At 45.9% G+C, this 288,358-nt stretch overlaps 1 protein-coding gene across 2 annotated transcripts; it reads left to right on the top strand.

The window, feature by feature from the left end:
- Positions 1–85,193: 85,193 nt before the first annotated feature.
- Positions 85,194–280,211, top strand: STT3B (STT3 oligosaccharyltransferase complex catalytic subunit B). Of its 2 annotated transcripts, XM_075315245.1 has the most exons (17): positions 85,194–85,825; positions 157,725–157,833; positions 166,237–166,524; positions 199,750–199,815; positions 203,295–203,394; positions 219,024–219,122; positions 224,108–224,254; positions 229,848–229,896; positions 230,721–230,875; positions 238,612–238,823; positions 241,996–242,183; positions 244,260–244,431; positions 253,096–253,269; positions 253,623–253,736; positions 255,334–255,546; positions 256,304–256,323; positions 278,574–278,661. In XM_075315245.1, exons 1-16 carry the CDS (start codon positions 85,575–85,577, stop codon positions 256,319–256,321), a joined length of 2,355 nt encoding a protein of 784 aa, XP_075171360.1. In that variant the 5' UTR covers positions 85,194–85,574; the 3' UTR covers positions 256,322–256,323; positions 278,574–278,661. The 2 variants fall into 2 exon arrangements, with proteins under 2 accessions (XP_075171360.1, XP_075171359.1); XM_075315244.1 differs by lacking the exon at positions 256,304–256,323 and having other exon boundaries at positions 85,196–85,825; positions 278,574–280,211.
- The last annotated feature ends 8,147 nt before the right edge of the window (positions 280,212–288,358 follow it).

Raw genomic sequence — 288,358 nt, 5'->3', positions numbered from 1 at the left:
TTTTAAAAAAAGTTTAAAATAAGCAATAAATTTCGTTGAACTTCACAATTGTGTCCCACTTGTTGTTGATTCTTCACCATAAAATTTTAATTTTTATCTTTATGTTTGAAGCCTGAAATGTGGGAAAAGGTTGAAAAAATCAAGGGAGACGAATACTTTCACAAGGCACTGTATGTATACAGTTATTATGCTTTGTGAATAATATTGACTTTGTGGGAATATGGTAATCCTTTAATGTTACCTGATGCATGAGCCCTTTTCTGATTTTGTTTTTGCAGCTATTTTTTCTTGCTCATTTGAAAAGAATAAGAGGAGTTCCTGACTCATAGTAATTTTGTCCACTAATAATGCAAAAATCAAACTGAAAGCTCCTAACATGGCACATCAATAGTATCATGCAAAATAAGGCTCTCAAATGTGACTCATAATGGGTTGATTACTGAAGTGGGAAGTAAATGAACTCCATCTTAAATACTCCTCACCAACCATAAATGATTTTAATTAGAATTACCTTATAATTAACAGAAGCATGAAGTAGGAATGAAAAATGAACCTCCTAGAGCTGTTTTAATAATAGAAATCAATAAATGGCAGGGAGCAGTTCGTTTTAGAGGACAATGTGAACAGATACAGATGCAAACACATGAAAATCATTACCAGCTATAAAAATAAAAGAAATCAATAGCTTTTGTACAGCAGGGGGCTATAAACCATGAATCTATCCTTCCATGGTAAATTGATTTTTCATTTGTCCATTTGTTGTTTACGGAATCATCAATTGTGGTAAATCAGTCTGTAAACTTGAAGGGTTAATGTGTTACATGCTATACAAAGATTCTCTCCTATATAAACTACATACAAAGCATAGAGAAATTACAGTTCCTTGAAAAAGTATTCATACCCCTTGAACTTTTACACATTTTTTCACATTACACTCACAAAGTTAGATGTATTTTATTGGGATCTTATGTGATATACCAATATACCAACACGAAGTAGCAAATATTTGTGAAGTGTAAAGGAATTTTTTTTTTAATATTTTAAAAATATAAATCAGAAAATAGTGATGTGCATTTGTATTCACTACCCTGTTGTTTGATACTCTTCAATAACATAATGAGTGACCAATTGCTTCCAGAAGTCACCCCATTAGTAAATTGAGTCAATCTGTGTGCAATATAGTCTCAGGAGATAATTTGAGCTGTTTTGTCAAGGCCTGAGAGGTTTGTTTGAGAACATTAGGCATCAAGCTGCATCATGAAAAACAAGGAACCCACCAGACAGGTCAACTATAAAGTTGTGTAGAACAGTAAACCATGGATGGGTTTTTTATTAATAGTTCAATCTCTGAACACCTCACAGAGCACTGTTCAATCCATCACCAAGACATGGCCATCCATCTAAACTGACATCCCAAGCAAGGAGAACCGTAATTAGAAAAGCAGCCAAGAGGCCTATGTTCACTATCGAGGAGCTTAAGAGATCTACAGCTCAGGAGGAAGAATCTGTCCACAGGACACCTATTAGTCATATACACTTAAAATCTGGCCTTTATGGAATACTGTCAAGAAGAAAATAATTTTTGAAAGCAGGCTGAAAAAAGTCCAATTTGCAGTTTTCAAAAACTCATGTACCTGACAAATCTAGCATGTGGAACAAGTTGCTCTGGTCAGATGAGACCAAGGTAGAACTTTTGGGACTAAATGCAAAATGCTATGTGTGGCAAAAAATTTAACACTGCTCCTTATCCTGAGAACAAGATCCTTGGTGGGATTTGAACCCAGGACCCCAGCACTGCAAGACTGCAGTGCTAACCACTGAGCCACCGTGCCGCCCAGTAAATACAAGTAAATACAAAGCAATTCTGGAGGCAAAGCTGTTAGAGGCTTCAAAAGCCTTGAGACTCGGGCTTAGGCTCACCTTCCAGCAGGACAACAACCCTAAATATAGTGCCAGACCTAAAATGGAATGGTTTAGATACAAAAATATTCATGTGCTCAGTCAAAGTTCAGACTTAAGTCCCATTCAGAATCTATGCAAAGACTTGAAACTTGCTGTTCACAGATGCTCTCCTACAAATCTTACTGAGATAGCGCTATTTTGCAAACAAGAATGGGCAAACATTTCAGCCCCAAATTTGCAACTGTAATGCCTTGAGATTTGATCCAGCAATCCTATGTGCGGTGATCTGTTTCCCTCTCCACTGAGCCACAGTCAGGTTTGGTCTCTGTCTAGGTTCTAATCTTTTTTTGTTTTTGTTCAGTCCCTTTCTGCCAGAAGGTGTTTTCCATGCTGTAATTCAGCTTGCCTTATCACCTGGCGGGTATACGTATTTAAAGCAACTCTCAGCTTTCCTTACCTGCTAGTGATATTCTGAAGTGGACACTACTTGAAATTACAGCATTTCTACCAAGTGCTGTAATCTATGAGATTATAAGCTATTTTGGTTTTACTTATTTTTTATGCTTCACTTTCCCCTGGATTCTGGAGGTTAGTGATACCCTCAATGGCCGATTGGGAAGCTAAGGTCTGAGTGGTCATCTTAGTCACCCAGTTCAGGTTAATTCAGTCTGCACAGAGGCAGTTAAGGACTACACAGCTGGGGAGACCTTAGTGTTCTTTATGTTTAAAGTATGCATTTTAGTGCGCATAACAGCAATGCTGGTAGACATATACCACAAAAGACTTGCAGCAGTAATTGCAGCTAAAGGTGGTCCTACAAAGTATTTACTCATTATTGAATATAAGGAGACTTTGGAGCAATAAGAATACTTACATTACCATGTGAATAATGGTCAAATCCATTAATCCATATACATGGCCCAAAGTGGGAGCCATTCCAACATGGCCTTATTTATGACACTTGTGAACATATTTATCAAGCTTAAACCTTAAAAAGCCTCCTGATGATCCTGCTAAATCACCTACAGTCAATTGTGGGGGGGGGGTGGTGAAACACATAGCGGCAGATACGATCTGATGTCATGGTGTTTACTGTATTCATGTTTACTGATATTGGCTGTCACATGACTAGCTGGCTGATATCGTGCTTTTTTTGAGCATAATATGTTGATCATTATCATTTATTGATGTCTTCATATTTATTCATCTTCCTAATTGTATTGTACTACTTTTTTCTTATACACTAGTGATGAGCGAGTACGCTTGTCACTACTCGGTACTCGCACGAGTATCACTGTACTCGAGCTACTCGGCGGGTACCGAGTAATTTCGCGATACTCGTGCTGTACTCGTGGTCTTCATCCCTGCATGTTGGCGCTCTTTTGAGAGCCAGCCCTCATGCAGGGATTGGCTGGCAGACCATTGCAATGCCACAGCCCTGTTAGTTGTGGAATTGCAGTGATTGGCCGGCCCGCACAGCGTGACCGAGCCTTTATACCGGCGCGCGCGCTGTGCTCTGCACACAGCCATCTCGTATTCCCTGCTTTCCCCGCCCACAGGCGCCTATGATTGGTTGCAGTGAGACACGCCCCCACGCTGAGTGACAGGTGTCTCACTGCACCCAATCACAGCAGCCGATGGGCGTGTGTATACTGTGCAGTGAAATAAATAATTAAATAATTAAAAAAAACAGCGTGCGGTCCCCCCAATTTTAATACCAGCCAGATAAAGCCATATGGCTGAAGGCTGGTATTCTCAGGATGGGGAGCTCCACGTTATGGGGAGCCCCCCAGCCTAACAATATCAGTCAGCAGCCGCCCAGAATTGCCGCATACATTAGATGCGACAGTTCTGGGACTGTACCCGGCTCTTCCCGATTTGCCCTGGTGCGTTGGCAAATCGGGGTAATAAGGAGTTATTGGCAGCCCATAGCTGCCACTAAATCCTAGATTAATCATGTCAGGCGTCTCCCCGAGAAACCTTCCATGATTAATCTGTAAATTACAGTAAATAAACACACACACAACTGAAAAAATCATTTATTAGAAATAAAAAACACAAACCAATTCCCTCGTAACCAATTTAATAAGCCCCAAAAAGCCCTCCATGTCCGGCGTAATCCACGGACCTCCAGCGTCGCTTCCAGCTCTGCTGCATGGAGGTGACAGGAGCTGCAGCAGACACCGCCGCTCCTGTGAGCTCCACGCAGCAAATGAGGTGAGTAGCGCGATCAGCTGCTGTCAGTCAGGTAACTCACGGCCACCGCTGGATCCAGTGGTGGCCGCGGATAACCTCAGTTACAGCTCAGCTGATCGGGCTACTCACCTCATTTGCTGCGTGGAGCTCACAGGAGCGGCGGTGTCTGCTGCAGCTCCGGTCACCTCCATGCAGCAGAGCTGGAAGTGACGCTGGAGGTCCGTGGATTACGCCGGACATGGAGGGCTTTTTGGGGCTTATTAAATTGGTTACGAGGGAATTGGTTTGTGTTTTTTATTTCTAATAAATGATTTTTTCAGGTGTGTGTATGTTTATTTACTGTAATTTACAGATTAATCATGGAAGGTTTCTCGGGGAGACGCCTGACATGATTAATCTAGGATTTAGTGGCAGCTATGGGCTGCCAATAACTCCTTATTACCCCGATTTGCCAACACACCAGGGCAAATCGGGAAGAGCCGGGTACAGTCCCAGAACTGTAATGTATGCGGCAATTCTGGGCAGCTGCTGACTGATATTGTTAGGCTGGGGGGCTCCCCATAACGTGGAGCTCCCCATCCTGAGAATACCAGCCTTCAGCCGTATGGCTTTATCTGGCTGGTATTAAAATTGGGGGGACCGCACGCCGTTTTTTTAAATTATTTAATTATTTATTTCACTGCACAGTATACACACGCCCACCGGCTGCTGTGATTGGGTGCAGTAAGACACCTGTCAATCAGTGTGGGGGCGTGTCTCACTGCAACCAATCATAGGCGCCGAAAAGCAGGAAAGCAGGGAATACGAGATTGTTTAATGAGCGGCCGGCTTTTTCAAAAGAGGAAAAGCCGCCGGAGTTTAGTGAACAGCTGTGCAGCGCCGCGGCAGTGATCGGGGAACGGTAAGTATGAGAGAGGGGGGAGACTGACCGACAGACTGTGAGAGGGGGACAGACAAGACAGAGAGAGACCGACAGACAGAAAGAGAGACCGACCGACGGACTGAGGGAGATAGAATGAAAAAAAAAAAATGACCGACATCGCTAGTAAAAAGCACAAAACGTGCGTTTTGGACATCGGAGTGCCACACAATGTTTTCACGTAAAATCTTTCATGTAATCTCAAAAAGTAACATACACCAGCTCTATCTCACTATTGGGTATGTGCCCTTAACATTTCCGCCATGAAAATTCATTTTGGTGTCATTTTGGAAGGTTTTCTGGTGAGTCCGTAAAAATGGCATAAAACTCGGACAAAATTGTTCACAGCTGTGACTTTTGAGTGATAAATGCTTCAAGGGGTCTTCCCCATGCTGTTGCCATGTCATTTGAGCACTCTTCTAAGACTTTTGTGACATTTTTAGGGTTTCTACATGCTGCCGGGGGGTCATTTCATAAAAATACTCGGTTCTCCCATAGGATAACATTAGGCTCGGTGCTCGGGCTGAGTACACGAGTATCTTGGGATGCTCGGCCCGAGCCTCGAGCACCCGAGCTTTTTGGTACTCGCTCATCACTATTATACATCTATCCATAGTGGCTTATCCTTTACCCTTTTCCCGTTTGATTTTTCTTTGTGGATAGAGTCAGTGAGTGTCAACCGTCGAGGAACGGAGCCAACATATCTATTTAGGGTGTTTTCACTCCGTTGTTAGGTAGAGGACAGATGTTGAGGCATTTATGAGGCCATGTGGTTCTTAGGGAGGAGAAGTGTTATTGCATGCTTTGCACAATTTGATATTTTCGTGTGTTTAATTTGTTATCTTAAGGGCATTTGCTTTGATATCCTTACCATTTTAATAAAAGTCATATCTTTTAAATTCTTCGGGTATTTTTCTGGTTTAGTATTTAATGACCCCAGGGTTGTTTATCTTCTAATAGGTTTTTGTAATGCAAATGCATGTCACAATTTTCCAATTAAAATTTTTATGTATAATTATATGTATTATGTTATATGTATAACTATGTATAATTTCCTTTACAGTTCACAAATACTTACTACTTAGTGTTGGTATATCACAAAAAATCCAAATACATTTAAGTTTTTATGTGTAATATAAAAAAATATGAAAAAGATGACGGCGTATGAATATTTTTCAAGTCAACATATACCCTGATGTACCAATAGATTTTGGTGTGCAAACTTAAAATAAAAAGATTTTTCATAGATACAAGTTCTATCACAGAAGAACACAATCTGCAGCCCATGGGCCCAACTTGAAGACCAAGATGGCATTGCATTTGGCTCCTATCCATCTCTTACTCTTCTGTGTTTAGTAACTATTATAAACTTTAAACTATGCTCATTGTATCATTATCTTGAATATTATTTTCTGAAATGCTAAATAGGTGAGTAGAGGACCCTCTTTGCCTACAATAGTGGAAGTCCCAGGAATGAATCTCCATTTATGGAATGTATAGTACTTTTGATATATACAGTTGAAACCTGAAGTTTACATACAATATCTAAAAATAAAATCAGAATGAACCTTTCCTGTTTTAGGTCAAATAGGAACCAAAATTATTAATATTTACCAAATGCCAGAATAATGAGAGAGAATGTTTTAAGGTATTTTTATTACTTTCTGCAAAGTCAAAAGTTTACATACATTTCATTAGTATTTGGTACCATTGCCCGTTAACTGCATGACTTAGCTCAAACGTTTTGGATCTCCTTCCACAAGCTTCTCACAATAGTCGGTAGGAATTTGGGCCCATTCCTCGTGACAAAACTGGTGTAACTGAGCCATGTTTGTAGGTCGCCTTGCTCGCAATTGCCTTTTCAGCTTTACCCATTAATTTTCAATAAGATTGAGATCAGGGATTTGTGATGGCCACTCCAAAACATAGGGGTTTTATTATGTTTCTTTAGGTGTAATGGCTTTTTCCTGGCAATTTTGATACAGTACTTGTTTCACTGTGGATAATGACACAATCTTACCAGCTTCCACCAGCATCTTCACAAGGTCTTTTACTTTTGTTCTTAGGTTGATATGCACATGTCTGACCAAAGCACTTTTATCTCTGGTACACAGAACTTGTCTCCTTCCTGAGTTTCAAGATGGCTGGACATTCTCATCTTGTTTGTACTTGCATTTAATTGTTTATACAGATGAACAAGGCACCTTCAGGATGAACAAGACTTGTGCAAGTCCACAGTTCTCTTCCTGAGATCTTTGCTGATTTCTTTTGACTTTCCCATGATGCTACACAAAGAAGCGTGTGTTTCAGGTGTGTATTAAAATATATCCACAGGCGTGTCTCTAATTAACTCAAATGTTGGTAATAAATAGGGATGATCGAATACCTCAAATATTCGGCAACGCCCATGTTTGCGAATAGGTCGCCGCTATTCAACTATTTGCGAATATTCGATGCGCAATGTAAGTCTATGGGGAACCCGAATAGCAACTATTTGGGCTTCCCATAGACTTACATTGCGCATTGAATATTCGCATAGCAGCAACCTATTCGTCGGATATTCGCGAAGCCGAATATTTGTGATATTCGATCATCCTTAGTAATAAACCTATCAGAAGCTTCCAAAGACATGACATCATCATATGGGCTGCCCATATTGTTTAAAGGCATAGTATTCTTAGTATATGTAAACTTTTGACTTTGTAGAAAGTAATAAAAAAGCCTTAAAACATTCTCTCTCTCTCACTATTCTGGCATTTGGCAAATATAAATCATTTTGGATCCTAATTAACCTAAAACGGGAAAGGTTTATTCTCATTTCATATCGGATAGTGAGAAAAACATGCATGTGTCTTTTTATATAGTGCATTTAAACTTATGGTTTCAACAGTACCTCGAATAAGAATACCCCCTTCACCTTTTATGTAGCCCTTGGGAGTCATACAAAATTTAGCACTTGGAACCAAAAATCTTCTGTACCTCTGCTCTACCAAGATCTCACAACCTCAACTGTACTGAAAAGTCCATAGCATAGCACAAAGCACGTATTCATCTTCACTATTCAGCACAAAGTATGCCATGTGGTTGTCACCCCTGAACGATCTTCTCAGAAACTGATGGTTAAACTGTCACTTTGCTATTATGTGAACGTAGCGACATAATGGCAATAGATTGTCAGTCTGAGAGGCTAATTCAAAGGTGACATGTATAGTCATGCTTCCTACTGTCGTTTTTGTAAAAACGGCCACTAAAATAAGACATAAAGATGTCAATGTCTTTGTAAGTGAAACAAATATAATTATCAGGCTTGCCCATCTATCATTCCAAGTCCTGATAATGACAAGTTAAGGCATTTAATTTACTATTTTATCAAAAAAATTGTCTTGGTACTATTTTTTTCATTTCTTAAAATGTCTCTGTGAGATCAGATCCATCAGTCATAAAGTGACTGCTTCATACAGATCATTAGTAAAGCCTTCATCACATGAGTATACGCTCACACAGAACGGGAAGTGATGGACAATGCAGTCACGATTTTATCACTGATGTAGATGAGCAACTTTAATACAGTCATACTTTCTTCCATCTCTCCCCTATTTTTAGCTAGGTTTTATGTGCTATGTTCATGTCATATTCCAGATGTGCTCCAGCTACAAGTGCGTCTCAATAAATTAGAATACCCTCAAAAACTTAATTTATTCCAGTAATTTAATACATAAAAGGGAAACGCATATATTATATAGAGTCATTACAAACTGAGTGATCTATTTCAAGTGTTTATTTCTGTTAATGTAGATGATTATGACTTACAGCCAATGAAAACCCAAAAGTCATGATCTCATAAAATTAGAATAATTACTACAAAACACCTACAAAAGCTTCCTAAGTGTTTAAAATCGTCCCTTAGTCTGGTTCAGAAGGCTACACAATCATGGGGAAGACTGCTGACTTGACAGATGTACAGAAGGCAGTCATTGACACACTCCACAAGAAGGAGAAGCTACAAAAGGTCATTGCTAAAGAAGTTGGCTGTTCACAGAGTGCTGTATCCAAGCATATTAATGGAAAGTTGAGTGGAAGGAAAAACTGTGGTAGAAAAAGGAGAATAAGTAACTGTGCCGCCCCAGCAGCAGTCGAACCGCTTGGATCCAGGGGTGATTACTCGTGGCTCGAGGGTCTCCGAATGTAAAAGGTGAAGGGTTATTTACAGGGGAGATATAGTTTGTGACGCCACCCGTGGTGTGCGGTAATGGAGAGTACCGCCACTGCCGATGGGAGTACCAGGGTTGATGGAATGGGGGCAGCTAGATGACATTTTCCCTCCACGGGTAGGGAAGGCCCCGGGACTCTGGATGGTGGGGTGCAGGGGAGCGCAGGCTTGCTGAAAGCAGGGGGAATGCAGGTACTGACTCAGATACAAAAGCAGATGCTGACAACATAGTAAACTAAGTCTCTGGGTGCCGCTGCCCTCTTGGGGGAGCTCGTCCGGGTATCCGTCCTCTGCAGCACTGCCTGATGGTCCAGAGCCTGCCTCTGTGCACAAATTTTAGTAGTGTCCAAGTGGCCCATAAGCTTAAAGCTGTCCGGGCCCCACTCCCCACTTTTTGAGTGAAGGAGCTATGCTCTCATGAACTCACGCTTGGGATTTCAGTGGGCTGCTTTGGTTGTAAAGCAAAGAGGAGAAAATCCAGCTCACCTGCCATCAAAGTCCATGCTTTCCTTCAGAGTGCACGAGTCCCGCCGGTCAGTCCATACCGGTATGTGTGGCAAAGAGTGAAAAGAAAAAAGTGGGCTCAGCACTGATATAAAAATATATATAAAAAAACTTTTTATTGGAATCTGGTTAAAACATAGTCTGGGAACACGTTCTACACAATGAAGAGCAAGAAAAACTTTACGCGTTTCGGACAGGCTAATAATTTAAAACCAAAAAGTGTCCTTAGTCATAAGCTACATGCAGAGTGGCCAGAAAGAGAATATATCCATGCTGCAGGAGAGGGGTGTTCCCTATCCAGCTGTAACGGAATGCAATCAAGGTTCAAATCCAATGCTTTGGTTGTAAAGCCCTATCCCCCTCGTTGCGCTAGTGCCCCCGATCTCTAAGCTTCATGTGGACAGTCCATAAAGGCCCTATGCTCCGCAGGTTAATTGCCGGGTTTGCTTGAAGCTTCTCCCCGTCCTAGGGTACAGTACCCTGCCGTGCTTTCGGTCCCAGACCGGCTAGTGTACTTGCTGCTAACTGTCCTCCAAGACTAGTCCAGCCACCCAGTCCCAATATCCCGAGACCGTGTCTCCGACTCCTCCGGGCCCAGACCACCGTCTGCAACACAATCTTCTCCTCCCCGTGAGCCATACGCTCCCTCCTAAGTCCTCATTGCTCGAGGGCTACTCAAGAAGTCTGTTCTCCTGGGAGCTCCAACCCCTAGATTCCTCTCACTTTGCTCTCCTGGAGTCGACTACTCTGTCACCTCCCACCAGTCTGCCTGACCCCTAGGTGGGCGGCCCTATTCCAGCTCAGCAGCCCACTGGTGTGCCTGACAGTGTGTGGTGTGAGGTGTGATTGGGATTTTTGGATGCTGGTGGAGGCAGTACTGCAAGTTGGGAACCCAGAACCAAGAGGTGTTGCGTCCTGCACTAAGGATAAAGGGCGTACAGGCCCCTGACTAGTCCAGGGGCATCACATAAACAAAATACTAAAAAAGAGAGTATGAGGGCACCAAGGCAATATATATGGGATCATCCAAGAGCACACCAAAATTGGCACAATAAGAAAGGGAAGAGAAAAGGGTGTGCTAAAACAAAGGAGATCACCAGAATATAATGGCATTGTATTCTCGTGATCTTCTTTGTTTTAGCACACCCTTTTCTCTTCCCTTACATAACCAAAATAACCGCAGATTTGATAAGATTGTTAAAAAAAAGGCCATTAAAACATTTGGGGGAGATTCACAAGGAGTGGACTGTTGCTGGAGCCAGTGCTCCAAGAGCCACCAAATACAGACTTATCCAATACATGGGCTGCAACTGTCTTATTTTTTGTGTCAAGCCACTCATGACCAATAGCCAACGCAAGAAACGTCTTACTTGGGCCAAGGAGAAAAAGAACTGGACTGTTGCTTGGTGGTCCAAAATGTCATTTTCAGATGAAAGTAAATTTTGCAATTTATTTGGAAATAAAGGTCCAGGAGTCTGGAGGAAGAGTGGAGAGGCCACAATCCAAGCTGCTTGAGGTCTAGTGTGAAGTTTCCACAATCAGGAATGGTGTTTTACCAAGACCAAAGTCAGCGAAGCCCTCTACTAGTAAATTATAGAGTACTTCATGCTTCCCTCTGCCGACAAGCTTTTTGGAGAAGCAAATGTTATTTTCCAGCAGGACTTGGCACCTGTGCACACTGCCAAAAGCACCAATACCTGGTTTAATAACTACATTAACACTGTGCTTGATTGGCCAGCAAACTCACCTGACTTTAACCCCATAGAGAATCTATGGGGTATTGTCAAGAGGAAAATGAGGGACACCAGACTCAACAACGCAGACAAGCTGAAGGCTGCCATAAAAGTAACCTGGGCTTCCATAACACCTCAGCAGTGCCACAGGCTGATCGCCTCCATGCCTCGCCGCATTGAAGCAGTAATTAATGGAAAAGGAGCCCCGACCAAGTATTGCGTGCATTTACTATACAGACTTTTCAGTAAGCACCAACATTTCTGAGTGTGAACTCATTTTTTAAGTTGGTCTTATATAATATTCTAATTTTCTGAGATAATGACTTTTGGCTTTTAATTGGCTGTAAGCCATAATCCTCAACATTAACACAAATAAACACTTGAAATAGATCACTCTGTGTGTAATGACTATATAATATATGCGCTTCCCTTTTTGTATTGAATTACTGACTTAACTTTTTGAGGATATTCTAATTTATTGAGATGCACTTGTATGTCTGCTTCAGTCTGCAGAAATTGTCCAACCAGGGGTTAATTTACTGAGACCTGTGGTTTCGCTAGACAGGCTAAGGACGGGCTCGCATCACATTTTACCCTCACATTAGTTGTTCCATCTGAGCTTACAGATGACGTTCTGGAAAATGGGATTTAGGCATATGCACTAACAGGACAGTGAATGGAATGATGCAAACAGAGTCATTGTGTGCACTGTTGGACATCATTTTTCACTGTATCCACCTACTTCTGGTGGATTCCAAGACGGATATAACTGAAAATTATGTCCCAAAGAGCCCACAGTGACTCCGTTTGCATCATTACAGTCAATAGCCCCATCAGAGCATACCGTATTCCAGAACTTCAGACGTATGCCCTGCAAATATGAATATAGCCTTATCAATATGTGTGCTGTCCAGAAAGTATAATGATCTCCATGCTGAGAGCAATTGAGCAATTGGGCAGTACCACACCCTATTTAAGCTCCCTGCATTCTTTTGGTAATTAACAGATATTGTGTTTGGGAGCACTGGACTCTGGGGTTTTGTTTATCTACGGTAATATCCTGTTACTGACCCAGCTAAATCCTGACCTTGTCTTACCTGTGATCATTCCTGACTCAGACCCTTGCCTGTTTCTTGTCTGTTCTGCTGATATCTGACTTGGCCATTCTAATAAATACAGTTTATTTTTTATTCTTTCTTAGTTTTGTCCCTTCCCATACTGATCTTGCTTTGTTTGACTTCTCTAATCTCAGGCTCATTCCTATGACAAGCAGCCTCATTGTGTAAGAAACCCATGGGACATCATTGTAAGTCCAGATCGCTACAGGTTTAAAGGGAAGGTGGAGGTTCATCTGGGATTTGCCAGATGGAGTAGCCAGAACCAAGTCCGCCCAAGGAAACATTTTTGAGCTGATTGTCAGAATTGACAGTTAACAAGAGATTAAGGACGAATGTAGAAGCATTTGATGTTGTCTACTTGGTGTTAGTTTGTTGTCTGTTGCATTGGAGACACTTAGCTTTGCATTGGAGCTGTAAGTGTAAAGGCCGCTTTACACACTGTGATCTTGCTAGCAAGATCACTAGCGTGCGTACCGGCCCCCATCGTTTGTGCGTCACGGGCAAATCGCTGCCCGTGGCACACAAAATCGCGCGGACCTGTCACACTACTTACCTGCCTAGCGACGTTGCTGTGACCGGCGAACCACCTCCTTTCTAAGGGGGCGGTTTGTTTGGCGTCACAGCGACGTCACTAAGCGGCCGCCCAATAGAAGCGGAGGGGCGGAGATGAACGGGACGTAAACATTCCGCCCACCTCCTTCCTTCCTCATTGCCGGCGACCGCAGGTAAGATGAGGTTCCTCGTTTCTGCGGTGTCACACATAGCGATGTGTGCTGCCGCAGGAACGACGAACAACATCGTACCTGCAGCAGCAACGATAATTGGGAATAGGGGGTGTGAGGTAGCGCGGTCGGCTGCGCAGCAGAAGACACGGGATCCAGGCATATAGGTTCACAGCACACGGTGTTTAATGTCCAAACAAAAATCCACAGCAATATACCTGTCTCTCCAGCAGAGACTCAGGGAGTTGTGATCACTCCCTCACACCCGGCACACCTGCCCCTCGTTCCTGTTTCCATTTAACCCTTCCTTCAGCCTGTAGGGAAACAGCATTAACCCTAGAGTGGATTTACTTTCTATCATGGAGTGAGCACAACCGGGGCGAGACATACCGGCCGTCATAGATAACCCCGGTCACAGTCTCACATACCCCCCCCCTCAGTTCAAGCGAGCGGGGTTGAACTCCTGCCAGCAAACACGGGCCGCGGGACAAGGCATCGGCGTTGCCCTGCAACCTACCGGCCCGGTGTTCAACCGTAAACCGGAAGTTCTGCAGAGAAAGGAACCACCGGGTAACCCGGGCATTCCGTTCCTTGGCGGACCTCATCCAGACCAGTGGAGAGTGATCCGTCACCAAGCGAAACTGCCGTCCCAGCAGGTAATAGCGTAGGGACTCCAAGGCCCACTTGATCGCCAGGCACTCCTTCTCCACTACGCTATAATTCCGTTCGGGAGGGGTGAGCTTCCTACTTAAGAAGGTGACGGGGTGTTCCTCCCCCTGAACCACCTGAGACAGCACTGCCCCCAGGCCGACCTCTGAGGCGTCAGTCTGTACTATGAACTCCTTCCGGAAATCAGGGTGTACGAGAACGGGCTGTCCGCACAGGACCCCCTTCAGGGCCCGGAAGGAGTCCTCGGCCTGCGGAGTCCAGCGTACCATGACGGACTTCTTGCCTTTGAGAAGGTCCGTCAAGGGGGCTGATAGTCCCGCAAAATCCTTTACAAACCTCCTGTAGTACCCCACGATACCCAGGAAGGCCCTAACCTGCTTCGTGGTCAGGGGTCTAGGCCACTTCTGGATCGCCTCAACCTTGTTAATTTGGGGCTTAATCACTCCTTGGCCTATCACGTAGCCCAAGTAGCGGGCTTCCGTGAGTCCCAACGCACATTTCTTGGGATTGGCTGTCAATCCGGCTGTTCGAAGCGCGTCCACCACCGCTTGTACCTGTTCCAAGTGGGTCTGCCAATCGGAGCTGTAAATAATGATGTCATCAAGGTACGCTGATGCATACGCCTGGTGGGGTTCCAGCACCAAGTCCATCAACCTCTGGAACGTGGCCGGAGCGCCATGTAACCCAAAAGGCAAGACAACATAGTGGAAGAGACCCTCCGGCGTAACAAAAGCGGTTTTCTCCTTGGCGGACTCCGTCAGTGGCACCTGCCAGTACCCCTTGGTCAGGTCGAGCGTGGTAAAATATCGCGCCTGTCCCAGCCTATCAATCAGCTCATCCACCCGGGGCATGGGGTAGAGATCGAACTTGGATATTTCGTTCAATCTCCGGAAGTCATTGCAGAACCTTAAGGAGCCATCGGGTTTTGGTATTAGGACAATGGGACTAGCCCATTCACTCCGGGATTTTTCGATGACCCCCAGGCGTAGCATTGTCTTCACTTCTTCTGATATGGCTTGTCTTCGAGCCTCCGGCACGCGGTATGACTTCAGGCGTACCTTCAGGTGGGGCTCGGTGACAATGTCATGTCGTATCAGACTGGTCCTACCCGGCAACTCGGAGAAGACATCGGGGTTCTGCTGAACCAGCCGTCTGGCCTCTCGCCTCTGTTGCTTGGTGAGGGCTTCTCCGATCCTTACTTCCGGTTCGTCCTCTCCGGAGGTCGCTGAAGCCGGAAGTGAACGACCCGAAGAGGAGGGAGATGGGGGAAACTCAACCATCAGGCTTTCCCGTTCCTGCCACGGTTTTAATAGGTTGACATGGTATATTTGTTCAGGTTTCCGCCTACCGGGCTGCAATACTTTATAGTTGACCACCCCGACTTTTTCCTTTATCTCGTAGGGGCCTTGCCACTGAGCCAGGAATTTACTCTCCGCCGTGGGGATTAATACCAACACCCGATCCCCGGGTTTAAAGGTCCGCACGGTGGCTTGTCTATTATAGCGGCCGCTTTGCGCGGCCTGAGCCTCCTGTAAATGCTCCTTCACAATTGGCATGACCGCGCTTATGCGGTTCTGCATTCCTAAAATGTGTTCAATCACACTTTTATGGGGGGTGGGCTCTTGCTCCCATGTTTCCTTTGCCAGGTCCAACAATCCCCGGGGATGTCGCCCGTATAACAATTCAAAAGGCGAAAACCCCGTGGATGCCTGTGGCACCTCTCGGATGGCAAACATCAAATAGGGAAGCATCATATCCCAGTCCTTCCCGTCTTTGGAGATCACCCTTTTTAGCATGGTTTTCAGGGTTTTATTGAATCGTTCTACTAACCCATCCGTCTGAGGATGATACACAGACGTACGCAACTGCTTGATCTGGAGTAGCCGGCATAGTTCTTTGGTCACTTTAGACATGAATGGGGTCCCCTGATCCGTAAGGATCTCCTTGGGCAACCCCACCCGGCAGAACACAGAAAACAACTCCCGAGCTATAAGCTTCGCCGCAGTATGTCTGAGAGGTATCGCCTCTGGATACCGGGTGGCATAGTCAACGATCACTAGGATGTGTTGGTGCCCTCGAGCAGACTTTACGAGGGGCCCCACCAGATCCATCCCTATCCGTTCAAAAGGGACTTCTATAATGGGTAACGGCACCAACGGACTGCGAAAGTGGACCAGTGGTGCGGTAAGCTGACACTCCGGGCAGGTTTCGCAGAACCGTTTTACCTCCCCAAAGACCCCGGGCCAATAGAACCTTTGCAATATTCGCTCCTGCGTTTTCTTGACCCCTAGGTGGCCACTCATCAGATGTTTATGAGCCAAGTCGAGGACCCGCCGGCGATACGGCTGGGGCACCACCAACCGCTCCACCCCCACGCCCCGTATTTCATCTACCCAGTAGAGTAAATCCTGTTTAAGAGCGAAATGGGGGTACCTTACCTGGGCACCGGGCAGCTGGGCCACCCCGTCAATTACTAACACCCTATTCCGGGCATGTATTAACGTAGGGTCCTGGAGTTGGGCTGTCCCAAACGCATCCGGGGATGCCTCCAAGTCCGGGATGGGCTCGACCGTCTCAGCCTCTCCTGCCAATACCTCTAGGGGCGACCTATCGGGTTCACATTCTGTCCCTATCATGGGGACCCCTACGGCAGGTGTCCCGGATTCAGGATTGTAGGGCTCAGGCCCCGGACTGACCAATATCGGAGGGGACCTAGGGGTTCCCTTCCATAAAGTCCAAAAATAGGGCAGATCCCGTCCTAGGATCACGTCATAAGGAAGAGTGTTAAGCAGTCCCACCTCATGTTGCACCTGACCGCAAGGTGCTGTGATGGTGACAATCCCCGTGGGATAGTCTCGGCGGTCCCCATGTATGCAAACCACCCCCACGGTACGTCCTGTGGCCTTTACTTTAGCCCTCAAGGTGGATCGCACAAGGGTCACTAAGCTTCCGGAATCCAACAATCCTGTAACCGGACATCCATTCACCTGTATTTGGCACAAGTGGGGCTCAGTCTCTGGGGAAACCAGGTCAGCGGTACACACCACCTGAGCATACATTGAACCCCGCCGGGTAACCCCACAATCCATGGGCTCCGTGGTCAGGGGACACTGGGCTTCCATATGTCCCACCCGCTGGCACCGCCAACATCTAATAGGGAAGGAAACCCCCTTGACAAGTTGTCGTTTAGGGTACATGGCCTTCCGGACCTCAGGAACGGCGGGCGCGGCCTCAGCCAGGATGGTAGCGGACTCCTGTACCGGTGTCGGCGGTGGGTCCTTGGCCCTAGGCTTGGAGGGGCCGGACCGACGGGCGGTACGCAAAGTCTCAGTGTCCCGTATCAAGTCCTGCGTAGCCACATGCCGCTCTACCAGGGACACTAATTGGTCCAGGGTACTCGGGTCACCCTGTCCTACCCACCGTTGAACGGTGACGGGTAAAGTGCGCACAAAACGATCCACTACTACCTGCATTCTCCACCATATGTGAGGTAGCGCGGTCGGCTGCGCAGCAGAAGACACGGGATCCAGGCATATAGGTTCACAGCACACGGTGTTTAATGTCCAAACAAAAATCCACAGCAATATACCTGTCTCTCCAGCAGAGACTCAGGGAGTTGTGATCACTCCCTCACACCCGGCACACCTGCCCCTCGTTCCTGTTTCCATTTAACCCTTCCTTCAGCCTGTAGGGAAACAGCATTAACCCTAGAGTGGATTTACTTTCTATCATGGAGTGAGCACAACCGGGGCGAGACATACCGGCCGTCATAGATAACCCCGGTCACAGTCTCACAGGGGGCATGTCACCGATTAGCAAATTTGAACGTTTTTACGACGATTCAAAATCGCTCATAGGTGTCACACGCAACGACATTGCTAACGCGGCCGGATGTGCGTCACAAATTGCGTGACCCCAACAACATCACTTTAGCGATGTCAAAGCATGTTAAGTGGCCTTTAGACAAGAGGAGCTTTTTTATCAAAAGAGTTTTGCAAAATGGTTTTAGCCACCAATGTCCATGAATATACTGTACATTTTTTTTTAAGCAGTTGTTAAAGAAGGCTCCAGAGGAAGTGTTCAAGAAGAAGTGCCATTACAGATCAGGTGGGCTTCTGCTTCAATGGCCAGGATCAATCTGGCTGTTTTACCCTTGGATCATGACAGTCAAGAGAGACTGCAACTGATAAAAAGGATTCTCTCTTTTATCAGGTGAATGTTTATGCTTATGTAATCATGGACAGAGGGTACATTCAGCCTTGGGGAGGAACCTAGAAAGGCCATCAAGGCGCTTGGTTTACTAAGCTTGTTATATGCTACTAAGCTTGTTACAAGTAAAAAAGAAAAATATAGAGATTAGAAAAGTGAAAAAAAGGCTGCCAAATGTCTGTAAAATATTTTATATCAATTCACTGCATAAAAGATGTGTGAAATGTAAATGGTATAAAAGGAAAACAAACATACCTCAAAATTTTTGTAAAAATTCTCTAAATTATAAACGGCAAAGCACTAATGTAAACGTGCCCGGGGCGGTTGCCATGTCTTTTCTGCTACCCATACTACTGCTACTATAGAAAATAGTGTTGAGTGAGTGGAAGTGTGGAGTTGGGGCGTTGGTACCTTTGGGTCATCATCTTCTCCAGGATTGCACATTGTGTTATACAATCCCTAAGAACAACGTCTCTGTCACGCTCCCCGGGTCCTCGGCTCCCCTCCCCGGGTCCTCTGCTCCGCTCCCCGGGTCCTCAGCTCCGCTCCCCGGCTCACCTGCCACGCTCCCCGCTCTCCAGCCTCCGGTGCCCGTCCTTCCCAGGCCCCCTGGTCTCCGCTCCCGGCGCCCGACGGCTTCCCAGGTCCTGGCCGGCTCCCCTGCGTCCTCCTCTCAGCTTCCTTCCCTGGCTTCTGGCACCCGGGCCGCGCGCATGCGCATTAGGGCGCGCGCGCGGTCACTGACCCTTTCTTAAAGGGCCAGCGTCCATTAACAGGAAATGATGCAAAACAGGTACAGGGTATAAAGGGGTTTATTGTCCAAGGGGGCGGGGCCTGATCTTCGTGTTTCTTAAGCTAGGAGTCAGGTCTCCTGGTGTTTTTGTGATATACTCACCTATCTCTCTTGTAGAGCCGTGCCTGCCTCGCCATCCGGTCCTGACCGAATCCCGAACCCCGAACGCTGTCCATCTGCCATCCTGACAGTTCGTACCATCTCGGATCCCTGCGGTGACCCGTCATCTCGCTCCAAAGGTTCCGGACCCCGCTTGACATCATCTCGGCTTCCGAACCTGAGCTGCGTCACCTGGACTACCACCAGTGACTCCGTGGTCCCAGGGACTTCTCCGTTATCCTCGTGTGCACGGACTGTTCTGCTGTCTATAGTGCTCCAGCTACTGGACCCCTTACCACCATCTAGGAGTTCGGCCCAGTGGATCCACCTCCTGGGTCTACCCGTCCACCTGGCCCTGACAGTCTCTTTATATTCGGGTAAACTCACACACAAGAAATAACATTCTCCATTTTCCTCTTCACAATTAACTGGCTGTTCAGGGAGAGTTACAAATGGTATCTTATTCTCTTTTTAGCAGAGGCTTCAGGAAAGTAGAGGGAAGACTGGATTACCCACAACCTACAGATATAAAGCCACACGGGTCCAGGTGTGTCGCTGTGGCTGATATACCTCTGGCACTGCTTTGCTACTTATCAGGGGCCACTCATAGAGCAGCTACCCCTGTGCAAATGTCTTTCAGCTGGATGCTCATTCTTTACTAATGTCCTCTTTCCGCTGGCCAACACTGTCTCTGCACTTTTCACAAGCTTACCTCATAGGAATCTCATCTACTAGGATTTTTCCACCTATGGAGAGTTAAAGGGGTGTTCCCATCTCCCAAATCCTCTCCCAATATGTAGAAGGTGTAATAATAATAATATTAGCAAATACCTCCAATTAGAAATGTAGTACAGTTCTCCTGCTATAGCCATGTCTCTTACCTCATGTGCAGGGCATTGAAGCTTAGGTATCCATAGTTACAATCATGAGCAACTAAATGTCACAATGAGTGGAAGTAATCATTCATACCTAAGCTGCAATAACCTGCACATAAAGTAAGAGACATGGCTATATCAGGAAAACTATGCTCCATTTCTAATTGAAGGTATTTGATCATCTTGGATATGACAATACCCCTTTAAGGCCGGCTTCACACTTGCGATTAACTCGCACGAGTGCAATGCGAGAAATTCTCGCATTGCACTCGGACCCATGTTAATCAATGAGACAGCTCCCATCTGCTATTTTTTTCTCAGTCCAAATCGGACTGAGAAAAAAAAACGCAGCATGCTGCGTTTTGGTGAGTTTCACGTGCAAGTCACTCCAATGAAAGTAAATCACACACCATCCTAGTGACAACCGTTTTTATAAATACATTTATCGCATGTTGCAGAAAACACTGCAAATGAGTGAGGTCTGTCGATATCGGTCTCTATGTCAGTCGGTCTCTCTGTCGGTCTCTCTCTCTGTCGGTCTCTCTGTCTCCCTGTCTGTCGGTCTCTCTCTGTCTGTCTGTCCATCTCTCTGTTGGTCTATCCCTCTCCCCCCCTCTCTTATACTCACCGATCCCCGATCACCAGCGCGGCGCTGCACGGCTGTCACAAAGCTCCGGCGGCTTTTCCTCTTTTGAAAAAGCCGGCCGCTCATTATTCTATCTAGTATTTACTGCTTTCCCCACCCACCGGCGCCTATGATTGGTTGCAGTCAGACACGCCCCCACGTTGAGTGATATCTGTCTCACTGTAACCAATCACAGCCGCCGGTGGGCATGTCTATATCGTGCAGTAAATTAAATAAATAAATAATTTAAAAAAAACGGTGTGCGGTTCCCCCCAATTTTGATACCAGCCAGGGTAAAGCCATACGGCAGGAGGCTGGTATTGTCAGGATGGGGAGCCCCACGTTATGGGGAGCCCCCCACCCTAACAATATCAGCCAGCAGCCGCCCGGAATTGCCGCATCAATTAGATGCGACAGTCCCGGGACTGTACCCGGCCATCCCGATTTGCCCTGGTGCGGTGGCAATCAAGGTAATAAGGAGTTAATGGCAGCAGCCCATAGTTGCCACTAAGTCCTAGATTAATCATGGCAGGCATCTCCCCGAGATACCTTCCATGATTAACCTGTAAGATTAAGAAAATGAAAACATACACCAAAAAATCCTTTATTTGAAATTAATAAAAAAAAGACACCCTCTTTCACCACTTTATTCAAGTCCCCAAATACCCTTCCATCTCCGACGTAATCCACAGAGGTCCCACGACGCTTTCAGTTCTGCTACATCAGAAGCTGACAGAAAGCGGTCACAGACCATGACCGCTCTCTGTGAGCTCCCCGCAGCGACTGAAGTGAGTCGCGCTATCAGCGATGACGTCACTCAGGTTACCCGCAGCCACAGATCTCAGCAGGAGGACTTCTGCTGTGGCTGCGGGTAACCTCAGTGACGGCACAGCTGATAGCGCAGATCACTTAAGTCACTCAGGGGATTTGCGGTCACCGGTGAGACCTTCCCCGGTGACCGCAAATCAGGCCATGACACACAGACAGAGCCGCGAGATGACAATGAAGTCGGGTGAAGTTCATCCGACTTCATTCTGATCGTGCGGCTCTGTCTGTGTCTGCTGTCAGCGGTTATTCAGCTCTGCTACATGGCTCTGTCTGTGTCTGCTGTCAGCGGCCATGTAGCAGAGCTGAATGGCAGATGACATAGTAAAAACGGATCCCATACGCATCAAACACGCATTGCACACGGACTGCAATCATGAGTAAAATCCCAGGATCGCATTGCAGTTGCATTGCACACTGATCATAACGTGAACAGAGCTCATGCTACTTTCTAGCATGAGACTCGGACCGATTTTACATGCACAAATGTGTTTCCAGCCTAACACTGCATCCTGAGTCCAGTCTACTCACATGCCTTCTAATCTTTACATGTGCTTTCTCTTCTGCTTCCAGTACCCAACCATGTCTATGCAGTAACAACTTTTTTGCTGAACTCTAAAGGCCCCATTACATGCAACGACATCGCTAACGAGATGTCGCTGGGGTCACGGAATTTGTGACGCACATCCGGCGTCGTTAGTGACGTCGTTGCTTTTGACACCTACCAGTGATCGCTAATGATCCCAAAAGCAGCACAAATCGTTGATTGTTGACACGTCGTTCTTTTTCAAAATATCGTTGCTCGTTGAGGACGCAGGTTGTTCGTCGTTCCTGTGACAGCACACATTGCTATGTGTGACACCTCGGGAACGACGAACAACAGCGTTCCTGCATCCTCCGACAACGAGGTGGGAGTGACACTCATGCGGCTGCTCACCGCCCCTCCGCTACTATTGGTGGCCTGCTGTGTGACGTCACTGTGACGCCGCACGAACCGCCCCCTTAAAAAAGAGGTTGTTCGGCGGCCACAGCGACGTCGTTAGAAAGGTATGTTGGTGTGACGCGTACCGGCGATATTGTTCGCCACGGACAGCGATTTGCCCATGACGCACAAGCGACGGGGGCGGGTGCGATCGAGAGCGACATCGCTAGCGATGTCACTGCGTGTAAAGCAGCCTTAACACTCCTGCCACTGTCTGACTCAATATCTTCCCTGAATACTGAGTCCTCTAGCCCTTAAAGTAATTCTAAACATATAAACAGGGAGACAATGACCTCTTGTGACCAGTATTAGTACTGTGGCCCACATAACATTATCCATCTTATGCATTACGCTATGTACTACAACCTTTATGACACACTTGCATTAAAACCATTCATGTCTCTAAGGACCACTCTCTTACATACCTCCACTCTTCAAACATGCTCATCCCCGACCATTTGGCAATCTGTAAGATATCAAAACATAAAAGCATACATAAAACCACAAGGATTTTTTGATTCTCCAGAAGACATAAGTTTTATTTCTTCTTTCTTCGGATCATCAAGACCCCAGTCCCAATAGGTTGGGACCCCAAAACCAAATGTCCATGTCCATATTAACAGGAGCCCAGTGGCCAACACAGCAGTAGCTCTCATTGTCCAAGGGCACAGTCCTACCCTATAAAGATAGTTCATTTTAACAGGGGTTCATATGACACAGTCCATCCTTGCAAAGTGGATGCCCTTCACATCAAAGGCACAGTCCTAAAGGTTCCTGACCCAGTTGCAACATCGGTTCCCCCTCAGCAACAATCCATAGGCTTAGGCGACAGTCCTTCAAGGGGCAAGGTGAATTACTAATTAGACAGAGTCCATGATTAGATTTGGACAACAGTCCATGGGGCAAAATCCTCCATTCCAGCAGGGGGTGTGCAGCAGGAGCAAAAATTGAAGAGGGAAAAAACAAAAATAAAATCCAGACCCACTCGGCCACAAGGGACATTAAAAACAATCCCTTCCTAGAAAACAGTCCTTGGACTCCACACACCGGTCTCTTCCAATCTTTCGGGTTTTCTCACCCCTTCTGCTGCATCTGGGTCAACAGAGGGTTATATCTCACTCACCCCCTCCTCAAGCTACACAGATGATGAGACACTCTCCCCGACAGGTATCTTCTCCACAATTGGACCGAAATGTCATGCAAATACAGGCCTGCTTCCAGAATCAAGGTGCTCCAGGCCGCATTCACCACTGGTGTCGGCTGTGGTGAGGTAATATTTTGAGGCCAGTGTCTGACCACTGTGGCCCCCTTGGCTCCAGAAAGATCACCTCTTCATTGCCATTCTCTGATATTTCCATAGAGCATTCATCCACCACATCCATTGGCCTTTTCAGGAGTGCGGAGCCGTAGCTATTCAGGCTCCCTGGTGCCTCATCTTCTGAGAAGATGGTGCCGGCCAGTTACGTGATGCACACTTTCTCAGCCTCTTCCAAGGCTGGTCTGCTAGCGCACTGCCACTCACTCTCATACACTCTACCCTTGGCCATACCCCTTTCACACAGCAGTCTCCACTCACCAGGCTGCACTTCATCTTGAATCGCACACTCCTGTAGAGCCCACCTCCTATTCTGGGCCGAACTTTCATTTTACACCGCACCCTCCCATCTTGCAGGAGCCATAGGTGAGCGTTGTATTTTAGGGCTCCGGCACGCTACAGAAAATAGTGTTGAGTGAATGGAAGTGTGGAGTTGGGGCATTGCTAACCCTGAGTTCGGAGCATTCACCTTCTCCAGGATTGTACATTGTGCAGTACTTCATACCATAAAATTGTACATAAAATTGTAACTTGTACATAAGATTGTACATTGTGTGGTACTTCATACCATAAAACAGAAAACATTCCAAGGCATCAAAAAACATTTCTTTTATATTCAGGTAAACTCACACACATCAAATAACAAGTTATACATTATCCATTTTCCTCTTTACAATGAAGTCTCTTCAGTGAGAGTTACAGATGGCATCTTATTCTCTTCAACAGAGGCTGCCGCATCCTAGTGATATAAAGCCACACTGGTCCAGATGTGTTGTTGTGGCTGCTAACCCTAGACCAGGGGTCTCAAACTCGTCAGAGTAAGTGGGCCGCACATAAAAAAAATTTAGGGCAGAGGGCCGCATTCCTTTCAAATTTAATACAATACCATATAATTGTTAATCAATTATTTCAACTATTATAACAATGCTACATTAGTATGCGCTGAGAATCAAAAATACCGTGAAGCGAAGCGTCATTTTTTTTTATTTATTTGTCAAAGAGAGTGGGCATCTGTGATTGGCATCAGCATCAAAATGTATAACAGATTCCAGGTTATTCCAACAGCCAAGCACAGACACTCATTCTCTGTCACAGCATCCGTGATTGGCTGTTGGTCTGTCACACATAGTAGTGTAAAAAGAAATACATAAAAAAATGACATAGTGCTCGGCAGTATTTTTGATTCTCAGTGCAGATAAAGCGGATAGCTACGGGCTGCACCCCCAGCTGCCTGGCTTTACCTTAGCAGGCAATCAAAATACAGGGAAGTCCAATTGTTTTTTAATTAAATAATGAAAAAACATGAGTGGGCTTCCGACATATTTTGATCATCAGCCAGGTAAAACCAGACAGCTGAGGGCTGGGATTCTCAAGCATTTTGGGCCCCCCACGCTGAAAATTGCAGCCCACAACCGCCCCTGGAAATGGCGCATTCATCACAGCGCCATTTCCAGGTGCTTTACCTGGCTCTTCCAGCGTCCCTGGTGGCAGTGGCACGCTGGGTAATAATGGGGTTAATACCAGCTTTGTATTCTCAGCTGGTAGTAAACCTGAAATTCATGGAGTCATGTCAAATTAGATGTGACCACCATGAATTTCTAGTTAACAGTAAAAAAACACAACACAGAGAAAAATATTTTTATTAGAAATTAAACAAAAAACACATTTAGGGACTCCATCTTTTTTAGAAAGAAAAAAAAAGCTTCCCTCTGACGTAGTCCAAAGTCAATGTGAGCTCAGCTTCATCGCTCTGAACAGATGAGCGTCTGTCCAGACCGACAAGAAGGCTGAGACCAAAAGTAACATTTTCCGGTCTTCCAGTCACCATCATCATCAAAATCATTTTTATCATCATCATACACACAGCCACCATCATCATCATACAAACACACACGTCAATCATCATCATCATTACACACACACACACACACACACACACACCCAACATCATCATCATCATACACAGCCATCATCATCATCGTCATCATCACTCACAAACAGCCACCACCACGATCATCATCAGTCACACACAGCCACCACACGATCATCATCAGTCACACACAGCCACCACCGCCATCATCAGTCACACACAGCCACCACCGCCATCATCAGTCGCACACAGTCAGCACCACCATCATCAGTCACACACAGCCACTACCGCCATCAGTCACAAACAGCCACCACCGACATCATCATGATCAGTCGCACACAGCCACCATCACCATCATCAGTCACACACAGCCACCACCGCTATCATCATCATAAACACACAGCCATCATCATCATTATCCACACATACATACAGCCATCATCATCACAATCAACACACACAGCCATCATCATCATCCACACACACATACAGCCATCATCATCACCATCAACACACAGCCATCATCATCATCAACCACACACACACAGCCATCATAATCATCCACACACACAGCCATCATCCACACACACATACACAATCATCATCCCCATCAACACACACAGCCATCATCATCATCCACACACACAAACATCCATCATCATACACACACACACACGCACACACATCCATCATGATCATCATACACACACACCCATCATCATCCACACACATACAGCCATCATCATCACCATCAACACACACAGCCATCATAATCATCCACACGCACAGCCATCATCATCCACATACACAATCATCATCCCCATCAACACACACAGCCATCATCATCACCACACACACACACACACACACACACACAGCCATCATCATCACCGTCAACACACACAGCCATCATCATCACCACACACACACACACACCATCATCCACACACACACAGCCATCATAATACACACACACACACACACCCATCATCATCATCCACACACAAACAGCCATCATCATACACACACACAGCCATCATCATACACACACAGACACACACACACACCCATCATGATCATCATCCACACACACACACACACACCATCATCCACACACACACAGCCATCATCATCCACACACACACACACAGCCATCATCATCCACACACACACACAGCCATCATCATCATCATCAACACACCGCCATCATCATCCACACACACAGCCATCATCATCCACACACACACAGCCATCATCATCCACATACACAATTATCATCATCCACACACACATACAGCCATCATCATCATCATCATCCACACACAAACAGCCATCATCATACACACACACACACACACACACACAGCCATCATCATCATCATCATCCACACACACACACACACAGCCATCATCATACACACACAGACACACACACACACACACACACACAGCCATCATCATCATCATACACACACAATCACACACACACACAGCCATCATACACATACACACACACACACACACAGCCATCATCATCATCCACACACAAACAGCCATCATCATACACAAACACACACAGCCATCATCATCATCATCCACACACACACACACACACAGCCATCATCATACACACACAGACACACACACTCACACACAGCCATCATCATCCACACACACAGCCATCATCATTCACACACACATACACAATTATCATCATCCACACACACATACAGCCATCATCATCACACACACACACACAGCCATCATCATCATCCACACACAAACAGCCATCATCATACACACACACAGCCATCATCATCATCATCCACACACACAAACAGCCATCATACACACACAGACACACACACACACAGCCATCATCATACACACATACACACACATACACACACACCCATCATCATACACACACCCATCATCCACACACACAGCCATCATCATACACACACACACACACACACACAGCCATCATCATCATCCACACAGAAACAGCCATCATCATACACACACACACACAGCCATCATCATCATCATCATCCACACACACACACAGCCATCATCATACACACACAGACACACACACTCACACACACTCACACACACAGCCATCTTCATCATCCACACACACACACACACACACACCCACCATCATCCACACACACACAGCCATCATAATACACACACACACACACACACCCATCATCATCATCCACACACAAACAGCCATCATCATACACACACACAGCCATCATCATACACACACAGACACACACACACACACACACACCCATCATGATCATCATCCACACACACACACACACACACACACACACCATCATCCATACACACACAGCCATCATCATCCACACACACACACAGCCATCATCATCACGCACACACACAGCCATCATCATCCACACGCACAAACACAGCCATCATCATCATCCACACACAAACAGCCATCATCATACACACACACACACACACACAGCCATCATCATACACACACAGACACACACACAGACACACTCACAGCCATCATCATCCACACACACACACACACCCATCATCATAGACACACACACACACACAGCCATCATCATCATCATACACACACACACACAGCCATCATCATACACACACACACACACACACACACCCATCATCATCATCCACACGCAAACAGCCATCATACACACACACACACAGCCATCATCATACACACACAGACACACACACACATACCACACACCCATCATGATCATCATCCACACACACACATCATCATCCACACACACACAGCCATCATCATCCACACACACACACATACATACACACACACAGCCATCATCATCATCCACACACACAGCCATCATCATCACGCACACACACAGCCATCATCATCCACACGCACACACACAGCCATCATCATCATCATCCACACACAAACAGCCATCATCATACACACACACACACAGCCATCATCATACACACACAGACACACACACACAGACACACACACAGCCATCATCATCATCCACACACACACAGCCATCATCATCCACACACACACACACACACCCCCATCATCATAGACACACACACACAGCCATCATCATCCACACACACACACACACAGCCATCATCAGACACACGCACACACACAGCCATCATCATCATCCACACACAAACAGCCATCATCATACACACACACACAGCCATCATCATACACACACAGACACACACACAGACACACACACAGCCATCATCATCATCCATACACACACACACAGCCATCATCATCCACACACACACACACACACACCCATCATCATAGACACACACACACACACACACAGCCATCATCATCATCATCCACACACACACACACACACACACACACAGCCATCATCAGACACACACACACACACACACAGCCATCATCAGACACACACACACACACACACAGCCATCATCAGACACACACACACACACACAGACACCACAAACGTTCTAACGTGCCCTATGCTCTTGTTCCTTCCGCTGCACCCACCGGCAAAGCAGCTGACGTCAGCGCTGCTCGGGTCGCGCTGCTGAGCTCGAGTTGAACGCCGCCGTCGATTGGTTCGCCCTGGCGGCGTCTCCAATGCGGAAGTGCGGCCGGCCGCGGCTGCAATGTGAAAGTGCGGCTGGCGACCGCGGCGCTAAATGACTGGAGGCAGTGGAGGGCAAATATCAAGTGTTCTGCACTTTGTGTCTGCGGGCCGCACAAATCAGACTGGCGGGCCGCATGCGGCCCGGGGGCCGCGTGTTTGAGACCCCTGCCCTAGACCAATGTTCTTTGGCTGGGTGTCCCTTCTTCATTAAGATTCCTTTTCCACTGGCCAACACTCTCTGCATTTTTCACAAGCTTGCCCCATAGGAATCCCCTCTACTGATTAAGGCCCCTTTCACACGTCAGTGATTCTGGTACATTTGTGCTTTTTTTTAAACGTACCAGAATCACTGACATACGCAGACCCATTATAATCAATGGGTCTGCTCACACATCAGTGATATTTCACTGCACGTGTCTTCGTGCGGTGTACCCGCATGTCCGTGATTGCCGCACGGAGACATGTCCATTTTTTTCTGGCATCACTGATGTCCCACGGACCACCCAGTGGTGTGGTCCATGAAACACGTGCCAGAAAAAAACGTGCTTCTAAAATAAAAAACATTTTAACTCACCCGGCTCCAGCGATGTCCTCTGCAGCCTGTTCTCCCTGCTGCTTCTGAGCCGGCTCATTACTGTTGCGCATATTCATGATGCACGACACAGCCGACCCGGAAGCAGCTGCTGCGGGGGTCAGCGCCGGCCGGATGCTGCACCGCGGGAGCGATCAGCACCATGGAGAGCGGGAGCGGGCATAGGTGAGTTGATTTATAAGTGCAATCACGGGCCACGGAGAACGGAGCCCGGATTGCACTTAGACAACCCACGTGTGCCGTGAGTCACGGCACACGGAGGAACATGGGCGTGTTTTACACGTCAGTGTGAAACGGGCCTTAAGGAGTTGTCTGACATAAACTCAAAACATGTTTTAAATTAATCTGTGCTGTATTGTCACATAAAACATCCCTACATGTTTTTTTTTTGTTTTCTAACTTTTGTTCCTCTTGAATTATCACATTATTTTCTGCAGCTCTTTGTTTACCTGCAGCTCAAGCAAACATGATAACTTCCTGTGCAGACCCTCACAGTCAGAGCTGGCACCGCACAGCCTCACTGTCCAGCCCCGCCCCCTGCCCCCCCTCTGCACACTCACTGGCTGTTAGCAGTCTGCCCAGCACTGACCTCTCATCACTACAGCATTAAAAATAACAGAGCAGAGATCCGGCTTCTAGTGATGGGCAGTCCGGCTCTTTTTGGTAATCCGCTTCCCATGGCTCTGTTCACCAAAAAGAGCCGGATCTTTCAGCTCGTTCTCGGCTCCTTATTAAATATGTGTTCACCCCAGGCTAAGCCCCGCCCACTTACAAGCAGCCAATTATATTGCTGAGTAGGCGGAGTTTAGCCACGGGTGGGCGGGGTTTGACGGTGAAAAGAGCCGTTTAGATATTTTAGTGGCTCACACTGGTGATCCGGCTCTTGTCGTTCACAGCAGGGAGCCGGATCTTTGTGTCGGATCGTTTGCGACCGACACATCACTACCGGCTTCTCTCATTTGAGACACAGCAATCACCTCACATCACATCTACAATGGTGACACATAGAGATGTTACATGTTCCTCACCCCTTATAGATAAATGAATACTGTATAATGAAGACTATATATAGCATCTAATGTGAGTCTATAGTAGATATATACACCATGTATGTATGGTATATGTGTGTGTGTGTGTGTGTGTGTGTATATATATGTATATATATATATATATATACATACACAATTACTGTATATCTGAAATAAACACTGGAGAGGCACCGAAATGTTTTAGAATGGAAGCAAAACAATGCCACATGGGAACATGTACATGTGACCTCCATTAAAAGGTGTGTATATATATATATATATATATATATATATATATAAAACTAGCTGTAGTACCCGCGCGTTGCCCGGGATAGTAACTGTCTCTCTGTCTCTCTCCCAGTCTCTTTCTGTCTGTCTCTGTGTGTCTGTCTCTGTCTATCTGTCTCTTTCTCTCTGCCTCTTTCTGACTCTGTCTGTCTGTGTCTGTCTGCCTCTTTCCCCATCTGCTCTTTCCCCATCTGTCTCTTTCCCTGTCTGTCTCTTTCCCTGTCTGTCTCTTTCTGTCTCTTACCCTGTCTATCTCTTTCCCTGTCTGTCTCTGTCTGTCTCTTTCGCTGTCTGTCTTTTTCCCTGTCTGTCTCTTTCCCTGTCTGTGTCTGTCTGCCTCTGTCTCTTTCCCTGTCTGTCTCTCTCTGTATCTATCCCTGTCTGTCTCTTTCCCTGTCTTTCTGCTTCTGTCTCTGTCTGTCTCTCTCTGTCTCTTTCCCTGTCCGTCTCTCTCTGTCTCTTTACCTGTCTGTCTCTGTCTATCTCTTTCCCTTTCTGTGCCTGTCTGTCTTTGTCTGTCTGCCTCTGTCTGTCTCTTTTATTGTCTGTCTCTCTCTCTGTCTTTTCCCTGTCTGTCTCTGTTTGTCTATCTCTTTACCTGTCTGCCTCTTACTCTGTCTGTGCCTATATCTGTCTTTCTGTCTCTCTCTATCCGTCTTCCCACCGACATCATATTACCTCACACATAAGCTTCCAATACTATGAATGTCCTTTGTTCCTATAGCATCCACTCACAGCTGCGATTAACCTTTACCTCACAGCTCCATTGACTTTAATGGAGGCAGGTTTTTTGGGGAGTAACTGTAAAGCGCAGGGTTAAATTTTCCCATCAAAACATAGTCTATGACGTTCCCTGAGTCACATGGGGTGTCTGCAAAATTTTGTGATTGTAAATGCGACGGTGCGGATTCCTTTAGCGAACATACACACACACACACACACACACACACACGCATACTCTCAGCTTTATATAATAGACTAGCTGTAGTACCCAGGCGCTGCCCGGGATAGTAACTGTCTCTCTCCCAGTCTCTGTCTGTGTGTCGCTGTCTGCCTGTCTCGCTGTCTGTCTATTTCCTTGTCTGTCTGTTTCTATCTCTCTGTCTGCATTTGTATCAGTCTATCTGTCTCAATCTCTGTATCTGTCTGTCTCTCTCTTGACCACTGAGGAAGGATTCTCCAGTCGTGATGCTTTGTGATACCCCAACATTACCCGTAATAAATAAAACACAGACTGCATGCGACTTGGTTTAAAATTGGCCACAGCAGCCTTTATTACCTACTATTTACACTCTAACACAAAGGGGGCGCCGTCCAACGGGTGACCCCAAACAGATAATAATAGGTAACACAGAAATAACAAACAGTATATGTAACCCTATGTAGGCCCGGTCCAGAAACCACTTCTTACACCAATATTCCTGGACGCAACACACCGACCCAGAGATGAGGTATTAATCACCCCAAGGATTAATACCCCCCAAACTTTTGCAGAACCCCGTGCCTGCAGTTTCCCAGAACCCGGAGCCACCATACCAAGACAGTGTTTCTCGGTCCAGCTACCAATCCCTTCAAACCGCCTCTGGACCAGAACTACCCCCGCCACAGGACAGGGCACGTGACTCCTTACTTGGCCTGGACCCGCCACACACCCAAAGCTTGCTCCACACCTTCATGCAAACCCAACGCCCATAAATCCGAACCAATATCGTTAAGGTGTACACCATCACCCCTCCGAAACTGCCACCTCAGCGATTCCAGCTCCATATGCCTCACTACAATATCACCATTTCTCTTCACAAAATGGGCCACCACCCTGTTCACCTGTGCCCGAGCTCGATTAATCCTCTCAACCGAACGAGCCCCCCTCCACACTAACCTGGCCACGATGTCCTACCATACCACAATCAAACCTGGGTACCTCGCCCATAAACGCAACAGATCTATCTTGATATCTCTGATCAACTCGCGCGATGCCCGCAAACCCAGGTCATTCCCTCCCGCGTGTAACACTAACACGTTCGGAGGTCTGTCCATCTTGCAGTAATACTCAAACTCCGGCACGACCCTGCTCCACTCCATTCCACGCAAACCAATCCACTTAAGCAATGCCAGCGACCTGTCCACTCCCAGCTGCCGACCATTCGGACGAGCGTCGGCCCGACGGGTCCCCCAAAAAATGAAGGAGTGCTATAAAATCCAGATCAGACACACTCCTATAATAAAAGAAACAACTTTAGAAGATCAATACGATACCAATCAAAAATTGCATCAAGTAATAACAAAAACCAAATGGCAAAAACAAATAAAAACTCCAACCCAAGTCGTCAACTGTGGGTGCACATAACCATGAAAACGAGAGGACTCCCACTGTCCAATCCGTCTCACCACCTCATCCCCAAGGCCCCAACGAGAAGCTTCCGTGGCAGCCCCGATTCTAAAGGAATGTGACCCATAATCCTCCGGGCGCTCACCAGCCCAGCGCAAACAACTCTTCAGCACTGCTACAAACTGGTAACGAGTAGAGATGAGCGAACCGGCCGTCCGGCCTCGTCGAACGGAGGCGAACGTTCGACGAACCGAACTCGAACCAATAGGAAATAATGGGAGGCAATCGCAAACACATAAAAACGCATTATAAATGTACACATACAGTTAATAAACATTGCCATAACACTTACCGGTCCCCGCGATCCCTCCTGCACTCAGTCTCCTGCTGCTCTTCTCCATACAGACAGACAGCAGCTGCAGAACTACAAGGCTCAGCATACTCCATCCAGGACTGTATGCAGAAGTTTTTTGCCCCCTGAAAAAATTATGTGGGCTTCGCCATATTTTTGTATGCTAGCCAGGTACAGCAGGCAGGTACGGCTGCCCGCAACCCCCAGTTGCCTATTTGTACCCGGCTGGGAACCAAAAATAAAGGGAAGCCCTTTTTTTATTATTTCATGAATTTCATGAAATAATTAGAAAACAAATGACGTAGGCTTCGCCCCATTTTTGTGTCCAGCCAGGTACAACTAGGCAGCTGGGGATTGGAATCCGCAGCACAGGTTGGCCTGAGCTTTCTGGGCCCCACTGCTGCGAATTGCAGTCTGCAGCCGCCTCAGAAAATGGCACTTTCATAGAAGCGCCATCTTCTGGCGCTGTATCCAACTCTTCCAGCACCTGCCTGCTATACCTGGCTAGCATACAAAAATATGGCGAAGCTCACGTCCTTTTTTTGTAGTTTTTTGGCAAAAAAAATAAAAATGCTTCCCTGGATTTTCCATTGCCAGTGAAGGTAACACCAAGCAGTGGGGGTTAGCAGCCAGTAGCTGCTTGGATTACCCTTAGCTAGCAATACAAAAAATGCAGCGGGAGCCCATATATATTTTTTTTAATTATTTATTTAAATGACTAAAAACAAAGTGGGCTTCCCTGTATTTTGATTGCTGGACATCACAGTGCTGTAAAAATAAATCTTTAAAAAAATGACGTAGCGCTCCGCGGTATTTTTGATTCTCAGCGCAGATAAAGCAGACAGCTATGGGTTGCCACCCCATCTGCCTGCCGTTACCTTGGTTGGCAATCAAAATACAGGGAAGCCCATTAATTTTTTCTATTTAAAAAATAGTTAAAAAAAAATGACGTTGGGTCTCCCCATTTTTGATAGCCAGCTAGGGTAAAGCAGACGGCTGTAGCCTGAAAACCACAGCTGGCAGCTTTACCTTGGTTGGGGATCCAATGTGGAGGTCCCCCCAGGCTCTTTTTTTATAATTATTTTATAAATATTAATAATTACACAAAAAAAGTAGGGTCCCCCCCAAATTGGATCACCAGCCAAGGTAAAGCGGACAGCTGTGGTCTGGTATTCTCAGGGTGGGAAGGTCCATAGTTATTGGGCCTTCACAGCCTAAAAATAGCAGGCCGCAGGCACCCCAGACGTGGTGCATACATTAGATGCGCCAATCCTGGCGCTTCACCCCAGCTCATCCCGTGCCCTGGTGCAGTGGCAAACGGGGTAATAAATCGGGTTGATACTAGCTGTAAAGTCACCTGAGATCAAGCCCAGCAGTTTGTGATGTCATGGCGTCTATTAGATACCCAACATCATAAACTGTCAGTACTAACAAAAAAAAAAATCGACAAAAGAAATTTATTTGAAAAAACAGTCCCCAAAACATTTCCTCTTTCACCAATTTATTGTAAGAAAAAAAATAAAGGGGTCCCACGACGACTCTGGACCGTCTAGAATATGGGGGGGAGACACTCAGGGAACGTATCCCCCATTTTCTAGGAGTGCAGACCCTTCATGTGAGGAGTGTGGGTGCAATGAATCTGCACTCACTCTCCCCGGGTCCACAGCAGCAGAGTCCATGTCGTAATGGTTGCTACCAAAGCTGCAATGCCCTGCTCATGAGGTAAGGGCATGCCTAATCAGGAGAACTATTCTACATTTCCAAATATTGGTATTTGCTGATATTATTGCTATTCCACCTACTATATATTGCTGAATGAATACTTAACAACAGAGCTCGCTATTTAGATGTTTTCTTGTGGCGTATAACGGACTCTCATGTTTGGTAGTCGTTCAGCAGGGAAACTATAAAAGCAAATCCCTCCATTTGGAAATGTAGTATATAGCTCTCCTGATCAATTATGTTCCTTACCTCATGAGCAGGGCATTGCAGTAATAATAATAATAACTTATTCATTTATATAGCGTTATTAATTCCATAGCGCTGTATGTCTTTGGAGTGTGGGAGGAAACCCACGCAAACACGGGGAGAACATACAAACTCCTTGCAGATGGTATCCTTGGTGAGAATTGAACCCAGGACCTCAGCGCTGCAAGACTGCAGTGCTAATCACTGAGCCACCGTGCCGCCCATTTAGCTTACAGATGCATAACCACCACTCACTGTTTCTGAACACAGGAAGCTGAGCTGACAGCCGCTCTGTGCATGCGGCAGCGTCTATTGTGAATTAGAGGGCCGTGGGGGGATCAACGCTGCACAGGTACCGTGGGACACCGGGGAACACCGGTGAGGTTATAGGGGGTGACCTGGCAGGGCCTGGGGAGGAGTTTTCTGTCGCATGTGTCATGGCACATGCGACAGAAATTAGAGGAGTAGGGTGAATGCGGCCGGCGCGCTGCTGTGCGCGCGGCCATCTTGGATTTATGGGAGGGCATCAGGGGGGGCACTTTGGCGACACCGGGGGACCGGAGGGAACTGGGGAGGAGATTTATCCTGTTTGTTCATGCCAGATGGGAGATAAATAATTTTTACCGGCGCTGTCATTTACTGTAACGTCATCAACGGTGTACGGTGTATACCTGTGATCACGTGAGCGGGGACCGGAAAAACCGTCCTGAATCATGATCTCCAGGGTCTCAGCTAGCCCTGAAACCCCGGAGATTTTCTGACGCGGGGGGGCGTTATTCACTTATTTCTGCCTGCTGTTTATAAACGGCAGATCAGAATAAGGCTACATTAACACGACCGATCCATTTTTGCGGTCTGCAAAAAACAGTCCTTTTTTTTCACGGGTGCATCCGTGTGGCATCCGTTTCCGTTCCGTAGACGGTCCGTATGTCATCTGTTTGTCATCCATGTGCCTTCCGTTTTTTTTGTGTACTGCAAAAAAACTGAAGGAGGGAAAATACATAAATTTACCCAGGATCCATAGCTTTATCCTACATGAGGCGGTCACATGTTCACTCCAGTGCCATTTTCTACTGCTTTTCACAGCGTAGAGCGCTCTGGTGATTTTCTTGTGCTTGTGCACTTCATATCAGTCTTTTCTGTCATTATAATGGCAGAAAGACACATAATGTCCCACTCTCCTGCATTTTGTAATTTTGCACCCTTTGGTGCCTTTCATGTGGCACTAAGGGGTGCTTAGCTTTGTATTTAGCCAAAAAAATGAAAAAAAAATGACATAGGGTTCCCCCTATTTTTGCAGCCAGCTAGGTAAAGCAGACGGCTGCAGCCTGCAGACCACAGCTGGCATCCTCACCTTGGCTGGTAATCCAAAACTGAGGGCACCCCACGCTGTTATTTTAAATTAAATAATTTAAAAAAAAACACGTAGGGGTCCCCCCAAAATTGGATCACCAGCCAAGGTAAAGCAGACAGCTGGGGTCTGATATTCTCAGACTAGGGAGGTCCATGGTTATTGGACTCTCCCCAGCCTAAAAATAGCAGGCCGCAGCCGCCCCAGAAGTGGCGCATCCATTAGGTGTGCAAATCCTGGTGCTTCGCCCCAGCTCATCCCGTGCCCTGGTGCGGTGGCAAACGGGGTAATATATGGGGTTAATACCAGATGTGTAATGTCACCTGGCATCAAGCCCTGGGGTTGGTGAGGTCAGGCGTCTATCAGATACCCGACATCACCAACCCAGTCAGTAATAAAAAAAAATAGATGACAAACACATTTTTATTTGAAAAAACACTCCCCAATACATTCCCTTTTTAACCAATTTATTAGAAAGAAAAACAAATCCAGGTCTGGTGTAATCCAAGGGGTTGCCATGACGATCCACACTGTCCCAGTCAATGAAGAGCAGGATGTTCCCCATTGGCTGGGAGAGCAGTGCAGTGACCTGAGCTAACATCAATGGGTCAGCCCAGGTCACTGCAGGGGATGACAAGTGCTGCTGTCAGCGAGGTACATTACCTGCGCTGATCTCCTGCACTGCTGACAGCACCTGTCACTGAGTTCAATGACCGCCGCCTTCACAGCCAAGTATCGCGAGCGGCCCGTGACGTCACCGCTAGTCAGTCTCAGGTCGGAAGCGAGAGAAGGTGATGTGATAAGCGGCGGCCATGGAGGACAGTGACAGCGCTGAGGTCAGGACTTCATCACCGCAGGTAAGCCGAGCGGGACCATGTGTGCAGAGTGCAGGTGGGCGGAGCCATGTGTGCTGGCGGCGGAGTGCGAAGTGGGTGGCGCTGAGGACGTCAGTGTCATGGACTGCTTGCCTGGGGACAAGTGAGTGTGAGTGTGTGTGTGTGTGTGTGTGTGTATGTACATGCCGCGTGCAGGAGGGGGCGGAGTGAGCTGAGCGGGGAAGTGTGGGCTTCCTGCACGTAACTAGGATAAACATCGGGTTACTAACCAAAGCACTTTGCTTGGATACGCGATGTTTATCTTGGTTACCAGCTTCTGGCAGGCTGCCAGCGATGGCTCCTGCACACTGGAGCTGTAAAAAGCCCTGCTTTTTGCTGCTAGAACCGTTCTCGAACGTATCTAGAACTATCGAGCTTTAGCAAAAAGCTCGAGTTCTAGTTCGATCTAGAACAGCCCCCAAAATCACTCGAACCGCGAACTGGAGAACCTCGAACCGCGAACCGCGCTCAACTCTAGTAATGAGACAACAAAGAACCATCCTTATGACGCAACAGCGGGCCTGGAAGGCCGCCCCGCAGACCGAAAAACTTACTCACCACCTGCACCGGGCACAGCTCATCCCCCTGCACTGCATACAGCACCACCAACCTGCCTCGACCCATCTGGTCCATTTTGGATCGACTGTTCATCGTATCTCAACCTGGCCAAGCCACCGTACATCCTATAAGCCTCCCCGATTGCGTCGATATATCCAAACAAAGCCGAGCAGTGCTCTGGCTCCTTCTCCCCGATCACACTTGCCAAAATCGCAAATGTCTGCAACCAATTGGAAAAGGAACGAGGAATGAGCCCATAATGGCGTTTTTCTTCCTCCTCCTTTTTCTTTTTGGAATCACTCGGCTTCACCTTGTCTAAGTTAAATTTTTCCAGGGGCAGTAAGGAAAATATCTCCACATACTCCCCTTTCCAAATCTTCTCCCTCACTTCTTTTTTAAGGTGATACGTACACTTCGCTCTTAGCCCTGTCATCTAGACGCACCACCGCATATTCCTTTTTCTTCTTTTTTTCTACCTCCTTCTCACCCCCCAAAGCCACTACCACACTATTTGCTCCTGCCCCCTCCGGCACCCTCTCACCACCTACCGACGCTGCGCCGTCCACCACCGACCCTGTCCATGCCGCCGCCGGCACTCGCGCCCCGCCCTGGACCTCTTTAGCCGCTAAACCCTGCAAAAGCCCCAGCAACTGACTTAAGAAAGCCAACCCCTCCGGCGCTGCCGTGCCTGCCGCTGCCTCCCCGACATCATCACCCCGCACCGTAACCAATGGCGAATTCACGGCTAGCTCACCCGACCGCGACTCAGAAATTCCAGAAATCGGTAACTCGACGTCCTCCGCCATCTGTTCCTCCGAGTCGTCCCCCCGACATGAGGGCTCTTTCCTCTTCCTCGCTGTATCCATCCTCCGCTGTACCAGCTCCAGAGGACGCAGCCGATGCATCCCCTCCACCACGGTCACTCTCCTGAGCCGCCACGTGAGCACTGGTATCCCCGACACCCCGCGAGACCATCCTGTTCCCAGAGCTCCCGCCGCCGACCTTGTCCTCTTCCGGGTGGAGCCTCACCTCGGGCTCAGGTTGCTCCCTGCCGCTGCCTTCCTGGGCTGATGAACACCTCATCTCGCCGGGTCCTCCCCCACCCAAGGGAAACCGCTGCTGCCGGGCGCCGTACGGAAGACCTGAGCGACCTGGCAGTTGCCTCAGGGCTCCTGCTGTCACTCCTGCTCCCTGCAGCCTCATGGGTATCCGGGTGCCGCCTGCCCACACCAGCCCCCACGCTGGCTGCCTGCGCCAGGCCCCCCCGCCGTTAACGGGGGCTACTGCTGGCATCCATCTCCCGCCGGGCACGCTCCCGGGTGGAAGCCACCACTGCGATGTGTCCCACAGCCAGAGGCCCTCAGCCGGGAGCAGGCCACAGGCTGGACACGTCCCCTCTCCGCACGCTGCTGGCCTCACTTCTTCGCTGGGGATGCTCCGGTTCCTGAGCCGCCGCTGGCCTCTGCAATCCAGTCCGAGGCCCGAGACCGGAAGTAGGGCCCGAGCCGGACACGCACCCTTGCTGGCTGCCGCTGGTCTCAATCAAACGCCGGGCTCGCTCTCGGCCGGGAGACGCCGCTGGGCTCCGTACTACAGCCCAAGGCCCGACACTGGAAGAAGGCCCCGGGCTGAACACGCCCCTTTCTCGGCCGCCGCGGCCTTGCCGGGGATTCCTCCTGACGGCCGGGGCAGATGCCGGACGCTGCCACTGCCCGCCCCGCCGCGGAGAGTCCCGAGGGGGGCTCTCACTTCTCCTCCTTGCCCCCCCTGCACCCGGAGAATACCTTGTTGGGGGCCTGGAACGCCTCCCGCGGCTAGAGGGGGAGCAAGGGGAAGGTGTCGACGAGGAAACCCAGGCAGCCCTGATGTGAGACTGCACTGCCTGGGCCCCGTGCACCACCATCGCCACTCTGATCAAACGCTCCAGCTCCTGAAGATCCGCCATCCTCTGTGTCCTGGTCTTGGTCCAGATCCATCTCCGTTCAAAGCAGCAAGGAAGGTAAGACCCCTCCCCAGCTCCTTATAAACTCCCCCCCTCCTGAGCACCTTTTTTCCAACCAATCCCATTCATCATCCCATAATTACCCACACTCCTCTTTTCTTCATTAACTCCATCACTCCTTCCCTTCCCTTTGGTCATGTCGCCCCTCCCCCCTATGGGGTCCATGGATTTATATCTCTGTGTCTGTCTCTATGTGTGTGTCTTTCTGCCTCTGTCTTTCCCCATCTGTCTCTTTCCCCGTCTGTCTCTTTCCCCATCTGTCTCTTTGCCCGTCTGTCTCTTTGCCCGTCTGTCTCTTTCCCCGTCTGTCTCTTTGTCCGTCTGTCTCTTTGCCCGTCTGTCTCTTTGTCCATCTGTCTCTTTCCAGGGCTGTCTCTTTCCAGGGCTGTCTCTTTCCAGGTTGTCTATTTGCCCGTCTGTCTCTTTGTTTGGCTGTCTTTTTGCCCGGCTGTCTTTTTGCCCGGCTGTCTCTTTGCCCGGCTGCCTGTTTCTAGGTCTGTCTCTTTCCAGGGCTGTCTCTTTCCAGGGCTGTCTCTTTCCAGGGCTGTCAATTTTCCCATCTGTCTCTTTGCCCATCTGTCTCTTTCCAGGTCTGTCTCTTTCCAGGTCTGTCTCTTTGCCCGTCTGTCTCTTTGCCCGTCTGTCTCTTTCCTGGTCTGTCTCTTTCCCAGTCTGTCTCTTTTCAGGTCTGTCTCTTTGCCGAGCTGTCTCTTTGCTGGGCTGTCTCTTTGCTGGGCTGTCTCTTTGCCGGGCTGTCTCTTTGCCAGGCTGTCTCTTTGTCAGGCAGTCTCTTTCCCGGTCTGTCTCTATCCCGGTCTGTCCCTTTCCCCATCTGTCTCTTTCCAGGTCTGTCTTTTTGTCCGTCTGACTCTTTCCAGGGCTGTCTCTTTGCCTGTCTGTCTCTTTGCCCGTCTGTCTCTTTCCAGGGCTGTTTCTTTCCAGGTCTGTCTCTTTCCCCGTCTGTCTCTTTCCCTGTCTGTCTCTTTCCAGGTCTGTCTCTTTCCAGGTCTGTCTCTTTCCCCGTCTGTCTCTTTCCCCGTCTGTCTCTTTCCAGGTCTGTCTCTTTCCAGGGCTGGCTCTTTCTAGTTCTGTCTCTTTGCCCGTCTGTCTCTTTCCAGGGCTGTCTCTTTCCAGGGCTGTCTCTCTCCAGGTCTGTCTCTTTCCAGTTCTGTCTCTTTCCCCGTCTGTCTCTTTCCCTGTCTGTCTCTTTCCAGGTCTGTCTCTTTCCAGGTCTGTCTCTTTCCCCGTCTGTCTCTTTCCAGGGCTGGCTCTTTCTAGTTCTGTCTCTTTGCCCGTCTGTCTCTTTCCAGGGCTGTCTCTTTCCAGGGCTGTCTCTCTCCAGGTCTGTCTCTTTCCAGTTCTGTCTCTTTCCCGGTCTGTCTCTTTACATGTCTGTCTCTTTCCCGCTCTGTCTCTTACCCGGTTTGTCTCTTTCCAGGTCTGTCTCTTTGCCCATCTGTCTCTTTCCAGGTCTGTCTCTTTGCCCGTCTGTCTCTTTGCCCGTCTGTCTCTTTCCTGGTCTGTCTCTTTCCCCGTCTGTCTCTTTCTCCGTCTGTCTCTGTCTGTGTCTCTGTCTGTCTGTCTCTCTCTCTCTCTGTCTCACCACCGACATCATATTACCTCACACATAAGCTTCTTATACTAACAGTTTATTTTGTTCCTATAGCAACCACTGACAGTTGCTATTTATAGCCTGCAGCTCCCAGCTCCATTCAGTTTAATGGATGCAGGATTTTTGTAGAGTAACTGTAAGCACGGGGTTAAATTCTCCCACCCAAACATAATCTATGACGTTCCCTGAGTCACATGGAGTGTCTGTGCAAAATTTCGTGATTGTAAATGTGACGGTGCGGATTCCTTTAGCGGACATACATGCATACACACATACACTCAGCTTTATATATTAGATATATAAATATAACTTTTTATTACAATAATTAATAGTTTCAAATAATTAAATAAATAATATACTAGATAGCATTAATTTAAAAGTCTTCAATTAAAAAAATAAAATAAAATATCAAATAGTAAACTAAAATTTATGAAAAGTGTCAAGTGCTTTGGAATTGTTCATCCGATCCAACACCAAAATGTCCTATAGCTAAAAAAGCGAATTCAATAAAAAGTGTCAAGTGCTTAGAATTCTTCCCCTCATCCAACACCAATTTTACTAAAGTAAATCAAAACCAATTCAATGAAAAAGTGCTAAGTGCTTTAGAATCCCCCCCCACCCCCCACAAACAGCGCTGACAGTGTCCCGGATAGCATGTGGGCAGTGGGCAGTTCCTTGCCTTATTGAACAGCAGGCTCAGGCATCTAGGACTAAGATGGTCACTTTGATTCAGCCGGCGTATCCCGTAGGTGGGCACAGGAGGCAGGGGAGGGAGACTACGGAATGTGTGGGAGGGCGCGGGGGAAGTGAGGGGTGGGTACTCAACGCACTATACCTGCCCACTAAGCAGCAGGGCAGCAACATGCTGTTCACTGTGAAGCATGTCAACAATGTCCTGCTCCTGTTGACATGACATCACCGGAAGCAGCAAAATCACGGTAGGAGCGGTCACATGACCGCTCTGAGCCGGGGGAGAGGGGCTGACAGCAGGGCAGGTAGGTAGTTACTATCTACTTACCTGCCCCAATGTAGTCCAATAGTGAAATAATTAAAAAAAAAAGCAAAATAATCCGGATAACCCCTTTAAGATATTTCCGACTCTGAAGAGCAAACTCTGCATCCTGATCCTGGTCTACTTATGCGCCTTCTTTACATGGCCTTTCTCTTCTGCTTCCATTCCCCAACCACCGTTAAATAGGAAAAACTCTTTCCTTGAACTCTTTCCCCCTGGCTGACTCAATATTAACTCTCTCCTGCCTGAACACTGAGTCATATAGCCCACAGAGGAATTCTAAACATATGGACAGGGAGATAATGAGCTTTTATGACCAGTATTAGTACTACGGCCCACATGACATTATCCATCTTATACATTACACTATCTACTACAGCTTATATGACACGCTTGCATTAAAACCATTGATGTTTTCATGGGGGGGGCACACGACCATAGGTCCACCCTCTTACTCCAACAGAGCATAGATAAAACAAAGCTACATACAACAGATCAATGACAAATAAATGTTGGCTGCTGAAATGCAGAGAGGTGAAAGGTAACCCACTTTTCAGGTTGCTAAGGCCCAAAGAAATGAGGTAACTCAGGGGTTAATGTTTCAATTTGGATACTTTGTTGCAATAAACATAAGAAATCGGTTTCAAAGTGAACCTTAAAACAATGTTTAATTATTTAGCGCTGTACCAGATAACGCTTTTAGAACTATGCCTTAGTGTGCAGGTTTAATGATAGACACATTGCTGCCCTTGATTTCTATACACAGGTTCTCACTTTAATTAAAGAGCTTTCATTGACCTAACAATCCTTTTACTAAATGCCTCTCTCAGGATCTTTTCTTTTTAATGTTTGTAAGTTTTATTTTCCGATGGTCTGAAATTGATGGCTTCTAGATCTGAATGGTTGTGATGTTTGTTTATAACACACACTTTTCCTGCAGCGCTGCAAACTCCAGTGTAAAATAACATGCAATTCATACTATGCAATTGTATTTCAAAACAATCTTTTCAGGCTCTGTCCACATCTGTGTCTAAGCCTCCATCGCTGATTCCAGCAAACTAGACAGAAAAAATAGTTCTACATGCAGTGTTCTCTGTGTCAGAACCTATTCTGCGTGGTGGCTCAGTGGTTAGCACTGTAGTCTTGCGGTGCGGGGGTCCTATGTTCAAATCCCACCAATGACAACATCTGCATGGGGTTTGTATGTTCTTTGCATGTTTCCTTCGGGTTCTCTTCTTTCATCCTACCCTTCAAAGACATACTGATAGGATAGCGATTCCACTCGTGCCTGCAAGGCACACATGTCAGCTGTACAAATCAGCCCGCAGCAGCCAGTGGGAGTAACACTATGACCGCTAGGACGTAACTTTACTACCCGTGGTCATTAAGGGGTTAAATGAGGAGTCTAGATGGAGATGGGAAGCTCCAGTCCTAAGGCTGTCACTTGTCTTAAAACAGCAGGGAGACAACCATGATATTATTATTTTCACAAATAATGTACACCACAGTGCATTGATTGGTTCAGTGCACAATGGATCCCCCCAAAATTGATGATGTTTTTATTATGCATTGCTTATATAGCACCATCATATTCCATAGCTATTTATGGTATAGAGACATCATCAATCTAGATTCCCACCTGTATCTATTAACCCCTTAAATGGTGCTGTCAAAATGTGACAGCGCCATTTTAATGGTGATCGAATTAAAGCTTTACTCATCGGCCGCCACCAGAAGTCACGTGACGTGATCACATGGATTCGATGGTTGTCATGGTAGCACAGGGTCATGGGATGACTCCTGTGGCTTACATGACTTAGGTCCTATAAAAAGCAGCCGAGTACTGCAGGTTACAGGTGATGAGAATTTCTCCCGATCTGAGCGGTGCTGCTCTGATCAGGAGAAAAGAATGAGTGATCAGACTACTGATCCTTCTAGTCCCTTAGGGAACTTGTAAAATAAAAAAAAGTTTTGAAAAATTAAAAAGAGATAAAAAAAATAAAAGTTCAAATCACCCCCCTTTTGCCCCATTAAAAATTAAAGGGTTAAAAAAAATATATATATTTATATATATATATATATATATATATATATATATACATTTGATATCGCTGCGTTCATAAATGCCCGATCTATTAAAATATAAAATCAATTAATCTGAACACGGCATTGTGGGAAAGAAATTCCAAACACCAAAATTACTTTTTTTGTTCACTGCAAGTATTGAGCAAAATGCAATAATAGGCGATCAAAAAGTAGCATCTGCGCAAGAATAATACCATTAAAAACGTCAGCTCGAGACGCCAAAAATAAGCCATCACTGAGCCATAAATCCCGAAAAATGAGAACGCTACTGGTCACGGAATATGGTGCAAAACATGTGCCTTTTTTTGTGCAAATTTCTGATTTTTTTTAACCCCTTAGATAAAAGTAAAGCTATACATGTTTAGTATCTACGAGCTCACATTGACCTGAGGCATCATAACAACACATCAGTTTTACCATATAGTGAACACAGTGAAGAAAATATTTAAAAAACAATTGTGCAATCGCATTGTTTTTTTAAATTTTTTCCGCATTTAGAATTTTTTTGCCGTTTTCAAGTGCACTATGTGGTAAAACTCATGGTTTGATTTAAAAGTATAACTTGTTCTGCAAAAAAACAAGCCCTCCCATGGCTATATTGATGGAAAAATGAAAAAGTTACGGCTCTCGAAAGAAGCGTGGCTAAAAAAAACCGAAAAGCGCAAAATTGGTCGGTCGTGAAGGGGTTAAATGAAGTTTCCTTTCCTTTGCGATATCATGAGTTAATTTAGTTTTTTATTGCCAGCATCTCTTAGCAGTGCAGGTCAGCTGTAGCTGCTTTGAGTCCATGCCCATTTAGGTTAAATAGGGGAGCTTTTCCATCAGTCCTTGCTGTTGTTAGCATTCATTCTGGTCTGGCCATCCTGGTGGAAGGAGCTACTGAGGACTTGTCCTATGCTCATCCATCTGCTACTTTGGAGTCTGTTTGCTGCTGTGAACTTTGGTGTTTGTATCCTTCTGTTTATCCCCTGTCTGTCTCTCCTTTCCCTCCATGTTTATTAGTGTAGTGGTGAGTCTAGTGAACTCATTGGCCTACTCACTAGGCAGGGTGAGTTTAGAACCTGCTCGCTGACAGGTTGAAAGAACCTGTATAGGAACACTAGGGAGCTCAGGAGTCAGCTTGAGGTGAGTTCAGGAGGTGCCCCCTCACCTCTCTCCCTAGCAGCAGGGACCTCCATTGTATCCTCGTGTCCTCAGTGTCCGCCCCTATTGTTTGTGTTGTTTTTGTAGTGCGTCAGACGCCCGTTGATTTGAATGCGTGAATCACTCAGTACATACGGATATCTCCTTCTCCGTGCATGACAAATGATATGTAACACGTGGTTGCACCACCCAATTTTATAATTAGTTATATTACAATTACCAAAGTATAGTCATTTCATAATTAAAATCACATTGGAAAAGATTTAATATTGCCTCATGCCCCAGTGATAAGGCTACAAAAAACAATCACTTGATTTGTTATTCAATGTTTAGTCCACAGCTTTGTCCATTCTTTATAACACATTATGTTAAAAAGGGATACAGGATTTTCAGAAATATGGCATTTGTCAACCTGACTGCTGCCCCAAAACATTATATCTGGTGGCAAGGTTTCTGAGGCTCTCATACAAACAGTGACTGCTGTATAGAGGAATACTACCTCCGTGGCTAATATCTGTACCACCTGGTAATATAAATACATTTGTTCAAGTTGCACAAAAAATGTGTGACATTACAAGGAGTTTTCCTCCAAAATTGTGGTGTAAACACTGTGATAAGATAGTATAGAGTTTGTGAGTTCATGTTTTCTTAAAATTAAGCACACTGAGAAGTACCAGGTTTTGCATACGTTGCAGGTATTCATGAATGACCTGGGAGACAGACTCCCCAGAGAGGTGATACATAACAAGTTGTTGTGCCGATTGGTTAATCTGTAGATGCCATCCATAGTTTGTAAAGTTGTGGCAGGGAGCCCTGAAATAAATGTCATCAAGTTTTTATCTCTAATAAGCTTGTATCAGAGCCCTTCAAAAGGTGCAAGAGGTCATGCTTGTGCAGTGTACTGGAGCACAAACTTAATTACGGTATGTAGAGCTTTATGATTTTTAAGGACAGTACTAAGTCTGCTAGACATGGAAAGAACAAGTTGGCGACATACTGAAAATGTATCTTTTACCATTGCTCAAGAACAACCTCTTTTAGAGCTTTGATGGAGAGGGACGCTCAACTTGTCTCTTCAAAATTCCCCATAAATGTTCGATTAGTTTCAGATCAGGAGACATACTTGGCACCTGAATCACTTTCTCCCTGCTCTCCTTCAGAAAGGTAACAGATGTGTGTTTTTGCATTAATGTTATATTGGAAAAGTGCAGATCAGTACATCTGTGAATTCATGATACCATCAATGAAATGTAGCTCCTCTACACCAGGAGCACTCATGCACTCATGCAGCCCTACATAAGGACACTGACACCACCTTATTTCACTGTAGGCACCATGCATTAAGAAAAATGCATGGTACACACAGGGAAACATGGAGATGGCAGTGTCATTATGTAGGGCTGCATGAGAGCTCCTGGTGTCAGGGAGCTATATTTCATTGATGGTGTCATGATCATGAATTCTCAGATGTACTGATTTTTATAGAAAGAGAGATGCTCCTATCACTCCGTGCCCTTGGATAATGTGCACCTGTCCAACATGACAATGAGTCATGTAATGTTTGAAAGTAAGCCCAGTTGAAGCCATTGACCAAAAGGTAAAACGTGATGTGAACACTGCCTATGTATTCCCCCAAAATTATATCTAGAAAGTAATCCTATAATTAAAGGCTTATATATTTCCTAAGTGCAAGGGGCAAGGCTAAAGCCTAAAAAGAAAAACTAAAGACCAAAAAGAAACATTTTGAATGCCTTAGCACACGATGCTGCATAAAAAGACTGGAAGCCATCATTAAGGCTGAAACGTTGAACACATCGAGGTACATAGCATTTAAAATGGTTAAGACACCATTGTTATCACAGGCCATTCATAGAATGAATATTGACTGCCATAAATGGCTCTTTCATTCTGTTGATGGTACATGTAGAGAAACATTAAGAAATTTAAAAGGAGGAATTCTGATAACATTATATGAAACATTGCTCATAATGCAGTTCATTAATAAAACTCATAGAATTAATCATCCCAATTTCAACAAAAAAGAATACTTATCTTTTTTTAAAGTGGATTATCCATGACTCAGACAGTCCTTTTCTCAAATATTATATTCCAACTTGTAAAATAAAAATACCTTATAATCACCTTCCATATCAAAATCGTTCCAGTAATGTCAGTATAATGTCACCTGGAGGCTGGCATTACATTATAGTTATGTCATGCGTGGCATGAAGCTAATCCATGTGTAATGCCCATGCCGGTGTCCTTGAATTCTCCTACTCCCCTACCCCGGCAAGGACATCGGTTTCCTCACCTGTGCAGACATCCTGCAGTGGTGGTCCCATCCCCATCCCATGCGGCTGCCTCCTGGAGCAACTGTACAGCTTGCAGGCCTCTGGCCTCTGCCCGTAGGGCGCGCCCACGGCCATGCCCCCTTTTTTAAAGTGCCAGCGTCCTCCTGACCTGGAAGTGCCTCCCAGGTCAGATAGGAGGCTGCAAATACTTAAGGCACCTCTGCCCTATGAGAGGTGCCTGGGCAATGAGTACATTTCATTGCTAGTTGTCAGGTCCCTCACTGTTGCTGATGATATAGTGCTCCTTTGCTGTTCCTCTGCTGCCGCTACCATCCATTGCCGGTTGACTATCATGATAGCCGGCTCTACAAGTATCCACGCTGGTCACTGCTGCTGTTTCATCCAGCCGTCAATCCATCCATCCTGGACGGAACCGTGATACTGGCTGCTGCTGTAGTCTAATCCTAGAGATTGTTGCTCCTGTACCACTGGGGTCAGCCATCGCAGCACCAGTCTTTGGAGTGGCACCCGGACTCACACCTGCAGTGTAACACCCTCACCATCAGGAGCTCTGGAGAAAACCAGGTGTAGGTTTGTAGTTAAGCCCCTCTGGGGTTTCTGTGTGCTGTGGCCCAGTGGTTTCACGAACATTCCTGCTCGACCGGCAAGTAAAACGCCGTAGCTGGTATTGGGCTTCTGTGCTCTTACTACCTTCAGATGAAGGGGTTCTCCATGTAGTGGATGACCCCTTTAACTTTAATAATAAAATTCTTCAGATGTAATAATATAAAAATAAAGCTGCTATATGAAAAAGTAAAACATACAGAGGTAAAGTACACAGGAATTGTTTTTTCTTCTGATTTCTGTTTGTTCAGACTCTCATTAATATACCTGTCTTTTGCTGTCGATCTACCGGTTCCATCATTTTTTTCCCTCTGGCATAAACAAACATTAACATTAAATTCCATGAAGTAGAAAGAGTCAGAAAATTCTTACAGTAGTAGTTTGCTGTACAGTAGTAACATCTGTGCAGTTTTGCTTATTTTCATAGTTATTTTAATAATACGGTGTATTATATAATTATAATATAATTATTCATACTGCTGCTACGAATACTAAGATTAATTTAAAGACAACCTGTTGTGTTTCTTGCTGCCTGAACCAAGGGCACCATGACACTTGTTGTATTGTGCTACATTGTTTAAGAAAAACCATACCCTGAACACCTGGCTGGGCTCTGTGAGTCTCGAATGATTAGTCCAAGAGGATGGAAAAGTTATAGCTCTCATAAGAAGGGGAGGAAAAAATTACAATTGCCCAAGGCTGAAGGTAAAAGTAAAAAACAACAATTATGTTTGGCAGCAAGCACACACACACGCACACACACACACACACATATATATACAGTACAGACCAAAAGGCTGGACACACCTTCTCATTCAAAGGCATCAAAGCTATGAATGACAACATGTGGAATGAAATACTTAAAAAAGTGTCAAACAACTGAAAATATGTCTTATATTCTAGGTTCTTCAAAGTAGCCACCTTTTGCTTTCATTACTACTTTGCACTATATATATATATATATATATATATATATACTAGAAGGTGGCCCGATTCTACGCATCGGGTATTCTAGAATTTACGTATTGTGTAGTTCATGTATGATTTTTGTTATAGATATAGATATAGATATATATATATATATATATATATATATGTGTTGATGTGTGTAGTTACCAAGTGTTTGTGTAGGGCGCTGTACATGTTCTGGGTGTTGTGTGGGTGTGGCCGGGGGTGAGAGTGGTGTTGTATGTGTGTTGCGTTGTTTGTGGAGCGCTGTGTGTCTGTCGCGTTGTGTGTGTGTGTGTTGCGCGGTTTGTGTGGGTGTGGTGTGTTTTGGGGGGAGGTATGTTTTGTGCAATGTGTGTGTTGTGCGGTATGTGCGTATATTTATGTATGCCGCGGTGTTTGTGTGTTGGGTGTTGTGTGTGTGCAGCGTTGTCTGTGTGTGTGGGTGTCTGTGTATGGCGGTGTTTGTGGTTCCCTGTGTGTGTGTGTGTGTGTGTGTGTGTGTGTGTGTGTGTTGGGGGGAGGTGTGCACCTCCCATCGTGCTCCATCCCCCATGCTGCGCACCCCCCATCATGCCCCATCCCCTATGCTGCGCATTCCCCATCGTGCTCCATCCCCCATGCTGCGCACCCCCCATCGTGCTCCATCCCCCATGCTGCGCACTCCCCATCGTGCTCCATCCTCCATGCTGCGCACTCCCCATCGTGCTCCATCCTCCATGCTGCGCACTCCCCATCATGCTCCATCCCCCATGCTGCGCACCCCCCATCGTGCTACATCCCCCATGCTGCGCACCCCCCCATCGTGCTACATCCCCCATGCTGCGCACTCCCCATCGTGCTACATCCCCCATGCTGCGCACTCCCATCGTGCTACATCCCCCATGCTGCACACCCCCCATCGTGCTACATCCCCCATCATGCTACATCCCCCATCGTGCTACATCCCCCATGCTGCGCACTCCCCATCGTGCTACATCCCCCATGCTGCGCACCCGCCATCGTGCTCCATCCGCCATGCTGCGCACTCCCCATCGTGCTACATCCGCCATGCTGCGCACTCCCCATCGTGCTACATCCCCCATGCTGCGCACTCCCCATCGTGCTACATCTCCCATGCTGCGCACTCCCCATCGTGCTACATCCCCCATGCTGCGTACTCCCCATCGTGCTACATCCCCCATGCTGCGCACCCCCCATCGTGCTACATCCCCCATCGTGCTACATCCCCCATCATGCTACAGCCCCCATGCTGCGCACTCCCCATCGTGCTCCATCTCCCATGCTGCGCACCCGCCATCGTGCTCCATCCGCCATGCTGCACACTCCCCATCGTGTTACATCCCCCATGCTGCGCACCTCCCCATCGTGCTACATCCCCCATGCTGCGCACCTCCCCATCGTGCTACATCCCCCATGCTGCGCACTCCCCATCGTGCTACATCCCCCATGCTGCGCACTCCCCATCGTGCTACATCCCCATGCTGCACACTCCCCATCGTGCTACATCCCCCATGCTGCGCACTCCCCATCGTGCTACATCCCCCATGCTGCGCACTCCCCATCGTGCTACATCCCCCATGCTGCGCACTCCCCATCGTGCTACATCCCCCATGCTGTGCACCCCCCATCGTGCTCCATCCCCCATGCTGCGCACCCCCCATCATGCTACATCCCCCATGCTGCGCACTCCCCATCGTGCTACATCCCCCATGCTGCGCACTCCCCATCGTGCTACATCCCCCATGCTGCGCACTCCCCATCGTGCTACATCCCCCATGCTGCGCACCCGCCATCGTGCTCCATCCGCCATGCTGCGCACTCCCCATCTTGCTACATCCCCCATGCTGCGCACTCCCCATCGTGCTACATCCCCCATGCTGCGCACCTCCCCATCGTGCTACATCCCCCATGCTGCGCACTCCCCATCGTGCTACATCCCCCATGCTGCGCACTCCCCATCGTACTACATCCCCCATGCTGCGCACCCCATCGTGCTACATCCCCCATGCTGCGCACCCCCCATCCTGCTACATCCCCCATGCTATAATAGTTCTCCTATTATACTCAGAGAGGAGTATAATAGGAGGACTGTAATAGGAGGAGTAGTCCTGGGGGGAGAGGAGTATAATGCCGGCTCCCTGCACATGTGTACCGGGAGCCGGTGTACACTGGTAACTATGATACACATCGGGTAACTAAGGGACCTTAGTTACCCGATGTGTATAATGGTTACCAGCGTTCACGGGCTCCGTCAAGATCCCAGCATCGCAGACAGACAGACAGACAGAATAAGGCAATTATATATATAGATATATATATATATGTGTACACACTCCTTGATAAAAGTTCTGCCGCTTATCCATGCTATGTAAATAAAAGCTTATAACCCGACTTTAAATTCATCCATTGGTTTTATAAGTACTCTTTTGAAAGCTGAAACCCTCCCAAATTTGTTTAGGTTATTAAAATAAAGTTGCAGCAAAGCTGAAATATTAATCATTTAATGAACACAGAAATGTCAGATTTTGGAAAGACAAACATTTTGTCGTCTTGTCATATAATGCACCCATTCCTAGTTTTCATCATCACCTGTGCTCACTACATGATTGGTTAATTAGTGGGTGTGTATATAAAGAAACCCAGCACCCCAGAACTTCACTTGAACTGCAACTTGACCTCTGACAACATGCCAAAAATCCACTCTGTGACCAAAGCCTTGATTATCAAGAGGCTGAAGACCAGATCCACTGCAGAGGTGGCTGGGACCTTTAATGTGTCTCAGCATCAAGTACAAAAAAATAAAAAAAGATCTGAAGAGACTGGAGTTGTTTTTGACAAGCCCAGGTTTGGCAGACCCCGCAAGACAACTGCTCAGGAGGAACGTTTGTGGGTTAGAAAATCCAAAGCCAGCCCCTCTTCCACTGCAGCAGAGCTCTAAACGGGCCTGGTCACCTCAAGTCACTGTGTCAACTAGAACAGTTTGTAGGATTTTGTCTCGAAATGGCCTCCATGGTCAAATCAGTGCCTAGAAGCCAGCACTAAACAAAAGCCAATTAGAAAAACGTGTTGCACTTGCCAAGTCCCACAGCTTGCTAAACAGATGGACGGTAGAAAAGTGGCAGAAAGTGGATTTCTCTGATGAATCTTCAGTTGAATTACACCACAGCCGCCACGAATACTGCAGGAGACCTACTGGAGCCAATATGGATCCAAAATAGACCCAGAGAACAGTTAAGTTTGGTGGTGGAATGATCATAGTTTGCGGTTACATTCAGTATGGGTGTGTGTGAAATATTTGCAAGGTGGAAAGCAATATCAATAGCCTAAAATATCAAGAAGTATTAGCTACCTCTTACATTCCCAATCATAAAAGGGGTCAAATTCACTAAATTCATGATTTAAAAATGGGAACAATAGGCAATGGAGAGTGGAAATAGGGGGGTAAAACAATTGGTAACAGCATAGTGTGAGGGGTAGAGAAATTGGATATAAATGGTGGTACAGCTGTAAATGAATAAAGTGTTTGTAGTAAATTAACCAGGTATACTACCTGCCACTTAAGGTTCTGAATCCCAAGAAGAAAAGCTAGAAAAAATACATATGCACATGTAACCAGGAGTGAGAGAAAAGATGCATGTTTAAGTTGAGATAAGATAAGAGACAGTTACCTGTGGCTTTAAGGTAATGGAAGGACTGCATATATAGGGTATCATGGACGCCTAGGGCATGTTATCTGTGTATAAACCAGGATAAAGGAGGATCAGCCCAGTTGAATAATAAAGAGGAAGTCTGGAGAATGTGTTCTTACTTGAGCCTGTGTAGATGCCGGCGCTCACGTGCCTTGGCTATGTGTGGAGGCTGCTCTCAGCTGTGCCTAGGTGCTATAAATGTGGTGACAGGTGGGAGGGGAAAGGGCGTCACGAGCCCATGTGATTAGAAGGAATGTATTAGGTTCATTGGCGTCCAGCACATGCGTAGTGGTGGGGGATTCCCAGGGAGGTGACATCACGCGCCTGAGCGGTCACCATCTCTATGCAAAAGGGAATCGCGGGTAGTGAGGTGACGTCGCACGCATGCGCAGACATCACTTCCTCCGCCCGTGACTGGGAGAGGATGTGTGAGTAGCGGGGGGGGGCCGGGCAATGACGTCCCGTGCGTGCGCAGTCCTCACACCCGCCCCCAGTGTTACTAGGTAGCACAGTTGCCATGGAACGAGCATGACGCCGCGCGCATGCGCGGTCATCAGCACTCATCTCCGGTAGGAAAGTCTCATAAAGAGACATAGCTGGGAGAGGGGAAGGAGAAGAGAATACTCGGAGCTACCCCGAGTTATGGGAAACGAGGGTTGTGTCTGCCCTGGTGTAGAGATGATGACTTGATACCATCATCTCCTACCCGGCAAGGTAAATGCATATAAGAATAAAGGGGGAAAGAGGTACCACATCATATATAGTGATCCTCAATACCCCCACGGTGGTTATGGTGTGGGCCTGACGTCGCGCTTGTGCACAGTCGTCAACCCCACACTGAGAAGAGGAAGAGGAGGGGTGGTAGGAGGATATGAACATAGAAAAAAGGAGAAAGTAAGATGAAGAGAGAAAAGTGAGAGAGAGAGAGAGGATGCCGTACCAGTCTTACCCATCAGGACGGGATATGGGAAGGGGAAGAGGAGCAGAGGAGTGATGATCCATTTTATTGTAGATCATATATCCATGTCTGTTAGAGAAAATAAACAATACGTTAGAAATAAATCACAAGGACCATTCAATTTCCCTATTGAGACCAAACGGAGTCAGTGTATGCAGTGTATAAATCCAATAGCTCTCTCTTTGTTTAAGAAGCTGTATATGATTCCCACCTCATCTTGGACATTCTATTCTTTCTAGAACTTGAAATCTTAATTGAGAAACAGAGTGTCGAGCTTCTTTGAAGCGGTATGGAATTGGGAGCCAAGTTTTATTGCAACGTATTGTGGACTTATGACTTCCAATCCTATCCCGCACATGCTGCACAGTTTCCCCTACGTACAGTAGACCACATGGGCATTTGACTACATATATGACGAAGTTGGAATCACAGGTGTAAAAATCTTTAATTGGATAGGATTTGCCAGTTTTGGGATGGGTTACGGAGCTGCCTTTGATAACATTAGAACAAGCCGCACAGCTGAGGCAGGGAAAGGTCCCTGTCTGTTTTGTACCTAAAAAGGTTTGAAATGGGCTACGGTGAATTGGGCCTACATCAGCTCTAATTAAGCAATCCTTTAGATTGGGGGCTCTTTTCATGCACATAAGAGGCGGTGGATCAAATGGATCGATCTCTGGATGCGCTTTTTCAAAAGGGGTCAATGTTTTTTAATGATGTGCTGTACTTTAGGTACTATGGGGTGTTATTGTGTATGAAAGGAATACGTTGTAATTGTGATTTAGGTTCAGAAGCTGAATCACTGTAATGCAGGGCTCGTTCCTTTTCTTGTTTTAATGAATTAAGGGGGTAGTTACGCTCCTGGAATTTTTGAGACATATCATTTAATTGTAGAGGTAGAACTTCCTTGTCCATAACAATTCGGCGTACCCTTGTAAATTGTGATCTAGGTAAACTATTTTTTTTTTTAAACTTTGAATTTTTATTGAGATTTTCAATTTACGTTTTTCATACATAAAATAAAACATAAAATTCACAATTCTTATCGAACCTAGACAAACAATGACAGGACAGGTGAGGAGGGTTAGGAGGGGAGAGGAGAAATAGGAGGGAAGAGGGAAGGGTTTCAAGAGTCCATGCTCCTTCCATAGGACCCATAGGCCTCAGTCTCACAGATCCTCCTGTCCCGCAAAGTAGTCCCATGGTGCCCACACGGCCTGGAAGCGGTCAACTGTGTCATGCAATAGTGCCGTGAGATGTTCCATGCGTCTAACGTCCAGTAATCTATACTTGAGGCTCTGGAGTGAGGGTGTCCCTGGCTGCCTCCAATTCTTTGCAATTAAGCATCTGGCCGCCGTAAGGATGTGGGACAAAAGCTTAGAGGCCGTTTTTCCCAATCCCCCATTCCCAAGACCCAGAACATAGATCAGGGGATCAAGATCAACCTCTATATATAGTACTTTATGGATCAACCCTCTAACCCGCTCCCAGAAGGGGACTATCCCTGGACAGGACCAGAATATGTGCAGAATGGTGCCCCTGCCTCCCCCGCATCTCCAGCAACAAGCCGGTATGGAGGGGTCTATGCCATGAAGGAAATCTGGAGTGTGGTACCAAAATAGCAAAATTTTATAGATATTTTCCTTATATAGTGTGCATATTGACGTCTTGGCGGCGTTTCCCCAGATTGCTGCCCATTCCTGAGGAAGTATCCGCCTTCCCAATAGAGACTCCCATTTCCGCATGTATGGAAAAGACCCCTCGGGCCCCTCCCGTGAATCAGAAAGCAAAATGTAAATTTCCGAAATCAGCCCCTTAGTATCAGTGCCCCTTCTGCAAATTTTCTCAAAATCTGTGGGAATCGAGGCCCCTGCCCTGCCAAACAAGGAGCCAGCCAAGTCTCTGATCTGCAGATATTGGAAAAACTCTCGATTAGAGAGAGAGAATTTATCTCTAAGGTACTCAAAGGAATGGATCTGCATTGTACTTCCATCTATAATGTCTGCAAATCTGAATAGACCTGCCTTGAGCCAGGGGTGCACCATGTCCGACTCCAGACTGCTTGGGAGCAAGGGTTGGTATATGAAGGACACCAGAGGGGAGCAGGGGGATGCCAAAGGAAATCTTCTAATGCAAAATGCCCAGAGGTCCCTAGTGAACTGCATCGGTCCAAGAAGAGGGGGGGGCGAATCACACTGGGCCGGGGGCCACAGGAGCGCGTTTGGATGTATAGGCGCCAGCCAAAGTTTTTCAATCTCAGTCCACCTGTTGTATGCCCAAAGGGACACCCAACAGGGGATCCTCCTAAGATGGGCCGCCCAATAGTATTTTAGGATGTCCGGGACAGAAAGCCCCCCCCTGTTTCTCCGAGCCATCAACACCTCCCTGGCCACCCTATGACGTTTGTTACACCAAATAAATCTAAGGATAGCCGCCTGAAGGGACTTCAGCTCCTTTATTGGTACCTTAACTGGGAGGGTTTCAAAGAAATATAATAATTTTGGGAGCAAGCTCATTTTAACCGCCGCAATGCGCCCCATCCACGAAAGAGGGAGGGGCAACCACTTGCTCAAAAGAGTTCTCAGCTCTCGGAAAAGGGGGGGGAAGTTAAGGTTATAGAGGGAATCATAAGTAGATGTGAGGTTAACCCCCAGGTACTTGACCGCATCTGTCTTCCAACGAAACTTAAAATTCAAACGCAGGTAATCCAGGGCCACCGGGTCGAGATTCAAGGGCATTGCCTCCGTTTTGCTAGAGTTGATCTTATACCCCGAAAGGCTCCCGTACCTACCCAAGATGCACATTAAAATTGGAAGGGACACATGGATGTTAGTAAGTGTAATGAGCACATCGTCGGCAAAAAGTGAGATTTTAAACGGTTTATTCCTGACCAGGACCCCCGAGATGTCTGGGTTGCTCCTGACCGAGGCTGCGAGGGGCTCTATGCATAGTGCAAAAAGGAGGGGGGACAGGGGGCACCCCTGCCTGGTGCCATTGGAGATGAGAAAAGGCTTAGAGATGTGGAGGGGGAGTTTGATAGAGGCCGTAGGAGCGCTATACAGGGACTTCAAGGCCCGCATAAAGCCACCCGAGATCCCAAAGACCTCCATTGTCTTGAAGAGAAAAGGCCACGCAAGGCGGTCAAAAGCCTTCTCTGCATCTAGACTCAACACCAACGCCTGTTGCTTCGTCCGATTTGCCACATCCACCAGGTCTATGACCTTCCTGGTGTTGTCCCCCCCCTGACGGCAAGGGACAAAACCCACCTGGTCTTTATACACTAGTTGGGGCAACCATCGATTAAGCCTGGCCGCCAAGAGCTTGGTGAACATCTTCAAATCGGAGTTCAAAAGGGCTATTGGTCTATAATTAGCACAGTCCAATGGGTCCCTGGGTGGCTTGGGCAGGAGGATTAAATGGGAGTGTAGCATGGATGGAGGGATAGGGTCACCCTGAAGGAAAGAGTTAAACAAGGCGGCCATGTGTGGGAGGAGCTCCGCCGCAAACACCTTGTAATAAAAATAAGTAAAGCCGTCCGGGCCCGGTGACTTCCCGCCAGGCAGGGCTTCCAGAACTTGCTCCAGTTCCTCTGTAGTAATCTCTTCATTCAAAGCCGCGGCTGCTCCGCAAGGCAGTGAAGGGAGCTCAAGGGCTGAAAAATAGTCCCCAAGTGCCCCAGCCCCGCGCGAAGCCATGCCCGGGGGAACCGGAAGGTTATAAAGCTTGTTGTAGTAATTGAAAAAAATGTCAGCTATTGAAGCGGGGTGATAGTGGATAGTGCCCTTTTCGTCGCGCAGAGCCTGAGGGCATGAGGATGTAGCGCGCTCCTTAAGCTGCCTGGCGAGTAAGGTATGAGCCTTATTACTCCTTTCATAGTATCTTTGTTTGGAAAAGGTTAGCAATTTTTCTGCTCTGCCAATTGCCAAGTCTCTCAACTTTTCCCTAAGGCTGATGACTCTCCTAAGAATAGTCAGTGATGGGGCAGCCGCCAGTCTCCCCTCCTGTAGCTTAAGATGGGCCGTTATAGAGTCCCGCTGGCTTGTGGCATTCTTTTTAGCCCTGGCGCCCTCTCTAATGCATAGTCCCCTCATCACTGCCTTGTGAGCTTCCCAGAGTGTTGCCGGCGACGTGACCGTGCCCGTGTTCAACTGAAAGAATTCGACCAGTTGCTTATTTAAAAAGGCCCTAGTGTCGGGATTTTTGATCAGAGATTCATTAAGGCGCCAATGCTGAGGCCTAGGTCGAGGACCATCTTTCTTGAAGTCCATTATGAGTGGGGAATGGTCTGACCACGTAATGGATCCCATTTCCACCCTCTCAAGACGCCCCAGCAGCTGCGAGTCAATGAAAAAATAGTCTATTCTGGTGTGCGTCTGATGCGGATGCGAGTAGAAGGAAAAGGCCTTCTCTCCCGGGTGGTCCACCCTCCAAGCGTCGTATAAAGCCCCTGATCTAATGAGCCTACGAAAGTCCCGGGACAAATTTTTCAAAGCACCCGATGGAGGGTGTCCACCCACAGAGAGTCTGTCGGCCACCTCCGAAAAAGGGATGTTAAAGTCTCCCCCCAACACCGTAGAGGCCGGTGCCAGTCCGCCTATCAGATCGAGTATTTTCTTAAGAAAGCGTATCTGCCCTTCATTAGGTGCATAAATGTTGGCCATTATGTGCGGGGATCCCCCCAGTTGGCCCTCCAGAATCACATATCTACCCTCTGGATCGCAGTGAGAACCCGTAATTTGTAGAGGACAACTGGAGGATATTAAAATAGCAACTCCCCCCCTCTTGGAGCCCGAGTAAGCCGAGTAATGGATGGGAAAGCGGTGGGACGCAAATTTGAAAGTGTTTGATTCCACAAAATGTGTTTCTTGGATAAAGGCTATGTCTGCACCTGATGTTTTCAGTTCCTGTAGCAGCAATTTCCTCTTACGGGGTGAATTCAGACCTTTTACGTTAAGAGAGATAATGCGGGTCATATCTAAAACTTAGAAGTAAGAAAAAGCTAATGGCACACCTATACCGTCGGGGGCATGACTTCCCCTGTGAAGCCGGCCAGAGGAGATGGTCCATACGACAAAGGGCCGCAGCTCCCAGGGACTCTAGAAGGGGTGGTACCTGAAAGGACACATAAGGAAAAAACATCGGGGAGGGGGGAAGACAAGGACAAACATAGAAATGAACATGAATTAAGAACATTAACCAAAATGCATAAACCTTAGGCATAGATTCCCGGGGGGTCAACCCGGAAGGGAGAGACCTAGAGGGAGGTTCCCCAACCCGTCTAAGCTAAGAGAGCCACCCACCTCACTCCCCAGTAGCCCTCCCACGGGGGTCAGTCCAGTGGGCACGGGCCCGTGCCAAAAGGAAACAAGGGAAAAAAAAACAAAACAAAAAACCTCAACCACTAACTCCAAGTAAGGGGACCGGGCTCCCGCCAACCCCCCTACCACCCACGGCATCATTGTGGCTACAGCCCCCCCCCTTATGCAGCTCAACAGACCCAGAGGGCCGCAGATGACACAATGGACAGTCAGAGGCTTGCTGTAGAGAGAGTCACAGTATCACAAAGCATGCTCAGCCACTGGAACTCAGAGGGTATAAGAAATAGGCACAAACCAGGTTAAGAAGTGTCCTCAACGGTGAGCCGGGGAGGGGGGCGACCCGCGGCCCCTACCTCCTCTCCCCCCCAAAGCCCCACGCCCTCCACCCCTCACCTTGGACCACACGGGAGGGGGCGGCCCTTCCAACCTTTGCAAGTCCCAATCTGGGATACAGACCGCTGGAATGTCCAGTGCTTCACAGAACAGAGTGGTATCTGCTGGAGTGCGAAGGGTCGCCGATTTACCCCCTCTGCGCGCTGTTAGTGCAAACGGGTAACCCCAGCGGTATGGAACCTGGTGCTCCTTCAGGCTCGTGAGAAGGGGTTTGAGGTGCCGCCTTTTCTGGAGTGTGATGCGAGAAAGATCCGGGAAAAGCTGGATTTCCTTGCCATTGAACACAGGTGCCGTGCGCCTCATTCTAGCCTTAGCCATGATCAGTTCTTTGGTGGAGAAGTCGTGAATGCAACAAATGATGTCCCGGGGTTGGGTGGATAAATTCTTCGGCTGTAAAGCCCTGTGTGCCCTGTCCAGCTTGATGATGTTAGAAGGGGGAGCGTCCAACACTTCATTAAAGATGGATTGTAGTATGGAGTTTGTGTCCTCGGGCCCATCTGACTCTGGGACCCCCCTCACACGGACATTGCAACGGCGTCCTCTGTTGTCGAGATCCTCTATGTGAGACTGCATATCCTCCATTATTTTTTGTTGCGATGTTGCCAGTTTGTGTAATTCTGATACATGGGATCTGGTGATGTCATGCTCTTCCTCCAGGGATTCAATTCTGCTAGACAATTGCTGCAAATCTCTCCTCACTTCAGCTATTTCTGACCTGCAAGTTGCTTTAACCTCACGTATGAGGCATTGAAAGTCCTCTTTAGAAGGAAGTTTACTTATGAAATCATGCATGTCCTTATAGAAGGTGTCTGGCCCTTTAAGGTGAGCACCTGCAGTAATAGACACTGGAGTTTTAGTCTGGTGCTGGGGAAGCTGGGAAGGTTGATCTCCACACCGAGGCCCAGAGGGGGGAAGCAGGCTGCTCTGTTCCCTGATATTACCAGCTGTGGCTGCAGTCCCTTCTCCCGGCAGTGGGGAGGGCTGCCCCCCGACCTCCACCTTATCTCCCACAGCCACTATGTGCTCCTGGGCCTGCTGCTGCTGTGCCTGAGGATCCGATGCAGTGCAGGGCTGCTGAGCCAAGGCATTCCCTGTTGGAACTGCTGCAGAGATTCCTCCACTTTCCCCTGTGTCCCCGCTCACCCACTCCTCCTTCTCTTGCTGCTTAGCAGGCCGGGCCAGTGCCTCCATTTCCCCTCCATGCTCCTGGAAAGATGGCGTCCGGGCCTCCCCTGGACCCTGTTCCAGGCCCAAGAAAGTATCCAGCGCCGTGGTGTGCAGCGGGGGGGCCACCGATGCCTGCTGCGATGGTTTAATCCTCCGTGGTCCCATCCTGAGAGCCGGTGAGTAGGTTTGTGCTTATGATAAGTGCTGATTTAGCTGAGGGTCAACAGGAGCTCCTCTTCCCCACGTCCACTCAGCTCAGCATCCTGGACACGCCCCCTAGGTAAACTATTTTTAATGGCTTTCGGGTGACAGCTGTTGAAAGAGAGCAGTCTGTTACAGTCAGTTGGTTTGGTATAAATATCAGAGCTTAATTTACCCAATTGATTTTTAGAAATTCTGGTATCAAGGAAAATTACCTCTGTGTGACTGAAGGTGTAAGTGAAAGATAATTCTTCTCTGATACAGTTAAGATCACTGATATATGTTTCTAGGTAGGTTGTGTCACTGTTTCAAATGAAAAAAATGTCGTCGATGTAACGATACCAGCAAATAATATTGTCAAAGAGAGGGTGGGGGTATACATGTGACACCTCAAAGGCGTTCATGTAAAGATTAGCATATACGGGGGCTACATTAGACCCCATCGCAGTTCCACGGGTTTGAAGGAAATATTCATCCCCAAAAAGGAAGAAGTTTTCCCTCAGGACAATGTTAAGTAGTTGTAAGCATAGGTCCCTAGTGTCTCCAGCTATATCAGATCCTTCAAGTGTAGATTTTACTGCATCTATTCCAAGATCATGAATAATGGAAGTATATAAACTAATTACGTCCATGGTCGCCAAGATACTATCAGGAGGTATGCAATTTAAATTTTTAATCTTAGCAAGGAAGTCACCTGTGTCTAGTATATAAGATTTAGTTCATTTGGCAAATGGCGTGAGGAATTTCTCTAGAAAGATAAATAGAGGTGCTAACACGGAGTCCGTGGAGGCTACGATGGGATGCCCCGGAGGGTTCTGTAGAGATTTATGGATCTTTGGTAAGATGTAAAAAACCGGAGTAATGGGGTGAGAGTTTGTAAGAAATGTAACAGTTTTACTATCAATGACCCTTTTGGCTGCAAAGTGAGAGAGAACATTCTGAATTCGGCGCTGGATTCTAGAAGTGGGGTCTTGTGGTATTTTGGTGTAAGTATTGGTATCTGATAATTGTCTTTTGATTTCATCAAGATAAGTTGATTTATTCATGATAACTATACCGTCCCCCTTGTCAGCTGGTTTAATTATTATGTTTGGGTTATTACGAATAGAATGGAGTGCCTGTCTCTCAATCTCACTTAAATTATTGTGTGTGGGATATTTCCCTATTTTATAGTCATGAATAAGATGATTAATATCTTTTTGAATTAGACTAATACACGAATCAACCGCATGATTGGTATGAGGTGGCATGAAGTTACTCTTATTCCTAAGACCCAATTGATCAATACAAAGTGTTGTCTGAGGGACCTCGGAAGTGGTACTAGGCTGAGGTATTGTGTCAGGCTGTGTGCCAAAGTGAGCCTTCAATCTAATATTTCTATAGAAATTCTTAAGTCACATTCTAGTTCAAAAATGTCCCAAGATGGTGTTGGGCAAAAAGTTAGACCCTTATTAAGTAACGACATTTCAGCATGAGACAGAGTATAATCAGAGATGTTAATGATTAAGTTGGGTGTCTTACTTAAGAGCATGTGATCCTGTCTGTTGGTGCGATGGTAGGACCTCCTTGTCAGCGTTTTTTTCTTTGTCCCTTCTCTAAAAAAAGGGGAGATGTTCGTACAGTGGTGCTTGAGTCGCTTCCAGAGCTGGCCGAGTCCTGTCTTTGTGTACCAGGGCCACGTCGTCATGACCTATTACCAGTGGATTTGTTCCAGCGATAAACCCTGTTGGAAAGATAATCTGCGTTATCGCGTTGGAATTTCTGTCTCTTTTTTTCTTGTAGAGACTTCTTGAATTCCTCAAGGGTTGTGTCAAGCTGAGTTTTCAGATTATGTAGTTCAGACGTGGAAAGGGTAGTGGCCAGTTGAGTCTCAATTGCTGAGATTTTATCGTTAGATTCTTGGATGGCAATCTGAAGATGTTCCACAGTCAAGGTAATAATGTCAAGGGAGCACTTGTTAAGGATGCCTTGAAACTTTTTACAGTAATCTTCGTTATCCGAAAAAAGTGTAGGTTTCTGGTGACATCTAAGGCCCCTCGGGATCCTGTTCTGATGGTAATACTCTGCCAGAGTGGTGCAATGTAGATCATATGAAATAAGTTTCCTCTTCTCCTTTTCCAGATCTCGTGTTCTAAGTTCCTTTGCAGGGATTTTAAGAAACTCAGAGGAGTTTGTTACTCTAGAAATAATATTACTACTCGTCTGATCATCGTATACAAAAATGTCAGACGACATCAGTATTCACAGGTGCAACCAATACTGATGTCGTCTGACATTTTTGCATACGATGATCAGACGAGTAGTAATATTATTTCAAGAGTAACAAACTCCTCTGAGTTTCTTAAAATCCCTGCAAAGGAACTTAGAACCCGAGATCTGGAAAAGGAGAAGAGGAAACTTATTTCATATGATCTACATTGCACCACTCTGGCAGAGTATTACCATCAGAACAGGATCCCGAGGGGCCTTAGATGTCACCAGAAACCTACACTTTTTTCGGATAACGAAGATTACTGTAAAAAGTTTCAAGGCATCCTTAACAAGTACTCCCTTGACATCATTACCTTGACTGTGGAACATCTTCAGATTGCCATCCAAGAATCTAACGATAAAATCTCAGCAATTGAGACTCAACTGACCACTACCCTTTCCCCGTCTGAACTCCATAATCTGAAAACTCAGCTTGACACAACCCTTGAGGAATTCAAGAAGTCTCTACAAAAAAAAAAGAGACAGAAATTCCAACGCGATAACGCAGATTATCTTTCCAACAGGGTTTATCGCTGGAACAAATCCACTGATAATAGGTCATGGCGACGTGGCCCTGGTACACGAAGACAGGACTCGGCCAGCTCTGGAAGCGACTCAAGCACCACTGTACGAACAGCTTCCCTTTTTTTAGAGAAGGGACAAAGAAAAAAACGCGGACAAGGGGGTCCTACCATCGCATCAACAGACAGGATCACATGCTCTCAAGTAAGACACCCAACGTAATCATTAACATCTCTGATTATACTCTGTCTCATGCTGAAATGTCGTTACTTAATAAGGGTCTAACTTTTTGCCCAACACCATCTTGGGACATTTTTGAACTAGAATGTGACTTAAGAATTTCTATAGAAATATTAGATTGAAGGCTCACTTTGGCACACAGCCTGACACAATACCTCAGCCTAGTACCACTTCCGAGGTCCCTCAGACAACACTTTGTATTGATCAATTGGGTCTTAGGAATAAGAGTAACTTCATGCCACCTCATACCAATCATGCGGTTGAGGCGTGTATTAGTCTAATTCAAAAAAATATTAATCATCTTATTCGTGACTATAAAATAGGGAAATATCCCACACACAATAATTTAAGTGGGATTGAGAGACAGGTACTCCATTCTATTCGTAATAACCCGAGCATAATAATTAAACCAGCTGACAAGGGGGACGGTATAGTTATCATGAATAAATCAACTTATCTTGATGAAATCAAAAGACAATTATCAGATACCAATACTTACACCAAAATACCACAAGACCCCACTTCTAGAATCCAGCGCCGAATTCAGAATGTTCTCTCTCATTTTGCAGCCAAAAGGGTCATTGATAGTAAAACTGTTACATTTCTTACAAACTCTCACCCCATTACTCCGGTTTTTTACATCTTACCAAAGATCCATAAATCTCTACAGAACCCTCCGTGGCATCCCATCGTAGTCTCCACGGACTCCGTGTTTGCACCTCTATCAATCTTTCTAGAGAAATTCCTCATGCCATTTGCCAAACAAACTAAATCTTATATACTAGACACAGGTGACTTCCTTGCTAAGATTCAAAATTTAAATTGCATACCCCCTGATAGTATCTTGGCGACCATGGACGTAATTAGTTTATATACTTCCATTATTCATGACTTTGGAATAGATGCAGTAAAATCTACACTTGAAGGATCTGATATAGCTGGAGACACTAGGGACCTATGCTTACAACTACTTAACATTGTCCTGAGGGAAAACTTCTTCCTTTTTGGGGATGAATATTTCCTTCAAACCCGTGGAACTGCGATGGGGTCTAATGTAGCTCCCGCATATGCTAATCTTTACATGAACGCCTTTGAGGTGTCACATGTATACCCCCACCCTCTCTTTGACAATATTATTTGCTGGTATCGATACATCGACGACATTTTTTTCATTTGAAACAGTGACACAACCTACCTAGAAACATATATCAGTGATCTTAACTGTATCAGAGAAGAACTATCTTTCACTTACACCTTCAGTCACACAGAGGTAATTTTCCTTGATACCAGAATTTCTAAAAATCAATTGGGTAAATTAAGCTCTGACATTTATACCAAACCAACTGACTGTAACGGACTCCTCTCTTTCAACAGCTGTCACCCGAAAGCCATTAAAAATAGTTTACCTAGATAACAATTTATAAGGGTACGCCGAATTGTTATGAACAAAGGAAGTTCTACCTCTACGATTAAATATGTCACAAAAATTCCAGGAGCGCAACTACCCCCTTAATCTATTAAAACAAGAAAAAGAACGAGCCCTTCATTACAGTGATTCAGCTTCTGAACCTAAATCACAATTACAACGTTTTCCTTTCGTACACAAATACAACCCCATAGTACCTAAAGTACAGCACATCATTAAAAAACATTGGCCCCTTTTGAAAAAAGCGCATCCAGAGATCGATTCATTTGAACCACCGCCTCTTATGTGCATGAAAAGAGCCCCCAATCTACGGGATTGCTTAATTAGAGCTGATGTAGGCCCAATTCACCGTAGCCCATTTCAAACCTTTTTAGGTACAAAACAGACAGGGACCTTTCCCTGCCTCAGCTGTGCGGCTTGTTCTAATGTTATCAAAGGCAGCTCCGTAACCCATCCCAGAACTGGCAAATCCTATCCAATTAAAGATTTTTACACCTGTGATTCCAACTTCGTCATATATGTAGTCAAATGCCCATGTGGTCTACTGTACGTAGGGGAAACTGTGCAGCATGTGCGGGATAGGATTGGAAGTCATAAGTCCACAATACGTTGCAATAAAACTTGGCTCCCAATTCCATACCACTTCAAAGAAGCTCGACACTCTGTTTCTCAATTAAGATTTCAAGTTCTAAAAAAAATAGAATGTCCAAGACGAGGTGGGAATCATATACAGCTTCTTAAACAAAGAGAGAGCTATTGGATTTATACACTGCATACACTGACTCCGTTTGGTCTCAATAGGGAAATTGAATGGTCCTTGTGATTTATTTCTAACGTATTGTTTATTTTCTCTAACAGACATGAATATATGATCTACAATAAAATGGATCCTCACTCCTCTACTCCTCTTCCCCTTCCCATATCCCGTCCTGATGGGTAAGACTGGTACGGCATCCTCTCTCTCCCTCACTTTTCTCTCTTCTATCCTCCTACCACCCCTCCTCTTCCTCTTCTCAGTGTGGGGTTGACGACTGCACACAAGCGCGACGTCAGGCCCACACCATAACCACCATGGGGGTATTGAGGATCACTATATATGATGTGGTACCTCTTTCCCCCTTTATCCTTATATGCATTTACCTTGCCGGGTAGGAGATGATGGTATCAAGTCATCATCTCTACACCAGGGCAGACACAACCCCCTTTCCCATAACTCGGGGTAGCTCCGAGTATTTTCTCCTCCTTCCCCTCTCCCAGCTATGTCTCTTTATGAGACTTTCCTACCGGAGATGAGCGCTGATGACCGCGCATGCGCGCGGCGTCATGCTCGTTCCATGGCAACTCTGCTACCCAGTAACACTGGGGACGGGTGTGAGGACCGCGCACACGCGGGACGTCATTGCCCGGCCCCCCGCTACTCACACATCCTCTCCCAGTGAGAGGAGGTGATGTCTGCGCATGCGTGCGACGTCACCTCACTACCAGCGATTCCCTTTTGCATAAAGATGGTGACCGCGCAGGCACGTGACGTCACCTCCCTGGGAATCTCCCACCACTACGCATGCGCTGGACGCCAATGAACCTAATACATTCCTTCTAATCACATGGGCTCGTGACGCCCTTTCCCCTCCCACCTGTCACCGCATTTACAGCACCTAAGCACAGCTGAGAGCAGCCTCCACATATAGCCAAGGCACGTGAGCGCCGGCATCTACACAGGCTCAAGTAAGAACACATTCTCCAGACTTCCTCTTTATTATTCAACTGGGCTGATCCTCCTTTATCCTGGTTTATACACAGATAACATGCCCTAGGCGTCCATGATACCCTATACATGCAGTCCTTCCATTACCTTAAAGCCACAGGTAACTGTCTCTTATCTTATCTCAACTTAAACATGCATCTTTTCTCTCACTCCTGGTTAGGCTAGGTTCGCACACTGCGTCTTTTTGACGCTGCGTTTTTGTACGTTTTTGGCCGCTAAAAACGCACAAAAACGCACCTGCGTCGAAAAAACGTATCAAAAAACGCACGCGTTTTTACCGCGATTTGGTGCGTTTTTGGCTGCGTTTTGCTGCGTTTTTGATCTCTGCGTTTTGCTGCGTTTTTCCAATGCATTGCATGGGGGGAAAACGCAGGAAAGAATTGACATGTCCATTTTTTTTTTTGCTCATAAACGCAGCTTAAAAAAACAGTTGTGTGCGGATAGCAAAATTGAAAACTCATAGACTTTGCTGGGGAAGCAAAGTCATGCAGTTTTGAGGCCAAAAACGCACCCGAAAAACGCGGAAAAACGCCGCGAAAAACGCACTGTGCGCACATAGCCTTACATGTGCATATGTATTTTTTCTAGCTTTTCTTCTTGGGATTCAGAACCTTAAGTGGCAGGTAGTATACCTGGTTAATTTACTACAAACACTTTATTCATTTACAGCTGTACCACCATTTATATCCAATTTCTCTACCCCTCACACTATGCTGTTATCAATTGTTTTACCCCCCTATTTCAACTCTCCATTGCCTTTTGTTCCCATTTTTAAATACCTATTGACTCGCCACTGGCGAATATTATTGTTAACCCTTGTTTTGTTAACCCTGGATATGATCTACTCGTATATATTATTTTTCAAAAAAAATTTCTTGACACTTATGATATCTGTGTTCACCCTTATATAAAAACTATTGTAAAAATAACATTTGTAAAAATACCATTTATTTGAACAAACTTTGTAACCTTTATTTCTTTGTTTGTACTCTACTTTCTGTAGCAGACTCTGTGAACAAGGCCGGTGGCCGAAACGTCAGAGTATTTTTCTGCCTCTTAGTTCATTTTCCTTTGCATGGCTTTTTGAACCTTCAATAAATCTACATATTATTTATTTGATCAACAATTCACCTGACCATATATTCAAGCCACGGTAATAAACTAGACCAACACAAGCAACTGTTCCCAATCAGGAAACCAATCAGTGGTTCATGTTCAAAACAATGATTTTTATTACACAAATTAAATAACACACAGTAAAAAACAGAATTATCCTGTAGGGACACCATTTTATGCCCAGAAACCAATGGTTACATCCTGACAAATAGGGCTATAAGTTACAAAGGCAAGAGATACTATATATAAAGCAAAATGCCACTGAGCAGTGCTGCTAGTAAAACCATGCATGCACTGACACACATATTACATCAGTAAAGTTACTCAATGAATGAAATAGTGCCTAATAACTGGAAATTAATAACTGGCACCCCCAGAAGAAGCAAGGGCAAAACGGCATTGGGGTGCAGGGACGATTTACCCGGACCCAGGTTTTCCATCAGGTAGCTATTTTGGCGTTTAGACTTGGGATGACCTTCTGCTTACATCAGGACATTGTTAATTTCCAGTTATTAGGCACTATTTCATTCATTGAGTAACTTTACTGATGTAATATGTGTGTCAGTGCATGCATGGTTTTACTAGCAGCACTGCTCAGTGGCATTTTGCTTTATATATAGTATCTCTTGCCTTTGTAACTTATAGCCCTATTTGTCAGGATGTAACCATTGGTTTCTGGGCATAAAATGGTGTCCCTACAGGATAATTCTGTTTTTTAATGTGTGTTATTTAATTTGTGTAATAAAAATCATTGTTTTGAACATGAACCACTGATTGGTTTCCTGATTGGGAACAGTTGCTTATATTATTTATTTGAGTGTGCAGTGTATCTCTATACTTATATTAGTGGGTTTCCCCCCATTCATTAGCACCTCAACCTCATAAAAAGTGTGCATGCCCTTTTTTCTATTATCTCGTTGGTAATATGAGACATCATAAAAGCCACTTTGGCCCAGTTCGAAAAGAACTGATGTTACAAAAATTCAAAGCGTAAGGAGCACTAATTTATGAATACTCTGTATTGCTTGCGTAACAGCAGCAACCAGGATTATATTCCTGTCCAGCAGCTACACTGATGCCTCCATCCTGTGCCTGTCATTGCACTGGTTACCTATCAGCTGCAGAGCACAATATAAACTTACCACTCTTACATACAAAGGTATCCACACTTCTGCCCTAACTTCCATCTCCTCCATCTTTGTCAATCAACCTACCCGTGCCCTCCATTCTGCTATGACCCAAGATTAACATCCTTTATAATCCAAACCCCACACTCCAATCTTAAGCTGTGCCTTGCCTAAAGGTGTGATAGTGTTCTGGAATACCCTCTCCCAGACATTTCAGTTAATTTCCTACAACCACAGTGTTAAGCTTGTGATCAGGGCCCTCACTCCTTTTGGTTGTTGAATGCATTTATTGTCTATACATGCACCTTGTGTATTGTAATGTCTTGCAGAATATCTTGCAACTATAGAAATAAAGATTACTATTTTTACCCTCCATGTGGCTAATTTATCCCTCATTACATGCTTAGTGTATATGTATACTGTAGAGGATACTCGGTGTTCACACTAAACGACCATCAAAGACACGGGGCTTCACCCACTGCATGAGAGCACAGCCATGCATGTGACATGCCCCATTACACAGGTGGACTACATAACATGGATTCAGAGTGTCAACACAAGCGCCTAAGGGGGTACTCCCATCCTGTACAGTTATGGCATATCCACAGGATTTGTATGGTAATTATAACATGGTGCTTGGCTCTAAACTGGCCAAGTGTCATGGCGGCATCTGACGCTGTTCACACTGCAGAATCGAACACTACACACTACGTCTTCTCTGATGCTTCTGAATTGCATAAATAGGCTTGGGCATCGACCAGCTGTGTGTTCATTAATTATCGGGCTTGCAGGAGTTTATCTGTGCTACCCTGCTGGTTACCGCTGGGATCACACGTTGTGGGAGACCTATCACAATTACTCGCCACCTTTTTAAGAGGATGAAGCTTATGTTTAGCATGCTGACTATAGCATTTGCTAAACCGGTCCATGTGCTGTTGTATTCCAGTTGCTGGTGATTTATTGCATGCTGCTTGGTGTGCTGTGCAAATCCTCATTGTCTTGTTATTTACTTCCTGCTCTTTATTTCCTCCTCATCACATATTGCCTTATATCTCCGTGTGTACAAGCTGTGTGTCAGTTTTTTGTTACCCTGTTTGTCTTTATCTGTGAGTTCTACCACTCCTCTCTAGGTCAACCCCTAGGTGGGGGAGAGGGGGTATTGGATAAGGGCTGGCTAGGAGCAGAGCACGTAAGACAGCTCAGACATCTTCCCCATTAGAGGTATTTCTGGGAGTAGGAACAGCTAATGTCCTTTAGCCTGAGGACCAGTCTAGGATCCTTGGTCACCTGTTATCCCCTCACACCCCGTGACAGTAATTGGGAGATCTGCTGTCATTAGCTGTGAATTCTTATACTATGTCAGCAGTGTGCAACAGGGTCCTCCAGATAGATGCTAAAGCCTTTGTTTAGACCTGGATATTCTGTGGATATGCCATAAATCTTTATAAGATGTGAATACTCCTTTAAAGATGACCTTTCACCTGCTTAACTTAAACTGGTTACCTTGTCCAATTGATGTGAATACTCCTTTAAAGATGACCTTTCACCTGCTTAACTTAAACTGGTTACCTTGTCCAATTGATGCTGATCCACTGATTCTGGAACAATTATTCTTTTCCTTCTGTGCCCCTCCATTCCAGAATTATGCCCCAATGCAATCATGGTGCAAATTTACCGTTCACCAACTGGGTGTTACCACAGAACTTCTCAGTGGGTGTGTCCATGTTTTGATTGGCCTGAATCAAAGAGTAAGCAAACACCCAGCGTCCTGTAGTACACGCCCAGTGGGATGATATCACGCTCCCCGGCTCCCCGGCCACACTCTCCGGCTCCCCTGCCTCGCTTCCCGGCTCCCCTGCCACGCTCCCCGGCTCCCCTGCCTCGCTTCCCGGCTCCTCTGCCAGGCGTCCCCCGCTCCACAGCCTCCATGCCCCATCACCTGCGGTCCCCAGGCAGCCTGGTCCCCGCTCCCGGCGCCCGTCGGCAACTCTGCTCCAGCCCGGCTCTCCTGCCTCCTGTTCACCGCTCCCTGCTCTGGCTTCTGGCACCCGGGCCTCGCGCATGCGCATTAGGGCGCGCGCGCGGTCATTGACCCTCTCTTAAAGGGCCAGTGTCCTCCAACAGGATATTGAAGAATCAGGTACAGGGTATATAGGGAGATCCTTTCCAAGTGGGCGGGGCCTGTTCTTCGTGTTTTGCTAAGCTAGGAGTCAGGTCTCCTTGTGTTTTGTGGTATACTTACCTATCTCTCTCCTAGAGCCGCTCCTGCCTCGCCAACCGGTTCTGACGATACCCAAAACCCGAACGGTGACGGTCTGCCATCCCGTCAAGTTCATACCATCTCCGATCCCTGTGGTGACCCGTCTTCTCGCTCCGCCGGTTCCGGACTCTGCCTGACGTCATCTCGGCCTCCGAACCTGAGCTCCATCACCCGGACTACCTTCAGTGACTCCGTGGTCCCAGGGACTTCTACACTCCTCTGAACGGACTGTCCTGCTACCTGTAGTGCTCCGGCTACCGGGCACCTTGCCCTCGGTGAGGTGTTCAGCCCAGTGGATCCACCTCCTGGGTCTGCCCGTCCACCTGGCCCTAACAGTAAGAACAGGCCATGGATCCCGCCGAAGCACTAGCGACCCAGCTGGGTACCCTGCAGCAGGAACTCATACGACAGCGCGAGACCCAGTGCCGCATGCTGGCCTTCATGTCCTCGGTGGATACCCGCCTGCACACGCTGCAAGCATCTGCCACGTCCCTGGCATCTCAGGTTACTACTGCATAGTCCACGGCCACGGTTCCCGTGGCGGCTACCTCGGAAGCTTCTAAACTCCGCTTGGCCTCTCCACCCCGATATGCCGGAGATCCCAAGACCTGCAGAGGATTCTTAAACCAGTGCTCCCTCCATTTCAAGCTGCTTCCGCACTTGCTTGCCTCCGACCAAGCCAAGGTGGCGTTTGTGATGTCCCATCTAGAGGGTGAGGCACTGGCCTGGATGAACCCTTTGTGGGAGAAGGAGGACCCTGTGACCACTAACATCCAGGACTTCCTGCAGGCATTCAGAAACACCTTTGACGAACCCGGACGTGCCGCCGCATCCGCCTCATCACTCCTCAGGCTACGTCAGGGGACCATGACGGTGGGGCAGTATGCCATCCGCTTCCGCACTTTGGCCTCAGAATTGGGGTGGAACAATGAAGCCCTCACCGCCGCCTTCTGGGAAGGACTCTCCAGCCGTATTAAGGACGAGCTGGTAGGCCGCGATGTTCCTTCCACCCTGGATGCCCTGATCGCACTAGCCACCTGCGTGGACCTCAGATTCCAGGAACGATCCAAAGAGATGTCCCGTGAGAGATGTCCGATACGGCATTCCTCTCCTCCGCAGAAGCCCGCCGTACTTCAGTCAGCGTCGTCTGGTGTCTCTGTCCACGAGCCCATGCAGATTGACCGTTTGCGGCAGTCCGAACAACGCCGAGCAGAACGGCTCGCCAAGGGCCTCTGCTTCTACTGCGGAGAGGGCACACACACCTTCTACGCTCCTGTCCAGAGAGGCCGGGAAACTCCAAAGCCTAGGGTTGGTAGGAGAGGCCAGCCTAGGTGCTGGGACTCTCTCAGACCCGGTTACGTGGACTGTTCAAGTGACAACGGGAGAGACGCGGTTCACGGCCGAGGCGTACCTCGATTCCGGGGCAGCAGGCAATTTCATCCAGCAGGCCACGGTGGACAAGTACCAGGTGCCTGTTACTCCACTCGACAAACCCCTCGTGATTGCCTCTGTAGATGGGAGACCCCTCTCTGACACCATCTCGTGGATCACCAAGCCGGTGGAACTACGTATCGGTGCCCTGCACACTGAGAACATCGCTCTCTACGTCCTCCCACACATGTCTCATCAAATCCTGCTGGGACTCCCCTGGTTACGGACACACGAACCGTCAGTCAGCTGGTGTACTGGTGAAATCACCCGATGGGGCTCCTCTTGCCACGAGAACTGTCTGAAGACTATACAGCCCTTACAGGAGCTCGTGTGTTTACCAAGTTGGATCTTCGGGGTGCCTACAACCTGGTCCGCATCCGCTCTGGGGACGAATGGAAGACCGCATTCAATACTCGCGATGGGCACTATGAATACTGTGTGATGCCCTTCGGCCTGTGTAATGCACCAGCAGTCTTTCAGGAATTGGTGAACGACATGTTCCGGGACCTTCTCTACGTCTGTGTGGTGGTGTATCTTGATGATATCTTGGTCTTCTCTCCGGACCTCCAGACCCCCAGAGAGAACGTGCAGCTGGTACTACAAAGACTGAGAGAGAATCGTCTGTACGCCAAGTACGAGAAGTGTGTCTTCGAGCAGTCTTCTCTTCCCTTCCTGGGTTATGTAATCTCCGATACCGGTCTGCAGATGGACCCGGAGAAGGTCTCTTCCATTCTCAACTGGCCCCCTCCTTCCGGACTGAAGGCAATCCAACGCTTTCTGGGATTCGCAAACTATTACCGTCAGTTCATCCCTCACTTCTCTGCTCTGACTGCACCTCTCTCCGCCTTGACCAAGAAGGGGGCTAATCCAAAGGACTGGTCACCTGCGGCCGACGCCGCGTTTGGCTCCCTGAAACAGGCATTTGCTTCTTCCCCTGTGCTCCACCGTCCTGAGTTAAACCGACAGTTCACCTTGGAGGTGGATGCCTCCTCCTCGGGAGCCGGAGCAGTGCTCATGCAGAAGTCCTCCTCCGGGAAGATGGTTACTTGCGGTTTCTACTCCAAGAGCTTCTCAGCGCCTGAACGCAACTACACCATCGGTGACCGAGAGCTATTGGCAGTCAAACTGGCTCTGGAGGAATGGCGCTACCTTCTGGAGGGATAAGTGTACCCCGTGATCATTTACACGGACCACAAGAACCTGGAATACCTGCGGTCCGCTCAGCGACTGAACCCCCGGCAAGCCAGGTGGTCCTTGTTCTTTGCCAGGTTCGATTTTCAGCTCCATTTTCGACCCGCGGACAAGAATGTACGAGCAGATGCCTTGTCCAGGTCATTCATGCCCATGGAGCAGGAGGAGGAGACATCCCAGCCCATCATCTGCCCTAGTAAAATCATTCCGGTGGCCTCTGTCACCCTGGGCCAGATACCGCCCGGGAAGACCTATGTCTCTGAGACTGACAGGCAAAAAGTGTTGCACTGGGGCCATGCCTCGAAAATAGCCGGCCATGCTGGTCAGAAGAAAACATGGAGTACAATTGTACGTCACTACTGGTGGCCATCCCTTCGCACGGACGTCGCTTCTTTTGTCTCAGCCTGCTCCTCTTGTGCCAGGAACAAGACGCCCAAACACCTGCCATATGGTCGTCTTCTGCCTCTGCCTACACCCTCCGTTCCGTGGCAACACATTGCAATGGACTTTATTACGGACTTGCCCCTGTCCTCCGGACACACAGTCATATGGGTCGTGGTGGGTCGGTTCTCCAAAATGGCTCATTACGTCCCTATGGCTGAACTGCCCTCTGCCCAGGAACTCGCTGATGCTTACATACAGCACATCTTCCGGTTGCATGGCTTTCCATCACACATTGTGTCCGACAGAGGAACTCAGTTTACCTCCCGCTTCTGGAGGGCCCTCTGCAAACATCTGGGAGTGACTCTGGACTTTTCTTCAGCCTACCATCCTCAGTCGAATGGCCAAGTGGAACGAGTCAATCAGATCTTGACCTCCTTCTTACATCACTACGTTAACGCCCATCACGACGACTGGTCCACGCTTCTTCCTTGGGCTGAATTCTCCCATAACCACCACGTCAGTGAGTCCTCCTCCAGCTCTCCCTTCCACGTCATGTACGGACTTCAGCCTTCCGTCCCTTTACCTGTATCCTCTTCCTCGGATGTCCCTGCTGCTGATGCTGTAGTCCGTGACTTTACGACAATTTGGGACTCTGTCAAGACGTCCCTTGGACGTGCTTCCCTGCGGATGAAGAGACACGCAGACAAGAGGCGTCTGGATCCTCCGTGTTTCTCTCCAGGAGATCTGGTCTGGCTTGCTTCCAAGTACGTCCGATTGAAGCTACCATCATACAAGCTGGGTCCTCGCTACATCGGGCCGTTTAAAGTCCTCAGCAAAATAAATGAGGTCTCCTACAAGCTGCAGCTCCCGGCCACGATGAGGATACCCAACTCCTTCCACGTCTCCCTGCTCAAGCCGGTTGTCCTTGGTCCCTTCTCCGCTGCTGCCAGTTCTGCTCCTCCTCCTATTGCTGATGATGACATCTATGCGGTAAGGGATATCGTGGCCATGAAAACCGTGCGGGTCCGACAGTTCTTCCTGGTGGACTGGGCAGGGTATGGTCCTGAGGATAGGTCCTGGGAACCCCGGGAGAATGTGGGTACTCCCCTGATACGTGCATTCCTGTCCCGGTTGCGGGGAGGGGGGCGTGGGGGAGGGGGTACTGTCACGCTCCCCGGCCACGCTCTCCGGCTCCCCTGCCTCGCTTCCCGGCTCCCCTGCCACGCTCCCCTGCCTCGCTTCCCGGCTCCTCTGCCAGGCATCCCCCGCTCCACAGTCTCCATGCCCCATCACCTGCGGTCCCCAGGCAGCCTGGTCCCTGCTCCCGGCGCCCGTCGGCAACTCTGCTCCAGCCCGGCTCTCCTGCCTCCTGTTCACCGCTCCCTGCTCTGGCTTCTGGCACACGGGCCTCGCGCATGCGCATTAGGGCGCGCGCGGTCATTGACCCTCTCTTAAAGGGCCAGAGTCCTCCAACAGGATATTGAAGGATCAGGTACAGGGTATATAGGGAGATCCTTTCCAAGTGGGCGGGGCCTGTTCTTCGTGTTTTGCTAAGCTAGGAGTCAGGTCTCCTTGTGTTTTGTGGTATACTTACCTATCTCTCTCCTAGAGCCGCTCCTGCCTCGCCAACCGGTTCTGACAATACCCGAACCCCGAACGGTGACGGTCTGCCATCCCGTCAAGTTCATACCATCTCCGATCCCTGTGGTGACCCGTCTTCTCGCTCCGTCGGTTCCGGACTCTGCCTGACGTCATCCCGGCCTCCGAACCTGAGCTCCGTCACCCGGACTACCTTCATTGACTCCGTGGTCCCAGGGACGTCTACACTCCTCTGAACGGACTGTCCTGCTACCTGTAGTGCTCCGACTACCGGGCACCTTGCCCTCGGTGAGGTGTTCAGCCCAGTGGATCCACCTCCTGGGTCTGCCCGTCCACCTGGCCCTAACAGATGAAGGCAGGGGCATACATAGATACTAGATAATACTGTATCATACTTAGTGAATTCCTCCACAGTACCCTCCACACACTGTTTGATGACCCTAGTGTACCCCCCTCAACTACCCCAACACAGTATAATCCCCAACTGTGACCCCCACAGCCCTCCATGCAGTATAATGGGCTACATTATTATTTATTATCATAGCGCCATTCATTCCATGGCGCTTTACATGTGAAAAGGGGTACACATAATTGGGACAAGTACAATAATCAAACAAAATAAGGCACAGACTGGTACAGGAGGAGAGAGGACCCTGCCTGCGAGGGCTCACAGTCTACAGGGAATGGGTGAGGATACAGTAGATGAGGGTAGAGATGGTCATGCGGTACTATAGTGGGCTGAGGGTTACGGCAGGTTGTAGGCTTGTCTGAAGAGATGGGTCTTCAGGTTCCATTTGAAGTTTTACAAGGTAGGCGAGAGTCTGATATGTTGTGGCAGAGCATTCCAGAGTATGGGAGATGCACGGGAGAAATCTTGGAAGCGGTGGTGGGAAGAGGAGATGAGAGGGGAGTAGAGAAGGAGATCTTGTGAGGATCGATGGTTACGTGTGGCTAAGTACCGGGAGACTAGGTCACAGATGTATGGAGGAGACAGGTTGTGGATGGCTTTGTAGGTTATGGTTAGGGTTTTCTATGGGGAGATAAGGTATGCACACCAGTGACTATGTAAGGGGAATACATGTAATAGCAGAAACTGCTGTGTGAATACTGACTTGAAAAATCCAATAGCTATATGCAAGAGTGAAAATGTGAAAAATGGAATCTGCATTACTGCCATGAACATATGAATCAAGAGAAATTTAGCTACTGAATTGATCAATGCAATAGAGCCCCAACACTACGCCAAAGTATTTCTCTACGTTGGGGTCCCTAGCTTGTGTGTGTCCTCTCATGCAGTCACTGGTGTGCATACCTTATCTCCCCATAGTGATGTTTTTTTAGGTTTTTGCACCCAGTTCGGACTTAGAATGGTGTTCCAAACGTTATTCCTTATTGTTAGTAGTTTCTCGTTTGTGAACCCTCCCCAACCACACCTATTGCCAATCCATATCATACGCACAAATAGCCTGGGTCTCAGCTTCCCATACACGGTAAGTTTTTTAACTGCATGAGAGGACACACACAAGCTAGGGACCCCAACGTAGAGAAATACTTTGGCGTAGTGTTGGGGCTCTATTGCATTGATCAATTCAGTAGCTAAATTTCTCTTGATTCATATGTTCATGGCAGTAATGCAGATTCCATTTTTCACATTTTCACTCTTGCATATAGCTATTGGATTTTTCAAGTCAGTATTCACACAGCAGTTTCTGCTATTACATGTATTCCCCTTACATAGTCACTGGTGTGCATACCTTATCTCCCCATAGTGATGTTTTTTTAGGTTTTTGCACCCAGTTCGGACTTAGAATGGTGTTCCAAACGTTATTCCTTAATGGTTAGGGTTTTCAACTGGAGTTGTTGGGCAATGCGAAGCCAGAGAAGGGATTGGCAGAGTGGAGAGGTCGGGGAGTAGCGGGGGGACAGGTGGATCAGTCAGGGCAGCATAGTGTAGAATAGATTGTAGGAGTGCGAGACTGTTAGAAGGGAGGCCACAGAGCAGGAGGTTGCAATAATCCAGGCGGGAGATAATAAGGGCATCCACTAGGGTTTTTGCAGCTTCTTGTGAAAGGAATGTACAAATCCAAGAAACACTTTTGAGTTGGAGGCGGCAGGAGGTGAAGAGGGCTTGGTTGTGTGGCTTGAAAGAGAGAGCAGAGTCTAGAGTTACTCCCAGGCAGCGAGCATGTTGGACTTGGGAGAGTGAGCAGTCATTGACTTTGATGGATAGGACAGTTGGGGGGGTTGAGTGAGGAGGAAAGATAATGAATTCTGTTTTGTCCATGTTCAGTTTCAGAAATCGAGAAGAGAAAAAGGATGAAATAGCAGACAGACATTGTGGGATTCTGGTTAGTAAGGAGGTGATGTCAGGTCCAGAGAGGTAGATCTTCGTATTATCAGCATAGGGGTGATACTGAAAGCCGTGGGGCTCTATGCGCTGTCCGAGACCAAAGGTGTAGATGGCGAACAGCAGGAGTAAAACTGAGCCTTGGGGGAAACCAACAGATAGGGGGCAAGATGAGGAAGTGGTGTGAGAGTGGGAAACGCTGAAAGTCCAGTCTGCTAGGTATGAAGAGATCCAAGATAGCGACAAGTCTGTGATGCCCACAGACGAGAGAATCTGTAGTAGGAGGGAGTAATCTACTGTGTTGAAGGCAGAAGACAGGTCCAGGAGGAGAAGGACAGAGTAGTGTCACTTGGCTTTGGCGGTTAGTAGGTTCTTGGTGACTTTAGTTAGTGACCCCCCACTAGCCCTCGAAACTGTATAACGGCCCCCACATAGCCATGCACAATATGATCAACCCCACACGAGTCTTCACACTGTATAACTGCTTGCATACAGTATAATGGCCCTCAAATAGCCCTCCATAAAGCATAAAGGCTCATTCATAGCCTACCAAATATTATAATAGCCCCACATAGCCTTATTTATAGTATACTTGATCTCACATAGTCCTTCATGTTATAATTCACCCTCCATAGTCCTTCATATATTACAATGTGACCCCCATAGTCCTCCATATAGTATAATGTTCCCCATAGTCCTCCAAATAGTATAATGCACCCCATAGTCCATATAGTATAATGGGCCACACATAGTCCTCCATATAGTATAATTCACCCCATAGTCCTACATACAGTAAAATGGTCCACACATAGTCCTCCATATAGTATAATGGGCCCCTCATAGAGTTCTATATATAAAGCACCCAGTAGTTCTTCATATAGTATAAGAGCATCATGTACTCCCTGATTAAAAAAATAAATACTTTCCTCTTTCCCCCACTGTTCCTGTCTCTGCAGTGGTGTGTTCTGCACATCTCGGCACAGCGGGAGCGCTGTAGTGACATCATCGCGTCTACTGCGCTGAGACGTCAGATCTCACATACCCAAGGAGAATGATGGGGCGCTGCCACCATTATTGTTTTCAATTGAATCGCCATCCACCATGCCAATACAGTGGAAAGTGGGAGGCAGCATAACTCCTCCACCACTCACTCATGGCCTCATAGCAGTACAACACTGGTTGAAGTGTAAATTTGCATCTTTATTTCTGGGGGGCAGAACGCTGAAATAGCAGGGTATGGACGAAACATAAAAAGTGTTCCAGAATCAGTGGAGCAGCCACTATTGGATGAGAGACACAAAAAAATGCGGTGAGAGGTGGTCTGTAAAGCAGAGGCGTATCTAGGGAGGACTGGCGGGGCATATGCCCGGGGCGTAGAGTCAGGGGGAGCGCTGTCGGGCCAGCTGATGTAGAATTATGAATCTCCCTGGCTACCAAAGCCGGCGTCAGCACCTATCAAAAACGGCGGTAATGTATGCTGCGGCCTCCAGGTCGAGTTCCGGGGACCGCAGCGCTCATGCCAGCAGCCGCACTTTGCTGATTTGCTGGCTCTTGCACGCAGCTTTCACTGCTGCATGTAGGGTCTACGTTCGTCTGTGGGCGGAGCTAGCATGCAGCGTGCACTGCGCTCCCGACCCACAGATGACGGTAGATGCTGGAATGTACGGGCTCCTTCCAGGTGTGACTTAATTTGTCATGAAGCTGGTCACGCCCACTAACCTGGAAGGAGCTCATACATTCTAGGCTCAACCCACAGATGAAGAGAGGAGCAGAAGCATCATCATCCCGACGAGCTGTATGTCCTGTCTCCCCCACCCCAGTGCTGTACACCCCCAGTACTCTGTCCCCCCACCCCAGTGCTGTATACCCCCAGAACTGTCTGTCCCCCACCCCAGTGCTGTATACCGTCAGAACTGTTTGTCCCCCCACCCTAGTACTGTATACCCCCAGAACTGTCTGTCCTTTGACCCCAGTGCTGTATACCCCCCAGAACTGTCTGTCCCCTGACCTCAGTGCTGTATACCCCCAGAACTCTGTCCCCCCACCCTAGTGCTGTATACCCCCAGGACTGTCTGTCCTTTGACCTCAGTGCTGTATACCCCAGAACTGTCTGTACCCCACCCGTGGTGTATACTCCCAGAACTGTCTGTCCCGACCCCAGTGCTGTATACCCCCATAAATGTCTGTCCACCGACCCCAGTACTGTATACCCCCGCAGAAGTGTCTGTCTCCCCAATCCAGTGTGCTAAACCCCCCAGAGCTGTATGTCCCCCCACCGCAGTACAGTATACCCGCCATAGCTGTATCTCCCCCCAACCCCAATGTTGTATACCCCAAAAGCTGTATGTCCCCCCACCCCAGTGCTGTATACCACTTCAGAGATGTATGCCCCCGTCTGGAACTGTACTTGTCCCCATTGCTGTATGTCTCCAGCCTCTCCTGTGATGTATATAGTAGTGTCAGTATGCACTGTGTGTGGCCATGTCTGTTAGTTATGGCCACCAATAAGCGTGGGACAGCCACATGCCCAGGAGGAGATGGATGGGAGACAAGCAGGGAGGTGAGTGAGGCTGCTGCCAACTTTCCCATGTTAATGCCTCTAATGTGTCTGTATGTGCATGTATAATGTGTATCTATGTGTGTCAGTGTGTATGACTGTGTATAGATTTGTCTATTTAGATGTATTCTTGTGAATTTGTCTTTTAATATGTATATGTGCGTTAATATGTGTGTATGGGGCCGACTGAGACTCTTTTGCCAGGGCCCACAAAAACTTGGAACCATCCCTGGATGTACTGGAAGTTGTAGGTTCATGCAATACAAATGTGTATGGGTCTGACCTGGCATTACAATTGATGTACCATGTACTGCTTGTGGTTCTGATTATGTATTTCTGTACTGATGAGGGTTTTGATGCTGTGTTTCTGAACTGATGGGGTTATATGGATGTATTTCTGTGCTGCTGGTGGTTCTGATGCTGCGTTTCTGTACTGTTGGGTGTAAAGCCTGCTTTACACGCTGCAATGTATCTTACAATGTGTTGGCGGGGTCACGTCGTAAGTGACGCACATCCGGCATTGTAAGGTACATTGTAGTGTGTAACTGCTACGTGCGATTGCGATTGAATGGTAAAACGTTCATCGCATGCACGTCGTACATTCCTCATGAATTGCACGTCAGGTTGTTCATCGTACCCGGGGTAGCACACATCGCAGTGTGTGACATCCCGGGAACGATGAACAGACCTTACCTGCGTCCTGTGGCTCCCGCCGGTAATGCAGAAGGAAGGAGGTGGGCGGGATGTTTACGTCCTGCTCAGCTCCGCCCCTCCGCTTCTATTGGCCGGCTGCCGCGTGACGTCGATGTGACGCCGAACATCCCTCCCACTCCAGGAACTGAACGTTCGCCGCCCACATCAAGGTCGTATAGAAGGTAAGTATGTGTGACGGGGGTTAATCGTTTGTGCGGCACGTTCAACAAAATTGAACGTGCCACACATACGATGGGGGCGTTGCAAATCGCATGCGAAATTGCAACGTGTAAAGCAGGCTTTAGGCTATTTGCCCACGGGAGATTAAACCTGCGGATTTATCTGCGGAAAATCTGCTGATTTTCTGGATTTTCCAGATAAATCTGCAGGCTTCAGCATGTACAGACACTCCCCATGTTATCCTATGGGACATGGGGAGTGCTGTGTCCATGCTGCGGATGTCCCGCAGCTGCACGTAATTGCATATCAATTCTTTCTGCAGAATTACCTGCGGAAACCCCGGCCCTCCACTATGGAGATAGAGGCCGGGACTTCCGCAGGTAATCCACAGCTATTTCGCTGTACTACCGCAGCTAAAAATAGCTGCGGATTCCAGCGAATAGCTGCGGGAAACCTGCGGCCGTACCTGAAGATATATCCGCAAGTGCGAGCTCCCGTGGGCACATAGCCTTATAGTTATGTATTTCTGTACTGTTGGGTGTTATAGTTATGTATTTCTGTACCTCTGCTGGTTCTGGTGCTGTTATTAGTTCTGATCCTGTACACAAGTAACAATTCATAAATTGTAAGATTGGACAAGCCCTTTACTTAGAATTGGGATACACTACTTAATTGTGTAAGTAAAGGGCTTGTCCAGGTTTGAGATGAAATTCTGCAGTGACTCGAGGTGACTGCAGGCTTCTGAATTCTCACAATGCATGCTCTACACACTTTTAGGATTCTCCGGTGCCAGTGGCGAGAGTGGACGGTCATGTGAGCACAAGTATGAGATTTTTATACTTCTGGCCACATTCTGATTTGACGTGTCCAGCCTCACTAACTTCATTTTAAGCGAGGCCACGTATGTCTAGTTGGAACGTGACCCCAAATATGTAAATCACACACTTGCACTTTCGTGACCGCCCACTCTCACGGCCAGCAGCAGGGAATCCTGACAGCGGGCAGTGTGCGCACTGTGAGAATTCAGAAGGCTGCAGTCACACAGTGACTGCAGATTTTCATCTCAAACCTGGACAACCCCTTTACTTATAAACTTAAGCACTGTAGCCCAATCATAACAGCGTGTAATATACTCCCTGTCAGGATTCAGCTCTGCTTCTGGTTCCAGCAGTCATCATTTGGCGCTCCACTCATATGTGATTTTCATACCTGCATGTGATAACTGGCTTCTCTTCCTGTTTCGCTTTGAAAATTGAATTCAATTAATAAGCGCACTCACGTGACTGAGTGTGCAAATCACACATGAATGATTGGTCACATGGGGGGCGCCAAACTGACGTCTTGCCCCGGGTGCCAGAAAGCCTAGATACATCTCTGGGTATTGGTAAGGGGTCTGTCCACACAGTGCGATATCCACAGTGACAGCATGGATAACAGTACAGTGACCGGGGCCTGCCTACACACGGGAGCGGAGGTTATACCGCAGCGGTCCTGTCATCCATTACACATGGTGACACAGTGTCTCCCGATGTACAAGCACTGAATGTCGGTGATCGCTCGTCGATTGGGGGTGATCGTTTTGTGTGATCTCTGACAGTGGTGGTGAGGACGTGCACTTATCACTGGGGATGAGCAGGCACACACTGCCCCCCGTGCACACACCGGTCACACACGGGATAATGGCCGACGACGACACGGTGACACCGGGCGCAGGTCTCGCCGGGTGCAGCCGCCGCTGCTCGCACGTTCCCGGCAATGAATGAGTTGACGGCAGAATCACACACATTGGTGAGAAATAATTGGAAGCCACGCCCCCAGCCCATTTTCCGCAGTCTCCGTAGAGTCCCCGCCCTTCCCATCTGTCTTACATCACTATTGGTGGAAAAGGCCCGTCAATCACTTCACGCTTTTCCTTTTTCCAGTTCATCTGACAGCACGTGCCTTAGGCCCACAGAGAAGTGTCAGCGAGGTCCCGCCTCCGAGTGACGTCATCACCAGCGGAAAAAGGCGGGCGTTAGCTGTCTATTGTCTGCCACTGGCTCTAGTGTTTCCCTAGCTCCGCCTCCCACGTACCTGTCGCTTGTTTATTGGCGGGGAGTTTAGGGACTGGGAGAATGGGAGTGGTCTGTCACGACGCCCCTCCTTCCCCTCAGCTCTGACTAGGAAATGTCATTTGAGCCGAGAGCGGAGCGCTGAGCGGCTCCCGTGCTGCCGCCTCCGTCTGGATTACTCCCGGGACTGTGATGTGGACGGCGTGCTCGGACGCTGCGACGGATTCTCGACCTCTAGCGACACGGAGCAGCGGAGGAGACCGGTGTCCTCCAGCGGACGAGCCCCGCGCATTGTGAAGCTCCCTCCTCATTCCCGAGCAGCCACCGACCGTCCACAGCCCCCTCCCGCCCTCAACACACACCCCCACCCCGGGAGGAGGAGGCGGAGCGGCCAGCGGGGGGGAATCCAACATGGCGGAGCACGCAGCCCTGGATAATAAGCACAAAGCGGCAACCGTCAACTCCGGGGCCTCCTCCCCCGCCCTGAGCTCCGGGCGCTCGGACCCCCCCGGGGGAGGGCTCTCGGGGGGCTTGTCGCAGCCGGCGGGCTGGCAGTCCCTGCTCTCCTTCACCATCCTCTTCCTGGCCTGGCTGGCCGGCTTCAGCTCCAGGCTCTTCGCAGTTATACGCTTTGAGAGCATCATCCACGAGTTCGACCCCTGGTGAGTGCCCGCTGTGTGCCGGGGAGGGAGGGCAACGTGCAGGAGGCGGATCCCAGCACGGGCTGCGGACACTGCCCGTCTGCCATGCTGCAGGGCGCCCCTTGTGGCAGGTGGGCACAGTACTCCACCTGTAGGGAGTGACCATGGTGTAGCGTACTGCTGCCCAGGGCTGTGCCTTGTCAGAGGGCTCCGCTCTACAGCGAAACTTTGGTAGAAAATGAGTCTGGAGGCTGTCACTTATGTCAGCAGGCCATGCAGAGCTGGCATGTACTATGGCGGGAGGCAGGCACTGGCCTGGCACTAGTGCAGTGGACTGGGTCACTACCAGCTGGCATGCATTGGTTTATTAGCTGCTGGTATATGTTCTGGGTGATCAGGCACTGGCATGTGCTTGGCACTTTCATACAGCGGCATATACATTATACAGGACTGTTAAAAATTGTTTAAAAGAACAGAGAGTCCTCAGTGGTTGATACCTTTTAATGGCTAACTGAAAAGATGGTAATAATTGCAAGCTTTCGAGACTACTCAGGTCTCTTCATCAGGCATGGTATAACACAAAATCTGAAGAGTCACGTATTTATACGTATTTATACATGACTCTTCAGATTTTGTGTTATACCATGCCTGATGAAGAGACCTGAGTAGTCTCGAAAGCTTGCAATTATTACCATCTTTTCAGTTAGCCATTAAAAGGTATCAACCACTGAGGACTCTCTGTTCTTTTAAACAATTTTTTTCTCTACTGGCTAACACGGTACAAAGATATATTTTACTTGTACAGGACTGTTAGGCACTTTATTGTGGTGTGTGACTGGAAGTATACGCTGGCATGCATTTGGTCTCTGTGCCTCTCGTACACTGGCATGGGCTATGTTTGTAGGGTGATTGTGCACTGACATGCACTTGGTTGCTGTGCCCCCCTCGTGCACTGGCATATCACTGTGCCCCTTCGTGCACTGGCATGTGCACACTGTAATCAGTCACTTGCATGTACACCTGGTTGCTGTGCCCCTCATACACTGGCATGTCACTGGTCGCCGTGCCCCCTCGTGCCCTGGCATGTCACTGTGCCCCCTCGTGCACTGGCAGGTGCACACTGGTAGGGCACACTGTAATCAATCCCTTGCATGTACACCTGGTTGCTGTGCCCCTCATACACTGGCATGTCTCTGTGCCCCCTCGTGCACTGGCAGGTGCTATGTCTGTAGGGCACACTGTAATCGGTCCCTTGCATGTACACCTGGTTGCTGTGCCCCCTCGTACACTGGCAGGTGCTATGTCTGTAGGGCACACTGTAATAATCGGTCACTTGCATGTACGCTTGGTTGCTGTGCCCCTCATACACTGGCATGTCGCTGTGCCCCCTCGTACACTGGCAGGTGCTATGTCTGTAGGGCACACTGTAATAATCGGTCACTTGCATGTACGCTTGGTTGCTGTGCCCCTCATACACTGGCTTGTGCTATGTCTGTACACTGGATGATCAGTCTTGGCATACACTATCTAGAAGATAAGGAGCTGACCATCTCCTAGCATTTCCCATGTATCACTTGGCACTATGTTCTGGGCGACTTCTGAGGTGTAGTCATTCATTGCCGCCACATACTGCTTCTCTAATGCCTTGGTATATCCTGGGTAGCAGGGGCTGGCATCCTCTGCCTCCTGACAAGATGGTGTAATGTCTTTAGCATAGAAGTGTGTATTTTCTCGTGATCTTGTGGGCATCTGTCTGGTAAGGAGGGGGCTTCTTCATCTCCATAAGAGATGGTAAATCTTTGCCCTCCGGCTCCTTGATGTAAGTGATGAGCCTCCTGCCCCCCCGCCTTCTTTCTCTTCTTCATGACTCCTACGTTTTCATGTTGTTTGCGGCACATTCCTTGTCCGCAGGAGATGATTTGATTTTTGGGAGGGAGGGGTGAGGATGAGCTTGATCTGCCACCCTGCCATATGCCCTTCTCTCTGGTGCACTGTCACATCGCTGTCTGGCAGGACTGAGCGCCGGGCTATGAGATCCAGAGCCGCCTCCTCAGTTAGCGGCTGCTCAAACTATAGTGATTATGAGATTGTGGCTCGGGTTACAGCCCTGCCTTGTGATTACATGGCGTTCACCAGGAATATCAATTTCTTTGGGTTTACAAATCTATAAGGTACAGAATACATACAGTGTTATTCCTGTAATCCAGCATTAAGGGGGCATGGCGTGGGTCTGGATTATTAGATGTTTGCAGATAAGCACATAGAACCCCAGTAGGTCAGCCCAAACTAAAATCTGATACTACCGTTGTGTTAATCTGTGTAATCCGCCGAGGATCAGAATTGGACTTTTTTTATTTTATATTTTTTTCCGGTTCCTCTTGTACCAGATTACTGTGCAATTCAGTAATGGACTATCAGATGCCAGATTACAGGATTATATATATATATACTTATGGCTCTCTGTGTACCTGCTCAAAGTCTTTTTCTCTACCCACGATCTGTACAGTAATCTGGAATTGGAGAAGACTGGAGAGGGGACAAATGGGCAATTTTCTCCAATGAAATCATTTAGCTTTACTTTGTATGGTGCCTATATATTAGGTCAAGCCAGAATAACCATACCCGATCGTCACCCTGCCCAGTTCTTGCCATGGCTTTGTCTATTGTGGAATCTGTCACCAGGTTTTCCTACTCCATCTGAGAGCAGCATGAAGTAGGGGCAGAGACCCGGACTCCTGCAATGTCACTTACTGGGCTTCTTCTTCTATCAAAACTATAGCAAGCAATCTAGTAAATCACATATTGCTGAAATCAAGGTTTTTGTCCATACATCATGTTGCTCTCAATTAGGTGGTTCCAAATTGCAAATGCAGGTGAAGTACGGTACAAAGTACAGGTACCCTTTTGCCCGTTTTATTATTTGGGGGTATTCTCTAATTTACCAGGGATTTATCGGCTTTAGAGCCCTCCTATTTTGTGACCTAAGGACAAAGCATATATGTACAGTCGGCTCCTCGAAGTTAGGCATGGAGTTTCTGGCTGTCACTCAGCATGACCTCAACAGTCACGCCCCGTCAGCAGAGCGGAAGAGAAGCTGCTGCCCTGACAATGTGATGTCAGAGGAGGACGCAGAATCGCTGCTGTGGCCGCTCTGCGCTGGGCAGATAATTAGAGAATATCTGCCTGTTCTTCAGCCCATAGGAAAATAAAACCGTCCTGGACAACCCCTTTTTAACCAGGGCTTGTCAAATAGCAGACATTCCTTTTAAGTGAAGTCCACATTTATTTGTAGCTGCTTTGATTCTTTCCTTGGTGCTCACAAGACAGTGTCACGGAAGGAACCAAACACTCAGTAATTATTTGAGTCAATGTTTGGCCTTGACACATGCTTTGGGTTTAAGGAAGTAAATGCAGCCAAAATGGTCGTGTAAGGAATTGAACATTGAAATCCTGTGCTTCTGAAAGGCCGTGGTGAAAGGCGAGTAGGTGGATAAGAACGGGTTATTTCCAGCAAGTGCACCCACCAATTGATTATATTGATTAGAGTGGGGGGTATAGTCCTGTGGGCTCTGTACTAGCTTATCAGCTCTGTTTTCCGTATATATTTTCAGTCTTTTCACAAATCATTTGAGGAAGTAATGAGCCTATAAATATGTGTAAAACTTCTCTATGATGTTCACTGCCTTGCTGGGGACATGTCTGGCATCATTGGCATCCGATTCCAACCTAGTGACGTCTATTTTCAGTCATGGTACAATATTGTTTTTCTCTTTTTACAGGGTTATTCCCATCTCCAAGATCTTATCCCAATATGTAGTAGCTGTAATATTTTATCATTATTTATAACCAATACCTCTAATGTAGTATAGTTCTCCTGATTCACTGTCGCTCATCTCATGTGCAGGGCATTGCAGGACCTTGGGTATCCATGGCTATGACCACTAGCAACTAACTTTGACTATATGCATGGTCATAACCATGGACATCTAAGGTCCTGCAATGCCCTGCACATGAGGTAAGCGACATAGTGAATCAGCAGAACTATACAACATTTCTAACTAAACGTATTTGATAATATTATTACATCTACTGCATATTGGGATAAGATCTTGCAAATGAGAATGCCCCTTTTTACGCTTTCTATATGTCTGCTATATTTAACCACTGCATAGGCATCTGGCTAAAACGTTTTTGTCCCACACACGAGTGACGAGGATCAGTTCCTTTACATTACCTGGTTTATCAATAGTGATCGCAGCATTCAGGAGGCAAGGACAGGAATCGCTTACTTCTCCCTGGCGATCAGATCCCTGTAATGTGATCACCATGACGCAACTGCTGCCATGGCCACCGTTGGTTGTCACCATCACGAACCCGGGTTACTGAACTACGCCGTTTTTAAACTTATTTATTCCCTATCCACGTTTTGTTTGCAGGGTAATTGCGCCCATTTTGCTTCCCTTTGCAGCCCATTAGCCCTTAATACAACAATTTTACAGCACAGAAGTTTGTATCCCCATTGACTTATATGGGGTCAAGTCCAGGTCCTGACTGAATTCTTAACTAAAGTCAGCCTGAACCTGGCATACCCGAATTTCCACGGTCCACTCATCCCTACTGGTGATGCATCTTTTTTCCCTTCACCACGACAGGTCCGCGGTCTCTGGTGGCGCGGTCTCTGGTGGCGCGTTCTCTGGTGGCGCTGTCGTGTCTTCTGGAAAAATAATTACCGGTCAGTAATTTAAAAAAAAAAAATTCCCCTTTTTGACAGAGGTCTACCCAATCATGTCCTAAGAGATCAGTGATCTCACCATTCCTTGTCCTAAATGTTAGGAGACATGCACTTTTTATATGTAAGTTGAGGGATCGGCTAAACATCTGATCTTTATGCGGTCTCCCGACACTCGCCCTACAGATGATGTCGGGGGAGTGACGTGTGGGGCTGTTCAAGACAAAACAATCACTGATCTTGGGGAGACCAGCCAGAGAAAACACTGCCAGCAGCCAACAAAGGCGCTCAAATAGTGAAATCCTAGGTGCATTGCCCCCTGGGAAGTATGCAAATGAAAAAAGGTCCGTGGAGCCTCTGTTAGGAGTCTCAACACAGAACTAGCCAGATATCCCTCCGGGAAGGACGTAGCCAAGGAGTGGCTCTTTTTAGGAGACCACCAAAACCACCATATTAAGTGGCCCTTTTAGTCAATATACAACTGTTTGACGAGTTTAAAGATATGACAATAGGGCTGTTGGCGTTTCTCATATGTATGTCCAGCAGCTTAAGGGATGTGTGGTGAAATGTATTTGACTATTAAAGGTTTATTCATATCTCCAAAATCTTATCCCAATATGGAGTAGGTGTAATATTAGCAAATACCTCCAATTAGAAATGTAGTATAGTTCTCCTGATATAACCATGTCCCTTACCTCATGTGCAGGGTATTGCAGCTTGGTGTCCATGGTTATGACCATGAGCAGCCAACTATCACTGAGTGGTCCTAGCCATAGATACCTAAGCTGCAATGCCTTGCACATGAGGTAAGAGTCAGGAGAACTGTACTACATTTCTAATTGGAGATATTTGCTAATATTATTATCCTACTACATATTTGGATTTGATCTTGGCGATGGGAATAACCCTTTAGGTAATGAGGTTTGATTTATGGCTGTACAATTTTGATAAATGCCCCCCTGTCCGTTTCGTTCTACGTGCTATTAGCGCTCATTTTCAGGTTTTGCTGCATTTGGGCTAAGGTTTGGTCCCTTTTTTTAACTATTTATTTTTATTAAAATTTTTCAATAACCTATAACACTGGCATAAACGGATTCAGCACTGAAATTACAATGTCCTGTTTGACCATCACAAATTCCATAACAAAGTTTTAGATTCACTAACCATAACATGGCAAAGCAAAGGAAGGCAAGGACTCCTTAACCCCACATTCTTATCGTTTCCCCCTATTTAACCCTTATGAACATGGTAATGACATATAATAAAGTCCTACTCAAAATCGGTTATTTTCCTCCTCGCCCAACTTGATTCCTTTTGGTCACCTTTCGGCCTTTCCTCCTCCACCTTCAAGCCATCCAATGTATCCTTCAATTTTTCGGTATGATACCAGACTGTGTCCTTGAAAGGTGACATAATCCTATCTCCTCCCAAGTACAATAGGCCAATATGAATTTCTTCCATTTGTTAAAATGTTGTCGTATTCTATCCGCCCTCCTTTCTGCATCCAGTCCTTCTATTTCAAGAAGATGCATGAGCTGACCCAAGATCTCAAACGCGGAGACCCCAGACTCCAACCATTTATTAAGTATCGCTCTCTTGGCTGCCAGAAGTATCACATGTATAAGTCGGGGTGGGTTAGTCATCTTCCCTTTAATATCGTTCCCCTCCTCCCAATGGTGAAAAAGGGCGAAGCCAGGTGAGAGCCGGACTTCAAGACCCCACACCTTTCGTATACAACTTGTGATCTGTGGCCATAAAGGACTCAAATGGGGGCAGGACAACAACCCATGAAGGAGATCAGTTCCACATGCAAAACGTAAGCCTGTCCAGTTTTGTTGCTGATGGAGGGAGATTGAAACCATAAATTGCCTTATGCATTATTCTAAATTGGGTTTCTCGCCAATGCTCATTTAAAATCGATTTACGTAGAGCATTCCACCCTCCCGTGATCTTTACACCCATAGACGCGTCCGCAAATCAAAAACCTCCGAGTGCTGCCCTATGAGTAGAGCACGTACGTATGGCTCAATAAAGAGAGGAGAGAGATTAGTTCTTTACCAAACATTCAAAGGACTTAAACACTACCTCCTGTGTCACATCATGCAACTGAGTCATAATACTATATCTCACTTGGCCATATTGGATTAGCTGGTTAGGCCCCAAGCCACACTGCGCTGGAATTTCGTCTCCACTCAACTATCTAGGCTCTGAGGTGTGCAAGAGATGAGTTTTTATACCCCTCACCTTCCACTCTTCAAACGGCTTATTGCTTGTCCCTTGCACAAACTCTGGATTCCCCCATATAGGCAAGTATTTGGATATTTTATGGGGAAGTTTGTAATCTTTCCTCAACGCCTTCCACGTTGCAACCAGGGCTGTGGAGTCGGAGTCGGAGTCGTGGAGTCGGAGTCGGAGCTCATTTTGGTGGAGTCGGAGTTGGTATAAAATGCACCGACTCCGACTCCTAAAATATATAATAAATTGGGGACAGGAGTGCAATGCAGAATGTGCTGAATATTTTACTAAATAATAACATTTAGTATAATGCTTATATTTAAGTGAAACATTTATTGTAGTATAATGTGAACATCAGACATTTAATTGTTTTTATGATACAATAATCAAGATATTTGGATAGAACATAAAATATTTATTGGATACAACTTTAGAACACAAAAAACTAATAAATTGTAAATATGTAATATTATATATATATATATACACAGTGTATATACACACACAAGATATATATGTAATCTACTGTATATTACATAGTGTATTACATATTTACAATTTATTACAGTTTTTTGTGTTCTAAAGTTGTATCCAATAAATATATTTTATGTTCTATCCAAATATCTTGATTATTGTATCATAAAAATTATTAAATGTCTAATGTTCACATACACATATTCATGTACTACAATAAATTTTTCACCTAACTATAATCAATATAAGTCTGAGTCTGAGTCTGAGTCTGAGTCTGAGTCTGAGTCTGAGTCTGAGTCTGAGTCTGAGTCTGAGTCTGAGTCTGAGTCTACCGACTCCACAGCCCTGGTTGCAACTGTGTCTTTTAAATAAGGAAGAGTGCTTGATTTTCACTGGGAGATTGGCCTGCTTAGTATGAAGCAATGCCACCAGATCCCAAGGTTGTGTATAGTCGTTCTCAAGCTCCAACGCTGAATAAAGCTGGACACAGTGTTGCAGTGGACACACTGCAATGTTGCGATGTTGCAGGGTTGCGATGTTGCAGTGGACACACTGCAACATCGCAAAGGACATCGCTGTAACGTCACCGGTTTGGTGACGCAATAGCGACCTCCCTAAGTCTCTGCTAAGTCTCTGGTGAAACAGGCAAACCTGGCCAACAACTCAACAGCGATCCGGACCTGCAGAGCGACCTAGCTGGTTGTTGGGGACGTTGATAAGCAGCCTTTTGAAAGGAAGTTGCTAACAAAGTCGCTGCAAAGTCTTCACACACTGAAACTTCATGCTGCACAGCGGGAAACAAAGGACCTAGGAATGGTCCTGAACGATTTGTAACGATTACAACGTCACAGCAGGGGCCGGGTCGCTGATAGGTTTCACACACTACAACATCGCTATTGCGTCACAAAACCGGTGACGTTACAGCGATGTCGTTTGAGATGTTGCAGTGTGTAAACCCAGCTTAATGCCTAGAGCCTTTAATCCAATCCAATATACATCTAGTCAAACAGGCTATATTGTAACCCCGAATGTTCGGCAAACTGAGACCTCCATGAACCTTAGATGCCATCAACTTCTTTAGCCCTATACAATGGCATTTCCCCCTCCAAATGAAGTGTGAATAAGCTCTATTTAGCTGGACAACATCATCTCTATGCTTGAGAAGCAGCAGGGGAAGTGTTTGAAGATGATACATTAATTTTGATATCGACATCATCTTAATTAGGTGGACTCTGCCAATTAGGTTCAATGGAAGGGAGTGTCATCTTTTAAGATCTTGCTCTATTCGGTTCAGAAGGGGTGGATAGTTTAGACTATAAAGGGTTTCTTGGGCAATGTAATTCCTTCACAAGGGTTCTGATCCCGTGTTTGAACATTTGTCCCTCCCAGGTATAGAAGCTTGTACTTTGACGCATTAATTTTGAAGCCTGAGTATGCTCCAAACTCTCGCAAAATATGTAAAATCTCGGGGACCTGCTTAACTAGATTCGAAAGGAAAAGCAACATATCAGCAAAAAAAGCTGACTGAATTTGCCTATTATTTACAGAAATACCCTGAAAGATGCTATGTGCAGACAACAATCTTACCAATGGTTCCAGAGCCAGATTAAAAAGTAATGGGGAAAGGGGGCAACCCTGTCTGGTTCCTTTCCATAACGGAAAAGGGTCTGACAGATATCCTGGAATGTATACTTGAGCCATCGGATTTGTGTAAATTTCTCTGATGCAAGTATAAAATGACCCCGAAAAAAGCATTTCATCTGGAACTTTATAAAGCCATGCCCACTCAATATTATCAAAGGCTTTCTCAGCATCTATTGGTAAGCAAAGCAGGAGATTCTCCTTTCAGAGGCTGAAGGTTAACCCTATCTAGAACAAGAAGAACTTTCCTAATATTTAGTGTTAGGAAATGACTCCTTCCTCAGAGGTCATGGGTCTTCCAGCGGGACAATGACCCAAAACACACTTCAAAAAGCACTAGAAAATGGTTTGATAGAAAGCACTGGCGACTACTAAAGTGGCCAGCAATGAGTCCAGACCTGAATCCCATAGAACACCTGTCTAGAGATCTCAAAATGGCAGTTTGGAGAAGGCACCCTTCAAATCTCAGGGACCTGGAGCCGTTTGCCAAAGAAGAATGGTCTAAAATTCCAGCAGAGCATTGTAAGAAACTCATTGATGGTTACCGGGAGTGGTTGATCGCAGCTATGTTGGCTAAAGGGTGTGTAACCAAGTATTAGGCTAAGGGTGCCAATACTTTTGTCTGGCCCATTTTTGGAGTTTTGTGTGAAATGATCAACGATTTGAATTTTGCTTCATTCTGTTTTGTGTTTTTCATTGCAAGCAAAATAAATGAATACCAAAGAATTTGTGATTGCAATCATTTTCAAGAAGAAACTGAGTATTTCTGACAGAATTGCAGGGGTGCCAATACTTTTGGCCAGCACTGTAACCGATTTCCCCGGCACAGGCCGGCTTCATTCAGAAAAGATCAGGGAAGACCCATGACCTCGATCAGGGAAGACCCATGACCTCGATCAGGGAAGACCCATGACCTCGATCAGGGAAGACCCATGACCTCGATCAGGGAAGACCCATGACCTCGATCAGGGAAGACCCATGACCTCGATCAGGGAAGACCCATGACCTCTGAGGAAGACCCATGACCTCTGAGGAAGACCCATGACCTCTGAGGAAGACCCATGACCTCTGAGGAAGACCCATGACCTCTGAGGAAGACCCATGACCTCTGAGGAAGACCCATGACCTCTGAGGAAGACCCATGACCTCTGAGGAAGACCCATGACCTCTGAGGAAGACCCATGACCTCTGAGGAAGACCCATGACCTCTGAGGAAGACCCATGACCTCTGAGGAAGACCCATGACCTCTGAGGAAGACCCATGACCTCTGAGGAAGACCCATGACCTCTGAGGAAGACCCATGACCTCTGAGGAAGACCCATGACCTCGATCAGGGAAGACCCATGACCTCGATCAGGGAAGACCCATGACCTCTGAGGAAGACCCATGACCTCTGAGGAAGACCCATGACCTCTGAGGAAGACCCATGACCTCTGAGGAAGACCCATGACCTCTGAGGAAGACCCATGACCTCTGAGGAAGACCCATGACCTCTGAGGAAGACCCATGACCTCTGAGGAAGACCCATGACCTCTGAGGAAGACCCATCTTTCTCACACTGGGCCCTACATTATGCTGCAAAATTTGTTGGTTGTCTTCAGACTTCATAATGCCATTCACACGGTCAAGCAGTCCAGTGCCAGAGGCAGCAAAGCAACCCCAAAACATCAGGGAACCTCCACCATGTTTGACTGTAGGGACCTTGTTCTTTTCTTTGAATGCCTTTTTTTTTTTTTTTCCTGTAAACTATGTTGATGGTTTTTCCCAAAAAGCTCTACTTTTGTCTCATCTGACCAGAGAACATTCTTCCAAAACTTTTTAGGCTTTTTCATGTAAGTTTTGGCAAACTCCAGCTTGGCTTTTTTATTTCTCTGGGTAAGAAGTGGGGTCTTCCTGGGTATACTACCATACAGTCCCCGACGGATATTATAGGTTGACACTGTTGTATCCTCGGACTGCAAGGCAGCTTGAACTTGTTTGGATGTTAGTCGAGGTTCTTTATCTACCATCCGCACAATCTTGCTTTGAAATCTCTTGTCAATTTTTTCTTTTCCTTCCACAACTAGGAAGATTAGCCACAGTGCCATGGGCTTTAAACTTCTTGATGACACTGCGCACCGTAGACACAGGAACTTTCAGGTCTTTGGAGATGGACTTGTAGCTTTGAGATCGCTCATGCTTCCTCACAATTTGGATTCTCAAGTCCTCAGATAGTTCTTTGGTCTTCTTTCTTTTCTCCATGCTCAATGTGGTACACACAAGGACACAGGACAGAGGTTGAGTCAACTTTAATCCATGTCAACTGGCTGCAAGTGTGATTTATTTAGTTATTGCCAACACCTGTTAGGTGCCACAGGTAAGTTACAGGTGCTGTTAATTACACAAATTAGGCTGCTTTCACACTACGTCTTTTAACCATGCGTCCTGAACGTTTTTTTGCTGCAAAAGCGGATCCTGCTTTTACAGCAAAAAATGCATGCAAACGCATGTGTTACTTTGCAGGATCCTGTCACTGGATGTTTAGGGGCGGGCATTGGAGTCATGTGATCGGGAGTGATGGGAACTAAACGTGCCAGACTGGGAGCCGGCATCTGACAGCTGCGAGGCTCGTAACCAAGGTAAACATCGGGTATACTTGCTTGGATACCCGATATTTACTTTGGTTACAAGCGTCTGCAGCTGCTAGGAGCCGGGCTCCCTGCACACGTTACCAACGTAAACATCGGGTAACTAAGAGAAGAGGTTACCCGATATTTACCTTGGTTACGAGTGTCCGCAGCTCTCAGGTGGGAGAGAGAGGAAGGGGGAGAGACAGAGAGAGGGAGGGAGGGGAGAGACTGATCACGGAGGCTGGCTTCTGTGCATGCTCAGTAGAGCAAGCAGCATCCTGTCTATCAGCACGCCAGCGTTCACATGCGTTTGCGTGCTGTTTAGTCAGGATCCAGCAATTTGCAGTATTTGGACACAGCTCAACAATGCTACAAGTAGCGTTTTTGAAAGATGTTAAAAAACTGCAAGTCGCTGGATCCTCACTATAACGCAGGTGAACGCAGGTGAACGCATGTTAACGCGAGTCCATTGCAAATGCATTGAAATGAAAACGCATTTGCACTGGATCCGTTTCTGCGTTACAAAAACGTTCAGGACGCATGTTAAAAAGACGTAGTGTGAAAGCAGCCTCAGAGAAGCATCACATGATTTTTCAAACAGTGCCAATACTTTTGTCCACCCCCTTTTTTGTTTGGTGTGGAATTATATCCAATTTGGCTTTATGACAATTTTTTTTTTCTTTTTTCATTGAAGCCAAATTAAATGAAGATAATACCAAAGAATTTGTGATTGCAATCATTTTCAAGAAGAAACTGAGTATTATCTGACAGAATTTCAGGGGTGCCAATACTTTTGGCCAGCACTGTAGGGAAGAATTATAGCTAGACGATTTGCCATAATTTTTGACATTATCTTCATATCTATGTTAAGTGATATGGGCCTATATGAACCAGGATCCTTCGGGCCCTTCCCGTTTCGGGATCAATTTTATAAATGCCCGGTTATTATTTTGGAAAGACTTGTTACCTTCTAATATGCTATTATACAGCTCTATGAAAGTAGGTAAGATCTCTTCCTTTACTGTTTTTATAGAATTCTCCTGTAAATCCGACATAGCCAGGGAAGTTGATTGTCCCCAATATTTCTTCCCCCGTAATTGTGGCATTTAGAAAAGTTCGATGTTCTTCTGTGAGTCGAGGTAGTATCACTTTAGATAAGAGATTATCGGGAAATTCGTTTCGCTTTTCTGATGAGTAAAGGTTTCTATAACACGCGCCTAAAATCTCAATTATTGTCTTAGGGTTTCTGTGTATCTCCCCTGTTTGGCTTTTTATTTGCATGGGTCCCTGAGTTATAATCCTATTTTTCGCTAAATTGGCCAGTATTTTCCCTGCTTTATTTCCAAAGCGATGTAATGTAGCTTCCTGCATTGACCTAGCCGTTTGTTCCCGTTTTTCCACCCACTCATTAAAAGCCTTTTGGGCTATTACCCATCTATCTTTATGGTCCCTATCAAGATTCTTTTTTGAACAGAAGTATATGCTTCCCTCAATTTATGGGAGGTTTCAGTAAATTTAAGTTGAGCCTTTTTCTTCAAATAGGAAACGGGCTATCGTTCTGCCCCGTAATACTGCCTTCACTGTGTCCCAAAGTAACATAGGTGTGTCTTTATGCTGATTATTAGGTACCATAAACTCCGTCCACCATTCCTTTAATTTCAATGAGTTCAGTCCCTTTTAATAGTGCATCCCTTTAAATAATTTAAAGGTTTTTTCAAGTGAAAGCATAGGGCATTACACACATACTAATAGAGGATTTCCATTGTGGTCAGTGATGATATCTGTAAAGTGCTGTGAAATTACTGGTACTATATTAGCAAGTAAAATATCTACTGTATTTTCCGGCGTATAAGAAGTCTTTTTAACCCCTGAAAATCTAATCAAAAGTCGGGGGTCGTCTTATACACTGGGTGTCGTCTTCTATGGCGGTGCATGGTGGCATCATTTACACACGATAAAAGATATTCTCACCTGTCCTCCGTGCCCGCGGTGCCTCCAGCTGCTTTTTGCAGTCCACAGGCACACAGACCCCTCCGTGATAGCGTCCAGTGTCGTCATGGCTTGACTGCAGTTGAATGCTCTACGGTGCTTTACTGCAGTTGAATGCTTTGTGGCGCCGTAAAGCATTCAACTGTAGTAAAGCCATGACTACAGCCTGCAGTGGCTGCTCCGTTCACGCTATCACGAAGGGGTCTGTGTGCCTGCGGACTGCAAGAAGCAGCTGGCGACACCGCGGACATGGAGGACAGGTGACAATATATTTTATTGTGTAAACGGCATGATGGGGGACAGAAGGGAACCAGCAGGAGGACATTATTAAACAATGGGCTCATTACAGCAGGGGACATCCCTAAACAATGGAGATATTACTCGGGTAGGCTTACACTCGAGTATATACGATATATCCCAAACTCTATTTTAACCCGAAAAGCTGGGGGTCGTCTTTTATACGCCGGAAAAAATGGTATATACTTTACACAAAGTATGAAGCTGACTGGAGTTGGAGCCTTCCTTATAGACGGTGTTTGCCTGTACCCGCAGCAGCACACTTTGCTCCCAGCACTGCAGTTTATTCATTTTAAATGCCACAGTCAATCACGGACAGTGGTATTCAAATAACACCAGCAATTTCTCTACCTACTGCTATAATGTATTGCAGTATAGTGTAACCGTTGAAGCCTCCTAAGGGGACAAAAATATTAACGTATAAATGTTTTTAAAAAATTGTTTAAATTGCACCTTTTCTAACATAAAAAGTAAACCTTTTGTAATGCATTGGAAAATGAAAATGCAATGCATTGGAAAAACGCAGCCAAAAACGCACCAAATCGCGGTAAAAACGCATGTTTTTTGCCACGGGTGCATTTTTGTGCGTTTTTAGCGGCCAAAAACGCAGTGTTAAAAAACGCAGCGTGTACATAGCCTTAAGGTGTTAGAATTTTATTTTTTTTATTTTCACCACCCTTTTCCAGAAACAAGCAACCTCCAACACTCAACTATTAGGAGTAGTAAAAATCTAAAGTAATTCTGAGCACAGGACTGTTACTTTATAAGCTTATATGCTAAATAGAGCTGATTGATATACTGGCTGTAAAGGAGGGTCCTAAAAGACAGATCCCCCCCCCTCCCCCCACTTCTGGTGTCCATATGCTGCAGTGAAGGTCGTAAGTTGAGGTCTTTCCGTTTGGTCCAACTTGTTGAGTGGGTGGTGGATTTATAAGCGGAGGAGATCTATCTGATCTATATTGGTGTGTTGACGTCTACAGTGCCATTCCAGCCTGATTTTGGATTCTCCACCAGAGGTCTTGTGATCGGCACATCTGGCCGCCACAAAATCCATGTGCACAGATGTGCCGACTGGTTCTCTTTCACAGCTATTCCCTGATGTATACACATGGTTGTGCTACCTTTGTACCTAGGTGTTAATACTCACATTGACAGGGGTGGCATGATCATGTTCTTATACCATAGCATGGGGTTTCGTATACCAGAGATCCAGCGAAGACCTAAAACGTATGGATCCCAACCTCATACACCAGTTAGCATAGCATTGAGGGTATGTGCACTTGTTGCTGTAGCTGAAAATGGCCATATGCTATGTGTACTGAGGTGTTGCCTGTCACTTAAATCCTGCCCGTGATGACAATGAGACTACTGAAAACTCGTTTTAGTAAACATAGGACGTATGATTCTAACATAGCTCCGGTTGTCAGTGTTAAAAAATTAAGATTTCTAAAGTGTTAAAAAAATAAGTTATTTGATTTCACATTGACAATGCACTGTGACTGTCTGCATCTTTGTAGTCAATGGCCCCACCAGTGCATGCAGCCATATCCCATTTTGTGAGGGTTCGTATGTAAGTCCCAATGGAACCAGTGAATTTAGGAGCACGTGGTGTGAACATGCCCTGATCCGCTACTAAATCTGAATTTTGAATGCAGTGTTTTTACTGTCAAAAGAGCAGGTTTTGGCTGCAGGTAAAAATGCTGCACGTAAACAAGGCCTAAAAAGGGCCACCATCCTGTGGCCCATGGAGCCGTGATGTGTGGCTTGTGGCTGTCAGCAAGTTTTATCAGTACCTGGTCTAATACACAAATGAAAAGCAGGAGTAGCCCCTGATAAGCGCAGGTCTAGGTGCCCATATACTGGGTTAAAGCATATTTTAATTGTTTCATAAATCAATAGTACACATGAAAATAAGCAACTTTCTCTGCCAGAATTGATCAGTCATTATCAAAATTCTCAATTCTCAGGTCAAATGTATATTCAGTGAAGAACTATCCCCTACAGAGATTGGAGATGAGAGCTGCTACTGAGAGATTTTATGTAGATAGAACAAGATGGGGCGGAGCTCTGCCTCTAGCTCCTCCCATTGTGATAGAATCTCATATGCACCAACTGTCAGGAATGGGAAAGTGTTCACTGAACTCAGATTTCACCTCTGAATTGAGAATTTTTAAAGAAGATTTCCCTGATAAATATTAGAGTTGCTTACTTTCATGTGTACTATTGATTTATGAGATAAAAATTTAAACTGCAGTCACATTTTAAGTGCTGGAGAGATCACCATACTTAAAGGGAACCTGTCACCACTTTTTTGGCGTATAATCTGCGGCCACCACCACCGGGCTCTTGTATACAGCATTCTAACATGCTGTATATAAGAGCCCAGGCCGCTGTGACAACATAAAAAGCACTTTATAATACCTAACGGTCGCGCTGCTGTGGAATAGTTTTTAATGGGCGTCTCCGTTGTCCGGTGTCGGAGCCGCATTTTGATCTGCCCTGAGCCCTGCCCTGAGCGCCCTGCCCTAGATCAAAGTATTGTAGTGCGCATGCGTGGGACCGGCGAGTGTGTATGACGTAGCCGCGTTATGCACAGGCTTCAGAAAGAGGAACGAAGATGGCCGAAAGAGGAGGCGCCAGACAACGGAGACTCCCATTAAACCCGATTTCACCGCAGAGCGACCGTTGGGTAAGTATTATATTGTGGTTTTTTTATGTAGTCACAGCGGCCTGGGCTCTTATATACAGCATGTTAGAATGTTGTATATAAGAGCCTGCGGTGGTGGTGGCCACCGCTTATAGCCAAAAAAGTGGTGACAGGTTCCTTTTTAATTTTTCTGAAGATAGGATGATACTGCAAGTTAAAAGGGTGCTTGAAGCTGCATGTGATATTGTGGGGATGGCTCTGGGTTTCGTCACTGTGGTGGAAGTTGGGAAGTGAGATTTGGATGCTGCTGCTTGGGAAGGGGGCTCTGGATTTCACTCACCCCCTCTGAGCTGAATGTTTGTTTCTCTCACTGGCCTAAAGGAAATCTGTCAGCAGGTTTAGGTTGTGTTTTTAGAGCAGTATAAAGTAGGGACAGAGACTGATTATAGTGTTGGGTCACTTGCTGGGCTTAAAGGGGCATTTCTCTTATATATAATATGCATTGGGTTTCGCGCACTGCTTAGTGGGTGGATTCCATACAAATAGATAAGAATTCCGACCGTCACTCCCTGACAGTGGGGCACATAATAGAGAGGTGGGAGGACCTGTATCTGCCGTGAGCATGCTATAAGTATCCAATCACGTGACTGAAGTCCTGATATGTAATCACACCATTGTGTTTGATCCATTCTGTATTCTTTGTTATTGGCGATGAGGATAGCAGCGTTGCTCAGATTACAGTATTATCCCAATTTGCTGTATAAAAGGTTTATTGGCTGCTTGGCACTTTGGACTATATCAAACTTGATACCAGAGATTTGCTTTGTATGAGCTGTAGCTTAGTATCAAATGTAGTAATCTGATACAATTCCGATTCCTCTGATACTACTTGGTATACCTTTTAGGCTATGTGCCCACGCTGCGTTTTTTTACGCTGCGTTTTTGTGCGGTTTTGGCCGCTAAAAACACACCCGCTGCAAAAAAAGCGGCAAAAACGCATGCGTTTTTGCCGCAATTTGGTGCGTTTTTGATCTCTGCGTTTTTCCAATGCATTGCATGGGGGGAAAACGCAGGAAAGAATTGACATGTCCATTTTTTTTTTTATTTTTTTTAAGCTCAAAAACGCAGCTTAAAAAAAGTGTGCCGACAGCAAAAATGAAAACTCATAGACTTTGCTGGGGAAGCAAAGTCATGCAGTTTTGAGGCCAAAAACGCACCCCCAAAAACGCTGCGAAAAACGCACTGTGTGAACTTACCCTTACATTACATGTTTGCTGTCCTTACATGTCCTAGCCATTGATTGCCTTTTGTTTTTTTGGTGTGGTTTTTGTATAGGGTAGTGCAGTGCGCTGCATTCTCAGTGTATGATGGAGGCCTCTATACACCTATACAAATGTATACGTCAGGACAGCACAGCATACGGCTGTGTTCCAACAATGAGCTTTTGTTGACTATTTGACACTGTGTATTTTCGCCTCATCAAAAACGTCTTACAGTCCCAGCAAAGTGGATGGGATTTGTAGCACCCTGTGCTTCTTTTTCACTCTGCGTAATCTGACCTGCGCCTGTTTCAGGTCCACATGTCAATTCCTCTTGTGGGTATGCAGTTTTATGTGCAGATTTTCCCCATAGACATGTACTAGATGCAGGTAAAATGCACATGCGTATTTACTGCCTTTTCTCTTCAGAAACGCATCAACAATGCATGTACTCTGACAAAGCTTCATTGATATACCCATGTTCAAAGTCAAATAATGCAGTATCAAAAACTGAGCAGCTGTATTTAAAGCTCATCATACCAAAAAGACAAAAACTCGTGTAATCCGCACATGACTGTATCAAAAAAAATCAGCTGTCATTAAAACGCAGGAAAAAGCTGTGGATATAAGGAGTGCAATAGGGTCTTACCAGTGTAAAATATGGTGACTGTTTAATAGGAAAACCTCTCACCTGGAAAGGTTGTGAGACTTGCAGCCAGTATAGAGACATATAACAGCTGCAGCCGATCCCACGTGCCAAAGGCAGAAGCAAACCAAAAACCAGGATAATTGTGGTATACTCCGCGCTGCTGTACAAAGAATCACTCCAAATAATAAAAGCGATGGTGATGGTTTATTCTACGCGTTTCAAAGAGATATCCCCTCTATCGCTTTTATTATTTGGAGTGATTCTTTGTACAGCAGCGGGGAGTATACCACAATTATCCTGGTTTTTGTCAATAAAACACGGCATACGAAAAAGACAAACTCAATAAAAACACGTTAAAAAAAAAAACCAAAACAAAATGCACACAAGCTAATTTACATGGAGATATCTTGATGTTGCAGGATTTCTGCACTTAAAGGCGTTCCTCTACCACTTGGACAACCCCTTCTCATTCCTTGTTCTCCCCCAAAAAATAAATAAGCCTATATTCACCTCCGGTGCCGACACAATTCCAGCAATGTCTGAACTAGTGTTCCCAGGGCCCAAGTAACATTATGACACACGAGCCCCGCAACCAATCAGTGGCCGGCATCTGTCTCCCCCACCTTTGGACTTTTGAACAGGATGTGAGCGCTGCGCTGACTTCCTGCTCCAGCGTCCAAAGGCGGGTTGAGGGAAATCGGCACTGATTGGTTGCAGGGCTCACGTGTCATAATATTACGTGGGCCCCGTTGATGCAACATCACACATCCCAGGGACCATGCCAGTACCAAAAGTGAGTATAGGCTTATCTTTCTGGGGCGAACAATGGGAGTTAGAAAGTGTTGTCCAAGTAGTGAATATTGGTTTTCTTTAAAGGCAATCACCAGGATTTTCGTATATAACCTAAAGCCAGTGCTATACCGACACGATCAGGCTGATTCTATACATACCTTTAGTGGTCAGCTCTGATGTATAGGTTTTGAAATCCAAGAAAGTAAAGTTTATAAAATTAGCTGCTTATTGAGTGACAGCAGCTGAGAAGCAGATATCTGGGGGGTATTCATAGTTATCCCCTGTCTCTTGCAGGACCTGTGTGAGATCATACCCATGTGACCAGAAGGGGCGGGGCCTCTGCCAACAAAGCTGGATAACAGGTCACATATGACCTCACACAGGTCCTGCAAGAGACAAAGTGAATCGTTTGTATAATACTTATGCTAATTCTAACAGAGGGAGGGGATAACCATGAATATATTATCTGCTCCACTGCAACTGCCACTCAAGAAGCTGGTGATTTTATAAACATTACTTTCTTGGATTTCAAAACCTTAACATCCGAGCTGCCCACTACAGGTATGTATAGAATCAGCCTGATAGTTCCGGTATAGCACTAGCTTTAGATTGTATACAAAGAAAGTACCATAAAAGTGGGCTCTGTATCCCCCCCAATAATCGAGCTTTCAATTTGTCATTTAATTATTAAATAAAACTTGGTACTCTACAGTCTCCACTACTCCTTTAATAGGTGGTGTAGCTTACCATCACAGGCTTTCACGGCTCTGAAGACTGAGCGTTATTGGGTTCGTCATTATCTGATCAGGGCTTTATACCTGTGCAATTTTTTTTTTTTAAGAACAAAACCCTTCTCATTGCTTTAATCCTAATATCAGCAAAGCAAATCTTTTTCCATAATTGTGTCCTTAAAATAAGTTAACAAAGCATATCTGTGTCCGTTTTACTATGTTAATTTTAGGGTATTTGATCATGGAAAAGCTTTGGCTTCTTATGACCCCTGTCTGTAACGTCAAGATTTATTTTATGGCTGGGGTTATAACACTCTAGGTAGTTGGTGCCTCTGACTTCTCACACACTTCTCATGGTGCCCGGTGAGCATGGGGGTATCCAAGACACCTACTCATGGTTTCGTGGTGTCTTCCTTAGCTTTACTGCAGGGATCGGCCTGCAGCGGTCTCCTTTTTTAAACTGGACTGCAGCCTTGTAACAGACTGATGGGGTGAAGTGCAATACAGGAGAGTATTGCTTATTTTATTACTTTAGAAAATTACCAGCCTTGCCATAAATTGACTAATACTGGAAAATCCCTTTTTTTTTTTTTTTTTTAAGCATTGATTTTAGAAAAAGCCGCCTGAAGTAATAAAACTATATAATAATGTAATTATAAAAACGATAAAATGCAGTGAGGCCTTAAGGGCAGGGAATTGTTTAATAAAGTGTGTAGTACAACAATAACCCTTATGTTCGACTTTCCTATGGCTGTGAGACCAGGCATAGCACTATGGAATCCATTATAGGTTTTTTTGCAAAGAAGCCACATATTTGCTCATAACTGTGTCTTACCAGCCCCTGAGCACTGAGATGTTGGATTTAAAACTAGGACTGAGCGGATCCGAACTGTAAAAGTCTGGATCCGCGCAGTTTCAAAGATTTCCAGGTGCCGGATCCGGAATTCCCGGTGCACGATCCGGATCTGGCACTTTGAAAAATAAAGAAAAACAGAAATAAAACAGAGTTTCATACTTGCCGAGACTGTGTCATGGCGGCACACTGCTTCCGGATCGCACATTCACTTCCTGTACTGTGCATCGTATATAGTTTTCCGTGTTTTCCCCGCCCACCAGCTGTCCTCTTGTCTGTGATTGGTTGCAGGCAGACCACGCCCCCAGCCTGTGACAGTATCTGCCTGCCGTTCAGTCATCGCGGCTCAGTCATTGTCTGCACTGCCAGCAGTCGTGCTCTATGGCCGCTGGCTATGTAGCAGAGCTGAAGTGGCATGGGACCTCTTGTGGATTACGCCGGAGCTGCAGGGTGTTGGGAGTTAATAAAGAGGTGAAGGAGGGTGTGTTTTCAGATAAAGGATTTTTCTATGTCTGTTTATTTACTTAGAGCTTAGTGTGATGCAGGTATCTCAGACGCCTGTGCCATCAGTATCCTAGGGTTTAGTAGCTGTGCGATGCTATTAACCCCTTATTACCCTGATTGCCACCACTCCAGGGCAATTGAGAAGAGTCGGTAAAGGCCCCGTCACACACAAAGATAAATCTTTGGCAGATCTGTGGTTGCACTGAAATCATGGACGTATTGTTCCATTTTTACACAACCACAAACCTGGCACTGATTGTCCACAATTTCACTGCAACCACAGATCTGCCGCAGATTTATCTGTGTGTGTGACAGAGCCTTTAAGCACTGGGATTGTCACATCTAATAGATGCAGCAATACCGGACGGCTGCAGGCTGAGAATACCAGCCCACACCCGGCTTTATCATGGCTGGATATTAAAATTGGGTGTGTGGAGGGGGGGGTCACACGTCATTTATTATTTATTTATTTATTTTTTTTTTAATTTATTTTTAAATTTATTAAAAAAAACGTTCACACTTCTGACAGGAATGTGCACGTGTTTCTAGGTACATGCACGCTCATGCTCAGAGAGCGGCAGGCAGTGCCGGGTGCTGTCATGCCAGACTTGCACGAGTCTGACATCGCAGCACAGCCGCGCACACTTCTTGACAGGAATGTGCATGTGTTTCTGAAACACATGCACGGGCACCATACTGACCTGCAGAAATTTGCACTGCTTTCCCGGCCGTCCTGCCGCCTGTGATTGGTTGCAGTCAGCTGACATGCTGCCATCCAGGGTGGGGGCGTGTCTAACTGCAACCAATTACATGCGCTGGTTGGCGGACAAAACAATGAATATTGATTTATCGGCTCCAGAAGGGAAAATTGTGACCCGGAAGGCGTTTGCTGCCATGACACAGCCTCAGGTGAGTACACCGCGCTCGCTCCTACCCCCCTATCCCTTCCACAAATGTTTTTAATCTCTGGATTCCGGTTCCCATAGACTTATATGGGCACTGGAATCCGGAGCGGATCCGGATTTTTTTTCTCTCAATCAGACAGTGATACGCCGCTCCCGGATTTTGGCGGATTCGATCAACTAATTAATTTAAACTGATGCAAATCTGTCTGAGACTTGATATTTGGGTTCAGAAGGCGCACGGAGAACAACTTCAGTACATGCAAATGGTCTGACTGTGTGCAAGGATTTGGATTGAGAATATACTGTCATTTTTGCTATAATCTTTTGCATATTCAACTATTCGAGCTGTGAGTTGTGTGTTTTTTTTTTTTTTTTTTCCTGCTAATAAAATGCTCATAATATTGGGGGGAACAGTCTAAGGCTAGGTTCCCACTTCCATCAATTTGTATCAATCACAATCTGCGGCTCTGGTAAACTGAATCCGTTTGGCGGTTTCCGTTGTTCCCATATACTTATATGAGCGGCGGATTGTGACTGATGACGCTGCGTTGCATCCTTCGCCCGACTGATCAGTCTTGGAACGACTGACTGTTGAACGGCAGGAACGCAGCATGTAGCGTTTTTTGAGTAGTGGAATCCTTTTGATTCCGCTGCGCATGCTCTCTCTCGACGGCCGAAGGATCAGCTGATCACCCGGCAGCCGCCTTCTGTGAGCGATCGGCTGTTCACCCGGCTGCTGTGAGCGATCGGCTGTTCACCCGGTGGTTGGCTGCTGTGAGCGATCGGCTGTTCACCCGGTGGTTGGCTGCTGTGAGCGATCGGCTGTTCACCCGGCTGCGATGAGCGATCGGCTGTTCACCCGGCGGCTGGCTGCGGTGAGCGATCGGCTGTTCACCCGGCGGCCGGCTGCGGCGAGCGATCGGCTGTTCACCCGGCGGCCGGCTGCGGCGAGCGATCGGCTGATCGCTCTCTTTTACAACTGCGTCCGACAATGAATTCTTTTTCTTGTCATCCGTTGTACAACGCATCAGTCACAAGCGTCAAGCAACGCATGTGACTGATGAAAAACGGAAATGTGAACCTAGCCTTACTGTGGTGATGGCATAGTCATACGTAAGGTTTTATCCGTTTAATTACCATGATGGTGGGCCACATCACCCAGTGTAGGCTGTAGGGCTGTGTGGCTCACTGCTGGTGATCACTTTCACCTTACAACGTGGACTTTGGAGTTCTGAAAGGACATGAAATTCTGTAAATCTGCCTCTTCCTAGGATCTCGCTGTGTTCCGCAAGCATATAAGAATGAGACCTCATCGCTCTACATACCGTATATAGTGCATGTGCTCTGGTTATAAGGCTTTCTACTGATGTATGTGCCACACATTTGTAAAATCTGTGAATAGCTCCTGGAGAAATGGCTTGGGAAATTGTCTTCACACGTTTTCTTTGTGTACCTGGCCATTAGAGCGCCTACTGTATTCCTTTTATACAACTTAGTCATTCATTTTTGCTTTCTTTCAAAACCTTGAACTTGAAACCTGTCACGTTATACAGATAGGAGTTACAAATGTCACCTTTTGTAATGAAATGGTATTTTTGTGCTACTTTAGGCTGTTTCTTTCCTATCCATGTGAGAAGTGGAGGTATGCTGAGCGGGTTCTATAGACAGTTCTGCTTACATTTTGTGATACAAAACATTTTGATTCCTTTTTTTCTTTTTCTTTCAAGAGATTAACAAAAATTTTCATCATTGTGAAGTTTCACTGTACATGAGGCATCATTTTTAGTTTTATGGTGCGAATTATAACAAATTATTTGTTTTTCCCTTCCCACAGTGCTTCCTAGTCCCACAAGTTGATCCCAAGCAATTCCCCCCCTTATTGTACTTCCCTCATATTCATCTTATATTTTTCCTTGTTGCATTTAAGCAGGAGATAAAATCTAGAAAGAAATATTCTTGGTACAAGGACCTCAGCCATGCCCCCAGCCTGATCCTCCTCCAGCTACATTCCCACCATCAGTATTTGAGCTTTTGATGTTGTAGAATTTCTGTACCTTAGCTTACTTGCATTTTTGTGTGGTATATTTTATTTATTTTTTTTTTTTGTCATCCTTTTCAATAAAGCGGCTCTGATTTTGGAATTTCCTGATATTGGCATCTTTAGGTGCAGACTTCAAGCGTTTGTGTAGGAAACGCACTAAAAACACATGTACGTTTTTTATCACCTGCGTATTTTCTGCATCTAATGCAAGTCCGTGGGGAAATTATGCACAGAAAACTCAGTGGACCCACGAGAAATCTCCATATTGCGGATTGGGAAAATGCACCACAGATGAGTTAACAGCGTAAAAATAAAAGCCCAGTGGACATGATACTTCTAGAAGTCCCATCCACTTTGCTTGAACGGTAAACTGCATTTTTGACACAGCGACAACATGCAGCATAAAAAAAAATGATAAATGTTCATTCTGTGCACACAGCCTATGTGCCCACGGGACAATGTACCTGCGGATTTTTCCGCGGGTTTGTCCGCAGCGGCTCCCCGGAATCCGCAGCTATCCATTGCTGCGGGTTCCGAGCATTTTTGTTGCGGTAAACCTGCGGACATTCGTATGCCTTGCCTGCGGAAGTCCCGGCCTCGATCTCCATAGTGGAGGAGCGGGATTTCCGCAGATATTTCTGCATGAAATATTGACATGCAGTTACGTGCTGCTGTGGGACATCCGCAGCATATTCCACAGCTGCACATACCGCAGCATTGATACAGCACTCCCCATATCCCAAAGGATAACATGGGGAGTGTCTGTACTTGCTTAAACCTGCGGATTTATCTGGAAAATCCAGATAAATACGCGGGTTTTCCATGACAAAATACACGAATACAGAGTCCCGTGGGCACACAGCCTTAGACAATGGGATGAAAAGATTAGGTCCTGCCCCGAGCAAAAGTGGGGGAGAGCTGAGGAAATTACAATGTGTTCTGTGTGGGATTTCTACGAGGTTTTTTTTTTTAAGGAACAATAAGATAAATGGGAAGACTGACAATGTGGGCAGAATTGTTTCTGGTTTTATTTTTTTTTTATTGTTGATGGTGTTTTATAAAAAAATGCTTCTGGTGGAAAGGGACTTTTCTTACTTTTTATAAAGGAGGTCCTTTTCCATTGCATTTTAATATTGAGTAGGAGCATAAAAGGTAAATGTTGTCATGGAAACAACTCTCATTCCCTCGCCCTACACTAGTTTTCATAAATCTGCTCCATTTTCCAAGATTTTGTGTTTTAAAACCTCAAAATATTCAAATTAGTGTCTCCAGTTCTGCGAGGGTCTCACATGTACCCCTGAGCTACCCTCTCGAGCTCTTTACCAAGCCTGAAAATGTGACCAGGCCTAAAGGCCAAGCAAAAAAACTTCTCTACGAACGGCCGGTTTCCAAGCGTTTGCCCCCACATCAGTGAAGGGCCGAGTCTCGCTGATGCCCTTGAGACAATGTGGGGGAAGTCCTGGGTCTCCTGTACAGCAGGGGTGCACAACATTTATTGGTCCAAGGGCCACATGGTCATACCGAACCTATCTGGGGTCCTCGCTAAATATTAAAGGGGTACGGTCTTCTGTGACATTTATAATGTATCAAGATGTAGACACACACACACACACACACACACACACACACACACACTTTATTGTATGTATGTATACGTATGTATATGTGTGTGTATATAATATATATATGTATATATATATATGTATATGTATATAATATATATATGTATATATATATATATATATATATATATATATATATATATATTTTATATATATATATTTTATATATATATATTTTATATATATATATTTTATATATATATATTTTATATATATATATTTTATATATATATATTTTATATATATATATTTTATATATATATATTTTATATATATATATTTTATATATATATATATATATATATATATATATATATTTTATATATATATATATATATATATATATATATATATATATATATATATATATATATATATATATATATATATATATATATATATATATATATATATATATATATATATATATATATAATATGCATGTATGTAATATTATATATCTCTATAATAGAGATATATATCTGTACAGACCAAAAGTTTGGACACGCCTCATCTCTACAACTGTTAAGAGGAGACTTTGTGCAGCAGGCCTTCATGATAAAATAGCTGCTAGTAAACCACTGCTAAGGACAGGCAACAAGCAGAAGAGACTTGTGTGGGCTAAAGAGCACGATGAATGGACATTAGACCAGTGGAAATCTGTGCTTTGGTTTGATGACTCCAAATTTGAGATCTTTGGATCCAACCACCGTGGCTTTGTAGAAAAGGTGAACGGATGGACTCTACATGGCTGGTTCCCACCGTGAAGCATGGAGGAGGAGGTGTGATGGTGTGGGGGTGCTTTGCTGGTGACAATGTTGGGGATTTATTCAAAATTGAAGGCATACAGAACCAGCATGGCTACCACAGCATCTTGCAGTGGTGTGCTATTCCATCCGGTTTGCGTTTAGTTGGACCATCATTTATTTTTCAACAGGACAATGACCCCCAAACACACCTCCAGGCTGTGTAAGGGCTATTTGACTAAGAAGGAGAGTGATGAGGAGCTACGTCAGATGACCTGGCCTCCAGTCACCAGACCTGAACCCAATCGAGATGGTTTGGGGTGAGCTGGACCGCAGGGTAAAGGCAAAAGGGCCAACAAGTGCTAAGCATCTCTGGGAACTCCTTCAATACTGTTGGAAAACCATTTCCGGTTACTACCTCTTGAAGCTAATCAAGAGTATGCCAAGAGTGTGCAAAGCAGTAATTAAAGCAAAAGGTGGCTACTTTGAAGAACCTAGAATATAAGACATATTTTCAGTTGTTTCACACTTTAAGCATTTCATTCCACATGTGTTAATTCATAGTTTTGATGCCTTCAATGTGAATCTACAATTTTCAGAGTCATGAAAATAAAGAAAACTCTTTGAATGAGGTGTGTCCAAACTTTTGGTCTGTTCTGTATGTTTGCAGTAAAATCCACTTCTACATCCTCATAGCCTTAGGCATTAGTCTCCTCCTCCTTTTTAGGACCTATTCAGTCTATGTGCCCACGCTGCGGTAAATGCACGGAATTTGCCACGATTTTTCGCGGAAATTCCGCGGATTTTTGAACAATCTGCAGCACAGCTACTCCCCAGCCATTTTTATAGCATTTGGGAACTGCTGTGTCCACGCTGCGTTTTTTTCCGCAGCGGAAATAATGCGGATTTTCCTGCGGAAAAATCAGCAGCATGGGAATTATTCCTGCGGACTTCTCCGCAGGGTCCCCTACTTACCTGCCTTGATAGAAGACAACTATGTCACTTTCTCCGTCCGGTGCACGGGAGTGTGGTCGATCCAGGTACAGGAAGGAAGAGGTGGGCGGGGCCTGCATGAGCTCTGGTCATGTGACCACCGGAGCTAGTGCAGGACCGCCTACCTTCTCCAGCACAGTGCACCAGACGGTGACAGTGACACGGTTGCCGGAAATCGAGGTGCTGCATGATGGAGATAAGTAATATGAACGCCCCGATCGCTGCAGCACTTGTTCTGCATTGAGGATGCAGTGCCGAAGTCATGGTACTGTATCCTCAATGCATAATGCCCGCACCATATCCGCAGGACATTCTGCAATACATCCGCAGCATGGAAAATGACAAGTTTTGCTGCATTTTTCTGGGAGCTCCTGCGGATATAACTGCAGAACACTGTCCCCGTGGGCACATAGCCCTATGGTTTCAATTCCCATAGACCACAGTAGAGGGAGCCGCGGTCATGGAAGCCACCTGTCTATATCCCATACTGTTTTCTGCAGTGCAGTGGGTGACTGGACCCTATTCTCCAGATGTATGAAGCATCCAGAAACATCTGCACCATGCGCCATTAGTATTGACCAGTCCTTGCACCTTGGCTGGTGCCACTACTCGTGTGTGGCTGCTCACATATCGTTAACCTGTCGGTCAAGTATTTTTCTATCGATATAGTTGGGGACTGTGCAGAATATCATGGTTCCCATGTGGCCTATGAGCCACAGTGCATCCCTGCCTAAAGGCCGTCTCACACACAGAGAAATCTTTGGCAGATCTGTGGTTGCAGTGAAATCATGGACATATTGTTCCATTTGTACACAGCCACAAACCTGGCACTGATTGTCCACAATTTCACTGCAACCACAGATCTGCCGCAGATCTATCTCTGTGTGTGACAGGGCCTTTAGAGTGCAGCTAAGTATGCTTTCTTTCTGCCATTGCTCCTCTTGCAGCACCTCTACAGGGGAAATATAGCATTATGCATGAAAATGGCAGTCATTTCAGCACTGCTGCAAAGTGAGCCGTGAAACAGGCTGCACTCTTAGGATATCATTGGGAAGAATGGTGTGAAGGAACGAAGAATAATTTTTAAAAGGAGGAACAAATATGGTTAAAGATTTTGTTTGGAAATGTCATTTTCCGCTAATACTCTTGTAAACACATCGTGCAGCCCCATCCTCCTCTTCATTAGATCACTGTACATGAATGACCAGTTTTCATCCATTTGTTTTCCTGTTCCTCGCCGCCTGTCCTGGGTGTATTCTCCGCTCTTCTGCATCTGTGAAGTCTGTGTATCTTTCCTCCCTGCGAAGTGCAGGAAGACGTTGGCTGTGGAGCGCACAATGCTATGACGGCACTCTCGGTGAAGGTATTAGAAGAGGCGTCCTGTCGGAGAGCGCGCTTTGTCAGTGTGGCAGTTTCTGCTCAACAATGCTTATTGTAACTGAAAGCGGAGCTAAAAAGGGCTTCATATTCAATTCTGTCAATTGCACTTAAGAGCGCTGCCAATTTTCTGCCCTGGGAAAATGGCTCTTCAGCCCATAGATGTTTTCTGTGCGCATTGTCAGGAGAGTGTTTGCTTTTCTTTGTAGCCTCCCAGTGTAGTAATAGCTTTCTGACCATCCATCTTAAATTAATGGCTTTACCAATATTTTCCTCTTTGTAGTATTTATTTTTCTAGTGCATCTGAGCATTGTACATCTGCATCTTCTAAATTCACTTTTGGTTTACAATGTCTCCCTACTTTAGACTGCACAAAATCTATTTCTGCTGATAAATGAATTGCTCTCTAAAGAGACATTTCTGTTGCCATTTCTCACTTTTCCACCTGCTGATGCCAAATGTTCCCCCCGACAGGAAGTGACTGTTAGGCTGCAGGGATAATAAACAGGGTGAGGCGCGCGGTCAAATGGCCAGCAGTGTTGGCGCGTACAAATTAGGCCAGGCATTTTATGGTTATTAAGCTTTTTTAATGAGCTCTTAAAAGTGATTATTGCTGTGTATGGTGAGTATGACATTACAGATTTCCTTTAATTAAGAATGCAGTCTATCTCTTAATGATCTATGTCAGGTACCAGGCGTCCAGCTGATGTGCTGCACAAAACGCGGCTTGTGTGAAACGCGATAGTACAGAACTAATTAATATTGCAATAAACTACTAAAACAAGAGTTGTGAAGATACATTTCAGCTGCTTAGTGTAGCTTTGATGAACCTGCAGTAATAATCTGAAATATGTTTATCTGCAAAAATCTATTAGTAAACTATAGGTAGTGGGAGAAGCAGCCTGTCTGAACTGAAATATATATTCGAATTGTACATGGCTTAAAGCACTCCAGTCACCAGGATTTTCCTATATAACCTAAAGCCTACCTAAAGTGCTATGCTGACACGATCGTGCTGATTCTCTACATATCTTTAGTTGGCAGCTAGGATGTATATGTTTTGAAACACAAGGAAATAAAATTTGTAAAATGAGCAGCTTTTTGAATGGCAGCAGCTGCTGATAGCTGGGGTGGGTTTTGATAGTGATTCCCGCCCCCTGCTTGTTCTTCCCCTATTCATTCTATTATAGAATCGTTTTACTAAGTGGCTAAAAGGACCTGTGCTGAGTCATACCCATGTGACCAGAAGGGGAGGGGCCTCAGCCAACATAGCTGATGCCAGGAAACGTTAATTTTGCTTGTTGAGGCCGCGCCCCTTCTGGTCACATGGGTATGACATAAGCACAGGTCTTTTTAGCCACTTAGTAAAACGGTTGTATAATAGAATTAGCATAAAAGGGTGAGGTTGGGGAGCGGGAGTCAAAACCCACCCCCGGCTATCAGCTGATCAGCAGCTGCTGCCATTCAAAAAGCTGCTGATTTTACAATCTTTACTTGCCTGTGTTTCAAACCTATACATCCGAGCGGACAACTAAAGGTGTGTATAGAATCAGCCTGATAGTGTCAGTATAGCACTGGCTTTAGGTTATATAGGAAAATCCTGGTGATTGGTTCCCTTTAGAGGGAACCTGACCGCTGATTCACGAGTCACACTGGCAGGTTACTGCACTCATGTGTGAATGTGACTGGTAGCATACGATACGGACAGAAAAATGATGAATGCAAATGAATGTGGTAGTCACATGAATGTTACTAGAGATGAGTGGACCTGTTGAAGTTGGGGTTCTGCAGGTTCAGTCGGACTTTAAAGTTCAGTCTGAATCCAGACTTGACCTGAACCTCATTGAAAGCCATAATCAGAACACCTCCAAGGGAGGGTGGATTTTTATTTTGTGCACACTACATAATCCGATAATACTCCGATAATGCTGATTTTATCCCCAGTGAGCCAGTCAGACACTGTAAGTAGCTTTCACTGGGTTGAGCACTGAGCGTACCTGAGCGCACACTTTCTCGCTCAAGTGGTTATCCACCAGGGACCTGTCTCAGATTAGTCTTCAAAGATGCATCGACAAGCTGGCCAGGGAGGAGTATGGCTATGTGCGCACTTTGCGTCGTGTCCTTGCTGAAATTTCTGCAGTGATTTGACATAACGTGCGCTGCAAATTGCAGCAGAAACACTGCATAATGGATGCAGTGTTTCAGCAGAATAAATGCCGAAATCATGTGTTCGGGATGCTGCCTCTCCTATAGACAGAGTGGGAGCGGCCTCCAAAGCGCACCAAAGCAGTGACATGCTGCATTTTTAAACGCAGAGATTTTGTTTAATTTTTGACTCTCTCAAATTGCTGCGGCCATAAGCATCGTGCGCACGGATTATGCACAATCTACATAATTGTGCAGGGGACGCAGGACGCATGCATTTACACTGCAGTGCTAGAAGCAGCGTAAATGCACATGAAATTGCGCTACGTGCGCACATAGCCTATGTGTCCTCTGAAACACCGCTGCATGTCTTGGTAATACCTACATGGATTATATACCTCAAGTACAGATAAGGGGGAGGAACCCAAAAGTCAAAAACCATAAAGAAAAAATTCCTCTTAAAAATATCAAATTTTATTAATTATATACTCTAAAAAACTGTCAGTGCAGTCATACAGAATAGCCACTTAAAAGTGGTTAGGCGGGTGAGGGGGGCAAGTCCGCCAAAGGTCGATATTTGAGATGTTATTGGGTATAGGTGGGGGTAGGCTAACCTCGCCCTATGAATTCCCCCTACCTACCAGCGGAGTGTAAACACCCTAACACTCGGTGCCCCCGCTCCTCGGCGGCTGTCCCTTACTGACCCTCCAATCCACAGAACCACCATCACCATAAATAGTGTACGTGAAAAGACGTGCAGGTCAAAAAATGTCAGTTACTACTCTTATAAGTCAGTAATTATCAGTTTATCAAATTACAAAGGTTCCCTTAGGGAAAAATAGAATGCATTTTCATCCCAAACCGTATGTAGATACACATGTATTAAACCAATTAAATGCATTGGCCCCTGCACACCTATCTCAGGGTATAGTATTTAATATTTCTACAAGATTATAGACGTGCAGGCGACAATTAGAGCCGTTAGTCACAACTCTTATTGGTCAGTAGTTATCAAATTATCAAATCACAATAATTCCCTTAGAGATGAATCAAGACCTGAAAAGCATATAGATACATGCACATAAAACCAGATAAATGCATATACACTCCAGTCTCAGATTATGATATTAAAAATCTCTATATAATTATAGTACTTATCATCTCATAATGTCTGTCATCTCGACGCGTTTCTCCCTCAAATATCTGGGGGTTCATCAGGAGATGTTCAGAAATCCATAGAACCAATACCACAATGGGGATCCGGTTATCACTGTGCCTGGTAGCGCCACTAAAGACCACACTAATCTGGGTCCTGAATGCCATAGGCATTCTTCCTAACACCACTAATGAGACAGGACCCAGATTAGTGTGGTCTTTAGTGGCGCTACCAGGCACAGTGATAACCGGATCCCCATTGTGGTATTGGTTCTATGGATTTCTGAACATCTCCTGATGAACCCCCAGATATTTGAGGGAGAAACGCGTCGAGATGACAGACATTATGAGATGATAAGTACTATAATTATATAGAGATTTTTAATATCATAATCTGAGACTGGAGTGTATATGCATTTATCTGGTTTTATGTGCATGTATCTATATGCTTTTCAGGTCTTGATTCATCTCTAAGGGAATTATTGTGATTTGATAATTTGATAACTACTGACCAATAAGAGTTGTGACTAACGGCTCTAATTGTCGCCTGCACGTCTATAATCTTGTAGAAATATTAAATACTATACCCTGAGATAGGTGTGCAGGGGCCAATGCATTTAATTGGTTTTATACATGTGTATCTACATACGGTTTGGGATGAAAATGCATTCTATTTTTCCCTAAGGGAACCTTTGTAATTTGATAAACTGATAATTACTGACTTATAAGAGTAGTAACTCTGACATTTTTTGACCTGCACGTCTTTTCACGTACACTATTTATGGTGATGGTGGTTCTGTGGATTGGAGGGTCAGTAAGGGACAGCCGCCGAGGAGCGGGGGCACAGAGTGTTAGGGTGTTTACACTCCGCTGGTAGGTAGGGGGAATTCATAGGGCGAGGTTAGCCTACCCCCACCTATACCCAATAACATCTCAAATATCGACCTTTGGCGCACTTGTCCCCCTCACCCGCCTAACTACTTTTAAGTGGCTATTCTGTATAGGCCCCGTCACACTAAGCAACATCGCTGCTAACGAACAACTTTTGTGACGTTGCTAGCGATGTTGCTGTGTGTGACATCCAGCAACAACCTGGCCCCTGCTGTGAGGTCGTTGGTTGTTGCTGAATGTCCTGGGCCATTTTTTAGTTGTTGCTGTCCCGCTGTGAAGCACAGATCGCTGTGTGTGACAGCGAGACAGCAACAACTAAATGTGCAGGCAGCAGGAGCCGGCTTCTGCGGAGGCTGGTAACCAATGTAAACATCGGGTAACCAAGAAGCCCTGTCCTTGGTTACCCGATATTTACCTTTGTTACCAGCCTCCCCCGCTCTCACTGTCAGTGCCGGCTCCTGCTCTGTGCACATGTAGCTGCAGGACACATCGGGTTAATTAACCCGATGTTTGCTGTAGCTAGGAAAGCAGGGAGCCAGCGCTAAGCATTGTGCGCTGCTCCCTGCTCTGTGCACATGTAGCTGCAGGACACATCGGGTTAATTAACCCGATGTGTGCTGTACTAGGAGAGCAGGGAGCCAGCGCTCAGTGTGCGCTGCTCCCTGCTCTCTGCACGTGTAGCTGCGTGAGCTGGTAACCAAGGTAAATATCGGGTTGGTTACCCGATATTTACCTTAGTTACCAAGCGCAGCATCTTCCACGCGGCGCTGGGGGCTTGTCACTGGTTGCTGGTGAGCTCACCAGCAACTCGTGTAGCCACGCTCCAGCGATCCCTGCCAGGTCAGGTTGCTGGTGGGATCGCTGGAGCGTCGCAGTGTGACATCTCACCAGCAACCTCCTAGCAACTTACCAGCGATCCCTATCGTTGTTGGGATCGCTGGTAAGTTGCTTAGTGTGACTGGACCTTATGACTGCACTGACAGTTTTTTAGAGTATATAATTAATAAAATTTGATATTTTTAAGAGGAATTTTTTCTTTATGGTTTTTAATACCTACATGGATGCAATAAATCAGCAGCAGTGGAGCTCATGCTGCCCCTGGCGGAGTTTAGCTGCCGGGTTCCCTATTACATGTTGCTTTGGGCTCCTGTTCTCTATACATCAGATGGCTTTCTCTGACTGATAACCAGTGCTGTTCATCACTCCTAAGGTCTCGCTGTATAAAACATTTCACATTTTTTACATATAATATGTGTATATTTATATATTACACACAATCTGTGAAAGGTTAATATTGTGATAATAGGTGATTGCTTTTTCTAATCTAATAACAGGTCACTTTAAGAGTTTAAGGGTCTTAATTCTTAATGACCATCATATTTATTTTTGTTTGCCAGTCACTCATTCCATGTCCTATATGGGTTCGCACTATGCAATCTTCCATGTCCTATATGGGTTCGCACTATGCAATCTTCCATGTCCTATATGGGTTCGTACTATGCAATCTTCCATGTCCTATATGGGTTCGTACTATGCAATCTTCCATGTCCTATATGGGTTCGCACTATGCAATCTTCCATGTCCTATATGGGTTCGCACTATGCAATCTTCCATGTCCTATATGGGTTCGCACTATGCAATCTTCCATGTCCTATATGGGTTCGCACTATGCAATCTTCCATGTCCTATATGGGTTCGCACTATGCAATCTTCCATGTCCTATATGGGTTCGTACTATGCAATCTTCCATGTCCTATATGGGTTCGCACTATGCAATCTTCCATGTCCTATATGGGTTCGCACTATGCAATCTTCCATGTCCTATATGGGTTCGCACTATGCAATCTTCCATGTCCTATATGGGTTCGTACTATGCAATCTTCCATGTCCTATAAAGCCATATAGCAGTAGGTTTCGGGATGATATGGATTTATGGAAAGTTTGTTGCAACGACAGTGTTCAACACTTTTTTTTGGTTGGTGTTGTTTTTTTTTTTGGGGGGGGGTGTTTCCTACACAATTTTCCCATGTTTCCTGCAAATGGTCAGCAACCGGAGTCTTAGCAGCTCCTAAAGAGCCCTTTTAGAAATATGGATATAGATAACAAGGGAATGGAGAAGACCAGGAATCTAAGCTGGTGAAGCCCATATTAGAGATTATATTATGGAAAATGTCATTAGTCAACCCTCTTAAGTCATCTATAGGGGCATGTACTGCAGGTCATAGGAGGCTGAATAAAATGATTTGGCCATATCTGCAATCTAATATCTTATTCCGAAGAAATACACTTTTTCTTATAAAAAAAATCCTGGTTCCCATACACACCAAAGCTTTTATTTTACACTATTGTAGTCTAGAAGAAAGAACTATTTCAGAATATTTTGTTGACATCGACGTATATGGTGCGGCTGCAATGATCCGGCTGATGAGCCTGAAAATCCAATCATTCACAAATATTGTGTGGGAATCTATATCAGTTATGTTCTTTTACCTGTGGCCATTAACACACTTGGCAGTGTAACTAATGCTGGGAGATTGCTACAGGCTACATAATGTAAGCCATGAGCTCATGATCTGTATATACTGAAAGATACAGCAGAGTCCGCAGGCAAGGTTTATGCTGAATAATTGAAAGCGCGGAAAAGTATAGGGTTGTTAAAGGGTAACTTTCGTCTTAATTTGTATTCAATAAATCAATAGTTCATTCTAAAATAACCAGCATTGTGATATCTTCACAGCGAAATCTGGTTCATTTTCCTACATTGATCTACCACTCTAAGTTAATGTGTAAAATCTATATCTGATGAATACAGACTCTAAAATTACCGAGAGGAAATGACAGATGTTGCGTATAAGAGTCTATGGAGACAGGAGGAGCTATAGGCAGACATTATATATTCTGCTGCAAGTTCTCCTGAAATGACAGTTACTGTAAACAGAATCTGTCAGCATGTTTCATCTGAGAGCAGCATGATGTTGGCAGAGATCCTGATTCCAATGATGTATCACTTAGTTTACTAGGTGCAACAGTTCTGACAGTTTTTAGATGTAGCAGAGCTCCGAAAGCTGCCTCTGCCCACACCAGACTTTGTGTACATAGGCTATAGATGGTGAGCTGCTAATGATAGGAGTCGGAGGAGTCGGACAACATATCTCAAGACAGCTAGTCACAGCAATTATAATGTCCTAGTGATAAAACACTCAAGGAGCTTGACATGTAACACATTGTTGAATTCTGTTTTAACCCATACCTCGTGCTGTCCTCAGATTACAAAACAAAAACCTGCTGACAGATTCCCTTAAAGGGTTCATTTATATTTATTAGTAGGACTTTTTTATATTTTGTTTTTCTCACACAACAAACACACTGAGCATAGTTTAATCGCTCCATAATACACATCTGTTTTAGAAATGGATCAGTTTTGGGGATCAGATTCCGCCATTAAAATCATTGGTTCCATTAAACATGGAAGAAAGACGGACTTTATACCTTGGAGTTCATCATGTTTTCCCTGATCCGTTTCTAACATGGATAAATAACAGTTGAGACAGTCTACCTGCTTGTTTTTTTTTTTTGTTTTTTTTTTTGTTTTTTAATGGGTGTAAATCTGAGGCAACATGGAGGACGCACATTAGGGGGAAAAACCTACCAGTTTCACACTGATGTAAAATATATATACATATACACACACAAGATAAATACACAAGATAAATACACACAAGATATATATGTAATCTACTGTATATTACATAGTGTATTACATATTTACAATTTATTACAGTTTTTTGTGTTCTAAACTTGTATCCAATAAATATATTTTATGTTCTATCAAAATATATTGATTATTGGATCATAAAAATTATTAAATGTCTGATGTTCACATACACATGTTCATGTACTACAATAAATTTTTCACCTAACTATCAGCAATATATGTAGGAGTCGGAGTTGGTGCAAGAGAAATTGAGGAGTCTGAGTCGAAGGTTTGGCTTACCGACTCCACAGCCCTGGCAGTTATGCTGCGCTTTGTAGTGCAGCGTAACTGCATGCGTCCTGAGTCCCCTGCACAATCTCTGGAGATTATACAGGAGCTGTGTACACATGGCGTATTAGAGCGCAGCGCTTCAGCTGCTGCCCGAAGCGTGCGTTTTAAGAAGTGACATGTCACTTCTTCCGTGCGCTTTGCCGGCAGCCCCCGCTCTATGGCAGGAGCTGCAGGCAGAGCGCATGGAATCGGCTTTTTTTTTTTTTTTCACTACGGACATTTTCTGCAGCGATTTTAAGCGTACGTGTGCTGTTCAGATCGCTGCAGAAATTTCTGCAGTGACTGTACGCAACGTGCGCACATAGCCTTAGACAATCATTTTAGCCCCGGCCATTTATGTACTTGTACAAGTACAATCATGTCACTATTGCCCACTTATACATTAATTCCAATAAGAATAAGTATGAAAAATTATTATTCAAAAAAGGGACATGCTAAGTCCAAACAACAGTATTCCAAGCGCAGCTCTACACAAGAGACAGGCTGGTTTGTAAGCCGTCTATGCCAACAATGCCAAGTTCCAGCCCAACACCCATCCATCGCTATGTAGAATGGAGACAACACATGAAAAGCAAGATCACAGCTAAGAATGTGAAATAGAAGACTGAAAATCACACCCATAGTAAGAGTGGGCACCAGTAACAACCAGAGGAGCAGAAAACAAACTAGCTTTCCAGCTACAAAAAAATGTAAAATACAATCAGCCCAAATACATTGCGACAAGATAGTTTGATGGGTAAGGCTACATTTACACATACATACGTATGTGTATGTATGTATGTATGTATGTATGTATGTATGTATGTATGTATGTGTATGTATATATCATTATAATTATATTACATATTTACAATTTATTAGTTTTTTGTGTTCTAGAGTTGTATTCTAATAAGTATATTTTATGTTCTATCCAAATATATTGATTATTGTATCATAAAAATAATTAAATGTCTGATGGTCACATTGTACTACAATACATTTTTCACTTAAATATAAGCATTATACTAAATGTTATTTAGTAAAATATTCAGCACATTCTGCATTGCACTACTGTCCCCAATTATATATTTTTTAGGAGTCTGAGTCGGTGCATTTTATACCGACTCCGACTCCACCAAAATGAGCTCCGACTCCACAGCCCTGGTAACTGCATGTAATTACGCAACGTGCGCACATAGCCTAAAGCTGTTTCACGTAAAACCACTCAAAACAAGTGGGCACACCCTGGTGAAAGACTGGTCCAATCTCCAGAGGCGGCGAGGCTTCTTTACCATGAGAACTATTAGGGTATGTGCCCACGATCAGGACTTGCTGCATTCAGAACGCAGCGGGTCTTGACCTGTGGGGTCGCGCGTCTCCTTCACAAGCGGCTGCAGCTGCTTGTCCCCACGATCAGGGTTCAGTGCGCTGCGGTCTCCTGCTTGCGGTCTCCTGCTTGTGTTCTCCCTATGGAGGACGCATGAGAATCTGCAGAAAACTGAAATTCTGCGGTCTGGAAACGCGCACTGTAGGTCATTGTTTTGCTGAAGAAAAAAAGCAGTGGGCACGGGATTTCTAGAAATCCCGTCCACACTGCTTGTACTGTACAACACAGCGTTTTGGACGCAGCTGAAACACGTTGCTTCCAGAACGCTGCAAACACTGATGGTGCGTGCCCTCGATCAGTGCTTGCAGCGTTTTGGATCTAGGGTGTTTTCGCTGCTTCCAAAACGCTACGTTGTACAGCACAAGCATAGTGAACGGGATTTCTTTCCAGACCGCAGCATGTCAATTGTTTCCTGCGGATTCTCATGCGGTCTCCGTAGTGAGAACACAAGTGAGAAACCGCAACACACTGAACCCTGATTGTGGGCACAAGCAGCTGTGGTCTCCTGCGGAGGTGACTCGCTGCCCCACAGGTGAGGACCTGCTGTGTCCAGGATGCAGGGAGTCCTGATCGTGGGCACATGCCCATAATCTGGAACAGATCATCAGAAGATGGTTCTAGCGGGAAATGTTGATGGGTTAAAAAAAAGCTTGGTTTTTGTTTTTAAAAACCTAAGGCAATAACCTAAATACTTACGTCAAAGTTTAGTGTTTTTTTTTTTTTCTTTTACATGAATGTTTAATCCACTGGATTGACAAGTGATGTGAGATTGTCTCTTTTGGGGCAGAATGGATCATGCAGTGTGGTGTGCCTGTGCCCCTTCCTCTTCTCCTTTCCCTTCCTGTGGTTGAACATGACTCTCATTTTGTCTTTTTTTCAATACTTAATTAATTCAGGATCCCAATTAAAATAAAAACCATGTCCGCTCTGATGCAATAGACTGTAGCCAAACAGCAGCCGCTTATTGTGAGATTGGGTGCCAACAGTCATGTTGCACATCACCCACCGGGAACCATGGTGGCGACATCGCTGGAACCCTGTCACTATGGAGCGTGCACATTTTTAATTCTAATTGGGGTCCTGAATGTATTAAGGTGGAAGCAACGCAGCATCGGCCAGCGGAAGCAATGCAGGTCCATTAGTTGCAATCCGTCGTCCATACAAGTCTATGGCAAGCAGTGGAATCAGTTAACTGATTCCGCTTTTTTCCAAAACTGCGGATTGCGACTGAAGGAAAACAACGCAAGTGTGAAACTAGCCTTAGGTCATCAATATCACATTGGTGGGGTCTATCTTAAAGGGAACCTCTCACCAGGTACGGCCACCACTTTTTAAGGCCTATTTCTGTATTCTAGTAGGCGAAGTCCTGAGCCCCCTGCCTAGCACAGAAATCCCTTTTATTATCTCCCCCAACAGTTCAGTTTCATGGCATCGCTGGCCTTGCTTCGGCACCTGCTTCCTCATCACAATCATCGTCCTCCTGTTTGCTTCATGTGGATGATGCGCCATAGGTCATCCACACCATATCCCCCAGTCACGTTTCTGCAGAGCAATCTATTGTAATGCGCATATGCTGGCTTAAATTCCGAGTTATTTGTGCTCTTTGGTGTCTCTCAGCTCTTGCGCAATTCAATACTTTGCTCTGCCATCAGCATGGCAGCGTGACCTATGCCTGCACAAGAGCTCGATAGAGTAGACTGTGGTTGTAGGGAATGTCCTTCATATGAAGCCAACAGGACATTGATTGCAATGAGAGAGGAGGCACCAAGGCAAGGCCCATCGGAGTGGTCTGCACTGTATGGGACAACAAAATGTGGTACTTGTACTATGTAGATGGGCTTGGGGACTTATAAACCGCTCACTAGAATACTGTAGAATACTGTAAAACAGGTCTTTATAGGTGGTACCTGTAGTTTATATTAGAAAAACCTTGTGACCGGATCCCTTTTTAAGTATAGGTTCAGTGTCCAAGTCCTATAGTCTTTCACAATTCTAGCCTATAGGTGAAGGATGCCACTGCTGTTCAGAGGTTGTCACTGATGCCTTTTCATGTCTGTATCCATTTTTGTAGATGTAAAAAGGGAAACCTATTAAAGAGAACCTGTCATCAGAAATTTAGCTATAAACCTAAAAGTTCCCCCCTCTGCAGCTCCTGGGCTGCATTCTAGGAAGCTTCCTATAGTTTTTGTGGCCCCTTTTATTCCAAAATAAATACTTTATAAACTTGTACCTTTTTCGTATGCAAATTTCTTCAATCGTCCACGGAGGCGTGCTGCCTGATGTACGTTGCTGTCCTCCTGCCGATTTACGCCGCCCCCGAACGCTGAATTTCAAACCTAAGGACGCCGCCCCTGGGCGCCCGTGGTCCCGCGCATGCGCTGTGCTACTGTAGCGGTGCCGTGCACTGTGTGCACGTGTGACCGCTAGTGACGCTTTGTGCGGGCACGAGGTTGTGGGCGGCGCTGTGAGTGTCACCAGCAAGTGCCGCCCATAACCTCGTGACCGCACGTTCGCCTATTCCTCCAGCGTTCTGCTCGCTGGCCAGATGACCGGACGTCGCCTCCTTCCCATCCTGCTCAGTAGCAGGAAATAGATGGGAGGATCGGACGGAGCAGTCGGTGCCCGCGCAAAGCGTCACCAGCGGTCACACGTGCACAAAGTGCACGGCACCGCTACAGTAGCACAGCACATGCGCGGGACCACGGGCGCCCAGGGGTGGCATCCTGAGGTTTGAAATTCAGCGTTTGGGGGCGGCGTAAATCGGCAGGAGAACAGCAACGCACATCAGGCAGCCCGCCCCCATGGAAGATTTAAGAAATTTGCATACGAAAAGGTACAAGTTTATAAAGTATTTATTTTGGAATAAAAGGGGCCACAAAAACTATAGGAAGCTTCCTAGAATGCAGCCCAGGAGCTGCAGAGGGGGGAACGTTTAGCTTTATAGCTAAATTTCTGATGACAGGTTCACTTTAAGCATTCAATAATACATTCAAGCAGTAGCAAAAACCTTTTTTTTTTTTTTTTTTTTTTTTTCCTCCCCATCTTTCCGTTCTGTTGCTTTATTTTGTGGTTATAGATTTATATCTTACAATATTAGCTCTGTAGAGATTTTTTTTGTTTCTCTGATAAAGATGCATTTTGTATGTTAATTGATCTTGAAGTTGTGTGTCCTTAAGGATTCTCTTTATGGCTGTTTTGAGGAACATGGTTTGACACTTTTCTGGCTTGAAGGCAAAATTTTACTTTTCCTTGTATTGCGCCTTTTCTAAAATAAAAAAAAATCTAGTATGTAATGTAGCAGTCTTATTTTTGAAAGGGTATTTCCAAGTTGTTAAATTTCTTTAACTAGACTGCATGAAAATTAAAATTTGCTATTGACTTCCTTTTTCTATCTGCGATCATGCTCTTGCGCTCAGAGCGGTTATCTTACATAATGCACAGCTGGTTTCCATGGAACTTGGTCACGAGTGCCTGCAAATGTGCCAAATCGTTAACTTTTCTCCTCGAATGTAAGGCTATGTGCGCACGTTGCGTATTTGGATGCAGTTACGCTGCGCTCTGCACCGCAGCGTAACTGCATGCGTCCTGTGTCCCCAGCATAATCTATAAAGATTATGCAGGAGACATGCGCACGTGGCGTATTAGAGCGCAGAGCTTCGGCTGCTGCCCGAAGCGCGCGTTCTAAGAAGTGACATGTCACTTCTTTCCTGCGCTCTGCATGCAGTCCCCGCTCTGTCTATGGGAGGGGCTGCACTCACAGCGCATGGAATCGGCTTTTTTTTTTCATTACGGACTCTTTCTGCAGCGATTTGAAGCGCACGTGTGCTGTTCAAATCGCTGCAGAAATTTCTGCAGGGACCGTATGCAACGTGCGCACATAGCCTAACTCTTAAAATGCCAATCGGCACTCTTCAGCCCATTGATTTTTATACAGCAGTATACTGCTCATATCGCTTCCTCTCAGCTTCTGACAGGGTTTTTATCAATCCTGCATAATTCCAATACCACCACCCCCTCATGGCACACAGCACTGTCCTAAGCCATTTACAGTCTCAAACTGCTTGATCAAATGTGGGCGGCACGGTGGCTCAGTGGTTAGCACTGTAGTCTTGCAGCGCTGAGGTCCTTGGTTAAAATCCCACCACGGACAACCTCTGCAAGGAGTTTGTATGTTCTCCCGGTGTTTGTGTGGGTTTCCTCCCACACTCCAAAAGACATACTAATAGGGAATTTAGATTGTGAGCCCCAATGGGGACAGTGATGATGATGTATGTAAAGCGCTGTGGAATCAATAACGTTATAGAAGTGAATAAATATTATATTACCAAATGCCCTATTATCTCTTTAGACTCAAAACAAACCTGATAGATTGTGTTATGGCAGATCTTGTGCAGAGTTTTGATTAGTTGCAGCTCTCGCCAGATCTGTTACTCAAGAAGATCCCTACCCTGCCACAAACTAGGAAGTAAGGAGACTGCAGAGCTCTGCGCTGCTCAAGAGACTTCTTCTGAAGGACCCTTTAACTTGTAATTTCCAGGGGACCTATTGCTACACCCAGCTTGGGGCATCCTATGAATCTTGCTTTTCGTCTAATGGTAGGATATGGTAACCAAGTGATGTTTAGTACTACAGGGTTTTGTTTTGTTTTTTTTCTTCTAATTTGCCAATATATCTGAGTTTACACAAGTAGAGGACACTTTGAGCACAATCAGGAGATACCTGCTGTAGTTATTATAGCAAATTGAATAGCTAGAAGATGAGTTTTCTGTAGATTTGACTCATTTACATCATATCTATTATCTAGCCCTGCTAAAAATAACAAAAGTAATAAGTATCTTGTGAAATGATGTGAACCTCCGCCAATGAAACGTCTCCCTATGGTGGATCTGCCCTTGGTGGATGCACAGCTTTTGGTATCTTGAGATCTTCAGGAGCAATCACGTTCATTCCTGGAGCACATTGCCTCCATCTTTCTTTCACGAGCTGAGAAATAATGAGAAAGCTATAAGCTGTATTCCCAGGTGAGATGAATGGTGTCAAATCCACAGCCTTAGAAATGACATTGGGTTTTACTGAACCTATTGGTATCACGTAGTTAAGTTATCACGCGGGGTGTGTAAAACCACGGTAAACATTTTGACAGTCTCCCCAGTGATTGGGTGTTTGGATAAAACCAAAGCACACAGTATGAAATCTGCCGAGAAATTGACAGCCCACATAGCACAAATGTACTGCATAGGAGACGGAGGCAGGCGCAGCTGGAATCCAATTCATTATGGTCGGAGGGGAGTGTGTATATTCTCCACTTCATACCTTTGGGACGGGAAAGCTGTCAATATTTCACTGTAGAGTTTTGCGTGCTTTGTTGGCTCTGATGCACAAGTGCATGTTATAGGTCAGTGGTATCTGCTACTGTAATTAAAAAATGGAATTTGTATGAATGAAAAATGAAATCCTTTTGTCAGTCCTTTAATGAAAATTAGAAGCCAACATGGGTAAAATATTTAAAGCGTAACCACTGTTTTTTAATTATTTCATAAATCAATAGTACACATGAAAATAAACAACTTTATTATATATCTGGCAGAGAAAGACGCAAATTTGTCTGTTGCCACGTTGCTTATTCTCAAGGGTATTATTGATTTATGAAAGAAAAATTAAAATGAGTTACACTTAACCCCTTCACGACCTTGGACGGATCTATCCGTCATAGATCGTGTCCCGTTAAGCCCCGCCCCCTGCCGCGGGCAGGCGGCGTGGATCGGCACACATATCAGCTGTTTTCAACAGCTGACATGTGTGCCTGCTAGCCGCGGGTGGAATCGCTTCCACCCGCGGCCATTAACCCCTTAAATCTTGCTGCCAAAGTCTGGCAGCAAGATTTAAATGCGCGCGGCCATGTTTGTTACTTACCGCCGCCCCCACCGGAAGTCACGTGTGTTATCACGTGACTATCGGTGGTTGCCATCGTAGCACAGGGTCATGTGATGACGCCTGCTGCTATGATCTTTCACTTTCATTTTCCCTCGGCCGAGAGCAGAGGGAAAACCAAAGTGAGTGAATCTGCTGATTACAGCGGTATTGCTGTGATCAGCAGATAGCGATCAGCGATCGGATTGCTGATTGCTATAGCCCCCTAGGGGGACTAGTAAAATAAAAAAAAAAGTAAAAAAAAAAGTTTTAAAAAATAAAAAAAAAACAAAAAACCTAAAAGTTCAAATCACCCCCCTTTCCCCCCATTGAAAATTAAAGGGTTAAAAAATAAATAAATATACACATATTTGGTATCGCCGCGTTCAGAAATGCCCGATCTATCAAAATATAAAATCAATTATTCTGATTGGTAAACGGCGTAGTGGCAAAAAAATTCCAAACGCCAAAATTACGTTTTTTGGTCGCCGCAAGTTTTGCGCAAAATGCAATAACAGGCGATCAAAACGTAGCATCTGCGCAAAAATGGTACCATTATAAACGTCAGCTCGAGACGCAAAAAATAAGCCATCACTGAGCCATTGATCCCAAAAAATAAGAACTCTACGTGTTTCGGAAAATGGCGCAAAACGTGCGCCACTTTTATTGGACAAACTTGTGAATTTTTTTTAACCCCTTAGATACAAGTAAACCTATACATGTTTGGTGTCTACAAACTCGCACCGACCTGAGGCATCACACCCAGACATCAGTTTTACCATATAGTGAACACCGTGAATAAAATATCCCAAAAACTATTGTACGATCCCACTTTTTTTGCAATTTTTCCGCACTTGGAATTTTTTTGCCGTTTTCCAGTACACTATATGGTAAAACTTATGATTTCATTTAAAAGTACAACTCGTCCCGCAAAAAACAAGCCCTCATATGGCAAGATTGACGGAATAATAAAAAAGTTACGGCTCTTGGAAGAAAAGGAGCAAAAAACAAAAACGCAAAAACGGAAAGTGCCCGGGGGCTGAAGGGGTTAAAGTAAAATTGAAGTTCCTTAAAATCATTCCATTCATTAACAGAAGTTTCTTATGTAGCAATATAATGCAGTACAGTATGCGGCTAGTGTAAAATAACTTAAGTATCAATGTACTAATGAAGCCTTAAAGGGAAGCTGTCATCGGTTTTTCGGCCTATAAGCTGCGGCCACCACCAGTGGGCTCTTATTATATATATATATATATATATATATATATATATATATATATATATATATATATATATATATATATATATATATATATATATATATATATATATATATATATATATATATATATATATATATATATATATATATATATATATATACAGCTTTCTAACATGCTGTATATGAGAGTCCAGGCCTTTGTGTAGAACATAAACACTTAATAATACTCAAACCGGTCGCTGCGGTGGATGGGGCTCAGATGGGCGCCTTCGTTCTCCGGTGCCGGCGCCTCCCCTTTCGGCCATTTTGTCCTCCTTCTGAAGGCTTGTGTGCATGATGCGTCTACGTCATATACATTCGCCGGTACCGTACATGCGCACTACAATACTTTCATCTGCCCTCAAAGTGCGCCTGCTCAGGACCCGAATGCTGGCGAGTGTGTATGACGTCGGAAGCATCATGCACCGTGGCTTCAGAGGGACGACCGAGGCGGCGACAAAGATGGCTGAAAGAGGCGCCGCCAACACCGGAGGACGAAGACGCCCATTTGACCCACATCCACCGCAGCGACCGGTTTAGATGAGTATTATAAAGTGTTTTTTACATTCTACACAGCGGTCTGGTCTCCTATACAGCATTCTAACACGCTGTATATATAAGAGCCCACTGGTGGTGGCCGCAGCTTATAGGCCGCAAAACCGGTGACAGGTTCCCTTTTAAGGCGTACCTGTCATTTCAGGTAATTTTTTCAGAAAAAGCTTTTGGATGTGTATAGGAGGTATAACCCTTTTTCTGGCAGTCATATTACTTGTATCCTGCAATTTTCACCAGCTTTTCCTTCTGTAGGCTATGTACTTTTCAGTTGTCCCTGAGCTGGTGGTTGGAGACTGTCTTCCATACTCTGCATACAGAGTTGAAGTCCTGCTCTCCTGTCTCTATGTAGCACATATTCAACAGCATGGAAGCTATTGTACAGTAGTACTAAGTAGTGTAGCAGTGAATCCCGCTCTTGTGTGAACTACTATCTCCAAGGGTACTCCAGGCTTGGTAAAATATTTAGCAGGTTGTGTAGCTGCCGACTCCTAACTGTGTGTAATGTATAAACTAATAGAATTAGGCTTTGCTTGCTGGTTTTATGCAGTTGTCGCGTGACTGCAAGTTGCATACTTACTTGGTGAAAATTTGATGCAGCCTGGAAAACCCGTAAAAACTACAGCAACATTTGCTTTTCTCCCCCCTCGGTTGCCTCTTTCCCCCCTCTCGATACAGTTTAAAGGGAACCTGTCATCAGATTTGTCCCTTATAAGCTGCGGCCACCACCAGTAAGCTCTTATATACAGTATTTTAGAATGCTGTTTATAAGTGCCCAGGTTGCTCTGTATAACCTAAAAAACATCTTTTATTATACTTACCTGTGAAACTGTCCGGTCCGATAGGAGGCGCCGGACAGAGACCAGCGACACCTATCTTCCTTCCATTGCTGTCGTCCTTCCCACGTCATCCACACAGAGGCATACATTGCGCACTTCTTTCTGCCTTGCTGAGAGCAGAGCAAAGTATTGTAATGTGCAGGCGCGGGAAAAGGTCAAAACACCCGCGCATGCGCACTACAATACTTTGCTCTGCCCTCAGCAAGGCAGAAAGAAGTGCGCAGGAGCGCAATGGAGGACACTGTGGATGATGTAGGATGCGTCATCCACATGGAGCTGGGAAGGAGAACAGTGATCACAAGGAGAGGAGGCGCCAGACAGAAGAGACCAGCAATGCCAATTGCACCCAACCTCCCCGCAGGTGAGTATAATAAGGCTATGTGCGCACAGTGCGTTTTTCGCAGCGTATTTGCGCGTTTTTCATGTGCATTTTTGGGATCAAAACTGTATGACTTTGCTTACCCAGCAAAGCCTGAGGTTTTTTTTTGTTTGTTTTTTTTTGCTGTGGTTTTGAGCTGAAAAAAAAAGGTCATGTCAATTCTTTTCTGCGTTTTTACTGCGTTTTCCCCCCTTGCAATGCATTGGAAAAATGCAGCAAAATGCACTGAAACCGCACAACTTTTTTTTTTTTTTTTCCTTCAGCTGCGTTTTTGAGCTTAAGGCTATGTGCGAACACTGCGGTTTTTTTTTGACGCTGCGTTTTTGAACGTTTTTGTTGCAAAAAACGCACAAACGCATCCGTGGCAAAAACTCATTGTTTGTGCCGCGTTTTGGTGCGTTTTTGATCTTTGCGTTTTGCTGTGTTTTTCCAATGCATTGTATGGGTGGAAAACTCAGTAAAAAGCAGAAAAGAATTGACATGACCATTTTTTTCCGTCACCTCAAAAACGCAGCAAAAATAAAGTTGTGTGCGAACAGCAAAAATGAAAACTCATAGACTTTGCTGGGGAAGCAAAGTCATGCAGTTTTGAGCCCAAAAACGCACCCGAAAAACGCACTGTGCGCAAATGGCCTAAAAAAAAGAAAAGAAAAATGGACATGTCAATTCTTTTCTGCGTTTTACTGCGTCTTCCACCCATGCAATGCATTGGAAAAACGCAGAGATCAAAAACACACCAAAACGCGGTAAAAACGCATGCGTTTTTACCGCTGGGTTTTTGCCGCTTGTGCGTTTTTAGCGGCCAAAAACGCAGCGTCAAAAAAAGCGGTGTGCGCACATAGCCTTAGTATGATCCGTAATCTGATCCCTCGGTGAGCTGACAGTCTGTTTAGCATTGACCAAGGTCTGATCTGTGTTTTTGTAGAGTGTTGGGTTCAAGAGGCGAGGGGAGAAGTGGCTCATCAGAGGAGATAGTAGCATGTTTCTCCAATATATTGTTTCTTATTGGCTTGAACTATTGATTTTACAGTTTTTTCCAAAATGATAGTGAAAATTTGGAGTCTGTTTTCGTTTTTCATTTTTTTGGTTTTAAATATTTTAATAGATCTGATTGCGTTGGAGATGACCAATTTAAAGTGAAAGTTCTTGAATACTGGGATTATTTTGCACATATTTTTTCCTGAATAGTCTAAGCATTTCCTTTTTGTAATACTGATTTGTCCTGTGATGTAGAGACTATTCCTAGATCTGTGACCTGAGAGTATTGTTGGCACACTTTTAATTTGTCTTGTCTAAAAACTGATATTTTTTTAACATTTGTTTTCTGTCAATTGGAGAAAACAAATTGCATGCTATCCGACCCTTACTACATAGGTTATTTCCATTGTTATTCCATGCCCTAGGTTATAACACAGAAAACTCCTCCTGGCAATCAATCTCTTGATTCTGGCACGTCACTCGCTGTCTGCCGAGCCCTGCACTCACTGAAATGAAAAGTCATGACTGATCTTCAGAAATTGGCTGAAACATCACCGGGCAATGTGAACTCGCCAGCAATTCCCACTCATCCCAATTTGCTTACTTGACAGTTCTCTGTATCCGTTTGTATGACCGCTATAATGCTCTAGGGGGGGATTCACGCTCTTGATTGTTATTAAGCTTCTTTTTAGATAAAAAGATGGTATTCACACTGCTATACTGGGTGTCATTATTAAAGTGACGTGTTAAATGTGGGTCATTTTGTTGTTTATATGTTCCTAATATATTCTATTGACACTCATCCTGATTATCCCTCACTTAAGTCATTGGCTTGGAATATAATTTTCATTATGTCAATCTTGGACTATGGGAATATTTAATAGGTAACGCTGCCCATACACAAGATGTGGTGTCTGAAATAGCCAATTTTGATCTGTCAACAATCATTAGAGAAATAGGATGTGAACGATCGTTCATAATGGCCAGCAGCAAACATTCATCTCTATTAGGCTGCCTTCACATTTGCGTTCAGCGCAATCCATTAACGCACTGCGCTATTCTCCATAGACTTGTATTGACGACGCACCGTAATGCAAGTGTCTGCGTTGCATCTGCTGGATGACGCTGCATCGTTATTTTGACACCGCATCGGGCGGAGGGAACGTTAAAATAACGCACTTTGATGGATTCCGTTAGAATTCGCCAAGGTGTCTAATCATTGTCTATAGGGGCGGATTCCATCACATTCTACTGCACATGCGCAGCATGTCCAGCAGAATGATCTAAATCATTTAAAATCACTCCTGGTCTCTCCCCCCTCACACCCTATCTCATACTCTCCAATCACCAGCACGGCTGTCACTCTTCTGGTGGCTTCTCCTGCTTTTGAAAATGCCGGCTGCTCATTATTCCATCTAGTATTCACTGCTTTCCCCGCCCACCAGTGCCTATGATTGGTTGCAGTCAGATACGCCCCCACGCTGAGTGACAGCTGTCTCACTGCAAGCAGTCACAGCCGCCGGTGGGCGGGTCTATATCGTGCAGTACAATAAATAAATAATTTAAAAAAACGACGTGCGGTCCCCCCCAATTTTGATACCAGCCAAGGTAAAGCCACACGGCTGAGGGCTGGTATTCTCAGTTTTAGGCTGGGGGGCTCCCCATCCTATCAGTCAGCAGCCGCCCGGAATTGCCGCATCCATTAGATGCAACAGTCCCGGGACTCCACCCGGCTCATCCCGAATTGCCCTGGTGCGGTGGCAATCGAGGTAATAAGGAGTTAATGGCAGCCCATAGCTGCCACCAAGTCCTAGGTTAATCATGGCAGGCGTCTGAGACACATTCCATGAGTAACCTGTAAGTGAAAGTAAATTAACGCATACATACACTCGAAAAAATACTTTATTTGGAATAAAAGACAAAAACACCCTCTTTCACCACTTTATTAAAATCCCCAAATAACCCTCCAGGTCCGGCATAATTTATGACGTCCCGTGACGCATCCAGCTCTGCTACATGAAGCTGACAGGAGCGGCCGTAGAATACCGCTGTGAGCTCCATGCAGCAACTGAAGGGAGTTGCGCTGTCAGCGGGGATGTCGCTGAGGTAATGCCTGTGTGCGTGGTGATGATGGGTGCGGTAGTGACTGCGCGTACGGTCATGAGTGCGGTAGTGACTGCGCGTACGGTCATGAGTGCGGTAGTGCCTGCGTGTGTGGTGATGATGGGGGCGGTAGTGCCTGCGTGTGTGGTGATGATGGGGGCGGTAGTGCCTGCGTGTGTGGTGATGATGGGGGGCGGTAGTGCCTGCGTGTGTGGTGATGATGGGGGCGGTAGTGCCTGCGTGTGTGGTGATGATGGGGGCGGTAGTGCCTGCGTGTGTGGTGATGATGGGGGCGGTAGTGCCTGCGTGTGTGGTGATGATGGGGGCGGTAGTGCCTGCGTGTGTGGTGATGATGGGGGCGGTAGTGCCTGCGTGTGTGGTGATGATGGGGGCGGTAGTGCCTGCGTGTGTGGTGATGATGGGGGCGGTAGTGCCTGCGTGTGTGGTGATGATGGGGGGCGGTAGTGCCTGCGTGTGTGGTGATGATGGGTGCGGTAGTGCCTGCGTGTGTGGTGATGATGGGGGCGGTAGTGCCTGCGTGTGTGGTGATGATGGGGGGTGGTAGTGCCTGCTTGTGTGGTGATGATGGGGGCGGTAGTGCCTGCGTGTGTGGTGATGATGGGGGTGGTAGTGCCTGCGTGTGTGGTGATGATGGGGGGGTGGTGTGTGTGTGTGTGTGTGTGTTGATGGCGCCTCGCTCTCTCGCGGCTAGAAAACTTATCGCAACGCGTTATTTCCCAGGAATCCGTTGCCTTTATTATCACACTATTTGCAAGACATCCATGACATGCGTCACACAACGCATTGCAACGGATGCCATTCAACGCAAGTGTGAAAGTAGCCTTAAACTGAACCAAATGTTGTTAGTGATGCAAGGTGCATCACTAACATGGTATTCTTAAAAGTCCCCAGTATTTATCAAACTGTTATCATTCATTGAATGCATCACAGACCTTCTTTCAGTCATTGGGGTGATGCCTTGTAGTGTTTCGGTCACGGTCATCTTGAAATGCACGCCCCTCGCAGTTTGGAGCCTGCACAGATATGAAATGAAACCGGGGACGTACACCCCGGATTCAGTATGACTGCCTGGGGCACTGATGGTGGATTGCCATGACGTGGGGCTAGTCGGGTGTGCATAATTTGAAGAGTACTGTGATGAAACTCCTCAAAGCGCCACCCCGATGACTGAAAGCGAAGGTCTCTGATGCATTCACCGAATGATAAAAAAAAGTGGGGTTTTGTTTTTAGATAAATATTGGAAACTTTTGTCTGAGAGCCCCGTGTTATTGGTGCACTTTGCATCACTAACAAGACATTGGGGGCAGTTTAATAAGAAAAATGACAGGGCAGGTTCTCGGCGGTTGGATTGGGGGGTGGAGGGGGGACATTTTCGGCCAACACTACAAGTGTATAGCAGCATAATTGGATGACTTTGTAGGGGTAAGACCATTTCTGTGATCTGCTATTTTAGTCCGTACGCTTATTTATAGAATAGAGCTGATTGGGCACTTTCTGGCCAATAATAGTCTTTTTTTATGTATGGCTAGATTGATAGAAGCACATCACTCTCCACCCAGCCGACTTTGTGATTGCTGAGGGGAATGGCGGGGGCTCACTCCTTCTTGATTGACATGTCTGACCGGCCACATAAAGGGAAGTAAAGTGGCAATAAAACTTGCCCGACTCGGCACTAACTGTGTGGTCTAGTGATCTTTGGCAGCTTCAGTGAAGTGCTTACAAACTATATTGGGAAGAGCTTGTAAGCACTGAGCATGTTTTGGCGACCGCTGTCTTATGACCTGCAAGCAATAATGAATTTTGTTATCAGGCAACAGAGAATTACATTACTAATAGTGGATTACAAAGTGCTGGTTGTTACAAGCTTTCCAACAATGCCTGTAATTGCAGATGGGAAAACAACATTAAGTGTGCGTCATGTGACCTGGTGTCTAGTGGAGGGCACTGTGGTGGGTGCAGAGTGCACTTGTGGTTGCTGATTAGAGGAGGCACCATGGATAACAATTAGGGTAATGTGCATTGCTGGTTGAATGATGGGTATGCTGAAGCAGCTGTTATTTCATGTTGCGTGTTCATCCTGGCCATACATGTTTAGTAACATCAGTCCTACAATGTATGATCCTTCTGGGAATATTCTTTCAGCCAAAGATCGTTAATGGATAAAACTGATTTTGTTCGTTTGGGGTTTTTTTCAGACTGAAGATCATAAACGTTACGCACTTAATGTCAAACAATGTCAGTCTGGGATCGGTCGACTAAAACAATTGTTTAAAGGAAACCTTTTGTTTTGGTTGAAATGGTTACTTTTGCTCAGGCTTAGCTGGTGTATACGGGCCTTTACCCTCCGCTGTCAGTCTCATTCAGCGGTGGATGAGAGCAGACGGCCGGTTATACCTTTTTAATTTTACTGCATTTAAATGACATCTGAGCTAAGTATCAGGGATAATTAAAAGTAAAAAATGTTGTCTGTCGGGGCAGTAACCAGCGCTGCAAACATTGGTCAGTAATCGTATGCTGCAGCTATATAGGTGGTCCGGAGCCTCGCTCTCCTGGGATCTCAGGAGAAAGGAGAGAAACTTGTGGTTTTGCAGTTTTCAGGCAGATCACGGTACCTGGGCTTATCTGCCTCACTAGCCAATGCAACATAATTGCTTCACAAATAGAGCAGAAAAAATTAATTACCTGTGACTGGAAGGACTGATGAGCGGTCTTATCTGCAAGAGACATTCAATAAAGACCATCAACTCCCAGAAGGCTTTTAGTTTACACTGGGATAAGTTAACTTGTTTGCACGTTCTTTTTCTGCTTGATTTAAGATTTGGCGTCGCTATGTGCTGCGTATAGTGTGATGGAGTAATACGCTGTGACACCTATTGCCTGCTCTTCACCTAGGCAGAAAGCCCCTCAAAAGTGTGTGCTTGTCATCTGTGTAGTCACCAAGATCAAACCCTATGCCCTACACTGAGCAGGCTATATGTCATGGTGGGACTGAGCCCAGCTTTTGGGCTGTTTGCTATTGATCACTAGCAATGTGTTTAGATGTAATGCTATTAGCTGAGTATAGTCTGACTGGCTGCATGACATGAGATGTGAACAGCCTGACAGCTGTAACGTCTATGCACATAACTAGGAAGCGTGCACGTACTGTGCTGTCCCTAGGGATCCATAGACCTTCCTTGCGGAGAGCATAATGCGTCTGTGGTGCACCAGGTCTACTAGGAAAGAATACCTCCTAATGCATCATGCATTGAAACATGCCAGCGTTTGTGTGCTCTTATGTAATATTGGAGGTGCGGAATGGACCCCTACTAATCTACAGCTGTTTATTAGAATTAAAGGGGACTCTGGCACCAGGTATTTCCTCCCTCATCTGAGAGCAGCATAATGTAGGAAGAGACACTGAATCCAGCGATGCCACTTACTTTACTGCATGCAGCAGTTGTGATGCAATCAGTCTTTACATGTAGCAGAGCTCAGAAAGGTAATACACCCACACCTCTAGCAGGTTTATATCAAGCAGGCACCTAGTCTGCTGATAAAATGCTTATTGAATTAAACAGTACACAGCCTAATAAGTGACACTTCCCTGAAATCATTGTCTCCGCCCCTACATCATTCTGGCCTCAGATTACGCAGCACAATATTTGCTGGCTAGTGATGAGTGAGCACTACCGTGCTTGGCTGCTTGCTACTCGTAACAAGTGGTTGGACGCCAAGACAGGCCCAACATGTGTACAGAGTATTATGAGTCAATAAGGAACCCAAGCATTTTGCTGGAATATTTTCAAGAAAAATGCTCAAGTTCCCCATTAATTGCTATTTAGGGTTATGAGCAGGGCTGTGGAGTCCGGTATCACACACACACACACACACACACACACACACACACACTGTGTGTGTATAGATAGATAGATATGCACACATGTGTATATGTATGTGTATATATTTATTACATAGTGTTTTTATCTATGGAAGTGGCAAAAAACAGTTTTCAACAAAGACATAGTAAATAACATTTGTGCAGTCTATGAATTTGTTTGCAGAAATAGGATTGCTTCCATCAGATCCTCCTTCATAGATGACCTTAAATCTGACCTAATTATTTTAAGGCTAGAGTACAACCTCTCTACACTAACTTGGGTTGGAGGCAAAGCTGTAACCACATGGGCAACAAATTCCGGGTATAAAGGAATTGCCTCATGCACAGTCAGTTTTGATGAACAGTTGAAGTTTTCTATTTAAGAGCAAGTGAAAAATTTTGCTGAAATATGGTCAATCTGCTGTTACAGGAGACGTAGTGAAATAGTTTTCCTTGCGGCAATGCTTGCCTGCTCAATGTCATCCAAATACTTGTCCAAGTTAAACTGATGAGGCTGAAGATATGGCAGCAGTAGCACTGTCAGCACCCAAGTCCTCTTGCTCTTGGCAGTCCTGTAGGCCACTCATCCTAACTGTTACCTCAGTCAGAGCTTCTTTTCCTTTAGTAAGCTGTTGAAAACACTCCCTTCAACTCCCTTATGAAAATGCCAGGAGTTAAATCCTCAGCTTGTAATTTTTTTAGTCACTGTAAATGCGTGATTAAGCAATTCCTTCAATTAAGCCACCTGTGTCCATTGACCTTTATTTAGGGTTACCTGAGGGTTCGCCATATCTATAAGAAACTGTTTTAGTTCAAGCAATCGCTCAATCATTAAATAAGTGCTGCCTCACCGAGTGGCTTGATTGACAATTGCCCTTTTCCCAGCACGTCTCTTCAAGATGTAATCAATTTTAGGGGTTCTGGCGGCAATAACCAATTTCCTCACTTTTCCAATCAGATTTCCAGCATGTGCACAACAGAGCGCATGTGATGAAAATGTTTTGAAGCACCTTCAACAAGATCATCTAACTCTAAAGTATCATTTTGCTGTTCTGTTGTAATATGTTTGTTCCTCAGTTGCATGAACAGCACTGTGGGCTTTCATCTCAAACATAATGAATCCTAAATTTTCTTCTAGCTGTTCATTACTCTCATTCATCAGTTTAATTCTACTTATCATGTTTGAAGCATTGTCCTTTACAATAGCAAGAAGCTGTTCTTATGAGCTCAAAAACCTTTCATGTGATGCGGTTTATTAAAAAGCTGATCTGCTTTTGCAGCTGAAAACGTATCCTCAAAAAAACCCAGGAAAAATGCTGTGTGTGAATGTAGCCTTAGATCCGGAATAGAACAGCCATTTATAGGACATTTCATAACTTTCCCAAATCCCTATGAAAAAGTATTCCGCACACTCTGCATTGCACTACTGTCCCCAATTTATTACATATTTTAGGAGTCAGTCCATTTTATTCCGACTCCACCAAAAAGAACACAGACTGACTGTACAGCCCTGGTTATGAGGGCACACTGAGTATTTGGTGCAGAAATGCACCAGAATTGTGGTGTTTCCCCTCCCTGCATGTTTTTTGGTGCATGGTTTTTCCATGCAGGTTTTCATAATGAAGTGAGTGGGTGGAAGAGATTAAAAAGGCACAAAGTGACATGATACTGATTACTTTCTACACGAACTCTGCAACGCAAAAAATAAGCAACATGTGCACAACACTGCAGAATTCTCATTGACTTTGCTGGGATAAGGATAGGCATGAAGATTTGTGACAAGTTTACACTAAAAAAAAAGCATCAAGAATGCAGTGTTTGCGCATGGCCTTACTCTGTATAGCAGAGGGCCTGTCTGAGCATCAGTCTGCTTATTACGAGACCGGAGCATGGTAGTACTCGCTCATCACGACTGCTGATAGACTGTAATAGGGCTCTGTAGAGATGATTACACTTTCCTGTAACTTTTCCTTTTTGCTAAATATGAAGTATTGGGACAACAGCTAAGACTTTTTTTTTTTTTTCCTTCTTCATTTTACTTTTCTGGGGTGAGGTTGGCAATGAAGAATGTCAGGCAGCAAGAGAACTGTCTTCTTGGAAACATGGGCAAGTCTAAGGAGCGGAGAAGCTGATGGCCAGGCAGTTGGCTTGATCATCCCTAAACTGGAGGTCTTGTGGAGTGTTGCCAATTACCGTGTTTTTCCAAAAATAAGACACTGTCTTATTTTTTTTTTTTTTGCCCCCCAAAAAAGCACTAGGGCTTATTTTTGGAGGAGGTCTTATTCTTGGAGAAACACGGTTGGGGGTAAGTTTACCCCCCAAAAAAAGACCCCTGCAAACTTCCCAGGAGACTCATACTCACCAGACCCGGACGTCTTGTGGTTCCCAGGTTCTCCTGTGATCTCTGGTGGTTGCTGCATGCCGTTCTCCCCTGCTGCTGGCCGACACGCAGACGCACACAGCCGGATCGCAGACGCACACAGCCGGATCGCAGACGCACGCAGCGCCGGGTCGCAGACGCACGCAGCGCCGGGTCGCAGACGCACGCAGCGCCGGGTCGCAGACGCACGCAGCGCCGGGTCGCAGACGCACGCAGCGCCGGGTCGCAGACGCACGCAGCGCCGGGTCGCAGACGCACGCAGCGCCGGGTCGCAGACGCACGCACAGCCGATCGCACACATCACATCCAGCGCTTACGGCCGCAGGGAATGATGAGAGCAAGTCAAGTGTCCCGCCACAGGTCCTGTTCGTTGCGCTCCACCACACTGCCTCTCAGGATTCTGCCACCGAGAAGAAATCGGTGTCGCTGGATGAGGTGAGTGTGTATGCGATCCGATGTGTGTGCGATCCGATGTTTGTGGGTGATTTGATGTTCGCGTGTGATCCGATGTTTGTGTGTGCGATCTGACTGTGCGCGATCCAGTGTGTGTGTGTGTGTGTGTGATCTGATGTGTGAGGGTGTGTGATCACTGCAGGTCCTGCCGCTCAGCATCGGGGGAGTGTAATTGCCGGGTGCCGCTGTCTATAATGAAGTGTCCTGCAGTATTTGTAAACTTTTTAGCTGCACAGACACTTCATTATTGAGCCGGGACTAGGGCTTATTTTCGGGGGAGGTCTTATATTTAAGCCTTGCTCCGAAAATGCTGAAAATCCCTGCTAGGGCTTACTTTTTGGGGAAGGACTTATTTTTGGAAAAACACGGTATGCAGTGATTAATACCAGAACTGGCCTGAGGAAGGACAACGCATGAAAGGTCGATTAGTGAGGAGTGCCTAACCCTTAGGCTGGGGTCACACGGAGACTACTGCGATCCCCCCCTTGCATGACACTCGGCTCATGCTGGCAGTACAGCAGAGCCGAGTGTCATGCGTGTGTCCGTTCGTGCAAGCAGACCTCAGCTGCAGGGGGCGGGCCAGCACTCAGGAGGGGAGGGATTTCTCTCCCTCTCTCCTCTGTAGCCGGCTATTGCGATTCTCACTCTGCACGCGCGGTACACCGGAGTACCGCGAGTGCAGTGCGATTTTTCTCTCGGCCCATTCACTTGAATGGGTGCGAGAGAGAGCCTCACATTACAGCCGTAGCATGCTGCGATTGTTTTCTCAGTCCTATTAGGGCTGAGAAAATAATCGCTCATGTTCGCTGACACACAGGCCAAAATTGGTCCGAGTGGAATGCGATGTTTTATAGCACTCCACTCACATTTTTCTCGCCGTGTGGCTTAGGCCTTAGCGGGTTAAAACTGTTTTGGTGAAACAAAAGGGAAATGCACAAAGCACATGGGTTAATAATGAATGCTTACATCTTGTGCATCTGTTATAAGCATGACTTTCCTCCAGTTTGGGAGGAGATTTTTCAGCACGGGCACAGTCTTGATCAGGCGCCTGTTAGAGTGAAAAGCTCCAATTCTCTTAAGTAAAACATCATAATAAATGTGGACTCTCTACCTCTGAAATCTATGAACTGACTATAAAGTATAGTAAGCCTAAGTAAAGTGTGTTTGGCTCTGCCCCTCAAGCCTCATCACTCCCTTGTTAGAAAAGTGAAGTCGGTGAAGAATTGGGGGGGGGGGGGGGTGTGAAAATCACAATGTTACCATTTTCCCCATTGATGGAGCGCCAGTCACTCCCTTATTTTTGTCTCTTTGCGGGAATTGTCAATTGACATCAAACTCGGCCAAGCTATGTATTCTTTGGATGAATAGGAGTCTTGGAAGTTTCCTTCTGGTGATCCACAAACTGCGGTCACCGGTTATCACAATACCAATACATTTCTACATTTCTGTCTTCCTCATACTTTCTCCTGCCAACAGCTTTGTGTGAGATGCCTTCTTGATGCCGGTGATCCATGCACTGGGCCTCCTGTACCGCTGCTAGATGTGATAGAGGCTTTGACTGCTGAAATCTTTTAATGTGCCTGGAATTCTCCATGAATGCTTTCCCTGTAAAGAATCCATCACTTGTACTTAAAACCCTGTCAACAACACCATTGTCAGATCCTAATGAAAGACCGTTGGACTCCTTTACTAAAGCGTGAAGAAAGCAGATGCTGAAGGTCACTCTATCCGCTCATGCAAATGCTCGTCTTTACAGGAAGTTCATCATTAACTGGAGCACATTGGTTAATGGAGTTGCTCTTCTGCCTGTTTTACGCGGAGGCTCGATGTAACGTGAAGAATTGGATTCACACTCTTTGGTTGTTGTGATGTGTTATCATGTGCCGTAAACTAGCAGTGCACTTACACCGTGCGATTATTGGGAATGAGCGTTGCTAATAAGCAGGCTGCCGATCTCCCGACGCGTGAACTTATTTTTAAGCTTTCTTCATGTGTTATCAGCAGAATCATTTTTTGTAAACAGAACCGGTGTCTGTGTGCACTGAACGCTGTAGAGGGTCCACAGTCGTTTAACACCACTGATCATGTAGTGTAAAGGAGACAGGGGAACCTGTTGGACGATTTTTGATTTATTTATTTTTGTCCACCCATAAGATACCTTGACTGCTTCTTTCAGGTGTATTGAGAGACTAGGATAGGACTCAGTAAGTGTTAATTCTTCAAGATTTCTCTTCCTTTCTCGCCTTTTCATTGGGGGACACAGACAGTGGGTTATATGGTGTCTCCAGGGGAGGCGTGACACTAGGTTTGAAAAAAGTGTTAGCTCCTCCTCCCACAGCATATCACCCCAGCTAGGCGGGAACTAGCTCAGTTTTTTACTAGTGTCAGCAGGGAGGCTGGCATGTGTGGACTGAGCTCCACCAGAGGTGCCTCAGGCCAGCTTATTTTTACTTTTTATTTTGTTTTTTCTTTTCTTATTCATTCTATTTTTGATAGGGGCAATACTAGGGTGCCTTGCCACCCCCGTTCCCCCCCCATGTATGGGCAGAGGAAACCTGGCGTGCACAAGCAGTCAGTCTTCCCTCGCGCCCAAGTGGTCGGGTCTGCGTACCCCTCCAGGCTCCCTGGAAGCACCTCACACCAAGGTAGCTCCAGAGGGCTAGCAGAGCCGAGACCCTGCTTCAGCCTTGAGCCGAAGATGCGTCCCCGAGATCCCCGCATCCCAGGACCGACGCGTCTTCAGACGGAGCCAGGATCAGGTAGGGAGACGACGAGTCAGTCCCCTGCATCCAAACCACCGCCTGGAAAGGCGCCGGTGGGGCGATGCAGGCCGTGATCCCGGGGAAGCATCATTAATTTAGCTCCCGGCGTCGGCCTGCATTCTAGCAACACCCCCTCCACTGCTCCAGAAGCCGCTCCCTCTAGTGGGCCGTCTCTCCCCTCCATGCTGCCAAAGAGAACACTGGACGCCATTACATGTGGGGAGCAGACATGGGTGAGATCGCCTCCTTGGCTCTGCGATTCTGCAGCACTATATACCGCTCTGCTCAGTGGTATATCGCTGTCTTTCTAGCGGTGTGTCTCTGCTGGCTGGCGGTGTATATCAGCTTTTAGCAGTATATACTAACTGTGCCTGTAGGTATATACCGACTGTTTGACAGGGTGTGCTACTTTATTCGGTATATACCGGCTCTGCATAGCAGTCATTTATAATGCTGCTAGCAGCTCCTTGCCCAGAGCAGTCCCTTTATAATACTGCTAGAGGCTCACTGTACTTATTGTGGAACTGTTGCTGACATGTGTAACCGCAAGGGTGATAAAGCTTCCCAGGCATCCTCTATGGACCTGTACTATGCTTGTACCACCTGTGGACGCTCGTTTTTGTAATGGCCGAAGCTATCCACTATGCCGGGGCTGCGATGCCCCTACTACCGTGTCACAACAGCCTCCGCTGCCGGACCAGGAGGTCGTGCAGTCTGTGGATTTGGCTGCGGCCACTATCCAGGCAGTACCCCAGTCTGATGACGTTATTCCTGCCTGGGCTCTTCTAAGAGGTTAGATGACCTGGCCGCTCAGATATCCCAGCCTTCCACAGGCTCACAGCCTCCCCCCGGCTCAGCTCCCCCAGGGGAGCCCGCCTTCGTCTGGTGTCTCGTTCCCAGTACGTAAAAATGCTGTCTCCAAAAGGCGCCATTGTGACCGTTGCGTCTCGTCTGACTCGGACGATGATCAGTCTGACTCAGGCTCCGTGACCTTTAGTAGTCACGATTCCCAAGACTCTGACTCTGATTCAGATGTCCCTTCTGAGTCTATACATATGGAAGACACATTAATTTCGGCTGTCAATCACTGTCTATTTCTGATCAGCCTTCGGACCCAACTTCTCAGTCGGCAATCAAGCGGGCCAAGAAGCCTCCTAAGTCCTTTGCCCAGGATCCGATTTTTCATCAAATCATATCTGAAATGGTGGGATCACCCGGATAGGAGGTTTAATAAAAAATCCTCCTTCATTCGCTTATCCCTTTCCATCGGAACTGGTTAAGCTCTGGCAATACCCCCCGTTGTGGATCCGCCAGTATCCAGGCTGGCAAAACACACGGTTATGTCTCTCAGACACCGCGTCTCTCAAGGACTCGTCTGACCGCGCAATTGATGCTGCGGTCAAATCTATTTTCCTGGCGAGAGCTATGAGTGTGTGGAGTAGGAACTTGCGCAAGTTGCTTCGCTCTTGCAATATTCCTTCAGAGGCTCTTGAGATCCTTGATTTCTTCTCTAGCCACTGATTACTTGCTTCACGGCTCCTTAGATGCAGCTAGTTTGTCAGCCCTAACGGCAGCCAACGCTGTTTTTTGCCCGCAGAGTCCTGTGGCTAAAGATATGGAACGCGGACAGTGCCTCCAAGAAGTCCCTGTCCACACTCCCCTTCCAGGGTCTTCGTCTGTTTGGAGAATCCCTAGACAAGCTTATATCTGAGACGGGTGGTAAAAGTATCATTCTACCACAAAAGCGGCCTGTATCCAAAAATTTTAAAAAGTCTTCTTTGCGCAGGCAGTCCTTTCGGCCCGCCCCCCAAAAACCATCACAGTGGTCGTCGCAACGCTCAGATCGGGGATTCGGTCCCTCAAGGGACTCTTCCTGGCGTTCCCACTCCAGACAATCTAAACCCAAGGGACCTCGCCCCGTGAAGGCCCCTTCAGCATGACGCCGGGTACCCCTCAGAGCCGACTCCTGTTGGAGGGCGGCTTCTGCTTTTTCGGGATATCTGGCTAGACCATACTCACGATTCTTGGGTTCGAGAAATCGTCACCTCAGGTTACAAGATCGATTTCCATTCCCTACCGGCCAACAAGTTTCTGGGTTCTCTGCTTCCAAAGTCCACAACGCAAAGCCAGGCCTTATTTCAGGCCATAGCCTCTTTACAGAAAGCAAACGATATCATTCCAGTGCTCCTGGAACAGCGCGGCAAAGGTTTCTATTCAAACCTCTTTGTCGTGGCCAAAAAAATGTCTGTCCGTCCTATCCTGAACCTCAAAAGGCTAAACAGGTCCGTACGGATTCGGACCTTCCGAATGGAATCATTGCGAGCCGTACTAGCTGCTATGGAACCGGGAGAATTCCTAGCTTCCATAGACATTCAAGATGCTTATTTACACATTCCCATATGTGTCTCTCATCAACTGTTCCTTCGTTTTGCCGTAGGACACCGTCTTTTCCAATTCAGGGCCCTTCCCTTTGGACTGGCTACTGCGCCTCGGGTCTTCACAAAGGTCATGGCGGCTGTCATGTCCATTTTGCACCCCAGAGGCGTTCTGGTCGTTCCCTATTTGGACGACCTACTTGTCAAGGGGAGCTCTCCTCAAGTTTGCTCAGAAAGCGTGCAAATTTGCCCAGACACGCTCTCAAGGCTAGGGTGGCTTCTCAACTTCAACAAGTCATCCCTCATTCCTCATCAGCTCGTTACCTTTTTAGGTATGCTGATAGACACGGTTCAGGCCCGGGGTTTTTCTTCCAGAAGACAAGAGGTCTTCCCTGATCCGGGCCGCCCAATCCCACCGCTCCCGCCATTACCCATCCCTCCGGAGTGGGAAGAGAGTGTTAGGCAAGATGGTAGCAGTCATGGAAGCCGTGTCGTTTGCCCAATTCCATTTGCGTCCTCTGCGATTGGATCTTCTGTCCTCCTTGGGACAAGAATCCAGCCTCTCTAGACCGGTCAGTCCGCTTATCTCGGACTGCCCTCAGCTCCCTCGTCTGGTGGACTCAGGTCTCATCCCTATCTCATGGGAAGTCCTTCCGCCCTGTCCACTGACACTAGTCATGACAGATGCCAGCCTGTTAGGCTGGGGGGGCGGTGTTTCTCCACCACACTGCTCACGGACGCTGGTTTCACCCCGAGCGATCCCTTCATATAAACGTTCTGGAGATCAGGGCCATATTTCTGGCCCTTCAGACCTTTCAACCCTTGCTTCTGGGCCTCCCGGTTCGGATCCAGTCAGACAATGCCACGGCTGTGGCTTACGTCAACCGTCAGGGAGGAACTCGCAGCAGGGCAGCGATGAAAGAAGTCTCCAGGATTCTTCTTTGGGCAGAGAAGCACATCCCCATTATTTCAGCTGTCCATATTCCGGGGATAGACAACTGGGTCGCAGACTTTCTCCGCAGGCAAGGTCTAGTGGCAGGGGAATGGTCCCTCCACGACGAGGTGTTCCATCAGATCACTCTTCGTTGGGGGCTCCCAGCTGTGGACCTCATGGCGTCTCGGCTAAACGCCAAAGTACATCCCTTCGTATCCCGGTCGAGAGACCCGCTAGCGCTCGGCTCCGACGCTCTAGTCCTCCCGTGGTCGCTGTTTCACCTGCCATACGTTTTCCTTCCGTTCCCTCTCATTCTGAGAGTAATCAAGAAAATCAAAGCGGAGGGAATCCCGGTGATCCTCGTGGCCCCGGGCTGGCCCAGAAGAGCCTGGTTCCAGAGCTCCTCCACCTTCTCGGCGACACTCCCTGGCGTCTTCCCGACCGCCCGGATCTTCTGTCGCAAGGTCCAATATTCCACCAGAATACAGCACCGCTGCATTTGACGGCGTGGCGCTTGAATCCTTGATTCTAGCCAAGTCTCATCTTTCTTCCAGGGTAGTTCATGCCATGCTTAATGCTCACAAGCCTTCCTCCGCCAGCATTTATCACAGGACCTGGAAGACCTATCTGTCCTGGTGTGACCGTCATAATCGGTCGCCCCTGACCTTTTCAATCCCTAATGTTCTTGCCTTTTTGCAAGACGGTATGGACTCTGGTCTTGCTCTCAATACCCTTACAGGACAAGTTTCTGCCTTGTCAATTTTTTTTTCCAGAAGCAGCTGGCTTCTCGCCCTTAGGTCCGTACCTTTCTTCAAGGGATGGCGCATTTGGTCCCCCCTTATCGTCACCCCTTAGATCCCTGGGATCTGAATTTGGTTCTCGGAGCACTTCAGCTTCCTCCTTTCAAACCCTTGAGAGAAATCTCTCTTCAACGGCTGTCTTGGAAAGTTGCCTTTTTAGTCGCTATTACCTCTATCAGGCGAGTGTCCGAACTGGCAGCCCTGTCCTGTCGCTCGCCTTACCTGATATTCCATCATAAGGTGGTCCTTCGGCCTTCACCCGCCTTCCTTCCGAAGGTCGTATCCTCTTTCCACCTGAACGAGGACATTGTGTTGCCGTCATTCTGCCCGGCCCCGGTCCACTCCTTTTGAGAAAGCCCTTCACAATCTCTATCTTGTCAGGGCTCTGCGGATCTACATCTCCAGAACAGCGCCGTTGCGCAAGTCCGATGCCCTTTTCGTCCTCTCAGAAGGACACAAAGAGCGACCGGGCTTCCAAATCCACGATTTCTCGATGGATCAGGACTGCCATGTGTGAAACTTACAAAACACGGTGTTGTTCCTCCTCAATCTGTGCAGGCCCACTCTATGCGAGCAGTGGGTGCCTCCTGGGCTATCCGCCATCAGGCTTCGGCGGCCCAACTTTGCAAGGCCGCTACCTGCTCCAGTATGCACACGTTTACAAAATTCTACAGAGCGCATACGCATGCATCCGTGGATGCTGCTCTTGGAAGACAAGTCCTTCAGGCGGCAGTGGCCCATTTATAAGTGGCCACTGCTCGGTTTTTTGACAGTGTTTGTGTTCCCTGCAGTTGTTAGTCAGCTCTTAGGCTGATGTTCTACACTGTTAATAGTTCAGTTCCCACCCATGGACTGCTTAGGGACGTCCCACGGTCTGTGTCCCCCAATGAAAAGGCGAGAAAGGAAAGGACGTTTTTGTGTACTCGCCGTAAAATGTCTTTCTTGGAGCCTTTCATTGGGGGACACAGCTCCCGCCCTTGTGGTTTTGGTTGTCCTTCTACTGCTTTTACAACAAACTGAGCTAGTTCCCGCTGGGGTGATATGCTGTGGGAGGAGGAGCTAACACTTTTTTCAAACCTAGTGTCACGCCTCTTCTGGAGACACCATATAACCCACTGTCTGTGTCCCCCAATGAAAGGCTCCAAGAAAGACATTTTACGGTGAGTACACAAAAATGTCCTTTTTTTTTTATTTTGTAGTAATGATCAAGATCAGGGGTGGACAATTCAAAAAAAAAAAAAAAAAATGAAGGGCCACATGAGTGACCATGACTGGTGAGGAGGCCCGAACCAACAGGCTGAAATGAATTCTACTCAATATTATGTGCACATCTGCAGACATAAAGCAAGAAAGACGGCGCTATACATAACATAGTGATATACATAATATAGCAGAGGCGGGAAATTTTCGCCGAGGGGCCCTGTGACTGTTGGGGAAGGCTGAAAGGCTGAAATTTAATTCTGCTGAATATTAACATTAACATATTAATTTCAAATAAGTATGAGCCCCCACATAGCCCCTCTATATACAGTGTGAGCCCCCACATAGCCCCTCTATATACAGTGTGAGCCCCCACACAGCCCCTCTATATACAGTGTGAGCCCCCACACAGCCCCTCTATATACAGTGTGAGCCCCCACACAGTCCCTCTATATACAGTGTGAGCCCCCACACAGCCCCTCTATATACACTGTGAGCCCCCACACAGCCCCTCTATACAGTGTGAGCCCCCACACAGCCCCTCTATATACAGTGTGAGCCCCCACACAGCCCCTCTATATACAGTGTGAGCCCCCACACAGCCCCTCTATATACAGTGTGAGCCCCCACACAGCCCCTCTATATACAGTGTGAGCCCACACAGCCCCTCTATATACAGTGTGAGCCCACACAGCCCCTCTATATAGTGTGAGCCCCCACACAGCCCCTCTATATACACTGAGCCCACACACAGCCCCTCTATATACAGTATGAGCCCCCACACAGCCCCTCTATATACACTGTGAGCCCACACACAGCCCCTCTATATACAGTGTGAGCCTCCACACAGCCCCTCTATATACAGTATGAGCCTCCACACAGACCCTCTATATACAGTATGAGCCCCCCCCCACATAGCCCCTCTATATACAGTGCGAGCTACCTCCTACATACAACATGAGCCTCTAAATAGCCTCCTATATACAATCAAACCTCCCATGAAAACAAACATACTTTCTTTGCTCCCGGTCCCCCCCATGCTGTACTCTGGCTTCTGATGCTCTGCGCACTCCACACAGCACGTTATGTGATGTAGTCACGTCTGTTGTGTTTCATATTGATTGGCGGAAGACTGATCCAGCAGCACTGTCCTCCACAAATGCTGAGGATGCAAATAGTGGAGTCATCGGGCCGCAGCGGCGACAGACAGGTGATGGGTGACCGCATGACGCAGCCCATGCGCCACTGTTTTCAGCCTTCTGGCTGTCTTGGTATGTGGGCCAGACTGGGAAAGCCAGCGGGCCGGATGTTGGACTAAATAAAAACATAAAAGTGTTTAATCATTTTCCTGATGAGACACTTTCTTAAAATCAGTCTTTCCATGTTCGCTGCCCGTGGCTGGGGAAGCAATATGTGAGATGGCCACAAGCCACACGGGCTTCCTGTGAAGCTACAGTTTCCATAGCTCTAATGGAAGTGACATTGTAGTTCGGATCACCTGTGGCTATCGCATACATATATTCGCTATGACCACTTCAGTAGTAGGTTGGTTTTATTTTCTAAGTGCTCTTTAGTGGTATCTGTAAACTACTGAATTATGTATATATTTTTTTTTCCTTCGTATGCAAATACATTACTTGTGGTGTTCCAACAGATTATCACAGAGAAAGTCTGCACCATTTGAAGAGGTAGTTCACTTTTTGATCATATATGTGGTCGCGTTTCTTTGGTAAATCTGTTTTTCCTGGATTGGTGTTACCTCACTATTAGCCCAGGAGGTTGGGGGATATCCAGCTACTGTATACATACTGTACACTAATGCAACCAGATGAGATCCGTAGGGATCAGGAACATGGTGGAGAATTTTTATTTTGCACCTTACGCCATTAGCATTTTAGTAGGTCAACTTGGTGTCAAGTAGCACCTTTTTTTTTTTTTTTTTTTTTTTTTTTTTTTTTTATCTATTTTGCGCAAGTAAAAAGTCCAGTTTATAAAAAAAAAAAAAGTTATCGTAAATCTTGAGCAGTTAATAAAATATAAGATTTATCTTCATCCCACAAAATAAAGATGAAAGTTCTCCAAGACGCTCTCCATTTATTTCATCTGCTCCCTTTAAAAATATATAATGTTTTGCTGCATACAAAGGCTTCAGTGATAAGTCAGATGTGAATTTTCGATGTGTCGGTAGCTGTACAGGATACATAGAGTGAAAGGTGTTCTATTCTTCTATATATCTCTGAATTTATACTTTATGGTTCACTAATGTTCGGCTGGCTTTTAGTTTTTGGCTTGCTGATAAAATGTATTTCTAGGATTTGTGGGGTTGTTTCACAGTGGTAGAAGTTCAGGCTGTATACTTGGTATGAAAGAAATGTAAAATACAGCGTCTTTGCCCTGACAGGTCAACTGCAGCAGGCGCCAGATTTTAGAAAATGACAGTTTTTGTCAAGCTCCGATGACCATGCGTTCTGCTGTATAAATGAAGCATTTACCTTTCAGGCCAAATAATGGTATTCATTCAGCTCCCAAACTAGCTAGAAAATGTATTATCCCGTACTTGGGAGGAATATTTATTAGTACAACCCAAAAACAATTCTGCGAAAAACAGAGCTCATAATGACTCTTCCCATGTATTGACCGTATATACAGATATGGTTCATCCCGATGGGGTCATCTTTCTAGTTTCCAAATTTCACTTGTGCACGCTACGTCCAAATTCATAGGAAGCTAATTAACCCATCAGCAAATTTTTGCAATATGGGAGTGAATAAACACATGTAGAAAATACAAATACCTGCAGCTTTCTATGTTCTTATACAGCTGCTCATGGTCCTATTGTGTAAGATAAGTGATTATAGAGATGACATGGCAATGGGTCGCAGCAGCTGTTGCTTTCTGTGAGGTAGAACATTACCCTTCCTGTTTTTGAGCAAGCTTTTTTTGCCATGTCTCCAGCACTCTGAGCTCATCCTAAATGTGTGAAGTAGCAGTTTTTTCTGCCGCTGAGCTCCTATGTTATTGACTTGATTTATGATGAGCACAGAGTGGTGGAGACTCAGAAGAAATGCTCACTTCTTATGCTAAATGGGCAAGGAAATGTTTTATCTCACAGAATCAGCTGCGATACCATTCTGTAATGTCTGTATACTTTTGTTTTGTTTTCTTAAAAAAACTTCAATTGGGGAATTTTTATGCCAAGAATGATTTGATTAAAACATACTTATTGGTTGGACAATCTTTTTAAGAACTGGACATGGCTCTGTTGGTTTTGAGACATTTGACCATTTTTTCCTGTGGAAATGTACAACACCCGGTGCATTTGACTGCAATGAGGGGTGTTAAATTAGACTTACAGCAGGTAGGGGTTCTGTTGTGGGAGAGCTTAGGCTGCTTTCACACTACGTTTTTTTAACATCCGTCATTAACATTTTTTAACGCAAAAACGGATCCAGTGCAAATGCGTTTTCATTTCAATGCATTTGCAATGGACTCGCGTCAACATGCGTTTGCGTGCGTTATAGTAAGGATCCAGCGGCTTGCAGTTTTTTAACTTTTTTCAAAAACGTTTTTGAGTGCGTCCAAGTACTGCAAATTGCTGGATCCTGACTAAACAGCCTGCAAACGCATGTGAACACTGACATGCTGATAGACAGGATCCTGCTTGCTCTGAGCATGCCCAGAAACCAGCTTCGCGTGATCAGACCCTCTCTCCACCTCCCTCCCTCCCCCTCTCTCCCTCTCTCTCCACCTCCCCCTCCCTCCACTCTCCCCCGCCTTAGAGCGGAGGACGCTCGTAACCAAGGTAAACATCGGGTAACCGCGGTCTTAGTTAACCGATGTTTATCTTGGTTACGTGTGCAGGCAGCCGGCTCCTACCATGTTTCCCCGAAAGTAAGACCCTGTCTTACATTAATGTTACCCCAAAAAGTCCCACCCTGTCTTACTTTCGGGGGAGGTCTTACATTAGCTGGGCCGGCGGTGACGTGGGGAGCAGGGGCGGCCAATTACAGCCCGAGCTGCTGGGCCAATCAGCGCTCGAGCTGGGGGCCAGCGGTGACGTGGGGAGCAGGGGCGGCCAATTACAGCCCGAGCTGCTGGGCCAATCAGCGCTCGAGCCGGGGGCCGGCGGTGACGTGGGGAGCAGGGGCGGCCAATGAGCTGTGGAGCTGGGCGGATTGCGGGGTTAACACGGCGAGTTAACCCCATGAGCGCTGGACCCGCCCAGCTGCACCTGAGGACACCTCTGGAGCCTGGGGACCCAATGGGGGACAGCGGCGGCCCAAAGGTAAGGGCCTTACATTTCACAGCGGCCCCCCAACCCTGCCTTACATTCGGGGGAGGCCTTACCATTGAAGGACCCCCCCCCCGTAACCCCCACCCTGTCTTACTTTCGGGGGGGTCCTACTTTCGGGGAAACACGGTAGCAGCTGCAGACGCTCGTAACCAATGTAAATATCGGGTATCCAAGCAAGTTACCCGATGTTTACCTTGGTTACGAGCCTCCACAGCTGTTAGATGTCGGCTCCCAGTCTTTCACGTTCAGTTCCCCTCACTCCCGATCACATGACTCCAATGCCCGCCCATAAACTTAAAGTGACAGGATCCTGCAAAATAACACATGCGTTTGCATGCGTTTTTTTGCTGTAAAAGCAGGATCCACTTTTGCAGCAAAAAAAGTTCATGACTCATGTTAAAAAAACGTAGTGTGAAAGCAGCCTTACCTCTAAGGCCAGGATCACATGTACGTCAGACGCTCCACTCTGATGGAGCTGAAACCAGACGCACAGCACAGATGTGATTCAGCCATAGCAATGCCACCTTGTGTGCCTGTCCACATAGACTGAGAAGGTCCTGGCAGTAACCTATATCTACAAAACCGGTCCAAACCCCTTATGAAAAATATCTTTATGAAGAAGTATACAAATATAAAACCCAAATATCAAATTCTTAGTCTCAGTACATAGTGCCAAGTGCTAATTAACATATATTCCACCTAGTGGAGCACTAAGGATATAGATTAGGTAGCTATTTAACATTGAACGACAGTGGGAAGGAGGACAAATACAAAATAATGCCTAAATCTCCACCCTACCTGTCCCTTCCTGACAGCGGAGGAATCGTGATTTGATGGATATCCCCCGTTCAGTGACTGCTATTCCTATTTACCCCTGAGTTCCATTAGTAGGGACCATCACCACACGTACTGCCAAGTGCTTAAAATTGGACAAAACAGAAAATAAAGACAATGGACAGGTGAACTGTTACCTGGTAAATATTTCAGTTCTCTGCAGGAAATGTACCTACTGCCCCTACATTAGTTTTAAGGGGGGCAAAGGATCAGGAAAAAATCCTGCTAATGACAGACATATTATATCACAGAAGGGAGTCCTTGTATAATGCACCACCCCGTTCCATATATCACAGCGCATTTCATCCCCTCCAACTCTAACAATAGGGGATCATCAGGGGATTTTGTAAGGTCATACCCATTGCTTTGTACATGAACTTTAGGGCCTCTTAAGAAAATGAATAATAATTTGATGAAAACCAGCGGTCGAGTGGAATATATGGTAAATACCCTGTCACCTTAATACGGGCCTGCAAGACCAGGTTTAAGACGCACAGGTTTTAGCCAAGCAGCAATTATCAAAACCTGGACCTAGATCTGCCTAACTGGAAGATGGTTCCAGATTTCCATGTATGTCAGTTTTTTGGTTCCCTATTAAATGAAACCTGCATATGAAACTGATGGTCATATATCCTCATTGGTCCTGCATTACGTCTACAGCGGTCCCAATTAACTAAGATCCCTGGGTAAGGATGTCTGTCACACGCGGGAATTCCTCTACACCGGAGGTCTGGATGGCCAACATGCCCCGTAAGACTTTAGGGAGTAGAAAAAAAACCTCTTGCTTGTCACAAGAATGAGGCTGGTTGATCTATAATTCTTCAAGGAGCCCGGGTCACAATTCACCCCTCTTGCATCCTCCCAGGTGATCCACACAATATGCCGCCGCTCGTGTGATACCTATATCTACCATATACTGTGTGCTTTATAGTTGGTGATGAGCACAGTTGTGTATCTCCATGCTTGTGTGACTGGAGACTAATGGACCTGTCTTCAGAATGTCTGACTATGACAAAATCCTCTGCTCTGACAAGTGTCTAGTAGAATGGGAAATAGCGGCATTACACACAGGGCCATATGTTCTCCTCCCGAATGAGGAACTGCATACTCACTGCTCTGAAACTCTCCTGCCCGTTCTGCTGAATACAATTGCTGCTGCCGCTCTGCATTGTGTGTGCACATGCCATAGGATGACAATGATTGTCTTTTTAAGCAGATGTCAAGCATGTCATTATTTGAGAAAGGGCTTTTTTCAGTCGTACAGTTTTAACTCGTCTGTGCTTTTTACAGGTTCAACTACAGATCAACACATCATCTAGCATCCCACGGGTTTTATGAATTTTTAAATTGGTTTGATGAAAGAGCATGGTATCCACTGGGAAGAATAGTGGGTGGCACGGTAAGTGTCTTGCCTGTTTGAGAAAATGCTTTATTAGGTATATTTTTAGCATTGATTGACTCCTGTAATGTTCTGTAACGCCATGCCACTGCACTTACATGGTGGAAATCACTTATGGAGGGTAAAGCTGCACTTTGATTGACACGAGCAGTATAGTCAGCTGATGGAAAATCTGGCATATATTCCATAAATGTATTAGCTTTTTGCTGTTAAAAATGGGTTGTTTCACAACATGGCGGTGTCTGTCATACCCAGGGGATTTGTGGTTGGTTTACTGCATTTACCATGCAATATAGAAGACATGATGGGGTCAACACAGTGGATCAGAGTTTAGCAGGGTTAAGCAAATCTCCTGAAATTCGCTTAAATCAGAATGCAGTTTCCATTTGTAGCAAATAAACTTGAATATACCATAAATTGGTTAAAATAATTCTCACCTCTTTCATGTCCTTCCTACACTTGGCGCTGCCTAGTCCTTTTGAGTAGTAACTCCTCCTTCTTCCTTCTCCCGTGTATTAGCGGGCACCAATGCTAGCCAGGTCCACGTAGTCTCATTGAGTGCGACACTCATAGATGACAAGTTCCACATCCTGCGTGGTCATGTGAGAAACTATACATGTCATTAATGTCCATTGTGCCCCAAAGTGGGGGGCCTAGTCTGTGGCCCCCACCAGACCAGAGGGAGGCTAAAAGGCAAGAGCAGCCAATCTGACAACTGGGTGGGAAGTGACGGTAGTAGGACAGGTATGGTGGGAGCTAAGGAGAAGGTGGGGGATCAGACCACTTCATCAGGAGATGCACTATGTTGGCGCTAAACAAACTGTAGAAGTTGTTTACAAATACAGCAGTCAAAATTTTCAAATACTTAAGGCTATGTGCCCACGGGGAAAGTGTCCTGCAGTTATATCCGCAAAACATTCCGCAGGAGTTCCCAGAAATCCGCAGCACAACTTTGTTTCAATGCTGCGGATATGGTGCGGTCATTCTGCGTTGAGCATACAGTACCATGGCTTGGACACTGCATCCTCAATGCAGAACAAGTGCTGAGTGATCGGGGAGTTCATACTTACCTCCATCATGCAGCACCTCTCTGTCTCAGGCTGTGTCTGCACTTTGCAGGAGAAGGTGGGCGGGCCTGCACTAGCTCTGGCTGTCACATGATCGGAGCTCGTGCAGGCCCCGCCCACCTCCTCTTTCCTGCTCCTAGCTCCACTGCTGTCCTGTGCACGGAGGGAAAGTGACCGGGTGTCTGCTATCAAGGCAGGTTAAGTATGGGACCAAGGCAGATTTCCGCAGGTAATTCCACAGAAAGAATTGACATGCAATTACGTGCGGCTGCAGGACATCCGCACTATGTTCCGCAGCTGCACATATCCGCAACATGGATACACACTCCACATGTCCCATAGGATAACATGGGGAGTGTCTGTGCATGCTGAAACCTGCGGATTTATCCGGAAAATCCGCGGATTTTCCGCAGATAAATCTGCACGTTTCATCTCACGTGGGCACATAGCCTAACACTTTTTTTCTATTTTTGCTTTAACTAAACCTTTTGCAGGAAGACTTTTTTTTTTTTTTTTTTTCTTTTTGTTTTTCTTTTGAGTTGAAATCAGAAGTATAATTGAATTTTCATCATTGGTGTTTTGATCCATTCACCAGGGAATTGGATAAAAAAAATTATTCTAGATGTGTTGATCCCCCTAGTAAGGCCTAAGACACACGGCATGAAAATCAGAGCGAGGGGAGTGCGATAAAAAAAATCACATTCCACTCGGACCAATATTAGCCTGTGAGCCCTAATCAGACCGAGAAAACAATCGCTGCATGCTGCGATTGTAATGCGATCCTGTTTTCTCTCGCACCCATTCAAGTCTATGGGGAGAGAGAAAAATCACACTGCACTTGCGGGACTCCGGTGTACCACGAGTGCAGGGCGAGAATGGCAATAACCGGCTATGGAGGAGAGAGGGAGATAAATCCCTCCCCTCCGCAGAGCCAGCCCTCCCCTCAGTGCCGGTCTGTCCCCCGCACCTGAGGTCAGCTCGCATGGTCGGACCTCAGTCACAGGGACTCTCGCATGACACTCTGCTCTGCTGTTCTGCCAGCGCGAGCAGAGTGTCATGTGAGCGGATCGCAGTAATCCCCGTATGGCCCCGGCCTTATGACAAGACTTGGGGCTCCTGCAGAGCTATCACGTGTGCCACTACATTAAGTTATTATAGTCTTTTAAGACGGCTGCTGAATTTAAACGCGGGAAAGCTGATGACAACCCCTTTAAATGTATTTTCTACAAATATGCAAACCAAATAAATTAACAGGACAGTTTTCTAATAAGAATTTAGGCCACGTACACACGTTGCATATTTGAAAAGCTTTGGGGCTTTATTTTACCTCCTGCAGCATTTTTTTTCACCCATTTGGCTTACAAATACAAAATGGTTCCTGTGTTTCTATTAGGGCTCATTCACATGACTGTTCCGTTTGTCCTGGTCAATTCCTGTTTTTTTTGCGGACCCACGGACAGGACCATCTGTTCAATGTCTCTTGTGTAGGATCGGATGCCACACGGAAGAACTTCCGTGTGCATCCGATCCTACAAAAAAAACACATCGGATGCCGTATGTCCGTTCCGTTATTATGGAACATGTCCTATTCTGTTCCGTAATAACGGACCATGACTCAATACAAGTCAATGGGCCCGCAAAATCCCTGGAAGCCACACGGAAGCACTTCTGTGTGACCTCCGTCGGGTGCCCGTGCAGTCTGTATCCCGCGGCTGCTCTCACTGCAGTGTGTCAGTGTCTGCTCGCACTGCAGTATCAGCAGCTTCTCACACTGCAGTATGGGCAGCCTCGGGGATGAGATCATTACCTGCTGTGACTATCTCCTGCTCTCCTAATGTCAGCGCTGTCACTGCCTTCCATTGCCCTCCGCGTTCTCACATAAAGTCTTGCGGGCGGCCCGAGACTGTCACTAGCAGTGACGTCACAGGCTCCTGCGATACTGCTGAGAACGCGGCGGCCATAGAAGTCAGTGACAGCGCTGACGTCAGGAGTACAGGAGATCGTTACAGCAGGTAATGATCTCTTCTAACCTCCGGAAAGCAGCGCTAGTCATCCCCTGCAGTGACCTGGACTTGACCTATTGATGTAAGCTCAGGTCACTGCACTGCTCTCCCAGCCAATGGTGAACACTCTGTTCTTTATTGACTGGGACATTGACTGGGACATTGACTATGGTATGGATCGTTGTGGGACCCCCTTATTGGATTACGCTGGACCCGGATTTGATTGTTCTTTTCAATAAATTTGGTGAAAGGGAATGTTTTGGGGAGTGTTTTTTGAAATAAAACTTTTTTTGTTATCCATTTGTTTTTTATTACGGACTGGGTTTGTGATGTCGGGTAGCTGATAGACGCCGTGACATCACTAAACCCAGGGCTTGATGCCAGGTGACATTACACATCTGGCATCAACCCCATATATTACCCCGTTTGCCACCGCACCAGGGCAACGGGATGAGTTGGGGCAAAGCACCAGGATTGGCACGTCTAATGGATGCGCCACTTCTGGGGCGGCTGTAGCCTGCTAATTTTAGGCTGGGGCGTGTCCAATTACAGTGGACCTCTCTAGTCTGAGAATACCAGACCAGTTGTCTGCTTTACCTTGGCTGGTGATCCAATTTGGGGGGGGGACCCTGTGTTTTTGGTTTTAAATGATCTATTTAATTTAAAACAGCCTGGGGTGCCCTCTGTTTTGGATTTCCAGCCAAGGTGAAGCTGCCAGCTGTGGTCTGCAGGCTGCAGCCGTTTGCTTTACCCGAGCTGGCTACAAAAGATAGGGGGGGACCCCACCTCACATTTTTATTTTTATTTTTTTTTAATTATTTTTTTGGCCAAATACAAGGCTAAGCACCCTTAATGCCACATGAAAGTTACAAAAGGGTGCCAGCTTAGAATATGCAGTGGGGTAGGACATTATATATGTCTTTCTCATCTATCCCTCCATTCATTCATTCATTCATCCCTCTCTCTCTGTCTATATCCATCTCTATATGTACTCATCTATTTATCTTTCTTGCTGCTTCCGTTTTTTTGCGGTCCGCAAAAAAAACGGAAGGCACACGAATGATACATGGACCGTGAATGGTTGCATCCATGAAAAAACGGACCGTTTTTTTGCGGCCCGCAAAAACGGAACGGTCATGTGAATGTAGCCTTATACCTTTCCTCTGATTGTCCCACTCCTGGTTTTGGTGTACAAATACTGATGTATAAAACTCCCCAAATACAATGTGTGCACATGGCCTTTAGACTGCAGTTTTCTGCTGAATTAGGAGACTTTTTTTTTATTTTATTTAATCATTAGATGGCACGTTAAAGGGGTTACCGGGTCTAAAGTGATAAGTCTGTAGTTGTTCTGTGACTGCAGACTTATGAATCCTCCCTGTGCACACACTGTATGCTGGGATGATTTGTTAGTTCTGAGCTGGGAATGGCTATCACGTGACCATAATTGTGCATTATGCTTGTTCCTGGCCAGAACCTTACTAGTGGACGTGGTCGCAGAAAATAGAACTGTATTGAGCAACAAGTCCGCTCCCACTGGACGGCTGCGCCCACTAGTTGGATGTGCCCTCTCCATACACTTAGGCCCAGTGCCCACGCTGTGTATTTTGACGCATATTTTCAGAAATCTGCAACAAAATCTGCATGTCCATTGTGAAGCCAGCAAAGTCTATGAGAATTCAGAAGTGCTGTGCCCACATTGCTTATTTTTCCCTTGCGTATTTGGTGCAGATTGGGTACAGAAAAAAAGAAATCTGCACCAAATACGCAGGAGGAAAAATACTCAACATGGGCACAGCACTTCTGAATTCTCAGACTTTGATGGCTTCACAATGGACATGCAGATTTTGCTGCAGATTTTTCAAAATCTGCATCAAAATCCACAGCGTGGGCACAGGGCCTTAGATTAGTTCGGTTCTGCCTGGGTCATGCATATTGCACCAATTGTGGTCACGTGACAGCCATTCCCAGCTCAAATGAGTGAATCTTCGCAGTGCACAGTGTGCGCTGGGAGAACTCCGAAGTCTACAGTCACACTGACTGCAGAAGTGTCATTAGATCGGACAACTACTGTAAAGAAAGTTCACCAAATATAAAAGAGAGGAAAATAAGGAAAGAAATAGAATTTTTCTGCATAGATCAAGCACTCCTCCGAGGACTTCAGTGTATACAAACCTCTATTACAGCTTTTGTGCACGTCTAACATGGTCCAAGCACAGAAGTGGGCAACGTAGCCTGTAGACACCAATTATCTATGGAGGGAAAAAAGTTCTTGCAAATTAAAATGTAACGTTCCCAAACTGGCCCCTGGACTTGGATATTGGGCTTTTCAGTGGCTCGATGGTAGCCCCATCCCCACAGCCAGCACATCTGAGAATGCAGGCATCCTGTGTAAACTCCTGACCCCTGGTAAAATGTAATTAAATCCTTTATCGTGTCCCACCACGAGTCCTGAGCGGCCACCGAGATGGTGATTTAATCTCTCAATAACGACAACTGAAGTATTTGTACAAGATCATCACATTTCTCTTTTGCGCAGAATTAGCTTGCGTTTTCTCAGCTTCATTTCTTCTTTGATGAATGGATTAATAAAAAAAGTGGAATTATATTCTTTGCTGTTTTTTTTTTTTGTGTACCAATTTTCATTTAATTGGGATGTTTAATATCAACCCCATTCCATTTGTATAAAGGAGAAAATGTTACTTTTTAACCTGGATGATCTGCGGAAATAAAATTGGGAACATTGTCAGATGATTACATGTAACCTCTTACTAATGATTTAGTGTACAGTATAAATGGGATTGAAGGGTAGATCCTTTCAGCTCTCCTAATTGGCTTTCTCTTCCAGTTTGTACATTTTGGCTTTCTTTTGCGTTTAACTCTTTATTCTTGTTTCATACAATCCTATCCTTGTAATAAATGTGACAACTGGCTGTCTCCTTCATGTGGTGAAAAGATGCCCTCAACTAGGCACATAACATGTTACTGGCCTATGGAAAGTGAAGGAACATGGGAATTGGATAAATATGAAACCCAGTACATGGGAATTCCACAGCAGATTTCCGATCATTATCTATTGCCTATATGATAAATATTGGGTTAGTGGTGGCTGAGTCGTGGGCAGCTTGACTGATCACCAGGATGGAGGACCCTTCTACATATTCCCTCTGTCTCAAAACTATGGCTAAAAGCGGTTTTGAAAGCATGGCAGCAGCTGAGCATGGCATTTTATTGGCTGTTCTCTGCTAGTTTTGCCCATACCCGAACCCCAAACTTTTTGTACCCACAGTTCAGCAGCTGGGAGCATAGTAGCCCGGACTCATTGGTTCTGTTTCAGACCTCCACTGATCTAGCCTTTTTCACTTATCCAGTAGATAAACTGCTTCAGCGTGAAAACGCCATTAAGGCCAAATGCACACATTGAGTATTTGGTGAGTTTTTACCTCCGTATTTGTAGCTAAAACCAGCAGTGGGTAATAAATCCAGCAGTGGTGCCCTTGTCTCTATTACACTTTCCCTCTGATTGTCCCACTCCTGGTTTTGGCTACAAATGTTAGGGTGAACTCTTAACCAGAGATCACTAGTTGCCTACTGCCTGGCCGAATTGGTATATACCAAGTGCATGCATAAAAGAATTCACACCAGACAGAGTCGGATATGAAGTCTCTTCTTGGTCACAGTAAAGATGGCACCAAACAGACAGAGAAGGAACATGCGTCCTCTTGATATAGGCTAGGGGCGTACACAAGTTCAGATATGCCCATTTAGTGGGACAGTTCATGGGCTAGCCAATGGGGAGATCCGTGTTGCTGTTGATGGGTGCGTCTGACTTCAGTGGATGAAACCATGATGATGGGAGGGACGTCATCTGGTGCATCCATGCTGATGGTTTGGTCTGTGATGTCTTCTAGCTTGACCAGGGGTCTTCCCTTATATGGTATCTTCTTTCATCTGGACATTCCTTGCATTCCAAGCAAGGTGTGGTGAACAGGAAATGGCAGCCATCTTTATATCTGTGTCATGTGTATGATCTGAGAGCTGAATTATGTAAGGCAAATCCCACAATGCTCTATGTCCAGAGGTTAATTAAGTATTTCATTTTATGGCTCTCCTCAACACAAATACGGAGGTAAAAAACTCGCCACATACTCAGTGTAAACTGGGCCTTAAGAAGATTAGTAAAAGTGTCTGCCCCACACCCCCCCCTCTCCAAAACAATTCATCTTGTCTATGGGTGTTCTGGTATCACAGCTCTGCCACATTCACTTACAGTATAGCTGCAGTATCTGATGGTATCAAGACACAGGGAAAATGGGCTCATTTATTTCAAGAACTGAATATGTTGTATTGCCGCCAAAGCAGTTCCATAATTTATAAATGTATGGTCACAAATTGTTCTTGAAAGCTAATAATTTTTTTTGTTTTTTCCTTAATGTATTTTTGTAAGGTGGTTTGAATACAAGTTTTCAGCTTCTGCAGCCTGTTATCACTAGTTCAGCAGGGCATTGAATTCATTGGACAAATCCTGCCTCCCACCTAGTAACCCCACCACCCTGTGCTGACTTTGTGCTCTTTGCAATGCGCCTCTGCTGTGTTTTGCCTCCCTTTGTAATGTGTGATGAATCCGGATGTAAACTCCCAGCTTTATCTTCGCATACCCCCAGGTAATGTGCAGAGGAGCTCTCTTTCAAGATGAGGTGGGACTTCTCCAGGGAATTCAATGCCCCGCTGGACGCCCCGAGGGGTGTAGAATGCAGAGATATCATGGAGCAGAGACATGATGGCAATATATGGGGGGGCTGGGGCAGCCGATAGGTTCCCTATAAATTGTACCATTCCACTTGTTTCCTGAAAAATGTTGTAGGGACTAATTCTGCAACTAGTTGCAGGTCTGGTTGACCTACATGATTTCAGCTTATAATCTAAAGGAAGGTCTTGAAAAGATGGTCCCTAATATAATATTTCAAGACTCACTTCTCCCAAGACAACGCCATCTCCAATTGATTCCTAGCAATCCTCTACGGTCATTGAGGATTCGGTCTTCCACTTTCCCAGCAGAGGCTCCTGCCATGTTAGTGTAGCATTACATGAATGTACTGGTGGCTGCACAGGTCCGCCCCAGGTCTGCTCATAGAATGCAGGTACTATCTATGTCGTCTGATTTTATTTATGGATTTTTGTTTTTGTGGAGTTTGTTTTTTTGTTTTGTTTTTTTTTTGTTTTTTTTTAATCTTGTTAGCAGGATATCTAAGAAATGAGAGAATTTCTATATATAAAAAAATCAGAAAATATTCCATGTATCTATTTTAACAGTAACTGTTTTTCCTCTGCAGGTGTACCCCGGGTTGATGGTGACAGCCGGACTTATCCATTGGGTTCTAAACATGCTGAACATCACCGTACATATAAGAGATGTGTGTGTGTTCCTAGCACCCGTTTTCAGCGGCCTTACATCCATTTCCACCTTTTTGCTCACTCGAGAACTGTGGAACCAGGGAGCAGGACTGCTAGCTGCCTGCTTCATTGCTATAGTGCCAGGCTACATATCCCGATCAGTAGCCGGATCCTTTGACAATGAAGGCATTGCTATTTTTGCACTGCAGTTTACATATTATTTGTGGGTAAGTAATTGGATTTTCCTCTTCCCTGTAGCCTTTCTCCACGCTCTGGCAGAGAAACAATAACTACCTTTCTGAACTGCATAAATTGTCTGAACATTCATCTGCATTTTGCTCACACGCCACTGGCTTTTCAACATGCCCCATCACAACTTTGAGGAATGAATAGAAATTCTGCCGGTTTTCCCGTGATATTCTATAGTCCTTTTTCCTGTTTTTGGAGCACTTTGTGGTCAGCTGAAATCTGCCTCCAATCTCTGCCCATGGCTAATTGGTATTTCCCCTCTGGTTTGGGCATTGCTGGCTGTTTGTGAGCATGCTTTCCCTATGCAGATAATTAAGCACCGTTACATTTATGACCCTGACTTCACTGTTTAGTAGGCTCTGGGTGACACGTGCTGGATCATTAATGAAGGTGTCTGCACTTTATTGTTGGCTGTAACTACTGATCTCGTGTAAATGTTTATTGACTCGTTTAGCACAGTTTTTAATATTTTTATTGTGTCTATTAACTGCTCGCTCATGTAATAAAGATTCAGGGACTATTGTCAAAGTTGTGTGAATGCTTCGCACATGGCTCCAAATGATGGGCTAATGGTCACAAAGCATCATGTGGTGTTAGATTTAGAAGCAAAAGGGATTACTGTATACCTGGAACCTTTTATCGCATGGAGGTTAGAGGAGTCTGTCAAGCTTCAAAATCTTGTGCATAAAGGTGTAATCCAAAGTAGTCTCTTGAGTGACTCCCAATTTTGCTGTCTCCTTACTTCCTGGTTTCTGTCGGGGCGGGCTCTGCTCCTCCAGTGACAGTGTTGGTGAGTAGCATAGCTAGTACTATTAAGCTATGTGCCCACTGGACTCTGTACCCGCAGATATATCCGCAGGTTTCCCGCAGCAGATCCCCGGAATCCGCAGTTATACTTTGCTGTGGGATTCCAGCGAAATAGCTGCGGAAAACCTGACATTCATGCGACTTACCTGCGGAAGTCTTGGCCTCTGTCTCCATAGTGGAGAGCTGGGATTTTCGTAGGAATAATTGACATGCAGATACGCGCGGCTGTGGGACATCCACAGCATATTCCACAGCCGCATATACCGCAGCATGGACACAGCACTCCCCATGTCCCATAGGATAACATGGGGAGTGTCTGTACTTGCTAAAACCTGCGGATTTAGCTGAAAAATCCAGATAAAGCTGCAAGTTTTCTGCGGCAAAATCTGCGGGTACAGAATCCCGTGGGCACATAGTCTTAGAACTAGCTCAGCACAAGGTCTGCTTTAACCCCTTAACGACCCATGACGTACTGAATACGTCATGGATCGTGTGCCGGTAAGCCCCGCCCCCTGCCGCCGGTCATCGGCGGCGAGACGCGCACATATCAGCGGTTATCAACAGCTGATATGTGTGCCTGCTAGCCGCGGGTGGAATCGCTTCCACCCGCGGCCATTAACCCCTTACATTTCGCTGCCAAAGTCTTGGCAGCGATATGTATATGGGCGCCGCCATGACAGTGACTTACCCCGCCCCCGCCGGAAGTCACGTGACATGATCACGTGACTTTCGGCGGTTGCCATGGTAGCACAGGGTCATGTGATGACGCCTGTGGCTAACATGAGTCACTTCCTCTCAATGCCGGAATACAGCCGGCATTGAAAGTGAAGCAGCAAATCTGCAGTTCTCAGCTCTGTAGCTGATATCTGCAGATAGTGCAGAGCGATCGGATTGCTGATCGCAATAGCCCCCTAGGGGGACTAGTAAAATAAAAAAAAAAAGTAAAAAAAAAAAAGTTTTAAAAAATTAAAAAAAAATAAAAAAACCTAAAAGTTCAAATCACCCCTCTTTCACCCCATTGAAAATTAAAGGGTTAAAAAAATAAAAAATACACACATATTTGGTATCGCCACGTTCAGAAATGCCCGATCTATCAAAATATAAAATCAATGAATCTGATCAGTAAACGGCGTAGCGGCAAAAAAATTCCAAACGCCAAAATTACGTTTTTTGGTCGCCGCAAATTTTGCGCAAAATGCAATAACAGGCGATCAAAACGTAGCATCTGTGCAAAAATGGTACCGTTAAGAACGTCAGGTCGAGACGCAAAAAATAAGCCATCACTGAGCCTCAGATCCTGAAAAATGAGAACGCTACGGGTTTTGGAAAATGGCGCAAAACGTGCGCCACGTTTTTCGGACAAGCTTGTGAATTTTTTTTAACCCCTTAGATACAAGTAAACCTATACATGTTTGGTGTCTATAAACTCGCACCGACCTGAGGCATCATACCCACACATCAGTTTTACCATATAGTGAACACTGTGAATAAAATATCCCAAAAACTATTGTACAATCCCACTTTTTTTGCAATTTTTCCGCACTTGGAATTTTTTTGCCGTTTTCCAGTACACTATATGGTAAAACTTATGGTTTAATTTAAAAGTACAACTCGTCCCGCAAAAAACAAGCCCTCATATGGCAAGATTGATGGAAAAATAAAAAAGTTACGCCTCTCGGAAGAAGGGGAGCAAAAAACAAAGACGCAAAAACGGAAAGTGCCCGGGGGCTGAAGGGGTTAAGGCTATATTCACACTTACCATTTTTGAAGCATTTTTTTTAAATCCTGTAGCCAAAACTTGCTCTCTTGGAAGTAAAGCAAAATGCTGTGGTTTGTTGCGGTTTGTTTTTTTTTTTTTTTGCTGCATTTTTGAGTGCGAATTTCATGCACTATGTTTTAAAATGCAATTTTAGTCAACATAAATAACGGACAACCTGTTTTTTTTTTTTTTTTTGCAGACTTTTTGCACTTTCTTCTTTTTTTGGGTTAAAAAAGCACACAAATTGACATCCTGAAGATTTAAAAAATTAAAACAAAAAATAGTCTGTCACTACAAAGCCGGCTCAGTCAGTGCCAGGGTGCGGTTAAAATCGCAGCTCACTATGTACAAATTGACGACTTAAAGTTGGAGGCTGCTGGAAGGAATAAAGTTAATTTCCTCCTGGTAGCTGGGTTTGCTGTATAGCGGCTGCACAGCTTGGAATGCTATTAACCTGCAGATTAACCCTATATTTTTAGGATAATAGCATTTTTTTTTATCCTGACAGGTTCCCATTAAGTAAAAATAAGCCGCCTTAAATTAAGGTATTCACTGTTGTTGTTTTTTTACATCTGGGAACAACTGGCCTCCTTTCTACTACACAAATTTCTCAAATGTGTATATTGTACAATAAAAAAATCTTTTTATTAAATACACAATTAAAAAAACAACTACTTTGTTCCAAAAAGACATGTCCGATATTTGCTGACAAGAACTTTGCGGGGTCACACACTGCAACATTAAACTAATTTCATCTACGGATACCCATTAGTAAATACATGTATAAAACAAATGGGCAAATCCCATCCCTGTTAGACTAACATATCAGCACTTTTAAAGGGAATTCTAACATGCTGTATATAAGAGCCCAGGCCACTGTGTAGAACATAAGCACTTTATAATACTCACCTAGGAGGTCGCTCTGGTGCAGACTGGTCAAATGGGGGGGGCGCCGTTCTCCAGTGCTGGCGCCTCCTCTTTCGGCCATCTTGGTCTTCCTTCTTCTGAAGCTGGCGTGCATGACACGTTCTACGTCATGCACACTCGCCGGTATTGAGGAAGTGCGCCTGCACAGGACCTCAGTGCCGGTGAGTGTGTATGACGTAGGACGCGTCATGCACGCCGGCTTCAGAAGAACAAAGATGGTCGAAAGAGAAGGTGTCGGTCCCGTAGAACAGCGCCCCCCCCATTTGACCAGTCTGCACCGGAGCGACCTCCTAGGTAAGTATTATAAAGTGATTTTTATGTTGTACACAGTGGCCTGGGCTCTTATATACAGCATGTTAGAATGCTGTATATAAGAGCCCACTGGTGGTGGCCGCAGCTTATAGGCCCCAAATCTGGTGACCGCTTTCCTTTTAAAGGGATGGGGGAACCCTATTACTTAATTTTTATGCAAAAAGGCACCTATCTTGATAAACATTGCAGTTTTAGTCATTGATACCCTGTTATTTCATATGGTAATACATACTTACCTATTGGTACTATATGTAGCAGCATTTTTTTTTTTATTTTTTTTTTTAAGGATGGAGACCACAATGTCACTTTGATAATCTGTATCTGTACAAATAGTACTTTTAAAGGGATATTTGTATACATATATTTACTGATGGGTATCGGTATGTGAAATTAGTTTAATGTTGCAGTGTGTGACCTCGCAAAGTTCTGATCAGCAAATATTTGACATATACGGTATATCTAGTTTTGGAACAAATGAGGTTTAATTGTATATTGTACCATTAAATAAACGTAATGGTACAATATACGTGTGAGAATTTTTGGTGTAGATTTGATGTACAGTTTGGGTACCTTCTATATAGTGATGGGTGACTATTTTTGTGAATACCCTTTTTTACTATGTCCCTTTTTTTTTTTTTTTTTTTGCCACGCATTTTATTTATTTATTTTTTTTAAATAATCTTTGTAACTTTTACAATTCTTACTTGTAAAACCATTGATTTTACTGCCTTAAAGCCCATGTAGACTGGCCAGCCGCTGACATTAAATGACCACCTATCATCTCTGTGCAAGCCGCTTGGCAGTTGTTCAATACCTGTTCAGACATCACACATCCTAGAACGATCGTTTAATATAATTATGGAAGCATAGAATATCCTCCTCGGAAGTTATGTGCTGCTTAATCTGATGTGCTACCGAGAACCATTACACAGGTCTGCAACTAAAAAGCTGTTTGATTATTTTCATCTAATTTCCATGTATTTTGGTGTGAAAATGAAAAAAAAATTTTGAAAAAAATCCTGTAAGTCAGGATTTGCCGCAAAGTTCTCTTCAAATTTAGAATTTTTTTCTTAATTTTTTTTTTTTGGGGATTTGAAAGTCAAAATTACTATTAATTCACATCAATGCATTGAAGATATATAATGCCAAAAAAATATAACTTTCAAAGAAAAGAATTTTCAGAGTGAGCTAATGAAACCAGCATCAACATGTTGCAAGCTGAATGAGTGGGCTCTGACATGCCCGGGCTTATTTCAATTGTTTTAGCTTTGTTGTCGCCTGTTCACACTTTTTAATCTCAGTTCATGTTCGCTCTTCATATTCAACAGTGTTTCCCAAAATTAGCATTATGGCTCAGCGGAAGTGTTAATTCGCCTGACAGTTTGTTAGATTTTGTGGTGAATATACAGTGTTGAAGCAACAGCTGAATATTACAGACTTTGTGAAAAAAGTATACTTCGCATATTTCGGACTAAAGCTTGGAGATCAAGATAAAGCTTGGGCGCCTCATAAAATGTGCAAACAGTTCAAGGGTAAGAAAAAAGCTTTCCATTATGGGATTCCTATGGTATGGCGAGAGCAAAAGAACCATAGTGACGATTGTTACTTTTATTCATGCGATGGGAAAGGGTATAATACAAAATGGAAGCATTCCATTTCATACCCCAATATTCACTCAGCAATTCGTCCCATCCTCCATGGCACAGATATACCAGTACCCAAGGCCCCTCCTACCTTGGAAGAGATAACTATGTCTGATGAAGGTGGAGTCATACCTGAACCAGATGAATCAAGTTCTGACTTTGATGATTCAAGACCAAAATTGTTTTCCTAGGAGGAGATGAATGATTTGGTAAGAGACTTAAATCTTCCCAAAGATGCTGCTGAGTTACTCGGCTCAAGGCTCAAAAGCAAGAATTTATTGTTGCCAGGAGTGTCTTTTTCATGGTTTAGACATCGTGAAGACGAGTTCGTTCCTTACTTTGCCCAGGAAGATAAGTTGGTTTATTGCATCGATGTCGAAGGTTTGATGGGTCAATTCAAAATCCAATATGATTCAGCTCAATGGCGTCTTTTTATAGATTCTTCAAAAAGAAGTCTCAAAGCAGTTTTACTCCACAACGGTGGTTTTTATGCTTCCATCCCTGTAGGTCATTCCGTACACCTAAAGGAACCTATGAGAACTTGGAATTGGTTCTTCGCAAACTTAAATATGAAGACCACGGTTGTCAAGTGTGCAGGGATTTGAAAGTCTTGTGCATGCTGCTCGGGCAACAAGCTGGGTATACCAAATACCCTTGTTTTCTGTGTCTATGGGACAGTCGAGACCGACAAAATCACTGGACCAAGAAGAATTGGCAGCCGAGGGTGCTCACAGTTGGTGAAAAAAATGTCCTCAGAAACTTTGGTTCCTCCCCATAAAGTTCTTCTACCACCTCTCCACATCAAATTGGGATTGATGAAGCAATTCGTAAAATCACTTCCAAAAGATGGAGAATGCTTCAAATACTTGGTCGCCAAGTTTCCAGGCCTCTCGGAGACAAAATTGAAGGAATGTGTGTTTGTCAGACCAGACATTAGAAGGCTTATAGCTGATCAAGAGTTTATCAATACCATGACGCATCCTCAAAAAGAAGGGGGGATTGCATTTAAAGAGGTCGTAGAGAAATTTTTAGGCAATAACAAAGACCCTGACTACAAACAAATCGTCGGACGAATACTGAAAGTATTTCAAGCTTTAGGTTGCCTGATGAATTTGAAAGTGCATTTCCTCCATTCCCACCTTGACAACTTTCCTGAAAATTTGGGAGCTGTGAGTGAAGAGCAAGGTGAACGAGTCCACCAGGACATTAAAGAGATGGAAAGAAGATACCAGGGAAGATGGAGCATTACAAATGATGGCAGACTACTGCTGGACGCTTCAGAGAGACATTACAGATGCTACTCACAAGCCTAAATGTACCAAGAGAAGCCTCACAGGGAAGAAGAATCGATTTTAGCGTGTAAGGCTTTCACACATCCGGTTTGAGCCGTACTGCTCTATCCGGCTGTGAAACCTATGCAACGGATGCGGTGAAAACACCGCATCCTTTGCATAAGTTTTCTACATGCGGCTCGTCCGGTTTTTGCCGCTTGCAGCATGCTACTGAGCATGCGCAGTGGCAAAAAACGCATGCGGTGGCCGGATGCGGTGTTTGCCGCATTGCGCCGCATCCGGCATCCATAGGGATGCATTGGAAAAGCGCTGCATCGGCCGGATGCGGCGCGATGCGTTTTTTTTTTTTTTTTTTGCCGCACAAAAAACCGTGCCAGGCAACGTTCCATCCGGCCGCCGCATCGGCTAAATCTGACGCATGCGGCAAAAAACGGACGGAACGCAAGGCCATGCGGCACTAATTAAAGTCTATGCAGGAAAAACGCAACCGGCAGCAAAAAAAAACAGTTGCGTTTTTCCTGCAAAGTGCCGGATTGTGCCGCACAGCAAAAACCGGAGGTGTGAAAGCAGCCTAGTGAGCTCATTGGAGTTACAAAGGTTTCATGAAAATCTTTTTTGTAATAAAAAAAAATAATTTTGAGTCTATTTTCATTTATTTTGAGGTATTGTCTTATTTAATATAGTTACTTAAAGGGAACCTGTCAGCAGAAATGTCCCCTAAAACCTAACAGATTCCCCCTCTGCAGCTCCTGGGCTGCATTCTATAAAGGTCCCTGTTATGATTGTGCCCACTTTCTGACCGAAAAAAAGTGTTTATAAAGTTGTACCTTTTTGGCTTCTGATTCTGTAAATCCGTCACGGGGGCGGGCTGCCTGATGGCCGTTATTCTGCCCCCTGGTTCTGTATGCCGCCCCCATCGCTGATTTCAATACTTCTGGACGCCGCCCACTGCTCCAGCCATCCCCGCGCATGCCCAGTGCCCATCTCTCGGGGATGAGCACTGTGCCCAGCGTCACCGCTGGTGACGTGCACGCAGGGTTAAGATTATGGGCGGTGCTGTGATGTTTATTCCTAAGCAACCGCCCATAATCGCGGGACCGCGCTTTCCCCCTCGGCCTGCTTCTTTCTGCGCAAGTGCGCTGCTGCTGACCTCACTTCGCCTCCTTCCCATCTTGCCCCGAGGCAGGAAATAGATGGGAAGAGCGCGGAGCAGTGACTACACCGAAAGCGCGGTCCCGCGATTATGGGCGGTTGCTTAGGAATAAACATCACAGCACCGCCCATAATCTTAACCCTGCGTGCACGTCACCAGCGGTGACGCTGGGCACAGTGCTCATCCCCGAGAGATGGGCACTGGGCATGCGCGGGGATGGCTGGAGCAGTGGGCGGCGTCCAGAAGTATTGAAATCAGCGATGGGGGCGGCATACAGGACCAGGGGGCAGAATAACGGCCATCAGGCAGCCCGCCCCCGTGACGGATTTACAGAATCAGAAGCCAAAAAGGTACAACTTTATAAACACTTTTTTTCGGTCAGAAAGTGGGCACAATCATAACAGGGACCTTTATAGAATGCAGCCCAGGAGCTGCAGAGGGGGAATCTGTTAGGTTTTAGGGGACATTTCTGCTGACAGGTTCCCTTTAAATTGTCAGAAAACGTGATGTCCTATGACAAAACGGAGGTCCTTTTCGGATTCAGCGCACTCCAAAAACCTATCCTAAAGATTACGTGGATAACCAAAACAGCTCTCGAAATTTTTTTTTTTCTTGCAGACCTGTTATTTTAATGTTTGCATGAACAATCCCATGACTTGATGAATGAGTGTTCTGGATTCTTGATTGCTGGCATGGCTGTACAGGCCGGTATGGTGAACGAGCATATTATCAACTCTGTCCCAATCGGCTGACATAAATGAACCTTTAGGCTGGGTTCACACATAGCGACAGCGATAACGACGTCGCTGTTACGTCACCATTTTCTGTGACGTAACAGCGACCTAGTAAGTCGCTGCTTAGCTGTCAAACACAGCGACGCAGCAGCGATCATAACGTCGCTACATGTGCAGAGAGCAGGGAGCCGCGCACACTGCTTAGCGCTGGCTCCCTGCTCTCCTAGCTACAGTACACATCGGGTTAATTAACCCGATGTGTACTGCAGCTACATGTGCAGAGAGCAGGAGCCGGCACTGGCAGCGTGAGAGCGGCGGAGGCTGGTAACGAAGGTAAATATCGGGTAAACACCTTGGTTACCCGATGTTTACCCTGGTTACAGCTTACCGCAGCTGCCAGACGCCGGCCCCTGCTCGCTTCATTTCGTCGCTCTCTCTCGCTGTCACACACAGCGATCTGTGCATCACAGCGGATGAGCGACAACAAAAAAACAAACCAGGGCTGTGTGTAACGAGCAGCGATCTCACAGCAGGGGCCAGATCGCTGCTCAGTGTCACACACAGCGAGATCACTAATGAGGTCACTGTTGCGTCACCAAAACCGTGACGTAGCAGCGATTTCGGTAGCGATCTCGCGATGTGTGAAGCACCCATAAGTCAGTATCAGATAGTGTTGGTAGGGGAGTAGATTGTTATACCTTTCTGTGTCAGTCTCTTCTCCCCCCCCCCCCCCTCCCCCCCTTTTTTTTTTTTTTTTTTTTTAAGTGGGTTATTTCCGGTTTTCATAAATGTATGATGCCAGTAAATACAAGATATTTTTTTTTTTCTTTCTAAATCTTTATTAGGGCTCGTGCGCATGTTGATTAATTCCATGCATTTACGCTGCGTATTGCACTGCAGTGTAAATGCATGCGTCCTGTGTCCCCTGCACAATCTATGTAGATTGTGCATGATATGTGCGCATGTTGCTTTCTTGAACGCAGGGATTTGGATACCAAAATTTTGACCGAAATACATGCGTACAAAAGAGCAACATGTCAATTAATTTGTGCGCATTTGATGTAGCTCCCACTCTGTCTATGGTGGGGGCAGCAGCCATAGCGCATGAAATCTGCATTTATTCTGCAGACACACTGCATCCATTATGTAGTGTTTCTGCAGCGATTTGCAGTGCACATGTGCTGTCATATTGCTGCAGAAATTTCAGCATGTGCGTGTGAACATAGCCTTAACATGTTCAGCTTTACTTGAGAAAATAGCCTTTTTACCTTGGCTTACAACCAGTTGCCTTGGAGATTGACCATGGATGCTATGCAGGGGAAAAGAGAAAAAAATACACAAAGGAGTCTTTCTTGTAACATTCCTAGTTTAAGGCCCTGTGCGCGCACTGCGTTTTTTTTTTGGTCGCGGATTTGGCGCGGTTTTCGCAGCAAAAAAGGTGTGGTTTTTGTTCCTAACCATGTTGCAGTCCTTCCCCCAGCTAAACCTATGGGGGAAAAAAAATGCTGTGCACACTGCTTTTTTTTTTTTTTTTTTTTTTTTTTTCTCTAGGTTTTGCTGCAGAATTTCTGCAGCAAAAAGAATGAGCATGTCACTTCTTTTCCATACGTACCTGTGGTTTTTGCCATAGATAATGGTAAAAAAAACCCGCAGGAACCAACCAGCGGCAAAACCGTGGGTGCGTTATTATCACGTTTTTTGCCGCGGATGCGGTATTCTGCCAGAGGGTGTGGATTTTTCTTAAGAAAAAGTTATTTCCCAGTGAGCACAGGGCTTTATTGCCATCCTATGGTCTTCCATTCTTTAACAAGAGGACAGCATGTGGCAGCAGAGTTGGTGTGTCGTACCACTGCCATCACTGATCAATGACTGCAGCTGTAAGGCTCTGTGCCCATGTTGTGTATTTGCATGCAGTTACACTGCGTATTGCACGGCATGCGTCCTGCGTCCCCAGCACAATCTCTGAAGATTGTGCATAATCGATGCGCACGTTGTATTTTAGAACACAGCGATTTGCATGCTGCCAAATCACTGCTTTCTAAAAAGCAACATCTTGCGTAATCCGTGTGCTTTGGATGCAGCCCCCGCTCTGTCTATGGGAGAGGCAGCATCTAGAGCGCATGACATCGGCTTTTTCACTGCATTCATAATGCACTGTTTCAGCAGCGATTTGAAGCGCACATGTGCTTTTCAAATCGCTGCAGAAATTTCTGCAGGGACACAACACAACATAGGCACATAGCCTTAGATCCAATGGGGACAGGTGAGGTCTGGAAAGTTTGTGGAAATGGCACTATTCAAGGAAGTAAAATTAATGGCCTCTCATGCCACAGATTTGTTTTTACCAAAATTTGGAGGATTCCTGGCTCTGCATCAGCAGGTTGGATAACACTTTTTTTTATTTTTTTTCTATTTTCCATCTCCACCTCATTGGTACCCAACAGCGAAAACTTTTTATAATCTGAGTTGCGGCAGATAGTGGTGATTAAGCCCTTATTCATTTTTTTTTTTTTTTGAAAGGTCCTAGACTTGAAACTTGTTTGTTGCTGCAGTATTGTCATAAGTCTCGTTACATATTATTTAGTACCTGTATATAACCTGTATTTATTGCATTATTTATCATTTCTCCCTTTAGGAAATTTTATCCAGAACCTGGCTTTTTTTTTTTTTTTTTGCTTTTCAGGTTTCTCTTGCGGTGCGGGAGGTGTTTTGATCACTACCTACCATATTTTTCGCACCATAAGATGCACTTTTTTCCCCCAAATATTGGGGGGTGCGTCTAATGGTCTGAATATAGGGCTGCGGCTGGGAATGAGGGTGCTGCGGTGGAGCGGGCCATCGGGGGCATGAGCAGGCTGTAGCAGCACCTGCCGTGACCACGTGGGCCCGCTCATTACATATGCACGCCCATCATCCCGCCCATCATCTCTCAGTGCTGAAACCGGGGCTGACAGGTGGGCGGGATGATGGGCGGGGGGTGCGCGCATTGTAAAGAGCCAGCAGTGATCACCCCTGGCAACTACAGCCTGGAGTGATCATGTGCGACTGTATTCACTGCCCCCCACGCATCATCATCAGTGCGGGGGGCAGTGAATCAGTACGGCATACTCACCGTTCCCCTTCAGCACCGCGATATCCTCCCGATATCCTCTGCCAGTCAGCTGATCTGTGTAGAGAGCGGTGAGCACAGCGATGACGTCATCGCTGTGCATGCCGCTAGTCACGCAGGTCAGCTGACTGGCAGATGGGAGGAGATTGCGGTGCTGCAGGGGAACGGTGACTGCTCCACACAGATCAGCGGCGCTGCTGTCGCCACAGACCGGGGGAGAACCAATGCTGCATGGAGCGAGGAAAGGTGAGTATAAACGGTTTTTTTTTTGTGTGTGTGATACAGAATACATGCCATATAGCAGGATGGGGTTATTTATCAGGATGGGTGTATATAAAAGGATGGGTGTATATAGCAGGATGGGGCCATATAGCAGGAAGAATGGGGTGTATAGCAGGATGGATGGGGGTATATAGCAGGATGGGAATATATACCAGGATGGGGGCATATAGCAGGATGGCAGTTATAGCAGGATAAGGACATATACCAGGATGGGGTACATATACAAGTCAGGAGCATCATTACCAGGATGGGGTTCCTTAGCAGAGAATTTGGGGACATTACCCCCATAACAGTGTCAGCAGCAGATCCTCGCCCCATAAGTGTCTCATGACCACATTTTTTGTTTAAAATTTTATTTTCCTTTTTTCCTCCTCTAAAACCAGGGTGCGTCTTATGGTCCGGTGCGTCTTATAGTCTGAAAAATACGGTAGGGAGGACTGCCTGCAGTCATCATGATTATAAGCTGGTTGCCTTGTAAAATTCCCAGGTTTTGCCTTTGGAGACAGAACGGAGAGGCCCGGTGGAGACTTATTGAGACATCTGCGGGCTTTGTCAGTCATGAAAATATCACAGCCTCAGTTTTTTGTTGTTTGGGGTTTTTTTTCCCCACCCCCATTTGAACAGTGTGTTAGGAAAGTGCACATTATCTTTTTACTCTAAATTTCTGCACCTTCGTCTTAAAAACCTTAAAGCCATAAGATAGATAAAAATGCCACATCAAGTAAAATGAAATTACAGAGACTTGGTGCATTAAAAGCATCAGAAGTTCACATCAGCAATGCAAATGGGAAGAGAAAAAGGAAAGCGAGCTACATAATAGGCGAGCATTATAGTAAGTGATGGTTGGGAGGAACAAGTCAATCCATCCTGGATTTCCTGCTCTTTGTCATCCTTTTATTAGGCAGGATTGCTTATTATTTTAAGTACATTCATTTCAAGATTGACAGAATTTATTAGAGAGATATCTGGATCTTTACTCCTCTGAAATGTGCATCGCAGATGTGCAACTAGGACTTTCTTTAACAAAAGCAGGTGGTTATCGTCTCCAAATACACCAGATTTTTCATGGCTTGTCTACAGAAAATAAGGGGGGGGGGGAAATCCTATATTCTGATAACTGAGGCCCGACAGTACCAGTTGTCACGCCGTGTGCAACAGGATACTTGGCGAGTGGCACAACATAAAGGAAAAACCAGGGAAGATGTAAAGAAGGCCCTGGTGATGGGGAGAATGAAGCAGGGTCATCTAACACTCACCTGAGTCTGATCCCTGCACTCCCTAACATCCCTGGATGGGTCTCCCTCTCCTGTATGTAGCCATGTGCTTAGGCCCTCGCTGGCCCTTAACTCATCCTGACTAGTGTGTAGGCCTGCGAGACACTGGTCTCACTACTGCAATAAAACAGCAAGAGGCAGGTAAGACAAACTGGTGGGGGAAACTCAATAAATAGTACTCCTCGGCTTCTCCAGCAGGAAACGGGCTCCTTCAAAGTGGTCAGTATAGAAGATCTATAACTGGGATGCTAGAGGTTTTAGCTGTGATTAAGGCTATGTCAGCCAGAAAGGAAAGGGTCCTTGACCCTTTCAGCATCAAATTAATGTAAATTCACTCTAATACAAGATAAGTCAAGTGGATCCACAGAGGACCTGTGGTCAATTGAAGTATTGAGACCTTCTGAGCCTAGATCCCCCAGAGGTAACATGTGAATGCGACACACTTGTGACACCAGGGTAGGGGCCTATAGTGATTGACATGCTACTGATCTGCGTCTTTTCTAATCAACATGTCTTAGTAAGCACTTGGGGACTGTTTTAAGTCTGGTGACTTGTATGCCGGTCTTTGATGGACATGTAAATACTGCTTGGATCAGAAGATGCACACAGCTTTTCATGGTGTGTGCCTACGCCATAGATGTTACTCCAGTAGCATACTCAAGTACACTTCTGAAGTAAGTTATGCCACCTAAGTGATGTAACTTTTTTGAAGAATTTTTTGCGCAACCTTATGGCATCTGTCCAGGGACTAATGTGAAAACTCCAAAAGATGCACAATTTTGGCTCAACTACAAGTTGTGCTCAAAGTGTTTTTAGGCCTGATCACTTTACTGAATTGTGGTCTTAGTGCTAGTACGAGAAGTTTTCACAATATATAATAACACCAATCCTATATGTTATCCCTGGGGTCTGACCACTTGAATCACCTGATTCACTAGAGCAGGGATCCCAAAGTCTCCTGTGTGAATGGAGCGATGGTCCACATTGTGACCACGTGTATTTTTATGGTCGGATAGAGATAGCCAAGTCTTATGGAGCTTCCCTCTAGGAAACGAGTGGTGGTCAAACATGCAAAATGCACTCGAGGCATTTCGAGACCTAATCATGATCAATTGGGTCCCAGCAGCTGGAGCTTTAGCAATTCTACATTAATCTATCATGTGTAAATATCATAACAGCCTTGAAATAGGTGAATACAGAAGATATATTGATGACGATGATCGGCCATATAACAGTGAAGTTCCCTTTAATGATCATGCAGTGCTGTGTACGAGTTGTGATAAGACCAGCGTCCCCCGCGCCGGTGAATATTGCATGGCGCTTTACCTACCCGGTTGTCTGTCGAATTGAAGTACATGAAAGTGAAGTCCTGATAATGAAAGAGCTTCAGGCAGAATAGATACATTATAGAAACTGCGTTTTCCTACCTCCTTGATAAAATGACTCTCGTACTGCCTTTTAACACTCCTGCATGCTGGACGAGTAGGATGGCTAATTTCAGCAAATGTTTATAAAAATGTTTTTAAAAATATAGGAGGTTTATATTTTCAGTGAGTTGTGGATTGCAGCAAAGCTTTTATGTTGGTAAACTGTGGATACACCAATGAGCAGGACGTTGTGAAACCCTTAGGCCTTGTGCGCACTAGGCGTTTTTGCGATGTTTTTAGCGGCGTTTTTTACCGCGTTTATGTGCTGAAAACGCAGTGACATTGCTTCCCCAGCAATGTCTATGGTTTTTCATAAGTGCTGTCCGCACACAGCATTTTTTTGTAGCTGCGTTTTTGTGGTGACCACAAAAATGCAGCATGTCAATTATTTCTGCGTTTTTCACCCATTGAGTTCAATTAGATGTTCAACAACGCAATGAAAAACGCATATAGCTGCGTTTCTATGACTAAAAACGCAGCTATAAACGCAAGGGGTGGGCAGTAAAGTGACGTGTACAGGAAGAGGATTCCTTCTGTTGGTAAACACAGAAGCATGAATCCTCCCGGTACCGTCACCGCTGCATCCACAACCCGCCCGGTGCCATTTCAGCTCCGTGCGGCGCCATTTCTGGGCGGGAGGTGGAGGCAGCGGCGAAAACCAAAGTGAACAGTAGAAAAAAAAAAAGTCATACTCACCTGTCTGCAGGGTCCCGGTGCCATGCTCTCTCCTGTCCCGGTACCGCCGCTCTGGCTGTGTGCAGTCTCCCCGGGGCACGTACGAAGCTTGCAGGACCTGGCGGTGGATCACCTGATGCAGTCACCTGACGCATCAGCTGATCGTAATTCTCGCGGTGTCGCCGGCTTTTTCGCGCCCAGCCGGCTATCAGCTGATCGTGCCGTCAGGAGACTTCATCAGCTGATTACCGGCAGCTCCTGCAGCGATGGGACAGGATCAGACTCTCATCCGATCGCTCCAGGAGCTGCCGGTAATCAGCACAGACGTGAGTATTTATTTATTTATTTATTTTTTGCACTGATGTATCAGCTGATTGTATAATCGGCTTTTATACAATCAGCTGATGTGTGATGTCATTCACGTAGTTTAACCTGACACATCATCTGATCGCTTTGCCTTCCAGCAAACCGATCAGATGATATTTGATCCGGATTGGACAGCGCAGGACCCTTGACCCAGGATTACTGCGGAGGGGGGTTCTTGTTGTGTTTTTGTTTTGTTTTTTTTTTTATCATTACTAGAAATTCATGGTGGCCATGTCTAATATTGGCGTGACACCATGAATTTCGGGCTTAGGGCCAGCTGATAATATACAGCTAGCCCTAACCCAGCCAGCCACCCGGCATCAGGGCAGCTGGAAGAGTTGGATACAGCGCCAGAAGATGGCGCTTCTATGAAAGCGCCGTTTTCTGGGGTGGCTGCGGACTGCAATTCGCAGCGGGGGTGCCCAGAAAGCTAGGGCACTCTGCACTGCGGATTCCAATCCCCAACTGCCTAGTTGTACCTGGCTGGACTCAAAAATTGAGCGAAGCCTATGTCACTTTTTTTTTTTTTTTTTATTTCTTGAAATTCATGAAATAAAAAAAAAAGGGCTTCCCTATATTTTTGATTCCCAGCCGGGTACAAATAGGCAGCTGGGGATTGGGGGCAGCCCGTACCTGCCTGCTGTACCTGGCTAGCATACAAAAATATGGCGAAGCCCATGTCATTTTTTTTTTTTCTTTTTGGGCAAAAAACTCCTGCATACAGTCCTGCATGGAGGATGCTGAGCCTTGTAGTTCTGCAGCTGCTGTCTGCTCTCCTGCATAAACTAGTTCTGCAGCTGTCTGCTCTCCTGCATACAATGAACATTTTGAAGAAGGAAATGACATCAACCTTTTTTTTTTTTTTTTCCATCAACAATCTTTAATGGCATTGTGCACTGATTAAAAACGCAGTGAGCAAAAACGCAGCAAAAAACCGCACCAAATCGTGGTAAAAACGCATGCGTTTTTGGTGCGTTTTTTTTAGCCGCGGGTGCGTTTTTTGAGACAAAAACGCACATAAAAACGCAGCGTGAAAAAAAATGCCTAGTGCGCACATACCCTTAGAGGGATTGTTCAGTGCAGACCAGTTATTTAGCCACAGGATAGGTGGTCACTTGTTGGTCAGTGGGAAATGGACCACTATAGGTTGTGTTCGTCAAGTGTGAGAAAACCAGACCCATCAGTCTCCTAATTTTCAAAAAAGGATTATTTTAAGGACCAGTCCCATTTTGCACATGCTTAGATTGGTAAAATACCTGAATGGCATCTGACTTCAGTCTCCTTACCATCATGTCTTCTGTGCTACCCCTTTCACATAGTTTCATTGTCAAAGTACATGTAGTGTGGATAAAAATGTCCATATAGTCCTTGTTCATCATAGCCAGGTGAGGAGGGGAAAATGGCAATCTTGGGGTTGTGGAGAAATGTACCAAGTAGCTTACTTCACCACCCCAAAATGTATTTATTTTTTTTCTCTGTAAAACTGTTCTGTACTCAGAAACAGTGCCAGAATTCCAATTGCAGTCCTATGTGGAGTCCTAACAATTAACTTTTAGTTGCTAGCTGTATTGCACAACTTGCATCATGCCCCTCAAATGACCAGGGATAACTTTGGGGGGGCGCTCTGTCACTAGATGGCATACCATCCCCCAATGTAAAGGTGGGTGCTGATGGGATGCTGTGACAGCCATAGGCCTAAGTTTTTGTTTTTTTTTACATTTTAGTGTCTTCTCCCCCCTCAAACAATGACCAATATACAATCCACTACTTGTACCTCAGTATGGTGCAATTTAAGGGAATTAAAAAAAAACCAATTGCACATGAAAGAGAAATAAATCCGAGGAGTCTGAGCCAGTAGAGTACATGCTTCAGGGAGGTTTCCATGGACGTTGTGTAACTTGGTTTGTTTTAGCCGCCATCACTCTGTAGCCACAGCATGCCGGGTCCCAGACTCTCCTTCTAGCCCTGGTATTTTCTGTAGTGGCACGTGAAGGTGTCTCCATGTCTTCTATGCTGTGTGTGAAGGTGCATACTTATTTCAGCAGCGAAGATATAAAATGAAATGTCCCTGTGTATTCTAGTTCGTGATGGTGTCTAACGTCTTCAAACATTTTCATAATGATGAGGCATAGCGCTTAGAAACCAAATCTATAAAAGAAAAGTAAAGATCTGTATAATGCAGCCATATTTCACCACTATTGTCATTTAGTGAGAATTTGTGCTCCGTTGACTAATACCGGCGTCACACGGTACAATCTATCGTGCGATCGCACGAGCAATCGTACCCGCCCCCGTCGTTTGTGTGTCACGGGCAATTAGTTACCAGTGTCGCACAAAGTCGGTAACCCCCGTCACACGTACTTACCTCCCGGACAACCTCGCTGTAGGCAGCAAACCTCCTCTTCCTGAAGGGGGAGGGACATTCGGCGTCACAGCGACGTCACACAGCGGCCGGCCAATAGAAGCGGAGGGGCGGAGATGAGCATCCCGCCCACCTCCTTCCTTGCGCATAGCTGGCGGGGCACAGGTAAGCTGCAGTTAATCGTTCACCGGGGTGTCACATGGAGCGATGTGTGCTGCCTCGGGAACAATGAACAACCGGAGCACAGAAGGAGGACCGACTTTTTTTAAAATGAGTGATGTGTCAACGAGCAACGATAAGGTGAGTATTTTTGCTCGTTCAGTCGCTCGTAGCTGTCACACGCTACGATATGTCAAACTATGTCGGATGTGCGTCACTTACAACGTGACCCCGATGACATATCAGAAGATATATCGTCTCGTGTGACGCCGGCATTAGTTTGTAAATCCATTGAGGGTCACCTTGTCTTGTTAGTGCAGTTTTCCTCACACACTGACCAGCACTTCTGTCCATACAATACCTGCTTGTGGAGGAGAATGTGACCAGATATGTCCATCAGCCTCATCCACTGGCAAACACCTCACATGGGAAAGCTGCTTTTATATTGGAGAAGCTGAGGGAAGGTCTGGTTACATGCCCCTCCATCACTAGCCATTTTATTGGCAGATGTTTTCAGCTTTGCTCAAACATGAGAAAGTGGTCAACCCCTTTAATTGCTTTATTCCTTATTTATTAAACTTATTACTTATAAACTTATTAAACTGTCCAAAACAGAAAAAACTGATCCCTCATGGGAGGACCAGGAAGAAATGGGAGCAAAACCTGTCCAGTGTTGCCCTGGTGACAGCTCCTCTTTAAAGTTACCTTCTCATTGCCCTCTTCTGTGTAGGTTGATCAGATAAACGATTGCTGCATATAATGCTTTCCCTTCTGTTTGGTACATGGCCGGGAATTACAATGGAGCCTGTCCACACCTTGTGCTTATGTGTATCCCCCCCCCCCCTCCCCAGTGCAGATTTGTTACATCCTGAAAGGTTCCTGATGCCAGCAAAGTGAATGAGAGCCTTGAAGTGTCAAGCATACATTGCTTATTTTTGATTTGCACACTTAGGGTATGTGCGCACGTTGCTTTTTACCTGCTTTTTTGCTGCTTTTTCTTCTGCGCTGTTTAATGCCAAAATGGATGTGTTCTTCTATTCAAGCAAAGTCTATGGGAATTTGGGTTTCTTGTTCACACTATGTTGTTCAAAATGCTGCCTTTTTGTGGCAGAACTTTGGTCAAAAACTCAGCTTTGCAGTGCAAAACCCAAATGGCAAAAACAATTGACATGTTGCTTCTTTGAAAAGCTGAGTTTTTGACCAACATAGTGTGAACAAGAAACCCAAATTCCCATAGACTTTGCTTGAATAGAAGAACACATCCATTTTGGCATTAAACAGCGCAGAAGAAAAAGCAGCAAAAAAGCAGGTAAAAAGCAACGTGCGCACATTAAAGCTGCAGCATAAGGCTATGCTGACACAGTGCATCTTTTCTAACCAAAAAGATGCAGCGTTTTTGGCCCCAAAAAACGCACGCACTGTAAACGCATCAAAAAATGCATGTTTTTTTACCGCATTTTGCCCTATGTGTTTAAGTCAAATCTATTGACTGGAAGGCTTAAAAACGCTGGGGGAAAAACGCACAAAGAATTGACATGCCACGTCTTCAAAACCGCAGCCAAGATGCAGCCAAAAAGATGCCCAGTGTGGCCAGCAAAATAGAAATCTTCTCCCAGCAAAGTCTATGGAATGCATGCACGTGGGTGCATCTTTGTGACATCAAAAAACGCAATAAAAGATGCAATGTGTGAACATAGCCTAAGTCAGTGTTTTTGCTGCAGATTTCTCTTACTAATGAATGTGGAATAATCTGCTCCAAAAAGAGTGCATATTGTACACTGTTCTATGAATACACCATTACTATTAACCCCTTCAGCCCCCGGGCACTTTCCGTTTTTGAGTTGTTTTTTTTGCTCCCCTTCTTCCGAGAGGCGTAACTTTTTTATTTTTTCATCAATCTTGCCATATGAGGGCTTGTTTTTTGCGGGACGAGTTGTACTTTTAAATGAAACCATAAGTTTTACCATATAGTGTACTGGAAAACTGCAAAAAAATTCCAAGTGCGGAAAAATTGCAAAAAAGTGTGATTGTACAATAGTTTTTGGGATATTTTATTCACTGTGTTCACTATATGGTAAAACTGAGGTATCTATGTGATGCCTCAGGTCGGTGCGAGTTTGTAGACCCCAAACGAGTATAGGTTTACTTGTATCTAAGGGGTTACAAAAAATTCACAAGCTTGTCCAACAAACGTGGCGCACGTTTTGCGCCATTTTCCAAAACCCGTAGCGTTCTCATTTTTCAGGATCTGAGGCTCAGTGATGGCTTATTTTTTGCGTCTCGACCTGACGTTTTTAACGATACAATTTTTGCACACAGATGCTACGTTTTGATCGCCTGTTATTGCATTTTGCGCAAAATTTGCGGCGACCAAAAAAACGTAATTTTGGCGTTTGGAATTTTTTTGCCGCTACGCCGTTTACTGATCAGATTAATTGATTTTATATTTTGATCGGGCATTTCTGAACGTGGCGATACCAAATATGTGTGTATTTTTTATTTTTTTAACCCTTTAATTTTCAATGGGGTGAAAGGGGGGTGATTTGAACTTTATTTTAATAGTCCCCCTAGGGGGCTATTGCGATCAGCAATCCGATCGCTTTGCACTATCTGCAGATCTCAGCTACAGAGCTGAGAACTGTAGATATGCTGCTTCACTTTCAATGCCGGCTGAATTCCGGCATTGAGAGGAAGTGAGTCATGTTAGCTACAGGCGTCATCACATGACCCTGTGCTACCATGGCAACCGCCGAAAGTAACGTGATCATGTCACGTGACTTCCGGTGGGGGCGGGGTAAGTGACTGTCATGGCGGCGCCCATATACATATCGCTGCCAAGATTTTGGCAGCGAAATGTAAGGGGTTAATGGCCGCAGGTGGAAGCGATTCCACCCGCGGCTAGCAGGCACACGTCAGCTGTTAACAGCTGATATGTGCGCAGATCGCCGCAGGGGGCGGGGCTTACCGGCACACGATCCATGACGTACCCAGTACGTCATGGGTCGTTAAGGGGTTAAAGACTTGCAGTTATTTGGGGCCCAGGAGCTTCAAGTTACACATCTGATAAGAATGTTTCCCTCCATGGTTTCTTTAAATTGGGAACACGGGTTTTTGTTTCTGCAGCTTTTATTTTAGTTTCCATATGTGTTGTCATCTGAGGATTTTCATGTGAGTCACTAAGCTGTCACCTTAATAATAGAGCTGGAAACAAAGAAAGAGCAGCACATAAACTCACAGAAGGCGAGAACTTCCACACGTTTCGGGAATTGTGTAAAACCTGGCACTAAAGATGCAAATTGTGTTGCGTTGTTAGACAGAAAACATTGAACAGCGGCTGTTATTTTCTGCCATCAGCAGTTTGCAAACTGGATTAAATAATGGGTCCTGGTGACAGATTCCCTTAACCCTTTAGTGACGGAGCTAATTTTCACCTTAATGACCAGACCAAATTTTGCAATTCTGACCAGTGTCACTTCATGAGGTTATAACTCTGGAACGCTTCAACGGATCCCGGTGATTCTGAGATTGCTTTTTCGTCACATATTGGACTTCATGTTAGTACCAAATTTAGGACAATATTTTTTGTGTTTATTTATGAAAAAAATTGAATATTGGCAAAAATTTTGAAAATTTAGCAATTTTCAACTTTTGAATTTTTATACCGTTAAACCAGAGATTTCTGTGACACAAAATAGTTAATAAATAACATTTCCCACATGTCTACTTTACATCAGCACAATTTTGGAAACAAAATTTTTTTTTGTTAGGAAGTTAGAGGGGTTCAAAGTTTATCAGCAATTTCTCATTTTTACATCAAAATTTACAAAACCAGTTTTTTAGGGACCACATCACATTTGAAGTGACTTTGAGAGGCCTAGATGACAGAAAATACCCAAAAGTGACACCATTCTAAAAACTGCACCCCCCAAAGTACTCAAAACCACATTCAAGAAGTTTATTAACCCTTCAGGTGCTTCACATGAACAAAAGCAATGTGGAATGAAAAAAAGCAAAAATTAAATTTTACCTAAAAATGTTGCTCTAACCCAAATTTATTCACTTTTAGAAGAAATAACACAACAAAATGGACCTCAAAACTTGTTCCCCACTTTCTTATGAGCGCGCCGATACCCCACATGTGGTCAGAAACCTCTGTTTGGACAAATGGGAGGGCTCGGAACAGAAGGAGCAATATTTGAATTTTGGAAAGCAAATTTGGCTGAAATAGATTGCGGGCACCATGTTGCATTTACAGGTCCGCTAAGGTACCTAAACAGAAGAAATCCCTCACAAGTGACACCATTTTGGAAACTAGACCCCTCAAGGCTTCTATCTAGGGGTATAGTGAGCATTTTAGATCCACAGGTACTTCACAGATTTTGTTAACGTTACATTGTCATATTGAAAATTTTAATAATTTTCTCAAAAATGTTGCTTTAGCATCAATTTTCTCACTTTTTCAAGAGGTAATTCCAAAAATTTGACCTCAAGGTTTGTTAACCACTTTTTTATGAGCGCGGTGATACCTCACATGTGGTCTGAAACCTTTGTTTGGACAAATGGGAGGGCTTGGAACGAAAGGAGCAATATTTGAATTTTAGAAAGGAAATTTGGCTGAAAAAGATTGCGGGCACCATGTCGCATTTGGAGGTCCCCTAAGGTACCTAAACAGCAGAAACCCCGCACAAGTGGCCCCATTTTGGAAACTAGGCCCCTCAAGGAATTTATCTAGATGTTTGGTGAGTACCCTGAACCCTCAGGTGCTTCACAGAATTTTATAACGTTGAGCCATGAAAAAAAAAAAATAAAATTTTACCACAAAATTGTTATTTCAACCAGGTAGCTTTTTTTTTTACAAGAGTAAAAGGAAAAAATTCAGCATAACATTTATTGTGCAATTTCTCCTGAGTTTGGCGATACCTTATATGTGGTGGAAATCAACTGTTTGGGCGCATGGCAGGGCTCGGAAGGGAAGGAGTGCCATTTGACTGCAAAATTGGCTGGAATCAATAGCGGACGCCAGGTTGCATTTGGAGAGCCCCTGAGGTGCCTAAACAGTGGCGGTCCCCCACAAGTGACTTCATTCTGGAAACAAGACACCTCAAGGCTTTTATCAAGGTGTATAGTGAGCAGTTTGAATCCACGAGTACTTCACAGAATTTGATAAGCTTAGGTTGCCATATTGAAAATTTTCATTTTTTTCACAAAACTGTTGCTTTAGCATCAAATTTCTCACTTTTTCAAGAGACAACAACAAACCGTGGACCCCACAGGTTGTTATCCAATGTCTTATGAGCACAGGGATACCCCACATGTGGCCAAAAACCTCTGTTTGGATAAATGGGAGGGCTTGGAATGGAGGGAGCACCATTTGAATTCTGGAAAAGTTGAAATAAATTGCGCGCACCATGTCACATTAGCAGGGCCCCTTGGGTACCTATACATCAGAAAACCCCCACAAGTGACCCCATTTTGGAAACTGGATTTTATTCAGGAGTATAGTAAGCATTTTGAATCCACAGGTACTTCACAAAAATGTTGCTGTAGCAACAAATGTCTCACTGTTAGGCTCTGTGGCCATGATCCAGCGACACGGCATCTAGTACACAGTGTCAGCCTCCTGCAGAAATGTGAGTGTTGTCCACGGGAGAACGCAGCTGCCCAAGCCCACGATTTGGGTTCAGGCCGCTGTGGAGCTCTATGCTACCTGCAGAGAACACTCATCTCCGCAGCATAAATTGACATGCTGAGGTTCGGGAAGCTGCGCCACAGGTCGGTTTATGCTGCGGAGAAAAGAAGCACATTGGGCATGGGATTTCTAAAAATCCTTCCACTGTGCTTCTACTGCACAACGCAGCATTATGGACACAGGGAAAACACTCTGCGCCCAAAACGCTGCAAACCCTGATTGTGGGCACACAGCGTAAAATGCTACAATGGATGAATGGATAGATGTCAAACAAATATAACGTCCCATTCCCCTGCATATTCTAAGCTGGCGCCCTTTAGTGCCTTTCATGTGGCACTAAAGGGTGCCTAGCCTTGTATTTAGCCCCCCAAAAAATTAATAATTAAAATAAATGACGTGGGGTCCCCCCTATTTTTGATAGCCAGCTAGGGTAAAGCAGACAGCTGTAGCCTGCAAACCACAGCTGACAGCTTCACCTTGTCTGGTGATCAATTTGGAGGGCTCCCCAGGCGTTTTTTAAAAAAAAAAAAAAACGTGGGGTCCCCCCCAAATTAGATCACCAGCCAAGGTGAAGCGGACAGCTGGGGTCTGGTATTCTCAGGGTGGGAAGAGCCATGGTTATTGGACTCTTCCCAGCCTAAAAATAGCAGGCCGCAGCCGCCCCAGAAGTGGCGCATCCATTAGATGCGCCAATCCTGGCGCTTCGCCCCAGCTCATCCCGCGCCCTGGTGCGGTGGCAGACGGGGTAATATATGGGGTTGATACCAGCTGTAATGTCACCTGGCATCAAGCCCTGGGGTTAGTGATGTCACGGCATCTGAACAGATACCCGACATCACTAACCCAGTCAGTAATAGAAAAAAAAAAAGACAAAAAAAAATTTATTTGAAAAAACACTCCCCGAAACATTCCTCTTTTACCAATTTATTGAAAATAAAGAAATTTCGGTCGCTGTAATCCATTTTGGAGGTCCCTCGGCGACTCTGGACCTTCTAGAATATGGGGGGCACGTTCAGGGAACGTATCCCCCATTTTCTGGAAGAGCAAGCTCTCCATGAGCAGTGTGGGTGCAGTAATCTGAGAATACTGCACTCACACTGCCCCGGTCCAACCTAGGGCAGAGTGACCTGCAGTAAGCTCATTCCAGAATGAGGGGCACGCTCACAGAACGTACCCCCCATTTTCTGGAACAGCAGCCTCTCCATGTGAGGAGTGTGGCTGCAGATCACTGCACTCACCCTCCCCCGGTCCACAGTGGAGCCTGTGCATCAGCGACGTCAGCAGGATCCCTGCTTGCAGGGATCCAGCTGACAGCCGCTGTCTGCGCATGCGCCGCCAGCATTGAAGAAGGAGGCGGCGATCGCGGGCCCGGAGCGGCAGACCGGTAACGTATAACCGGGGGCTTGGGGGGGGGGGGTGACGGGGGGTGACCTAGTGGGACCTGGGGACACCTTTCTGCCGCATGTGACGTGTCACATGCGGCAGAAAGAGCAGAATGAAGGCGGCCGCGCGCTGTGCGCCGCCATCTTCCACGCTCCGGAGGGGGGAGGGGGGTGGTGGCTCTGGAGAACCGGAGGGGGCTCCGGTGACCAGAGGGCTCCGGTGGACCGGAGGAGGGGTCAGGGGGAGGACATTTCCCTCCGATCTGAAATGTTTGATCATTTCAGATCGGAGGGAAATGACTGCAGAGCCGGCGGCGGCTGCAGTTTTCTGTGCGCTTCGGCGCCATTTTGGATGTCCGGTGGGGGTAGGGGTGGGGGTGGGGGGGACTCTCCGGTACCGGGGGCTTTGGGGGCACTAGGGGGTTAGATTTCTTTCTCATCTGACATGTTTGATCATGTCAGATGAAAAAGAAATCAGTTTTACCGGCCATTTCTTTTTTTTTCATGTGTTCGTCGGTATACGGTGTATACCGGCGATCACATTAACGGGGTCCAAAAAAAAACGCCCCGATTCATAATCTGGGGGGTCTCAGCTACCCCCGGTAGCTGAAACCCCCGAGATTTTCGGTCGCTGGGGGGCGCTACAGGGTTTTTTCGGGCCGCCGCTTTAAAGCGGCGGAACAGAATAAGTACCCTGTTTTGCCGCCGCTTTAAGTCGTACGGCCGTCGTTATGAGGTTAAAGAGATTGTTACAAAATCAAGCCTTTTATTTATTTATTTTATTTTTTTTTTAAGTCCAGTACTGATGTCTGCTGACCAGGGGTTATCATGTCATCCATGGAGGAACAGTTACGCATTGATACGCTTACGGAGCGCATCTTCATACCAGCATATACATAGGGGTCCTGAGGAGGGCAGCCTCTTCTGTAAAGTATTCTGAAGCTTGAGATGTCCAGTAATTGTGGCAATTGCTATAATATATCTATATCTATTTATATCTGTGTGTGTGTGTATGCTCAGCCTTACTCTGTGTATGAAAGTGATTAAAAACGTGTTTAGCCTCCCCGCTGCCCCACCAGTGCTGCCTCTCTGCTGCTGCCCCTGGTCTTCGTGATCAATGCTGCAGCAGTATTGTCACAGCTACCGCATGTGCTGCTAAATAATAATAATTTCTTCAGCGCTCTATTGGGAGACCCAGACGATTGGGGTATAGCTACTGCCCTCTGGAGGCCACACAAAGCACTACATTAAAAGTGCAAGGCCCCTCCCCCTCTGGCTATACCCCCCCGTGGTATCACGGGTTCTCCAGTTTTAGCTTTGTGTGCGAAGGAGGTCAGACATTCCATGCATAGCTCCACAGATTTTAGTCAGCAGTAGCTGCTGACTGTTTCGGATGGAAGAAAAGAGGACACATATAGTGTCCCCAGCATGCTCCCTTCTCACCCCTGGATGGTGTTGTAAGGTTGAGGTACCTATTGCTGGTACAGGGCTGGAGCCTGACATGCTGTTTTCCTTCCACATCCCCTGGTAGGGCTCTGTGGAAGTGGGATCCTGCCGGCCTCTCAGCTCTGATGCCGGGCTCCATCCACAGACCCATTAGAACCTGATGGATTCGGAGCAGGAGTACGATCAGGGACAGGCCCTGCATCATACAGGTACTCTGTGTCCCCGGCAGGCACAGACACACTCCGGGCTGGCTGGGTGTTGTAGTGCGCCGGGGACCGCAATGTTGGAGTTAGTGTCCCTACAGATTACTGGGGGATTGGTTTGTGTTTGGGAACGCAGGGCCGACCCCCTCTGGACGGGCGGCGCTGCTGTGACTTGTGGTGCGCCGGGGATCCGCCGTCCGCGCTTTTACGGCGGCGGCGGTTATAAATTTAGTCCCCGGCTTTTTGGGCCTAGGACGCCGGCAGCTCCGTTTCGTTCCCGCCCCTACCCTGTCATTCAGGGTAGGGGAGAGACGCTGTTCGCTAGCAGCGACGAGGGCTGGAGCCTGATTTACATGCTCCAGCCCTCTCACTTGGCACAGAGGGAAGCAGGCTTCCCGCTCTTGGCCAGGAACGCCCAGGGCCCGCCCCCCTTCCTCTCTCGAGACGCCGGCAGCCATTACATGCATGCCTGGCTGGAGGAAGGACGCAAGGCTCTGGGAGACCTGGACTAGGGGCTATCTGGCGACCACACACCCGCTTTTTAAGCGGGCGGTAAGCGATTTTTCTGTGCTGGTCCCTCTAGTGCCTCACTGTGTATCAGTGTACTGGGTACAGATATATAGTTATTGTATTACTTGCACTGTGAGGTGCGCTTCTGGCTGCATATCCCAGATCGCTCTGTGGAAGCAGCAACATGTCATCCTCAAAACGCAAGGCGGCCAAGGCAAAAAGGGCTGTGTATACTGCGTGTGCTGCATGTGGGGCTAATCTACCAGCAGGCTCCGATGACCCCCATTGTGTGCAATGCTCCGACCCGGTGCTGCTTCGCCAACCGGAGTCAGGAGAGGTAGCGACCCAGGCTGAGACGCTTGTAAGTTCTGCCCCGGTGACAGGGACAGACTTTGCAGTTTTTGCAGATAATATGTCTGTATCTATGGCAAAAATCCTTGAGACCTTGCAATCTATGCATGGGGCGCAGTCTCTGGGCACGGCGAGGCCTCTGTCCTCAGGTCCCCCTTACTTGGAATGTATCCAGCCCACAGGGGGGTCCCCGGCTTCACAGGCCGAGGATTATGACTCAGATGATGGCCCCAGCCACCCTAAGCGAGCTCGCTGGGAAAGACCCTCGACGTCTTCACACTGCTCAGGGTCTCAGCGCAATCAGTCTCCCTGTGATGTGTCTGATGAGAGTGATCAGGAATCCACTCCTGGAACCCCTCTCAACCTGGATACCCCGGATGGGGATGCCATGGTAAACGACCTTATCTCAGCCATCAATAGGCTGTTGGATATTTCTCCCCCAGCCCCTTCAGCAGAAGAGGCGGCTGCGGAGCAGGAAAAGTTTCGTTTCCTTTATCCCAAGCGTAAATTGAGTGCTTTGTTAGATCACTCTGACTTCAGAGAATCAATCCAGAAGCACGACGCTCACCCAGAAAGGCGTTTCTCTAAACGATCTAAAGATACGCGTTTCCCTTTCCCCCCTGAGGTGGTCAAGCGCTGGACACAGTGTCCAAAGGTAGACCCCCCGATTTCCAAACTTGCAGCTAGATCCATAGTTGCAGTGGAGGATGGCGCTTCACTTAAAGATGCCAATGACAGACAGATGGACCTTTGGTTAAAATCTGTCTATGAAGCTATAGGCGCGTCGTTTGCTCCGGCATTCGCAGCCGTATGGGCACTCCAGGCTATTTCAGCTGGCTTAGCAAAAGTGGATGCTATCATGCATCCAGCAGTGCCGCAAGTGGCGCACCTTACCACGCAGATGTCGGCGTTTGCGTCTTACGCTATCAATGCGGTCCTAGAATCTACCAGTCGCACCTCAATGGCGTCCGCCAATTCGGTAGTTTTGCGCAGAGCCTTGTGGTTAAAGGACTGGAAAGCAGATGCTGGTTCCAAAAAATGTTTAACCAGTTTGCCTTTGTCTAGAGATAGACTGTTTGGCGAGCCATTGGCTGACATCATTAAGCAGTCCAAGGGTAAAGACTCCTCTTTACCACAACCCAGAACATCCAAACCTCAGCAGAAAAAGTGGCAGCAGAGGTTTCAGTCCTTTCGAGGTTCGGGCAAGACACCATTTACCTCGTCCAAAGGGACTCAGAGGACGCAAAGAAACTCAGATTCGTGGCGGACTCACACACGCCCCAAGAAAGCAAATGGAGGTACCGCTTCCAAAGCGGCTACCTCATGACTTCCAGCCCCCCCCCCTCCGCATCGCCGGTCGGGGGCAGGCTCTCCCGCTTTTCCGGCATTTGGATGTCACAGGTCAAAGACCGGTGGGTGACGGACATTTTGTCTCGCGGGTACAGAATCGAGTTCAATTCTCGTCCTCCAGCTCGGTTCTTCAGAACCTCCCCACATCCAGACCGAGCAGATGCTCTGCTGCAGGCGGTGGATTCCCTAAAAGCGGAAGGAGTGGTTATCCCAGTCCCTCCTCAGGAACAAGGGCAAGGGTTTTACTCCAATCTCTTTGTGGTTCCAAAAAAGGACGGCTCGTTCCGTCCTGTTCTGGACCTAAAACGGCTCAACAAACATGTGCACGCCAGGAGGTTCCGGATGGAAACCCTCCGCTCTGTCATTGCCTCAATGTCCAGAGGAGACTTCCTTGCCTCAATAGACATCAAAGATGCTTATCTCCACGTGCCAATTGCTACAGAACATCAACGTTTTCTACGTTTTGTGATAGGAGACGACCATTTTCAGTTCGTAGCTCTTCCATTTGGTCTGGCGACAGCCCCACGGGTCTTCACCAAGGTCATGGCGGCGGTGGTAGCAGTCTTGCACTCTCAGGGACACTCGGTGATCCCTTACCTAGACAACTTATTGGTCAAAGCTCCCTCTCAGGAGGCATGTCAGCACAGCCTGAATGCTACGCTGGAGACTCTACAGTCTTTCGGATGGATCATCAACTTTCCAAAGTCGATCCTATCACCGACTCAGTCACTAACGTATCTTGGCATGGAGTTTCATACTCTAGCAGCGATAGTGAAGCTTCCGCTGGACAAGCAGCGGTCACTGCAGACAGGGGTGCAATCTCTTCTGCAGGGCCAGTTGCATCCCTTGCGGCGCCTCATGCATTTCCTAGGGAAGATGGTGGCAGCCATGGAAGCAGTTCCCTTTGCGCAGTTTCATCTGCGCCCACTTCAATGGGACATTCTCCGCCAATGGGACGGGAAGTCAACGTCCCTGGACAGGAAAGTCTCGCTTTCCCAGACGGCCAGGGACTCTCTACAATGGTGGCTCCTTCCCACCTCATTATCTCAGGGAAGATCCTTTCTGCCCCCATCCTGGGCAGTAGTTACGACAGATGCGAGTCTGTCGGGGTGGGGAGCAGTGTTTCTTCACCACAGGGCTCAGGGGACGTGGACTCCGCAGGAGTCCACCCTTCAGATCAATGTTCTGGAAATCAGAGCAGTGTATCTTGCCCTACTGGCCTTCCAGCAGTGGCTGGAAGGAAAGCAGATCCGAATCCAATCGGACAACTCCACAGCGGTGGCATACATCAACCACCAAGGAGGGACGCGCAGTCGGCAAGCCTTCCAAGAAGTCCGGCGCATTCTAATGTGGGTGGAGGACAGAGCATCCACCATATCCGCGGTTCACATCCCAGGCGTAGAAAACTGGGAAGCAGACTTCCTCAGTCGCCAGGGCATGGACGCAGGGGAATGGTCCCTTCACCCGGACGTTTTTCAGGAAATCTGTCGCCGCTGGGGAGTGCCGGACGTCGACCTAATGGCATCCCGGCACAACAACAAGGTCCCGGCATTCATGGCGAGGTCGTGCGATCAAAGAGCTCTGGCGGCAGACGCCTTGGTTCAAGATTGGTCGCAGTTTCAGCTCCCTTACGTGTTTCCGCCTCTGGCGCTCTTGCCCAGAGTGCTACGCAAGATCAGATCCGAGTGCAGCCGCATCATACTCGTCGCTCCAAACTGGCCGAGGAGGTCGTGGTATCCGGATCTGTGGCATCTCACGATCGGTCGACCGTGGTCACTGCCAGACCGACCAGACTTACTGTCCCAAGGGCCGTTTTTCCATCAGAATTCTGCGGCCCTGAACCTGACTGTGTGGCCATTGAGTCCTGGATCCTAGCATCTGCAGGATTATCTCAAGGAGTGATTGCCACAATGAGACAAGCTAGAAAGTCGAATTCTGCTAAGATCTACCACAGAACGTGGAAGATTTTCTTATCCTGGTGCTTGGCCCAGGGAGTGTCTCCCTGGCCATTTGCATTACCCAAGTTTCTTTCTTTCCTGCAATCGGGGTTAGAAAAGGGCTTGTCGCTCAGCTCCCTTAAAGGGCAAGTTTCGGCACTATCCGTGTTTTTTCAGAAGCGTCTAGCACGTCTTCCTAAGGTGCGCACGTTCCTGCAGGGGGTCTGTCATATTGTGCCCCCGTACAAGCGACCGTTAGATCCATGGGATCTGAACAGGGTACTAGTTGCTCTCCAGAAGCCGCCCTTCGAGCCTCTGAAGGAAGTTTCCTTTTCTCGGCTGTCGCAGAAAGTGGCGTTTCTTGTTGCCATCACATCGCTTCGGCGAGTGTCTGAGCTGGCAGCTCTGTCATCCAAGGCTCCCTTCCTGGTGTTCCACCAGGACAAGGTTGTGCTGCGCCCCATTCCGGAGTTTCTTCCTAAGGTCGTATCCTCTTTTCATCTTAATCAGGATATTTCCTTGCCTTCTTTTTGTCCTCATCCGGTTCACCGGTATGAAAAGGACTTACGTTTGCTAGATCTGGTGAGAGCACTCAGAATCTACATTTCCCGCACGGCGCCCATACGCCGTTCCGATGCACTTTTTGTCCTTGTCGCTGGTCCGCGCAAGGGGTTGCAGGCTTCTAAAGCCACCCTGGCTCGATGGATCAAAGAACCAATTCTTGAAGCCTACCGTTCTGCGGGGCTTCCGGTTCCTTCAGGGCTAAAAGCCCACTCAACCAGAGCCGTGGGTGCGTCCTGGACATTACGTCACCAGGCTTCGGCTCAACAGGTGTGCCAGGCAGCTACCTGGTCCAGTCTGCACACTTTCACCAAGCATTATCAGGTGCATACCTATGCTTCGGCGGATGCCAGCTTAGGTAGAAGAGTCCTGCAGGCGGCAGTGACACCCCCATAGGGGAGGGCTGTTTTGCAGCTCTAACATGAGGTATTTATTTACCCACCCAGGGACAGCTTTTGGACGTCCCAATCGTCTGGGTCTCCCAATAGAGCGCTGAAGAAGAAGGGAATTTTGTTACTTACCGTAAATTCCTTTTCTTCTAGCTCTTATTGGGAGACCCAGCACCCGCCCTGTTGTCCTTCGGGATGTTTTTTTGTTGTTTGCGGGTACACATGTTGTTCATGTTGAACGGTTTTTCAGTTCTCCGATGTTATTCGGAGTTAATTTGTTTAAACCAGTTATTGGCTTCCTCCTTCTTGCTTTGGCACTAAAACTGGAGAACCCGTGATACCACGGGGGGGTATAGCCAGAGGGGGAGGGGCCTTGCACTTTTAATGTAGTGCTTTGTGTGGCCTCCAGAGGGCAGTAGCTATACCCCAATCGTCTGGGTCTCCCAATAAGAGCTAGAAGAAAAGGAATTTACGGTAAGTAACAAAATTCCCTTCTTATATAGCGCTATTAATTCCACAGCACTTAACATACAATTGCAACACTGTCCCCATTGGGGCTCACAATCTAGGTTCCCTATGAGTATGTTTTTGGAGTGTGGGAGGAAACCAGAGGAAAGCCACGCAAATACTGGGAGAACATTCAAACTCCTTGCAGATGTTGTCCTTGGTGGGATTTGAACTAAGGACCCCAGTGCTGCTAGGCTGCAGAGCTAACCACTGAGCCACCGTGCCGCCCTAAATCAATGGTCTAACTGGTCTTTTGCTATCTACATTGGCATGACTGCTGATCCAGAGATTGGCTGCAGCCATCATGTGCTGTACTCATATGTATTGAATGGTTGTGTCTAAGAAAGATGGGAGGCAGTGCACCAACAGGGTGTGGTTTTTTCTTTGCTGAAATGCCAGTGTACTGTACATATTTGGCTTGAGAGGCAGGAGGTCAGGGTGACTGTTCACGGTCGGGTGATTGCGGCTGTGCTCACTCCAGAGAGACCTTTCTGTACAATAGTCAAGGTGCGGTGCGATCTTTTATACTTTTTGTGTATATGCGCTTTGTACACTTAGTGACATTTTCGCTCATTTTACATACATTTTTCATTTCAGGTGAAATCTGTGAAAACCGGCTCGGTGTTTTGGACGATATGCTGCTGTTTGTCTTATTTTTACATGGTGAGTGCGGCTTCCAGGAGCGCTGATGTGCATATTCTGATTAGCTTTGTACTTCTGTTAGAGGGTTTGTTTTTTTCTTTTTGGCTCTGTTACTGTAATTTTGATTACGTTAGCATTATCCAGAAACGGACTCTGGACTTAATTTTCTGGCCAAGTAACACAAGTAACTCATCCTTGCATACATTTTTAGCAGATGAAAGTCTAAGCCTTTCAATACCAGTATATTCCGGTAATAGGCCGACATCTTGGCTCCTTCCCTTCAGTTCACCTGCAGAGATTGGCATATATTCTCAATATTTGGCAGGTACGGAGTTGTGTTTTTTTTTTTTTTTTTTTTTTTCTTTTAGCTGTACAATACTTTTACTACTACCAATCTCCTTCCTGCTGTGTATCGCCTACATCAATACCAATACTCGTTTTAATCAAACTTTGCAACCCAGACCTGGGGACAACCGCATAGTGATATGATGTTACGTGATATATAACAAAAATATCGCTGTTTAAAAACTTACTTCAGTTGTTGATTGTCTTGATTGTATTTTTACATTAAAGGGAACCTGTCACCAGATTTTTACCTATTAAACCAAAAATATCACCTTCTGCAGCTCCTGAGCTGCATTCTATGAAGGTGCACCTTGTTGCTGGCCCCCTTTTCAGACCTCCAAAACAATTTTATAAAATATTACCTTTTTGTATGCAAATTAGTTTGGTTGGCCAGATGGGCGGGCTCTATTTTGCCTTCTTTTCCCCCCTCCTGCCGCTGTTCACTGTCCCCCAGTCTTGATTTGCATGACTGACGAATGTCCCAGGCATCCTCCACGCTGATGCCGAAGTCTCGTGCAGGTGCAGTTAGCAGAGGCTACTATCGCGGGTTAATCTCGAGCCTGCGCAAATACATCACCGGCGCGCGCGAGGGATAGTTTATGCTCAGGCCTGCGATAGTAACCTCTGCGTGAGACTTTGGCATCAGCGTGGAGGATGAGAGGGCTGTCGTCATCCATGCAAATCAAGACTGGGGGACGGCGAACAGCGGCACGAGGGGGGAAAGAAGGCGAAATAGAGCCCACCCATCTGGCCAACCAAACTAATTTTCATACGAAAAGGTAATATTTTATAAAGTTGTTTTGGAGGTCTGAAAAGGGGGGCCAGAAACAAGGTGCACCTTCATAGAATGCAGCCCAGGAGCTGCAGAAGGTGATATTTTTGGTTTAACCCCTTAACGACCGCGGGCAGTAATTTTACGTCCTAGCGGTCACAATGTTACTGCCTGCGGTCTGCTGCCGCAATCTGCGCACATCTCAGCTGATTTTCACAGCTGAGATGTGTGCCTGCTAGGCACGAGCAGAATTGTTATCTGCTCGTGCCGTTTAACCCCTTAAATGGCGCTGTCAATATGTGACAGCGCCATTATAATCGCGATCACGGTAGACTTTTACTTGCCACCCGATACCGGAAGTCACGTGATGTGATCACGTGACTTCCGGTGGTTTCTCATGGTAGCACAGGGTCATGTGATGACTCCTGTACTACACATGAATTATTTCAGTTTCTCTCGGTTCAGAGCCGAGTGAAGCAGAAAGTGAGCGTATCTGCTGTTTATAATTGTGTAGCTGTGATCAGCAGATAGGGCAGAGCAATCGGATTGCTGATCACTATAGCCCCCTAGGGGGACTAGTAAAATAAAAAGAAAAAAAAATTTAAAAAAAGAAACAAAAAACCTAAAAGTTCAACTCACCCCCCTTTCGCCCCATTGAAAATTAAAGGGTTAAAATAAAAAATATACACACGTTTGGTATCGCCGCGTTCAGAAACGACTGATCTATCAAAATATAAAATCAATTAATCTGATCAGTAAACGGCGTAGCGACACAAAATTCCAAACGCCAAAATGACGTATTTTGTCGCTACAACTTTTGCGCAAACTGCAATAACAGGCGATAAAAACGTAGCATCTGCGCAAAAGTGGTACAGTTAAAAACGTCAGCTCGAGATGCAAAAAATAAGCCATGCATGCCCGGCCTCCCCCATACTTTCATCTTCCCATCATTCTGGTACAAGTTGATATTCATTTCATCTATCTGAAAAATGCTTTTCCAAAAGCATCTAAAGAAGCCAGCCCAGTTCTGGAAAAATCTAATCTAGCCTTTCTTTTATTAAGGCTGATGAATGGTTTGCACCTTGTGGTGAGCCCTCTGTATTTGCTCTCATGAAGTCTTCTCTTAGTCTTAGATAATGAAAAACACCTACTTCCTAGAGCGTATATTTCACTTGAGTGAATGTTGTGAATGGGTTCTTCGTCACCATCGAAAGGATTTTGTTTTCATCCACCACTGTTGTCTTCCGTAGACGTCCAGGCCGTTTTGAGTTCCCAAACTCGCCAGTGTAGTGTTGGTCTTTTTCTTATTATTATTCTTCATCTTTTTTTTTTTTTTTTTTTTTTTTTTTTTCCCAGAATGTACCAAACTGTTGAGTTGGCCACTCCTACCAGTTCTGCCATTTCTCTGACGGGTTTCTTCTTCTTCATTTTTTTTTTTTTTTATTTTTTTTTTTTTTATTCAGCCTAATGATTGTTTCTCTTGCATTGAGAGCTCATATGACCGCATACTGTGGGTTCACGGCAACTACTTCCAAATGCAAAACCACACCCGGAATCAGCTCCAGACCTCTTACCTGCTTAATTGATTATGGATTAATGAGGGAAAAGCCCATGCAGCCCATTAAAACCCTTTTAGGATAATTGTCCAATTACCTTTTGGTCCCTTGTAAAAGAAACCGGTACATATTAGAGCTGTAATTCCTAAATCCTTACTCCAATTAGGATATGGATACCCTCAAATTAAAGCTGAGGGAGACTGATGAAAAGTCCATCTGTAAAGAACAGGAAGGGAGTCTGGTATTAGGCCTATTGCTCAGTATTTTTTTCTTTTTTTCTTTTATAAAAAGAAAATGTTATTTTCTTATTAATTTTAAGGGGGGAGGTGGGGTTACAGTTTTGCCATAACAGATTTCATGGGCAGTCTGAAAGTAGAGAGGGCTGGGCGGGAGCGAGGAGTCACTTTCAATGGCTTTTCATTCAGCATGAGAAATCCCCTTTAAATAGGACTATGCAGCCAGTAACATATAATTACAGGAAACAAGAGCAAGTATTACATTCTGCACATTTCCTTTTTACTTATGTGTTTTGTGATTTGAGATAAGCCTGTGATTTCTGCCTAGATTATCTTCCCAAGCTTGGATATTAAATGCCAATCTTTCTCAACAATAAGCTACTTTGTCTAAAAAAAATAAATAAAAATAAATAAATGTTATGAAAACATGTAATCCCATAATTATAAGGTGTGTATATATTTTCTGGCCTGTTAGTCATCGGCGTCTCCAGCTGACATACCCCTGAAGCCTTGCTAAGTAGAGCGGAGATTCTGGACATCCATCACATGGGCATCAGGTTTTCTCATCTTGTCTCGCTTCTTTCCTCTTAGGTTTCTGCTTGGGGTGGTTACGTGTTTATCATCAATCTTATTCCACTTCATGTGTTTGTGCTGCTATTGATGCAACGTTACAGCAAGAGAGTCTATATAGGTAAGTCACTACATGCCCGGGTCTATAGATTGGAAAGGTCTATACAATTCAGAAGTCAAAGTGCTGGCATTCAAAATGGCAGAGTGATATAGTAACATATAACATCTGATGCACAATGTTTATTAAAGGTAATCTCTAACCTAATAAGTTTATCCTCCACCTTGAGGCTAGGGAACCCCAGCTATTCTGAGATTCAGACACCTGGTCCTACAGAACCTAGTCTGAAATGGAGCGGAGGTGCTCATGCTTGACCTCCGCTCACTGTGTGAGCCTGCAGGCGGAGACGAGCATGGCACTCAGCTGTGTCCTTTAGTCTCAAGGACAGTAGAAGTTAGTTAACATTTTTTGTTGCACTTTTTTCTTGTTATAAAAGATCTTTCACCCCCCACTGGAAACTTCAAAACTAATGCTAAACTTGATATTACTGATTTTCCTTGGGAGTGCTTGCTCTCGTCACTAATTGGACAGTATTACAGACAGTAAGGCTAGGTTCGCACACTGCGTCTTTTTGATGCTGCGTTTTTGTGCGTTTTTGGCCGCTAAAAACGCACAAAAACGCACCTGCGTCGAAAAAACGCATGCGTTTTTGCCGCGATTAGGTGCGTTTTTGGCTGCGTTTTGCTGCGTTTTTGATCTCTGCGTTTTGCTGCGTTTTTCCAATGCATTGCATGGGGGAAAAACGCAGGAAAGAACTGACATGTCCATTTTTTTTTTTAACTCAAAAACGCAGGTAAAAAAAACAGATGTGTGCAGACAGCAAAAATGAAAACTCATAGACTTTGCTGGGGAAGCAAAGTCCTGCAGTTTTGAGGCCAAAAACGCACCCGAAAAACGCCGCGAAAAACTCACTGTGCGCACATAGCCTAAAGCACTATTCAAGGAGATAACCCAAATTGCTTAAACTCAGTGGTCAATTTATTTTTAGGTTTCAAAGAGGAATAACTGGGGAACAAATCCAAGGGTACAATGCAAAGGTTTAAGGAAAGAGGCTTTTGAGTTATAAAATAAGGTCACAGTGCAATAAGTACTCGCCTGCACCTCAAGAGAGGTGTTGGGTACCTATTGAGATCAGTCTAACCCTTTCAGGACTGAGGCCTTAAAATGCCGCAGCAATATGCAATCTTTTAGAATTGCGAATTCTCTAGTTGCTTTTTTGTTGCAGATTATATTTTTTATTTTGCAGCATAGATGGGGCTTTTAATGTAGAACCACAACTATTGTACGGCCGAGGCACTAAAATCCCAGATACTGGGAGTAAGTTATCTTTTTTCCCCTCACGGCAGCCTCGGGCTTTCGGTTAGAAACACAGGATCAGCACTGTTCAGTATACAGTGAGTGGCAGCTGTAAGCGGTTCCTGTCACAGTGACTGAAAGCCAGCTTTGCAGGGTTTCAGTGCAGACACTGCTGTCAATGTACCAGGATGCGCTTACAGCTGCTGCTCACTTCCTTCCCGCTGGCACTGCTAATAGTGTGGCAGAAAGAAAAAGACCTTTTTATGTATATAGAAAAAATGAAAAATGTCTTAGCCCTTTGAGTTCGGCTTATGAAAAATGGGAACAAACAATTGTGTTGTGTTTTTTATATTTTTGTTCAGTTTATAATTCTGTGTAAAGGTTTTAGACCAGTGTTTAAACCTGTCTGCAAGGTAAAAATACTTTCCGAATATATGTCTTAATTTATTCTTAAAATTAAAGAATTATCTTCAAAGTGAATGGATAAAAGCGAAATCTAAATCTGATGAGTCGTTGGTGTCACCAACTTCAAAATGGCATCCATTGTTCTAGGTACACTTGTACAAAGTCAGGAATTCTCTAGGGTTATATTCAGATGTATGAGGAACCAATTATAGCAAACAGGTAACCGCCAACTTCTGCTATACAGAGGTGAGGTTGTGAAAGACGGTTTCATGTCACATCTCATACACTATAGCAAGACTAAGCACAGCAACAAGACACAAGGCAGTTATACTGCACCAGCCAGGGCTCTCCCAGGCAAAGCTTGCAAAGCAGGCTGGGGTTTCAAGATGTGCGGTTTTAGAACTCTTTTGAAGAAGCTCCAAGAAATGAGCAACAGTCAGCCAAGGAAACTTAGTGCAGCCGATGATAGACATGTGGTGTTTCTGTTCAAAATCGGAATATGTCCAGCAGCGCCATCAACTTACAGCAACCAATGATACCCAGCTACACCCTTCTACCATTCGGAGAAGTCTGGCCTGCAGTGGTCTGCACAGAAGAATTGCAGCCAAAAAGCCATACCTTTTGACATGAAAATAAAGCTAAGCACTTCAAATATGTAAGAAAAATGGCAGCAGGTGCTCTGTACTGATGTGTCAAAATGGGGAATATTTGGCTGTTACAGAAGGCAGGTTCTCCAAAGGGCCAGAGAGCAATACAATAATGAATTTTGCAGATAACAGTGGAGGTTACTTGAAAGTGTGGGTTTCTGCAAACGGAGTTGGAAATTTAGTAATGATTATATGTGACCTCAGTGTGGAGAAATACAGGCAGATACTTGTCCATCATGCAGTTCCATCAAGGGGTCTGGCTCCAAATGTATTCTGCAATAGGACATTGATCCCAATCATACAAGCAATGTCATTAGGAGCTGTTCAGCTTTAAAAAGAAGATAAAACAATCACTGATCTCAGAGAGACCAGCCAAAGTAAACACTGCCGGCAGCCAGTGAGGGCGCACAACACAGTGAAATCCTAGGTGCATTGCCCCCTGGGAAATATGCAAATCAAAAAAGTCTGTGGAGCCTCTGTTAGGAGTCTCGACACAGAAACCAGCCAGATTTGGGAAGGACCCAGCCAAGGAATGGCTCTTTTTAGGAGACCACCATAACCACCATATTAAGTGGCCCTTTAAGTCAATATCCAACTTTTTGACAAGTTTAAAGATAAGACAAGGGAAATACCAAGCCCAGGTATCCATCCACAGACAGCTGTTTCGGGGTATTGCCCCTCATCAGTGTGGAGTAGGATTCTGGCCAGGTATCCGCTTTAAAAAGAATGAGTCATGGAAGATATATGGCCTGATCTCATCATTACATGAAGGGACAGAAGGATGTGCACAAGTCTACATCCACAGAAGATCTGTGGTTAGTTCTCCAAGATATTGGAACTACCTGCCTTCAAAAACTGTGCAAGTGTACCTAGAAGAATTACTGCTTTTATGCCGTTTTGATGGCAAAGCGCAGTCACTAGTGATGAGCGAGCAGTACCATGCTCTGTACTGGTAATGAGCAGTTGGATGCTCGGAAGAGCTTGACTCATGTACAGAGTATAATGGAAGTCAATGGTGACTTCCATTATACTTGGGCACTCGAGTCGCGCCCATCCGAGCATCCAACTGCTCGTTACGAGTAGTGAGCACCAGTGCATGGTAGTGCTCGCTTATCATTGCCGGTCACACCAAATATTGGTTTGATTCAGATTTGTTTTGTTCATCCTCTGCATTTCGTTAACTGATGAAGAATTAACACTTCTATTTTGAGAGCTTTCTTCTTTGCAGCAGCCTTTACACCCTGACTAAAACTTTTGCTTAGTGTGTGTATAGCTATCAAAATCCGCAGTCAGTGGCCTAAACATGCTCATTCCTCCATGTGGGTGGTATGCGCTTGCATTCTTTTTTTTTTATTTTTGGGTGCTGTATAGGAAAGCCCAGCAGACTGATTGCGGAATAGGAAAGCGCAAAGTATACCTGACAATACATCTACAGAGAAAAGGTTAAAAAGAATAGCAAGAATTAGGCAGTCTGGCATCACGTTTCTGTGCTTTTATATCCAGAAGTATTCTGTGCCTGGCTTTTAAGATCTAGCCGTACTGTATCATTAGTGGTTTCAGCTACACTCCTTCACAATAGATTCATTCTCCCAGGATGCTGAATCTTTATAAGACGAGGAGCCGCACATTGTATGTTGTGGTATTGAGCTTTGTTAGGTTTTTTTGTTTTTGTTTTCTTTTTAATGGAAAATAAAGTGGTTAGACTTTAGAGTGGAAGCTGAGGATGCTGAATTTAGGATTTGGCCCCTTCTTTATACTAGTATACTTATGAGCACCAGAGAAATGACTAATCCTGTATAGATGACAGCAGTACGTACGTACGTACGTACGTACGTACGTACATACATACATACATACATACATACATACAATTTTCCAACATTTTCATTTTTTTTTTAACTGGACTAGAAAAATGGTTTACATTGCAGTTAATGGTGTTCGATAGGGGTGACTTGTCAAATTCCAGAGATTTATACAACATTCTGTAAAACTAGTAGAGAAATTTCTGGAAATCCAATGATGTATCACTTAGATTACGGAGTGCAACCGTTCTGACAGTTTTTAGATTTGGCATGTACCAGTGCTTAGAAAGCTGCCGCCACCCAAACCAGGCTCTCTATGTACATTATAGACAGTGAGATACTAATCACAGCAGAGGGTGTGCTGGACTAGCTGACCTCTAGCTGATCTAGTCTTATTGATGATCTTCTGAAGCTAAACAATCATTGCAAGTAAACAGCACAGTGTGATGAGACTCATGGCTAAAATGTGTTTAACCCCTGCAGCATGCTGTCTGCCGATTACATAGCAAAAACCTGCTGACAGATTCCCATTAACCAAAAGCAAACATAGGCTCTGATTGTTATAGAAAATATCAGCGTCTGTGGCAGCAAATCCTCAGCAGCTTTCACATATGTTGTGTATTTCTCTAGATGTCACATTAACATGTGGTCAAAAGCCTTAATTTTTATATTTCACATTGATTTTGCTCCGTTTGGATGGGGGTGTTGAAAACCTTCTCCACATGGGAGAACGTAGCGTATACCACAAATTCACTACATCTGTAAATAACTTTATGCATATTCCCCAAAATATGCAGAGAATAGTCACTGATCAAGCTGGCCAGCCAGGAGACTGGCACAGAAGCTGCTTAGAAAGAAATCCTAGAAGGAGTTTAGTATTTGGCAGCATGGTGTCCATTTCTTTTGCTTTTAATATTGCCATACTTTTGTGTTTTGGAAAACATTGGCAACAAAAAAATCTCAATATTAAAACAAACTATAGGGTCCCCTTCAACTGACAGCCATTTCTTATATAGGCTCCGTGTGGCTCAGCATGCATGCTTACTATGGAGCAGGAATAAAGCACAACAGGACACTGATATATCTACCGAATAATGATGAGCGAGCGTGCTTAGCACTGCTGGGTACTCTATCAAGCATTGAGGCGCTCTGGTACGATCAATACTCGGCCGAGTATCGTGGGTGCTCAGATGTGTCGTTCATGGATGATCCAACAGAGCCAGCGCCCTTCAGTGAATGATGGGAACGGCACCCCAGTGAGGGCCACGTGCAGTCTCTGAATGACAATCATTCTGGGTTAAAAATGTGTTTGGATGCCTTTTAGTTAAAAAACAACTAACAAAAAGAAACAGCCCACCCTCCCCTGGACATGCTCTGCATATGGCTGGCTGTATGTGGGCAGAGGGCTGGACTGCCCAGTTATTGACTTCCGTTATACTCATACTCATTCCTTGAGTTGAGCCCATCAGAACATCCAACCTGCTTGTTTTTAGTAACACGCACCCCGATCATGTTAGTGATCTCATCACTACTACCTAACTCTAACCTTTCTTTCTCCCAATGTCACCTCAAAGAGGAGTTTATGTTCCTGGTTTACAAAATTTGGAGGTTGACTAAATTTTGTCTGTGTAGAGGCACCTTAAAGGTGACCAGGTCTTTGCTTGCCTATTCTTTGGTCACCAGTATCAGATAGTGAGGGTCCTGCAGCTTACTGATCACCTGTGTTTAGTTTCCACTATGGCCGGACGTTCACCATGTTGAGAGCCGTAGCAGCACAGATCTTTACACTGTGGCTGTCTTTTGCGTATTCAACAAACACCTGGGAATTATAGCTTATCCTATAATTAGGTCATCAGTGTAGAAGTCTTAAGCGAGCTTTACACGCTACGATATATCATACGATATGTCGTCGGGGTCACCTCGTAAGTGACGCACATCCAGCATCGTATGACACATCGTAGCGTGTGACAGCTACGAGCGAGTGGGAGCAAGCAAAAATACTCACCTTATCGTTGCTCGCTGACACGTCACTCATTTTCAAAATATCGAACGTCCTTCTGCGTGCCGGTTGTTCATTGTTCCCAAGGCAGCACACATCGCTCCGTGTGACCCCCCCCCCCGGGAACGATTAACTGCAGCTTACCTGCATCCTGCCGGCATTGCGGAAGTAGGTGGGCGGGATGTTTACGTCCCGCTCATCTCCGCCCCTATTGGCCGGCCGCTGTGACGCCGAATGTCCCTCTCCCTTCAGGAAGTGGATGTTCGCCGCCCACAGCGAGGTCGTTTGGAAGGTAAATATGTGTGACGGGGGTTACAACATTGTGCGACACGGGCAACAAATTGCCCGTGCTGCACAAATGATGGGGGCGGGTGCGATCACACGATTAATTGCAGCGTGTAAAGCAGGCTTTAGACAACCCTCTTAGAGACATGTCTGAATCTACAGATAGAGAATGATAGAAAGCTTTATCCTTTACCTCTAAGGGATATTGTCCTGGCTTCTAGCATGATCTTGGCCTGTGACTTGCTAAAGAAACTTTGCTGACAAAACCACCCCCTTCTCTAATTTTCAAGATATGCCTATCATATACCATATAGTATTGGGATATGCTGAACTGTGAAGCGCTACCAATCACCGCGTAATAAGCGACATTTCTGATGGCACATTTTCTGCATTGACCTCATCTTGTTGCAATTTCCTTGCTTAGTGGAAACTATTATTTCCAAGTGTTAGCCTTTGATAAGGCTTTTCTATAGTACAAAGAAAGCAAAATTAGTGTAACCAATTACTTTTTGTAATTAAGAGGCAGGGTTGTGGAGCATTTCTAGCATCTCTAGATTTTTGTTGCGTTTTATTTTTCTTCAATAAGATGTAATCGTTCAAATCCTTGTTATATGTAAAAGAAAAAAAAAGCCATTTTTAATCTTTATTTTAATTAGTTTAAGCAAATAAGGTTGATTTAATCCATTCTTAGCAGTCATCACTGCAGGGAAGGGGATTTTAAATGTGGTATTAAATGAGTGTAAATGTTACATTTGTTGAGGTAGCATTAACCCCTTTCTCAACATTGTCAACTTGTAAACCAGCAAGATGCCACAAAAATCATTTATTGTGCCAGACAATGGGGTTATTTATAGCAGGATAAAGCACAGTCACAGTGTAAGATGTTGAGGTGCACTTGTAGGTTTCCACCCAATATGTCCAGAGAATTAGAAACAAACTGTCAGGGTAGTGGTAAAGGCAGTGGTATCCACTATCATGCAGCATAGTGGTGGATACCACAGCTTTTACCACTACCCTGACAGTCTTGGTAACAAGTTGTCTGATGAAGGCCACCTGGCCGAAACGTCACATGTTGCTTTAAGACTTATGGAATAAATTCCTCGTTTGTATCACCATTTGACAGTGCCTTGTTTCTAATTCTTTAGACAATGGTGTTATACCTAATGCTCCTTCTTCCAAAAATAGTGTAAATGTCTGTCATAAGCCAGTCTCAAAGGGACACCTGACCGATTCGATGACCTTGTCTGTTCAGGCAGTTAGACCCACGAAGTCAAGACTTGTGGCCAAAATTGGCTTTGGGGTAAAAATGCTTTGAGAGTTTACCAAATACCCACTTAGTTATCTTCTGTGGTATGGTTTACAAAAGTAAAGGATGAGCCATTCTTATTGGATCCACCCTTAGCTTTAGTTTTGAAAAAAATTACCCAAAAAATGCATGTGTATGTCAGGAGGGACATTACCATTAGCGATGCATTGTGCACATAGAAAATGCATTTCCTTTAAAGAAACACTTCTGTTCTATCTGAACTGACAGAGGAAATGACTTGCCAGGTTTCTACTCGTTTCCTCTCCCGGCACGGCTAACCACATATAAAATTCCTTTTTTTATTTAACCCCCCACACTTTGGTAATGCTCAGATATAGCGGTTTGTCTCCACTCTGCAGCAAAGGTGCGATCTGCTACAAATCCACTGTGTTCTCAAAAATCTATACAAGATGTTTTTCATGCGCTTGTGAATGAACCTTTGTCCTAGTCACTGACCCAAAAAACAAGATTCCTCCCGGGGATTCAGGAGCACAGAGGTAACATATGTTTCCTCTAACTGCTAAATAGTGGAGAACTTCTGTGCCTGAAGGCCTCAACACTCGGTAAAGTTGGCCAAACCTTTCTAAATTAGCAGGATCAGTGGAGCGTCTTAGACTACCAATACTGTGTGATTGGAGGTCATACACCGAAGTGGTCCCCCATCAATGAAAACGTGTCGGATGAGCTTGAGTGTTCCTCTGTATATTTCGGTCAGGGCAGATGGCTGTTGGCTTAGCGAATGTGTGATCTATGGTGTCTAGTTCTTTGTATGTGGCAAGAGAATGCCAGACTTAAGTTCCCCCTTGGCGAGGTGTGATCCCAGCTCTTATTGTTTTCCTCTGCTACCTGCTCCTATTACCCTTTTCCTCGAAGGAGTGGTGGTTGGAGAATAAATATTTTTCACTTCCACTGCTGTGATGTTTGTTCCCAGAAGGCCAGAGTCAGAGTATGCCTATAAGACTCCTCAAACATCAGTGAAACGCTGTCCTACTACGGTCTGTGATGTGTAGCCCCGCGACTGGTCCGTATATCCTGATTTGTTTTCGGACCATGTTTTGCAGACGTCTTAATTCGAGCTAACTATATTTTAAGGACTTGTGAGTCCATGGTTTGTAGTGATTGTATTGTCCCTGTTGAAGGGCATCTAGCATATATTGCCATCACAAGATGTCATCAGTAGGCGTCTGAGGCTTCAGTGGGTGTCGGAGTATATGCTGCACATAATGGCGTACAGTGCGGGACCTGCTGGTAGACTGTTTGGTATGGTCTGCATATTGTAAAGGCTCCTAATGTAATGAGATCTGTGTTCCCGCATAGCACAGCGATTTATTCTAGTGTTTATCCTCTTCGTCATGTCAGACGTTTCCACTGACAATTGTATATTGCGGCTGTTTCCACAGGATGGCACTCTAACAATTATTATATATAACGGCTTTAGGGGAAATGATGTGACACAATGGAAGATGCCGGCTTCCTCGCCTGCTTTGTGTGACATGCCTCGACTTTGTTCTGTGCTACAACCCTCTTCAGTGCCATGAATTACAGCAGTAACGGGGCTACACTAAAGGATTATTCTAACACTTCAAAAATGATAGTCTTCTCAATGACATTAAACAAAAGGGAGGCTAAGCATTTCTCACACATGAAATAGAGTAATGCCATGTTTTCTTCTGCCTTATCGAGCGGCTGCTAGATCTTACATCAGGATCCAGGCTGCTTATGGGTTCCTATCAACATTTTATCACTTGTCTAGCCGATTTAAGTGAGGGATTTCCAAGGCTGGAACATATCTTGTGTTAAAGCGATGCCCTACAAATAAGTATTACTGTACACTGTAAGATCACACAACACTTCCATTTCTTTAATTGACATTAGTTAAAACTAAATATACTTTGGTATCTAAATATTGCTGGTATATATAGCTTGTCGCCCCCTGATGTTCTTGTAGTCTGAGAACATCTATCCTGTCCAGTGGCGGTGATTACACATGCTCACACCACCTGGATTTCATTGCATACGAATGGTAAGTCATCCCGGCTTTAGTACAGGGTAGCCAATAAAAAGCATAGGAGCAACAGAGCAGAACAACCAGTGTGTAGTTGAGGTATCTAAACACACACACAAAAATATATATATATTTTATATTATATATATATATATATATATATATATATATATATATATATATATATCTTATTTGCATCTTATCAAACATGCTAAATCTACAGGGGGATGAATACTACTTGTGGGCACTGTATATTGTATTATATTATAATATATATATATATATATATTATAATATAATATACAGTGCCTACAAGTAGTATTCATCCCCCTGTAGATTTAGCATGTTTGATAAGATGCAAATAAGTTAGAGCCTGCAAACTTCAAACAAGAGCAGGATTTATTAACAGATGCATAAATCTTACAAACCAACAAGTTATGTTGCTCAGTTAAATTTTAATAAATTTTCAACATAAAAGTGTGGGTCAATTATTATTCAACCCCTAGGTTTAATATTTTGTGGAATAACCCTTGTTTGCAATTACAGCTAATAATCGTCTTTTATAAGACCTGATCAGGCCGGCACAGGTCTCTGAAGTTATCTTGGCCCACTCCTCCATGCAGATCTTCTCCCAAGTTATCTAGGTTCTTTGGGTGTCTCATGTGGACTTTAATCTTGAGCTCCTTCCACAAGTTTTCAATTGGGTTAAGGTCAGGAGACTGACTAGGCCACTGTAACACCTTGATTTTTTTCCCTCTTGAACCAGGCCTTGGTTTTCTTGGCTGTGTGCTTTGGGTCGTTGTCTTGTTGGAAGATGAAATGACGACCCATCTTAAGATCCTTGATGGAGGAGCGGAGGTTCTTGGCCAAAATCTCCAGGTAGGCCGCACTATCCATCTTCCCATGGATGCGAACCAGATGGCCAGGCCCCTTGGCTGAGAAACAGCCCCACAGCATGATGCTGCCACCACCATGCTTGACTGTAGGGATTGTATTCTTGGGGTCGTATGCAGTGCCATCCAGTCTCCAAACGTCACGTGTGTGGTTGGCACCAAATATCTCGATCTTGGTCTCATCAGACCAGAGAACCTTGAACCAGTCTGTCTCAGAGTCCTCCAAGTGATCATGAGCAAACTGTAGACGAGCCTTGACATGACGCTTTGAAAGTAAAGGTACCTTACGGGCTCGTCTGGCACAGAGACCATTGCGGTGGAGTACGTTACTTATGGTATTGACTGATACCAATGTCCCCACTGCCATGAGATCTTCCCGGAGCTCCTTCCTTGTTGTCCTTGGGTTAGCCTTGACTCTTCGGACAAGCCTGGCCTCGGCACGGGTGGAAACTTTCAAAGGCTGTCCAGGCCGTGGAAGGCTAACAGTAGTTCCATAAGCCTTCCACTTCCGGATGATGCTCCCAACAGTGGAGACAGGTAGGCCCAACTCCTTGGAAAGGGTTTTGTACCCCTTGCCAGCCTTGTGACCCTCCACGATCATGTCTCTGATGGCCTTGGAATGCTCCTTTTGTCTTTCCCATGTTGACCAAGTATGAGTGCTGTTCAGAAGTTTGGGGAGGGTCTTAATTACTCAGAAAAGGCTGGAAAAAGAGATAATTAATCCAAACATGTGAAGCTCATTGTTCTTTGTGCCTGAAATACTTCTTAATACTTTAGGGGAACCAAACAGAATTCTGGTGGTTTGAGGGGTTGAATAATAAATGACCCTCTGAATAAACTTTTCACAATTTAAAAAAAAAAAATTAAAAAAAGAAATAACATTCTTTTTTGCTGCAGTGCATTTCACACTTCCAGGCCGATCTACAGTCCAAATGTCACAATGCCAAGTTAATTCCGAATGTGTAAGCCTGCTAAATCTGCAGGGGGTTGAATACTACTTGTAGGCACTGTATATATAATATAGTGAAAGCTTCTTGTACTAGCACTAAGATCACAATTCAGTAAAGTGATCAGGCCTGAACTTCTTGAGCACAACTTGTAGTTGTAATATGTGTGTGTGTGTGTACACCGTTTTTTTTCGCTTTCTAAGACTCACCCCAAATTTAGACATAAAAAAGGTAAAAAAAATAAAAATGGGGTCCGTCCTATACTCTGATGTTGTCTTTCCGGAGAGAGGCAGCAGTGGTGGTGAAGCGGGGTCACAGGAGGCAGAGGTTGTGCTTCCAGGCGCGGCTGGTCTGTGGTGGCAGGCGCGGCGGGGGGTTAGTAGTGCAGCAGGCCACTGTGGTGAGTGTCCCAGTGTCCGCGGTCCCGGTTCAAATGATGGCACCTGGAGCGGTGCATGCGCAAATGGCGCTCTCATCCAAGAGCTCAATCTGCGCACAAGCCCGCTCCCAGCGCCATCATTTGAAACTGGGACTGCGGTAACACTGGGAAACCTGCTGCACAGCCGCCCGCCCACCCGCACAGAGGCAGCCGGCACCCGACTGCCACACGCAGGCACTGGCACCCGACTTCCGTCCACACAGGCACCCGACCTGCTGCTCGCACGCAGCCACAGGTACCTGGCTGCCTGCCACCCGCACGCAAGCACAGGTACCCGGCAGGCTTGCACTCAGGCACCCGGCCGCCCGATTGCTGCACAGACAGGACTCCCCAGGTAAAGCTATATTCGAATTTTAAAACGCACCCCTCACTTTCCTCCATTTTTGGGAGGAAAAGCGCGCCTTATCTGAAAAAAGTGTATATATCTATATATCTATATCTCAAATTAAAAAACGACAAGTTTTGTTGAACAGAGAAAGTGCCTGCACATTGCATCCCTGCTGTGCGTATAAGGGCAGTGTAATAGTGGATTTTACAGTCGGCTCGGACAGTCACCTGATTACACCTTTGACCTCTGCTGGTCCCCACCAATGTACAGGCAGCTGAATAGTCTGCTATTGACCCATCCAGCTCCTGACCACCAGTATCTTTATCATGGGGTCTATTAAATCACTGCTTCCATTGTTTTCACAGACCAAAGCTGGGCAGCAATGAGCAGTAATTGGCACAGTGTGGCTGTCACTACGCAGGAACTTGGGCTCTTACCTTACAGTTTAATTTTTCAATTCATGTCCATAAAGTGATCTGTCTGTTATCTAAATATGGTAAATCTTCTGAGCACAAATAATCATCTAGATAATCGCATATACATCAATGACCAGCTAATTGTTCTGCTTATTTGGAAGTCTTAAGATGTTTTGGGTCACTGAGTAGGAATTTGTTTTCTACTGCTTGGTGCAGGACTTCTGAGTGGCTCCCTGTATTGGTCAGTGCAGTGGTAGAATTCCCCAATATCGTGTATCAGTGCTTCTGAATTATAACCTTGTATTAGGGAATTGTCTTATATGCAGATTTCAGATCCGGAACTCAAGGTTGGAAGGTTTTCTTCATAAATGAAGTGGTGATCATTGGTGCTATGTGAGGCTGTGATCTGTGTTTTCGGTCTCGGGGACATTTGTGAGGACTGCACCTGCCCTCTTCTTTTGTGTGAATTTCCTCTGGGTACTCTTTATTCATTCTGAAGACTTATTACATTGTGAGGCTCTTTGGGACATTGCTGTGTAATTTACCAGCACAGTGTACATTATTGGTGATGGTGACATTCATTTCACCACTCCTGTAGCCACGCTGTGCTCTGTATAGGCCACGCCAGGAGACCTCACTTTATGGGCTGGCGGGGCTGTACAGTAGAGCTTTATACGGATAGACACATTTCTTACAAATAATCCAATGTATGCCTTTTCACATAGAAGCAATGTAGCAGGAATCGATAACACTCTGCTCGTCAGCCAGAACGGATTATTTTGGTTCATTTAGCACCTGGCCCACACTACAACTCCCACAAGGAGCGGCTCCCCTGTGCCCACAAAGCTGTTTTTCCTTGGCCTACATAAAATAGTGTTTTATGAGCTGCCTGTCTCCGCTTCCATTGATTAGGTTTCCTTATTTTCCAGTGTCTGAAGTGCTCCTCTGAGGCAGCTTTTGTTTTTTCTCTTGGTTTGGTGTATAGCCAAGGCTGATATTACCATAGTTTTTGGATTCTAGTCCAGGTTTTTATCAGGGGCGTATATGTACCACTCTGCCACTTTGAATACCTGCACTTGTGATGTGGGGAGGGGAAACCATGCTGCATGTCGGGTTCTGTCAGATGCTCCTTAGAAAAGGGAGTTTGGTATCTGTGGCATAACAAGTCATATCTGAAAAGCAATCTGTCAGCAGGTGTTTGATTAATCTGAGTGCAGTATAATTGAGGAACAGACCCTTACTCCAGAGTTGTCCCTTAGGCTGTGTGCTGTAGTTTCAATACAGTGTGTTTTATCAGCAGGAGATTATCACTAGCTACGTTTCATATGCAGACAAGTCTGGCTGATCTGTGCCCTCACCACTGATTGGCAGATTCCTATGTTAGCTGCTTATCAGTGGTGTGGTTGAGGTTATACACAGTGTAGAAGTCTTGGCTCTGATACATCAATATCCGACACAGCAGACATTCTGTCAAAACTGCACTAAGCAGTCCAGTAAGTGACACATCACTGGAATCAGGATCTCTGTCTCTACATTATGATGTGATCAGATTTCCTAACACTAACCTGACAAATTCCCTTTATTCCCTCTTCACACATCGGTGATTCTGGTATGTATGACGTCTGTTTTCATATGTACCAAAGACACAGACAAACCCGGCACCTGCAGCCCAGCGTGCACTGCTGACCGCTGGGCTGCTTCTGTACAGAAGTTCATCTGTGGGTGGAGCTACTGTGTGACATGCTGAGCTAGTGTTCCACAGATGAACAGACTGGAGGGAGAGGAACCGCAGCACCAAGGAACGTCACCGGCTCCAACGCTGTATGTGCCCCCCAGAACTGTGTGCCCCCCCCGCCCCCTTCACCAGAACTGTGTGCCCCCCCCCCGCCCCCTTCACCAGAACTGTGTGCCCCCCCCCGCCCCCTTCACCAGAACTGTGTGCCCCCCCGCCCCCTTCACCAGAACTGTGTGCCCCCCCCGCCCCCTTCACCAGAACTGTGCCCCCCCAGCCCCCTTCACCAGAACTGTGTGCCCCCCCCAGCCCCCTTCACCAGAACTGTGTGCCCCCCCCAGCCCCCTTCACCAGAACTGTGTGCCCCCCCCAGCCCCCTTCACCAGAACTGTGTGCCCCCCCCAGCCCCCTTCACCAGAACTGTGTGCCCCCCCCAGCCCCCTTCACCAGAACTGTGTGCCCCCCCAGCCCCCTTCACCAGAACTGTGTGCCCCCCCCAGCCCCCTTCACCAGAACTGTGTGCCCCCCCCAGCCCCCTTCACCAGAACTGTGCCGCCCCAGCCCCCTTCACCAGAACTGTGTGCCCGCAGCCCCCCCCTTCACCAGATCTGTTTGCCCCAGCCCCCCCTTCACCAGAACTGTATGCCCGCAGCCCCCCCTTCACCAGAACTGTATGCCTCCAGCCCCTCCTTCACCAGAACTGTATGCCTCCAGTACCCCCAACAAATCTGTATGCCCCCAGCCCCACTCGCCACTGCTCCTGTCAGCACCACTAAGCTTAGACAATGTTCATGTCACCGCACTCCCGATGCAATAGTATCGGGCCTATTTCTAGTAGAAGATATATAACACAAAGTAATGAGAGAGTTGCTGCTCATGAGTCTATGGGGAGTGGAGGAGGGATGAGCTATAGAATCTGCCGCACCCGGGAGCGGCCACTACACTGTCTGGAGGTGGTGTGCCAGTCTGTGTACACCCGGACATTGACATTGACCGCCAGCAGCTGATCAGTGGGGGTGCCAGTGGTCGGAACACCCCCAATCTGATATATTCATGGCCAATCTCAAGGATGCGTGATGAGCATTAGAGTACTGAAAACACTAATTGTATTTCATTCCACTCATGATAAATGAGAATTTTGTGACTCTATTTCAGAATTGCTAATTTTGCTTTTTTGTTTCCTCCTCTGAAGCATACAGCACTTTTTACATCGTGGGGTTAATATTATCCATGCAAATTCCCTTTGTTGGATTTCAACCCATCCGTACAAGCGAGCACATGGCAGCTGCAGGTAAGGTCCTGACGTAGAGTGGTGCGCATGTTTGGATATTGGATGCAAGCGGCTATAATTTATTTTCTCTTCTGCCTTTTTTTCCTCAGACACCTATGTATAATCATTAACACTTTGTTTCTCGATATGTTATATGAGATGGTTCGGCCTGACCATACACATTGGACATGTTGCAACCATCTGTCTCACCAAATATCTGCTGAAATCAGTATATTTGTCCGACATTTTAGTATGGCCAACATAAAGTAAAGAATCCTTCAAAAGCGGCTTAATGTGTGAATCAAGTTTTTGAGCTAAAGATACCCTGCCAGTAGGATCAACCCTCCGAAGCCATCTATATGGGAAAGCAGGTTGTAGAAGTTGAATAAATTTACACTTTAATATCTGTTATCTGAGGTCTTATTCCAGAGAAATCCACGTTTTTATTAATATGTAAATGAGCTCTTCCAGGCTATGGGGCTGGACACTGATTTAAAATAAGCTCTGGCGGTAGATTCTCAGAGATCAAAGGTGTCACCAGAGTGAGACATGTAATGACTGATAGCCTGCTCTCCTGATCTACATGTCTTACACTGGTAATGCCATTTACAGAAAGCTTTTGAGGCAGCTTGGCATACAAATCTGTGTCTGGCCCATATATCTTCACAGCCTTTTTTCATATTACGCAAAACATGGCTCTGCAATAAGACATCGGATCACAGGTACAGTGTTTCCCGGAAAATAAGAAGTCCCCCGAAAATAAGACATAGCAGGAGTTTTCAGGGATGCTTTAATATAAGACATCCCCTGAAAATAAGACATAGCTGCGGTCATTAATGAAGTGTCATGCAGCGGTGAAAAAGTTATAGACACTGCAGGACACTTCATTATAGACAGCGGAGACCCACTAAAGAAAGAAGAGAGAAGACGCCCCGATCATACTCACCAGACGCCGACCGGGAGCAGGTGAGCGCATCAAGGTCCTGCAGCGGAACACACACACACACACACACACACACACACACACACACACACACACACACACACACACACACACACCCCATCCAGTAATATTGCTTGCTTCTCGGCGGCGATATTGTGCTGTGATCTTCCAGGACCTTGATCACATGGCCGGAAGCATGTGACCTCTCCGGATGTTGCGAGTGTGTGTGTGTGCGCGCGATTGTAGTGGTACGTGCGATATCGTGAGCGTGCGTATATCGTGAGTGTGTATGCGATCGGATGTGTGCGTGTATGCGATCGGGTGTATGCGATCGGATGTGTGCGTGTCGGCAGGAGGACAGCGTGCAGCACAGCTGCTGGGAGCGCTCACAGGAGAGCACAGGGAGGAATGATTTGAAAGGTGTGTGTGTGTGTATATGCTGTCTGATGTGACTGTCGGCCAGACGCAAGAGAGCACAGCTACTGGGAGATCACCAGGAGCAATGATTTGAAAGGTGAGTGTGTCTAAATGAGTGTATGCTATCTGATATATATATACGGTATGTGTATGTGTGTGTGATCTGAAGTATGTGTGTCGGCCAGACGCAGGGGAGGCGTGCAGCATACCTGTTGGGAGATCACAGGAAGATCTGGGAGCCATACAGACGCTCGGGGCTGGTAAGTATGATGATCCTGGGAAGGGGGGGTCTGCTTATTGTGGGGGTAAACTTACTCCAACCAAGTCTCCTCAAGAATAAGACACCCCCTGAAAATAAGACATAGTGCTTTTTTCAGGGCAAAAAAAAATATAAGACAGTGTCTTATTTTCGGGGAAACAGGGTATTGATGAATTAATTTATTCAATCTGCTACTATCTACATGCCCATTTAGATGGCTTAGGAGGGTGGAGCCTACTGGCTGATTCTATTTCAATGTGGGTTTTTTTGGGGGTGGGGGTTGGGACTTGCAGTGTTTTGTGATTTTATTTTTTTTTTCCCGCAATGTCACAATCATTTTTACAAGTAAAATATAGAAATCTTTCAATTTTTTTCACTGAGGCTTTTTTAGATTATGATATTTCAGGAAACAATACATGTACATGGCTAGACTGCTCTGATCCTGATAGTGTTAATCCCCAACTGCTGCCGGGGGCTGCAGGCGGGGGTCTGCGCACATGTCAGCTGATTTGTACAGCTGGCGTGTGCCCGGCAGGTATGAGTGGAATCGCTATCCATGCGTACTTGTTAACCCCTTACATGACACTGTCAAGATGTGATAGCACCATATTAACAGTGATGGCGGTAGAAGTTTACTCACCGCACGATACCAAAAGTCATGTGACGTGATCACGTGGATCCGGTGGTTGTCATGGTAGCACAGGGTCATGTGATGACTCCTGTAGCTTACATGACTAAGGTCCTGTAAGAAGCAGCAGAGTACTGCAGCTTAGGCTAGTTTCACACTACGTCTTTTTAACATCCGCTGAAAACGTTTTTTTAGCGGAAGTACGGATCCTGCTTTTACAGCAAATAACGTATGCAAACGCATATGTTATTTTGCAGGATCCTGCACTGGATATTTAGGGGCGGGCATTGGAGTCATGTGATCGGGAGTGAGGGGAGCTAGACTGGGAGGAGGCTTCTGACAGCTGCAGACGCTGGTAACCAAGGTAAACATCGGCCTTGGATACCCGATATTTATCTTGGTTACGAGTGTCTGCAGCTGCTAGGAGCAGGGCTGCCTGCACGCGTAACCAACGTAAACATCGGGTAACTAAGAAGTGGTTACGCGATATTTACCTTGGTTACGAGTGTCCGCAGCTCTCAGGTGGGAGAGAGAGGAAGGGGGAAAGACAGAGATAGAGAGAGAGGGGGTGAGGGAGGGAGTAGAGAGATAGACAGATCACTGGAGACTGGTTCTGGGCATGCTCAGTACTTTCTGGGCATGCTCAGTACAAAAGCAGGATCCTGTTACAACGCAACTGAACGCATTCTGCTAGGCAGGATCCAGCACTCATTGAAATGCATTGCAGCTCGCGGCGCAATGTGAAGGATCCTGTGAGATGCGTTATTTTGACAAAGCAAAAAAACGCTACATGTTGCGTTTTTGAAACATGTTAAAATAACGCAAAAGGACGGATCCTGCGTCTAACGGACGCAAACGCATGCGAACGCAGGTGGACGCGAGTCCATTGAAAATGCATTGAAGTGAAAACGGATTTGCACAGGATCCGTACTTCCGTTAAAATAACGTTTTCAACGGATGTTAAAAATACGTAGTGTGAAACCAGCCTTACAAGAGATGATCATTTCTCCCTATCTGAGCGGTGCTGCTCTGATTGGGAGAAATGAATGAGCGATCAGACTGCTGATCCTTAAAGCCCCCTAGGGAACCTAGTAAAATAAAAAAACGTTTAAAAAAAGTTTTAAAAAAATTAAAAAATCCAAAAGTTCAAATCGCCACCCATTCACCCCATTGAAAATGAAAGGGTTAAAAATATACACACATTTGGTATCGTTGCGTTCAGAAATGTCCGATCTATCAAAATATAAAATCAATTAATCTGATCGATGAACGGCAAAGCCGCAAAAAAACCTCCAAACTCCAAAATCACGTTTGTTTGGTCTCCACAGATTTTGCGCAAAATGCAATAACAGGTGATCAAAACATAGCATCTGCTCCAAAATGGTACGGTTAGAAATGTCAACTCAAGACGAAAAAAAATAAGCCATCACTGAGGTATAGATCTCGAAAAATGAGAACGTTAGGGGTTGCGGAAAATGGCGCAAAATGTACACCACTTTTTTTTTTGGGATAAACATCAGATTTTTTTTTTAACCCCTTAGATAAAAGTAAACCTACACATGTTTGGTGTCTACACACTCGCACCGACCTGAGGCATCACACCCACACATCAGTTTTACCATATAGTGAATAAAATATCTAAAAAAAACAAGTGCTACCGCACTTTTTTTTTTGTAATTTTTTGGAATTTGTTACCTTTTCTCAGTATACTATATGATAAAAATTCATAATTTCATTTAAAAGTACAGCTCGTTCCTCAAAAAAACAAGCCCTCATATGGCAAGATTGACTGAAACATAAGTTACATCTCTCGGGAGAATAATGGCAAACAGAAAAAAAAACGGAAAGTGCAAAATCGTCCTGTCATGAAAGGGTTAAAGCATATAATGAGCATGTGCAAAGGTCATTGTGAAGGGAGGGGGAGCAGTGCCATCACGTATTATAAAAGGTGGATATTGCCAAATCAGCGGAGTATAGAGGTGATATCAGTTACTGTAATCCTGTCTCTGATGAAGAAACTGCTGCAAACTCTTCCTGATAGGATAATGCATCAGTAGAAAAAGCCTCAGTGGCCGGTTGCTGGATTACTAATTTTTCTTTATGGTCACGGGCACACCTTCAGTATGTGTTTTTTGTTAAGTGTAAGCCCAAAACCAGGAGTGGAACAGTTGGAGGAGAAGTATAATACAAACACGGCACCACGCTGTATTTATCACCCACTCCTGCTTATGGCTACAAATAACAGGTAGAAAACTCCAATAACTCCAGTGTGTGCACGAAGCCTAAGAAGGCTAGTGATCGGAACATAATCTTGTAATAGAAATGTTATAAATACATGTAACACAAGGCCCTGATGTAAACCCCAGGTAACGGTCTGACGCTCGCTCCCGAGTGTGCACTGATGTAAGCTGTGTTATATGGAGGCACGTTAGTACCTGTATTAAAGTCTGCAACATTGGGGTTTTCAGGACATTTTTCTATTTTGCCATTGATCTGAGTGGGGAAAAATCCACAATAAAGCCATGACCGTTCCACAGCAATATTTGACATGCTGCAGAATGGTCATTGATTTAATTGAGTAGGGAGAGGAAAATTGATATGGTTATGGGTAATACTGCTCGGTAAAATGACTAAATCATGATGGTTTTTGTTTTTCCATTAATTTTCTTTAATTGACAGTTTAGTATCAGGCATTAGGATAATGTGTTGTATCCGGAGTCCTGCGCCTGCCATTAATGCCCCGTCCTCGTCTGTTTCAGGAGTGTTTGCTCTGCTGCAGGCCTATGCGTTCTTGCAGTACCTGAGAGACAAGCTGACGAAGCAGGAGTTTCAGACGCTCTTCTTTCTGGGAGTGTCTCTCGCTGCTGGAATCGTGTTCCTAACAGTTATCTACTTGACCTACACAGGTAAGCCATGTCCGGCACCAGGTAATGCTGCAGGAACACGCCTTAGCCTTTCTAGTCTTTCTCCTGGCAAATCCACTATATGGTCAATATCGTAGATGAAATACAAGTAGGATTGGTAAGATTATACTGCCATTCATCTAGACAGAATTTCCTAATACCCTAAATATAGTGTGTCCACCCATATCCTGTGCACCACCATTAACTTAAGAACGGCGGCAGCTATAGGCATGAAGTGGTGTCTAGGTATAGTAAAGTAGCCATGTGCTACGCAATGAAACCACCTATAGCTCCACCTGGTGGAAAATAACGGAGTTAGCATTATTATCTCAAACGGAACACGATAGAAAAAAAAGTGAATTACAAAGTTGTAGGGCATCATCAATTCAATACGAATCGACACTTTGTATACAGAAATGCTATGATTAGAACATGTAAAACTTACAAGGCTGTGGACGTGAAGCGATACTTCATGGAGACCTTCCTACAAGTCATTGAGTATGGTAGCTGTTCAGTTTTCGAGATAAAAATGCTAAAACGTTGTTTTCCACCAGGATGCACTATAGGTGGTTTCATTATGTAACGCATAGCTACTTTACTATACCTAGACACCACTTCTATGCTTTAGCTGCCGCCATTCTCAAGTTAATGGCTGTAGATGCACTGTATATTATCTTGTTTTCAGTTTCCACCCAGCTTTCATCCTTAGACCACCATAAGTCCACGTTCACATCTTGGAGTTTGTGGGGGTTTTTTTGCAGCCAAAACCTGGTCTCTTGGCAGTAAAAAAAAAAAAGAAAAAAAAAAAAAAAGCTGCTTCCAAAAAGCAGGTTTAGGTGCGTTTTGGCATAATTTGTCTTCAGTACATGTCTAAGTTAGGTTTCATTCACTACAATAATGCAGCTGTTGTTTTTTTCAGCATTTTTACACTTTTTCATTGCTTTCAATGGTGAAAAAACACTGGAAGAATTGACATTCTGCGTCTTTTAAAAACGTAGTAGTTTTCAGTTTCTCAAGAAAAAAAAGCAGCTGTGTGCTTGCTAATTATTCTGAAATGTAATAGCTTTTGCTGGTGCTGTGAAAAGCAGCTTTTAATTTGCATAAAACACATGAAAAATGCTGCAAAAACGCAACATGTGGACATAGTCTGATGGATTTCCCCTGTAAGATGCACCAGACTACACCATCCTTTAAGGGTATGTGCACATGTTCTGTATTTGCAGCAGAAAAATCTGCAAGCAGTGCTGTTCTCTGGAAAAACGCAGCGGTTTTTCTTTTGTTTTTTTTTGGGGGGGCGGAGGTTTAACATGTGTTATTAGTATGGAGAAAATCTGCCGCTAAAATAATTGACATGCTGCAGAATTAAATTGCTACAAATCTACAAGGACCAAATAAGTAACGTGCATGAGACTTTAGGAATCTCCTCCAATAGGACTAGAAAATCCTTCCGGTTTTGTGACAAAACTGCGCAGAAGTGCAATGTGTGCACAGACTTGTATTAAGCATATGTATCCCTGATTGTCAGACTATGGGATAAGTTGTTGGTCAATGGGTGTCTGACTGTTGGGACTCTTATTTTGAGAGTGGGGTTTTGCAGAGTAAGCATTCCCCTCTACACTCCATTTATTGTCTACGGGACTGTCAGGAGAGGCCGAGCGCTGAACCCTGCCATCTCTGGGCGTCCCATGGAGCAGGAACAAATCGGTGGTGCGCGTGCCTGACCTCCGCTCCATCCTGCTGAACCCATTTCTATAGATTGCTGGTTGGGCCTCCCTTGATCAGGTTATCCCATTTAAATTGGAATAAGTTGTATATTTGTCAGATGTATAATGTCTATGATTTCTTGCTGATGTTAGGCGGCTTTCACACTACGTTTATTTAACATGCGTCCTGAACGTTTTTTTAACGCAGAAACGGATCCAGTGCAAATGCGTTTTCATTTCAATGCATTTGCAATGGACTCGCGTTAACATGCGTTCACCTGCGTTTGTGTGCGTTATAGTGAGGATCCAGCGACTTGCAGTTTAACATCTTTCAAAAACGCTACTTGTAGCGGTTTTGAGCTGCGTCCAACTTCTGCAAATTGCTGGATCCTGACTAAACAGCACACAAACGCATGTGAACGCTGGCGTGCTGATAGGCAGGATCCTGCTTGCTCTACTGAGCATGGCCAGAAACCAGCCTCCGTGATCAGTCTATCTCTCTCCTCCCTCTGTCTCTCTCCCCCTCTCTCCCCTCCCTCTCTCTCTCTGTCTCTCCCCCTCCCTCTCCCCCACCTGAGAGCTGCGGACACTCGTAACCAAGGTAAATATCGGGTAACCACTTATCTTAGTTACCCGATGTTGGTAACGTGTGCAGGCAGCCGGCTCCTAGCAGCTGCAGACGCTGGTAACCAAAGTAAATATCGGGTATCCAAGCAAGTATACCCGATGTTTACCTTGGTTACGAGCCTCGCAGCTGTCAGATGCCGGCTCCCAGTCTGGCACGTTTAGTTCCCCTCACTCCCGATCACATGACTCCAATGCCCGCCCCTAAACATCCAGTGACAGGATCCTGCAAAATAAGACATGCGTTTGCGTGCATTTTTTGCTGTAAAAGCAGGATCCGCTTTTGCAGCAAAAAACGTTCAGGACGCATGTTAAAAAGACGTAGTGTGAAAGCAGCCTTACTCCCATCAGACTGTCATCAATATGCTGTTCTTCCATTAAGGTGTAAGTAAAACTAACAGCTCTTCAGAGAGGAAATAACAGTGACCCTCAGCATTCATTTATCATCTCTTATTAATGGCCATTGACACAAAACATTTAGCAGGGGATGAGCTGGAAATGCTGAGACGATGGCACGGTGTAAGTAGTGCACAATGTGACCATCACCTTGGTGGGTCCACCTCAGCTGAATGCTTTGTCTCTATGGCTGTGTAGATAAATGATTACTACTGCTTTCAGGGTTCACAGCGTCCAAAACGCTGTGTTGTACAGTACAAGCACAGTGGATGGGATTTATAGAAATCCTGTGCCCACTGTGCTTGTTTTTTCCCGTAGTGAAAACTGACCTACGATGCAGCTTCCCGAGCCACAGCATGTCAGTGGTTTGCTGCAGAGACGCAAGTGTCCTCCGCAGGGAGAACAGAAGAGAGATCGCAACTGCCCTAGCCTGGATCGTGGGTACGAGCAGCAGCAGTCTCCTGCAGAGGAGACTCAGACCCACATCTCAGGACCTGCCACATCCAGGATACTGCGGGTCCTGAACAGGTGCACATGCCCTAAGGCTATGTTCACACGTTGCATTTTTGCTGCATGTTTTATTTTTGTTTTTTGCAATGTTTTATGCAAATTGAGAGCAGCTGTTTTGGGTCTCATGCGCACACTCATACCTGGTTTTTTTTTTTTTTTGTTTTTTTTTCCTGACTGAACTGGGAAACTGCTGCGTTCTTGAAAGAAGCAGCAGGTTAAGGCCGGGGCCACACGGGGCACTAGTGTGATGCTCGCATGACACTCGGCTCGCGCTGGCAGTACAGCAGAAGCCGAGTGTCATGCTAGTATCCCTGCGACTGCGGTCCGACTGTGCGAGCGGACCTCAGCTGCGGGGGGCGGCCTGGCTCTCAGGAGGGGCGGGGTGGCATGGAGGAGGGGAGGAAGGGATTTATCGCCCTCTCTCCTCTGTAGCCGGCTATTGCCATTCTCGTGTACCGCGAGTGCAGTGCGATATTTCTCTTGCCCCATTCACTTGAATGGGTGCAAGAGAAATGAGTCTCGCATTACAATCGCAGCATGCTGCGATTGTTTTCTCGGTCCAATTAGGGCTTTACATACACTGTCCGCATTGGGGCTCACAATAGAAATTCCCTATCAGTATGTTTTTGGCGTGTGGGAGGAAACTGGAGAACCCGGAGGAAACCCCCGCAAACACAGGGAGAACATACAAACTCCTTGCAGATGGTGTCCTTGGTGGGATTTGAACCTAGGACCCCAGCACTGCAAGACTACAGTGCTAACCACTGAGCTACCGTGCCGCCCGAATTCATACTTATCCCCTCCCCTGGTTAGAATTAGCATAAGTAGTCTACAAACGATTCAATTTTTCCCCTTGCAAGACCTGTGAGGTCATACCCATGTGACCAACAGGGGTGGGGCCTCAGCAAACAGAAAAATGTTGCTTCCTGGTCTCAGCTTTGTTGGCTGAGGCCCCTCCCCTTCTGGTCACATGGGTATGACCTAAAACAGGTCATAAAGGGAAAAAAAAAAGAATTATTTGGATAATAATTATGCTAATTCTAATTAAATCTAATCTTTAAATCTAATTAAAGGTCCTCTTTTTAAGGCCAGGATAAAATGTATTTGAATAATTTTAATAAACAAACATCCATAACAATATAAAATAGGATAATCCTCGTAAAGCTGATACATTGGATACACCAGTTGTACCAGGATTCTACTTTACATTGTCCTATATGTTTTGTTTCTTTAAGATTATGAGAATAAGAAATGTTATTTTCATATCCGGCCGTAATGACTTGTGGTTCTCCTTTTCCTTCTATGGATTAAATGAGTCGCTATGTTTTATAAACATGAATGAATTTTTTTTTTTAAAATGACTGGAAGGATTTGCGAATCTGATTATAGTTGAGTAAACAGTATTACCGTAAGATTCTAACCATTGCTACTGGTGTATTGGCGGACACCAGTTCCCCCCCACCCCGATTCACTTTTCACCCTGCCTCTTTCGCCCTCACAATAAGCAAAACGCGTGTTGGGGTGGAGGGACATTGTGACAGCCAATCCTCCAGTAACATTGGTTAGAATCTTACGATAACCCGGTTTACCCAACTATTATGATGTAGCAGTATTAGCAGCACTTTACATTGATTTGGTATTGGCAGATCAGCATTATCTGTCATTTTTGTTGCTGCTCTAACCTTACCAGTTATTGATTATATATTTCAGCCATTCTTTATACTCTAAAGTGTTAAACCAGTATTACTCTTATTTATACCTTATTACTGCACCTTTTGCCCTGTTGTATCTGTATAACACATACAGTATCACAATTACACCTTTGTTATTACTGCCATATTTACTTTATCAGTACGGGCTTCCATTTTCTGGTACCCATCCCTTGTCTTTGTAGGCAGCTTTTCTGTCATTTTATAATTTTATTATTCTAATGAATCTCAATATAAAAAAAAAAAAAAAAAAAAAAAAATTTCTCCTTGAGCTTCCATTTTCTGAGCCCATATTAGACTCAAATTGTTTAGATTTAATCATTGATGCTTGGGTACATTTTGGACTTGTTTTGTATTAATAACTTGGCACATGTAGCCAAACGAGAGTCTACGCCAAAAGTAAAGACCCCATCCTCAGCCGGCTGTTACCTTTTGAGGTGGGTTTTGATCAAAGATGAACAATGTCTTCCCTAAATGTGGATCACACCTGTTTCAGCCTCAATATGGAGTAATATCGAAGCTTTATTGACTTATGAGATTTCCATCACTGGCATGTGCTCGGATATCAGTTGTTGTTGTTTTTCACATTTACATTTTTTTTTTCCCATTTTTGCCTTGTGTACTTTTGTTTAATATGTGGATTTTGTTTTGCAGGGTACATTGCTCCTTGGAGTGGACGATTTTATTCCCTTTGGGATACAGGGTGAGTTCGGCACAAGCATCTGAAAATGTATATTTCATTATTTAATCTGTTTGCCTAAAGGGGATTTCCACTCAGAAATGCCATATAATAATAAATCAGGTCAGGTACATTCTGTGCCGGTAACACTTCTCTATTCTGTGTAAGGATTTCTAACTCCTGTAGACTTTTTTTGGCTTCTCGGTAAATAGTTCCTAGGTTGTGTTCTGTGTGTACATAATGATCACGTAACATGAACTGTAAATGTATATGAGGCCTCGTACGGCTTGCCCTGCTGGCCTGGGATACATTCTGTGACCAGCACTTTGCTGGAATCCCTCCACTCCCCTGGATGGAAAAGCCCGGCCAACGCTACAGCCGGGGAGGATCAGGCATCTGGACAGCAACCTGACCTGTGAAATTACAAGGCACATCCCTTGTTAGATGCGATTGCTATCCAAGCATTTGGCAGGTGTTCTCTAAAACATTTTGGAATGAAATAGTAATCAGCGCTGTCTGTATACCTCCGATCCCTGGGAAATTACCAGCAGCTTAGTGGTTTAAGCATGGCCAAACAGTTTAGTCTGTATTTAGGAGGTCATTATTAACATCGGGTTCAGTGACTTTAGCGTTTGCTTCTTGGCAACTATTTTCACATCGAGAAATCTGAAAAACAAATTGATAGTTACACTGCTCATGTAACGATAAGCTGCCGGCACCTTCATTTCCTTGTGTAATGGGACTAAGCTTTTCTATTGTTCTGTACTGCTAAAAGTAAAACTCTTGTGCACATGTGCTATATTAATCATTATCAATAACTTATTTATTTTTTTCCTTCTTTTTAATAGGTACGCCAAAATACACATCCCCATTATCGCTTCGGTGTCAGAACATCAACCAACGACTTGGGTCTCCTTCTTCTTTGACCTTCATATTTTAGTCTGTACATTTCCTGCAGGGCTATGGTTCTGTATAAAGAATATCAATGATGAGCGAGTATTTGGTAGGTAATGCACATTATATTTTATTTTTTTTATTTTTTTGCTTTCCTGCCTTACATCATTGCCCTATGCACGAAGTTGTGTACAAAAATGCTCGGCAGTCATGTTGGTACGCAGTACAGAGCCACACAGCTGCCATGCACTGACATAGCAGCTTTATAGGCTGAAAACAAAGGAGAGCGCAAAATAGGGCTTTACCGGATAAATGGTGAGTTAGGCAAAATTTAAAAAACTCACCTGGCAGGGTTGTGGCAGGCACAACTCCTATATAAGGTATAATTTAATGGCTGTTACTGCAGCTCCACATGAATAATCTGGAAGGTACTGGAGAAAGCGCGGCAATACATCCATTCTATCACTAATGCGAAGAAGTGTTGATTAATATTAGTAATTTATTTTAGAGGTCGACGCGTTTCTGGGTTCAAGTTCCCTTCCTCAGGACCATGGAAATCAACAACCGTGTCAATCCTCCGCTTCAGTTTCCAAAAGGTTTATTTTTTATACCTTTTATCATTGACACAAGTCTGTGTGTCGAGATCCTCATACTTTTACAATGAAGAGACCATGACACTCCAGCAATCAGCAAGGCCTTCCAGCTTCTGTCCACTGTGCTTCTAGAGTACTTTTATCTCCAAGTGAACCTGACGGCAATATCATTGAAATCAATGAGAATGTGATGCCCTGTCAGCTTCACTCATGTGGATCTTCAAGAGGAGCTGAAGAGGCTGCAGCCCTAGTGATTGATCCGGGGTCCGTGCACAAAGCTGTTTAGAGGTGCACAAACCATGTAACCTCTTTGTGATTTTATCAAAGAATACAAAGAGTAATGTCCAGTGTTTATCTTTTTGAGCTTTCAGGTGCCTAATATAGTGCTGTTTCAATTATACGTTGATAAAGTATGTAATCCCTAAGAGGGGCTGTTGAGTTTTAATTTTGCTTTTTAAATTATTTTAAACAGTGCATGTAATAGTAGTTTCCTAGTAACGTGTCAGTATGGGCTGCAGACTGAAGATATTCACAAGTTGTATCACTTACCTGAGTCAGCTTGCACCTCCATCAGTCTGACAACTTTATAGCAGTGAACAGAGACTGACTGCGCCCAACTGGAAAATAGATAAGCATAGATTAGAATGAACCTGGAGCTATCCCCCTTATGTTAAGCAAAGAGGAGATATTTCTTCATATTTGACAGCCTGACTGAGGTATGTGTAATACAGCTCTTGTCAGTTGACACACTGTCTTGAGAACAATATATTTTCAGTCTGCAGCTCATACAGACTTGTGACTAGTCTGAATTATACCATGGAATGCCATCGTATGTTATTTTCAGAGAACCCCTTTAATTATACTGTAATGTTAATGTGCCGGTGCAGCCAGTCGCTGTCTTTAAATGAGATGCTGGCATGTATGGCATGCGAGCCTTGAAGGCCATGATTTGCTGTAGCGTCTACATGCACATGATCAACACATCACTGCAGGAAAATTAAATGAAGTTATCACCAAGTTTTTACTATCTGTCTAGGACAGGGGTCTGAAACACGCGGCCCGTGGGCCACATACAGCCCCTCGGGCTGCTTTGTGCGGCCCCCAGGCCCGTGCCCCTGTTAACTATCGCGGCCGGTGCAGGGGCCGCAGCCACTGTCTGAACTTTGTTAGATGAATGTTTTGCCGGTGTGCCCTCTGAGTCAAGGGCTCTGCGCGCGCAGCGCCAGCAAAACCATCATCTGACATAAATCAATGACAGTGGCTGCGGCCCCTGCATCGGCCGCGATAGTGACCAGGGGCACGGGCCTGGGGGCAGCACGAAGCATAGATGAGGCAGCCGAGGGAATGCGGGACAGGTGAGAAGAATGGTGTGGGTGTGTGTGTGAAGGACGGCACATTAACCCCTTAGCGACCTATGACTTACTGGGTACGTCATAGCTCCCTGGTACTTAAGGACCCATGACGTACCCAGTATGTCATGGCGAGATCGCGGCCCCGGTGGCTGCGATCGCTTTGCATTGCAAATACCTTAGATTCGGGGAGGAGGGGACCTCAGGAGGGGTGGTGTCTCCTCCCCGGACCTACGGAGGCTGTGATTGCCTGACGAACGCCGCTCAGCCACTGTAATGTTTCAGCTATTGAAAATGGTTGAAACATTGAAATCCAGCCATATCAGTGCAGCTGTAGCACTGATTAACTGGAGCTGGGTGACCTCAGTTTCACCCGCCCCCAGCTCTGATTGGAAAGACTGGCCTTGTGACCGATCTCTCCAATCACTGTGGATCTGGTGCCGGAGACCGCCCCCTCAGCTTCGCTCCGGCGTCTGTGGAAGGTGAAGGGAGCGATTGGTAAGTTATAGCTCCACTGCCCCCTTTCATCCGCCACTGCCCCCTCCACCCATTACTACAGCATGGGGACATTACTATAGAATAGAGACAAGGTGGGCACATGACTATAGAATAGGGACAAGGTGGGCACATGACTACAGGTTGGGGACAAGGTGGGCACATTACTAAAGGAAGGGGACATTACAAGGATGGGCATAATACTATTGGATCCCGACATTACTATAGGATGGGGACTAGGATGGGCACATTACTACAGGATAGGGACATTACTACAAGGGGACAAGGATGAGAAACCTTACTATAGGATAGGGATAATGCTGGGAACAATACTATAGGATGGGGACAAGGATGGACACATTACTATAGGATGGGCACATTATGATAAGATGGGGACATTACTATAGGATGGGACAGTACTATAGGATGGGGACAAGGTTGGCACATTAGGATAGGGACATTACTGTAGGATGGGCACAGTACTATAAAATGGGACAACTATATGATGGGGACAGTACTACAGGATAGGGAGATTGCTACAAGGGGACAAGAATGGGGAACATTACTATAAGATGGGGACAAGGCTGGGGGCATTACTACAGGATGGGGACAAGGATGTGGCACATTACTACAAGATGGGGGACAGGGATGTGGCACATTACTACAAGATGGGGACATTACTATAGGATGGGGGACAAGGATGAGCACATTACTGTAGAATGAGGACTAGGATGAGACACAATACTACAAGGGGGCAAGCATGGGCACATTACAACAAGATGGGGAACATTACTAAAAGATGTTGGCCAAAATTTCTATATAGTGATAATTGTAACAGTTACAAGAAAGGGATAAAATGTGTAAAAAAAAAAAAAAAAAAAAAAAAAAAAAAATATATAAAAAGCATGACATTATTTTACCATCAACTTTATAATATATATATATATATATATATATATATATATATATATATATATATATATATATATATATATATATATATATATATATATATATATATATATATATATATATATATATATATATATATATATATATATATATATATATATATATATATATTCGTATTTTTCGGACTATAAGACGCACCGGACTATAAGACGCACCCTGGTTTAAGAGGAGGAAAATGGGAAAATAGAACTTTAAGCAAAAAATGTGGTCATGACACACTGTTATGGGGCGAGGATCTGCTGCTGACACTGTTATGGGGGTAATGTCCCCAAATTCTCTACTAAGGTACCCCATCCTGGTAATGATCCTCCTGCCTTGTAAATGATCCTGCTATAAACCCCCATCCAGCCTGTTCACATACCCCCCCCCCATCCAGCCTGTTCACATACCCCCCCCGTCCAGCCTGTTCACATACCCCCCCCGTCCAGCCTGTTCACATACCCCCCCCCGTCCAGCCTGTTCACATACCCCCCCCGTCCAGCCTGTTCACATACCCACCCCCCCCGTCCAGCCTGTTCACATACCCCCCCCCCCCCATCCAGCCTGTTCACATACCCCCCCCCCCCATCCAGCCTGTTCACATACCCCCCCCCCCCCCTATCCAGCCTGTTCACATACCCCCCCCCCATCCCTCCTGCTCATATACGGTACTCCCATCCTGCTATATGCCCCCATCGTGCTCATATACCATCCTGGTATATGGCCTGTATCCTATAGCACAGAGAAAAAAATAAACGTTTATACTCACCTTTTCCTCACTCCCTGCAGCACCGATCACATCTTCCTCTCTGGCACGCTGATCTGTGTGTGTGGAGCCGTTCCCCTGCAGCACGCGATGTCTTCCTGTCTGTGCCGATCAGCTGACCAGCTCAGCACAGATCAGCTGACCGGCACAGACAGGAAGACGCGATGCTGCAGGGGGCAGCTCCACACACGGGGACGGGTGAGTGTACTGATTCACTGCACCCCGCGCTGGTAATGACGCGCGGGGGGCAGTGAATACAGCCGCACATGATCACTCCAGGCTGTAATTGCCAGGGGTGATCATGCGGCCGGCTCTTTACTATCCGCGCGTCCCCGCTCGTCCTCCCGCCCACCTGTCAGCGCCGGCTTCAGCGCTGAGAGATGGGCGTGCATATGTAATGAGCGGGCACACGTGGTCACGAGCAGGCGCTGCTGCTGCCTGCTCGTGCCCCCGATGACCCGCAGCACCCTCATTCCCAGCCGCAGCCCTATAGTCAGACCATAAGACGCACCCCCAACTTTCCCCCAAAATTTGGGGGAAAAAAAGTGCGTCTTATGGTCCGAAAAATACGGTATATATATATATATATATATCACATACATACATACATACATACATACATACATACATACATACATACATACATACATACATACAGTTAGGTCCAGAAATATTTGGACAGTGGCACAATTTTCGCGAGTTGGGCTCTGCATGCCACCACATTGGATTTGAAATGAAACCTCTACAACAGAATTCAAGTGCAGATTGTAACGTTTAATTTGAAGGTTTGAACAAAAATATCTGATAGAAATTGTAGGAATTGTACACATTTCTTTACAAACACTCCACATTTTAGGAGGTCAAAAGTAATTGGACAAATAAACCAAACCAAAACAAAATATTTTTATTTTCAATATTTTGTTGCGAATCCTTTGGAGGCAATCACTGCCTTAAGTCTGGAACCCATGGACATCACCAAACGCTGGGTTTCCTCCTTCTTAATGCTTTGCCAGGCCTTTACAGCCGCAGCCTTCAGGTCTTGCTTGTTTGTGGGTCTTTCCGTCTTAAGTCTGGATTTGAGCAAGTGAAATGCATGCTCAATTGGGTTAAGATCTGATGATTGACTTGGCCATTGCAGAATGTTCCACTTTTTTGCACTCATGAACTCCTGGGTAGCTTTGGCTGTATGCTTGGGGTCATTGTCCATCTGTACTATGAAGCGCCGTCCGATCAACTTTGCGGCATTTGGCTGAATCTGGGCTGAAAGTATATCCCGGTACACTTCAGAATTCATCCGGCTACTCTTGTCTGCTGTTATGTCATCAATAAACACAAGTGACCCAGTGCCATTGAAAGCCATGCATGCCCATGCCATCACGTTGCCTCCACCATGTTTTACAGAGGATGTGGTGTGCCTTGGATCATGTGCCGTTCCCTTTCTTCTCCAAACTTTTTTCTTCCCATCATTCTGGTACAGGTTGATCTTTGTCTCATCTGTCCATAGAATACTTTTCCAGAACTGAGCTGGCTTCATGAGGTGTTTTTCAGCAAATTTAACTCTGGCCTGTCTATTTTTGGAATTGATGAATGGTTTACATCTAGATGTGAACCCTTTGTATTTACTTTCATGGAGTCTTCTCTTTACTGCTGACTTAGAGACAGATACACCCACTTCACTGAGAGTGTTCTGGACTTCAGTTGATGTTGTGAACGGGTTCTTCTTCACCAAAGAAAGTATGCGGCGATCATCCACCACTGTTGTCATCCGTGGACGCCCAGGCCTTTTTGAGTTCCCAAGCTCACCACTCAATTCCTTTTTTCTCAGAATGTACCCGACTGTTGATTTTGCTACTCCAAGCATGTCTGCTATCTCTGATGGATTTTTTCTTTTTTTTCAGCCTCAGGATGTTCTGCTTCACCTCAATTGAGAGTTCCTTAGACCGCATGTTGTCTGGTCACAGCAACAGCTTCTAAATGCAAAACCACACACCTGTAATCAACCCCAGACCTTTTAACTACTTCATTGATTACAGGTTAACGAGGGAGACGCCTTCAGAGTTAATTGCAGCCCTTAGAGTCCCTTGTCCAATTACTTTTGGTCCCTTGAAAAAGAGGAGGCTATGCATTACAGAGCTATGATTCCTAAACCCTTTCTCCGATTTGGATGTGAAAACTCTCATATTGCAGCTGGGAGTGTGCACTTTCAGCCCATATTATATATATAATTGTATTTCTGAACATGTTTTTGTAAACAGCTAAAATAACAAAACTTGTGTCACTGTCCAAATATTTCTGGCCCTGACTGTGTGTGTGTGTGTGTGTGTGTGTGTGTGTGTATATATATATATATATATATATATGTATATATATGTATGTATGTATGTATGTATGTATGTATATATGTATATATGTGTATATATATATATATATATATATATATATGTGTGTATATATATATATATATATATATATATATGTGTATATATGTATATATATATATATATATATATATATATATATATATATATATATATATATATATATATATATATATATATATATATATAGCCAAAGAATGTGCACATTTTATTATGATAAACAAGTGAAAAATGTTCAAAATCAGTGATCCAAAGGTGTGTAAAAAAAAAATGTTTATGGTACCAATAAAAATGTCACTTTGTCCTGTAAAGAATGCGGCCCCACCCCCGAATTATTTTTTTCCTCTGTGCGGCCTATACACCCAGCCAAGTTTGAGACCCCTGGTCTAAGAGCAATATAATGTAGGAGCAGAGACCCTGATTGCAGTGCTTTGTCCCTTACCAGGGCTTCTTGTTGTAATTCTGACAAAATCAATATTTTATCTGTTTCATTTGCTATGGCTTTGCTCTTCTTCCACTATTAAGCTCTGTATAACCCTGAATGCACCAATTTTCAGCTTTGCTCCTAGGCATAGTGTAGGCACAAAGCTGTCAATCAGTGGAATGGTGGGGCCATCGCTTAAGAATATTGAAGACGACTAAATAGAAGTTCATCATTACGAGTTCTAGCTGAGGTGTAGTAGATAGTGATTTATCACCAAGGAAGCCCAGTAAGTGGTACAGTCTGGAGTTGGTCACTGTGCCTGGGTGATGATGCCCTCTGGGGCAAGCAAAACCTATTGCCGATTTCTGTTTCACAAAGACTAGCAAAAGCTGTGCTGGGACAGTAGGAGATTAACCAGAGACTGTTGTCGTACTCCCTGGTTTGCGCTTATTTTTAGTGATTAAGGACACCCCTTTTCTCTGTAGATTTACCTCCCGGCAGTCTTCCCATAGTATGCTGAGATAGTCCAGCATCTTGTGCCTTTCTCTATCTATTCTCTACCATAAGTAGTGGATGCAGTTAGAGGTTTACAGCCTTTCTATAGGATGTATGTAAATACCCGTTCTATATAATGTCTTCCCTTCTGCGTGTCTCGGCCAGATGGTATGTGGACGGCTCCTCCGCCGGCTTCTTGTGTCAGGACCTCCTGTTATGTGTATGTCGCAGACTTACACTGTTATTTCACTCACGTAGCGCAATAACGTGGTTACAATTCAGAAGTGTGACAAACTGCGAGGGAGTGGTGTCTCAGCGGCGTGAAGTGTTGTGGCTATTTATCCTGTTATTAGTGGCACAGTTTAATAGACTTTTTTTCCCCTTTTCTCCACAGTTGCTCTGTATGCAATCAGTGCAGTATATTTTGCCGGTGTGATGGTCCGTTTGATGTTAACCTTGACTCCTGTGGTCTGCATGCTTTCTGCTATTGCTTTCTCGAATGTCTTTGAACATTATTTGGGTGATGACATGAAAAGAGAAAATCCGCCAATAGAAGACAGTAGTGACGAGGATGATAAACGAAATTCAGGAAACCTTTATGATAAGGTAATTTGTATGGTTTGCCGTACTTATGTTCTGTGAAGAAAGGTCTCCTTTGTTTTGGTGTAATTTGTATTAACACCCTTGAGAGTTGGTGTATTTTGGTCCTTAAAGGGGTTGTATAATGAAAACAATAACCTGTGCAAAGGATCCAATGATCTGTGGGCGTTCACCCGCTGGGACCACCACTGTTCACCAGATATGGTCACTTTTATCCCTGCTACCAAATGGCGCAGCATACAGGGCCTGACTGCTGCTCAGTTCATTCAGCGCTTGGCAGTCCCATAGGGAAGGAATGACACAACTGTTAAAGGGAACCTGTCACCACTTTTTTGGCCTATAAGCTGTGGCCACCACCACCGGGCTCATATATACAACATTCTAACATGCTGTATATAAGAGCCCAGGCCGGGGGTATAACATAAAAAAACACTTTAATACCTAGCAGTCGCGCGATGGGCGTCTCTGTTGTCCGGCGCTGGCACCGCCTCTTTTGGCCATCTTTGTTCTCCTTTTTTAGCCGCAGTGCATGACTGGTCCAACGTCATCCACACTCGCCAGCATTCAGGTCCTGAGCAGACGCACTTTGATCTGCCCTGAGTAGGGCAGATCAAAGTATTGTAGTGCGCCTAGCAGGACCGGCGAGTGTGTATGACGTAGCCGCGTCATGCACCACGGCTTCAGAAAGATGATGAAGATGGCCGAAAGAGGAGGCGCCAGCACCGGACAACGGAGACTCCCATTACGCCCACCGCGCGACCATTAGGTGAGTATTATATAGTGTTTTTTATGTTATACCCCCGGCCTGTTAGAATGCTGTATAGAAGAGCCCGGTGGTGGTGGCCACAGCTTATACGCCGAAAAGCCGGCGACAGCTTCCCTTTAAGTCAGTGCACTGCTGCTCCATTATATAACAAGGAGAAAAGAGCCCTGTGCTGACTATCATTGCGGGTCCCTGCAGTCTGTCCCCCACCAATCAACACATTCTCACTGGACAACCCCTTTAATGAGTCGGTGGCCTTTTCATCTAGGCCGTCTCTAAACAACCGCTCTGCTCAAAAAAACGATCATGCACAAGGTTTACTCAGCTGCTGTTCTACTCACTCCATTTCTATCTGTATATGCTTTAGCTTCTGTTCACATTGGAGGCTCATATTGGGCATATTCACATTGATTATGTATACATCACTATTATTTCTACCCAGACGGTAGACCCCTGATTGAATCAGACAATAGACCATCCATTGTAAGACTGATCTGGAAGAGCCGAGCTAAAGCCTTTGATACAAGCTAATACCTTCCTGAGGAGGTGAAGGAAAGAATGCTCACGTCCCCGAGCAATTAAATGATACCGCGTCTGAGTAGCCGTGAAGCAGAATATTTAGCCGCTTTAGTCTGCTCTTTAAAATATTTAAAAGATCTAATTTTGCTCCGGACTTATCTGCTTTCCATTGATTCACGGTTTCCTTCTTGATAAGCATGGCTAGCCGTAATTGATGTGCAGTTGCAGGCAGTGTTTAATCTCTGCATTGTGTAACCACCACCATAAGAACTAAGGTAATGAAGTGCAGACAATGGCAAGTCACTGTGCTTTTTCCTACTTTTAATTACTCCACAAAATAAAACTCCTTGGTTAGGCGCTGGATGCGGGAATAACAATTTGATTATACAATTATCGTTTTGAATGTCAGATTATTTTCCATACTGGTTGCCACTCAGCGAGGTGGAAGCTAGATTGCCTACCGCTGTGTAAGTGTTACATTGTGAGCAGGCGTCTGCCAAGGGGCCGCCGGGGCATAGCTGGCGTTGTTTGCAAAGGGCAATACCGCATCCGATGAGATCAACTTAACCTGTGCGCTGCCAAGGCGGCTGCCGCAGATGTAGACGATTGTGTCTGGTGGGTTTGTGTTTATAGATGTTACCACTGGGGTATTATAATACACATAGACTCTCCATTATAGCCCGCGTCACTCAGTCATAAAATGTTTTTGGACTGTTTTTGTCTAAAGGTAAATTACCACCAAAACACTTTTTAGTTTTTTGGGGGGTTTTTTCTTATAAGTTAGCAATCAATAATGCATGTGCAATGTCTATTGATATGTATTTTTAATTTTTTTTTTAACAGGTTAAATAGTTTTATAGTTTGATAGATCTTAGTTTTATTGCCTTGGTAATATTTATTTTATTTATATTTTAAAGGGGAATAAGTGATTTTACTTTGAATATTTATATATAATTTTTTTTTTTTTTTTTTAAACCCATTTTATTTAGGAGAGTTGACCATACGATTGCTTATACTATATCCTACAGTGCTAATGTATTGCATTATATAGCACAAATCATGGTCACCTATAAAGCCCATCCTGTGGCTGGGCTTCACAGGTTTATCGGGCCTATAGCTCTCATGCCAACCCATTGATTTTGATGCAGCAGGATTGTGCGTCTGATATTCAGATTTTAGAGGTAGTTTATAAAGCAGCGATCATGGCTCACACCAGTTGCTGCTGTTAAAGGTGGATATTGTCTGTGTAACACAGCCAGCGCCTGCCCCATGTGGATGCTGGCTCAGCTCCTGACCACGCTCCATACACAGGCACCTGACATAGTGTACTGTCGGAGAGAGGGGCTACATACTCCTCTACTATTCAGTAGTGCTGGATCAGTCTATTGCTGCTAATATCCATGTGTACAAAAAGTAAAAGTCTAATATTGTGCCATTGCGTAGTGTGAACATTGCAGACGTTTTGATACGGATATAAAAAATCTTATCTAAAAAACAAAAACCCTTTTTAAATAATAATTCTCTTATGACACATTTCTTTAAGAAATGATCATGGTGTATGCCTCCTATCTTTGCCCTGTCACCTTATAATGGGGAATATATGTAGTCGACCTTATTGCCAAATATATATATTTCTTGTATAATCAAAGAACCTCCCATTATTAGAGGCAATAGGCCGATGGACATACTGTAATTTGTGCAATTTATCGGGACTTTCAGAGTGAGTCAGAGCTCCAGATTGTCAGTCAATCAGATGTAAACCGTGGTGACCTGAAAAGACATTGACGTGTTTCACTGGTAATTACTGGCTCTTCAGAAGCACTTCCATCATGGCAGCGTGTCAGTTGGCATAGTTACTACAAGGACCTCTGCCGCTAATTGTCTGTGTCTGTTCAGGCTGGAAAAGTAAGAAAACACGTGTCTGAGCAGGAGAAGACCGAGGAAGGCCTGGGACCGAACATAAAGAGCGTGGTCACCATGTTGATGCTGATGTTGTTGATGATGTTTGCTGTACATTGCACGTGGGTGACCAGCAATGCCTACTCCAGTCCCAGCGTGGTGCTGGCCTCATACAACCATGACGGGTAAGGACCTGCAGCTTCATGTGTTTTGTAATCACAGTATGGTTAATTTACTCTTCATTCATCTTATTTTGTACCTAAAAATGGGACGCACCTCCTTCGAGCCATGGTTTCCATCTTTTCACTGGTGAAGGCTATTAAACCTGCTATAGCTGTATACACATTGATTTTTATGTCTGCATAAATGATACAATCAAGATAATTCAGATTTGTGCATTATCATGTATTGTTCCCTCACTTGGTACCCATCATTGCCCATTGTCATTGACCTCAATCTGTATCTTTGCAAGGTCCCAGTAGTTTTGGGCATAAATGAACCATTTTACATGTCTCTGCCCACTTTCCTAGCATGAGGGTAAATTTTATTCTTAATGTGTTGGCAGAGAGTAAGGGGCCTTTTAGTTTTCCTCTTCACTTTTTAAAAGGAGTCTGTCAGCATGTTTTTTGCATGATTCTGATCTGGCTTATATATCCTGAGTCATATTGCAAAGGATTGTCGAAAATCCACTTGTGACTTTTAGGATCGCTACTTCCAATAGGTGGCGCTGTGCTAGAGTTTGTCTCCTTTACTGGAGAGACAATTTGAATATTTCCCAGAGGGGCATTGCAGCTATAAGTCCCCTTACCTGGCAGCCAGACTGGCTTGCAAAGTCTCCTTAAGGAGAATAGTGTTCCCCCGTGGTCCCCACATAGCTTTCTCATGAGCCAGATCAGACACCCCCATACTTTGCACTGACGAGGGGCAAGCACCCCGAAACACCGTGTCTGCAAATTGGGATTCTGATCTGGCTTATATATCCTGAGTCATATTGCAAAGGATTGTCGAAAATCCACTTGTGACTTTTAGGATCGCTACTTCCAATAGGTGGCGCTGTGCTAGAGTTTGTCTCCTTTACTGGAGAGACAATTTGAATATTTCCCAGAGGGGCATTGCAGCTATAAGTCCCCTTACCTGGCAGCCAGACTGGCTTGCAAAGTCTCCTTAAGGAGAATAGTGTTCCCCCGTGGTCCCCACATAGCTTTCTCATGAGCCAGATCAGACACCCCCATACTTTGCACTGACGAGGGGCAAGCACCCCGAAACACCGTGTCTGCAAATTGGGATTCTGATCTGGCTTATATATCCTGAGTCATATTGCAAAGGATTGTCGAAAATCCACTTGTGACTTTTAGGATCGCTACTTCCAATAGGTGGCGCTGTGCTAGAGTTTGTCTCCTTTACTGGAGAGACAATTTGAGCATGTTTTTGCTAATTCACCTGAGTGCAGCAGGATGAGACCCTGAATCTAACAGTGTATCAGTTAGTTTATGGAGTGCACCAGTTGTGACACAATCAGTTTTTAATGTAGTAGAGCTCAGAAAGTTAACGCACCCACACCAGGCTCTCTATGTACAAAGTATATAGACAGTGAGCTGCTTATCACAGGAGAGGTAGTCAGACTAGTATAGTCCTGGCAAAATGTTAAGGTGATAAAATCTTCACTATAAGTAAACACCACCACGCAGGGTAATAAATGACACATCGATGAACTGTCAGCCTTTATCTCCTTTTGTCTTCATATTTCATAGCAAAAAACTGCTAGCAGATTTCCTTTTAAAGGAAGGTATTATTAATACCCTATCCTTCAAGAGAACAAGTCCCGATCTGCAGTAACCAGCAGCTGCCGCTACACATTGAGCAATACAGCTCCATACTCTTTTTAAATCATGCTGCCTGCAACGGCTCATCGTTGGGGTTATTAGTTGCTGGACTTCCAGATTAAGCACTTCGATTGCACCCTATGGCCATTTTTCCGCTTGTTTATTCCAGTTAGTACAGTATTTGAAGGCCAAACCCAGGAGTGAGATGAAAATTTGAACGATGTGCAGATATTTACATTATAGGTGGCTTGGTGTTTGCTTGGTTTTTTTTTTGCATTTATATTTTAGATTTCATTTCTGGTTTTGGTTTTTAAATAATGAAACAAAATACTCCTAAGAGTGCAGTGGGTGTCTATTTTATTGTGGCTGTTGTTGCATTTTTAAAGGAATAATCTGACTTGTTGGCAAGGCGTTTTGACTTAATCAGTCTCATTTCAGAACAAGAAACATCTTGGATGACTTCAGAGAAGCGTACTACTGGCTAAGGCAAAATACTGATGAACATGCTCGTGTGATGTCCTGGTGGGATTACGGCTATCAGATAGCTGGAATGGCTAATCGGACGACGCTGGTAGATAATAACACGTGGAATAATAGTCATATAGCATTGGTAAGCATAATAAACGATGTAGGCTCTGACTTCTACATATAAAAAATTATCTATTTTTTTGTAATTTTTTGTTTTAATTTTTGCATGTGTGTATGTATATGTGTGTATGTATATGTGTGTGTGTGTGTGTGTGTGTGTGTGTGTGTGTGTGTGTGTTAGATGGCTAGATATAGATATCTATCTATCTATATCTATCTATCGATCTATCTCTCTCTCTCTCAATCACTAACTTTATTTTTAACCAAAAAAAAACTGTTAGTAATCTTGCAGTTTGCACACAGGCCACTGAGGCTGTTTGAGATTCTAACTTCTTGTTTCATCAGGAAGAGTTTTGAGCAGACTCTTAATTATCAAAGGAAGCATAACAATAACTGGTAACACCTTTATACGAGGGGCTGCTGATAAGTCTTTAGCTTTACCCAGAAAAAAACGAGAGCGGATGAGGAAAGTACTTTTCTTTATCGTTCCTTTGGGAGACCCAGACCATGGGTGTTTAGCTTCTGCCTCCGGAGGACACACAAAGTACTACACTTAAAAGTGTAGCTCCTCCCTCTGAGCTTATACACCCCCTGGTAGCCAGTCCTAGACAGTTTATTGCTTTGTGTCAGGAGGCATACATCCACGCATGCATTCTCATCTGATTTATTTGACTTTTGGAAAGAGTTTGAAGAAAAGCGGGTCCATGTCTGGACTCCCGGCATGTCCCTTCTCACCCCACTGTGTCGGCGGTGTTGTTAAGGTTGATTTACCAGGCTGCAGCCTTACATGCCGCGCTCCTTCACCATCCCTTCTGGGCTCTGGCTTGAAGTGGGAGCCAGCACGGTCTCCATGCCTGGCAGGAGTCCGGTCTCCATCCACAGCCCCTTGAGGATTCTGTTGGACCGGAGCACTCATCCCCAGGGACATGGCCCTGCGTCTCAGCAGCTAAGTACCTGAGACGTTTATGTTGGGGGTCCCGGTTCTTTATTGTAAGGGGAGAGTATGCTGTATGTGATTGTTTTAACTTTTCCGGTGGGTTCTCTAGCTTTTGCCTTAGAACCGCGCCGATGGTGCCTGCTTGTCGGCCTCGCCGCTTAAATTTAGGCCCCGGCTTCGCCGGAGGCCTGGTTTCATTTTTCTGCCCTCGCATGTCACACATGCAGAGGGACAGGTTCGGCTCCTCCCGGCGGCCGTTCTACACAGGGGAGGGACACTCCCCACTGCTGGGGCGTCCCCCCTTCCCTGCAGGTCTCTATAGCCCTCCAGTTCCCGCTCTTTTATAGGAACGCCCCCTAGTCCCGCCCCCTCTCTTCGCTCCGGCGGCCATTTCTCAGGCAGAGTTCACTCTGCTCTGGGACATCCTGCATTCTGCATCTCTGCTGAGGTGCTGCGACTGGGGGACCGGGCTTCGGGATCTGGAGGGCACACAACACCGCGCTCAGCGGTCTGGTAAGCCACAGCCGGTCTCCGGTTGTGGACTTCTGTATATTCTCCCTGGGGTTCATTCTCTGCAAAGCCCCCACTCCAGCAGCATGTCTCACACAAGGAGCAAGGCTCCAAAGCTTTATTCTGCATGCACTGCATGTAAGCTCCTGCTGCCTGAGCCGAGCACCTATCCACATTGTGATGTCTGCTCTAACTTGGTGGTGCCACAGCCTGGAGTCTCACCCCCAGTGGTCTCTCAGGCTGCTGCTGCACCTGTGACTGAACCCCCGGCCTGGGTAGAGTCCTTTTCTAGGTCCATATCCCAGTCATTTCCTGAGTTCATGGAACTTTTGTCCAGGACTTTGAATATGCATCAGCCCCCCTCACAGGGTGCCTCTAATACTCTTGACAGAGGATTCCTAGCCTCTGACCTCCGTCCATCGGAGCTCACGGAGGATTCATCATCTGATCCCAGACCCCGTCCTTCTAAGAGAAGGCGCAGGGTTTCCTCCCCCTCCCCATCCCACGGCTCTGACTCTCAACATGAGGAGGATGCCCTCACTGGGGGCTCGGAAGCTATGTATCCCATCGATTTCTCTGAGGGTGACTCAGATCTTAGTGATTTGATTGCTTCTATTAATTCTGTGCTGGATCTCAATCCGCCAGTGTCAGAGGAGCAACTCTCTTTGGCAGAAAAACATCAGTTTACCTCGCCTAAGAGAGTAAAGAGTGTGTTCTTTAACCACTCCAGTTTTCAGACCGCTGTGACCAAACCCAGGACCTGCCCTGACAAACGCTTTCCAAAGCGTGGTTCTGATGACCGGTTTCCATTTCCACCTGAGGTGGTCAAGGAGTGGTCTCACTCCCCAAAGGTAGACCCTCCGGTGTCTAGGCTCTCAGCCCGGACCGTTGTGTCGGTGGCTGACGGCACCTCACTTAAGGATTCCACTGACCGTCAGATTGACCTTCTGGCCAAATCTGTGTATGAAGCTGCGAGGGCCGCGTTTTCCCCGACTTTTGCAGCAGTGTGGGCTCTCAAAGCCATCTTTGCTTCTCTAGAGGAGATGCATTCCCTCACCAAGGAATTTATGCCTGAGATGGTTACCTTAACTGCTCAGGCTTCAGCTTTTTCATCTTATGCCATGTCTGCCATGCTAGAGGCTGCTCACCGCACTGCGGTGGCTTCAGCTAATTTTAACTTGTTATCCGCAGGATTTTGTGGCTTCGAGAGTGGAAGGCAGATGCTTCTTCAAAGAAGTTTCTTGCTGGGTTCCCTTTTGCTGGTTCACGGCTGTTTGGTGTACAGCTGGATGAAATCATTAAAGAAGCTACTGGCGGGAAGAGTACTTCCATGCCACAAACAAAGACCAGGAAACCCGCCCAGGGTAGGAATCAATCGAGGTTTCGTTCCTTTCGTTCCTCCAACTGGTCATCCTCTAAGCCTTCCGCCTCGTCCGCTAACTCAGCCAAGGATCAGAAATCCAACTGGCGCCCAAAAGCGCGTCCGCAGAAGACCGCAGGAGGTTCTGCCACTAAGGCAGCTTCCTCATGACTCTCGGCCCGCTCCAGCCACGTCCTTAGTCGGTGGCAGGCTCTCCCACTTTGGCGACGCTTGGTTAAAGCAAGTCTCCGATCAGTGGGTGAGAGACATCATATCTCACGGCTACAGGATAGAATTCTCTTCCAGCCCGCCAAACAGATTTTTTCTCTCAACTCCCCCCTGCTCCAAGGCCGCCGCCTTCTCACAGGCTGTGGCATCCTTGCAGGCAAACGGAGTAATTGTACCGGTTCCCGCTCAGGAACGGTTCAGAGGTTTTTACTCAAATCTCTTCCTAGTTCCAAAAAAGGACGGTACCTTCCGGCCCATCCTGGATCTCAAGCTTCTCAACAAGCATGTCCGGGTGCGGTATTTTCGCATGGAGTCTCTGCGATCAGTCATTGCCTCTATAACCCAAGGGGAGTTCCTGGCGTCCATCGACATCAGAGATGCCTATCTACATGTGCGAATCACAGCGTCACATCAGCATTGGTTACGTTTTGCGATAGGAGAGGATCATTTCCATTTTGCGGCTCTCCCCTTCGGGTTAGCCACGGCCCCTCGGGTATTCACCAAGGTCATGGCGGCAGTGATTGCGGTCCTGCACCTCCAGGGGTTAGCAGTACTTCCTTATCTGGACGACCTTCTGGTCAAGGGTCCATCCAGCGCAGACTGTCAGCGAAGTGTTTCGCTCACTCTCGCCACCCTAGCCCAATTCGGGTGGATTGTCAATCTTCCCAAATCCACTCTGACTCCGACCCAGAGTCTCACGTACCTAGGGATGCAGTTCGAGACTTTGCCGGCACTTGTGAAGTTGCCCTTAATCAAACAGCAGTCTCTCCGGCTAGCTGTGCGCTCTCTCCTGAGGCCCCGCCGTTATTCCCTCAGGCGCCTGATGCAGGTGCTGGGTCAAATGGTGGCCTCCATGGAGGCGGTTCCCTTTGCCCAGTTCCATCTGCGTCCTCTGCAGCTGGACATTCTCCGCTGTTGGGACAAGCGGCCTTCCTCCGTACAGAGGTTAGTGGCTCTGTCGCCACGGACCAGGAGCTCTCTTCAGTGGTGGCTTCGACCCCTCTCCCTGTCCCAAGGGCGCTCCTTCCTGACTCCGTCCTGGGTGATTCTCACCACGGATGCCAGCCTATCCGGCTGGGGAGCGGTACATCTCCACCACAGAGCACAGGGCACTTGGACTCCGTCCGAGTCAGCCCTTTCAATCAATGTGCTGGAAACCAGAGCTGTGCTTCTAGCTCTCCTAGCCTTTCACCACCTGTTGGCGGGCAGGCACATTCGAGTCCAGTCAGACAACGCGACAGCGGTTGCCTACATCAATCACCAAGGCGGGACACGCAGCCGCCTGGCAATGTTGGAGGTCCAACGCATTCTTCAATGGGCGGAGGACTCCAAGTCCACCATATCCGCAGTCCACATCCCTGACGTAGAAAACTGGGAGGCAGATTATCTCAGCCGTCAATCCGTGGACGGTGGCGAGTGGTCCCTGCACCCGGCAGTGTTTCAGTCAATCTGCCGCAAGTGGGGCACTCCGGACGTGGACCTAATGGCATCCCGTCACAACAACAAGGTTCCGGTTTACGTGGCTCGCTCCCACGATCCTCAGGCCTTCGCCGCGGACGCTCTGGTTCAAGACTGGTCCCAGTTTGGTCTGTCCTACGTGTTTCCCCCTCTAGCTCTCTTGCCCAGAGTCCTGCGCAAGATCAGAATGGAGGGCCGTCGAGTCATCCTCATTGCACCGGACTGGCCCAGGCGAGCTTGGTATCCAGACCTGCTCCAACTGTCCGTGGAGATGCCGTGGCATCTTCCGGACCGTCCAGACCTGCTCTCGCAAGGTCCGTTTTTCCACCCGAATTCTGCAGCACTCAAATTGACGGCGTGGCTCTTGAGTCCTGGATTTTGACGGCTTCTGGTATTCCTCCTGAAGTCATCTCCACTATGACTCGGGCCCGTAAGTCTTCCTCCGTCAAGATCTATCACAGGACTTGGAAAATTTTCCTGTCCTGGTGTCGCTCTTCCGGCCATTCTCCTTGGCCATTCTCGTTGCCGACCCTTCTGTCTTTTTTACAGTCCGGTCTGCAGCTAGGACTGTCCCTCAACTCTCTCAAGGGACAAGTCTCAGCTCTATCAGTGCTGTTCCAGCGGCGTCTCGCCCGGCTGGCTCAGGTCCGCACCTTCATGCAAGGTGCGTCTCACATCATTCCGCCTTATCGGTGGCCCTTGGATCCCTGGGACCTTAACTTGGTCCTCACGGTATTGCAGAAACCCCCTTTCGAGCCCCTTAGGGAGGTTTCTTTGTATCGTCTTTCTCAAAAGGTGGCCTTTCTAGTTGCCATAACTTCTCTCAGGAGAGTCTCTGATTTGGCTGCGCTCTCCTCGGAGTCACCTTTTTTGGTTTTTCACCAAGACAAGGTAGTTCTCCGTCCGACCCCGGACTTTCTTCCTAAGGTGGTCTCTCCCTTCCACCTTAACCAGGATATTTCCGTGCCTTCCTTCTGTCCGGCTCCTGTTCATCGCTTTGAGAAAGCGCTGCATACTCTAGATCTGGTGCGTGCTCTCCGGATTTATGTGTCTCGCACCGCTGCGCTTAGGCGGTGCACCTCTTTTTTTGCTAACCACAGGGCGGCACAAGGGTCTCTCTGCTTCTAAGCCGACCTTGGCCCGTTGGATTAGATCGACCATTTCGGACGCCTACCAGAGTACTCGGGTGCCTCCCCCGCCGGGGATCAAAGCACACTCGACCAGAGCTGTCGGTGCCTCTTGGGCTTTTAGGCACCAGGCTACGGCTCAACAAGTCTGTCAGGCTGCCACTTGGACTAGCCTGAATACCTTTTCGAAGCACTACCAAGTGCATGCTCAAGCTTCGGCAGATGCGAGCTTGGACAGACTCATCCTTCAGGCGGCTGTCGCCCACTTGTGAAGTTAGGCTCCGCCTACTTCTTAGTTTTTTCTGTTTATTCCCACCCAGGGACAGCTTTGGAACGTCCCACGGTCTGGGTCTCCCAAAGGAACGATAAAGAAAGAGAATTTTGTTACTTACCGTAAATTCTTTTTCTTATAGTTCCGTATTGGGAGACCCAGCTCCCTCCCTGTTGCCTGTTGGCAATTTTCTTGTTCCGTGTGTTATCACCGGCTGTTGTCGTGGACAGAGTCTCCGGTTGTTCCGGGTTTACTCGTTTCTACTTGTGGGTGACTATTCTCCTTCAGCTTTTGCACTAAACTGGCTAGGACTGGCTACCAGGGGGTGTATAAGCTCAGAGGGAGGAGCTACACTTAAGTGTAGTACTTTGTGTGTCCTCCGGAGGCAGAAGCTAAACACCCATGGTCTGGGTCTCCCAATACGGAACTATAAGAAAAAGAATTTACGGTAAGTAACAAAATTCTCTTTTTATTCCACATACTCTCCACTGATGTCAACACACTTCTTAAATCGGTATGCCAAGTTCTGTAAGCCTAGCAAAAAGGATGATTTCTGTTGTGCCTCAAACCAGTCATCTGTAGCAGCCGTGGCAAGGTGCGTGGTCAATCAGCTGGTAGCCCAGCTCTGTCAGTGTTGCCATGGTCGCTTGTGCAGTGTGAGCGGAGGTGTTGTCTTGCAGGAACAAGATTCCTTTGGACAGCTTGCCGTGCCTTACCTTCAGAGCTGCCTTCAATTGGTCTAAATGTTCAATGTAATACCTTGCATTGATGGTGGAACCCTTTTGAAGGTAGTTCACCAGCAGCACGCCCTCCTTATCCCAGAACACAGACGCCATCACCTTAGTGGCTGATTTCTAGACCCTGAACTTCTTTGGACGAGGAGAACCACTGTGCCTCCACTCTTTTATCAGGGTCATACAAATATATCCAGGTCTGATCCATAGTGACCAGTCGATCCAGGAAGTTCTTATCAGTCCGGAAACGCTGACAAATGGACTGGGAAATTTTCACTCACATGCTTCTCTCATTTATTGTCAAACATATGGGGACCCACTTTGCAGATGGCGTCCTCATGTACAAATGTTCACGGATAATGACACAAACATGTTCACGTTAAATCCCCATGATGTCTGCTATTGCTTTAGCTGAAATTCGTCGGTTCTCCAGTATGAGGTTGTGCACAGCATCGACAGTCTCCGGAACAACAACCACTCAGTCATCCAGGATGTTCCTCATCATTGGTGCTGAAGTGGCCTGTTGTAAATTTGGCAACCCAGTTCTTAACTGTGGAATATGAAGGGCATTTATCCCCCAAAGTCTGTGACATCTCACCATGAATACCCTTCGTGGACTTTCCTTGCACAAACAAGAATTTTATCCCTCCTCTGCTCTCAGTTGCTGGGAATATCGCATTAGACTCCACATTTTGTTTTCCCGCGTGTGTATAACACTGTTGTCATAAGCAACAAACATAACATTTTGAAAACCTATATCTGACACATAAGGCTTTCATGTTATGTAACATTCGTTACCATTGAAACAAAAAAGGATCACAAAGACTTATCAGCAGCCCCTCATACACCACTGATGTCACAGGATCGCCCAATCAAAATAGGCTGTCGCACATGTCTCTGCTTTCCTTCCCCCCTTCCTTTTCACAGTTATGTTTGCAAATGCACATTAGACCCTTCAGTACACGAGATAAGGTCTGGGGTCTGACCGTTATGGCCAATGTGAAAATTGCATGATTTGTATTTTAGATTGTATCTTTTTTTGTTTTCTCTATCACGAACAGGTCATTTTCTGACGATAGCTTTCCTTTAACACTACATCATAAACTGTCGGAGTGGATGTGCTCTTAATCTTATTATCCATTTCCCTTCCGTTGTTAGGCAGGGTTTTTGCAGCTAAAGTATCCGGTTATCAGGTTTATTTGCCTTGTATATCTGTCTCATAAATTGGGTCAGGCCAGCCGTGGTGATCTCTGGCCAGAATGCCGCACTGTCAGCTTTACAGCACGGATCAGATCTATGTAAGCCGCTGTCCTTAAGATTTAGAAACATCTGAGCTGTGATACCAAAATAAGTCACTTTTCAGCAAATCTGCACTATGAATATTGCTTAATAATGGGCACCATATCTTCACTTTTGTGTTTATATAAAGAAGCCTCCTTCCATTTCTGGAGATCATCTTCCTTTAATCTGACGCTGGCCAGAATTGTACATACAGCCAACATTGCTTTACTAATGAATTGGGAATTAATATGAATACAGCCTTAGTCTCCTGTATGAAATCTAAAGACTTTCTTCCTAGCCATGTCATGTGTGCTTCTTATAGAAGGGTGCCTATAATGCTGGAACTACTATATATTTTTGTAATATAGGTTACATACACTGATCCATGCTAGGCTACCCCCGCTAATGCACTATTAGGGTGGCTCATATTGCAGTGGTCCCTAAAATCACCAAGGAAAAAAGTGACAGCAAGTCTGTATAGAAAACTACTCCTTACTGGGCAATCTGGGTCTTTCTAAGATGGACATGTGCAGGGTCCGATGGGGGTCAGTAAGGGGCAAACTGAGCTCTTTCATCATTGTGATGACGATAGTACACCATTTACATAAATGCACTAAATGTATTAATAGATTTTATTACTCTTTAATCCACTCTCAGCTGTAGATGTAAAACTGCAAATGTCCTGGCTCTGAATATGACCCCTAGGCATAAATTCTTTTTTTCTTTTTTTTCTTTTCTACTTTGTCACAAATTTTGATTTGTCACTACATTTTCTTCTAGGTAGGGAAAGCTATGTCTTCAAACGAGTCGGCAGCTTATGAAATCATGCGCAGCCTGGATGTAGATTATGTACTGATCATCTTCGGAGGAGTGATTGGGTACTCTGGTGATGACATCAACAAGTTTCTCTGGATGGTTAGGATAGCGGAAGGAGAGCACCCGAAGGATATCCGGGTAAGAAAATGTGACTGTTGGGCTAGGAAAGCATTTACCTTCTATTCAGACAGTATACCAAAGTTCTTCCCTGTTTTTCTGTTTTCCATAAGTAACAATTTCTGCAATAAGTAGAAAGCTGGTGTAAAGATTGACTAAAGGGAGGACATCTATTAAAAACATGCCATATTATGACTAGTATCTCCAGTTTGACACACTCTAGTAACCTCTTGCATACAAATATTAGCTTTTTTTCCCTTAGTTTTGCAGGGGTAGAGGGGATGTCAATGGGAAATTGTTTACTTCAGTAAAGAAACTGTAACAAAATAAATTAAACCATTTACCATTATATTTTTTTCCTTTTTATTAAATAGGAAAGTGATTATTTTACACCTCAAGGTGAATTTCGAGTTGACAAGGCCGGCTCACCAACACTCCTCAACTGCCTCATGTACAAAATGTCATACTATCGGTTTGGTGAAATGCAGGTAAATATCCACCACTGCTTTATGCTTTACTGCACACTGTCCTCCTGAGCAGTCTTTATTTTGCATTGGAATAATTCTTTGGAGGAGGGAATATACCTTAATTTTTTGGATTATAAGACGCACTTTTCCTCCCAAACATTTAGGAGGACAATGAGGGGTGCGTCTTATCTGAATGTTACTTGCCAAGGATGGTGGAGAGGTGTCGCAGGAGCAATGCCGCGGGCGCTGTGCCGTGCAGGGGCTGCAGGCCAAGGGCGCTTGGCTGTGCTGGAGCTGCACTGTGCTGGGACTGTGGGCGCTGTCCTAAAAATATCAACGGTGCGGACTTCAAAAATAATGGCGTTTGTAGTTGGCGCGTGTGCAGATAAAGCTCTCAGCTCAAGATCTCATCTGCGCATGCACCACCTCCGGTCACGATTTTCCGAAAGTCTTCTACTGGGAAAGCAATGGGCCAGAGGTGGCACAGGTGAGATCTTGAGCTGAGAGCTCCATCTGCACATGCGCAGACTACGGGCACCATTATTTGAAGTCCGCACCGTTGACATTTTTCAGGGTGGTGCCCGCAGCCCCAGCACAGCGCAGCTCCTTCGGCTTGTAGCCACTGCACAGTGCCATTTGTCTGCAGCTCTAGTACATCACCTACAGCCCCTGCAGCATCGCCCTATTCCACCATCGCCCCTGCCTCCTGTGACCCCACTCCACTGCCACCCACTCCTGGTAAGACACCACCAGATTGTAAGACTGACCCCATTTTTTATTTATTTATTTATTTATTTATTTTATCTATTTATTTTTTACCCATTTTTTTCTTCTTCTCTCTAAATTTAGGGTGCATCTTATAATCCGGTGATAGATACATATATATTATGGCAGCATTAGTGTCCTGGGTAAAAATAAAACAAAGACAACAGCTGCAATGAGTTGATCTTCTCCCCTTGTTAATATGGGTTTCCGGCCACACTCCAAAGACATACAGATAGGGAATTTAGGTTGTGAGCAGCAATGGAGACAGTGATCATGCCTATAGAGCGCTGTGGAAATTAATGGCGCTATATAAGGGAATTAAAATAATGCTATAGAGTTATATATTATATATCATACACAGTTAGTCTATATGGTGAACAGGTCCCTAGCCATTGGTCCTGACTGTGGGGCATACCTCCTGAATGTATATGCCCCACAGTAGGCACAGTGTCTACTTAGTCTAGGGAATAATTTGGGAAGAGTATTTATTACTGTATTATGATCTTGGGATCCACATTTGCACATCTGGAGGGGACTGTAGACGAGCATTTACTAAGATGGAAAATAGGCTGTGCCTCACTTTTTTGTCAATTTGGTTGAGTCACTGCCTTGTTCACTACAGTTCTGGCAAATGAATTAAAACTTGGATGTAAATACATATGTCTTAAACTATACGTATACATAGTGCCTCACTGCTGGCCTTATGGATAAGCTTCTCCAGCAAATGGATACCTAGCTGACCTGACAGTCGTGATTGGCACAATAGCGCTGTGTATGGGCCATTATGCAGAGAACTGTGATTTCCGGTTTATTAATGTATGGCTTTTTATTTATTTTTTTCCTTTGCATTCAGTTGGACTTCAGAACCCCTCCGGGCTTTGACCGTACCCGTAATGCAGAAATTGGGAATAAAGATATAAAGTTCAAACATTTGGAAGAAGCTTTCACATCAGAACATTGGCTTGTCAGAATATACAAAGTCAAACATCTAGAAAACAGAGAGGCCCTCGACCATAAACCAAGGATTACCAACATTGTCCCTAAACAGAAGTATTTATCTAAGAAGGTGAGCGCCCATGTCTCCATCTTCACATCTAGGTTGTTGCACATCTAACCTTTTCCACTTTTCACAAGTCATTTTCGTGGCACTGCAGCCCATTTTTCCACTGTTACCCGAATTCCTGAAATGTGATCCGATATTGTATGTCTGGGAGTCATTTTCGGCTTTCTCCTCTTTGCAGCTGGCAGGACCATGTCACTTGTGAAGAAGGTGATAATGGTAAAAACTCTAAGGGAATCACTGTTAAAAACAATTCCTACATATATAGCAGATCCTGTTCCCATTTGTCCTGTGTGTGTTGTGTGGATAGAAATCACTTTCCTGTCCACATCCTAACTCCTAGTACTGGTGGTGTGTATGTGTATATTGATATGGGTAACACAGGGACGTGGGTTCATATTCTATGGATTGCAAGATAAACCAACCTCTGTGAAATTTGAAAAGTCAATATTCATATTGTCAGACCCAAATTACAGATCTCGATCACCCCTACCACATCTTGCTCACTATAAGAGGGCGCACCTGCACTGACACTAAGTGTGTGCGCTCATGTTCACCTCCTGCAATGTCACTGCGGATGTGCAAGGGCTGGGATTCAATTCGGGCAGCGCTTTCCCATAGTGAGCGCTGTGTGTTTAAGAGAGGTGCATGGTTTTTTGATAGAGGGGTTGGACCTGCACACTGAGCCCTTGGCCACACCAAGAGTGCACTGAACGCCTCATGTTGGATATGTAGTAAAACTGTTTATCTGTTCAATTTATAGGAGGGAAATCTGTACTGAAGGTAAGAGCTTACAGGGATGAGCACCCTGAAGGGCTGTAGTTTTAAAATTCACTTTAAGGGTGACACTCGCTTTAAACATTATTTTCGCATGCAATGTTTTTGCGGTATGGTTTTTTTGTTGTTTTTTTTTTGTTTGCTGCTTTTTACAAATTAAAAGCCGCTTTTTACAATAACCAAATCTGTGGGATTTCCAAAATCTCATGCACATGCTTGTTTGTTTGTTTTTTTGTCTTTCCCCCTAACTGAATTTGGGAAGTGCAGCGTATTTTAATTCTGCAGCATGTCAATCTTTCAGCATTTTTGCAGTGTTTTTCTCTGCCATAGAAAGTGATGAAAAATGTTGCAAAAAACGATTTCAAAACAATTTTTGGTGAATAAAACTAGTTTTATTAAATGTACTGTAGACAAAGAACATGTGTAATCCACACCCAAAAAAAGCTACAAAGAAAAGCCGTGAAAAATATAGGCCTTTTCAATGTCAATAGAGTAGCCTTTGACTGCAGCAAAAAGCACAGGCTACATTCCCAGAACCTTGAGCCATGATATATTGATAACTGAAATACACCACTTATAGTGGATTAGAAACATGCAGGGGAAGGATCCAGCTCAGACTCCAAGCATTTGAATAAAAAGCATTTCTTTATTTCAACTTTGTTAAAAAGAATATATCCAAAAAAGGATGACACCGGCTGATGACACCGGCTGATGACACCGGCTGATGACACCGGCTGATGACACCGGCTGATGACACCGGCTGATGACACCGGCTGATGACACCGGCTGATGACACCGATGAAAAAAAACTACGCGTTTCGGCGGTACGCCTTCATCAGGTCTACATGTTTATATACGACTGCTGTGAACCGTGCTGGGACTGAGGATACTTATATGGAGGGACTAATCAGGCTGACTTCCACTGTGGTGCGCGGTTCAAGTGTTCTGTGTCTACACTTATAGTGGATTGTGACCCTGTATATAGGGTAATATGAATAAATACATGAATAGGTAATCAAGGCTAGCTCTATCTGGAAGGGTGCACAGAAAAACAGTAATAAAAAAATCTAGAAAAATCTGGCACACAAATAATGAGAAAAAAATATTTTCATGCAGAATATGAATTTTGAAAACTGCTTTAATAAATTCATATTCTGCATGAAAATCTAAAAAACATTTCTCATTATTGGTGTGCCAGAATTTTTTCTATATTTTTGAGCTCAGTAAGTGACACATCACTGGAATGGGAGCAAAGCCTGGTGACGGATTCCCTTTAAGGGGCCTTTACACTGCACGATTATCGTGAATGCATGTTCTTCGCTCATTCAAAATGATCATGTAATAATCATGCAGGCTACTTGAGCTGACCAATGAGCAACACACTTTTTCGTTGGGTGAAATTATCTTTTTTAATTTGCTCAAAACCTCATAATTCTGAGGAGTAGATTGTCCTGTGGAGAACAATGGCAGCCTATGCGCAGTTAAATGGACTCAGTCAGTACAGGATGACTGTTCACACCAAGTACTGGTGCATGGTGCATCATGGCAGGGATAATAGTTTACATACTTTCCCACCTGCTTGTTTTCCATCTCCACCCTTCTCTGGCTCTAAGAAGCCAGAGCTGTTAATCAAATAGGGGAGGGTGGAGAGAGTGAGAACAAGCAGGTAGGAAGTTGTATGTAAATAAGCCCCGCCATGATGCACAAGCGCCTATATTTGGTGTGAACAGTCATCTTATGTTAGTCACTTGAAGTACCGTATTTTTCGCTTTATAAGACGCACTTTTGTTCCCCCAAATTTTGGGGGAAAGTAGGGGGTGCGTCTTATAATCCGAATATACGGGGGGGGGGGTGTACATATATATATACACACACACACACTACAGAGTCCAGGGGAGGTGGTGGCAGCTCTTGAGCGGTGCTGTGGGGCAGGTGACAGCTTCTCCTGCTCCCGCTCATATAATATGCACAGCCGCTGTCCATCAGCAGTGTGGTGCTGAAACTGCATCACGCTGAGGGGCTGGAGCAGCGGTGCATATTATATCTGCCTGCCCCCCTGTGATCGCACATGCCCCCTCCCCCTGTGTTAGCTATGGCCCCCGTGCTGCTACCCATAGTAAAATAAAAAACTCTTTACTCACCTCCTCCAGCGCTGATCTCCGGTCTCCTGCTGCTGTTGTCTGTGATAAGGCAAGCAGAGATGATTTCACTCTGCCGTGCCGATCACATGACCGGCCGAGAACCAGGAAATGCAGGAGGCCGGAGTTCAACCCCGAGGAGGGGGACACGATAGACCACAGTGCTGGAGAGGGTAAGGAAACAGTTTATTTTACTAAAAGCAGCAGCATGTGTGCAGCCACAGGGGGGGGGGCCGTGTGTGCAGCCACAGGGGGGGGCCGTGTGTGCAGCCACAGGGGGGGGCCGTGTGTGCAGCCACAGGGGGGGGCCGTGTGTGCAGCCACAGGGGGGGGCCGTGTGTGCAGCCACAGGGGGGGGGCCGTGTGTGCAGCCACAGGGGGGGGGGCCGTGTGTGCAGCCACAGGGGGGGGGGGCCGTGTGTGCAGTCACAGGGGGGGGGCCGTGTGTGCAGTCACAGGGGGGGGGCCGTTTGTGCAGCCACAGGGGGGGGCCGTGTGTGCAGCCACAGGGGGGGGGCCGTGTGTGCAGCCACAGGGGGGGCCGTGTGTGCAGCCACAGGGGGGGGGCCGTGTGTGCAGCCACAGGGGGGGGCCGTGTGTGCAGTCACAGGGGGGGGCCGTGTGTGCAGTCACAGGGGGGGGCCGTGTGTGCAGTCACAGGGGGGGGCCGTGTGTGCAGCCACAGGGGGGGGGCCGTGTGTGCAGTCACAGGGGGGGGCCGTGTGTGCAGTCACAGGGGGGGGCCGTGTGTGCAGTCACAGGGGGGGGCCGTGTGTGCAGCCACAGGGGGGGGGGCCGTGTGTGCAGCCACAGGGGGGGGGCCGTGTGTGCAGTCACAGGGGGGGCCGTGTGTGCAGTCACAGGGGGGGGGCCGTGTGTGCAGTCACAGGGGGGGGGGCCGTGTGTGCAGCCACAGGGGGGGGGGCCGTGTGTGCAGCCACAGGGGGGGGGCCGTGTGTGCAGCCACAGGGGGGGCCGTGTGTGCAGCCACAGGGGGGGGGCCGTGTGTGCAGCCACAGGGGGGGGCCGTGTGTGCAGCCACAGGGGGGGGGGCCGTGTGTGCAGCCACAGGGGGGGGGCCGTGTGTGCAGCCACAGGGGGGGCCGTGTGTGCCGCCACAGTGGGCCGTGTGCCAGCCATAGGGGACATGTGGCACCACTGGGGGACGTGTGCCAGCACAAGGGGGCTATATTCAATATAAGGTGGCCATATACAGATTAAGGGGGCTAATTTTAGGATGGGGGGCTATGAGGGACATATACCCTATATGATTTGTTAGACGGACACTGGCATTATAAGACGGACCCAATTTATTAAAAAATTCTCTATTCCTTCACCAAATTTGGGGGTGCGTCTTATAATCAGGTGCGTCTTATAAAGCGAAAAATACGGTATAACGATCAATTACTGATCATTCAGTGCTCAAGTGGGGGTGCTTTGTGCAAACATCTTGGTAAATGACCAGCAAATATGTTGCCGGCCAGCCGTTGCTTAATGCTGCACATCACTGTGTAAATACAGTGTTTCCCCGAAAATAAGACCTCCCTCGAGAATAAGACCTCCCAGGAGTTTTCAGGGAAGCTTTAATATAAGACATCCCCTGAAAATAAGACCTAGCCACGGTCAATAATGAAGTGTCATGCAGCGGTGAAAGTTAGACACTGCAGGATACTTCATTATAGGCAGCGGGCACCCCCAGAAGAGAGAAGAAAGAAGACCCCCGATCATACTTACCAGACGTCGACCGGGAGCAGGTGAGCGCATCAAGGTCCTGCAGCCACACACTCACGTCACACACACACGCACACACTCACCACATCCAGCAATATCGCTTACTTCTCGGCGGTGATACTGTGCACTGTGCATGCAGTGATCTTCCAGGACCTGCCAAGGATCACATGGCCGGAAGCCTGTGGCATCTCTGGATGTTGAGTGTGTGTCTATGCGATCAGATGTGTGCATGTATGCTGTCTGGTGTGTGTGTGTGTGTGTGTGTGTGTGTGTGTGTGTGTGTATGCGATCGGATCTGTGAGTGTCGGCAGAAGGCAGAGGAGCACGGCGTGCAGCACAGCTGCTGGGACCGGCCACCGGAGAGCACAGGGAGAAGTGGTGTGTGTGTGTGTGTGTGTGTGTGATATCTGATGTCAGCCAGACGCAGGGGAGCACAGCTGCAGGGTAATCATAGGGAGAACTAGTGTGTGTGTGTTCTGATGTCAGCCAGACGCAGGGGAGGCATGGAGCGTACCTGCTGGGAGATCACAGGAGGATCTGGGAGCCATACAGACGCCCGGGGCTGGTAAGTATGACGATCCTGGGATGGGGGGGGGGGACTTGCTTTTTGTGGGGGGTAAACTTACCCCCAACCATGTCTTCTCAAGAATAAGACACCCCCCGAAAATAAGATCTAGTGCTTTTTTCAGGGCAAGAAAAAAATATAACACTGTCTTATTTTCGGGGAAACAGGGTAGCTCTTTACTACAGAGCTTCATTCTGTTTTGCAAGCATGTTGTGTTGTATTCCATTTTCAAGAGCTCCTAAATTGATACATCCATTAAGGGTTTTACAACGCTCTTACAAAGTGACTTAAAGGGGTATTCCCATCTCCAAGATCCTATCCTAATATGTACTAGGTGCAATGATATTAAATTAGTATAGTAATAAATTAGTATAGTTCTTCTTATTCACTTTGTCGCTTACCTCATGTGCAGGGCATGGCAGGACCATAGGTATCCATGGTTATGACCACTAGTAACTGACTGAAGGTATGTGGGCCGTAACCATGGATACCTAAGCTCCTACAATGCCCTGCACATCAGGTAAGCGACAGTGAATCAGGAGAACTATACTACATTTCTAATTCGATGTATTTGCCAATATTATTTCTACTACACATTAGGATAGGATCTTCAAGATGGAAATAACCATTTAAGCCCGCCATATGTATTAGATCGCTGTCAGCCAACAAACCGCAGTGCTTTGGTTGTCTTTCCCATACACAGTAGTGCTAGCTTGGTGACGCATTCCCATATTTTCTCAGAAAGCCGTCGCCATACATCACTGCTAAATATATAGAGATGTGTATGTATCTATATTTATATATAAACACACATTAGATCATCTAGAGTTACAAAATGGCAGAATAATGAGAGAGAGAGATATGTTTTAAGTCATTTTTATTATTACTTTCTGCAAAGTCAACAGTTTACATACACTAAGAATACTATGCCTTTAAAACAATGAGACAGCCCATAGGATATGTCTTTGGAAGCTTATTGGCAACATCTGCATTAATTAGAGACACACCTGTGGATGTATTTTAATGCACACCTGAAACACACGCTTCTTTGTGTAGCATCATTGGAAAGTCAAAAGAAATCGGCCAAGATCTCAGGAAGAGAATTGTGGACTTGCACAAGTCTGGTTCATCCTTGTGTGCAATTTCCAGACACCTGAAGGTGTCTCATTCATCTGTACAAACAATCATACACAAGTACAAACAAGATGGGAATGTCCAACCATCATACTGCTCAGGAAGGAGACTGGTTCCTTTTACCAGAGATGAACGTGCTTTGGTGAGACATGTGCATATCAACCCAAAAACAATAGCTTATGAAGATGCTGGTGGAAGCTGGTAAGATTGTGTCACAGTACCCGGTTTACGGTGGATAGTATCAACAAGGGATGAAAGGCCACTCTGCCAAGAAGAAGTCATTACTCCAAAAGAAACACACGTAAGCTAGATTAATGTCCGCAAATGCACACAGGAACAAAGACCTTAATTGTAGGAGACATATCCTGTGGTCTCGCTAAACTAAAATTTAACTATTTAGCCATAATGACAATCGTTACATTTGGTGGAAAAAGGGAGAAACTTTGAAGCCGAAGAACACCATCCCAATTGTGAAACACAGGGGTGGCAGCATCATGTTGTGGGGTGAGCTTGCTGCAGGAGGGACTGGTTCACTTCATAAAATAGATAGCATCATGAGGAAAGAAGATTGTGGCAATACTGAGCAACATCTCAAGACAGACAGGAACTTAAAGCTAGGGTGGAAATGGGTCTTCCAAATGGACAATGACCCAATTCATACTGCCAAACTGGTTACAAAGTGGCTTAAGGATAACAAAAATTCAATTCTTTGGAGTGGCTATCACAAAGCTCTGATCTCAATCCTATTGAAAATTTATAGGAAAAGCTGAAAAGGCAGATGTGAGCAAGGTGACCTCCAAACATGGCTGTTACATGTAATCTAAAGGAACCTGTTGGGGAGAAAGCTCCCTGTTCTGCAGACCCACAGGTGCACGGACGCGGCTGGCTACCACAAGTTAAAAAGAAAAATTGAAAGGTCCAGCACAAACATTTTCCATAAAAAATTCTGTTTTTATTGAGAAATGACATACATGACAAAATCAAATTTGTCCCATGATGTGGGCATAAGGCCCGTTCCTAAGGATTAGTTACACCAGTTTTGTCAGGAGGAAGGGGCCCAAATTCCTACCAACTATTGTGAGAACCATGTGGAAGGATTTCCAAAATGTTTGACCCAAGTCATAGTGTAAGGGCAATGGTACCAAATACCAATGACATTTATGGAAACTTATAACTTTGCAGAAAGTAATAAAAATGCCTTAAATCATTCTCTCTCATTATTCTGGCATTTGGCAAATATAAATAATTTTGGTTCTTATTTGACCTAAAACAGGAAACGTTTATTCTGATTTCATGTCAGATAGTGAGAAAAACCTGCAGATATGTCTTTTTAAATAGTGTATGTGACTTCCACAGGGTATGTAACATGTGATGTAATATGGTTGAGGCTGGTGCAATACACACCAGTGTACCATATCACATGGACATGTGCAATCAAAATACAGGGTGGGCCAGAAGTATGGATACACCCTGATAAAATGGAAGTGGTTGCTGATATCATCTTACCATTTGTGACATATTAGTACATGGGAGGGGCAAAACATTTGAGGCCAGGTGACACCCATGGCGGCCATCTGCAAAGCCGCCATTTTGAATTCAACTTTACTTCTTTCTTTTTCTTTCTTTTTTTATCTGGGTGTATCCATACTTCTGGCCAACCCTGTACAATGTGTGAAGGGTTAATAGGTTGATTGTTGCCATATCACCAGAAGTTATTAGTTTGCAATACACATACATGTATTCAACATATATCTAAGCAAAATGTGTAAAGGGTTAATAATTTAGTGCCATGTCACCATGGGCTGTATTTGTTTGTAATACACATGCACGTGGTATTCAACATATATCCAAACAAAATGCATAAAATGTAATATAGTACTTAAAATGCCATATTACCGGAGGTATTGTTTTTTGCTTGGATATATACTGAATACAGCATGCATGTGTTTTATAAACATATACAACCCATGGTGTCACGGCACTAACTATTAACCCTTTTTACACGTTTCGTTTAGATATACTACTCACAAAGTTAGATTTCTTCGGCGCTCCATTGGGAGACCCAGACGATTGGGTGTATAGCTACTGCCTCCGGAGGCCACACAAAGTATTACACTAAAAAGTGTAAGGCCCCTCCCCTTCTGCATATACACCCCCCGTGGGATCACGGGCTCCTCAGTTTTATGCTTTGTGCGAAGGAGGTCAGACATCCACGCATAGCTCCACTGTTTAGTCAGCAGCAGCTGCTGACTATGTCGGATGGAAGAAAAGAGGGCCCATACTAGGACCCCCAGCATGCTCCCTTCTCACCCCACTTTTGTCGGCGGTGTTTAAGGTTGAGGTACCCATTGCGGGTACGGAGGCTGGAGCCCACATGCTGCTTTCCTTCCCCATCCCCCTGAGGGCTCTGGGTGAAGTGGGATCTTACCGGCCTCCAGGCTCTGAGGCCGGGCTCCATCCACAGACCCGGAGATCCTGCTGGAATGGAGCTGAGTATCGTCAGGGACAAGGCCCTGCAACGTTAAGGTACTCTGTGTCCCCGTACAGACCACGCACACACACACCAGCATGCTGGGTGTGTTAGTGCGCCGGGGACAACAGCGCTGCGCGCTGGGTCTATACTCACTGCAGCTTAGCTGAGTGAGTTAATGTGTGGGAAACTGCCGCGCCGGCCGCTGCTAGAAGCTGCGGCGCGGATGAGACTTGTGGTGCGCCGGGGACTTCCGCGCTGACCGTGCTTTTACGACGGCAGCGCTTATAAATCGAGTCCCCGGCTTTTGCGGCCTAGTTTCGTTTCCTTCCCGCCCCCGGGCCTGCCAGTCAGGGAAGGGGCGGGACGCTGTACAGTGGTCAGCACCGAGGGCTGGAGTCTTATTTACATACTCCAGCCCCCTCACTGGGCACAGTGGGACGCCAGTTTCCCGCTCGTTGTCTGGGGCACGCCCACGGCCCGCCCCTCTTCACAGGACGCCGGCAGCCATTCCTGCATGCAGTCTAAGCTGGAGAACGGACACAGGCTCTGGGAGACCCGGTCAAGGGATTCTGGCGACCACACACCCGCTTAAGCGGGCGGTAAGCAGCACCTTGGTGCTGACCCCACTAGTGCCCCAGTGTTTTGTGTACTTTATGCTTGTACCTATATTTGCACTGTACGGTCGCTTCTTGGCTAGATACCCCTGGATTGCTCTGAGGAGACAACAGCATGTCGTCCGCAGAAAAGCAAGGGTGCCAAGGCACAGGCTTTCTATGCTGTCTGTACCGCATGTGAGGCTGTTTTACCGACAGGTTCCACTAACCCCCATTGGGTAGAGTCTCTGCTAGTGGTGGCTCAGAGAGAGCCACCTGTGAAAGAGTTTGCAGTTTTTTGCGGATAAAATGTCTGGGACTATGACCAAGATTCTAGAAACTTGCAGTCCAGGCCGGTGACTCAGACAATGGGCACTGTTGAACAATGCCCCCCGGTCTCCCTCAGTTGGAACTAATACGTGCTCCAAGGGGGTCCCATACATCCCAGGCTGAAGGCTCTGCACGGACGACAGTCCCAGTCAGCCTAAGCGAGCTCGCTGGGAGAGACCCTCGACTTCACACACTAGTCAGGGTCTCAGCGAGAGGATTCTCTGTATGATGAGGCAGAGGTAGCTGATCAGGATTCTGATCCTGAGACCGCTTTCAATCTGGATGCTCCTAATAGTGACGCCATGGTGAACGATCTCATAGCGTCCATCAATAGACTGGTGGATATTTCTCCCTCAGCCCCTCCAGTGGAGGAGTCAGCTTCGCAGCAGGAGAAATTCCATTTCAGGTATCCCAAGCGTAAATTCAGTACTTTTTTGGGCCACTCTGACTTCAGAGAAGCAGTCCAGAAACACCACGCTTATCCAGACAAGCGTTTCTCCACACGTCTTAAGGTTACACGTTATCCCTTTCCCCCTGACGTGGTCAAGCGCTGGACCCAGTGTCCAAAGGTGGATCCACCAATCTCCAGGCTTGCGGCTAGATCCGTAGTTGCAGTGGAAGATGGGACTTCACTTAAAGATGCCATTGTCAGACAGATGGACCTCTGGTTGAAATCTGTCTATGAAGCTATCGGCGTGTCGTTTGCTCCGGCATTCGCAGCCGTATGGGCGCTCCAAGCTATTTCAGCTGGTCTTGCGCAGGTGGACACTGGCACACGTATATCTGTGCCGCAGATGGCGTCCTTAACCTCGCATATGTTTGCATTGCGACTTACGCTATTAATGCTGTCCTGGACTCTACGAGCCGTACGTCAGTGGCGTCCGCCAACTCCGTGGTTTTTACGCAGAGCCTTGTGGTTAAGGGAATGGAAGGCAGATTCTGCTTCCAAAAAGTGTTTAACCAGTTTGCCATTATCTGGTGTCAGACTGTTTGGTGAGCGATTGGATGAAATCATTAAACAGTCCAAGGGTAAGGATTCTTCCTTACACCAGCCCAGATCAAACAAAACCCAACAGAGGAAAGGACAGTCGAGGTTTCGATCCTTTCCAGGCTCGGGCAGGTCCCAGTTTTCCTCGTCCATAAGGACTCAAAAGGCTCAGAGGGGCTCAGATTCCTGGCGGGCTCAATCACGCCCAAAGAAGGCAGCCGGAGGAACCGCTACCAAGGCGGTTTCCTCATGACTTTCAGCCCTCTCTCCCCGCATCCGCGGTCGGTGGCAGACTCTCCCGCTTTGGCGACATTTAGCTGCCACAGGTCAAAAACCGGTGGGTGAGAGACATTTTGTCTCACGTGTACAGGATAGAGTTCTGTTCTCGTCCTCCGGCTCGATTCTTCAGAACTTCCCCACCTCCCGACCGAGCCGATGCTCTTCTGCAGGCAGAAGGAGTGGTAATCCCTGTTCCTCTGCAGGAACAAGGTCACGGTTTTTATTCCAATCTGGTTGTGGTGCCAAAAAAGGACGGCTCTTTCCGTTCCGTTCTGGACCTATAACTGCTCAACACATGAAAACCAGGCGGTTCCGGATGGAATCCCTCCGCTCCGTCATTGCCTCAATGTCTCAAGGAGATTTCCTAGCATCAAGAGACATCAGGATGCTTATCTCCACGTGCCGATTGCTCCAGAGCACCAGTGTTTGCTACGATTCGTTATAGAAGACGAGCATCTTCAGTTCGTAGCCCTGCCCTTCGGTCTGGCGACAGCCCCACAGGTTTTCACCAAGGTCATGGCAGCAGTGGTAGCAGTCCTGCACTCTCAGGGTCACTCTGTGATCCCTTACTTGGACGATCTACTTGTCAAGGCACCCTCTCAAGAGGCATGCCAACACAGCCTGAACGTTGCGCTGGAGACTCTCCAGAGTTTCGGGTGCATCATCAACTTTTCAAAGTTAATTCTGACCCCGACCCAATCGCTGAGATATCTTGGCATGGAGTTTCATACTCTCTTAGCGTTAGTGAAGCTTCCGCTGGACAAACAGCGTTCACTACAGACGGGGGTGCAGTCTCTCCTTCAAGGCCAGTCACACCCCTTAAGACGCCTCATGCACTTCTTAGCGAAGATGGTAGCAGCAATGGAGGCAGTCCCTTTCGCGCAGTTTCTTCTGCGTCCACTGCAATGGGACATTCTCCGCCAATGGGATGGGAAGTCGACGTCCCTAGACAGGAACGTCTCCCTTTCTCAGACGGTCAAGGACTCTCTTCAGTGGTGACTTCTTCCCACCTCATTGTCAAAAGGAAAGTCCTTCCTACCCCCATCCTGGGCGGTGGTCACGACAGACGCGAGTCTGTCAGGGTGGGGAGCAGTCTTTCTCCACCACAGGGCTCAGGGTACGTGGACTCAGCAAGAGTCCACCCTTCAGATCAATGTTCTGGAAATCTGGGCAGTGTATCTTGCCCTGCAACCCTTCCAGCAGTGGCTGGAAGGCAAACAGATCCGAATTCAGTCGGACAACTCCACAGCGGTGGCATACATCAACCACCAAGGCGGAACACGCAGTCGGCAAGCCTCCCAGGCAGTCCGGTGGATTCGGATGTGGGTGGAAGACAGAGCATCCACCATATCCGCAGTTCACATCCCGGGCGTAGAAAACTGGGAAGCAGACTTCTTCAGTCGCCAGGGTATGGACGCAGGGGAATGGTCTCTGCACCCGGACGTGTTTCAGGAAGTCTGTAGCCGCTGGGGGATGCCGGACGTCGACCTAATGGCGTCTCGGCACAACAACAAGGTCCCGATTTTCATGGCGCGGTCTCACGATCAAAGAGCTCTGGCGGCAGGCGCCTTAGTTCAGGATGGGTCGCAGTTCCAGCTACCCTATGTGTTTCCCCCTCTGGCACTGTTGCCCAGAGTGCTACGCAAGATCAGCTCCGATTGCCGCCGCGCCATCCTCGTCGCCCCAGACTGGCCGAGGAGGTCGTGGTACCCGGATCTGTGGCATCTCACGGTCGGCCAACCGTGGGCACTACCAGACCGGCCAGACTTACTGTTCCAAGGGCCGTTTTTTCTGTCTGAATTTTACGGCCCTGAACCTGACTGTGTGGCCATTGAGTCCTGGATCCTAGCGTCTTCAGGATTATCTCAAGACGTCATTGCCACCATGAGACGGGCTAGGAAGCCGACGTCTGCCAAGATCTACCACAGGACGTGGAAGATATTCTTATCTTAGTGCTCTGCTCAGGGAGTGTCTCCCTGGCCATTTGCATTGCCTACTTTTCTTTCCTTCCTGCTCTGGTTTGGAAAAAGGTTTGTCGCTCGGCTCCCTTAAAGGACAAGTCCCAGCGCTGTCTGTATTCTTTCAGAAGTGCCTAGCACGACTTCCTCAGGTACGCACGTTCCTGCAGGGGGTTTGTCACATTGTCCCTCCGTACAAGAGGCCGTTAGACCCATGGGATCTGAACAGGGTACTAATTGCTCTCCAGAAGCCGTCCTTCGAGCCTCTGAGGGATGTTTCACTTTCTCGACTTTCACAGAAAGTGGCCTTTCTGGTAGCGGTCACATCTCTTCGGAGAGTGTCCGAACTAGCAGCGCGGTCAGCCAAAGCTCCCTTCCTGGTGTTTCACCAAGACAAGGTAGTGCTGCGCCTGATTCCGGAGTTCTCCCTAAGGTGGTATCCCCCTTTCTTCTCAATCAGGATATCTCCTTACCTTCCTTTTGTCCTCATCCAGTTCATCGATATGAAATGGATTTGCATTTGTTGGATCTGGTGAGAGCACTCAGAATCTACATTTCCCGCACGGCGCCCCTGCGCCGCTCGGATGCGCTCTGTGTACTTGACTCTGGTCAGCGTAAAGGGTCGCAGGCTTCCAAATCCACCCTGGCTCGATGGATCAAGGAACCAATTCTTGAAGCCTACCGTTCTGCTGGGCTTCCGGTTCCATCAGGGCTGAAGGCCCATTCTACCAGAGCCGTGGGTGCGTCCTGGGCATTACGGCACCAGGCTACGGCTCAGCAGGTGTGCCAGGCAGCTACCTGGTCGAGTCTGCACACTTTCCCAAGCATTATCAGGTGCATACCTACGCTTAGGCGGATGCCAGCCTAGGTAGAAGAGTCCTGCAGGCGGCGGTTGCCTCCATGTAGGGAAGGGCTGTTTTACGGCCCTAACTTGAGGTATTAATTTACCCACCCAGGGACTGCTTTTGGACGTCCCAATCGTCTGGGTCTCCCAATGGAGCGCCGAAGAAGAAGGGAATTTTGTTACTTACCGTAAATTCCTTTTCTTCTAGCTCCAATTGGGAGACCCAGCACCCGCCCTGTTTCCTTCGGGATTTTTGGTTTTTTCGGGTACACATGTTGTTCATGTTGAATGGTTTCAGTTCTCCGATGTTCCTTCGGATTGAATTTGTTTAACCAGTTATTGGCTTTCCTCCTTCTTGCTTTTGCACTAAAACTGAGGAGCCCGTGATCCCACGGGGGGTGTATATGCAGAAGGGGAGGGGCCTTACACTTTTTAGTGTAATACTTTGTGTGGCCTCCGGAGGCAGTAGCTATACACCCAATCGTCTGGGTCTCCCAATTGGAGCTAGAAGAAAAGGAATTTACGGTAAGTAACAAAATTCCCTTCATTTTTAGTTTTCTGGTGAAATTTAAGGAAAACATAGGTTCACACTACAGTGATATTTTATCATGAAAGTAGGGCATTTATGTAGAAGCATACAATGGCGATTTTTCTAATCTCAAATAATTTATTGAAAAGTGGTGGGTATACCCCCAACAATGAGTGTCTCATTAACATGTCCTGTGACCTTGAGCATCAATTACAGCTTAGTGATATCTCATGCTTTTCATAAGTAGAGTTATTGTCTGCTGAGACACGGCATCCCACTCTTCATAAAGGGCTTCCCCTCAGGTCATTGAGGTTCTGGGGTACAGAGTTACAGCCTCTACATGGCGACTCAGCTGAACCCATTTAGGTTTTCTATGGGATTCAGCTCTGGAGAAACTACAAGGTGCATTTAAGGTACCCCAGTCTCCAGCAGCCGTTCCCTAAAGATGCCACCTCAATGAGGTGGCACATGGTCATTCATGAAGATGAAATTAAGCCTGTGTTGCTCATGCAGAGGCTCAATGACTGGATTATTGAGGTTATTCAAGTAGTAGGGGCTTGTCACTGTGTCATTCACAAAGTGTAGGGCAGTTCTGCATTGACGAGACACATCTGCCCACACTGTAACAATCACGAAGGCTCATCCAGTGACGACAGTGGCTGATACAAAGCGCTCGCCTTGATGTCTTAAAGATCATTGGTGGCAATCATTTCTTCTCGGCGTGAATACATTTTTTCTTCTTCAGTGAACAGCACTGAGGCCCACTGATTCCTCGTCCAGCTTAGATGCTCCCTTGCCCATGCAAGACTTTTGCCTGGTGATGTGGTCCGTTACCTTTGCAGGTTGTCTAGGTTGCAGACTACACTAATGTAAACTGTTTCAAATGGTCTGACTTGACACTTTGGTGCCTCTCACCTCCCTTTAAAGGTGTCTGGAGTTGTGTGGTATTCATCATTCGGTTCCGAAGGACATTGTTCACAATAAAGCGGTCATCAGTGTGAGATGTGGCCAAAGGACGTCCACTTCTATGCCTCCCTGTGACTCTTCCAGTGTCTCTCTGCTGCAGCGGGCTGGTGACATTCTAAGCTTAGTGCCCACTTACATCTAAGAACATGCTGCTTGAAGCCTCACGGCAAGGTACTGTTGATCAATTGTTTGGGGTCGTCTTGGTCTCATGCTGTCAAAATGTGAACAGCAGGATGAGGAGGATTGTTTAAATACCAATTCTAATTGAACTCCAAACTTTATTGGGTGATTCATGGATCAAACACCTGTTGTGAATTTTGCCATTAAGCTCCTTGTTAGAGAACAGCAAATTTGTGCAAAAAGTAGTGAAACATGGAACAGTTGGACATGTGCATTCAAAAGTTTAGAGAAGGTCACATTAGGTTCAACAGAAAAGGTTAGAGTGCATTGTAGGATCATCCTGAAATTTCACCCAAAAGCAAAGTATCCCTAAATTTTTGTGAGTAGTGTATATGTTAAATACTACACTTGTGTGTATTACAAACTAATAACTCCTGGTGATATGGCAGCAATAATAATCAACAATTGTTAATGCTTCACACATTGTTTTTGTATTTTGATTTGCATATGTCCCTGTGATATAATACACTGGTGTGTTTGCAACTTGTGTCTCAATCGCTGCACTACATCACATGTACCCTGTAATGTTGCCCTGTGATGTTGACACATGAGGAACCCCATACCCATGTGTATTACAAGCATATATAAATATACCTTCTTTTCTACATATACAGGTGCATCTCAATAAATTAGAATATCATCAAAAAGTTAATTTATTTCAGTAATTCAATACAAAAAGGAAACTCGTATATTATATAGTCATTACACACAGAGTGATCTATTTCAAGTGTTTATTTCTTACAGCCAATGAAAACCCAAAAGTCATTATCTCAGAAAATTAGAATAATTACCACAAAACACCTGCAAAGGCTTTCTAAGTGTTTAAAATGGTCCCTTAGTCTGGTTCAGTAGGTTACACAATCATGGGGAAGACTGCTGACTTAACAGATGTCCAGAAGGTAGTCATTGACACACTTCACAAGCAGGGGAAGCCACAAAAGGTCATTGCTAGAGAAGCTGGCTGTTCAGAGTGCTGTATCCAAGCATATTGATGGAAACTTGAGTGGAAGAAAAACGTATGGTAGAAAAAGGTCCACAAGCAACCAGGATAACTGCAGCCTTGATAGGATTAAGAAAAGGCCATTCAAAAATTTGGGGGAGATTCACAAGGAGTGGACGGCTGCTGGAGTCAGTGCTTCAAGAGCCACCACACACAGACGTATCCAGGACATGGGCTACAAATGTCACATTCCTTGTGTCAAGCCACTCATTACCAATAGGCAACGCCAGAAACGTCTTGCCTGGGCCAAGGAGATAAAGAACTGGACTGTTACTCAGTGGGCCAAGGTGGTGTTTTCACATGAAAGTAAATTTTGCATTTCATTTGGAAATCGCGGTCCCGGAGTCTGAAGGAAGAGTGGAGAGGCCACAATCCAAGCTGCTTGAGGTCTACTGTGAAGTCTCCACAATCAGTGATGGTTTGGGGAGTCATGTCATCTGCTGGTGTAGGTCCACTGTGTTTTATCAAGACCAAAGTCAGCGCAGCCGTCTACCAGGACATTTTAGAGCACTTTATGCTTTCCTCTGCTGACAGGCTTTTTGGAGATGGAAATTTCATTTTCCAGCAATACTTGGCCCCTGCCCACACTGCCAAAATACCAATACCTGGTTTAATAACCACAGTATCATTGTACTTGATTGGTCAGCAACCTCGCCTGACTTAAACCGCATAGAGAATCTATGGGGTATTGTCAAGAAGAAGAGGAGACACCAGACTCAACAATGCAGATGAGCTGAAGGCTGCTATCTAAGCAACCTGGGCTTGCATAACACCTCAGCAGTGCCACAGGCTGATCGCCTCCATGCCACGCCGCATTGATGCAGTAATTCATGCAAAAGGAGCCCGACCAAGTATTGTGTACATTTACTGTACAGACTTTTCAGGAGGCGCCGACATTTCTCAGTGTAAAATCACTTTTTAAGTTGGTCTTATATAATAATCTAATTTTCTGAGATAATGACTTTTGGGTTTTCATTGGCTGTAAGCCATAATCAACATTAACACAAATAAACACTTGAAATAGATCACTCTGTGTAAAATGACTTCATAATGTGTTTTCCCTTTTTCTATTGAATTACTGAAATTAACTTTTTGAGGATATTCTATTTATTGAGATGCACCTGTTCTTGAAGATAATTCATGTGGACCTAGAACACTGCCTTTCATAGTGATTGTTAACTTTGTATAATTACACATATCTGCCACATTATCCTTGTGTAGCTCAGCACTGCAGTCATTACTTTTTGTTCTGTAATTCTAGTGCATATTCACTTTTATGTTGTGATTACTTCCATGAGACAAGCCAGTTTACCAGTGTAACATTTTCATTTTTTTCCTTCTGAATTGCCTTGCTTCCTGTGACGCACCTAAAGGCTAAATAAACTCTTGGATGTGGGTTTGAGCACTTTGAGGGGTGCACTTTTTAAAATCATGACATTTTTGGGAATTGTCTGTCATTTAGGCCTCTTTAACCCCTTCACGACCGCGGGCAGTAAAATTACGTCCTATTTTAACGTGACTTAACGACCAGGGACGTAATTTTACTGCCTAAACTTCATTTGATTGCCGTGGCCATAGCAACGGCTTTCAAATGATGTCCCCTGCTGTTTCTTACAGCAGGGGACCTTTGCTTGACCCCAGGGGGGGTGGCATCGCCACGCCCCATAGGCGATCGATGTGATTGGCTGTTCAAATCGGAACCGCCAATCACATTGATCACGCTGTTTTTGGCAAAAAAAATGCCAAAAATAGTGTGATCTTGTAAAATCCAGCTAGGACCGGGGCTGCAGCAGCTCTGATCATTGGCTGGAAGCAAGCAGACACCGTGGCCCCCCCCCCCCTGCAGCACTGATTGGAGCGATCGTGCTATGACGCGCAATCGCTCCAATCAGTGTGCAGTGGGGCAGTCTGATCTGCCGGTGGCCGCCCTCCCCAGGCCTGTGCTGGTCTGGGGACCCTCCCCCAACATGTCTGCAGCGTGCAGCACTGGCCCCCCGACATCCCGATCTGCCCCCCGCCATCTCTATTCTGCAGCTCCTCCGGTATCCCTCCTCCCCTGCTCTCTTGCAGCGCCTGCGTGCTCTTGTGATTTGCTCCTGCGCGCTCCCGTAATGGCCCCTGCCCGTGCCGCCCTGCAATCTGCCCCCCCCCACATCCCGATCTGCCATCCGACATCCCGATCTGCCCCCCCCGACATCCCGATCTGCCCCCCCGACATCCCGATCTGCCCCCCCGACATCCCGATCTGCCCCCCCCGACATCCCGATCTGCCCCCCCGACATCCCGATCTGCCCCCCCGACATCCCGATCTGCCCCCCCGACATCCCGATCTGCCCCCCCGACATCCCGATTTGCCCCCAGACATCCCGATCTGCCCCAGACATCCCAGTCTGCCCCCCCGACATCCCAATCTGCCGGCCTCCCCCGTGATCTCTATTCTGCAGCTCCTTTGGTATCTCCCTCCTCTGCTCTCCCTCTGCTGTCCCCGTCCCCCTCTGCTGTCCCCGTCCCCCTCTGCTGTCCCCGTCCCCCTCTGCTGTCCCCGTCCCCCTCTGCTGTCCCCGTCCCCCTCTGCTGTCCCCGTCCCCCTCTGCTGTCCCCGTCCCCCTCTGCTGTCCCCGTCCCCCTCTGCTGTCCCCGTCCCCCTCTGCTGTCCCCGTCCCCCTCTGCTGTCCCCGTCCCCCTCTGCTGTCCCCGTCCCCCTCTGCTGTCCCCGTCCCCCTCTGCTGTCCCCGTCCCCCTCTGCTGTCCCCGTCCCCCTCTGCTGTCCCCGTCCCCCTCTGCTGTCCCCGTCCCCCTCTGCTGTCCCCGTCCCCCTCTGCTGTCCCCGTCCCCCTCTGCTGTCCCCGTCCCCCTCTGCTGTCCCCGTCCCCCTCTGCTGTCCCCGTCCCCCTCTGCTGTCCCCGTCCCCCTCTGCTGTCCCCGTCCCCCTCTGCTGTCACCGTCCCCCTCTGCTGTCACCGTCCCCCTCTGCTGTCACCGTCCCCCTCTGCTGTCACCGTCCCCCTCTGCTGTCCCCGTCCCCCTCTGCTGTCACCGTCCCCCTCTGCTGTCCCCCCGACGTCCTCTTACCTGTCTTCACCGGCCGATCACATCTGCCTCCATCGCTGGGTCCTTCTTCCTGGGTCTTCTGCTGAGCTGTCCAACTTCCTGCCTGCTGGCTGCTGCTGTAAAGCTGTTCCTTGCCTTCTGTTCCTCCTGCTAATCCTCTGGGTACTGTGAGTATAACTTTTTTTTTTTTCTTTTTTTTCCTCTATCCCCTTTCTATTTTTACACCTCATGCGTCCGTGCGTCCCGCCGAGCGCTGATCAGGGATGCAGATAACGTATCTGCATCCGTGGTCAGTTTTCGGCGGGACTTTTTTTCCCGTATTCCCGACGCTTTTTGTATAATCTGTCCGTGCGTCCCTCCGAGCGCTGATCAGGGATGCACATAGCGGATCGGCATCCCTGCTCAATTTTTGGCGTGACAAAAAGCATCGGGGATACGGAAAAAAAGTCACGCCAAAAATTGAGCAGGGATGCTGATCCGTTATGTGCATCCCTGATCAGCGCTCGGCGGGACGCACGGACTGATGCAATACAAAAAGCGTCGGGGATACGGGAAAAAAAGTATCGCATCTGTCCGTGCGTCCCGCTGAGCGCGGATCAACATCCCTGCTCAATTTTTGGCATTAATTTTTTTTTTTTCCCTATTCCCAGCGCTTTTTGTATCTCATCCGACCGTGCCTCCTGCAGCGGCCGATCAGTGCACCGCGTCTGTGCGTTTGAAAAGTCAAATGGCGTTCCTTCTCTTCTGAGCCCCGCCATGCGCCCAACAATTACTTTCCACCACATGTGAGGTATCTGCGTACTCAGGAGAAAATGGACAATACGTTTTATTGTGCATTTTTTCCTTTATTGTGCATTTTTTCCTGATACCCTTGTGAAAAAAAAAGCTACCTAGTTGAAGCAACAGTTTTTTGTGGTAAAACAATTTTTTTTTTCTTTTCACGGCTCAACGTTATAAACTTCTGTGAAGCCCCCAGGTGTTCAAAGTGCTCACCAAACATCTAGAAAAATTATTTGAGGGCTCTAGTTTCCAAAATATGGTCACTTGTGGGGGAGCTCCATTGTTTAGGCACCTCAGGGGGTCTTCAAACCTGACATGGCGTCCGCTAATGAGTGCAGCTAATTTTGCATTCAAATGGCGCTCCTTGCCTTCCGAGCACTGCCGTGTGTCCAAACAATGGATTTTTACCCCATATGGGGTATCAGCGTACTCAGGAGAAAAAGCACAATAAATTTTAGGGTGCACTTTCTCTTTTCTCCCTTGTAAAAATGAAAATTTTATGGCTAAAGTAACATTTTTGTGTTAAAAAGTAAAATTTTCATTTTTTCCTTCCACATTGCTTTGGTTCCTGTGACGCACCTAAAGGGTTAATAAACTTCTTGGATGTGGTTTTGAGCAGTGTGAGGGGTGCAGTTTTTAGAATGGGGTCACTTTTGGGTATTTTCTGTCACCTCGGCCTCTCAAAGTCACTTCAAATGTGATGTGATGTCCCTAAAAAAAATATTTTGTAAATCTTGTTGGAAAAATTAGAAATTGCTGATGAACTTTGACCCCTTCTAACTTCCTAACGAAAAAAAATTTCTTTCGAAAATTGCGCTGATGTAAAGTTGACAAGTGGGAAATGTTATTTAGTAACTATTTTGTGTGACATGTCTCTCAGATTTATGGGCATAAATTTTCAAAGTTTGAAAATTGCGAAATTTTCCAAATTTTCGCACAATTTCCTAAATTTTCACAAATAAACGCAAAAAGTATCGGCCTAAATTTACCACTGACATGAAGTACAATATGTCACGAAAAAACAATCTCAGAATCGCCAGGATCCGTTGAAGCGTTCCAGAGTTATAACCTGTCAAAGTGACACCGGTCAGAATTGCAAAAAATGGCCCGGTCATTAGGGTGTTTTAGTGGCCGGGGGTGAAGGGGTTAAAGACCCCTCAAATGGGATGTGGTTTGTAAAAAAAAATTGTTTTGGAGAAATGAGAAATTGCTGATAAACTTTTAACCCATCTAACTTCATAACAAAAAAAAACAAATTTAAAAAATTATGCTGATGTAAACTAGACGTAAGAAATGTTGTTTATTAATTTTTGTGTGAGATAAATATCTGGTTTAAGGGCATAAAAATAATTCACCGAAAAGGACATACAGAATACCGATGAGACAACCACTCGCAGCCTCCCGTATCATGGAGGGGGTAGCTGCTGGTATTAAACATGCACACTAATGGGGTTTTACATAGGGTGACAGTCACACAGGTACGTGCGCAGGGTGACTGTCGCCCTATGTAAAACCTCAGTGTGCATGTTTAATACCAGCAAACACCCCCTCCATGAGTTGGTAGGCTGTGAGTGGTTGTCTCATCGGTATTCTCCACGTGTTACCCCCACCTTTTATCATAAAGTGTTGTCTGCATCCTGCGAGTGCATCTGCCATTTTAATCTGTTAGCTGGTGGCTTTTTTTTCTGGTAATTTCTTTTTTGTTTTTGTGTTTAAGGGCATAAAAAGTCAAAGTTCAAAAATAGTATAATTTTCAAGAACATTTTTGTCAAATGTTGTTGTTTTCATAAATAAAAGCAACTATTGACCAAACATTATCACTAACATGAAGTACAATGTGTCATGAAAACCAATCTCCGAATCATTGGGATCTGTTGCAGCTTTGCAGAGTTATTACCACATAAAGTGACACTGGTCAGAATTAAAAAAAAAAAAAAAAAAAATGACCTTGTCAGGAAGGTGAAAACAGGCTCTGGTGCAAAAATGTTACGGTTTTCATGCAGTTAGCCGCCTATGACTTTTTCGGTTCATTTGTGGACCTATAATTGTGTTTCTATTACCGATTAGTCTCTTTGGCAGCTTTATGTCCCAATACAGTATGTGGTGCACAATAGTAATGTAATACTTATACATAGACATTTACCAATTGTATCCACCTATATTTGCTGTTTGATCTCTTGTATGTGTTTGCATAACTAAAATCAGACTAGTGTGACACACATCCCCACCCAATGATCTGTTGTCCAAAGCCCTAATATACCTAAGGCTGCTTTCGCACTGCACTTTGTCCCCTGTTCAGTAGTCCTGTTGCGGCTTACATCCAAACACCCAGCAAAGCTGGATTTGTACTTATGCGCCGATGGTGCCATTGACTATAGCTGCAGAGTCAGTGTGCTATTCCGTGCATATATTTCGGCCATATACGCCTACTGGTTACAGACACTCAAACGTTAGTAGACTGCATTGAAAATGGTGCACGACAGAGTTTGCACCATTCAGAATGCGCCTTGTCTGTGCATAAGTTTGAATACTGTTTTGCAGGGGGTTCAGACGTAAGCCCAAATGGGACCGCTGAACGGGGGAAAAAATGCAGTGTGAAAGCACCATTAGACTCTGCCAAATCCATCGATATCGGCAGGTGTGTATGAGGGCCCGGACGTTCAACTTGCATATTTACTCTATTACATGGCTTCTTATGTTGCTTTTCTTTCTTTTAGACATCAAAGAGGAAGCGTGGCTATATCAAAAACAAGCTGGCTCTGAAGAAAGGCAAGAAACCTAGCAAGAAGACCGTTTAAACCATCTGATCTCATGGGAAGGAGTTGTCCTTGAGAATTAACCAGTCTTTGCCTTTAGATGAGCTCATGTTCTTCAGTAGCATGAGAGTACAGAACCATCTTTGGTCCAGAATATTGTACAAAATTTTCAGGCAATGTCTGATTACAAAATATATATTTATTGGCTTATTAAGAACAGCTGTTTTAGATTTGTAACGTGAAGCCAGACAGACAGAGCTGCTGTCCTCTAGTAACAGCAGATGGGTTTTTTATTTTTTTGTTTTTCATTGTGGGATTTATTTTTTATTTTAATGTTTTTTTGGAGTTGGGTAACAAATGTTGAAATTGTTGACAATTCGGACTGTTTGCACCAAAGAGCCCTCTATTTTGGTTGCTATACATATGCATACTTGTCAATTTTTTTTATTTTTTTTTTTTTATCACGATCTAGGTATAAATGATACTCTTTAGCTGTATTTTAAGAAATACACAAGTAGGCACATATATAGTGGCAGACCACACTTGTTCTGCATATTCTCCTGAAATTTAAGATGATTTTTTTTATTTTTTAATATATATAGAAATACTGGCTAGGGTGTGCGTGTCTTCAGATTGCTGCTGTATTTTTATTGGGATGCTTCTATTTCAAACAATCAAATGTACCCAAGACAATGTGATCAATGAAGCTAGTTCAGCGGTCACCTGCTAACAGTGCAGAAAGCCATGTTTGGTCTGAGCCTTTTCTTTTCGGCCTCTCCATTTTGAATGCTATTGCCTCGATCTGAAGTGAGCAGCTCAATTATATTGGTTACTTACCTCTTAAGGCATAAACCCAGATGCTGAATGTTTTTGTTTTGCACAATCCTATAAAATGCAAACGGCCAAATAAGTTTGAATGTTTACATGTGTAACACATAAAAAAAAAGTTGACAAGTATACAGACATGTTGTGTGAAATGTGACCTTACATAGAGGGTATCTGAGCTAGACCAGAATTTCCTCTTGTTAAAACAAGTGCAGTACACTTTGGGTTATGTTTAATAATGGCTATCAGATTTTTGTTTTTTGTTTTTCTTTAAGACGACAAATATGTCATTGTCATGCACTAAAATGTATATTGGGTTGAACATTTGGGTGGATCTTAGTTTTTGTTTTTTTTTTGCTTTGTTTTCTTTTTTTTTTTTGCATTGCTTTTGGCATTATGCAGACTTGAAGTTTTCTTAGTTTGACAGATGTCAACATTTTTATGAGTTTTCTTGCTAGGGTTTTTTTTTTTGTTTTTTTTAAATTTTACCTTTGCCACAATGGTTACTGGATTACCCTGTGCTAGGATGTGTCTTTTTATAATAAAGTTAAGAGGTCCGAACCGGTGGCATCTCACAAAAGGAATATCAACTATTTTTCATTTTTGTTCTTCAGGCTTGTGATATTTTTACATACCATGAAACTGCATCGCTGTTAAGCATTTGAATGCGGTTCTAAGGCCACTGAAAAAAAAAAATGCTGGCAATCTGTATACTGGATTAAAAACTTTGGAAATTGACAATAGAAAAAAAATAAAGATTTAATTAAGGTTTTATGTCAAGTGTCCTGTTTTTGTTTCTAAATAAAACTGTAAAATGGCCAATTTCTAAACCTATGTGTGCTGTCGTGTGACAGCCAGCGCTGGGGAAAATTAGACTTAATAGCTCTTTGGAATAGATTTTTTTGGTATAGGTTAAAGGAACTTATTTTGAAAATTGTTTATTGAAGAATTGATGTGTGAACAGAAATGCAGTAAAAACTTTTAATTTGAAATAAAAAAGGAAAAAAAGTTTGCGTTTTTCTTTACCATTTTTTTATTTGATTTGTCAAAGATACACAATGAGTGTTATGTATTCATCCATGTTTGATGTAAAAATGTTAGGCAAGATTTGGGTTAACCCCTTCACGACCATGGACGGAAAGATCCGTCCTTGTGCCCTGGGCCTTAACGACCAAGGATGGATCTTTCCGTCATGGCGGAATCGCGGCACCGGAGCCTCCGGTGACTGCAATATGTTAACATAAACCGCAGATTCGGGGAGGAGGGGACCTGTTCCTGACCTTAGGAGGGGTGGTGCCTCCTCCCCGGACCTACGGAGGCTGTGATTGGTTGAGCGGCGTTCGTCAGCCAATCACAGCCACTGTAATGTTCCAGCCATTTAAAATGACTGAAACATTGAAATCCAGCCCTGGCCAGTGCAGCTGTAGCACTGGCCATTGGCTGGAGCTGGGTGACCTCACTGGATCACCCTTCCCCAGCTCCAGTAGCTCTGATTGGAGAGATCGGCCTTGTGACCGATTTCTCCAATCACAGTGGACCTGTTGCCGGTGACCGCCCCCATCAGCTTCACTTGTCGTCCCTGCAGCACGCCAGCACACTGAGCACAGTGAGTGTACACAGTGCAATGGCAGGGCGACAAGCTCCGGTCCCATGCTGTTATGAGACCGGAGCATGGGACCCGGAAGTTGCTGCGCTGCCATTGCACTGTATGAAACCGGCGAAAAGCGTCCCGATCCGCCACCGCTGCCCTCCGCGATCTGCCACCTGTCTCCCCGATCTCCTGCCCGCACCCTCACCCCCACACCTCCCGATCCGCTGCCGCCGCCGCCCTCCATCTGCCACAGTGCCACCGCTCCCCCCAATCTGCTGCCCGGCCCCTCACCCCTCGTGATCGTTGCCCGGCCCCTCACCTCCGTGATGTGCTGCACGATCCCTGTCCTCCATCTGTCAGTGCCACCGCTCCCTCCGATCTGCTGCCCGGCCCCTCCCCCTCGTGATCGGTGCCCGCCCCCTCCCCACCGTGATGTGCTGCTCGCCCCCTCCCCTACGTGATGTGCTGCACGCTCCCCCCACCTCTCACCCCCGTGGTCAGCTACCCGCCCCCTCCCCTGTCACCGCCGTGATGTTTGCTCCCTCCCCTGTCACCGCCGTGATGTGTGCTCCCTCCCCTGTCACCGCCGTGATGTGTGCTCCCTCCCCTGTCAACGCCGTGATGTGTGCTCCCTCCCCTGTCAACGCTGTGATGTGTGCTCCCTCCCCTGTCACCGCCGTGATGTGTGCTCCCTCCCCTGTCACCGCCGTGATGTGTGCTCCCTCCCCTGTCACCCCCGTGATCTGTGCTCCCTCCCCTGTCACCCCCGTGATCTGTGCTCCCTCACCTGTCACCCCCGTGATGTGTGCTCCCTCCCCTGTCACCGCCGTGATGTGTGCTCCCTCCCCTGTCACCGCCGTGATGTGTGCTCCCTCCCCTGTCACTGCCGTGATGTGTGCTCCCTCCCCTGTCACCGCCGTGATGTGTGCTCCCTCACCTGTCACCCCCGTGATGTGTGCTCCCTCCCCTGTCACCGCCGTGATGTGTGCTCCCTCCCCTGTCACCGCCGTGATGTGTGCTCCCTCCCCTGTCACCGCCGTGATGTGTGCTCCCTCCCCTGTCACCGCCGTGATGTGTGCTCCCTCCCCTGTCACCGCCGTGATGTGTGCTCCCTCCCCTGTCACCGCCGTGATGTGTGCTCCCTCCCCTGTCACTGCCGTGATGTGTGCTCCCTCCCCTGTCACCGCCGTGATGTGTGCTCCCTCCCCTGTCACCGCCGTGATGTGTGCTCCCTCCCCTGTCACCGCCGTGATCTGTGCTCTCTCACCTCTCACCTGTCTCCTCCGTGATCTGTGCTCTGCTCACCTGTCTCCTCCGTGATCTGTGATCTGCTCACCTGTCTCCTCCGTGATTTGCGCTGCGCTCCCTCCCCCACCTCTCACCCTCCCCGATCTGCTGCCTCCTGCATCTCCTGTGATCCAGCTGCCTAGATCCATCCTGTAGGGTAACTATCCCCAATCTCACCTCCCACTCCCCTTCCCACCCATCCCCCCACTCCCCCCTCCCCCCATCCTCTGCCGCTCCTGCATCCACTGCGCCCTCTCCCATCCGCCCCCACCCTATCCCAGCCGCCGTCTCACAATCACAGATGCTCCCTTTATATGCCGCTGCGCCCCCATCTGCTGCCGCCTCATCTGCCACCCCCCATCTGCCGCTGTTTGTTTGTTTTTTCTATGCCATGGGGGTCTAGTTTCCAAAATGGGGTCACATGTGGGGGAGCTCCACTGTTTCGGCACCTCAGGGGGTCTCCAAACAGCATGGAATACACTAATTATCCCAGACAATTTTGCGTTTGAAACGTCAAATGACGCTCCTTGCTTTCTGAGCCCTGCTGTGCGCCCAAACATTTGAGTTCCACCACATATGAGGTATCTGCGTACTCAGGAGAAATTGCACAATACATTTTATGGTGCAATTTTTCCTGATACCCTTGTGAAAAAAAAGCTACCTGGTTGAAGTAACAATTTTGTGGTAAAAAAATTTTTTTTATTTTCACAGCTCAACTCTATTAACGTTTGTGAAGCCCCCAGAGGCTCAAAGTGCTCAATAAACATCTAGATAAATTCCATGAGGGGTCTAGTTTCCAAAATGGGGTCACATGTGGGGGAGCTCCACTGTTTCGGCACCTCAGGGGCTCTCCAAATGCAACATGGTGCGGCTAACGATTCCACCTAATTTTCTGTTCAAAAAAGTCAAATGGCGCTCCTTCCCTTCCGAGTCCTGCCGTGCGCCCAAACAGTGGTTTTTCGCCACATATGAGGTATCTGCGTGTTCAGTAGAAATTGCCCAACAAATTTTGGGGGTTCATTTAATCCTGCTACCCTTGTGAATATGCAATATTTGAGGCTAAATTAACATTTTTGTTGCAAAAAGTAAAATGTTCATTTTTTTTCCTTCCACATTGCTTTAGTTACTGTGAAGCACCTGAAGGGTTAATAACCTTCTTGAATGTGGTTTTGAGTAGCCTGAGGGGTGCCGTTTTTGAAATGGTGTCACTTTTGGGTGTTCTGTCATGTAGACCTTTCAAAATCGCTTCAAATGTGATGTGGTCCCAAAAAAAAAGTGGCTTTGTAAATTTTGTTGTAAAAATGAGAAATTGCTCAAACTTTGAACCCCTATAACGTCCTTACATTTTTTTTTTTCCCCAAAATTGTTCTGATGTCAAGTAGACATGTGGGAAATGTTATTTATTAATTATTTTGTGTCATATGTCTCGTTTTGTGTTAGAACATAAAAATTCAAAGTTTGAAAATTACAAAATTTTCGCAAAATTTCCGTTTTTTTTCACAAAGAAATGCAAAAAATATCGGCCTAAATTTACCACTAACATGAAGCCCAATATGTCACGAAAAAACAATCTCAGAATCACCGGGATCTGCTGAAGCGTTCCAGAGTTATAATCTCATAAAGTGACACTGGTCAGAATTGCAAAAAATGGCCTGGTCTTTAGGGTCAAAATGGGCTTGGGGCTGAAGGGGTTAAAATACAAAAATTAAATGGGATATATAAAAATGCAATGGGTGGATGGGCCATTGGATCACAATACCCGTACAATTGGGTCTCCTTGAGTGAACTAAGCTCAAATTGTTTAATGGATGTGTGAACCCAGCCTAAGGGTAAGTTCACACAGTGCGTTTTTCGCTGCATTTTTGCGCATTTTTCGGGTGCGTTTTTGGCCTCAAAACTGCATGACTTTGCTTCCCCAGCAAAGTCTGAGTTTTCAGTTTTTGCTGTCCGCACACAACTTTTTTTTTTTTTTTTTAAGCTGCGTTTTTGAGCTTAAAAAATGTCCATGTTAATTCTTTCCTGTGTTTTTCTGCGTTTCTGCCCCATGCAATGCATTGTAAAAACGCAGAGATCACAAACGCAGCCAAAAACGCACCAAATTGCGGTAAAAACGCATGAGTTTTTGCCTCGGGTGCGGTTTTGTGCATTTTTAGCGGCCAAAAACGCAGTGTCAAAAAAAACAGTGTGTGTACATAGCCTAAATGGTAGTATGCAGTGTTAATTTTATATTCTATTTAACGAGGACCAACCACCGGGATTTTCATATACAGTGTGTCCACCCATATCCTGTCCACCGCCATTAACTTGAGAACGGCGGCAGCTATAGGCATAGAAGTGGTGTCTAGATATAGTAAAGTAGCCATGCGCTACGCAATAAAACCACCTATAGCACCACCTGGTGGAAAACAACAGAGTTAGCATGATTATCTCACACTGAACGAGAGATAGAAAAAAAGTGAATTTCAAAATTGTAGGGCATCATCAATTCAATACGAATCGACACCTTGCATACAGAAATGCTATGATTAGAACGTGTAAAACTGACAAGTTTGCGGACGTGAAGCGATACCTCATGGAGACCTTTCTACAAGTCATTGGGTATGCTGGCTGCGTGGAATGGCCTCTGCGCTTACCTCACCTGACCTGACCCCATTGGACTTTTTTCTGTGAGGTCACATCAAACAGCAGGTATATGCGACCCCTCCACCAACATTGCAGGACCTACGACGACGTATCACAGATGCTTGTGCAAACATGTCACCTACCATACTCTACTATCATACCATCACCCATTCCCTGTAGACTGTGAGCCCTCGCGGGCAGGGTCCTCTCTCCTCCTATACCAGTCTGATATGTACTGTTAATGATTGTTGTACGTATACCCTTTCACTTGTAAAGCGCCATGGAATAAATGGCGCTATAATAATTAATAATACCATATTGCACAACGTGCAGCAAGATACAGTATGCTGTACAGAGTCCAGATGTGCATTGCAGCTGATGGTGGCCACTTTGAGCATCAAAGTTAAATGAGCGCCATATGCGTGACCAGCATTCAATGTTTTCAGGGGGTCATGGGTTTCATATCATAGCATTTCTGTATGCAAGGTGTCGATTCATATTGAATTGATGATGCCCTACAACTTTGTTTTTCACTTTTTTTTTTCCCTCTCTCGTTCCGTTTTTGAGATAAAAATGCTAACTCCGTTGTTTTCCACCAGGTAGTGCTATAGGTGGTTTCATTTCGGAGCGGATGAATACTTTACTTTACCTAGACACCACTTCTATGCCTATAGCTGCTGCCATTCTCAAGTTAATGGCAGTGGACACACTGTATAAACTAACCACCAATATAGCACTGGCTTATGCTGATTCTAAACGTTTTTTTTATAGACCAAAGAAAAAATTCCCCCAATAAATACTTTATCAAATAGTTATTATTTATACAGATTTTAAACTATTAGGATAGTGCTACCAGACTGTAGTCAAGTGAGAGGGTGCAAGGCACACATGTATAGTGCAGGTAGTAGGGTATCGGATTATAGTTGCTGGGGTGATAAGGTGATAGAAAACCACTAACAGGGTACAGGGAGAAAAATATCAAGGGCAACCAGTCTAACAAAGCCCTCCCTGTCACCTACCTAACAGCAGAGATGCACCATACTTTTTTGGGTGCCCCCTGCTCCTTGCCGGCTATCCCTAACCTCACCCCACATAAATAAATGTCATAAATTGGCCCGCATCACCATTAATATAATCGTGCCAAACGTAACCTTGAAAAATCTGTCAAAAAGTCATTAATAAGACAAAATAAATTAGTCAACTATGATAATACTCAGTTGCTGCAGAGCCTTGCAATAACTGGCCAGGTCTGCATAAAGGACTAATCGTCATGGAGCAAAAAAAACAAAAAAATATAAAGGCCTAAGGATGATACAAAAGACCCCCAGCAGGGACTTATCTGCCAGGATCTTCAAAACAGAGTCCTGACGCGTTTCCCCCCTGAATTCTCAGGGTTTATAAGGGGACCGTCAAAGGACATTAGTCCAAGAACAGAAAGTCCATCTAATTATATACATCCTAATGCTGGGTTCACACATAGCGACGCAGCAGCTATCACGACGGGCGACCTGACCTTATCAGGATCGCTGCTGCGTCGTTACATGGTCGCTGGTGAGCTGTCAAACAGGCAGATCTCACCAGCGACCAGTAACCAGCAGCGACGGGTGGAAGTGGTGCTGCGCTTGGTAACTAAGGTAAATATCGGGTAACCAAGGGCTTGGTTACCCGATATTTACATTGGTTACCAGCGCACACCGCTTAGTGCTGTCTCCCTGCACGCCAGAGTACACATCGGGTTAATAAGCAAACCCTTGCTTATTTACCCGATGTGTACTCTGACGTGAAGGGAGCCGGCAGCACAGGCAGCGTGAGAGCGGCGGACGCTGGTAATGAAGGTATATATCGGGTAACCAAGGAAAGGGCTTCCCTTGGTTATCCGATGTTTACCTTGGTTACAGCTTACCGCAGGCTGCCAGAAGCTGGCTCCCTGCTCTCTTCAGTTCGTCGCTCTCTTGCTGTCACACACAGCGATGTGTGCTTCACAGCGGGTGAGCAACGAGCAAAAAATGAAGCAGGACATTCAGCAACGAGCGGTGACCTCACAGCAGGGGCCAGCTCGTTGCTGGATGTCACACACGACATCGACGGGACGTCACTGCTACGTCACAGAAAATGGTGACGTAGCAGCAACGTCGTTGTCGCCATCGCTATGTGTGACACCACCTTAAGGCAGACAATGCAGATGCCTGGATGAGGTCCCAAAATTGGGACTATCTTGTGTCCACAACCAGGTGATGGGATGCTCCAGCGGTCATATGGGAGATGAGTGAACTAAGCTCATATTGTACCATGGATGTATGAACCCAGCCTAAATGGTAGTATGCAGTGTTAATCAATTTTATATTTTATTTAAAGAAGACCAACCACCAGGATTTTCATATATAAACTAACTGCCAGTATAGCATTGGCTTATCATGATGATTCCAAACATGCCTTTAGTTGTGAGATCGGATACTTTCTGAAATATGGGCAAGTAAAGTTTATGGAATGCACTGTTATTCCGTTGCACCTATCACATATCTAATAGGTAGGTTGGGTTTTGCTAGTTATTCCCAGCCCTGCCTGCATGCCTGTCCATGCTCACCCTCTAATAACAGAGACAGGGGGAAGGAGGACAGACAGGGGCGGGAGCATTGGCTTTAGTTTATATATGAAAACCCTGTTGGTTGGACCTCTTTCAGGATTATATATCTACCAATCAGACTTGATTATTGTCTTGGCACTTCTCCACTTAAAAGTACCCGGCAGCTATTGCTACAAGACTTGAGATTAGATTTTTTCTGTTGTACAGTATGTCATATAATAATACTGTTGGTATTTCATGTGTTGTAGTTTTTATTCCTTTTTTTATTATTATTATTTATTCTCTGACTACTGAGTGGCATCTTCCCTCGCTTGCATATTCTAAACTGAAGCTTATACCAACAAACAGGATGGTTGCCAGTGAGTGGGTTTAATATGATGCAATGTGCATCACTAATGGGGTTTAAAAAAAAAAAAAAAAAAAACATGTATTTATCTTGCATTTTTATGCTTAAGTGAATGCAGTAAATATCTTGTGGTTCAGTCATAGGGTTGGCATTTTTTTTTTTTACTAGGATCATTCACGGTCAGTCAAGTTCAGCCATAATTATTTTTTTTAATTTGGTAACTCCTGCATTTTAATTATACCACAGGTCCTTCACAAACACTTCTCTGCTGAGCTCTGCCCATCACACAGGTCCTGCACCCTATTTTTCCAATGCTGAGCTCTGCGAGAAGCCCGATGCTTCATCGAGGAGCAAGCAGTACAGAGCACGCTCGCTGATCACTGCTTACAGTAGGTTATTCATATTTGATCTGTGGAAGAGCGACTCCTGACAACCTTGCCGATCAGCTGTTCCCGGTGCAGCTGGAACTGTTCAATTGTGGCTATGCACAG

The sequence above is a fragment of the Anomaloglossus baeobatrachus genome, chromosome 6 (genome assembly GCF_048569485.1).
Source record: "Anomaloglossus baeobatrachus isolate aAnoBae1 chromosome 6, aAnoBae1.hap1, whole genome shotgun sequence".
NCBI lineage: Eukaryota > Metazoa > Chordata > Amphibia > Anura > Aromobatidae > Anomaloglossus > Anomaloglossus baeobatrachus.
The sequence above is the reverse complement of the archived record's forward strand: the minus strand, read 5'-3'. Positions and strand labels throughout refer to the sequence as shown.

Excerpts from the sequence above, each read along its gene's own strand:
- STT3B (XM_075315244.1), top strand. The coding sequence starts at position 85,575 with ATGGCGGAGCACGCAGCCCTGGATAATAAGCACAAAGCGGCAACCGTC. Across the intron at positions 229,897-230,720 it reads TATTCCCTTTGGGATACAGG|GTACGCCAAAATACACATCC; the intron begins GTGAGTTCGGCA and ends TCTTTTTAATAG. Across the intron at positions 230,876-238,611 it reads CAATGATGAGCGAGTATTTG|TTGCTCTGTATGCAATCAGT; the intron begins GTAGGTAATGCA and ends TTTTCTCCACAG.